The 288,358-nt window shown below is 43.5% G+C and overlaps 1 protein-coding gene and 1 long non-coding RNA gene across 2 annotated transcripts in view; one reads left to right on the top strand and one right to left on the bottom strand.

Annotated features, from left to right (window-relative positions):
- Window positions 1-3,232: 3,232 nt before the first annotated feature.
- On the top strand, window positions 3,233-169,079 carry cfap58 (cilia and flagella associated protein 58). Its single transcript, XM_068002701.1, has 18 exons — window positions 3,233-3,490; window positions 9,978-10,259; window positions 14,952-15,100; window positions 18,241-18,397; window positions 20,729-20,923; window positions 22,675-22,812; window positions 24,314-24,473; window positions 34,320-34,402; window positions 37,136-37,327; window positions 44,501-44,662; window positions 52,924-53,070; window positions 59,391-59,531; window positions 66,744-66,967; window positions 78,913-79,024; window positions 81,197-81,301; window positions 83,880-83,999; window positions 96,277-96,410; window positions 167,974-169,079. The coding sequence occupies exons 1-18, from the start codon at window positions 3,485-3,487 to the stop codon at window positions 168,092-168,094; spliced, it is 2,628 nt and encodes an 875-aa protein (XP_067858802.1). The 5' UTR covers window positions 3,233-3,484; the 3' UTR covers window positions 168,095-169,079.
- Window positions 169,080-191,810: 22,731 nt separating this feature from the next.
- The window catches only part of LOC137339977 (uncharacterized), a 155,489-nt gene continuing 58,941 nt past the window's right edge, over window positions 191,811-288,358 (bottom strand). The window contains exon 3 of the long non-coding RNA XR_010966669.1: window positions 191,811-192,499. This is a non-coding gene — a long non-coding RNA (uncharacterized lncRNA). The remainder of the gene's footprint in view (window positions 192,500-288,358) is intronic.

Raw genomic sequence — 288,358 nt, forward strand, 5'->3', positions numbered from 1 at the left:
AGGTTATCTGTTAACATCCCTCAGTCATGTGGAAGAACATGTTGCTAATGGAGTGATTCCACATGTTTCCTCTGAATGCAGAAAAAGGAAACAAGGATTTTTTTTTCATAGTTGCTTCTAAGAAAAAGAATACATTCTATTTCCCATTGTAGACAGTTGCGGTTATTGTTGTTTTGTACTGGCTTTGCACATTGGAATAAGGCACTGCAAATAGGCTGTATTTAGGTCACCACAAATGGACTTAGTAATCATTGTATGGGAAACAAGGTTCTAATGCACTGTCTTTCAAAAAAAAGGTGGAGGAGGGGAGAGAACTGGTGGCATTGCCAGGTGTACACAGTGTACGTAAGTGTGTACACTTTTTATCTCCAAGATGATAAATCAGCTATTGGAGTGTGAGTTTGTGCTGTAACATCTACTTTGCTGTCCCAAGGGGTCTGCCCAGGAGACGCTGATGCTCCCCCTTCCAATCCTGGCTGCAGCATATACTTGACGTTGTCGCTTCGTTCCAGGGCTGGGCTCTGTGCTGCAAGTGGGAATTCCTGGTCCTACAATAAATAGAGAGACTTTCATTTATATCGCGCCTTTCATAACCTCAGGACGTCCCAAAGCACTTTACAGCTAATGAAGTACTTTTTGAAGTGTAGTCATCGTGTAATGTAGGAAACAAGGCAGCCAATTTGCACACAGCAAGGTCCCACAAACAGCAATGTGATAATTACCAGATAATCTTCAAAAACATTTTTTTTTAGTAATGTTTGTTTTTTTTATTCATTCATGGGCTGTGGGCGTCGCTGGCAAGGCCAGCACTTATTGCCCATCCCTAATTGCCCTTGAGAAGGTGATGGTGAGCCGCCTTCTTGAACCGCTGCAGTCCGTGTGGTGAAGGTTCTCCCTTCTGGGATAAATATTGGCCAAGACATCAGGGATAACTCCTCTGCTCTTCTTCGAACAGTGCCCTGGGATCTTTTACAGCCACCTTAGAGGGTAGACAAGGCCTTGGTTTAATGTCTCATCTGAAAGACAGCACAGCACTCCCTCAGTACTGCACTTAAGTGCCAGCCTTGATTATGTGCTCAAGTCTCTGGAGTGGCACAATCTTTGAACTCAAGAGTGCTGCCCACTGAGCCACAGCTGCCACTTAAATCAGGAACTGCCTACTGGAGCACTAAGTCTGATCCATGTCATCTGCAATGTCAGATAGGGGCTGCTGCAAGCAGGACAAACAGGAAAAGATCAAGGAGCTAAAGTACATCTGTGAAACACGGGAGGGGGACGGGGAGGGGGAGGGGGAGAGGGAGCAGTGATTGATCTGCTAACTTGAGAGGGACTAGGAAGGAGAGTGTCTTTTTGAACTGAGGGCACAGCATTAGAGTAAGAGAGGGCCTGTGGTGGAGGTAGCAGGGAGAAAGCCTCTTAAACTGGGGGGCAGGGGCTTGTTGGAGGAGGAAGTATCTCAGTGAATTAAGAGGTAGTTAAAGGGGGAGAGTGTGTCAGTGAGCCTGGGGTAAGGGAGATGCAGGGAGAGAATTTTTTTCAAGAATGGGTGGATTTGGATGGGTAGTGTGCCTCTGTTAACTGAGGGAGGGGAATAAAGGCTTGAAGTTGCAATTTCAGGTATGCGATGAAACTAAAGTTTAATATGTGTATTTTGTTTGTGATGATAGATTACAATACTCCAGTGCAGCACTGAGGGAGTGCTGCGCTGTCGGAGGTGCCGTCTTTCGAATGAGACGATAAACCTACCCTTTCAGGAGGAAGTAAAAGATCCCACGGTCAAAAGCAAAATACTGCGGATGCTGGAAATCTGAAATAAAAACAGAAAATGCTGGAGAAGCTCAGCAAGTCAGGCAGCATCTGTGGAGAAAGAAACAGAGTTAACGTTTCAGGTCGAAGACCTTTTGTCAGAACTGATCCTACGGTCCTATTTTGAAGAGCAGCGGAGTTATCCCTGGTGACCTGCCCAATATTTATCCCTCAACCAACATCACTAAAATACATTATCTAGTGATTATCTCATTGCTGTCTGTGAAATCTTGCTATGAGCAAATTGGCTGCCTCGTTTCCTACATTACAACGGTGGCTACGTTTCAAAAGTATTTCATTGGCTGTAAAGCTGTTTGGGACGTCCTAAAGGCGCTATATAAACACACGGTCTTTATTTTTCTTTATGTGACACTAGAGGCATGATTTTAGCTCGGAGCCAGGAACCCAGCACGTGCTTAGATATTCATGTGGGGAACCCAGAAGTCAAGTGAGTGCACCGCAATCTGCAATCGCAACTCAACTGAAGGTAAGTATTTTTGCTTCTGGGTTTCCCACACACCAGGCAGCCAGATTGACAGGCTGGCTTTCTGTCAGAAGGGAAAGGAGCCATGAATCTGAGAGGAGGGTGGGAGGGAGAGATCGTGGGCCGTGGAAGAAATCGGAGGGGGTGGGGAGGGGGAGGTCGGGGGACATGGACGACATCGGGTAGGCCTTGGAGCAGATTAGGGGGGAGGGGGTCCGCCATCATGGGTGGGGGAGTGGGTGGCCGATCGCGGGGTTCCGATCATGCCAGGTGAGCTGGTTGGGGCTTGATGAAGCACTCCTGCTCCTCTGGGCCCATAAGCCGTGCAATAAAAGCACTCACCTCATGGATCCGGCCCTTCCCGTTTGCTTTCACCTGATGTGAATCAGAAGTGATGGGAAACCCGAACAGGTAAGGTTAAATTTATTTGACATTTCTAATGCACAAAAAATTAAATGCCGCAACTATCGCAATGAGGTACATTGCCCCTTTTAATATCGGCCCGCCGGCTTTAAGTGGGGGTGGGACTCGGAATCTGGGTGTCTGTTGCACGCTCATCCAAAGGTGGCCTGGGTTAAATCTGGAAGTGGGCGCATTGGAGCCGGGATGCGGTCTCGCTCCAAAAACAGACTATTTTTACTGCCCAACTGCCCCCGAACCAGCCGTTCTTGGGGGTTAAAATTATCCCCTAGATGTGGGACCAGCGCTGGATGCAAGACTTATGATTATACAAATTTTTAATGCATTCATATTAATTTTCCTATTTCTGTTTAACGTATTTAAACTTCCAGCAGCAAATAGAAACTTTAACTTTCACAATTTTTTTCAAATATACTTTGCTGTCTGCTTTTCCTTCCCCCTGAGCAAAGCTGGGGGGGCGGGGCCGGGGCCGGTCGTGACGGCATGACGTACGGCTGCGTCGTTGCTAGGATGCAATGCAGGACGCGCAGCGCTCGGATGCGGCGAGCGGGGAAAGCGGCCGGACGACGGCGGCACGGAGTCAACAGCCGGCGGCAGAGGCAGACAGCCGGCCAGACAGACAGACAGACAGACGGCGGCAGGGGCGCTCCAGCCACAGTTCGAAGCGCTCGAGCAGGAGAGCCGCGGCCTCTAACCTCTAACCTCTAACCCCCCCCCCCCCCACTTCATACCACCTTCTCCCACTCATCCTGTGCTTGTTACTCAGCAACCACCATGGCGGTAAGTGGCAGCAAGCCCATGGTCTTTCCCCAGGAGCAAACCCCCCAAAACTCTCTCCAATCCAATGCCTGTTACCCCACCCCCCCCCTCCCATGTACTTCCCCCTCCTTCGCTGAAGGGGTTCACCCTTGCTGCGGTGGGGTTCAACCGATGCCACCCTGCTGGGCGCGCTCTGGGTTTTTTTTTTGAGTTGGGTTTGTCCAGAAGCTTCAGTGGCTTCAATGGAACCCTTTACGTTTGGGCTGACAGATAGATGGCTGGCTGATCTCCATCACCATCTTCACCTCCAACCAAGCTCTGGAGAAATGCACACAGGTAAAGAGTATGGATATGGAGTGCACTCTCTCCTCGTGGGGCCACACTCCGCTTAACCGAACCCATCGACTTTAGGCTCAGTTTGGCAAAAGTCAAAGTTTATGGATGCCCAAGTGTTGCACAGCAACAGTACTGCTGGCATTTAAGCAGTTAAAACTGCGCAGTTGATCAGCGCAGAGAACTGGTAAATTCTTGCAGATTGCCTGGAATTGGACCACCTTGACTAACTGTTGGGGCTCTGGCTTATAGTGTTACCTGGAGTCAAGTGTCAAGAATCTGATTATCCTAGTACCTCTGAACATCTACCTCTCAAGGCCTCACCAATGATTCAGGGCTTGCCGGCCAATCATTAGTAATGCTTTAGAGTCATTCGAGCTTGCCTGGCTGAGGTACCGCATGTTCCCACAGTGAATTCACTTGATTCTAATCTCCTATTACCAGGCATCAGAGTGAACTCGATCCCAGAGGCCCACTTACCACCACCCCCTTCCCCAGATGGATAGTGACTGTTTGGTCATCAGACAACTGACAATTGCAGGTTGGAGCCGCTATGCAGATAGCAGGTAGCAGGAACTCCTTTCGATTGGCATGGTGAATTATGCAATGCACCATAAAAAATGTGAGTTTGTCCCCACCATTCTGTGGCCATAGCATGGAGACACAACTTAGTCTATTGATCAACCTATTGTCCAGCACCCTAGAAGGGAGTCAACCTCGTGTGCATGCTCTTTGCCAAATTCCCTCACATGAGAAGCTGGATTAGGCAGTTGTTGAAGACTAGCCTTGGTATGCAATATTGAACATGGTGGTCTAGAGCATTAAGGTGGCTGGTGCACTGCAAATTGTCCAGTGAATGTCTTTCCACCATGTTAAAAGCAGATGCCCATCATGCAAGTGATGAGGAGACCCTGAAACTTGGAGTGATCATAAGCTGTTGCCCAGATTATGGTATGTGAACACGTACTTGTGTATCATGTTTGCATTTTTGGGTTCCAAAGAGGCAACTTGTTGATGCTGAAGCTCTGCAACTTCCCAACTAGTGGAAGCATCCTTTGATGGGGTACGGTTTGTGTCCATGGTGTGGTCAAGAGAATGGCAGCAGTACAATCACACGTTTTATGGGGAATTGTGCTGCATATTGTGCCACTTGGAAGAATTCCCGGTAACTGCTGTCCAGCTAGTAAGGGCATACACCCATGTTTGTCCATAATGACCAACTAATGATTATCCTTGAGAAGAAGGTGTCTTTGGGGGGGTGGGGGGGGGGGGGGGTCACGTTGACTCCCTGTGGATATGCCTTGAAGTGGGAAATCGGAATAGGGTCCATCCCCTGTGGCAAACTGGACAATCCAATATCTGAGCCAGGCAGTTCTGTAGGACTCCAGGATAGTGTTGAAGATTGACCGGCCAGCCTGGCTCATTGATAAGATCTGGAGGGGTGAAGCTGCCACAAGGGCTGGAATTTTTCACACTTTGCTCCAGATAACCCTGCAAGGCAGTGTCCGAATGGATAGATGGTCCTAGCTGGACAAGTTGCGGGAAGTTTCCGAGTGCTTTGTGTTGGTGAATGGCACACTTTTAGTAGGTCAAACTCCAACGATATCCATATGTATACAAGGGATGCCTAAGCCAGAGCTTTTGTTGACCTGTGCCTAAGTTCTCTGCATTTAGGTAAGTGGGGTGTGTTCCAATGAGAAAAGAGAGTGCACTCCATTTCAAGCATAGATTTGTCAGTTTTGTTTGGAGACTATTTGGTTTCTATGTGTGTCAGTCACCTGGATGACCAAAAAAAAGTTGAACTGTTATGTTCTTTCAAACCTATTTTAGATTTTGCCTCAATTCTTACTTTTTACAGTTTAAAATGAAATTCTACCTGTGTTTCTATTCCTCCAGTGTCTTGCTATCCATTCTGGATCTGGAGACCATGTGAATAAAATTTAGTGCCCAAGATTGATTGAAAACCAGTCCTCAAGGCTATTTTTCCAGGTCATCAAGGGTTGAACATTAAAGTTTGACCTGGTTCTAAACTGGGGGGGAGGGGGGTGACGGCGACCAGATCTAGTGCCCAATTAGATAACTTGGTGTGACTCAGTGAAGCAGGTTTGTCGAAATGCATCAGAAGTGGTACAGGGGGTTAAATCTCTACTGATAGGTCTTACCAGAAGTAGATGTTTACGCAAAGGTGACAATTAACATTCTAAAGTTAATATTCTGTGTGAGTTTGGGGGTTACGATTATCTTTGGCCAACTTCACATTTTTCCCCACTTGTAGCCTATCTGTTCAGTTTATCTGCAGAGTGATGGGTCCAATTGGGATACAAGTCATGCTGAGCAATTGTAAACGTAGATATTTAAAATATATATATTTTAGAAGAGAGTTTTTTTCTCCTTCATTTGTTTACAAAGCACATGTCACAGTGACATAAATAGTGTCTGTCTACATCATAACAGCACAGGAATGTGATCCTATTATGATGACGTATGGCTCTTGTTCTTCTTTAAGCAAAAAACAAGTTTGCCAAATACGTTTTCATGAAGGTCCTGCCTATTTTTACATTACCCTGTGGACAAGCTCCCTCGATGGCTGAGTAGATAAATGCACTGCCTAGTGTGGTATTGTGTCATAGAGACCAAGAAAGCAAGCCCCAAATGCCATTCTCAGTCCAAGGCAGGAGTTGGGGGTGTAACAGCTGTGGTTACAATACTGGACTAGCAATCCAGAGGTCATGCCTTCTAATCCCAGTTAAATTGTGAAAATAAATTCAATAAATCTGGTAATTGTGGGCTTGCCGTGATGCCCATGATTAACTAGCTTGACAACATTAGTTGGTCAAGGTACAGGATGAATTCTGTGGAATCATAAGAACATAAGAAATAGGAGCAGGAGTAGGCCATATGGTCCCTCAAGCCTGCTCCGCCATTCAATCAGATCATGGCTGATCTTCAACCTCAACTCCACTTTCCTGTTTGATCCCCATATCCCTTGATTCCCCTAGAGTCCAAAAATCTATCCATCTCAGCCTTGAATATATTCAATGACTCAGCATCCACAGCCCTCTGGGGTAGAGAATTCCAAAGATTCACAACCCTCTGCGTGAAGAAATTCCTCCTCATCTCAGTCTTGAATGGCCAACCCTGCATCCTGGGATTATGCCCCCTAGTCCTAGACTCTCTAGCCTGGGAAACAATTTTTCAGCGACTACCCAGGCAAGCCCCCTCATAATCTTATATGTTTCAATGAGATCACCTCTCATTCTTCTAAACTCCAGAGAGTATAGGCCCATTCTACTCAACCTCTCCTCATAGGACAACCCTCTCATCCCAAGAATTAATCTAGTGAACCTTCATTGCACTGCCTCTAAGGCAAGTATATCCTTCCTTAGATAAGGAGACCAAAACTGTACGCAGTACTCCAGGTGAGGTCTCACCAATGCCCTATACAACTGTAGTAAGACTTCCTTACTCTTGTACTCCAACCCTCTTGCAATAAAGGCCAACATGCCATTTGCCTTCCTGATGGCTTGCTGTACCTGCATACTAACTTTTTGTGTTTCTTGTACGAGGACACCCAAGTCTCTCTGAACACCAACATTTAATAGTTTCTCACCATTTAAAAAATATTCTGTTTTTCTATTCTTCCTACCAAAGTGAATAACCTCACATTTCCCTACATTATAGTCCATCTGCCACATTCTTGCCCACTCACTTAACCTGTCTATATCCCTTTGCAGACCCTTTGGGTCCTCCTCACAGCTTACTTTCCCACCTAGCTTTGTATCATCAGCAAACTTGGATACATTACACTCGGTCCCTTCATCTAAGTCATTAATATAGATTGTAAAACGCTGAGGCCCAAGCACTGATCCTTGTGGCACTCCACTAGTTACAGCCTGCCAACCTGAGACTGACCTGTTTATCCCTACTCTCTGTTTGTCCTCTATTCATGCTAATATATTACCCCCAACCCCATGAACCCTTACCTTGTGTAACAATCTTTTATGTGGCACCTTATCGAATGCCTTTTGAAAATCCAAATATACTACATCCACTGGTTCTCCTTTATCTACTCCGCAGGTTACATCCTCAAAAAACTCTAATAAATTTGTCAAACACGATTTCCCTTTCATAAAACCGTGTTGACACTGCCTAATCATATTATGATTTTCTAAGTGCCCTGTTACCACTTACTTAATAATGGATTCCAGCATTTTCCCAATGACCGATGTCAGGCTAACTGGCGTGTAGTTCCCTGTTTTCTCTCTCCCTCCCTTCTTGAATAGCGGGGGAACCTTTGTTACCTTCCAATCCACTGGGACCGTTCCAGAATCTCGAGGATTTTGGAAGATCATAACCAATGCATCCACTATCCCTGCAGCCACCTCTTTTAGAACCCTTGGATGCAGGCCGCCAGGTCCAGGGGATTTGTCGGCTTTTAGTCCCATGAGTTTGTCCAGTACTTTTTCTCTAGTGATATTAATTGTTTTAAGTTCCTCACTCTCATTTGCCCCTTGGCTCCCCATTATTTTTGGTATGCTTTTAGTGTCTTCTACTGTGAAGACACATACAAAATATTTGTTTAATGCATCTGCCATTTCCTGATTCCCCATTATAATTTCTCCTGTCTCAGCCTCGAAGGGACCAACGTTTACTTTTGTTACTCTCTTCCTTTTTACATACTTGTTGAAGCTCTTACAATCCGTTTTTATATTCCTTGCTAGTTTATTTTCATATTCTATTTTCTCCCTTTTTATAAATTTTTTGGCTGTCCTTTGTTGGTTTCTAAAACTCTCCCTATCCCCAGGCTTATTATTCTTCTTGGCAACATTATAGGCCTCTTCTTTCAATCTAATACTCTCCTTAACTTCTTTAGTTAGCCACGGGGCGGATCACTCTTCCCGTGGAGTTTTTATTTCTCAATGGAATGTATATTTGTTGAGAATATTGAAATATTTCTTTAAATGTTTGCCATTGCTTTTCAACTGTCAAACCCTTTAATTTAATTTTCTAATCTACTTTTGACAACTTTCCTTCATGCCTATGTAATTGGTTTATTTAAGTTTAAGACTCTATTTTCTGACTTAAGTACGTTACTTTCAAACTCAATGTGAACTCATAACCCAGCATAAACCTTCAGGGAAAAAGGGAGAAAATCAGAAAACAAAAAATATTCTCCAGAGGAATAAAGGTACAATATACCTTTTAAAAAAAAATTAAAGCATTATGTTCCTTTTAAACAATTCTGTAAATGTATGTTTTGTGACAATTTATTATATTCTTCCAATAAAAGTAGAATATGATCCCTTCTAGTTTTTAAAAATTATATATTGTTAATTTCTTTTTTTATTGTGATCTAGTTATTTTTATACTTAGGAAGTGCCTGGTCTTTACATATTTTCACATTACATCTGTGATTTGTGATGATATTAGTGTTTACCTACTGTGTACACCCTGTCATGTTTTGTGAGTGTGAATCCATAATTGATGTTTTATTTTCCTACTGCCACTAATTTCAACCACTTGTTAATCATCAAGTTTTTGTCATGAGCTGATAAAATGTTAAAACAAATTACTAGCACGGACAGCTTCAAATCCCACTCTGGTAGGTTTTTATTTTGAACTGTAACGGCCAGGAATCAGAGAAGAGAGTGCTCCCCTGGTGCCTCCTGGCAGTTGGCTATGGAGGGTATTGCTGGCAGCCTGGGGGCAGTCTGTGCCAGTGACCTTTCAGTTGTAGGTGTCAAGCAAAGGGGATCAGGAAAAGGGAGGTAAAAATATATAAAAAGGGAGATGTTTCCTAAATACCTGCAAAAAAAATAAAGTAAAACAAAGCAATATACATTCATCTTTGGGGAACACCAAGTTAGTTGGCTTCTTCGTAGCATTTTGATTAAAACATACTTTTTAATCACATGCCTGTCCCTTTTCCAGAGATCACCCCACTTACTGCCTTGAAAGATGGAACTTTTTCACCAATGGGGCATTAGGTTTGTGGAGCAAGTTCCCAAGGAAGGCATTGAGGAAGATAATGTAAATGCATTCCAAGAGACAATTGGATGTGTTTCTGAAGAGAGCAGTGAATAATATGGAAGATCATTTTTTCTTTGTTTAAAGATAGTTGTGTACTCATAAATAATCTATGGCGCTAATTTCTTCCCCCATTTTCTTTTTGCAGGAAAAGGCAGAGAAAGGAACTTTGGAGGATAATGCCTTTGAGGCGCTGGAAAGAGATTTCCAGGAGGTTCTCACTGAACTTATGGGAGACAAGGGACTGGAGAAATTTCGCATTGAATATGAAAAGATGCATCGGGCCCTCAAAAAATCCCACGAGAACGAGAAGCGCCTGATGGCAAAATGCAAGGATCTAAACGCAGAGATTGTTGCAAATTCAACGAAAGTGTCAACTGCATTGAAGCTCTCACAAGATGACCAGTCGACTATAGATTCCTTAAAGCAGGTCAGGTTTGTGACAATCCTCTTGGGGACCTGCACTGATTTCCCTGTGAAATGCAGTGTCCCAGTCTGCTCTGTTATTTCTCAATAAAGCTATCTCAAAATTTCAAAATCTAGAACTAGGCAGAAATTGACATGCTTCCTACACACAAACAAACCAGTAATCAACTCAGTTACAGTATGTTTCAAAGATCGGCAACCTCAGCAAATACTCAAAAGCATTTCAATTTTAAAATACAAGCTTATCATCACTGTTCCTCCTGGTTCTACCGAGCGCACACTGGGGTTGCCCGAGTTCAGGTTCAGTGTCTAACAGTGCAACAATCAGCTATGCACTATGTGCAGTGAAGCAGTAGGTGTACGTTTCAAAGTAACTATTATGCCTTGCAGGTGGAGCGGGAGATGTCTAGGAAGCTTAAGCTAGTAAGCAGTTTTTTTACGTGAATAAATAATGATGAGATTGCAACATAGGAATTAAATAGGGAAAAATGAGAATAATATGGAAGAGTATCATTTTGTCTTTTAGTTTGGTCATACAAATACCCTGTTTATATTGCAGCACTGCCTTCAGAAGCATGGATGTTAATATAAATGAGGCAGTGCAAGTATCGCCGGAGGGACCAAGATCTACTTGAAGGGGAATTTTCCAATGGATCTCCTGGTGAAGTGCTAGTGGAGGGCCTGGATGCTGCTGTCTGACTGTCTTATCTCAGTTTGTCAATAAAATCCAACATTGTTGTTTTATGTTGTTGGCCTATGCAGACTTGCCACTGACGTGAGGAAGGTCCGTGGCAAGAAACTTGAAGCTGTTGAAGAAAGCACAATCTAATCCATGTGTGGTTGTTCTCACTGTTGCCGCTCGTGCCCTGAATCCACCCTATCGGGCAAACAACGAGCATCTGGAACACCAGTAGCCTTTAAGTGCACTTCCTGACTTGAGTTGCAAAGTGGAAAGACTTACTTTAAATGTTTCCAATCAGTCTATAGTTCCCTCACATACGAAAAAGGACTTGAAAAGTCCATCTGGTTCATCAAGCCTGTCCCATCCAGATGGGGTGCAGCCCACTTGCACCATCAATAAACCTCCCTTCCCCAGTTACACAATCTCCGGGGAGAGGCAAAAAAAAATCAGAGAAAGAACCTGAGGTTGATTTAGGAAAAACTCTCTGAAATTCCTCTCAGACTCCCAAAGGCAATGAAATAAGCTTGAGGAGACTGCAGTAACTGATTCTAATAATTACAGCTACCCCCTCACCTACCTTCTATTATTCAAGGTGTCCTCTACTTGCAGGAACCTGTTCAGCTGCTTTTAAAGGACTGCAGTGAACGCATACATACCACATGCTTTGATGATCTGTTCTAGAGATCAGTGGCTCTGTGAAAAGAAGTATTTCCTGATGTCTAACCTAACTCTTTTGATTTTGTATTTTATACTCGTGTCCCTTCGATTTCCCATCTCTCTCCTGTTCAAATAATCTCCCCACGTGGACAGAATCTATTCACGTCTTTATTTTAAAATCTGCAATCATATTTTGACGTTTTTCCAATGAAAAAATGCCCCATTTGCTTGAGCGTATCCTGATAAGTAAGAGTCCTAAGACTGGGAATCATTCTTTTTTTTTATTCGTTCATGGGATGTGGGCACTGCTGGCAAGGCCAGCATTTATTGCCCATCCCTAGTTGCCCTTGAGAAGGTGGTGGTGAGCTGCCTTCTTGAACTGCTGCAGTCTGTGTGGTGAAGGTTCTCCCACAGTGCTGTTAGGAAGGGAGTTCCAGGATTTTGACCCAGCGACGGTGAAGGAACGGCGATATATTTCCAAGTTGGGATGGTGTGTGACTTGAGGGGAACTTGCAGGTGGTGTCGTTCGTATGTGCCTGCTGCCCTTGTCCTTCTAGGTGGTAGAGGTCACGGGTTTGGGAGGTGCTGTCGAAGAAGCCTTGGCGAGTTGCTGCAGTGCATCCTGTGGATGGTACACACTGCAACCACTGTGCGCCGGTGGTGAAGGGAGTGAATGTTTAGGGTGGTGGATGGGGTGCCAATCAAGCGGGCTGCTTTGTCCTGGTTGGTGTTGAGCTTCTTAAGTGTTGTTGGAGCTGCACTCATCCAGGCAAGTGGAGAGTATTCCATCACACTCCTGACTTGTGCCTTGTAGATGGTGGAAAGGCTTTGGGGAGTCAGGAGGTGAGTCACTCGCTCTCCTCAGGACCTTCTCCGGGGCCTCAGTATCTCCTGCTAATTGCGAGGACTGAAACTGGACATAGTTCTCTAAACGTATCAAGGCCTAAGCATAGTATTCCTAGTTTTATCTTGTACTGTACAGGCAATTAACCATAACACTTTATTTGCTTTCCCTATGCCTTGCAACACTGCTTATGGCCCTTAAATGTTTAATCCACTACGACCCACAGGTCCCTCTCTTGGTCCGCAATCTTTATTGGATACTCCTGCAAGATACACACATGCCTGCTATTATTCATACCCAAATGCATTTATGCACATGAAGGATATCTTTCACATATGGGCTCATTCCCTGAACGTAATGTATTTGATCTATGTTCCTTCAATCTATCTTCCTAACTCCTGTGAATATTTTTGTGCCATTAGCAAAAATTGTTTCTTCAATCCTTTCAGAAGCATAAGAAAAAGTTGAGCGGAAAAGGGACATGAGGTCCATCAAGCTCATTCATCGAGTACTCCAACTCATCCACCTGACAGCCAATTGCATTTTGAAATCCACTCCCACCACCTTACCTGCTAGATTATTTGAAACTGTTATCGCTCTTTGGATAAAGACATTTTTATCTATGATCTGCTTTTGATTAAACTTTTATGAATTTAAATGCATCTCGATGTTATATTCTGGATTCACTTTATCGACACCATTGAATATTTTATATACCTCAATGAGGTCCCCACTTAACTTTCTCTTGAGACTAAACAGCTTAAGCATCTCTTTTCTTCATAACTCATCCCTTGCAACTTCGGATAATTCTTGTTGCTGTTTTGTGTAACCTCACCAATGCAGCTATGTCCCTTTTGAAGTATTGTGACCAAAGCTGCACACACTACTCTCAAGTGTGGTCTGACTAGTGTTTTCCAAAGCCGCAGCATAGCCTGTGCACACTTATACTGCATAGTTTTGGCTATGTACCCTAACGTTCTATTTTCCTTTTAATTGTGTCTCCACATTTTCAAAATTGAAAAATAATGAGTCTTCTGCCATTGGAGGATCCTTTTTAGTCTCTTATCAACAAGATAAGTCACAAAATAAAATTAAAGAACTAAAGCTCAAAACATGTACCATCCCTACCTTCTTTCCTGTACTACAAGGCTGTCCTCCCCTACTGTGACAATATAAAAGCTTCTTGTATGAATTGCAAGGTAGATAAGCTGGTTGAGGTAAAGATGAGGAAATTGCAACCAGTCAACTTTCTGACCTTGTATTTAATACCAGTGTTGATTTTATCATTGGAGGTGACGAGACGGCCTCAGTCTAGATTATAGGGCATGGCAGGTATGTTCCTTGCTCCTTGCCATATTTCCTTATCTTATGTTTGTGATTGGTGACTTTTATTGCAGTGCAATTTTTAAAAATCTTTAACTGTGATCCTCCTGGAATCTTAAAGAGCTATAAATATAGCTTCTGAATCAGATAGCTAGATTGAGTACCACAGGCATGTTTGAGAGAGAAATACTCATCATTGAACCTGAATGTCAGTAAATGTACAAGTTCGCTGCTACACTTTTGTCATTTCAACAAACCAGTGGCAGATAGCTGACAACCTTGTTCCAAATATTCCTGCTGTTGGAGCTTGTTATCACATTTGTGTGGGCTGCCAACTGTGAAACATTTTGCTTGCAAAGTTGATTTCCCTTGTTGTTCACAAGGTTTAGTCTTCCTGTGGTGGGACCTTTTTTTCTATTCATCGTCAAGATGTGGGCGCTGCTGGCAAGGCTGGCATTTATTGCTCATCCCTAGGTGCTCTGGATGGAACTGAGTGGCTTGCTCGGCCACTTCAGAGGGCAGTTAAGAGTCAATGGGACTGGAATCACATATAGGCCAGGCCGAGTAAGGACGTCAGGCTTCCTTCCCTGACTTGTTGGATTTTTACGACAAAACAACAGCTTCATGGTCACTCTAACTGATACCAGCTTTTTATTTCCAGATTTTGTGAAGTGAAATCAAATTCTCAAGCTGACATGGTGGGATTATGAGCTCTCGTTCTCTGGATCCCTAGTCTAGGCCTCCTGGATTACTAGTCCAGTGACATAACCACAACACTATCGTACCCATGCACCTTGTCTAGTGGGGTTAGGTTCACTAGGCTACAAAACTAGGACCACAAATAAATGAGACATTCATGGTGAGGGAGAGAGTGTATCAGTGACTTACCCAGGAGATGATAAGATCTTTCATCACTTCCTTCAAGGCATTTCCTCCACTTGTTTCTGGTTGTGGAGTGCAATTTTCTGAAGGAATGCATTTATAATTTCGCAAAAAATATCAAATGGAGGTAATTTTCACAAACACATTTACAGTACCTGTAATGACCAGAAGCATTCATATTAAGCAATCTAAGGTACTTATACAGTGATATTTTCTCCCATTTAAAAATGTTGCAAAATTAATTGATCACCTCAAAATATGCATGGTTGGGCTAATTTTGTTCCACGTATTTTTATTACAATAAATAGGAAATTGAAAAAGCTTGGAAAATGGTTGATTCAAGTCTTGAACAGGAAAAACGAGGAAAGGAGACTATCCGCACACTGAAACAGGAAATTTCTAACCTAACCAGGTTGGTGGAGCAAGGAGCTGGACTTTCTTTGGGTCAGGAAAGCAGGTTTGTTGATTAAATTATTTTTTCTTTGCACTGGAATTTCTTCTCTGGAATGTTATTGTATATGCCTGGATGCTTGCTGTCAGCATGTTGTGAGTGATAGCTTTGGTTCTAACTGGAGAAATTGCACTTTTTTATTCACTTATCTGCTTTTCAATTTTCTTCCCTCATTTCTAGTACACAATGGGGGTAATTTTGACTTTGGGCAATAGTGTCCTCTATCGAATCAGTTGCCCGTTATACGTCTCTCCCGATTTTCGTTTCCATTGAAGTCAATAGAAATGAAAATCGTGAGAGATGTATAACGGACGGCTGATCCACTAATGCCCAAAGTCAAAATTACCCTCACTAGCTCTTGTTTGTGTGCAGCTGACCTAACCCAAGTAACCATTATGGGTTGAATTTCCCAAGGCCCATCACCACTGGCTGGGTCCCACAGGCAGTGGGTGACTTATCGGAAAGTTTCAGATGCGATACCTGCAATCTTCTGCCCTGTAGTGCGTTGTCCCAGAAAATTCCTTCCTGAGTGTTGGCTGATGAATTGATCATGGAGGCTAACCAAGCACAGACTTCACCAGGCTTCCACATTCAAGCACACATTTCATAGAATTGTGTTTTCCTGAAGGTACATTTCACTGGATGGCAATCAGGTACAGGAACCCTGGCAAGTTTATTTTACCCCTTCCTAACCAAAGGGTGCTGAGACGAATTACAACATTTCTACTGCCACCTCTGTTGAGACCCTACTAAGGAGTGCACTTGAGCTATCGATGGAGCCATGCTTCCTCTAAGGTTGAAGTAGAATGATGACATACTCAGAAGAAACTTCACACACTGTACGCTTTAGGTTGGGACTTTCGAGCCATTTACCTCTATGCAAATGTGGTGCTTTTTTAAAAAGCTTTGAATGTATGTTCCGTCAGCACTCAGTGTGTTTTGCTTCAGAAAATGGTGTTACTTTTTACATGCACAGTATTTCTCCCTATTCCAAAATCAGCACTAAAGAAAGCCACTGCTTGTATGCGCGTCATAATATTTTCTGAAAGTACACAGGTCAGCTTCAAAGGTGCGTGTTTGTGCCTGTATGCAGCCAGAATTCCTTTGGGACCTGCTCACTGGCAGTGAGTCATCAGGATAAGGGGTGTGGAAGAACTGGATGATTTTAAAGCACTTAGAACCTTGAACTTGGGAAATAACTACATTTTTAAAAATTACTAATAACTGCAAGGCTTGTGTAACAAAGTGCAACGCTACTATTCAAGTCTGTGAAATTTCCAGTTTGTAACCTCAAAATATGAGTTGCATGAGAAAGGGAGAGAGGGAGGCCAGTAAATCACTGTCAGCATTGAGAAATGAGAGTAAATGGCATGTTAAAAAAAAAGTGAGAACTGGAGAAGAGAGAAGATCCAAAGAAATCTTGAAATCAAGAGGAAACTAAGGAAGATACAAATACTAGTAACTGGAATGCCAAGGGAAGAAGTCGTGAAAATGCACAGATAGGAGATTTTGTTTTCCAAGGAACACTGACTTATTTACTTACAGTAATAATACAAATCTCCGATGGGGTAGGGAGGTGGTAATAAGAGCTGAGTTCTTTGACCAAGTCACGTCAACCTTGGAGATAGACCTTGAATTAAGACGTTTTTAGAAAATTATTTGACAAAATCTGTGGTGGCTCTTCAGTGTTCCAGAATGCTGTCAAGAGCTGGCCCAAGGCTAACTCTGTGCATGAACTTACACAATTTAGAGACCCAATTTGAGCGAGAACTCAATTCAAAATGATTATGGTGAACTGTTGCTTCTGTGCTGAGAGCATTAAGCTGCCCTTAATCTTGAGCTGTGCTGGAGGAGCATGTCGGCTAAGTAGCTCTAACTGTCTAGTAAAAGGCGCTGTACAGTAATTGAACACTGCATCTCGGAGAGTGCAAAATGGTAGTGGTGCATTAAGACTGGAGGAAGATACTTAATACATCTTAGCAGCAACTTTCTAAGGATTAGCAAGGAAAGGAAGAATGAGATATTTGTGCCCATGTCATCATATTTATAATGCTGTAGATCAGGGATGTTGTTCATCATCACCAGTGCTATTACACATGCTTTATTTCAACAATGAATCAGGTCCTAAGTCCTACTTTGTTGTTCTGCAGCAGTGAGCGTTATTGGATAAAATGACATTGACAGACTTTCATTTACTTTGGGCCTTAACAGGCGAAAAAAAAATTCATTCTTTTTTATTTATTTTGAGGATACGCTAACCATGTATATGTTTTCCTCCCAAGTTTACCCATCTCCTCTAGCCAAAGCAACCTGCTCCCAGGCTCCTGCCATTGCTGCTCTCGAACTGGCTACTTGGAAGTGAATTAAAGTGGTTTGGTGACAGCTTTTCTTCCAGTCTCGTCCAACCTCAATCTTCATCATAGTGTGGGAAGATTCCCAGGATCTGTAGGACAGCTGTCTCTGCTGAACTGCTCTGAGAAAGTGATCCTAAAGGTGCCAGGGATCTTCCCATACTATGAGATTTGAGAGCGGGTGAGACTGGAGGAAAAGCTGTCACTAAAACACTCGGATGCATTTCCAAGTGACCAATTCAAGAGAACTCAGTGCAGTTAGGTAATTAAACCTGAGTCCCATCATTTCATGGTGCATTGTGTTCATGCTCCAATGCACTATTTCACCAATCCATAAATCGTCTTGCTCATCATTTTACATAGTTCCACAGAAGTGCCTGAATGGGAGGGGAGAGTGGGAGACTATCTAAATCTAAAAGTCAAAGATTGTTATTTTCGTTTGCAGTGTCATCTAAGGGCTGACTTTACAAAATTGTGCTCTCAGCAAGGAACCATGCCCATGGAGAGTATATCGGAAAATTGTGAGCCTTCTCCCCACAATTTTCTGTCCATTTGGCACTGTCAGTGATTTTCTGTTATTGGCTCCTGGGTAGGAGCTTGAGGCTCTGTGCTGGGAGTGCACATTTGTAAAATTGTCCCTCTAGAATCCACTCACTTGATTAATTTGGAATGAGCAAAATCACAATGGTAATCTGGTTTGTCCAAAAATATTTAAACTATCAACTTTGATAAATCTGAAATATGATTTTTTTTCTGAGAAGTGGAATGACACCCTTTGTGTTTTGTGTTGTACAGTGTTAATGATTTGCTGAAAGCCAAAGAGCAGCTGACTAAAGATAGAGATGAACTGCTCAAAGAGGTCGTAGTTTTACGCGACAAAGTGACCGAGTTGTCAACTCGTGAGCAGGAGTTTGAGCGTCTTAAAGAAGAGGCTGATCAGAACATGGCCCAGGTTGGTAATCTTTTCTTCCTGATCCTTTTCTCTCCTTCGCTCGTGAAGATGCTGACTCCTCATGTGTGAGCCCAAACAGTGAATGTCAGCAGGCTATTCAACAATTTGTGTCTTTACAAAATCTATTTGGAAGTCTCAATCACCCAAATATTTAATTTTTTAAAGGGCATCCACTGAGGGAGGGGGAAAGTTAGATATGTACCAAAAGGAAGAGAGAGAAAAGGTTTTTTAGAGAGAAACAGAAGACATATGTGATCGGTATACAGACGGTTTGAGACATACAGAAAAAGTCAGGGTCAAGCAGAGAGGTAGAGAGTTGACGATAGCAGAAAACGTGAGTGAGCTGAAGGGATACAAATGAGTTGAAGACAAAAAGAAACAAGAGGCAAAAAGGATTAGAGAGTGGGAGACGAGTAGAAGCAATTCCAGTGAGACGTGATTTCTTTTTTACTTTTGTCTAACTAACGCCACAGAAGGTCAATCATTTTTTTAAAATTCAATTATTAGCTTTAAAGTGGTCACTATCGGTACTCCTTTTAAAAATTAGACATTTACTGAGACTTTATTTTTCTGTTTCTTTATTAGTTTTTGAAGTTTTTTATTTTAAATGGTGATTGATGATGACGTGATTAAAAGGAATTGGCTGGTAGGAGTTACTGTGTCCGACCACGTGAGTCAGCTAAATTAACCTCAGTATTAGGCCAAGGCAGCTTAGTGCTTGTATCATGTTAATACAGCTCCCTCACCTCATCAGACTCCATAGCCCCTTCCGGCCACTTTTCCCCAATGGGGTCATTGACAGTAAGCAAAAGTGTTTGAAAACCAATAAGGAGAGACAAAAAAAAATAAACTTTTTCATAATTTCTAACTGATTTGTCCAAAAATGTGTACTGAGCTTGGGACTCATTCCCTGATACAATCTACTTTTATTGTAATGTTCCTGGCAATAATAGATAGTGTCACAGTTAACGTGACATTTCATGGTGGCTTAGTTCCACATCTCATGCAACACAATGGGGGCCAGGCGGTTGGGAAAATTGATGTTATGGGGATTATAATGATAGGCAAATCTAATACCATTAATCAAAACAGATCACTGGGGCTGAAATTCTGTGGGGGTTCCACTGATCTTTTGATGTTTTGAACAGCAGAACCTAATGATTAAAGGAAACAAACAACCATCAACAGTGACCATGTCATTTTAGACCTGTGGCACTCATAATATAGACTGCATCCCCCATCATCTCTGGTCTTTGGCATACTTGATGCTCCATGTGTCTCTGGGCCTTTTGTCTCAGCCTACCAGCAATGATATTTTGACAACTGAGATTCAGTTCCTCCTTCTCTTGCGCTCTAGTGAGAGAAAGCACAGGAATGCTATTACAAGGCAGGGTTTTCCCTGACATCTAGAGAGCTCTTAAAGTTGCACAACAATGCCTTTTTCTCATTCATGTGATTCTCTACACAGTGGGACTGAAATTCCGCTGGGGTCTCACCAGTATCCTGGTGGAGTTAGAGTGGAAGATCAGTGGAACCCCCACAGAATTTCAGCCCCAGTGATCTCCTCCATTTGTCAACTGATCACAGTAACACAGAAGGTCACCGTGTAGGGAATCACTCCACATCACTACATGGTGCAGTGTGCTGAAATATTCCTGAGAGTAGCCCTCGTTCAAGGCACTGCTTGAGATGGTGCCCCTCAACAAAGAGTTAACAAGTCACACTGCTTTGACAAACTAGAAACTAAGATATTGCACCCTTGTTGATAGGGATGCAGTGTCCGATTACAGAGGCACTGGATTAGGGGGTGCTATCACCTTGTACTTTAATAAGTTTGGAGGCTTCCATTGAAGAGTAATCCATGTTCAGATACTATAAAGGTTAGTCATGTTAGAGATTACATAGGATTTGAATTTGAAATTTCATGTTGACTACCACGAAAAAAAACTGTTCTTAAGATGCAGAGCTCTAAGTAATTTGTAGTCTGCCGGCCAGCCAGTTGAATCACTGGGGTAGAATTAACTCATTAAAAATCAATTAATGTAGATTCTGAGATCTTATATTCAGAGAAAAATATCCATAAAGCAGTGTATTTTAATGGAATAGTACAGAAGAAAATCTTCAAACTTGACTTCGAAAAGAAACTACATATTGTTGTGCAGTAAGGTGTCTGTACTTCCTGTGCTATCAGTTATTATATTATCAATGGAGACTGAAATACTTTGTGATTTTTAAAGACAACTTCTTAGCCCTAAATGGGCATGTTTTCCTCAGGGCTCTAATGCATGTTCCTTTCGATGCCCATCACCCACACCAATCTTTTGACTGTAGCTTCAGCATGACATAGAGATGCGAGAGAATGAGATTTCCCGGGAGGTTCGGCGGAAGGAGAAGCTGTCGAAAGAACTGACACACTTAAAGGCAGAACTGGATGAAAATCAAGCTGAAATCAAATTGATGATCGTACAACAGCAGAAGGCCAAAGACGATCAACAGAAATTAGACCTGCAGCTGAAGGAACAAAAGGTAACCAGGAAACAATCTCCCAGCTCTCCCTCATGACTTTTGAACCAACTAATCAGAAATATAGGGAACACGAATCGAGGATATTTGTTTTGACTGTGCTTTTGGCATAGGTGCAGTGCCTTCATGGGCAGAGACCCAACACCAGCAGTGCAGTACAATAGGCAAATGCAGATCAGTGCCCTGTTAGTGAAGCCAACTGGAAAGGATAGTTTCACATCAGTAATTGTGGGCATTGGCTGTACTGTAAACACAGCTGTTGCAAAACTTTGCCAAAAATAGATAAGCTTTTGAAGTTCAAAAATAATCCCTGTGGCCTGGTGTGCCACTATTCACATATTAATGATTGGGAAGAGCTGTATTTTCAGTGACTAAAAACTGCACTGGCATGGGAGATTGGTGAACAGTACTTCATGCAGATCTTTGATCACATGTAAATGGAGCTGTGCCTTCCCCAACTTAGCAACGATGCAAGGAGGCAATAAAAATATAGCTCCTTGGTTATATCATGGTACAGTTCTCTCTTCTCTCCTCTTTTCTCCTCCCTCTCCTTTTTTCTCTCCTTTTTTCTCTCCTCTCTCCTCTCCTCTCCCCTCTCCTCCCTTGCCTTCTCTCCTCCCTTGTCTTCTCTCCTCCCTTGCCTTCTCTCCTCCCTTGCCTTCTCTCCTCCCTTGCCTTCTCTCCTCCCTTGCCTTCTCTCCTCCCTTGCCTTCTCTCCTCCCTTGCCTTCTCTCCTCCCTTGCCTTCTCTCCTCCCTTGCCTTCTCTCCTCCCTTGCCTTCTCTCCTCCCTTGTCTTCTCTCCTCTCCTCTTTATTCTTTCCTTTCCCCTTTCTCCCCTGACTCTTCTCTCCTCTGACTCTCCTCACCTCTCCTTTGACTCGCTTCTTTCTGCTTTCCCTTTCTCCTCTGGCTCTCCCCTTTTCTCTGACTTTCCTCTCCTGCCATCTGTTTCTGTCTCATCACAGCCTTTGTAGCTGTGTGATTTTCCAGTTTTCAGTACTTTGTTTCCTCTTTCCTTCCCTTGTGAGAGAAAGGTAATGAAGGCAAAGCCACCCCAATATCAATAGCACAAGTAAACACACTTTATTAAAAGTGTAAGACTGATTCTTTTTATAAAAGGCTTTCATTTGTTGATAGACTGTAAGCAACTTTCATTCAAAAAAAAGTTTAAAAAGAACATTTAATTAAAAAAAAATATTTTTTTTGTTAATGTTGTGCTCTGCAAGGTGGTGGATTTAATTTTTGTTTCAGGTACCCAGTACCAGCATTGAGCACTCCCAGATTAGATGCAGGACAGCTAGTTGCAGAGTATAGCTCATTTTACTCTGCCCCAATAATGCGCCTAAGCTTAATCTCAGAAAGATATTCTCTACTGCATCCCTGTGACATTTCCAATTTCCACTGTAGGCATGCAGGAGCACAATTTCAGAGAATGTTACAGCACAGAAAAAGGCCATCAGGCCATCAAGTCTGTGCTGGATTTGGAATGATATTGGCAACTTAGTGCTAGTTTACGAAAGTTTTGTGCTGTGGACCCATGTACAGTGTAATGACAGGAGAGACTTTCATCCCAATGGTCTGGACTGGATTTGAGCCTAGGTCCTAAAAACAAAAGGCCAGTGTCCAACCCACTTCAACACCCAAGTCCTCTTTGGAATCGATTAAAATTTATTGTGCATAAAATGTAAATTCTGTGTGACAGAGATAATTACTTTTTTGTTGTAAATGATGGCTATTCTTTTTCCTTCAATAGATTTTGAATGAAAGAGCTTCGAAGGATTTGGAACTACTAAACCACAAGCTTATCAAGCTCCAGCAGGAGAATGAGCTACAAGTTATGATCACTGACCAACTGACCCATGAAAACCAACAGAAGCTGGTCGATCTTAAAGTAAGTACTATTTCCTCTCTTACTTAACTAGATAAAGTAAAGCCCATCATCGAACCATACAGCACAGAAGGAGGCCATTCGGCCCATTGTGCCTGTGCTGGCTCTTGGAAAGATCCATTACATCTCGGAAACATCATCCAATAAATGTCTCACGGTGAATGTGTGCAAGGTAATATTAGGTGTCTCACAGCAAATTACAAAGCAGTAGTTCAAGCACGTGGTTCTGGTAACAAAAATAACCACACCAAATCTCAAATTAATAAGGTATTGTACTGGATTAGCAATCCAGAGATCTGAGCCCAAATTTTAACACGGAGCCAGGAAGAGGGCGGGTGGCGGGGGAATTCCTAACTGGAAACCCAGCAGTACAGGTTTCCCGGACATCCTTACGATTTTGATATAAGGATGTCTTTTATTTTTTTTTGTCGGTTTCCCGTTCGACAGGCTAGCCTGATTGACAGGCTCGCTGTCAGTCGGACGGGAGAAGAGGAAGGAAGCGGATGCGAGCAGGTAAGACTTAGATTGGGGGGGGGGGGGGGTCTGTCATGGGTTTGGGGGTCAGGGTTGGGAGTCATTGGGGGATCAGGGTTGGGGATCATTGGGGGGTCGGGGATCATCGGGGGGGTTGGGGGTCAATGGGGGGGTCAGGAATCATCGCGAACGTGTTGTTGCCTCCAAAATCCGTGCCCACCTTTCCTGCAACTCCATGTTTGAATCTCTCCAATCTCGTTTCCGTCCCTGCACTGAAATGGCCCGAACCAAAGTCACAAATGATGTCCTCTATAAATGTGTCTAAGGTGCATTACCGTTTCTCATCCTTCTTGACCTCTGTAGCCTTTGACACAGTTGACCATACCAGCTCAGTGGAAACCACTCATCTATCCAATCGTAGCCAGAACATTTCCAGCAATGGCTTCTCAACTCACTCCTACGCTGTTACCTCTGGAGTCCCTCAAGGGTTATGCTGCCCTTTGGGGTCAGCTTCTACATATATGCTGATGACACCCAGCTCTACAGTCCACGACCTCTCTCGACCCCTTCACTGCCTCTGTGCTGTCAGACTGCTTCTCCGATAGTCAATTGTGGAGAAGTGGCAATTTCCTCTGCTTAAACATTGGGAATCTTTGCCCCCGCTATAAAACTCGATATCCTTGCCACCAATTCTATTCCCCTCCTTGACCATTATCTCAGACTGAACCAGACTGTTCATAATCTCAGCATCCTATTCAAGCTTCCAACCCCATATGCTCTCCATCACAAAGACCTCCGACGTCCATATCCGTAACCTCGCCTGCTCCAGCCCTGTCGCAGCCCATCGGCTGCTGAAACCCTCATCCGTGCCTTTGTCATCCCCATGCTCGACTGAATTATCTCCCACCACGTGTTGCTGCCTTCGGGAGAAATATAGGGAACAAGTTGAGTGGGAAGGAGCGAAGCTCCTATATTGCCTCTTTGTAAATTGGTCTGTTTCAAATAATTACACTGCTGTCATCTGATCTAGACCAAAGAGGACGATGTGGCTCAGTTGCGTCAGGAGGTTACCAAGTTGACCAAGGTGAGGGAGGTGTTGCAGCGGAGGTTGCATCAGGCTGAGGACCAGAAACTGGAGCTTGATCACCAGCGGGAAACTCTGAAGAACCTCACTACTTCCCTGGAGAAAGGTAGGGGCTCTGCTTGCCAACTCCTATTAAAGCCTTCTTGACCTGATCAGTAAAAGAAATCTAGTAGTTGGGAGTCTTGAACTTTACTAAAATTTCACTGGGCCTCTATTGATGGAACAACAAAGCAACATTTATTGCATACAAATGAGAGACTTTTAATGATGAACCATTTCAAACACATCACTGGCAGCTGATTGACTGGCATTGCTACTGGTGTTTCTTGTTACTGATCTATAGAGTAGAACTTTGTAATTTCCGACGCTGGTAATCGGAGCAGACCAAAAACCTGAACCTTGTTTATGAGTTCCATGAAATGCAAGTCACACATCCACTGTTTAACATACTAGGTCATCAAAAATATGGTTATTTTATTTAAACATTTCAATGTAGTTACATAGGAACATAGGAACAGGAGTAGGTCATTCAGCTCCTCGTGCCTGCTCCGCCATTTGATAAGATCATGGCTGATCTGTGATCTAACTCCATATACCTGCCTTTGGCCCATATCCCTTAATACCTTTGGTTGCCAAAAAGCTATCTATCTCAGATTTAAATTTAGCAATTGAGCTAGTATCAATTGCCGTTTGCGGAAGAGAGTTCCAAACTTCTACAACCCTTTGTGTGTAGAAATGTTTTCTAATCTCGCTCCTGAAAGGTCTGGCTCTAATTTTTAGACTGTGCCCCCTACTCCTAAAATCCCCAACCAGCGGAAATAGTTTCTCTCTATCCACCCTATCTGTTCCCCTTAATATCTTATAAACTTCGATCAGATCACCCCTTAACCTTCTAAACTCTAGAGAATACAACCCCAATTTGTGTAATCTCTCCTCATAACTTAACCCTTGAAGTCCGGGTATCATTCTAGTAAACCGACGCTGCACTCCCTCCAAGGCCAATATGTCCTTCCGAAGGTGTGGTGCCCAGAACTGCTCACAGTACTCCAGGTGTGGTCTAACCAGGGTTTTGTATAGCTGCAGCATAACTTCTGCCCCCTTGTACTCTAGTCCTCTAGATATAAAGGCCAACATTCCATTTGCCTTCTTGGTTATTTTCTGCACCTGTTCATGATACTTCAATGATCTATGTACCTGAACCCCTAAGTCCCTTTGGACATCCACTGTTTTTAACTTTTTACCATTTAGAAAGTACCCTGTTCTATCCTTTTTTGATCCAAAGTGGATGACCTCACATTTGTCTACATTGAATTCCATTTGCCACAGTTTTGCCCATTCACCTAATCTATCAATATTGCTTTGTAATTTTATGTTTTCATCTACACTGCTTACAATGCCACCAATCTTTGTGTCATCGGCAAACTTAGATATGAGACTTTCTATGCCTTCATCCAAGTCGTTAATAAATATTGGGAATAATTGAGGCCCCCAATACAGATCCCTGCGGGACTCCACTAGTCACATCCTGCCAATGTGAGTACCTTCCCATTATCCCTACTCTCTGTCGCCTTTCGCTCAGCCAACTTCCTAACCAAGTCTGTACTTTTCCCTCGATTCCATGGGCTTCTATCTTAGCTAACAGTCTCTTATGTGGGACCTTATCAAATGCCTTCTGGAACTCCATATAAATAACATCCATTGACATTCCCCTGTCCACTACTTTAGTCACCTCTTCAAAAAATTCAATCAGGTTTGTCAGGCACGACCTACCTTTCACAAATCCATGCTGGCTCTCTGATTCCAGCATTTTCCCCACAACAGATGTTAGGCTAACTGGTCTATAATTCCCCGGTTTCCCTCTCTCTCCTTTCTTAAAAAGCGGAGTGACGTGCAATTTTCCAATCTAGAGGGACAGTTCCTGAATGTAGAGAACTTTGAAAGATTATAGTTAGGGCATCTGCAATGTGCTCACCTACTTCCTTTAAAACCCTGGGATGGAAACCATCTGGTCCTGGGGATTTGTCACTCTTTAGTTCAGCAGCAAGATCTGCTGAGAGGTGCATCTTTGAAGTGAAAGTTGTTTTTTCTTGCACTCGGGGGTAAATAATTATTCAGAATTATGCTTCTCCTTCAAATCCAATTAGAAGGTATGTTTTCTCCCAGCAGTTCAGATTTAAACTGTTCTATTACACAAGAGACAGTATCAATAAACCATGATGGTTCAATGATCCTGGATAAAAATGTATGCATAGGACATAAATACTGTTGTTTATAACCTCTTAGTACTTTCGCATTATACCTACAAAGATCTATTTTTAAACACAATTTTTGATTAGAATAATGCTGCTTTGAGTCAGGCAAAAGGTTTAAGATGAGGAGCACCAACAAAACTGGTATTTGTGAAATTGGATGCCACTTTAGACACTGGCCTTTCAACTTTGGGATTTGGATTCTTATCCAGGCTTGGCTGTTGGAATGAAAGTTTGCTCAGTCGATTGACTGTAAGGGTCCTGTATCTAGTTCCTTGTGGCCATGGCCATACAGTGCAAAACTGCCTCTAATTTGGCACTAATTGGCAGTCACTCAGAAAAGCCCATGGATGGTTGTGGCGGGAAATGAAACAAAAATGCCACATTGGTGCATTGGGGTGCTCCTCTTACTCTGAAGCCGAGGCACATGGTTGAGGCAGAGTGGAATGAGCTTTTCTTAGCATCTAGCAGTGCGATACCTGACCTTGGTGTTGCTGATGCTGACACCGGGAAAGTGTTCCATTTCTACACGGACAACCATCACCTTGATGAGCACAGAAAAAGCGGTGGCGGGGTGGGGGGGTGGGGGGAGAGAAATGTTTGTAAAAGTATAATCTGCATGGGGCAATTTATATCGGAATATACAGGAAATGACATTTGCAGCCTCAACAGTCCAAAAATTATTACACTGCATACTATCTATTACATCCCTCAATTATTTCCTTTGCCAAAAACTACCCAGCTCCCTCTTGAATTTGCCAATACTATCCACCTTCACTGCCTCCCTGTGCTATAGATTCCACACATTCACCACCCTTTGTGTGAAACTCTCAAGTCCATCTACGCTCTTTCAAATGGCTGCACAAGTAATCTTACAATACAATTAACAAAAGTAAGATTTATAGATCATAGAATCATAAAATGGTTACAGCACAGAAGGAGGCCATTCGGCCCATCGAGCCCGTGCCGGCTCTTTGTAAGAGCAATCCAGTTAGTCCCATTCCCTCACTCTTTCCCCATAGCTCTGCAAATTTTTTCGTTTCAAGTATTTATCTAATTCCTTTTTGAAAGCCATGATTGAATCTGCTTCCACCACCCTTTTAGGCAGCACATTCCAGATCATATCTACTCGCTGCGTAAAAAAAGTTTTTCCTCATGTTGCCTCTGGTTCTTTTGCCAATCACCTTAAATCTGTGACCTTTGGTTCTCGACCCTTCCGCCAATGGGAACAATCTCTCTTTATTTACTTTATCTAAACCCGTCATGATTTTGAACACTTCTTTCTAATCTCCTCTCGACCTTCTCTGCTCTAAGGGGAACAACCCCAGCTTCTCCAGTCTATCCACGTAACTGAAGTCCCTCATCCCTGAAATCATTCTAGTAAATCTTTTCTGCACCCTCTCGAAGGCCTTCACATCCTTCCTAAAGTGCGGTGCCCAGAATTGGACGCAATACTCCAATTGTAGCCGAACCAGTGTTTTATAAAGGTTCAATATAACTTCCTTGTTTTTGTACGCTATGCCTCTATTTAGGATCCTGTATGCTTTTTTAACTGCTTTCTCAACCTGACCTGCCACCTTCAAAGATTTGTGCACATATACCCCCAGGTCTCTCTGTTCCTGCACCCTCTTTAGTACCATTTAGTTTACATTGCCCCTTCTCATTCTTCCTTCGCTTCGCACTTCTCTGCGTTAAATTTCATCTGTCATGTGTCTGCCCATTCCACCAGCCTGTCTATGTCCTCTTGAAGTCTATTACTATCTTCCTCACTGTTTACTACACTTCCAAGTTTTGTGTCATCTGCAAATTTTGATATTGTGCCCTGTACACCCAAGTCCAAGTCATTAATATATATCAAAAAAAGCAGTGGTCCTAGTATCGACCCCTGGGGAACACCACTGGGGGGGGTTTAAACTAACTTGGCAGGGGGATGGGATACAGAGTGGAGCTACAATAGGGGGTGATGTGCAGCCAAATATAGAGAAAAAAACAAGTCAGCTTGGAAGACAGGGCAAATATGTAAGGGCAAGGCTGGATGGCATCTATTTTAATGCAAGGAGTCTTGCGAATAAGGTGGATGAACTGAAGGTGTTGATAAACACATGGGAGTATGATATTGTTGCTGTCACAGAGACATGGTTGAGGGAGGGGCAAGACTGGCAGCTCAATATTCCGGGGTACAGAATCTTCAGGCGAGACAGAGGGGGAGGTATAAGAGGAGGGGGGGTCGCAATATTAATTAAAGAATCAATTACTGCCATAAGGAGGGATGATATATTAGCAGGTTCCTCTAATGAGGCCATATGGGTGGAGCTTAAAAACAAAAAGGGGGCAAGCACTTTGATGGGAGTGTACTATAGGCCCCCAAACAGTCAGGGGGTGATAGAGGAACAGATATGTAGGCAAATCTCAGAAAATTGTGCAAATAATAATAGGGTAATAATAGTGGGGGATTTCAACTTCCCCAATATTAACTGGGATACTCAGAGTGTAAAAGGCTTAGAGGGTACAAAATTCTTAACGTGCATCCAGGAGAGCTTTTTGAGCCAGCATGTAGAAAGTCCTACAAGAGAGGGGGCGGTACAGGACCTAATTCTAGGGAATGTGGCCGGCCAAGTGGAAGAAGTGCTAGTAGGTGAGCACTTTGGTGACAGTGACCATAATTTGGTGAGATTTAAGGTGGTCATGGAAAAGGACAGGGAGGGGCCGGAAATAAAGGTTCTAAATTGGGGGAAGGCCGATTTTAATAGGATAAGGCAGGATCTGGCCAAAATGGACTGGGATCAGCTGCTTGTAGAAAAATCCGCATCGGAGCAATGGGAGTCTTTCAGAAGGGAGATTGAGACCATACAATGGCAACATGTTCCCGTAAAGGTCAAGGGTGGTTCCAAGAACTCCAGGGAACCTTGGATGTCAGGGGATATACGAGAATGGATTAGGAAAAAAAGGAGGGCTTTTGGCAGATACAAAAGGCTAAAGACGGAGGAAGCCCTAGAGGAGTACAAAAAGTGCAGGGGGATACTTAAAAAAGAAATTAGGAGATCAAGGAGGGGCCATGAAATAACACTGGCGAGCAAAATAAAGGAAAATCCTAAGATGTTTTATAAGTATATTAAGGGTAAGAGGATGACTAGGGAAAAAATAGGGCCCATTAGGGACAAAAATGGCAATCTGTGTGTGGAGCCGGCAGATGTAGGAGGGGTTCTAAATGAATTTTTTGCTTCTGTTTTCACTATGGAGAAGGACGATGTAGACATAGAAATACGGCAGGGGGACTGTGATATACTCGAACATATTAACATCGAGCGGGAGGAGGTATTGGCGGTTTTAGCAGGCCTAAAAATGGATAAATCCCCAGGCCCGGACGAAATGTATCCCAGGCTACTGTGTGAGGCAAAGGAGGAGATTGCGGGGGCTCTGACACATATATTCAGAACCTCTCTGGCCACAGGGGATGTGCCAGAGGACTGGAGAACCGCTAATGTAATACCATTATTCAAGAAGGGGAGTAGGGAAAAACCGGGGAACTACAGGCCAGTGAGCCTAACATCAGTGGTAGGAAAATTATTGGAAAAAATTCTGAAGGACAAAATTAGTCTCCACTTGGAGAAGCAAGGATTAATCAGGGATAGTCAACATGGCTTTGTCAAGGGAAGATCATGTCTGACTAATTTGATTGAATTTTTTGAGGGGGTGACTAGGCGTGTGGATGAGGGTAACGCAGTGGATGTGGTATACATGGATTTCAGTAAGGCCTTCGATAAAGTCCCCCACAGGAGACTGGTCAAGAAGGTACGAGCCCATGGAATCCAGGGTGCCTTGGCACTTTGGATACAAAACTGGCTTAGTGGCAGAAGGCAGAGAGTGATGGTCGAAGGTTGTTTTTGTGACTGGAAGCCTGTGGCCAGTGGGGTACCACAGGGATCGGTGCTGGGTCCCTTGCTGTTTGTGGTCTACATTAATGACTTGGATATGAATGTAAAAGGTATGATCAGTAAGTTCGCTGATGATACAAAGATTGGTAGGGTGGTAAATAGCGAGGAGGATAGCCTCAGTCTGCAGGACGATATAGATGGGTTGGTCAGATGGGCGGAACAGTGGCAAATGGAATTTAACCCGGAAAAGTGCGAGGTGATGCACTTTGGAGGGACTAACAAGGCAAGGGAATACACAATGAATGGGAGGACCCTAGGCAAGACAGAGGGTCAGAGGGATCTTGGTGTGCAAGTTCACAGATCCCTGAAGGCGGCGGAACAGGTAGATAAGGTGGTAAAGAAGGCATATGGGATACTTGCCTTTATTAGCCGAGGCATAGAATATAAGAGCAAGGAGGTTATGATGGAGCTGTATAAAACACTGGTTAGGCCACAGCTGGAGTACTGTGTGCAGTTCTGGTCGCCACACTACAGGAAGGATGTGATCGCTTTGGAGAGGGTGCAGAGGAGATTCACCAGGATGTTACCAGGGCTGGAGCGCTTCAGCTATGAAGAGAGACTGGGAAGATTGGGTTTGTTTTCCTTGGAGCAGAGGAGGCTGAGGGGGGACATGATTGAGGTGTACAAAATTATGAGGGGCACAGATAGGATGGATACTAAGGAGCTTTTTCCCTTCGTTGAGGGTTCTATAACAAGGGGACATAGATTCAAGGTAAAAGGCGGGAGGTTTAGAGGGGATTTGAGAAATAACTTTTTCACCCAGAGGGTGGTTGGAGTCTGGAACTCACTGCCTGAAAGGGTTGTGGAGGCAGGAACCCTCACAACATTCAAGAAGCATTTGGATGAGCACTTGAAATGCCATAGCATACAAGGCTACGGACCAAATGCTGGAATATGGGATTAGAGTAGACAGGGCTGATGGCCGGCGCGGACACGATGGGCCGAAGGGCCTCTATCCGTGCTGTATGACTCTATGACTCTATGACTCTGTACTCTCTTCCAGTCCGAAAAACAACCATTCATCAGTACTCTCTGTTTTCTGTCACTTAGCCAATTTTGTATCCATGCTGCCACTGCCCCTTTTATTCCATGGGCTTCAATTTTGCTGACAAGCCTATTATGTGGCACTTTATCAAATGCCTTTTGAAAGTCTATATACGCAACATCAACCGCATTGCCCTCATCAACCCTCTCAGTTACTTCATCAAAAAACTCAATCAGGTTAGTTAAACACAATTTGCCTTTAACAAATCTGCACTGGCTTTCCTTTATTAATCCACACTTGTCTAAGTGATTATTAATTTTATCCCGGATTATCATTTCTGAAAGCTTCCCCACCACCGAGGTTAAACTGACTGGCCTGTAGTTTCCGGGTTTATCCTTACACCCTTTTTTGATCAAGGGTGTAACATTTGCAATTCTCCAGTCCTTTGGCACCACCCCCATTTCTAAGGAGGATTGGAAGATTATGGCCAGCACCTCTGCAATTTCCACCCAAACTTCCCTCAGCAACCTAGGATGCAACCCATCCGGACCGGGTGACTTATCTACTTTAAGTACAGCCAGCCTTTCTAGTACCTCCTCTTTATCAATTTTTAGCCCATCCAGTATCTCAACTACCTCCTCTTTTACTGCGACTTTGGCAGCATCTTCTTCCTTGGTAAAGACAGGTGCAAAGTACTCATTTAGTACCTCAGCCATGCCCTCTGCCTCCATGCGTAGATCTCCGTTATAGTCCCTAATTGGCTCCACCCCTCCTCTTACTATCCGTTTACTATTTATATGCCTATAGAAGACTTTTGGATTCCCTTTTATGTTAGTCACCAGTCTATTCTCATACTCTCTCTTTGCCTCTCTTATTTCCTTTGTCACTTCTCCTCTGTACTTTCTATATTCAGCCTGGTTCTCATTGTATTATCAACCTGACATCTGTCATACGCCCCCTTTTTCTGCTTCATCTTACTCTCTTTCTCTTTCGTCATGCAGGGAGCTCTGGCTTTAGTTGCCCTACCTTTCCCTCTCGTGGGAATGTACCTAGACTATACCCAAACCATCTCCTCTTTAAAGACTGCCCATTGTTCAATTACAGTTTTGCCTGTCAATCTTTGATTCCAATTTACCTGGGCCAAATCCGTTCTGAGCCCACAGAAATTGGCCCTCCTCCAATTAAGTATTTTTACTCTAGATTGCTCCTTGTCCTTTTCCATAACTAATCTAAATCTTATGATACTATGATCACTGTTCCCTAAATGTTCGCCACTTTTTAACACAGTGGGTAATGTACCAGTGGGTGATGTGCAAACAGTAACCGGCACGTGGTTGTTTAGCTTCATGGGTCAAGTCTCTGTTATTAAAAAATTACCAAAATTTATTCATTAACCGCATCCTGGTTGAATTCCCCCCCCATCCAAGTGGACTTTGGACAGCTGGCTGACTGAACGTGCCAGCCGGCCATCTAGAATCTGGGGCGAGCGTGTCTCATTAGCATGGGGACGGTGGGCTGCAGCCTAAGGTTGAGCACCCAGGGGTAACTGCCTCAATATTGGGTGCACCGGCCGGTCTCCGGGCTGGAAGAAGGTAGGTCCATGGGGAAGGGGACCCAGAGTGGCAGTGGCCCAGATCATTGCCCACCATTTTTGGGGCACTTCCACCCCTGTTTCCGCTGGGCAGGAAGCCTGAAAATTCATCCCCCCTACCCCAATCTGAGCCATCTGCATTGTAAAAGCTCTTTTTCAGATAGAGTGGAACCATCCTCTGATTTCTTGCCTTTCCAATCACCCACTAGAGTTTTCACAGGACAAAGCTTTGACTAAATGTTGCTTTATTGCACAGCCCACTGAATCTAATTTCTTTCTATTGACACAAACCAACCTCACAGAACAGGAAAGATTCATGTTTACATATTTTACTTCAGTTCCATATCCAGGATATTGGTATGCCATATGTACAAGACTAAAATTTGGAGACATTCAAACACTCTATTATGAAGAACAATAAAAGTTCCATTGTATTTAAAAAAAAATCACTATCACTAACATAGGAATAGATGCGCTCTTGTCCTGTTGTGATAACATGACTATGGGGTTGAATTTCCATGGGGGTTCTGATCATCTTCCAGAAGATCCATGTAAAGCATGTATTATTTATATATATATATATATATATATGTATATGTATAGTGGTTGTGTATGTGTATAGTTGCAACTAGGATAGTAGGGATAAGTGGATGTAAAGCATTGTGTTGATGTTTTCAGGGAACCTGTGCATTTCCCATTTCCTTTATAGGGCTGTCTGTGATAACTGGCAATTCTCTGTCCTGACTCCTAAATTCATCCTAGGCTTCAAGATACAGAGTCAGTCCAGTAGAATATATTCAGGGAGAAGAGATTTAAAATCAGTACTCGAAGCTGGAATTGAGTCATGAGGAGAGTTGCCATTTAGTTATTACAGAGCTGGAGTTACAACTTAGATCTTTACCCCTGCACGTGTGGGTATGCAGGCACCTTTTTGTAATAAATTTTTCCAAATGTATGTACATACATATGAGGTTAGTTTCAACTGTATCAAACAATGAACTTTGTATAAGATTGGATATAAAGCCTGGGTTTTTCTTCAGTCCTACCGGAATCACATTTTCATTTATATAACTGGGGCACATTAGTACATTTACTTGCTGTTTTCAATTACAGGGAATGGTTTGATTCTTCTTTATATTTTGAAAGTAACCATAGTAAAATCTCCAATTTATTCTTGTCCTTTCCACTTCAGAACTAGAGGTGGCTAAAAAGCAGGCTGACCTTGATAAGAAAGCGATTGATGAGCTGGTGAGGGAACGGGACATTTTGAATAAGGTAAGCATATCGATATGTAGCGTTGTTGAAGTTACAAAATATCTGGAATTAGAAAATAATTTTGAAGTTTGTTCCTGCTGCAGATAAACTGCACTGGATGGGAATTTCAGTTCTTACAAATGTTTAATGAACCACAAAATATCTGACTTGCCGAAATATATACAGGGTAATAGATGGTTAGCAGCAGTTTTTACAAGGCAGTAACAGCCGAACAGTTCCTTTGACCTTTATTAATGTCAGAGGAACTTCAAGATTGATTTACTGTCATTTTCTTATATGGAACTTCACAGCCGATCAGCATTGTGGAGAAGGATGTACTGTCTTGTTCACTTCTGACTGGAGAGTCACCAACAATCTCCCTATTGTGGTTGTTTTTATTCCAAGGGTAGAACTGTTGTATGGGCATCAACATTTGCCTTACATCTGTAGTCCTTCAAGTTCTTTTTTTTCTAGTTATAACGGGGGCAGATTTCCTCTGATTGTTATAAAATAATTTCATGCACTCTGCACTCAAAAGGGAGCATGGGTCGGGATTCATCTTCAATATTGTAGTGGCGATTCATTGACTCGTACTTCGTTCGTGTGTGGCTCCCCATTAGGGTCGCAGGATTGGTAAATTTACCCATTTGTGTTACGGATGATAAACACAGCGGTAAGATTTCTTCAGACCGCCATTTCTGGCACGATCTAAAATGTGCTTTTAGAATGCATTTACAATTAGGAATTCCTACCACTGTACTTACAATGTCACCAACACAAAAGGGTATGTTTCGTGAATTGACACCCTCGGTGCGTAACTTTGCCTGTCAGGAGGGCGTATTGGGAACTCAGGCACGGATTTTAGCAGTTTCTGTAGGATCTTCTGTTCATGGTGGGGGGCTGAGGTCATCATTGGGCAGTTGTTCTGCTGGGAGTGCAGAATCGTGGAGTTAATATTTGTACACTTGGATTCCTGGTAAAATTTCCTTTGGACCCTTTTGACCCTGTTCCGACCAATTGTCTTGCTACCTTATGCTGCACAACTATGCGTTCCAGTGCTGTGGTGTGAGGTAGAATTACCTTCACTTTCTGCCTGGGCACAAAAGTTGTGGAATACAGCCAATTCTGAGTATAACGCACACTCCCTATGTCTCAGGAACAGTTCCTTCAAAATGGTCCCCATTCCTGTAACATTGCCGCAGCTCACATTGTCAAGGAGCATTTATGGTTATCTACTGCTTTGGACACCACTTGGAACTTGGGAGAAGTTTTTTGAGTTTTCTGAAAATGAAGAGCAGAGAATTCAATTGATTCTTCCCAGTGGGGTAGACCTGTTTTTAAAGGGTTTTGATCTTTGGCTCATCCCATTGCCTGTGGTTATGATCTAATTTCTTTGTCTCTAGACTTATGAAATCAGGTTTGATTTTAAATATATGTGTAAAGAGTCGGAACAATTCCACTGTATGTAGGAGGATAAATTTGGCTCAGCGTAGGAAAACTTAATTCATTGGCATGCCGACTAGGTAATGCTGTAAGTGATTGGAAGCTCTGGCAACAGTTCTACACACATTCTGTATTCTGTTGGCTCCAACTTAGTTATATATTTTGACATTACCGTTAGAAAGGTGCAATTACATCATGATGAGTTTACAAAGACAATTTTCATTATAAATGTGGACATAGGAATTTATAATGGAAAAAGTTAACACAAAGTGCATGCAAATGTAAGATTTTTAATATATTACTGGTCAGTCTCTTGTGTCATTGCCCATGGGGAGTCAAGACCAAATGTAGTCATAATGTAAAGAGGGGTTAGAGGATGGGGGAAAATTGGTACAGAGCACGCAGGTGTAATTTAGGCCCCATTTTAAAGTCATGCACTCTGTCCTTATTTTTTTATATATTTCTATTATGAATCCCTAGCTACATATTTATAATGAAACCTGCCAATGTAAACTTGTCACGCTCTAATTACACCTTCCCGCCAGTAGTGGCACTGCAACATCTTCACTTGTGGGAGGATTTAGATTCAGCATGACAAGTTTGCTTAGGCATTTTCCAGTGTAAATGTGGACAAAGGAATTTATAATGGAAAACGTTGACAAAATGCAGACATAAGGGGGGTGATTTTAACCCCCAAGAATGGGTGGGATGGGGGCGGATGGGAGTTGAAAATAGTTGTTTTTTTGGGTCAGAACTGCAAAATTTTCAGACTTTGCATTCCCATTGGGAAGCCTGTACTTTTACGCGCCCAAGTTAAACCTGGAAATAAAGCCGGGTTGCGACTCAAAAAAACAACTATTTTCAACTCCCACCCGCCCCCAACCCACCTGCTCTTGGTGGTTAAAATCACCCCCAAGATGTTTAATATTACTATAGATAGATGATTGCTGCTTTATATAGATTTCCATTTTGATATTAGAGATTAGATTTGAGATTGTTTTTGCTATGAAAATACTTAAACAAAACACTGGGGATAAGTTAAGTTAAGAAAACGTTGCCTTCTGGAGACCTGTCATGACCAGCTGAAAAAGAGCTGCTTCGCTGTTCTGTTCATTGGAACCAGTTTAGTTGAAGACTCATAGAACAGAAAGGCTGGGATTCTCATTTTCGAGGCGACACGTCATTTTTACTTCACATCGGATTTTTGTGCGGGGTCTCACTCTGTGTCAACGGTGAGCTAATTAACTCATCAAACCTTTCGACGAGGAGTGTGCAGTAAAATAACAATGGTTATGTTTTCCTTTTCCTCAGAATATGATGAAGGCAGTCGGTGCCACCGAGAAGCAAATGAACTTGGTCAAACTTCACGAGCAGTCTAAGAAGGTCCTGGAGCAGGAAATTCAAAACTATAACGTTGAGGCTCAAAAACAGCGGAAAATTATTTTCCACCTGGAAAAAGAGAGGGACCGATACATCAATGAAGCCAGTGATCTTACACAGAAGGTCAGTACTGAGCAGTAAATTAAGCCAAAACAACATTGGAGGCTATAAGAAACACAGTACTGGCAAATGCTGCTCTCCAATTGAGGAGAGTCAACATTAATACTTTTTGGTGAAAGAAAATCAAAATCAAAACTAGAATGAATTAAACATTAACTTTACAAAGAGCAGAGTTGGAGGGAGAACTGAGTCAGACTGAAAGCTGAATTAACGATGGCTGATGAGTAATTAACCCAGGATGTTTGGTACTTCATTTGTGCTCGGGACTGAACTGCTATAAATGACATTGCAAAAATACCAATTTAAACAAAACCCACCTTTTTTGGTATGCTTCCAAAAGTTTGCTTTCCCACCTCAATAAATTCTGGCATATTTTTTGGGCTGCTACCTCCTTCTTTGTCATAACTTTTTCTATGTTTCATTCTGTGTTGCTAGTGAAACCACCTGGTGATATAAACAGGGGGGGGGGGGGGAAATGTACCAGTAGGAGGGCAAAACCGTGAATGTGGAGAGGTGTTATCGAAAGCTGTGTACCACAAATACAATATCAGTAATCTGGCCATTTCTCATTTCAGTTATGTGGGATTTTACCTTCCTCAGTTTGCCAGGATCAGTAATTCCTCAAAGCCAGGTTCCCTAGTGACTTCATCAACACTCACTTCTTAAAGGAACTGTGATCCAACTAATGATTTGCCTCTTGCATTTTCCAGCAGCGTAACTAATTTTATTTAAACACAATTTGTTTTTTTCTCCCTGATTTTCAATCTGATTTTTTTTTTAATCCCCCTTACTCCACTTACTCCTGACTGCAGTGATCATGTTGGGGGGGGTATGGTTGCACAGCAGTAGCGGCCCTCACGTACCTCCCCCAAGTGATTATCATTCTGTTACTCGTGTGAAGCAGTAAAGGGAAGGTAGGCAGGCTATTCAACTTTGGAGGAGTGTTGTAGTGAGCCAATCACGCCCTCACCTGCTATCCCCACACTCGCTGTTCCAGCTGGATAACAGTCTTGCGGAAAAGCTGACTTTTTTCCTACCATTTCCTAACCTGGGAATACTGAGACCAGTTGCTGCACTGGTTGAAATTCAGTAAAGTCCTGCTTTTAAGTCCATTGGAACATAATACATCCTAGAATTGCCTAGTTGTTTGGAGTTTAGATTCCAAAATGGCGGTCCTATCAAGGCCAGGAAGATAACTTTATTTTTTTTCAATTTAACATTAAGCTTTAAAAAAAAGATAAAAGCATTCCCACTGGCTGTTCAGGGAGGATCTAAATATCAGATCATTAAAATCTTAATGATTTCAATTACAGTGCACATTTCTTTTTACAACAAAAATATTCAAAAATGAACTCATTGGAACAGGATGTTGAATCATCAGTTCTTTCTAATGGTTTCAGTCTCAGAATAAGTACTGATGCCAAACTCTTTAGAGCTGCTTATTTAACCGAGGTTTTGTAATCTTTAGTCACCTGTGAAGATAGCTAAAAACTGCCCCAAAGTGTGGCATTATTTACCATGGTTGTTCTAAATGATCACAAGGATACAGCGCAGGAAAGTATCACACAGAATGTGGCAGAGAGAATTCTCTGAGCTTAGGGTTCATGTGTCTTGTTAAGATAGTGGACAGCAAACTGTGAATTGCATCTGATTCATTGCCAAACCATAACCTGGTAGTATCTTTCAATTCACAAGTACTCACTCCTCACATCACTCTTTCCCTCCCTCAGTCTTCACTTCCTCCTAAAACACAAGCTTGGCATCACTTTCACACTATTTCTTGATTTGATTTATGCTTTCCTCTCTTTTCAAAGCTGTCAGTGACTGGCACAATGGGTCTTGGCTCTATAAGGCATCAACAAATCAAGGGATAAGCTGACCTCATATGCTTTTCCATTTTTTTGTAAAAAAGACAACTTTCTCCCCACCTCTCCTGACTCTTGCTGGGGTAAGATTCCACAGGCATTGGTAACCTGTACCTCACCCAAATGACATGAGCTAGGAAGATTAGGCCGGCCATTTGACATTGGGCGGTGGGGTGGGGTGGGGGGGTGGTGGGGGTTGCATTGTAGTTGAGCCCGATTCTGTTCTCACCTGACGTGCCGTGGGCTCTTTGATTTAGAAGTTGTCGGATAACGATCAGATACGGAAATCCTGGCTGACTTTTTTTGTCTCCCAGAGACACTGAGACCAATTGGAACTTCCCAGCTGCAACCCCGGGCTACATACGAATTAAGAGCAGGAGTAGGCCACTCGGCCCCTCGAGCCTGCTCTACCATTTGATAAGATCATGGCTGATCTGATTGTGACCTCAACCTACTTTCCCGTCTACCTACTATAACCTTTGACTCCCTTGTTAATCAGGAATCTATCTAACTCAGCCTTAAAAGTATTCAATGACCCTGCCTCCACCGCTCTCTGGGGAAGGGAGTTCCACAGACTCACGACCCTCTGAGAGAAAAAAATTCTCCTCATTAACATCTCAAATGGGATACCCCTGATTTTTAAACTGTGGCCCCGAGTTCTAGTCTGTCCCACAAGGGGAAACATCCCCTCAGCATCTACCCCTTCTAGTCCGCTCAGGATCTTATATGTTTCAATAAGATCATTCTTCTAAACTCCAATGTATACAGGCCCAACTTGTCCAACCTTTCCTCATAAGATAACCCCCTCATCCCAGGAATCAGTCGAGTGAACCTTCTCTGAATGGCCTCCAAAGCAATGATGTCCTTTCTTAAATAAGGAGACAAAAACTGCACACAGTATTCTAAGCTTTCGGAGGCTTCCTCCTTCGTCAGGTGAATGTCAGGAAATCCTTGAACGTTTCGCATTTATATTCAGAGAACAATACCTGGTGATTACAGATAATCATTCCAACTGCCCGTTGTCAAGGCAATCAAAGTGTTCAGACAGAGAGGTGTTACCTACAGGACCACCGAATATACAAACGGCCAGAACACAAAACAGAGAGAGAGAGGGAGAAACATCCGAAAGGAAGAGAAAGACTGAAAATGACCCGTTGAATTAAAAACAGATAACTTTTATTCGCTGGTGGGGTTACGTGTAGCGCGACATGAACCCAAGATCCCGGTTGAGGCCATCCTCATGGGTACGGAACTTGGCTATCAATTTCTGCTCGACGATTTTGCGTTGTTGTGTATCTCGAAGGCCGCCTTGGAGTACGCTTACCTGAAGATCGGTGGCTGAATGTCCTTGACTGCTGAAGTGTTCCCCGACTGGGAGGGAACCCTCCTGTCTGGCGATTGTTGCGTGGTGTCCGTTCATCCGTTGTCGCAGTGTCTGCATGGTCTCGCCAATGTACCATGCTCCGGGGCATCCTTTCCTGCAACGTATGAGGTAGACAACGTTGGCCGAGTCACAGGAGTATGAACCATGTACCTGGTGGGTGGTGTCCTCTCGTGTGATGGTGGTAACTGTGTCGATGATCTGGCATGTCTTGCAGAGGTTGCCGTGGCAGGGTTGTGTGGTGTCGTGGACGCTGTTCTCCTGAAAGCTGGGTAATTTGCTGCGAACGATGGTCTGTTTGAGGTTGGGTGGCTGTTTAAAGGCGAGTAGTGGAGGTGTGGGGATGGCCTTAGCGAGGTGCTCGTCGTCATCGATGACATGTTGAAGGCTGCGGAGAACATGGCGTAGTTTCTCCGCTCCGGGGAAGTACTGGATGACGAAGGGTACTCTGTTGGTTGTGTCCCGTGTTAGTCTTCTGAGGAGGTCTATGCGATTTTTCGCTGTGTCTCGTCGGAACTGTCGATTGACGAGTCGAGCGTCATATCCCATTCTTACGAGGGCGTCTATCAGCGTCTGTAGGTGTCCACCGCGTTCCTCCTCGTCTGAGCAGATCCTGTGTATTCGCAGGGCCTGTCCATAGGGGATGGCCTCTTTGACGTGGTTAGGTTGGAAGCTGGAAAAGTGGAGCATCGTGAGGTTGTCCGTGGGCTTGCGGTAGAGTGAGGTGCTGAGGTGCCCGTCTTTGATGGAGATTCGTGTGTTCAAGAAAGAAACCGATTCTGAGGAGTAGTCCATGGTGAGCTTGATGGTGGGATGGAACTTGTTGATGTTATCGTGTAGTCTCTTTAGTGATTCTTCGCCGTGGGTCCATAGAAAGAAAATGTTGTCGATGTATCTGGTGTATAGCGTTGGTTGGAGGTCCTGTGCAGTGAAGAAGTCCTGCTCGAACTTGTGCATGAAAACAGGACCTCCAACCAATGCCAAAACATTTTCGTGCACAAGTTTGAGCAGGACATCTTCACTGCACAGGACCTCCAACCAATGCTATACACCAGATACATCGACGACATTTTCTTTCCATGGACCCACGGCGAAGAATCACTAAAGAGACTACACGATAACATCAACAAGTTCCATCCCACCATCAAGCTCACCATGGACTACTCCTCAGAATTGGTTTCTTTCTTGGACACACGAATCTCCATCAAAGACGGGCACCTCAGCACCTCACTTTACCGCAAGCCCACGGATAACCTCACGACGCTCCACTTTTCCAGCTTCCACCCTAACCACGTCAAAGAGGCCATCCCCTATGGACAGGCCCTGCGAATACATAGGATCTGCTCAGACGAGGAGGAACGCGATGGACACCTACAGACGCTGAAAGACGCCCTCGTAAGAATGGGATATGACGCTCGACTCGTCGATCGACAGTTCCGACGGGCCACAGCGATAAATCACATAGACCTCCTCAGAAGACTAACACGGGACGCAACCAACAGAGTACCCTTCGTCGTCCAGTACTTCCCCGGAGCGGAGAAACTACGCCATGTTCTCTGCAGCCTTCAACATGTCATCGATGACGACGAACACCTCGCGAAGGCCATCCCCACACCTCCACTACTCGCCTTTAAACAGCCACCCAACCTCAAACAGACCATCATTCGCAGCAAATTACCCAGCTTTCAGAAGAACAGCGTCCACGACACCACAAAACCCTGCCACGGCAACCTCTGCAAGACATGCCAGATCATCGACACAGATACCACCATCACACGAGAGGACACCACCCACCAGGTACATGGTTCATACTCCTGTGACTTGGCCAACGTTGTCTACCTCATAAGTTGCAGGAAAGAATGCCCCGGAGCATGGTACATTGGCGAGACCATGCAGACACTGCAACAACGGATGAACGGACACCGCGCAACAATCGCCAGACAGGAGGGTTCCCTCCCAGTCGGGGAACACTTCAGCAGTCAAGGACATTCAGTCACCGATCTTCGGGTAAGCGTACTCCAAGGCGGCTTTCGAGACACACGATAACGCAAAATCGTCGAGCAGAAATTGATAGCCAAGTTCCGCACCCATGAGGATGGCCTCAACCGGGATCTTGGGTTCATGTCCCGCTACACGTAACCTCACCAGCGAATAAAAGTTATCTGTTTTTAATTCAACGGGTCATTTTCAGTCTTTCTCTTCCTTTCGGATGTTTCTCCCTCTCTCTCTGTCTTGTGTTCTGGCCGTTTGTATATTCGGTGGTCCTGTAGGTAACACCTCTCTGTCTGAACACTTTGATTGCCTTGACAATGGGCAGTTGGAATGATTATCTGTAATCACCAGGTATTGTTCTCTGAATATAAATGCGAAACGTTCAAGGATTTCCTGACATTCACCTGACGAAGGAGGAAGCCTCCGAAAGCTTGTGATTTTCAAATAAAATTTTTGGACTATAACTTGGTGTTGTAAGATTGTTCACATTTGTCAACCCCAGTCCATCACCGGCATCTCCACATCACAGTATTCTAGATGTGGTCTCACCAATGCCCTGTACAACAGTAGGAAAACATCTCTACTTTTATATTCCATTCCCCTTGCAACAAATGACAGCATACCATTTGCCTTCCTAATCACTTGCTGTACCTGCATACTAACTTTTTGTGATTCATGTACTAGGACACCCAGATCCCTCTGTACCTCAGAGTTCTGCAATCTCTCTCCATTTAAATAATATGCTGCTTTTCTATTCCTCCTGCCAAAGTGGACAAGTTCACATTTTCCCACATTATACTCCATCTGCTAAATTTTTGCCCACTCACTTAACCTATATCCCTGGGCTGAACTAACTCAGCACAGAGTAGGGATTGCATGTGGAGATATTTTCAAAAACTTCAGATTCCCAGACCACTCATGATAATGGATGCTGTTGCTAATGGATGATTTTGCAGTGGCCTTTTGTGTGTAGTGGAAAGTGATTGACAGGATAGCCTCTGTTAACAGAACAGGTGAGAAAGTGATGACCAGTAAAATGCCTTTAAAGCAAGTAGAAACAGAACAAAGAAACACAGTAATGGCTTGATGTGTACATTTAAATCACACTATTATAAAATTGCTCATATTGTGATGCAGTTGACCTTTAAGTAATAGCTTTTCATCTGTAGAAAAGATTGAGTTTAGTCTAACACATCAATTTAGAAAGAGATTAGAACCTCTTTAAGATCCATTAATTAATGTAAGGAGATTCATTGGGTTAAGTAGGGATAGCACATGATCTTTCATCTCTCGGAGCTGAAATCAAGCCCGGACTGATGGGATGAAAATCTCTCCTTTCTTTCAGCTGTTGAGTGTCCTAAGTGAAACGTGTTTGGTCAGTCTCAGTCCCAAGTGTCCACAATGCAAAATTTCCCCCAATTCAGCACTAATTGGCACTGGGTTTTCAGTCACACTCAGAACAACCATGTAATGATGATTGGCATGGGAATCGGAAATATCAGCCTGGCACGATAAAGAGCACCCAGCAAAGGGGAAACATTTGCAGAAGGGGAAAGAGCAGAGGTGTGGGACTAATTGGATAGCTCTTTCAAAGAGCTGGCAGAGGCACGATGGACCGAATGGCATCCTTCTGTGTTGTATCAAATTGTTGTAAGTGGAATCGAAGGAACCTTAACCTGCAAATAACATATTCTGACTTAGGAATGCTTGACGGCTGGACTAAGTGCAGAAAGTGGGAGAAAGTTTGATGAACTCAAAAGTTGGCCTTTAAGAAAGAGTGTAATGTTTTGTATGAGTGAAATTAGCCATTCCATGTCCAACAACTTGCTTTCAAGACTTGAAGCGGTAACAAACGACTGGACTAATTTTTTTTGTCTTTTATCTACCACTATAATCAAATTATGGGTCTCTAAGTGTCAAGAAATATTTCTTTTGCAGGTTCTTCAGTACATGGAAGACATTAAGGTGTATGAGATGCAGAATTTTGACTTCAAAAAGAAAATCTCAGAAGCTGAGAGTAAGCTGAAACAACAACAGAACCTTTATGAGGCTGTGCGATGTGACAGAAACCTTTATAGCAAGAACTTGATTGAAGCTCAGGTATGGACAACTCTTCTTGCAATCTAACATTTTAATGTATTTTCTTTCCAAATTACCATAATTTCAGAGAAGCTATTTACATTAGTAGGTGAATGTAACCCATGGCAACTAATTTTATTCTGTGAATCAAAATTACTTTTTATATGTTCTTGGGATGTGGGCGACGCTGGCAACACCCCATATATTACCCATCTCAAGTTGCTATGAGAAAGATGGGTGTTGGTTTTTCTCCTCAAACCACTGCAGTCTTTGTGGTGATGGTGCTCCCACAATGGTATAAGACAGGGGTTTCCAGGATTTTGACCCAGCGACAACGAAGGAATGGCAATATGCAGGTGACTTGGAGGGGAACTTGCAGGTGACGGTGTTCCCAAGACATTGCTGCTCTTGTCCTATTTGGTGGTAGGTGTCATGGGGTTGGGAAGTGCTGTTGAAGTAAGCTTAACAAGTTCCTACAGTGCATCCTCTAGATAGGACAGGTGATGGACAGGGTGGATATTGCCTTCACTAACAAGGGTGCTGATCAAGTGGACTGCTTTGTTGTGGGTGATGTCAAGCTCTTTGAGTGTTGTGGCTGCCCCTGTCCAGGTGAATGGTGAGTATTTTCAAGACACTGCTGACTTGGGCCTAGATGCTGAAGAGGCTTTGAGGAGCCAGGAATGTGAGCTACTTAATGTAGAATACTCAGCCTTTGCCCTGCTCTTGCCGCCTGGGTGTTGATAGGGCTAGTCCACTTAAGCTTCTGGTGAGTGGTGATCTGCAGGATGATGATAGTGGGATGCTTCGCAAAGGTCACAGAATGGTGGTTGGGCCTTTCTTGTTGGACTTGGGCATTATCTGCCACTTACATGGCATGGATGTTATCAAATTCAAAGTGTAGCCTTTATGTCAATGTACCCTCTCAAGTGTGTCACATCGTGGCAGAAGAGACATGTAGTCCTGCTTAATCATATGGTGAGATTCTGCACTCCCAGCAGAGAGCCACGTGTGTAGATCACACAGGTCAGAGAATTGGGGCTACTGTGTTGTACCCTTGTTCCTTGCATGTGCAGCTTCCCTGTTGGCAGCACGGGATTGAGAAATTACTTCTATAGTGTCACGGTTTTGGGTGTTTCTGCACCATTTTCTCAACAGCTTAAACATGTATATGCTTTGTCCATCCCACAGCTGAGACTTTTTGTTATCTTTCCTTAGACTTTAGAGACTAACAACTATCCCACTTATAGTAAAGTGCTACTGGATTAAATTTATTCTTGTACTAGTCTACAGACTCATTTCAGATTAGTGAACATTAAATGCAAAGCAGAAATTTTACACATTAGAACATCTATTATAATTTATTGACAAAGTCGAATTGTTGTACAAAGAAAGACTTAGGGGTCAATTTTTGGATGGCCGAGCGGGTGCGTTCGTGGCGGGGGGGCTCCTAAAATTGGGAATTCCCGGAGCGGGTCCGAAGCCCGGCTCCAACCCGCCTACTTCCGGGTTCCCCAATGGCGCGAATCAGTGCGCGCGAAGCCCCCGCGTGCGGGACTCCCACCGGCAATGAAAGCCGGCGGGATCCCATTTAAGATCATTATCTGGGTACTTGAGGCCGTTTACAGACCTCATTAGTTGGAGATTTTAGGAGGATTCGGATTTTGGACTACCCAGAGCGTGTTTCCCATGCTGGGGGAAACACTCCCTGTTTAAACAGACGTGTTGCAGCCAGCAGCCAGTGGCAGCTGCAAAGGTCCATTTTACAGGTGCGGGGTAAACCCTCATTCATTGCAGCAGGGCAATTTGTCACCTCAGACTAAGTTTTGCCTGCCACACCGTTGTCTCCACACTCCAAATTATTAAATCATACCCTAAACTCTGCTGTCCAAACACATTTACCTACTTTGTGGACCCCCTCACACTCACAACAGGAAGGGGGGGGTCCATTGCTGCAGTCATCACTCCATTGGAGGACGAGCAACATCACCAGCCTCGCCAGGCATGCCATCCACCTCTGCCACGTGGAGCTACACAACACAGTGCTGCGCAACAGGCACCCGCACAAAGTAGTCGTGCAACTACACATACACCCACTGTAGGGTGACCCAATGGGTGGCATCAAGGATGTTCATGGAGAACCTCATGAAAGGGCATTATTGCACAAGCCAGTCAAGAATGGCCAAGACATGGCAGTAGTGGTGACCATATAATATGTAATGTGAGTTGATCAGAAATCAAATATAAGTAAAAACCATGACAAACCCTCAAACACGCTTGTGCATCCCCTTCATGCTTACGACACGTTTGCCTTACGCTTCCTACTACACATACGTGATGCATGCCCTGTGGCTGCAGCACAGGTAGTGGCAGGTGGGTTGAGGCTGACCACGAAAGAGATGCATGAGAGGGTGAGTATGAGACAGAGCCATGAGATTGTCTGAGAATTGGGTTGAGTGGTAGTGGTGGGATGAGTACTGGCGAGGTGAGTAAGTGCAGGTAAGATGAGGATGAGGTTTGAGTGGGTGTGAGGAGTGATGTGAGAGAGTAGTGTTGGTAGTTCAGAAGGAGATGTGGGGTGGGGGCGGTGATGTGGCAGACGGAGTGTAGGGGAATGAGTAAGTGTACTCACTTTGGCTGACCTACTTAGGTCATTGAAGCGCCTCCTGCACTGTATGGAGGTGTGTGTTATGTTGATGGTGCTGGTGACCTCCTCTGCCACCTTGAGCCAGGCCTTTGTGGTGGCAGAGGCAGGCCACTTCCTCCCGTCAGCCGGGGAGAAGATCTCTGTCCTCCCCCTCCTCCTCACCCCATCCAGTAGGACCTGGAGTGAGTCATCATTAAGCCTGGGAGCAGCCTTCCCCCTGGGCTGCTCCATGCTGTAATTTTGGCTCCTTTCTGCAGCATCAGTCAGTGGAGGACTGCCCCTTTAAATCGGGTTCCTCCAGCTGTCAGCCCGCTGCGCAGCTTTCCAGCGCGAAACCCAGAAGCCAAGGTAAGTGGCTTCAATTTATTTACGATTGTGTGCGGAACCCACCGATTTTACTGGGTGGGTTACCCATGCGCACAAACAACCCCCCGCTGGCAACCCACCTCCCTCCTAATATCGGGCCCTTAGACTAATACTATAGAGCACAAAACAAAACAATATTATGCTACATACAGCCATGGAAAATCATCAAAGGAATCGTTCCCTCAGTCCTTTTCCACAGAAAGGCAATAGTTGGAGTTGGACAGAGTTGAGAGTTCTAGCCTAGCATAAACAAATAATTCAATTTGCTTATGCTGTTTTCAGTGTTGGATGAATGTCTCAAGCTGTATTTTTCAAGTAAGGAGCTTCAGGGTGAAGCATGTGAGTCACTTGCTTACTGTGTCCTTTCGCCCGATCAACCGTCAGAATTTCAGCAACTGTAGCTAGGCCCTGTTTGTATCTACTTAATTTTCTTTGAAATGGGACTGCAGACAGTAGCTTACACTCATAACTACTACAGAATGATTCAGAACTTTTCACCTGCTACTTTCACGCATGCCACCCAGCCATTTTTAATGCATAATAACCACAAAAACAAGCTGGTGCTTGACAATAAACAATAACACAACTGTTTCCACATAACTGAATTGGGGGGTATAAAATGTAAAGAAAAACTGTAAATGCGAATTGGTGGGTACATAGTTTACCCAAGAAAGCCAGCTATCACACATAGAACACAGGAACCTCTTTGAAGTCGCCCATTCATAATTTAAGTGAGTGACAGCATGGAAGATGTATGATGACAGATCAAAGTCTGGTATTAAACCTTTTCCAGACGCCACGTTCTGTAGGAATCTTTTGTATGCGGAAAAAAAGTACAGTTTTGACTTTGTGCGATAGTGTAAAACAGGTGATAGTGAATTGGCAGCCCGTTTTACATCTCTCCCAAATTATGTTTCCATTGAAGTCAATGGAGAGATGTAAAACTGGCTGCTGACTTGCAATCTCCCGCACTAAGTCAAGATCTACTCCATTGACTCATGCTGGGCACGAGCAGCCTTCTGGTGCCTCGCACACTGTTATAAATTGGATAGCCAGGTGGTGAAGGATAGAATACTAGAGCCTAGTCTTCAGTTGCTTCAAGCCTTTATTCACAGAGATCCACATTGCCACCACCACACCCTAGATCAGCTCTCTTATAAAAGGATACAAGAGAGTTCTCAATTGATATGCACCACCTGAATACAGTTATCACTATTTGACATTTACCTGAGGAAGGAGGAAGCCTCCGAAAGCTTGTAATTTTCAAATAAAATCGTTGGACTATAACTTGGTGTTGTAAAATTGTTTACTATTTGATATAAATCACATAGATACAATTAACACACACGTGAAGACTTTCCAACAGGAGTCACTGAATAGCGATAAGGAATGCGAACCATGTCAGATATTTCTTCTCCTTAGCCCAGTGGCAGTGAAACCAATTGCAAGGCTTTATTGCCATCTGGCTGGAACAGCCAGCTCAGCACAGGGATCAAATGAGGGACCTTCCCAGTCAGCATGGCTCAGCTCCACACCAGGCATGCACACTTAATAACTGTGCTCTCGTCGGACTCATAATGGATGAATTTCCAGATTGCTAGAAGTTCAAATATTTCAGCTCTAAGATTATTGGACAACATTTCAAAAGCCATTGATTGCAAAACAGAGAAAAGTGTTTTGAAACTTGAAGTAATTTAGTTTCAGATCATGAAAGGATCCATGTATAAATATATCACATGGATCCTGCCGTGATGCCACATTTAAACTGTGAGCCTCTCTGGAAGACGAGAAGGAATTAGAGGTATTCTTTGGAAAGGGAGTTTGTTTTGGACGTTGAGAGGGGCAGGTTTGAGTGTCTGGTGAGCTTTGAATTGAAATAGTGAACTGTTCAAAGATCTAGCTTGAGAAATGCTAAGTGATTCTGAAAATCGAGCTGCTTAGTATTGATCTGGATCCTATGTTTTTTTTAATTTGTAACATAATGGATTGCTATAAGGTTATGTTTTTGTAATTCTAACCAGCCATGTTTAGACAGGAGTAGTGGCTGGGATATGTCTTGAGAATGCCGGGTGCTCATCTGCACAAGATATCTAGCCAGAGGAGAGTATGAGGTGATCCAATGGGATAGATTATCATCCCGAGCGGACTTCGGGTGGCAGAGTGCGCCAGCGAGCTGACTGATAGTCCCGGTGGGAGGTCTGGCCGTTTCCGAGGGCTGGGCCTCACTATCATTCTGTCGGTGGGCTACGGGTGGAAAACAAACGCCCTGGGACAGCCTGCCGGCTCCATGGTGTCGGGAGGCCCGGCTATTGTCTGGGCCTAAAGAAGGACGGTCCTGGGGACGGGGGGTTGATAGTGGGAGTGTGGGGGGGGGGGGTTAACCGGAGAGGCAGCGGTCCAGGCTGGTTTTGTGGAGCTGGGAAGAGCACTCCAGGTCCCCCCAGCCGCACAAAATTAAACACTAACTTACCCGTGGGCTCCTCTTCGGCTGGACTGCCAGCTGATACTGGGGGAAAGAAAGATTGGATTAAGAGAGAAAGAAAAAGATACAGAAGGGAAAAGTAAGAAAAAAATGTAAGATATTAAACTTGACATTTTGAAAATCTCTGACAACAATTGACTACATGCAGAGATTGAACAGTTTAAATTGTTCCCTTTCTGGGCTAGAAAGTTAGATTGGAATTCCATTAACAATTGCCACATCATTACAAAAGTACTTACACTGTTAAGTTCCAGCCCTAACTTTCTGCAGCACATTTAATGGTGTTGCAATTAATGTACAAATCTAGCAAGTTCGTAAAAATAACGGGGAGGCTGAGGGCGCGATGCTGTTTGTGCGAAGCAAGTTCTAAAGATTCACAGCTCACGGTGTATCTCTTAATCTCCTGAACTTGCTAGCCGATTTGCGCATTAATAATAGCGTATGTCGTTAATACGCTGTTATTCTTCCAGCAAGATCCGGCCCGTTTTTTTTCTATTGTACCCATGTGGGCTGTTTGGATGCCATTATGTAGTGATGTAATTGTGAACCGCAGCTTTGTCACTGATTGTTAAACGGAAATGTCAAACTTGCCTCGGTGCATCACGCTGCTATTTTAGGCTGTACTTGGCACAGCTGGTGGTTACAATGTTACGTCACAGTTGTACCGCACGCACGGTGTCAGCAACAACCTTTTGCAGTGCATCCCAAACAGGCAGTTTATAACTCCTGCTGGGTTCGCAAGTCAGGACTGGCAATAAGATACCAAAAAAGATATTCTTGAAAATAAGTAATTTGGTGCTGGTTCACTGCAAGTGTTCTAAACATCAATGTTTGAAAGTTGACGAGAAAATATATTTTTTTAAGAAAGTTTTTTTTCCCCAAAAGGATGAATCAGTTACTAATACATTGTCTGGTATGAATCTCAGGTTCAGTAGTGGTCTGTGCTGGGTTAGCTGATGCCCACCGGGACGGCAGTAGGTAGGTTTCACCTCAGTGCTCATTCTTCATTTGTGAGTCTAGAAGTTGAATGTTAGCAGCTATTCCCCCTTGGAAGGCATCACGACTGAGCTCAATCTTGTCCTCACAAGGTGTCCAGACATATATTTTGCAGCAGAGGGTCGCTAGAAAACACTCAGGAGCACTAAGTCCGGGATCTCTGAGACCAATTGTAGCCGACTGCAGATCAGGTAGTTTTTTAAAATCGGTCGATGCTGGCTGTTTCAACCAGACAAACAATTTTAGCAAACGCGCTCGATGGTGGAGAATTTAAAAATGTATTTCACAGCCATCAGGACTAATTTTATTCGCAAAATAGCCTGCTTTCATTATAACTGCATTCACATTATGCCATTACGGAAAGAAATGCAATCTAATAATTGAGTTTGATTGTGGATGTCAGTGTGCAGGTCACATTTTCAGCATTAATATTCAAACACTGTGAAAAGAAAAAGCTTCTTTTAATAATCTTACTCTCCGACTTGCTAATGGGCCTAACTGTTGACGCTGAAAGGGCTGTTGGACACCATAATTAATGCATCAAACATTCTGTTAGAAACAGAAGGATTGCTGGGTGTGTGCTGCAAAAGCATCACTAACTCGAGAGATCCTGGAGATTTTGTAAACCATGACGGTGAACTTGAAGCAGGTTCAGACTCGTCCGTGAGCTTGTCACAGCTTCGGACCCCCTCCATATATTGCTTTTGTTATTGGAAAAGACAGTTTTACCTTTTTTTGAGCATTTCCATTTCAATTTTAATGTTAAAGTGTGTAGCTTCTTGTTACCATGTAGTGCAGCAGTTCTGAGATTGATGTTGCAATGCAGTACCTCATTGGTGGGGTTGATGGTGGTGTAGTAAGAAGTAATATTCTAGAGTAAGTGTTGAGCTCAAGATGCAGCACCTTGGTGGTGATTTAACAGGAGGTGCCAATCTAAAGTTATGATTGAGATACAACATTTACTGTGGTATTCCAGGAGCCATTACTTCAAGGATGAGATACAGCATCTTACTGTGGTAAATCTTTGGTATCCCAGTAGTTATTTTTCCAAGATTTGGGTACAGTTGCTATGGTGATGGTATTGCATCAAGTGCTATCCTGAGGTGGGCTTTAGTTCCACGATAGGATAGTGTGAGCAAGCCCAGTATTATAAGCGACCCATTCTCTATCAATCTTTGGAATGTTTAGCATTACTAATAGGTGCAAAGTATTTAATTTTCTAATGTAATCATTTGTCGGCTTGGTAACATCTTCCATTTCCTTGCCATAATTATAAAATTAAAGTTTTGTTTGAACATATTCAACTTTAGGGGCCTCCCTGATGGTTCAGCAAGTTTATCCAGTGAGTAGGTGAGCCATACAGATTAGCAAGGTCAATTTGATCTCACCTGGGACAGGTGCACTACAATTGGCTTCTTTGCCCCTGGGTTAGCAACGGGAAAATGAGCTCTCCTGGTTGCAATCCCTGCTAGAAATGTGCACGTGTGAACGTTGGCTGAGAACAGGGTTGGGCCCGGCTTTGATGCTTCCCCCACTATCGTTTATTAGTTTGCTGACGCTCGCTTTCAGTCTTACACATGGATTATGGCCACGTGGTTGAGGCGACAGAGACTGCCCTGCACCAGTGGTACCATACTCTACCAAGCAGTCAATGCCTTCAGGAAAGGAGAAGAATGGTGGGGGAGAATGAATATACGCATTGCTGGAACAACAAGACACACTTTTCAGCTGTCTTATAGTTTAACAAAATGTTTAAAATTGCTTTTATTCATTTTTACAATTTCTCTTTTTAAGGATGAGATAGCCGAAATGAAACGAAAGCTGAAGATCATGAACCATCACATTGACCAGCTGAAGGATGAGATCTGCTCGAAGGAAGCTGCATTAGTTAAGCAACACTTGGAGTATCAGCGCATGGAGAAGGAGAAAGATACACTAAAGGTATTTTGTAGGAATTATTGAAATATTACTTCCTTATTTTTCATTACCAAATTTAACTGTGATATTTCCTGCAACTTTTTGCATCCCCATGTACTCCTATTATGAACCTATCAATGCTTCTTTTTGTTGGATCCAACAGGAAGTGGGCTTGAATGATGTGGAAGGTGGTGTCCCCGCCTAATCACCATTTCCTCCTCTTGCTTTTGAGCTGGCCAAACCCGGTGAGGCTGCTCTCTCAGAGAAGCAAAAGCGCAAATAGTAGCCAAGAACAGGATTTAACTCTGACCCCCCAGTTGGGAATCCAGAATCCTCAGTGCAGCTACTGTGCCTCTCTTCCACAGCAAAGCACTCTTCCCACAGGCTACAACCAGCCATTGCTGATATTTCAATTGGTTATTATTGATTGGCTGAGATCAATTTTTTTTCCTGTTTATTTTCATTAAATTACAGGTAAAGGTTTGGATGGATTACCCAATGTTCTTGCTGTTTGATTAGTTACTGAAAAACATAAAATATAGTGTGATTAATAGTAACCTCACTGTGCTCTGATTGGGTATTAAGGTAATTCGTGGCCTCTGCAGCTCGACAGGGGCAATAATGAGATCCCTAGGACCAGTAATGGCTAACGTTATATGATTTTTGTTATTACTCTACTTCTAATTCTCTGGGCTCTGGTTTGTTATGTTGGGAAGAGGCAAGGCTTTTTTTTCAAATTACAATCCTATACTGCACATTCTTAAATGTGCACTGCTGTGTTATTGAGAAGTCCAGACTGTAACATTTGATTCCACGTGGTGACAAAAGGCTGCAAAGCAGTGTCTGCAAAGCAGTACCCAGATGTTTACAATAACCAGCTAACTTTGAAATTCGATTTATTTGCTGGCTGTGGCCTCTAGACCAATGTGGTGTCACTAATATTAAAACACTTCTTTTCCTGGGACTACTTTTGACTGTTGTGAGTAACACCATGTAACCACTGCTGCTGTCACTCTGCAGCATCAAATTTCAGCAACAAAGGGAGAACCATAGCACCAACATTTGAGGCCCAGAAAGCCATTGTGCCTTTCCTGGCTATTTGCCAGAGTAATCGAAAACAAATCCCACTGCCCTGTGCCCTCCTCACATTTTTTAATCCAGTTTTCCCTTAAAAGATACAAGGGTCCCTGCCTCAATCACTCCCTGTGGCAAAGCATTGCGTGCTCCATGAACTCTCTGCAAAATGACATTTCTCTTAATCTCTCTCCTCACTCAATTAGTGACAATTTTAAATTGATGACCTCTCGTCACTGACTCCCCAAACCAGAGGAATTAGTATTTTCCTGTTCACCCTTTCAAAATCCTTCATAATTTTAGCAAACTCTATTTAGCCTCCTTTCGGCCTTTTCTGCTTCAGTTGAAAAAGTCCCAGTATCTCTAGTCTCTCCTCATAACCATAGTTTCCCATCCCTGACATCATCCTGGTGAATGTAAACTATATGCTCTCTAGGGTTTTAATATCCTTTTTATAATGGGGTGCTCAAAACTGTACATAGTACTCTAACTGGCCTAACCAATGGTTGTCTTTACCTTTTTTACTCTTGTGTTCTATGCCCCTATTTATACAATCCAAAATGTTATTGCCCTCTTATGGTTTTATCAATCTACAGTCAGACTTTCAGTTATGTATTTGAATCCATAGGTGTCACTGTTCTTCCACAGCTTTCAGTGTCTTTCCATTGAGTGTATATTCCCATTGGCATTCCCAAAATGTATTACCTCACACTTATTCACATTAAATTGCATCTGCCACCCGCCTGCCCATTCCACTGACCTGTCTATGTCTTATTATTAATCTGTCACTCTGTATAACACAAACCCTTAAGTGATGTTGAAGTCTGTAAATATTCCTCAAAAATATGAAATGTATGTTTACTCACCATAAGCACCCTGCCACAATTGTTGGTATACAAATGAATTGCCATGCACAGCAATGAGGTTGAGTTTGAATGTAATATATATCCACCCTTTTATTTCATTTTGCTTCCTTTATCAGCTTTAAGCAACTATAACTCATTAATTTGCCCTCCTACTTTTTTTAAACCTTGATGGTCTCTTGCACTATGGCCCTCCATCTAGGTTTCTCAAATTTTAAAAAAAGTAGCCATTGCATAAGTAGAACAGAACAGAACAGCGATACTGGTGTGGATGTGGGAACTAGGACACAATGCACTCTGTCATTTGTGTATTATATGGTTAGGTCCACTTAGTTTATTGAGAAATCTTCCTTCTCACTCCATGTCCATATCTTGTGCTCTTCATAGCGCATTTCCAGTTTTAAGCCACAATGCAAAAGAGACACGAAGCACAGGCAAATTATATTTCCCTTTTGTGCTAGTGAATTAATAAAAGAAGCACTTTGCCACAAGCACAAACTGCCTTTATTAAATGCATTTTGCCCAGTGGTATTACAGTAGCTGGGTCAACATTTGAACAAAAACTAAAACATTGCAGATACTGGAAATCTGGAACAAAAAACGAAGAGAATGCTGGAAACACTCAGGTCAGACAGCAAATGTGGAGAGAGGAAGGTAGGATTTACGTTAAGGTTATAACAAAAGGTTAAGGTATGATGACCCTTTGTCACAACTGCCATAAGAGGCCAATAGCATTTTAGGTTCCGACGAAAAGTCATTAGACCTGACACTTTAAGCCTACCTTCCTCTCTCCATGTATGCTGCCTGACCAGCTGAGGGTCAACATTTGACACTGTTTTTAATTGTAGAGCGTTTCTGTCAAGTGGGAAGCAGGCACTTTGAATCACTTCCAGAATGCATTGCACAGCACAGGTGCGATCCGCCTGCAGCTGGATATAATTTCATGACCTCACCCATGTGGATTGTCATAACTGGAAATATTTCTCCTCATTCCACACTTGAAAAAGCTTGATTGCTGCCTCAAGCTCTCTGCTGTTACCTGTCACACTACACAGGTGACAATGGATATGAAAGGTAAGTAGGAAAGAGAGGAAACAGCCAAAATACATCTAAAATCCAAAGAAGTGAATTGTCAATGTCTGACAAACCCAAATTAGTATCAAACATGTGGTTCAGAAGCTTGTGAACATAATCGTTCATATCTCCATGCTGGTGAAGTGGAACTTTTTCCCTCCATTGATGCAAATGGTAATGGGAAATCCAGCCACAATGTGATTTTAAAAAAACAAATTTAAGCATAAATTTAAAATGTGATATAAAATTAATTATGTTGGGCTAGTAAATATCTCTTGGTAACACACAAACTGTGAAAACCTAACAAGAAGGCACAAAACAGAATATGTGGACAATTGGTGGAGCAATTCTGCATCTGACCACTAGCTGATGACTGGTAGAAATGTCAAAAATTGTTGGTATGCATGTATATTATTTTCTATATGAAAATTGGCATACTCTGAGTAAAAAAAGTATTCCTCCTAGAGTTTCTTCCCTTCCTTATTATTTACTTATTCACAAACAAGCCAAATCACTTCTATTGTAACAGCTACTTCCTTCATAATTTATTTTCTCCAATACTTGGCAATGCAAAAGTTCAAGCTCTACTTCAGGGTTTGAGTGCACAAACTAGGCTGACACCCCAGTGAAGTGCTGAGGGGGTGCTACACTGTTGGAGGTGCTGTTCTTCAGATGAGAGGTTAAACCAAGACCTATCTGCCTTTTGTGTTGATTCCAGCTGGAGGTTAAAAATTCCATGGCACCATTTGACGAAGAGCAGGAGTTACCTCAGTGTCATGGCCAACATTACGTCCTAAATCAGTGCCCCCCCAAACAATTGAACTGGCCTTTCATCTAATTGTCTGTGGGATCATGCTGTGAGCACAGGGGCTGCTACATTTGCCTGCATAACAATGGTTACTGCACTTGAAAGTGACTGTATATAAAAGGGACATTTTTGAGGTGTGATAAAGCTCAATATAAATGCAAGTCCTTCTTTCTCCCATCTCCTTTGGGTTATATACAGTAGCAGAGTTTTTTAAGACTGACAGAATGTCAATACTTTCTTGTGCGACAGTGATCATGCATTCAAGCCACTTTCCCACCTGATGCAGTGTCCATTACAACGAATCATTTCCACCAAGAGCATCCCTTTCTCCAACTCGTCTTCTCTGCACTTGAGTGGAGAGCTGCCTACAATTGAATGAGACACTTATTCTGTCAGCTTTTCTTTGCAAATGTCAGCCTTCATTTTCCAGCAGCTTGAACCCTTGCCATATAGTTAGCCACCCGTGTGTCCTGGTGCGTTGCTGCACTCACTCAGTCGCTATTTGACAGGATTCTTTGCAGCAAGCTGCAAGATTTGTTTTTCACACTTTTTTTTTCTTTTTTTGTGAGATCATTTCTGTACTCATGTTCGTGATTACATTCCCCAAACAGGGTATGGGTGGCAATGATTAGTGCTGTTTGATTAGTGGCAGCCACGGCCCAGTTGGAAGCACTAATGCCTCTGAGTTAGAAGGTTGCAGGTTCAATTCCCACTCCAGAGACTTGAGCACAAAATCTAGGCTGACACAGCAGTGTAGGACTGAGGGAGTGCTGCACTTTTGGAGGTGCTATCTTTCGGATGAGACGTAAAACTGAGGGCCCATCTGCCTCCTCATGTGGATGTAATAGACTCCACGCCACTATTTTGACGAAGAGCAAGGGAGTTATCCCCGGTGTCCTGGCCAACATTTATCCCTCAACCAACATTACTAAAGCAGATGATCTTGTCATTATTGCATTGGAGTTTATGGGAGCTTGCTGTGTGCAAATTGGCTGCCATGTTTCCTACATTGCAACAGTGACTACACTTCAAAAAGTACTCTATTGGCTGTAAAGCACTTTGGAATGTCCTGAGGTCATGAAGGACGCTATATAAATGCAAGTCTTTCTTTTTGTTGTACATTATATATTTCAGTATCAAGAAAAAGGAGTATGACTCAGTACTGTGTCCACCAAAGCGATAGTTAGTGGCGATTCAGTATTTCATTAGCTATTATGTATTTTATGGCGCATCTACATTAAATGCCATAAGCAAAGGCCAGGAGTACAGGAGACGCAGACAACAAAGTTATTTTCAATTACAAAGAAAAAATATCCAGTTGAAACCAGTTTTGTGTGATCGGGTGCAAGAGGCCAGCATGTTTTTTCTAACCAAATGCGCATGCAGCTAAGACATGCTTTTTTTTGTTATTGAGTTGAACCTAGAATAGGTCACAATTGACGAGCTAGATCATTTATCTCTTCTGTTTCTTGTTGACCTATTTTCTGCTCAAATGAGCTTCAATAACTCTCCAGTAGACAATGGTCCATCAGATTACCTGGTGCTCATGGCTAAAAGGAGATGAATTGTAGGTTCTGCAGCCGATGAGGGGAAAAAAATAGAGAGAAGATGATTCTACATATTTAAAAAATATATATATCCTAAAAAAACACCAGACAATGGTGTGGGTTAGCACATTCATTTTACAACTCTGGGATCTGCATTTGATTCCACTCAAAATTATGCTGGGCTTCTCCACTGCTTGTAAGGGTCCTGTGCAAAATGAATTTCAGCATTCTAAACCCAGTGCCTAGTACAAAACTGACTGTGATTCTGTGTTAATTTCAATCTGCAATTTGTTAGCAATAGAGACCAGATTGCACTAAAGATGAAAATTTACTATCAGCACAGAGCTTTACATGTCAGGAGCACATACTGGGGGCCCCAAAGATTTTCTGTCTATTAATTTTAATTTTATGATATATGCATATCAATGCAGGCACAAAGTGGCCAAAATGGGAAAGTGTTCTATTTCTGGGCATTGACAACGTCTCTCACTTGATAAGCATAAAAATGTTAGCCAAAAACTACACTATTTAAAAAAAACCAATAAAAATAAGTAAATAAGTGACTGTGCACTTCATTCCTGCCTTCTTTTGATAATAACCTCCTAGGGAAAACCAGCTTGGAAAAGCTAACTGGTCGAAAAAATTGTATTGTGGAAATTCAGTTCCGTGGAGACTATTATACCTAGATTTCTGTTTGCACTGTTTGGGGAAGAATTAGAATTTTGGTGGGAGCAGATTTGGTGGTGGTACATCAGCTACCATTCTATCGTTGGGCAGAACTGCTCGCCCAAGTCATTACTGTACTCCTGATGTATAATTATAGTGTGGAATATTATGGGAACATGTTGTAAAACTTCTATTCCTTTGGACTGTGTGCAGGATCAATGAATTTTCAAAAAAAATTGATTATTCTACTTCCTGGTGTAGCATGCGATTCCAACTGTTTCAAAGCATTCTGCCGTTCTTTCCTAACCACAGGTTGAACTGCAGAGGATGAAACAACAGGCCCAGGACACCAAGATTTTCATTGAAAATCAGGAGACAGAGGAAAGAAAGCTGCTGAGGATTATTGATGAGGCTGACACAGAGAGGATTCGACAAAAGAAAGAGCTGGACCAGGTATGTCACATGGGATTAGGAGAAGAGTAAGTCACTCCATTCTAAAATAAATTCATGTGTGATGCAATTTGAGAGTCTCAAAAATGTAATTATGTACTCCATAAATGCAAGTATTTACTTAAGTGCTGTGGCTGCCTAAATGGCACTTGTCAGTCACCAGTGCACTTCTCTTATTGCATCAGCAGTTCATTTTCTGTGTTTTAGTGTTAATTTCCGGGGTAGTTCTAGGCCCAAACCTATTTTGCTTGTGTTCCTCTCAGTTTGGGTTCATATACTGTTCTATGCTCCTGTGTATTCCTGAATACATGCTTTGGCACTGGGTTCTCAGTATATTCCTGGAGATATAAGAACATAAGAAATAGGAGCAGGAGTAGGCCAATCGGCCCCTCGAGCCTGCTCCGCCATTCAATAAGATCATGGCTGATCTGATCCTAACCTCAAATCTAAATTCATGTCCAATTTCCTGCCCGCTCCCCGTAACCCCTAATTCCCTTTACTTCTAGGAAACTGTCTATTTCTGTTTTAAATTTATTTAATGATGTAGCTTCCACAGCTTCCTGGGGCAGCAAATTCCACAGACCTACCACCCTCTGAGTGAAGAAGTTTCTCCTCATCTCAGTTTTGAAAGAGCAGCCCCTTATTCTAAGATTATGCCCCCTAGTTCTAGTTTCACCCATCCTTGGGAACATCCTTACCGCATCCACCCGATCAAGCCCCTTCACAATCTTATATGTTTCAATAAGATCGCCTCTCATTCTTCTGAACTCCAATGAGTAGAGTCCCAATTTACTCAACCTCTCCTCATATGTCCACCCCCTCATCCCCGGGATTAACTGAGTGAACCTTCTTTGTACTGCCTCGAGAGCAAGTATGTCTTTTCTTAAGTATGGAGACCAAAACTGTATGCAGTATTCCAGGTGCGGTCTCACCAATACCTTATATAACTGCAGCAATACCTCCCTGTTTTTATATTCTATCCCCCTAGCAATAAAAGCCAACATTCAGTTGGCCTTCTTGATCACCTGCTGCACCTGCAAACTAACTTTTGATTTTCTTGCACTAGGACCCCCAGATCCCTTTGTACTGCAGTACTTTCCAGTTTCTCGCCATTAAGATAATAACTTGCTCTCCAATTTTTCCTGCCAAAGTGCATAACCTCACATTTTCCAATATTGTATTGCATCTGCCAAATCTCCGCCCACTCACCCAGCCTGTCTATATCCCCTTGTAGGTTTTTTATGTCCTCCTCACTCTCTACTTTCCCTCTCATCTTTGTATCATCTGCAAACTTTGATATGTTACACTCGGTCCCCTCCTCCAAATCGTTAATATAGATTGTAAAGAGTTGGGGACCCAGCACCGACCCCTGCGGAACACCACTGGCCACTGGTTGCCAGTCCGAGAATGAACCATTTATCCCAACTCTCTGCTTCCTGTTAGATAACCAATCCTCCACCCATGCCAGAATATTACCCTCAATCCAGTGATTCTTTATCTTGAGCAATAATCTTTTATGTGGCACCTTGTCGAATGCCTTCTGGAAGTCCAAATACACTACGTCCACTGGTTCCCCTTTATCCACCCTGTACGTTATATCCTCAAAGAACTCAAGCAAATTTGTCAGACATGACTTCCCCTTCGTAAAGCCATGCTGACTTTGTCCTATTAAATTATGTTTATCCAAATGTTCCGCTACTGTCTCCTTAATAATAGACTCCAAAATTTTACCCACCACAGATGTTAGGCTAACTGGTCTATAATTTCCAGCCTTCTGCCTACTACCCTTTTTAAATAAGGGTGTTACATTAGCAGTTTTCCAATCTGCCGGGACCTTTGCCGAGTCCAGAGAATTTTGGAAAATTATTACCAAAGCATCCACAATCCCTACTGCCACTTCCCTCAAGACCCTAGGATGTAAGCCATCAGGTCCAGGGGATTTATCCGCCTTGAGTCCCATTAATTTACTGAGTACCAATTCCTTAGTGATTTTAATCGTATTTAGCTCCTCCCCCCCAGAGCCCCCTGTTTGTCCAGTGTTGGGATATTCTTAGTGTCCTCTACCGTAAAGACTGAAACAAAATATTTGTTCAGCATTTTTGCCATCTCCATGTTTCCCACCATTAATTTCCCGGTCTCATCCTCTAAAGGACCTACGTTTGCCTTAGCCACCCTTTTTCTTTTTATATAACTGTAGAAACTCTTGCTATCTGTTTTTATATTTTTTGCTAATTTATTTTCATAATCTATCTTCCCTTTCGTAATCAATCCTTTCGTTACTTTTTGCTGTCTTTTGAAGACTTCCTAATCTTCTATCCTCCCACTAAGTTTGGCTACCTTATATGTCCTTGTTTTAGTCGGATACTATCCTTAATTTCTTTACTTAGCCACGGATGGCTGTCATTTCTTTTACACCCTTTTTTCCTCAGTGGAATATATATTTTTTGAAAGTTGTAAAATAACTCCTTAAATGAACACCACTGTTCATGTACCGTCTTACCCTTTAAACTATTTTCCCAGTCCACTTTAATCAATTCTGCTCTCATACCATCATAGTCTCCTTTATTCAAGCTCAGTATGCTTGTTTGAGAACCAACCTTCTCACCCTCGAATTGGATATGGAATGTAACCATGTTATGGTCACTCATTCCAAGGGGATCCTTAACTAGGACATTATTAATTAATCCTGGCTCATTACACAGGACCAGGTCCAAGGTTGCTTGCCCCCTTGTAGGTTCAGTTACATACTGCTCAAGAAATCCATCCCTAATACACTCAATAAACTCTTCCTCAAGGCTACCCTGCCCAATTTGATTTGTCCAGTTAATATGATAGTTAAAATCCCCCATAATTATAGCTGTTCCCTTATTACATGCCCCGACTATTTCCTGATTAATACTTCTTCCAGCAGAGTTGCAACAATTAGGAGGCCTATATACTACGCCCACGAGTGTTTTTTGCCCCTTATTATTCCTTATCTCTACCCAAACTGTTTCATTATCCTGATCCTTTGTCCCAATATCTTTTCTCTGTATTACAGTGATTCCTTCCCTTATTAACATAGCCACCCCACCTCCCCTTCCTTCCTGCCTGTCCTTCCTGATTGTTAAATACCCTGGCATATTTAATTCCCAGTCATTGTCACCCTGCAGCCATGTTTCTGTAATGGCCACAAGATCATACCCATACATCGTTATTTGTGCCGTTAACTCGTCCATTTTGTTATGAACGCTACGTGCATTCAGATAAAGAACTTTCAAATATGTTTTGTGACACTTAGTTCCTGCTTTTTCCTTTTTTAACACTTTACCTTTTACTCCATACCTTCTGTCCCTTCCTGATACGCTTTCCTCTGTCTCCCTGCTCAGGTTCCCAACCCCCTGCCACAGCTTTGATGCTGGGTTAATCACCTTACACCTTCTAGTTTTCATTTTATCTGTCGTGCCTAAAGTGCCTAAAGTACACTTTCTTTCCGCTGCTCTATGCTTTTCCCTTTCACTTGTTCTTGAACAACTGTTTGTACTATTTGTATTGTAGATTTCCCCTGGGTCTTCCCCTCTCTTGCTGCTCTCAACTTTATTCCCTTCTGACTCCCCGCTCAGGTTCCCATCCCCCTGCCACTCTAGTTCAAACCTTCCCCAACAGCACTAGCAAACACCCCCGCGAGGACATTTGTCCCGGTCCTGCTCGGGTGTAACCCGTCACGCTTGTACAGGTCCCACCTTCCCCACAACCGGTCCCAATGTCCCAGGAATCTAAATCCCTCCCTCCTACACCATCCCTGCAGCCACGCATTCATCCTGTCTATTCTCCTGAGATCACTACCTTTGAAGTCCTGCTTTTTAATTTATCTCCTAACTCCTTAAATTCACCTTGCAGGACCTCATCCCTTTTTTTACCTATGTCGTTGGTACCAATATGGACCACGACTACTGGCTGTTCACCCTCCCCCTCCAGAATGCCCTGCAGCCGCTCCGTGACATCCTTGACCCTAGCACCAGGGAGGCAACATACCATCCTGGAGTCACGTTTGCGGCCACAGAAACGCCTATCTGTTCCCCTTACAATTGAATCCCCTATCACTATAGCCCTGCCACTCTTCTTCCTCCCCTCCTGTGCAGCAGAGCCACCCGTGGTGCCCCGAACCTGGCTCTTGCTGCTTTCCCCTGATAAGCCATCTCCCCCAACAGTATCCAAAGCAGAATATCTGTTTGAGAGGGAGATGGCCCCAGGGGACTCCTGCTCTACCTGCCTAGTCCTTTTACTCTGCCTGGCGGTCACCCATTTCCTTTCTGCCTGCGTATTCTTTACCTGCGGTATGACCACCTCACTGAACGTGCTATCCACGATAGTCTCAGCATCGCGGATGCTCCACAGTGAATCCATCCGCAGCTCCAGCTCCGAAAGACGGTTAGCCAGTAGCTGCAGCTGGACACACTTCCTGCACACATGGTCGCCAGGGACACTGGTAGTGTCCATGACTTCCCACATAGTGCAGGAGGAGCATATCACGGGTGCGAGCTGTGCTGCCATGACTTGCCTTAGACTCTTCGACTCTCTTCCCGCTCTAGGTCTCCCCTTTTATACTCTGCTCACCTCGCGGACTCTCCTGCATCACCTGTGATGTCGCACAGTAGTTGTCTCTTGTTGCAGGTCTGCTGCTGCTTTTATTCCACAATCTCAGTCTTCTACTCTCAGGTCCACTGCCGCTCTGCGGGAAAAGTTCGGAAAAGCAAGGCAAAGCAGCACCTCCTTCCCCCACTTCACCGAACTCCCACACTTACCAAACTCTCAGCAGCCCACTTTGTATCCGCTCACCGTGCAGTTCGCACTGACATATGGGTGAACGAAGGCTCATCTGTGTTTTACTAACACAGTAAATTACCAAAGGGTACTTTTCCAATTCTGTGCTCCTGCAAAGAGCAAAATACACTTCTGGAAGTGTATTTTGGAAATTCGGGCCCAAGCTGTGCAAAATTTCCTGACCATAATGATGGGGTTGCCCAACAGTAGTGCAAAGTCAGAAAATTACCCCTTGAATGTCCATACAATATTGCCAGTGGCTTAGATGCTAAAGCAGACTGGTGTGCTGTATTATTGCAATAGTTAAGTACATAAATCTGTAAAACAAATTCAACCATTAACATATTTATGTCCCTTCTCCCCCCTGCTTTCCTAAAAGTGCTCATTCATGTTGGCGCACATGCAGGTATTGTCCCATACCCTAGTCCAAGAGACATTCTTTATGTGTGAACATAGGCAGTATAGGGTAAATTTTATGAATGTAAAGGATAAATTTTAAGAATGTGCACTCCCTTGTTTGTTGGAAGCATGTATTGGGAAATCTGGTGTGCACTCCCCATGATTTTACTCCACACCCAAATGTCCAATATGTTTTCACGGTTGTGTGAGACTCTGTGCTGGATGTGGATCATAAAATTTACCCTTATATGTCTGCAGGCTAGTCAATAGTGGGAGGGTGGGATGCTCACAGTCAAACCCGATCCTGCCCTGACCCAACATGTGGAGTTCCAATAGGGGTCACTGGATAGCGGTGAAATGGAGCCCTTGCTGAATGATTCCGAACTTTGTAACCATTAACATTCAGAGATGAACTTCCCTCTGAGGTGGTTTTGGCACTGGAGGAAGGTGGGCCTGTCACCACAATCCTGCCGCAACTCTGGCCCTTTTTCCTGGACCAGTGCTCATTAGTCACGGAGAGCAAGCTCTTGCAGCACAGAGGGAGCCCACTGCCGCTGCCCGGGAAAATGCAGCAGTGTCCCGGTGTCCCGCTGTAACACCGAAAAGATGAGGAGGACCAGTTAAAGGAAGCAGAAGTTCCCTGAAGACTTCAGAAAATGTTTAAATGAAGGCCACGGACTGGACCAAGGCTTTCACCCAGCGAGTGTTTGGGGCCATTATTGAACTACTAGCCCTTCTCTCTACTAGTCCCACTCCAGAGCCTCGAGCACAAAATCTCGGCTGGCGCTCCAGTAAACTACTGAGGGAGTGCTGGATTGTCGGAGGTGCCGTATTTTGGATGAGATGTCAAACCGAGGCCCCATCTGCCCTCTCAGGTGGACATAAAAGATCCCGTGGCACTGTTTCGAAAAAGAGTTCTCCCCAGTGTTCAAGTCAATATTTAGCCCTCAACCAAAATCATTAAAAAAAAACAGAATATCTGGTCATTATCACATTGCTGGTTGTGAGACTTTGCTTTGTGCAAATTGGCTGTGGCATTTCCTACATTACGACAGTGACCACACTTCCAAAATACTTCATTGGTTATAAAGCGCTTTGGGACGTCCTGAGGTCGTGAAAGGCAAGAAGTCTTTTTTTTATTTTTTTCTCCCCCCCAAGCAACAAGGTAGTAGGCCTTCCACTGCTGGGCCGGGGTGTACCGCCACCTCTCCTCAAGTTCCTCCAAGACCCTCTAAGAACTCTGTGTTCCTCTGATTCTGGCCTCTTGGGCATTTCCCATACCCGTTGCTCCATCTTTGGCTGCCTTGCCTTCAGCTGTGTAGGCCCCATGCTCTGGAATTCCCTCCCTGAACCTTGCTGCCTCTCCTCCTCCCCCCCCACCACCACTCTTCTCCTTTAAGACACTGCTTAAAACCCATCTCTTTGATCAAGCTTTTAGTCGCTCTTGCTCCTTTGTCACTGTGCATTTTTGTCTGATCATGCTTCTGTGAAGTGCCTTGGGTCATTTTTCTACATTAAAGGTGCTACCTATATACAAGTTATTGCTGTTTTGTAGAACTGCAGCTTCAGTGCGAAGCGGTTATGTTTCGCACCGATGCTGCAGTTGTAGTATAAGTGCACCCTAAGTTGGAAGTTGCTGCTTGTGGTATTCAACTGTACCAAGTATATTGTGGGCAAACAGTTTCTTTCTTCTGTTAAAGTAACAGCTTATGGTTTTCTGAAATCAATTTTGTCCAATATTTTCCACGCAGAGTCCTAATTTATAGGTACATAATTATCCCATCATATTCCTATTAGCGAGCATTAAGGACCATTAAGCATATTAAGCAGTATATTATGTTCTTTAATTGCAGGGACTCCTTCCTTGTTTTTTTTTAAAGCTCAGAAGCTTGTGCAGCTCAGAAGATTGATTTCTGCTCACCCTCTTCACTGATGAAACACGATTTCACTGTTCTGTCCTGTTTACATGTTGTTTCTATAATTAGCTTTTTTTTAAAAAAAAATCCTCGCCAGGTCATCAGTGAGAGAGACATTTTGGGCACTCAGCTTGTGCGCCGCAATGATGAGCTGGCACTGCTGTATGAGAAGATCAAGATTCAGCAGTCCATGTTAAATAAAGGCGAGATACAGTACAGGCAGCGGGTGGAGGATATCCGGCTCCTCCGAGTGGAGATCAAAAAACTAAGACGGGAGAAAACCATCCTAAGCAAGAGCGTCTCTAATATGGATGACCTCAGGTAAAACTCCAGGAAAATAGTTTGTGAAGGAATTCTTAAAAAATTCGTTATCGGGACATGGGCGTCGCTGGCAAGGCCGGCATTTATTGCCCAACCCTGAGACTAACGAAGAGAGCAGTTAAGAGTCAACCACGTTGGTGTGGGACTGGACTTGCGTATAGGCCCAGACCGGGTACGGAAGGCAGGTTTCCTTCCCTAAAGGACATTAGTGAACCAGTTGCGTTTTTACGACAATCCGATAGCTTCATGGTCAATTGCACTGATGCCAACTTTTTATTTCCAGAATTTAAAAAAAAACTGTATTCAAATTCTCAAACTGCCACGGTGGGGTTTGAACTCATATTTTCTGGGTTACTAGTCCAGTAACATAACCACTACACTACCAAACCCATAGTAAAAGTTTTCTTCTCTCCTGCTGGTGTATGGTTTCCCGAACTCTAGCAACCTACCAGTACCTCATCCACCTCATTCTTTGTATGTGAGCCTAGGCAGCGGATGACAGTGAATAAAGGGCATCATAGCGAAGGCCGATCCTATTCCCACTTGATGGCTGCGCAGACAAACTTTCCAGCAGGGCTACTAGATAGTGATTATGATTGGGAATGCTAACTGAGTTTTTTAATCTTTCCCCTCTTTAGCCCAGGAAGGCTGAGGCCATTTGTAGCCCCAGCCCTACTACTCTTCCTGTTGAGATCAGCTAACAGCACAGATCATGAATCGAACCTGGAGCCTTCCTGTTCAGTATAATATACTGCAAACGATGCAGTTAATTTACTTGCTAAACTGTTGGCAGAGACCTGTTGATTTGTTTACCGTGAATCAATGGGGTTGAACTTCCATGGGGGTTCCCCCAAATCCCGCCCTAACTCCAGTATTTTTTGGAGAATACATAGTCAGGTCCATCATATGTAAACAATGTATGTTGTCAAACATTGCAATATTAGGATTTATTAAAAGAATCAATGATCACACATAACATCAACTGAATACAGCAATTGAACAGTTCTAGTAAATTCTTCACAATGTCAAGCCAATTGCTCAGTGGGTAAATGTATGTTTTGAATGCTGCTAAGACCTACGGATGAGGAAGATACTGGGTTCTATCTCTAGTCACTGCTAAGTTAGCTGATCGCAGCTAGGCAGTAAGGGTGTTACAGTTGGCTTCAGTGCTCCTGGCCTAGAAAGAAATCAACCAGGGCTTCTGCTCCTGATTACTATCCAGTAAATTCTTCTTGAAAATGTACAAGTGTTGACATTGGAGAAGGACAGTATCAGACTCAGCTGTTATACTCTCAACAGTTGAATAGTCTGTCAACACTTACTGTCAAGGCTAACATATATAAAGGATGATCACTTGGGTGAGTTATTGGCGCGTTGCTCCTGTGTGTGGAACGGCACCTCAGCTTGAGGCAGTATCTTCAGCAGAGAAGGAGAGAAAAGAGAAGAAAATAAAGAAAATGCCAAGCCACCAGCTTGCTTGTCACCAACACCAGGATGTTAATGCTGGAATGAACAAAATGGCTGCTTAGGTATGCAGCAAGACAAACACCCACTTTGTGTACACATAGAATGATGGTGGGGCATGGAAAATGGCAACGGGTGTACTTAAAGTAATCCTTTCCCCTGCTGCATACTGCATTGTTATTTTACCTGAAATTATGTGGTGTAAACTGAGCCAACTTGGGATCAATTTTTCAGTGAATTTAAAATAGCCCAGCTTGGATCAGTTGGCCCAGGTAATTAATTCATCGTTTGCTTCCATTGGCTCCTTTGAACAAGAGAGTTGAATAAAGTAAAAATATTGCCAGGACACATTTAAGTTGTAATCCTTAACAGACAATGGAGCAAGGAGATGTCTATCTCTTCTGAGTTGAATTTAAAATTGGGCACAAGTGGTTAAGGACACCTACCCCACACCTGATGCTAACATTTTGTACATATTTAAAATAATGAACTAATGGCCACTGTCTAGACTAATAGAATTTTAAATCACAGATTTACATCACAGAAGGAGGCCATTCAACCCATTGTGCTTGTGCCTGTGCCAGCTCTGTGAAAGAACTATCCACTTAATCGCACTCCTATGCCCTTTTCCTATTTCCTTTGAATTGTTTTCTTTTTCAAATATTTATCCATTTCCCTTTTGAAAGCCATTATGGATTATGCTTTCATCATTGTTTCAGTAAAGCCAGTCAATGCCCTAACAATCCTCTGTTTTAAAAAAAAATTTTCTCAACTTTCCATTCATTCTTTTGGTGATGATCTTAAATTTATATTCTCTAGTTATCGGCTCACTGACCAGTGGAAATAATTTTTCCCGATTTACTTTATCAAATTTTGAACGCCTGTATTAGACCTCTTAACCTTCTTTGTTCGAATAAAAAGAACCACAGTTTCTCTAGCCAAAGCCACTCATCCCTGGTATCACCTTAGTGAATCTCTTCCGTACCTGCTCTGTGGCTTTGATACCCTTAAGATGTCTAAAAATCTGGCTGCGTTTAAACTCCAGCTACCTGGCACGACTTTCTTTCTGTCTCCTGGCTCTGGATTGAGCTGTGAAGGATTCCACCCTCTGCTGGTAAATCGAGTGTTTTCAGACCGCAGGCGGGATCCCCGGCATTTTCAAATGATTAAAAACAACTCTGTGTAAGATTATAAAGTGACTAGGGATGCAAGAGTCTCCCTGAGCACTTTTTAAACCAGAACTGACTACAGTAGAGTTATACTCTTTGTAATGCCAAACCCAAGTGATGTCAAAATGGCCATCCACCTGGGGGCCTCACCCAGCTCCCCTACAGATGCAGATCGGGACCTGACTACGGTCATTTTTTTGCATTGCTGGACAGCAGGATCCACTTTACAGTGACACAAAAGTGGCTGTATTTCTGCACCCTTAAAGCTCTATGGCAGCGTAGCTCTACCTTAAGAGAAACTGCACTGAAATATGGCACTCACCGATCTCAATTATTTGAATCAAATGAAATGTATAAAAGCATGACAAGCAAAATTAGAATAAATTGGGCTGAATTTTTACAAGCTGTTTAATATTCTCTAAGGAGAGCTAAACAGTTTGTGATAAAATGGAACATCTTAAATATCTAGTAGAAATCCCATCTGAAGTACTGTCAGCATAAATATTGAACATCATAAGCAAACTTTTTTATTCTTTTCTTCCCCTCCTAATTTATGAACTCAGGCTGCAACTGCAGTCTGTTGTGTGAAGTCTTGTGTCTCGGCAAATGGTTTTAACTGTTCTCAATAACTTTTTAATATAAGTAGACACTTCTGCCATATTCAATGAATCAATCCTTACTTACTGGCGGGACGCCATTAGGACAAAAAGAAAACTGATCCTGAATGTGTTGCAGATACAAAAAGAAAGTGGTAACTGATGGCAGGGCAAATTTTGCAAATTTACTAGACCTGTTTCGATTGACCTCACTAGGCTTATGTTATGTATGAGCACATTCTTGGTTAATCAGCTCAAATATTGCCATGTTTGACGGCAGATGTTCTGAATGATTCCTAAAGCTTTTCAAACAGTTGAAGAATTAAGTTTCACAGGAACAATTTTTCTACTGATTAACCCTTTCACCCTCTTTGCCTCTCCCTTTATGGTTTGACTGGCAGGCCAGATGGCAGTGTTCTGTAATATTTCAATTTGCACCTTTTTTGTGCCCAGTTTCCAGCTGTTTATTGTTCTGTGAATGGAGAGCATGTGTGACTATCATGCTGCACCTCGCAGTGTCTTGGAAGGCACTTGTTTATTTTAGTTTCCACTCAAAAATTACTTTAAATGGACTTCCCATGCAATTTTGCATTAAAGTGCTGTAAATCCATTGCATAATTTGTACCTATACACAGGTCTTTATGACTGCAATTTTTACATTGTCATTTATTGTGTGTATTTAAATATTCTGGTATCCACATATAAAAAACATTGAAACATCCATTTTGTTACACCTATTTCCTGCTGTCACGATTTAGGCATATTGTTGTGACATTATGACGTAAGTAATGCCAGCAACAATTACCTGTTAAATAACCATTAACTTCACCTTTCATTATATTTCTTCCCGTCACTGATGACGCTCTGGCACCAGTACTACCTGTTTCTATCTGCAATTTCCTTTTTTTTTTGCTGTCTTATTAATTTTACTTCTTCCCCCTCTTTCATGGCACAATGCAAAAGAGATGAGATGCAGGAAATTGGAGAGTTTGAACAAGAATAGTTATTTTGTTTGTCATGAGGCAGTTATTTCTTCACCTCAGTGCAACATGTTCCTCCACTCTTTGCATGAGTGAACGACCAGCTTGCTAGTTTAATTCTCCGTCCTACTTCCACTCTGACCTCTCTGACCTTGGCCTTCTACACTGTTCCAATGAAGTTCAACACAAGCTCAAGGAACACTACCTCATCTTTCTACTAGGTGTTTTGCAGCCCTCTGGTCTTAATATTGACTTTAATAACTTCAGACCTTAACCACAGCTGCCTTTTCTCTCTGACAGCAGCTGCTGGTAATCTAGGATGGTGTATCAGCGCTTCTGGGAACGGAGGAGGTTGTGGGTTGGTGCTTGGGGTGAGGATCCTCTATTGGTATAGAGCTGGTGAGGTAGTTTGCACCCCTGTTGTCTACCTGCCTTTACCTTCCACCACACTACCGCGTCGCTAGAGCCTGTTCTGCTTTGCCAGTTTTCCAATGCTTCCTTCCCCCTCTGCTATTCTGCTTTAAGCATTCACACATCTCCTGGGTCCCATATGTATCTTTTATTTCTCTAATTTCTCTCATCATGTCTCCATTTGTCTTACACTATTATCATTTCTGTCATTTAATCATCTGATCTCTTAATCACTTTACAGATCATTCATTTTCTTTTCTTGTGGCCATATTTACCCTGTCCCCTTTTCCTTTGATTTGTTTCTCCTTATAATCTGTTAATCTGTACCATCTTCCGCTTCTGATGAAGGGTCATAGACCTGAACGTTAACCTAACCTTTTTCCTTTTTGTAAAGATGCTGCTTGACCTGCTGAGTGTTTCCGGCGTTTTCTGTTTGGATTTTAGATTTTCAGTATCTGCAGTGTTTTGCTTTTTCTTTTATTAATGAAAGGTAGCATGATTGGGTGACAGGAAGGGGAGGAGGCAGGAGAGAAGGGCCCAAGAGGAGCCAAGAGAAACAAAAAATGGAGATAGAGCTCTTGGGCTTGGGTTTGGAGTGGAAGCCAAACTGCAGAGGTAAATGGATCTAGAGGGATTTCAGGCCATGGCAGAGATTAGTAGAGACATATTCTGGTTATAAATAGAAGACATGGAGGAGACAATATTAAGCAGTCCACAGTTAAAATTTGAGGTCCTGTGCTGGGATGAAGATGACTTGTAAAAAAGATGGAGTCAGCTTGGGGCATTCACAAACCTGTGTCTAAGTTCAGAGACAGTTGTGGAGAGGAGCAGAGTATTAGCAGGCGCACTGCTGGAGGTTGTCCAATGGAATCAGAAGGCCGAGGAGGAATGAAAAGGCAACTGTGACCCAGCAGAGGTTGATCCTGGGGTCCAATAGAGGTGTGTAGTGGCCACAGGTGATGGCAGTGCATACCAGCAGATCTGGTAAACTAGCAGAAGAGCGAGGAACAGTGATAGTGAAACCCAAGGACCAGGTGTAATGAAATCTGGGAAACTAGGGGAGGGTGAAAGGTATATCCACAGGATCAGTGCAGATGAGGGAGCAGGTCCAAGGAACAGCGGTCGAGCGGTGAGGAGCACACAAGGTCGGTAACAGCAGTAAGAACTTGGGGAGCCAATCCAACCCAATCCAGCAAAAAAGGTATTGGAGACATTCTGAAGGATGAGTGGCCATGGGAAGCAAGCAGTTGGCAGCAAAGCAGAGATCGTTAAGCAATATGGGAGCAGAATCCGGACTGGGATGGGAACCAAGAGGAACAGATCAGAGCTAGCCCAGCGTAGAGCGAAAACCTCCCAGTGGCGCAGCAGAAAACCAAGCCCGCAGAAGCAGGCCAGATACTGGGATAGAGGCAGCCCAGTAGAGAATACAGTCTCGGTAGAAAGCAGCAGCAACAGTGAAGGTCACAGTAAAGCCCATAAGCCAGCGGAGAAATGGAATTTGACCTGGGACAAAGCGGATATCTGTCCAAGACCCAACGTAGCAGCAGAGTAAAGTTGAGAAGCCAGCTGTGCACTGTAGTACAGCCCTGAAGCTCAGCAGCGGATGGGGGATGGGCACTGTAGGCTGGAACAGGTTACCTTAAACTTAAAGATTGAGTGGCAGAGTAGAGTCGTGGCAGCTGAGGCATACAAATGTAGTCCAGCAGGACAGTGCAGTCCTGATGATATAGGCATCCAGGAGTCCAGGAAATTCAATGGCAGCTAAGTCCCAGGCTTTGAAAAGAGCACAGGTAAAAACACAGAACAAGTAGGGCTGGAAGTTGGGCATTGTGCTCTGGGCAGGTAGCTTTAACTTGTAGCTTGAACTTACACATTGAACTAAAATGCACCTACTATTGGGGGATGGGGATCTTAAGTAGTAGAGGAGAGGAGACTGGAGGGGAAATGGCAAAGGATGGCAATGGATGGTCATGGATACAGTTAGAAAGGAGAGAAGCTCAGTAGGGAGCTTTCAACCTGGGAGCCAACTTACCTTTCTTTAACTCATCCAGAACTTTGCTGCTTACATCCTATGTCACTTACTGCCCTGACCTCCACTAGCTCACTGATTAAAAAATCTGTGGCCTCCCTTTGTCTGCTTCATCATCAGAGCCTTCAAATGCTCTTCCTAAAGCCCTCCTCCATGCCACATTTCTCCCCACTTCCAAAAGCTTGATCAAAACTTACCTATTCAATCATGCCTTTGGTCACCTTCTTGGCCCTTCTCCCAATCTCCTGCACAGTGTCAAGCCCCTCTTTTTAAAATACCTTGGGTCTTTTTGCTAGATCAAAGATGCTATTTAAACGTAAGTTTTTGTTGAAATTCACATGCTGCTAGAGCTAAAACCCAGAAGTGCCGTAAACAATTGAATTATAATATGTTTCTCATGAGTGCAGTAAACTGAATGATATATCAGTGAAGTAATCACACCAGTGCAGTAATTATACACTAGTGTTTTCATTGCAAATAAAAGGTTAGGACTATATCATAACATTTCAATGTTGGCCTACATTGCCAGTGCAGCAGGTCAACCTTTATTACTTCATTTAAATACCTGAGTCAAAGTAAATTTGTACAGAGCCTAATGGCAACTAGTGCTTGGTATTTCACCAAGAACTTTTCTAGGATATTTACTGCATTGACAAATGGGAGCTCCAGTACTATGTCCTCATCCACCATAGATTTTAAATCCTTGTCCTATCAAATAAACAGGCATCAAACACAGTTGGCACAACAAATGCTGCAGCAAGCGCTTGGCGAATTAAAACTACGTATTCAGTAATTGGTACAAATCTTGGATGCTCATTGCAGATCCATTTTTAGCATGCAGTTTCTACAGCAGAAGCCTAGTGCGATGCATCTGCACCTCCATATGTCCTCTGCATGTTCCAAAATAAACTTACCCAGAAATTCCAAAAGGATTAACAATAAAACGGATGATTTGTTCGAAATATATTTATTTAAAATAATAGTAGAGAGCAGTGAGAGATGTTTCGCAAAATGAGGATTAAGTTGAAATGTTAGAAAAAGCGGGATTAAACCACCAAATGGAAACCGTGGTAGTCACTGACTATTTGAGAATGTGATTTTCATTCATCCCTCACAAATATACATAACTTATTCATATAGCAGCTGGATAAAATTGTAATGGAAAATTTAATAAACAACTTAGATTTATGTAGAAACTTTCATAGAATAAAATGTCCCAAGGCACTTCACAGAAGGAGAGTTGGAAACTGAGCAGGAAGCAGAGGAGAAATTAACTAAATTTACAGTCAAAGAGCTAAGAGGAACCATTTGAAGGAAGAGAGAGGGGTAGTAAAGCAAAAAGGTTTTCTTTACAAAAGAAAGAACTTGCATTTATATAGTACCTTTTTTGTCTTTATGATATCCCAAAACACTTTACAGCCAATGAACTGTCTTGAATGGTCACTATTCTTATAGCGACAAACGCAGCAGCCAATTTGTACACAAGGTCCGACAAAGAGAAATGACCAGCTAATCCGTTTTGGTGGGGTTGGTTGAGGGATACGTCTTAGCAAGGACACTGTGGTAATTGTGTCAGGGGACCTTTTGTGGCAGATGGGGCCTCGGTTTAATGTCTCACCCAAAAGATTGCACCTATGACAATGCAGTCCTGCCTTCCGTACTGTACCGAAGTGTCATCCTAGATTACGTGCTTAAGTGCTTGAACCCATGTCCTTTTGACACGGAAGAGAGAGAAAGCCAAGCTGACATCTAGTGAGAGCGTGGTAGAGTGCACAAGTGGTATAAGTGCAAGTTGAGTCACTGTAGCTGTTCTCTTCTTCAAAGGTACCTTATAAGAAAATGCTTGCCTTTTTTTTTCAACAACTATCACCAAATAGCTCATGTTGGTCCTCAGAACGACTGTAGTGGTCAATTTCTTTGATTTTGAAACTCACTTGATGTCTTTGAAGATGGAAGTGTGAGATATGACAAATTACCTAAAGGTTTATGAGACTGCCAGTGGCAGTACCTGTGTCAGTGCAGTTCTCAGAGTGGAAAGATTTAGGTTTTCTATGCACTTAGTTCCTTCCCTCGGCTGACTGCTTGGAATGATGCTAAGTGGGGATGAGGTGATTTCCCTCTGAAAGGGGGAGGATATTGAAAGATACATCACACTGCTCTCAGCATTGGAAGATACTGCTCTCACACAGTTCCTGGAGGTCGGTTCAAAAGCTTTGTTGGCAAGGCTGCCAGTTTGTCCTCTTAGCTAGGAAATGATATATGGCATATAGATGGGCAGGCAGGGAGAAAAGTTGTATTTTTTTTAGGAGAGGGGAAAAAAATAGATGGGCAGAGATTGTAAAACTTTAATGGACAGAGGTACACTTATCCCTGGACTCCATCTGCAGTATCTAGAATGACACTGCAGATGGGTGAGAAGGTTCCTACTTTGAACTTTTTCTTAACAAGATAATTTCAGATGAAGAAACCATTTCAATCCATTTGATCTCATACCAACTCTACAATCTTACCATTAGTGCAAGGTTGTCCAAACTGTGGACCACTTGTGACCCCTGAACTCTTGTCAATCCCCACCTCAAAGCCCAGGCAACTCGGTTCTATTTGTTTTTATATATTTCTTATTTGCTGGTTTATCCCCTTTGAATTTTGGCAGGCCTGGAATTTTGGAAGGGATATTATTAGCGCTATTGCCTCATTGGATAAATCCTAAATCAGAACATCAAGATCTGGTGTTATCCCATATTTGGGATATATGCAAAGTAATAGAAACATGGATTTAAACGTTGTGGTATGGATTTAAATGGCCCAGAAAAACAAATGGTTTGATCACCCTTGTTGTAGACTATCTAGCAGTTTCTCGAATGTGTTCTCGTGTACTACAGAGATATGTTTCTAACTTGAGCATCATGTCATAAAAAGGGAACAGTCGCATGCAGGTTTTACCACTGCTGCTATCTATTTTGTCAATTCAATTAATTTTCATGCCTTCTTGAGTCTCCTCGTGGCATTCCAACTGTAGGAACTGAGAGGACTGCCTGCTCAACATGTGGCAATGCCTCTCGATAGCTAGCTACTAGGAAATACAGAAAAGCGGCCATAGTGGAACCTCCAGCAACATCTGTGGTAGCAGACAGATGCAACACATTAAATATGTCATGCTAAAGAATATTGCAGTGAGAGGACATTACCAATAAACCTAAACAACAAGGAGATTTGTAGATAACACACATGTATAGATTGTTAATGTACAATTAGTCTAGGAATGTCTCACATCATTTAATAGCCTACATTGAAAAATTTAGTTTATATATGAAATGAAAGAAGGTAGAAAACTAACTCTCCTCGAGATCCTCATCCTCAGGCAAAACTATGGTTCCATTCAAGCTGTGGTATTCTGGAAAGCAAGCAAATTCTAATCAGTGCCTACAGTGTGACACGATGCTTTGTCTGCATGAATTCATCTGTGAAGATAAACCTAGTGAATGGAGCTGCAAAATTGTGCCACAGAAGCCTTATTAAAAAATGAATGAAAACGCAGTCACCAAAAAATAACTCCAGGTAGTTAAATAACTGTTTCAATCTCCCCTTTAGAAGGAACAGGTGGTGGAAACCTTGTATTAACACCGTGGGTGTCTGTGAAACTAACAAAAGGATATTAGTGGAACAAAGGTCGTTCGGGAAAACTCAAGGCAGATTCTCTTCCAAATGATTGGATCACAGTGTTTATTGCGGCAATTGTATTGCACACACATGGAAGAAACAATGAAGAAGTTCCTTATAACAATAGACTTAAACAGAACTGGAAGCAATGGATGCACTGTATGGTGCCAGTTAGTAAAATGAGTCTTATACTAAGTACAAACACATCAAACCTAATTGCCATGCAAAAGAGAAGATATGAGAAATGAGCCAAAAAAGAATTCTAAGAATCCATTTAATTGACAACAGTAATGACACTGTACTGGCAGAATGGATAGTTGCTTACATGAGATTTTAAATAGTACATAATACAGGAAAGGTACCCAGGCCACTTTGGGTTACACTGAAAACAGTTATGGGGGAGAGACAAAGACAACCTTCCAACATGCACTGACATAAAGGTATTGAAATGAAATTCTTCAATTAACAAAACACCCAAATGCAGCATAAAGGGCACTAGGGTCTAGTAATATCATGACTGTGGTACTGAACCAGAAGCCCAGAGGGCATGAGTTCAAATCCTATCAAAGTTGTGAAACTGAATTCAAGAAATCTGGTGATTTGTGGCCTGGTACCATGGGGAAAAAAATGACAATGGAAGCTGGTGGATTGTGATTAAAAACCAACTGATTCACTAATGTCACCACTACGTGACTCCAGTCGCACATTACGTGATTGATTCTTAATGCCCTCTGAAGTATAAAAAAACAACTGCCAGAAGGCCCACCTCCACCATCTCAGGGATGGGCAACAAATGCAGCTTTGTCAGCACTGCCCATGTCCCAAAAACAATTTTTTTTAAGAAAAGGAAAATTAATTGAATGAAAATAGTGATTTAAAAAATCAAAGAAAGCGATTAGTAGCAACACACTCTCCTTGTATTGATTATATGAACATTCATTGCCCATGCATAGCAACTATAAAGGAATATTTTCTGTCCTTGCACAAATTACATGGAGATTCACTGTCCTTGTGCAAATTATATTGGAATATTCACTGTCCTTGTATAGCAATTATGAAGAATATTTATTGACTTTGAATAAATTGCATGAATGGATCACTGTCTTGCATGGATTATATAGAGAATATAAATTATATATGGAGAGATTAACTGTTCTATAGAGGAATTTGTAATATTAAGGTGCTTTTATGCTGCAGTGGGCCCTTAGTCTGGGTCTCAGGAGAGCAACCTATATGTTCCACTCACCCATGGTTATATTTTATATGGAGCTAGTTTCCATCCAGACTATCGTCCAAAGTGTAAATCTGCTGAGTCTACACTTTCAGTTCCGTGCATCACAATGCCAACAAGCAGACGTGCTAAATCCAATTCAGTATATTTATTGGACAGTCCCTGGAGCTCCAGGAACTGGTAGCAGACCAGGAGACCTAGCAAAAACTGGGTCTCTGCTACAGGCAGATTGGTAAAGACAGATACGTTTATCTTTAGTGATACTACTGACTGAGCAGGACCCTTGTGTCGGGAGTTGGTGATACTACCGTAACATAAAGGTGCTTTTGGCTTATGAGGTGGACAGATTGAATTGAAGGTAACAACAAGGGAAAGAGTGTGATGTGCTTTCTGTTTATTGTGCAGGCGTGAGGTTTACCATGTACAGAAAGAACTCCTGAAGGAACGGACACGGTGTAGGGCCCTTGAGGAGGAGTTGGAAAATCCAATGAACGTCCACAGGTGGCGAAAACTTGAGGTGATTTTAATTTTACTTCTGGTATTTTTGCATTCATGAATGTTTTGAACTCTTTCTGAATAACAGTAGTAACGCTCTCCTGTCTGTGCATGCTGAGGATGAAACATGTTCAATTTAATTCGGCCACAAAGTTCACACGATGTCAGTGGACAAAGTAGTGAAAACAAACTGCACTTGACAAAGGCTGAGGCAGGTGCATATTGGTCCAGGTGGTTTTTACCCTGGATGTGTTGCCGCATATCTGGCAGGATATGTCATGGATAACTGTGGAATAATCTATATATTTCATCCATGAGGATGATATCATAACCCATGAGTTACATAGGTGTGATTATATTGTGTAGATGAACCTTGAGTAAAATATAAATTTGAATTTCCCATTTTCGCATTATATAATGTGTTTAAACCACCAGAATGTATTGGAATGTGATTTAGAGGAATAAGCTATTAAAAATCAAACACAGGATTTAACAGTGCTGCTATGAGGTAAGTCCCTCATATCTGTTAATTTTTCTTCTTGGCACTAATAACGACTTTGACAAGTACATCACATGTAAAATGCTTCCCCAATAACTGAAAATGAACGTTAGATGATGTAGAAGTGCCTCGCAACTATATCCTGTCACTTTTAGGCATGAAAAGCGATTATGAAGAACTTGAACATCAATTTTGTTGGTGACGATTGCTGTGCTATCATGTGACAGGAGGGGTTGGTTTATAACATTATAATGCATTTGGAGTTGCCCTTGTGAGCTTTAGACAAATGCACATTGTTGGGCCAAGTGGAAGGATCTTTACTCTGCAGCTGGATTGAATATACTGAGCTCAGAGTGATGTTAGAAAATTGGAGCAGAAATGGTCTTATCAGTGCTGATTGAATCTCTATGCTAGACTCTTTAATCATACTTCCATATATAAGTTAGCACCTAGCACCCCTGGGCAGGCAGTACATGAGACTAAAATTGGCCCCACTTTGTCAACTGTAAGAGGGGCAGAAATGGGAGGAGCCTTCAATAAGTCTGCAACACTTCCCTTTTGATGTTGGAGCGGGATTTTTGCTATGTACTGCCTATAATTTGGAATGTTACTACTTAAATGAAATAGACTAAATTTTTGAAGAAACACAACAACTTAAGGTGAAATAATGGCCGAGGCTTTCCACCTCTCCTTGCCGATTTTTCAATGGATCTGGGATGGACGGAAGCAGAAAGCTACTCAGGAATGTGCCCCGCCTCACTGCTGTTTTCCGGATTCGGGTCCTGTTAGGCCATCTGTCGGCAGATCTATGTAAACTGGATGTACATGAGGGATACACTGGCTCTGCAGTGTTTCCCGCCATTTGTGCAGTTCCAACAGTGGACACAGGGTTGCCTGTCGGGTCCCAGTATCCAGTGTTCAGATATTATCAGAGGAGGCCTCGGGCCAAATAGTGATGAGAGACCTCTGCAAGTGTTTTCGGAGCACTGCCATGCACAGGCTCCAACAAGAAAAGTTGACATTTCAAAATTTCAAAATAAAAATATTCCACAGACTGCATCGGCATGCTTCTGTCCTCTGATCGTTCTGCCTCCCGTATGTTAATGACCTGGAAATCTGGCCAAGGCTGAGGGACATTTTGGAGGCAGACAAAAGCCCCACCTTGTCGAAGATGTATCCCAATTAAGGGGGTGGGATGCGGGAAGCCTTGGTCAATAAGTAGGATAAAAAAGATGGTGTGTAAGATTTTCAAGTTCATAGGAAGTACAAACGAAAAATCTACCCTAAGTGAAAAATATTGTCTGGGTGGAGCACAAAGAGGAAAATTGGTCAGGGAGGATTGCACACCCTTAAAGGAGCCTGCCTGATTTTGCTTCCATTTAAATTAATGGAAGGAAAATCACGCATGGCTCATTTAGGGGTGTACAATCCTCCCTGACCAAACTTCCTCTCGTGTTCTGCCGAGGCAATATTTTACATAAAGACGGTACAGATGGAAGTCTACTCAAATATTTTTAGTAACTGGTTAATACTTGTGTGAAAATCATAGGGAGAGGAATTGATAATATCGCTCACAGTAATTTCCAGGCTATAATGAAGATGTCTTTAAATAACTTTTAACCATGCAGCGATAATTGAGACGCATAATCCTTAATAGTGCTTGCATGATAATGTTTTTGAAATTATTTGTTACAGGCGAGTGATCCAAGCAGATATGAGCTGATCCTGAAGGTTCAGGTGTTACAGAAGCGTCTGATCTCAAAGACTGAGGAGGTGGTGGAGAAAGAGCTGCTTTTACAGGTGCACACTAATGAAGTGGATAAAAGTACATTATGAAAGGGCAGAAAGGATTTATTTGTTGTTTGTTGGAACCAGTAAGAATTTTATGGCTTGCTGTGCCCCATCGGTGATCCAACTTTTCATGCACTCAACACAATAAGTGCGAGAGGACAGATGATACGTCAAACATAGCACAGCCGCACTAATAGAACACAGCTGGATCACGACTGTCTGGTTTAAGTTTGCCACTCCTTCCAGTGGATCGCTACAGAAAAAAACAGCATTAAAAGAACTGATACAGATTGTTAAACCCCTGTCCTTTCACCTCTGGGTCATGGGTTTGAATCCAGCCCAAACTGATGAAAATCTCGTCGCTCTGCTGGTTGGAAAAGTCCTATGGGAAATGATGATAAAAATGGGCAAAGGCCCACACCAAAATATAAATCCCAATTTGCCACTAAATTTGGCAATGTCACTCTGAGAAGCCACAGAATGGCTTGTTGTCAGACATGAAATAAATTCACACTGGTGCAGTAGAAACCGAGTTTGGAACTTAGGCATGTTGTTAGGGTGGAGTAGAATGAGTTTTACTTTGCATCTAACCATGCTGTGCTTGAGTTGAGCGCGCTTGGTGCTGATAGTGAGTTCACCTTGACAAGTGCAAAAATTCAAAAAGAAAAAGAAAAAAAAAAGCTTGTCCAGGAATTTGAATATAATAAAATAACCACTCGTTACACAAATAGATGTAGTTTCTCGTGGGTTATGTGATCAGGTCACAAGTACAATATTGCTTATTTTAGAGGATTGCATATCCTCTGCATTTTGTGCTCAGAGACTTAAGCACAAAATCTAGGCTGACACTCCAGTGCAGTACTGAGTGAGTCTTGCACTGTCGGAGGTGCCATCTTTTGGATGAGACGCCTGCCCTCCCAGATGTAAGTAAAAGATCCCATGACACTACTTCGAAGAAGAGCAGGGGAGTTCTCCCCAGTGCACTGGCCAATACGTATCCCTCAACCAACATTGCTAAACAGATTATCTGGTCATGATCACATTGCTGGTTGTGAGACCGTGCTGTGCAGAAATTGGTTGCCATGTTCCTACATTACAACAGTGACTATACTTCAAAGTACTTAATTGGCTTTATAGTGCTTTGGAACATCCTGAGGTTGTAAAAGGTGCTATATAAATGCAAGTCTTTCTTTTTATATTGTAATAAGACTTTAGCTGTTTAGTCAGACTATGGCCCCAGTATTGCTGCCCCATCCTGGAACTCAGCTCCGCCTGTCCAGACGAAGTATACTGAAATTTGGTGGGCCAGGTCAATAACAGTGCCCGGTTGTACCACTGGTGTTAGGCCGTCCCCTGGCAGGGTGTCCTCCTCCTTTTCCTCTCTCACTAGCTCTGGGAAATGAGCATTCTTCAGGTGCTAGGGAGACCAATATCTGGGCCTACATGTTCCTAGTGTAATGAAAGCAGAAAATGCTGGAAATGCGCAGCAAGACACAGCAAGAGCGGTCTGATTAATGGACCCAGCTGAAACGTTAATCTTTCTCTTTCAAACCCGAATTGATCTGCTGCAGTTTTCCAACATTTCTTATTTCAGATTTCCAAGCCCCGATTTGAACCTAACCTGTTAGGCACGGGATGGGTTTGGGTCGAATGCCCGCTTTACACCCCGCCTGATTTTACGCTCCATTGCCTTCAGTGGAACATAAAATCGGGTGAGGCGTAAAATGGGCACCTGAGCTGAACCCGGCCTATTCCCGCTGGGCGTGTTCGGTTAAGATCGGGGCTCCAGTGTTTCTTTTTAACTGTAAGTGTTTGTATTAAGTGAGATAGGCCTGGCCTTTCTCAGACCTGTCACAAAATTGCTTTGTGCTGTTATTAGGAGCAGAACTTCTTCTCACCCTGAGGAGAACCAACAATTGGTTTAGTTTTTTTGTTTTACAACAATTAATTTCTGCCAAACTGTTGCATTCAAGAACTTGTTCTAGTCATTCATGAAGTGAACCTTAGGCAGCAGGGGGCAGTAGATAACCAATGTTAGCCTGCATTCCACCAGTGGACTTGGAGGAGTGATTAAAAAGACATTTTCTTGTGATCAATTCAGACTGGAAATTGCTGATAAACATTAATTTCTCTGCAGCTAGAAGATAAAATTTAGAAAAAGAGGAGTATTTAAGGTAAAACAAGTGTATCAAAGCAATCTGCTTCCTATAGGCCACTTCACTTCACCAGGGTACTGCAGTTTTGCTCCAACAAGAGCACATTGGTAGTGACAAATTATTTAAGACAGCATAAAACAGGAAATTTATTTTAGAAATTAAGGGAGAACAAAAGAGAAAATCACCACTCAAGGACCGTGTAGGTAGAACTGGAAAGTCACTTAGAGTCTGCTGTGGATTAAATTATCGAGTCTAGGCTTATGTAAACTAGTCATGTCTGGATTGGTGTTCTGGCAATGCTCATTTTATTCCGAACCTGTGTAACTGTTCAAATAAAGCTTAATTATATTTGACAATCATATAATAATTGTAACTTTATTTTACTGTTCAGTGCATTGCACCAATCTGATATTGGATTTGTTCTTCTGCAGGAGAAGGAGAAGCTCTACGTGGAGCTGAAACATATCTTGGCACGACAGCCTGGACCAGAGGCTGCTGAGCAGCTAATGATCTATCAGAGGACCCTGCGAGATAAGACTAAGCAACTGAAGGTGAGAGCAGATGTCGGATATCTTACTTTTTCTAACACTCCTGTGGGGATACGAACCACTGAGTCCATTTTTCTTTTAATTCACTCGTCCCTTGTTTACAAATTTTTTGTCAGCGGCAGCACTGGGAACAACCTTCCCATACCCCCTGCAGTCACTGCCTCATTTGCAGCTCAGCAAACAATATATTTCAAGAATCTGTCGCAGGGAATGTTTATACTTGTAGCACCATGACTCATTGGCACTACATGAATGTTACTGAATGAGCAATTTGGGTTAACATGGGTAGTAGGGTTGCCAACTCTGGTTGGGCATATTCCTGGAGGTTTCATCACATGACCTCCCACCTCCAACTGCCCCACCCAGTCAAACAGCTTTTTTTCCCCATCTCCAATATTTTTATAACTTCAAAGAAAATGAAAAAGCACACAATTTGTTAAAATGCCTCTGTGATTTTTCTCCTGGGTCACTCACAGCAGTGTCCAGGAGATTTATCTTTAATTCCTGCAGACTCCAGGTCAATCTTGGAGGGTTGGCAACCCTAGTGGGCAGGCAGCCTTATTGCAAAGTGACAAGGGATTTTGATTCAACGTTCCACAGGTCAGATAAGATGGTTAAAAAAATGCGTAACTAAAGCAAGGAGCAGTCCCGTTGCTGGTGCTTAATGATAAAGCCACATTTTAAAAAATCTACATGTATTTGTGCAGTATTGACAGTGCCAATGTGTTAGGGGCCCAAAAAAAATGTTAGGGAGCTTCATCCCAGGCATATTTCACACACCATTGGAGCAGGCCGTCACAAACACCAATTAAGAACTTCAGCATATAAGAAATAGGCCCCTTGAGCCTGCTCCGCCATTCAATAAGATCATGGCTGTTAATTGTATGATTTATATCAATGAGTGTTAATTGTATTCAGGTGTTGAGTATTAAATGGGGACTCTCTTGTATCCTTTTTATAGGAGAGCTTAGCTCAGGTGTGGTATGTGTGCAAGGGGAATGTATGAATAAAAGCTTGGAAACAACTAAAGACCAGCTCTAGTATTCCATCCTTCACCACATGGCTATCCAATTTTAACAATGGCTGATCCTTCTTTCTACCTTAACTCCACTTTCCCACCCTATCCCCTTTGGGAAAATTTGTGTAAGAGACATTAATGCTTTAAGATCTTTTGGCAATACAACATTGGGGCACATTGCCCATCTGATCTTTGTGCCCCAGTGGTCTGTGGGGGATGTATTTCTATGTGAAAAATGAAGAAGACCCTACAAGGTGGGTTTTTAAAATCTCGGTGACAAATTACTAAAACTGTTGTGGCTCTCACATGCCCACTGATAATAGATATTTTTAAAAATTGAATGCTTGAATAGTGTTGTCCTTGCCCAATGCAGGTAGATAAAGAAATAAGTCCAAGTCTCTCTCATACTGCAATTAAATAAACACGTCTGTGCTCTGTACATGCTGTAGGTGCATAAATAAATAAATGTGTGTGGTTTGCACATCGCAGTTACATAAATAAATCTGTGTCACATCTGCTTCTAGTGCTCATTATATAATAATTAGGAATAGACTGAGAATAAATATCAGCTTCCTTGCTAGCACCATCCATATCCCCATGGGGCTCTTCCAGAAGCCCTGGCACCACCTCAAACACACATTCCTGTTACCACATAGGGGCCAAGATGTTCTCCCTAAAGTATTTGGCCGTAGCCATATGGGTGATGATGAAGACATTGCTTGTGCCCTGAGTTCTAGAGCCCTTACAGCACTTGATTGTGGCTGGTTGCTCGGTGCTGTTTCCCCCATGCCTACAATATACTGCTGGGAGTGAGTAGGAGCAGGGAGAGCCCAAGAAGCACCAAGGAGGCTGAGGAGGGATAGGCTGAAAATTGGGTGAGGAGTTGAAGGGAGGCACTGCTGCACCACATTCAATGTAGCACTGGTAGCTCTTTTCTTTCTCTCTTTACATCTTTTCTTTTTCCCCCTTTTCTGCCATTCCTTCTCTCCTTATTTAGGTTTGTGTCTTTTTCCTTTTCTCCTTTCCTCTTTACTCTTCCTCATTTTGATCTTTTACCTTTCTCTTGTTCTTCCTTTATGCTGTCAGTATTTCTTTTTTTCTCTTTCTAGCTCTCTTTTTTTCAGGGGGAAGGGAGTGCAGTTTTAATAGAGCCCAGGTAGCTAGCCAGTGGATGTGGGGGGGAGGGGAAATTAGCTTCTTACAGGAAGCAAGTCTTCACCTTGCTGCATTTCCTGCTATACGGGGCAAGGGTGGGCCTCCAAAGGGTCGGTTCTGTAATATTTGTTTTAAAACTTGATGCTGAGTTGAACATATTTTCCTATTTAATTTGATATCACACTTGAAAAATGCACTAAATATGGAGACTCCAACACAATCCAGGAGGGTTGTCAACTCTGCCACACTCAAACAGGCACAGGGAGCTGAAGGGTAGGAATTTAAACACCATTTCACACTCTATGTCAATGAAAAATGACAGGAGGGGGAAAAAAAATCAGCAATGGTTTCCAACTATTTCATTCCCAAAATGATCTGATAGTCCCAGCACAGGTAGGCTACAGACTTAGGAATAGATATAGCAAAAGTGGGGGGATTCAAGTGAAAAAAGGAACTGATTGGAATAGAAATGTTATCACAAGTATTTACCTAAAATGGCTATTGCTGCAGTAAAGCATGAACAGCTTTGGGAACTTTACTGCCTACAATGCCCACAGTAGGCCTGCTAGCGAAAACCCACCCTCGCTCTGTGTTCATTGGCCTGTGCATCTGCCCTTCAAAGCTCTACCTCCTTTCATTTGTGCGCTGACACTGCCCAACAACTCTACTTCCCTCTTGTCTCCCAGGTTGGTCGCAACAGCGCCCAAGAGATTAATCTGTCATTCTGGGAGACACTCGGACAATCCCAGAGTGTTGCCAACCCGACTCCTAGCATGTAACCACTGTTTTCAAACCCCCGCCATGGGCTCGCACCCTCCCTACCTCTGTAACTTCCTCCAGCCCTACAACCCTCCAAAATCTCTGCGCTACTCGAATTTTGGCCTCTTGTGCATCCCCGATTTTCATCACTCCACCATTAGCGGTCATTCCTTCGGCTGCCTAGGTCCTAAGCTCTGGAGTTCCCTCCCTAAACCTCTCCGCCTCGCTACCGCTCCTCCTTTAAGACATTCCTTAAAACCCACCTCTTTGACTAAGCTTTTGGTCACCTATCCTAAGATCTGCTCACGTGGCTCAGTGTCAAATTTTGTTTGACAATAAAGGTGGGGGAGGGTTCAGGTAAGGGGAAATTTATAAATCTAAAGAGAAAAGCCAAGGCCAAAGAGCAGTGTAGCGATTTGGGTAAAGATAAGCAGAGTATGACAGGAAGGGACAGAGAGTTTAACGGTAATAGTGCATCATTGAACAAGGTCAAATCAGGGAAAAATAGTAAAAAGTTAAAACTAAAGGCTCTTTACCTGAATGCACGAAGCATTCGTAACAAGATAGACAAATTAGTGGCAAAATAGAGATAAATGGGTTTGATCTAGTAGCCATTACTGAGACTTGGTTGCAAGGTGATCAAGGTTGAGAACTAAATATTCCAGGGTATTTGGCTTTTCGAAAAAACAGACAAAATGGAAAAGGAGGGGTGGGGTAGCCCTGATAATAAAGGATGACATAAAGACAGTAGAGAGAAAAGATCTAGAAGTAGAATCAGTATGGGTGGAGATAAGAAATAACAAGGGGCAGAAAGCACCGGTGGGAGTAGTTTACAGGCCACCTAACAGTAGTTATATTGTTGGACAGAGTATTAATCAAGAAATAAGAGGAGCTTGTAACAAAGGTAATGCAATAATCGTGGGGGACTTTAATCTGCATATAGACTGGGCAAATCAAATTGGCAAAAGTAATTTGGAGGATGAGTTCATGGAATGCATTTGAGACAGTTTCCTAGAACAATACGTTGTGGAACCAACCAGGGAACAGGCTATTTTAGATCTTGTCTTGTGTAATGAGACAGGGTTAATTAGTAATCTCATAGTAAGGGATCCTCTAGGGAAGAGTGATCATAATATGATAGACTTTTACATTGAGTTCGAGAGTGACATACTTAAGTCTGAAACTAGAGTCTTAAACTTAAACAAAGCCAATTACATAGGTAAGAGGGGCTGTGGCCTAACTAGTGTTTTATACAGTTCAAGCATAACCTCCCTGCTCTTATATTCTATGCCTCGGCTAATAAAGGAAAGTATCACTTATGCCTTTTTAACCACCTTAACTACCTGTTCTACTACCTTCAGGGATATGTGGACATGCACTCCAAGGTCCCTCACTTCCTCTACACCTCTCAGTATCCTTCCATTTATTGTTTACTCCCTTACATTGTTTGACCTCCCCAAATGCATTACCTCGCACTTCCCTGGATTGAATTCCATTTGCCACTTTTCTGTCCACCTGACCAGTCCATTGATATCTTCCTGCAGTCTACAGCTTTCCTCCTCACTATCAACCACATTGCTAATTTTTGTATCATCTGCAAACTTCTTGATCAAGCCCCCCACATTCAAGTCCAAATCATTAATATATACCACGAAAAGCAAAGAACCTAGTACTGAACCTTGTGGGACCTCACTGGAAACAGCCTTCCAGTTGCAAAAACCCACCCGTTGACCATTACCCTTTGCTTCCTGTCACTGAGCCAATTTTGGATCCAACTTGCCACTTTCCCTTTGATCCCATGGGCTTTTACTTTTTGACATGTCTGCCATGTGGGACCTTGTCAAAAGACTTGCTAAAATCCATGTACACCGCATCAAATGCGTTACCCTCATTGACCCTCCATGTTACCCGCTCAAAAAATTCAATCAAGTTAGTCAGACACGACCTTCCCTTAACAAATCCATGCTGACTGTCCTTGATTAATCCATGCCTTTCTAAATGACGATTTATGCTGTCCGTCAGAATCGATTCCAATAATTTGCCCACCTATAATTACTCGGTCTATCTCTTTCTCCCTTTTTAAACAATGGTACAACATTAGCAGTCCTCCAATCCTCTGGCACTACACCTGTAGCCACGGAGGATTGGAAAATGATGGTCAGAGCCTCCACTGTTTCCTCCCTTGCTTCTCTTAGCAGCCTGGGATACATTTCATCCGGGCCTGGTGATTTATCTACTTTCAAAGATGCGAAACCCCTTAATACTTCCTCTCTCACTATGTTTACCCCATCCAATATTTCACACTCCTCCTTCTTAATTACAATCTCTGCATCGTCCCCCTCTTTTGTGAAGACAGACGCAAAGTATTCATTACGAACCATACCCAAATCTTCCGCCTCCACACATAGGTTACCTTTTTGGTCTCTAATAAGCCCTACTCTTTCCTTAGTTTTCCTCTTGCTCTTTATGTATTTATAAAACATTTTTGGGTTTTCCTTAATTTTACTTACCAGTATTTTTTCATGCCCTCTCTTTGCTTTCCTAATTTCCTTTTTAATTTCACCCCTGCACCTTCTATACTCCTCTAGGCTTTCTGCAGTATTGAGCTCTCGGTGTCTGACATAAGCTTTCCTTTTCTGCCTTATCTTACCCTGTATTGTTCTTGTCATCCAGGGGGCGCTGGATTTGGCAGTCCCACCCTTTTTCTTTGTGGGAACATGTTTCCTCTGAACCCCTTGAATGCCTCCCACTGCTCTGACACTGGTTTACCTTCAAGTAGCTGTTTCCAGTCCACTTTTGCTAAATCACTTCTCAGCTTAATAAAATTGGCCGTTCCCCAATTTGGAACTTTAACTCCTATTCCATCATTGTCCTTTTCCATAACTATGCTAAATCTAACTGAATTATGATCACTACTACCAAAATGTTCTCCCACTGATACTCCTTCCACCTGCCCAGCTTCATTCCCTAAAACTAAATCCAGAACTGCCCCCCTCTTGTTGGGCTTGCTACGTACTGGCTAAAAAAGTTCTCCTGAATGTAATTTAAGAATTCTGCACCCTCTGTACCTTTTGCACTGATTGTAGCCCAGTTAATATTAGAGTAGTTGAAATCCCCTACTGCTACTGCCCTATTGTTTTTGCACTTCTCAGAAATTTGCCAAGATATTTGCTCTTCTATCTCCCTCTGACTGTTTGGGGGTCTATAGTACACTCCTAGCAGCGTGACTGCTCCTTTTTTGTTCTTTAGCTCAACCCACATGGCCTCCTTTGATGATCCTGCTAACATATCATCCCTCCTCACAGCCGTAATTGTTTCTTTAACCAATATTGCCACCCCCCCCCACTTTATCCCCCTCTCTATCTCGTCTGAAAACCCTGTAACCAGGAAAGTTGAGCTGCCATTCCTGCCCCTGTTTAAGCCATGTTTTTGTAATAGCTAAGATATCGTATTTCCACGTGTCTATCAGTGCCCTTAGCTCATCTACCTCCTTCACTATACTCCTTGCATTGAGATATATGCTATTAAGTACTGACAAATTCCTTTGTTGTCTCGTTTCTAACCTTTGTTTCCTCTGCCTTCCAAACTCACTTACTAATTTTCTGCCTTCCATTTCCAGCTCTGCTTCTCTCCCTTCTGAATCTACGCTCAAGTTCCCATCCCCCTGCCAAACTAGTTTAAACCCTCCCCAACAGCACTAGCAAACCTGCCCTTGACGATATCGGTCTCGGCCATGTTGAGGTGCAACCCGTCCAGCTTGTACAGGTCCCACCTCCCCCAGAACTGGTCCCCATGCCCCAGGAATCTAAAGCCCTCCCTCCTGCACCATTTCTCCATCTATCCTCCTATTTCTATACTCGCTAGCGCGTGGCACCGGGAGTAATCCGGAGATTACTACCTTTGAGGTCCCGCTTAGTAATCTCTTTCCTAATTCCTTAAAATCTGCCTGCAGGGCCTCATCCCTCTTTCTACCTATGTCGATGATACCAATATGGACCACGACCTCTGGCTGTTCACCCTCCCCCTTCAAAATGTTCTGCAGTTGCTCTGTAACATCCTGGATCCTGGCACCAGGGAGGCAACATACCATCCTGGAATCAAGTCTGCAGCTGCAGAAACGCCTGTCTGTTCCCTTAACTATAGAATCCCCTATCACTATCGCTCTCTTGACCATTCTCTTTCCCCCCGTACAGCTGAGCCACCCATGGTGCTGTGGACTTGGCTCTGCACTCCCCAGGGAAACCCTCTTTCCCCCCCCGCAGTATTCAGAACTGAATACTGGTTAGAGAGCGAGCTGCCCTCAGGGGTCTCCTGCACTATCTGCTTGGTTCTCCTTGTTTGTCTGGCGGTCACTCTGTCCCTCTCTGCCTGCAATCTCTTAAACTGTGGGGTGACCACCTCCTGAAATGTGCTATCCACGCAATTCTCAACCTTGCGGATACACTGCAGTGACGGCTGAAATCCAGAGCTCGAGCTCCCCCAGCTGATGACACTTCCTGCACCTGTGGCTGTCCAGGACACAGAAAGCGTCCTGGAGTTCCCACATGGCATGGGCTGTGCATTCGACTGGTCTGAGCTGACCCATGACCAGTGAGTTTAATAAATAGACCGAAGTATTTAGAATCCAGTCCAGAGTGTGGAAAGAGAATGATGTATGAGCATAATCTTCATTCTTCGATCAGAGAAAATAAATTAGTGCATCCACATTGAGGGATGGGTCTGTCAGGAAGTATAATGGAGAGTGAGGTGGTAACCTCTGACATTGAGAGCCGGATGGCTTTCCCCACTGTCACAGAATTATTCTTTCTAATCTACTGGCCCTGATTTATTGGTAAAATAATGAAAAAGCTGCTTACTGTGTTGTTGACCTTTCATTCCATCTTGTCCCGTAGCCAACTTTGAGACATCTGTTTTGACTGAGAATTATGCTACTATTAATTGGAAGGTCAAGGAGCCGGCCATCCCAATGTTAATCAAATGATTTTTTTTCTATTACTTTTCCTATATGTGGCTAAAGCCTCCTATATATTGGAATAAAACTTAGTTGTTTTTTAATTTTTTTTTTGGTTTTCATGCATAGACGTTATAAGAATGACAAAGTAGCTTTGCTTGACCTTCAATCTATACAGGACATCTTTCCAAACATGATGAAACGCCTTAATCACGACAGATGAGCTATAAGGGACCACACGAGCAACTCATTCTCTTTCTGGCGACAATGACGGAGGATTAGTATGTGATAGCAATCTGAAATCATTGACATAAAAAAAAAACAAGTGGAGCTCATATTGAAAAATAGATTAATTCTACATCCTTTGGGTGTGGATAGGCTGCTTCACAGGATACATTTTTTTTCCATCTCATAAGGTTTACCAAAACAAAATTGAGTTTTTAATATTATACAGTAGAAATTAAGGAGCTCAGAACATTTTTGATTCTTGGAATACATTTTAAGAAATGGTAATTCATATTTTTCTTTTGGTGCAGAAATTCTGTTGCCATCATTAAATGGTTAAATGTAACATTTGAAGCCTGTTTAATTTGTAGCGTTTATTGAAATGCCAACGTTTCCATCATTAATTATTGTTGCTGCTAGGGTCGGTCTTTGACTCTTATAAGACATTAATCTGCACATGCCGCACTGTAAGTTTGCAGCATATTGGATGTGTGTGTCCTGCGTGGGTGTGAAATAATCAAAGACGGAGTGTTATCATTAGGGATGAAAAGAAAAGTCAAAAACGCTGGAGATCTCAAAAAAAAAGAAAATACTGGAATACACAAGGGATTGTCTGCCATATGAAAAAGAAAAGATAGGTTAACATTTTGCGTGTAACCCTTCACCAGAACTTGTGCCCTGCTGCTTTCCGCCTGTTTTAGAACCGTGGCTGACTCACCCTTTTTGCTTTGAACTTGGGACTTTCTGAATATCAGCGTACGAATGATTCACAAGCTCGTAAGAAAAAAAAAATTATCTGCCATTTTAATGGAGGTGCTAGCCTACTTAAAATAGATGTGTTTATGCTGTTAAAATACGGGACATGGGAATAGGAGTAGGCCACTCAGCCCCTCGAGTCTGTTCCGCCATTCAATTAGATCATGGCTGATCTGTACCTCAGTAAGTTAACCACTCTTACAGTAACATTTGAAGAGCATTTGTCACAGCATTTGTCTTTCTAGTGTCTTTTCACGTGCTGAACTGAGATGATCGTTCTATAGAATACAGGACTTTGCATCTCTTCCAAAATCTATTAATTCAGGTCCTCTGCAGAGTCAGTGTTGGTAACTCCTCCCAGCCAGTTCCTCCGATGATGTCGTCAACAACTTAAATAAACTTATTTAAAAACAAGTGACAGGAAAGAAAAAAGATTTTAGAAGGCTACCTCAGGCTGCAGATTTAAACTGAAGGAAGCAGTACTGATCAGTAATGATGGCGAGTCTTCTCCTTGTGGGCTAAAAGTTGCATCATTGTGAAATGTGTACTTCATATTCCCTCACATAAGAAAGCTCTATGAGTCAGTCTGGATCGAAATATCATGCTCAAAGTTGTCTAATGATGTGTTAACATCTCGTAGTCACCGCACCATCAACAGGAGGCACGAGTAGTGATTGGCACATCATTCCACTACTATCTTAAGTGTGGCATTTTGGTTGAGACAGATTTATTGGCAGCTTTCACTAGAGGCATAAAATGAGCACATGGTTAACCAGTCAATCAGAGATGAAACTAAACATATAGAGGACTTGTCAGACTTATCGACAATGCTGTTGAGTCTTATTTTAGTTCAATTTCAACATCCAGCCTGGAGTCTTCCTTTACTGTTGATCACAAGAATAATTTTTCCATCTGTCTTGAGTTTTAAGACAATGACATTGATGCATAAGGAGGTTCTGAGGCGTGACAGCCAGCACCTGTTAAAGCAGAAAGAAATGATGTGCAGTGTTTGTTTTTATGTGGCAATCCCCACCACAGGAGTGATGTCAGCTTTAGTTTTGCCACATTGGACCAGTAGGTGATGCTATTGAAATCCTAGTGTAATAGAAATGAGTGCATATGTGCACATTGCATGATCTGTCATTGGGATTCATCCCAGCTGAATGCCTCATATTTGTTACATAAAGCATTGTACTCAAAGCACCTGAGCGGGGTTTGCAGTGATGCAATAACCAATTGCTGCCTATTTTGCAGCTGTTTCTCTATAAATCCTTCCTAGCATCTTTGTGCTTATTAACCTCTCCTACCCTCAAACATCTGTATTGAATTTACAGTAATTCAGGGAAGAATTACATTTTCACCGAGCTTTAAGTGCATGGAGCCAATTTTCCGTTGTGTAGGCACAAATTGCATTTACACTTTGTGGTGGGGGGGGGGTGCGGTATTTTTGCCTAGTAACTGGATCAGAATAGTTTTGAACAAATTTCTGATTTTTTTTTTGTTTTTTCCCTGGCATTTAGCAACCTGGGATTGATGCTGTCCTAAAATATACTTAAGAGAAAAACAAAACTGTTTCTTCCCCATTCGAAAAGAATGGAAACTTGCATTTGGGGTACTTGATGCAGCAAGTAATTCTCTGCAGAGTTGAGGAAATACTGCTGAGAAGGCACCTCTTACTGTTAAGTCGAAATAATAATGCTGTATTTATATGTGGGTGCTGTTTCAGATAGAAAAGGACGATCTGCACATCAGGAAAGATGAAAACATCTGGTTCTTCAAGAAATATACTAGTTCCGAGTTGGGGAGCATCCCCCTGGGCTTTGTAGTCAGTGATGGAGCTGCACAGAAACAAAACTGTGACCAGGATCTTAGGCTTCTGCTTTTCTTAATTAGCTTGGAGATAGAAGTGGCTGTACTTTGAGGATTCAGACCTCAAAACTGAACAGTTCTGCAGATACCCAGCTGCTGATTTACAGGTTTTTTTTTAAAGTGGAAAAAGCAAACTATGCAAGCCCAAATTTGGTGGTGGGAAAATATTGGGCCATAATTTGCTGTGGCAGGGCATCTAACGTCTGCCGTTAGTTAGACTTGCCTTTGCGCGTTTAGGTTTTAAATTTTTTTTGCGTGGCAAGTTGCTGAAAGTGAAAGCTGATAACGTCAGAGTGAGGGAAACAGGGCATCTGGGACCTGAGTGAACAGGGAAAGCAACAGGGTATCTCCTTAACTAATCAAATTGAAGGATTGGGAAATTAACAGCACAAGAAGGACTGAGAAAGAAGTATAAATTAGAGTGGGTGAATTCAATGTCAAATCAGGTGCAGAAAGAGAAATAAAGAATAGGAAAGAAAGATTGGATTAAGAGAGAGAGGAAAAAAAGGAGACAGAAAGGAAAAGTGAAAAAAAAAGTTTTAAATTTTAAATTTTTAAAAATCTCCAACAACAACTAATACCTGAAGGAATGAGACTCCACACCTATAATAGTTAACTTTCAGTGCCAGATAGGTTGACTGTTAGTAATTAACACATCACGTCGTTAAAAGGGTACTTAGATTGAAATGGGCAAGACTTAATGTTCTGTGGCGAGTTTAGTGTTAATTGTATCCATGTGATTTATATCAATTAGTGTTAATTGTATTCAGGTGGTGCATATCAATTGGGAACTCTCTCGTATCCTTTTATATGAGAGCTTATCTAGGGTGTGGTTGGTGTTGACCTCTGTGAATAAAGGCTTGGACCAACTGAAGACCAGGCTACAATATTCTATCCTTCATCACCCGGCTATCTAATTTGTAACATTTCGTTCATATCTACTGCGTAAACGCAGCAACTTTGCGCTGTTCAATGCATTTCAGTGGTGAGGCAGACAGTGAGATGCCGTTTTCGCGAAGCTAACTATGGAGCGGCACATCTCGGACAGCAACTTTTGGGTTTTCCGCGTTTAACCGTGCATTTCCCCCTCGTCTGGAGTTGCTGTACCGTTTGCGCATAAATAACAGCGAATGCCATTAGCCTCACCGTTATTTTTACAGCAGATTCTGGCCCATTAGCTTTCACCTGTACTATAAATCTTCATAGCCAACTTCGAAACCATTCAATTCAAAGTGAAACTGAGAGTGATACATCTTTGTAGTTTATGATGTTTTAGTCACTTGCAAGCCCTGATGAGTTTTGAAGCACTTACTATATTCCACGATGTTTTCACCTTCTTAACTAGTTCTCATTGTCATAGGTTATTCACTGAATAATATGATACCACACATTGAGTAGTCAGTTGTAAATAGTTTGTTGCAATGGTTCATTTCCAGACATAGTCTTAACAAAGCCTTCTATAACAATTGGTACCAGCTTCAAGAAATGGAACAGAAAGTTAATTATTTGCTAATGTCATGATCTTATGTTCGTTTTTATTTTGAAAGGCTTTGACTTCAGAGCTGAACATGTTTGAATCACAGAGTCAGGAGTACAAGTACGAGATTGAACGCCTGGCCCAGGAACTGCAGAATGTAAAAAAGAAGTACCACAATCAGAAACGCAAGGAACAGCAGGCTAAGTATGAAATATTAATCAAAGCAATTATGAGCCAGTTTCCAAGGCTGCACCTCCTATTTTAAAAAAAAAATATTAACTCTTAAGGACTACAGTGGTCCTTTTACACCACACCTCAAGGTTAAAGGGCTCTAGTTTATCTATAAATAAAATAGAATCCATTATTCTTAACCCGTCATAATTTTCACTATATACCATACTGCAGAGCTAGAATCTCATTTGTGGCTGTCTAATATGTGGTTGCATTGTATTGACTTGTTTTTCATTATTTCTGATGGTTTACCTTCAGTGAGTGACAAGAGGGAGTGAAATCTGTTACTGTCCAATGTCATTATTTTACTCTTTCTACAAGCGGGGAAGAGGGGGTATTAGGGTAGCCAGCTGTAGTTATGTGTGAGGTGAAAAAGGCTACTAGTGTGAATGGTAATAGTAAAAGAGAGGTCATTGCTGATAGTTTAAAGGTCATGGACCGCATTGTTGAATTCCCCTTCTGCGTCTCCTTGGAGTTAATCATTGAGTGCAATGACATCCCCATTAGCTGTTGTGATTATCCCTAGCTTTTTTACTGTGCATAGAGTTCTCCTTCTTAAAAACAAATTTCCCTATTTTTGTAAGTTGTTTGCTCTTTATTTCTCCATGGGCTATTTCTGTCTCAGAGGTTGGGCACAGCCTTGTTCCCAAGAATTGTTAATGACGCTATTTATAATTGACCATGAGAAGGTGTGTGAGTGTGTCCTAAGTTGACTCTCTTCAGGTTTACCTTCCACCCTCAGGTAAAACATCACCCCTCTTCCCCCTTCCTCAGATAGTGACTAATCGGATCAAGAACTCATAATATGAGATATAGTATGTCTCATTACTTGGTAGTGCAGCATATTAGTAAAGCTGTGTACTGAGGCAGGAGGTTGCTGTTTACGTCCATTGTTATCCCTTTACTCTACCTATCAGTCTTTCATTCTGGTCCCATTTCAGCTGCTAGAAAAGATAGACTGTTCCTTAAACACCTCTGTGACCAGTGTCTGTTATAGGATTGAAATTCCTACCTTTTTCCCCCCACTATTTAATAGGCAGATCATAGTGCCCATAGAGAATGGTGAATTTGAATTTGAATGAGGAAGGAGAAAATCTGCCTGAGGAAGGAGAAAATCTCCGAAAGCTTGTGAATTTAAAATAAAATTGCTGGACTATAACTTGGTGTTGTAAAATTGTTTACAATTGAATTTGAATGGCAGGATAGCTACCACTTTAGGACAATATTTTAATATGATTACTTTTCACAGCAAGCATTAATCTATAATGTTACATATATCCTTAATACTCATGATCCTATAAGTGCAATGTTCATTTGTAAACCTAGACGATAGTTCTGTGCTCGAAGGATGAAGGGAGCTGTATAACCCGTTTGGCACAATAATGTATTTACTTATGAGTTTGCTGTCTGTACCATAACCTTTTAACACTCAATATTTTCTTCTGTAATGTAGTTACCTTCCACATAGAGCCTGTGTGAAATTAGGAATTTGTTGTGTGAGGAAATAACTTCTGGCTATATTTTACACTGGGTGTTAAAGTTAGCCTTCATGTAGTAATGGTTTGAAATGGTAGAAAAGGGGTAAAGTGCAGTAACAGCTGCTGGTTTTAATGCTATTTGAAGTTTTCCACCATTTCTAAACACTGAGTTTAAAAAAAGTTGTGGAAACTATAAACATTGCTACTGTGTGGAATATTAACTGCCTATTAAGGACTTGTTAAAGATATTTCAAGAGAAAATGGTGGATATTTCCACTGGGGTGAAACAATGGCCAGTTAAGCATTAGCTTGCGCACTGAGCTGGGGTTAAATGAATGATGGGATGGCAACAGTAGCAGGTATCAGCAGAAAGTGATCCATATTCATTTGTAAAATGGGTCAAGTGCTCTTTTAGCTATCCTGCAGTGTGTTACAGAAGGCAATGGATAGCAGCTTAGCAGCGCAGACTTCACTTAATGACCGCACAGAACACAGTTTGTCTCAGAGAGCACATCTGCTGCGAGAGATGAGGCTATCTTCACCTGATGGAGGTGCTGAGCCTGATGAGGATTAGACTCAAAAGGGTGGCTATGACTGAGTTGTGCCAGCTGGTGAATGAAGAACTGCAAGAGCAATTAACCATGAATTAACTTTGTGCAGCAGTTAAGACCAGCACTGCTTTCAACCTTTAAGCCATAGGAAGTTTCATAGGGACATTGCGTACATCAGCCATTAGGCCATCTACTGCTGCATTATGGATAACGTTGATGGACTGTTTTGCCATGTATCCAAGTGCATCAAGCTCAACTATGACCATAGCATCAGGTGAAACAACAGCATTAATTATTTAAAATAGCTGATTCTCCCAAGGTGCAGGTTGACTGACCCATGTAGCAATATGTGCAACAACCAACAGTCCTATGGAATACTGGAATAAGAGAGATACCATCCCATGATATGTCTAAATGATGCAAAGAAAATCATGCCCTGGCACCCTGCATTATGCTTAAATTCTAATGCAGTCCAACATCCCTGAGCTCTTTGTAGGAGAAGGAAGGATCAAAGGCTAGCTACTTCTGATATGGGGAATGCTGTGCTACCAGGGTGCATGCCACAGTGTGGCAAAGAATAAATATTTGATATACATGTGTGAATAAGGGTATTCGTTCAACCTACATTTGAGTGCTCATGCTGCAGGGACAGGTAAAATAGTGCAGCCCAACAATCCATGGACACAGGCATTGCAGTGGACTTGAATGAGGAGCAGCAAGTCAAAAAAAGAGTGATAAGATGAGTGGCCAGTACAGGTGGGCGACGGACATGTCGAGAATTAATGGCAAATAAGCTCTGCATATGGCTTTGGATGGGCATAGTAAGTGTGCACTTTAAGCTTCTCCCCAACAACTTTTCCCTATGTCAGAACAACAGTGGCTGTCATCAAACCAAGCCTCCGACAAATTGAAACCTGTTTTTTTTGCCATATTTGAATTAATGCAGCCTAAAAACTTAACTCTGTTTATGGTAAATTGCTTACTGGAGAATATGTAGGCTATTAACTGCAGCTGTTTCCAACTTGAATGACAGGAAATGCCAGATCCTTAGTCACTTTATACAGGTTAAGCTACTGTTCTGAATTTATTTACAACTAAAATAATACACAGAAGCAAAAAGACATACATGAAATAGTAAACAGCATAATACTTACATGAGAGAATTAGAATCAATCGACAAGGGATTAATATACTTGTTACAAACAACTGCCTTTTTACAGCATTTTGAAATGTAAGAGTTTCTTTGGATACATCACACAAGCTTTTTCTTTCCTTGGTGCACCATCCACAGCCTCGAAGTGTGTCTTGTGGGATATTCTACCTGTAGAATACATGAGCCTCAAACAGTCCCTGAAGCCTGGTGCATCTTTGTCAGAAGTAGAGTCTTGTAGCATGAATAGGAATATTTACCCCAAGGAATCTTTTTGAAATATAGTCATTTCTTTTGAAGCAGCCAAGCAAACAAAATGTTAACAGCCTTCAAACCTTGGTAGAGAATGGGATAAACAACCACAACAGTTGTGTTTCAGCGTTTTACTTGAACCTGTTTTCACGCATGGACCATAACTGGGAAATTATTCATCCGTCAAACATTTTAAACATGCTGCTCTGACATCAAAGAGAATCCCTTATCAGATAATTCATGGACAGCAACTCTGCCAGGTTCACAAAGACAGGAGGCAGGGAGGCCGGGAACGGCCAAAGAACCCGGCAAGGCCGAGAATGTAGAGGCCCTGCCAATCTTAATGGCAGGACCTCATTAACATATTGTAGCCACGCCCCCTGCCCAGTAGCCGGCCAAATAAACAGCCTGGCCGGCAGGCCGGAGGATGCTCTAGCAGCAGGAGGCCGCAGCGAGGGACCCTCGGGGACGGAACCCTGGCACTGAGAGGGGAGCTCCGGTTGGCAATCGAGAAGGTGTGTTGGAGATCGGCAATCAAGAGGGTTGGGGGCTGGCTGGAGATTGGGGCTGGGGGGACAAGGGGACGCTGGCGATCAGGGCTGGGGAAGGCCGAAGGCTTCCTTGAGGGACCTAGGGGGAGCACTCCTGCTCCTCTTGGCCCTCAAGGAAGGCTAAAAGGACCACTTACCTTGGGGAGCCGGCAGCTCCCGCCTCGGTTCAGCTGCCAGGAACCCCACAGCTCGGGCCTGACCTTACGTGACTAATTTAAGTCACAGAACCAATGGTGTCATCAGGCCAAACTTTGGCATGTCAATTAGGCCCCCACCTGCCTTTTGTGGGAGCCTTGTCCATGACCTGATTCCTGCAGTTTAAAATTTAAAGGGGTGGGAAAGGGGTCGGGTTGGGGCCAGGTTGCCCAATCCTGATATTTTAACCCCCACCCCCTCAAACCCTTTCCCGCCCGTCATGGTGGAGGGGAGGGGGGTTAAAATTGAGGCCAGAGTTTCTCTGGCACCACTTTGTACTTAGCAAAAAGAGTTGCTTTCAATTTAAAATTATCAAAACAGAAGTCTGCAATTCTTATTTTTGTCACAGTACCTTCTGTGTTACTTGAGTTAGAAACATAGAAAAATAGGAGCAGGAGTAGGCCAGTCGGCCTTTCGAGCCTGCTCCGCCATTCAATATGATCATGGCTGATCCTCTATCTCAATACCATATTCCCGTTCTCTCCCCATACCCCTTGATGCATTTTGTGTCTAGAAATCTATCTAGCTGCTTCTTAACTATATTCAGTGACTTGGCCTCCACAGCCTTCTGTGGTAGAGAATGCCACAGGTTCACCACCCTCTGAGTGAAGAAATTTCTCCTCATCTCAGTCCTAAATATCCTACCCAGTATCCTGAGACTGTGACCCCTCGTTCTGGACCTCCCCAGCCAGGGGAAACATCCTCCCTGCATCCAGTCTGTCTAGCCCTGTCAGAATTTTATATGTTTCAATGAGATCCCCTCTCATTTTTCTAAACTCGAGTGAATACTGGCCGAGTCGACCCAATCTCTCCTCATATGACAGTCCTGCCATCCCAGGGATCAGTCTGGTGAACCTTCGCTGCACTCCCCCTATGGCAAGTATATCCTTTCTTAGATAAGGAGACCAAAACGGCACACAATACTCCAGGTGTGGTCTCACCAAGGCCCTGTATAACTGCAGTAAGACATCCTTGCTCCTGACTCAAATCCTCTTGCAATGAAGGCCAACACACCATTTGCCTTCCTAACTGCTTGCTGCACCTGCATGTTTGCTTTCAGTGACTGGTGTACAAGGACACCCAGGTCCCTTTGTACATCAACATTCCCCAATCTGTCACCATTTAAATAATACTCTGCCTTTCTGTTTTTCCTTCCAAAGTGGATAACTTCACATTTATCCACATTATACTGCACCTGCCATGTATTTGTCCACTCACTCAATTTGTCCAAATCACCTTGAAGCCTCTGCATCCTCCTCACAACTCAGTTTTCAGACATGGATCACTATCGGATCACACAAATGTGTGGGGCTGCCTTTCAGGCTCAAATGACGGTCCAGTGGCTTCATGATGTCTAAACGCTGAATCAAATTTATTGCCTTCATAGCTGCAACAGTGCACCTCGTCATATTGAGACAAACACTTTCATTATGTCTCTAAATGTCATCTTGCCCATAACTGTATCTGAGTATGTAACTGTCTGTACGTCCATAACAGTATTGTAATCAGCGCCCGGCTCTGTGCCAACAATGTTATGTATGACATGGTGGATAAGTGTTTGTTTGGGTATCACTAAAATACAAAAAACAAATTCACAATTACTTCCAAATGTATTGAGACGTCACTTCAGCATGTATATATTTTTGCAGAAGCAATTTTTGATACTCATTATTTACTTATATTTTCAATATTTGCTCCCTCCCTATTCCTGCTCTCCTCTGTTGACTTACCATCTTGGCCCCCTGCAGTCAGGAGCGTAGAATACTACAGGCCCAAGAAATCCGATCTGACTACAATCTGTGTGGTATTCTGTAATTGGCAGACGAGAGATGTAATCCGCAAGAGTGGAAAGACAGACTATATCTTGCACTGCTTCCTTTTTTGAAATCTAGTTGCCTGGATGGGAGCAGATAAAATCCATCTGACTGAGTACGGCAGGCTCGAGTGACAGGGATACCTCCAAGCCCTGGGATTTGGAACTCATAACCCATTGATCCAAAGGCAAGCATTGTAGCTTTGGCATGCATTTGTAAGCTTTTCTTTATCACCAACATAAAAACAAAAGAAAGAACTTGCATTTATATAGCACCTTTCATGTCCTCAGGGCGTCCCAAAGTACTTTATAGCCAGTGAATTACTTTTGAAATGTCGTCACTGTTGTTCTATAGACAGACACAACAGCCAATTTGCGCACAGTAAGGTCCTATAAACAGCAATGAGATGAATTACCAATTAATCTATTTTTAGTGGTGTTGATTGAGGGATCCCCTGCTCCTCAAATAGTGCCACAGGATCTTTTACATCCATCTGAGAGGGCAGATGGGGCTTCAGTTGAACGTCACATCTGAAAAACAGCACCTCCGACAATGCAGTACTTCCTCAGTACTGTACTGAAGTGTCAACCTAGACCATGTGCTGATGCCCTGCAGTAGAGCTTGAACCCACAACCTCTGACTCATTTACTTCCACTGAGCCAAGATGAAGCTTGATTTTCTTTTTATTATTACTTCAATTTTTTGCGAAGTAAATATTCATCAAAGCGATGTGTGTGATAGGAATGGAACACGTTTCCATTTTTTTTGGAGCCAGTGTTAGCTGCTAGCATTGGTTAGATATAAGGTAAAATGCTGCCCAAACATTGAGCAGGGCAAGCAATTTGATATGCAAGTGATTTGTTATTACTCAGGAACTAGCATCTTTATTGCCTCTGGGACTGTTTCTGCAAAATGTCTGTACTTGATTATCAAGTTCTGCTAAATATACTAAGTGGAAATTTGTGGCATTTGTTGTGGGATATCATAACATGCCATATTGAAGCACTTGTCCTAATAATGATCCTTAATCGTACCTCAGAGGAGCACCGCCGACTACACCAGGATGGTATTTCTATTTTTCACACCAGCCATTCTTGTGACCTCACCAAGTGTCAATTTTGTACAAATATTTGACCAAATCACGGATAGTTTGGTCCTTTGGACTCCCATTGTCCGGACTGGGTTGAGACTTTTGAAGCTCCATTCATGTGGGACCCTTACAACTGACAGAGAGACACTTCTGCTACGTTACACTGGCTGAACCACAGGTTCCAGAGATGAAAGGAGATCAGTTCCTCTTAGTTCCCAATGCAACGTAACTCCCAAATCATTTAGAATCTTGGAACTAAATTTACAACTGTCATTTATGATATAAAAGACAAAGTATTTGCATCAGCAATGGATTTACAACAACAACAATAATTTGCATTGCGATAGCATAGAAAAACATCCCAAAGTGCTTCCCAGAAGCATAATCAGAAATAAATGGATGCAGAGCCAAATTGGTGATATTAGGTGGAGTGACCAGAGGCCTAGTGGAAGAGGTGGTTTTAGGAGGGTTTTTAAAGGAGGAGAGGGAGCTGGACAGGCAGAGGGTTTTAGGGAGGGAATTCCAGAGCATGGGACTTAGGCAGCTGAAGGCACGGCCTTCAATAGTGGGGTGAAGAGGGGGATGATGCTCAAGTAACCAAAGTCAGAGAAACTGAGAGTTTGGAAGTTTGCAATGCTGGAGCAGGTTACAGTGATAGAGAGGCCATGAAAGGATTCAAACACAAGGATGATAATTTTAAATTTGAGGAGTGTCTAACTAACTTGACTGAATTTTTGAGGCGGTAACAAGGAGGGTCGATGAGGGCAGTGCATTTGAACTCGTCCAGGTGGATTTTAGCAAGGCTTTTGACAAGGTCTCAATGGCAAACTGGTCAAAAAAATAAAAGCCCATGGGATCCAAGGGAAAATGGCAAATTGGATCTAAAATTGGCTCAGTGGCAGGAAGCAAAGTGTAATGGTCGACGGGTGTTTTTGTGACTGGAAGGCTGTTTACAGTGGTGTTCCGCAGGGCTCAATACTGGTTCCCTTCCTTTTTGTGGTATATATTGATTTAGACTTAAATGTAGGGGGCATGATTAAGAAGTTTGGAGATGATACAAAAATTGGTCGTGTGGTTGATAGTGAGGAGGAAAGCTGTAGACTGCAGGAAGATATCAATGGACTGGTCAGGTGGGCAGAAAAGTGGCAAATGGAGTTCAATCCGGAGAAGTGTGAGGTAATGCATTTGGGGAGATCAAATAAGGCAAGGGAATACACAATAAATGGGAGGATACTGAGAGGTGCAGAGGAAGCGAGGGACATGGAGTGCATATCCATAGATCCTTGAAGGTAGCAGGACAGGTAGACAAGGTGGTTAAGAAGGATACTTTCCTTTATTAGCCGGGGCATAGAATATAAGAGCAGGGAGGTATGCTAGAATTGTATAAAACACTAAGTTAGGCCACAGCTTGAGTACTGCGTACAGTTATGGTCACCACATTACAGGAAAGATGTGATTGCACTAGAGAGGGTACAGAGTAGATTTACGAGGATGTTGCCAGGACTGGAGAATTTTAGCTATGAGGAAAGATTGGATAGGCTTGGGTTGTTTTCTTTGGAATAGTGGAGGCTGAAAGGAGATTTAACTGAGGTGTACAAATTTGAGGGGCCTAGATAGAGTGGACAGGAAGGACCTATTTCCCTTAGCAGAGAGGTCAATAACCAGGGAGCATAGATTTAAAGTAATTGGTAGAAGGATTAGAGGGGAGCTGAGGAAAATTTTTTTCACCCAGAGAGTGGTGGGGATCTGGAACTCACTGCCTGAAAGGGTGGTAGAGGCAGAAACCCTCATTGCATTTAAAAGGTACTTGGATATGCACATGAAGTGCCATAATCTACAAGGCTACGGACCAAATGCTGGAATGTGGGATTAGGCTGGGTAGCTCTATTTCGACCGGCACAGACATGCTGGGCCGAATGGCCTCCTTCTGTGATGTAAATTTTCTATGTTTCGATGTTGGGCGACTGGGAGGCAATGTAGGTCAGTGAGCACAGGGGTGATTGGTGAGCGAAATATGGTGTAGGATAAAATATGGGCAACAGAGATTTGGATCAGCTAAGCTTATGGAGGGTGGAAGAATGGAGATGGCCAGGAGAGCATTGGAATGGTCGAGTCTAGAGGTGACAAAGGCATGGATGAGGGTTTCAGAAACAGATATGTTGAAACATAGATGGAGATGGACAGTACTATGGAGGGGGAAGTAGACAGTCTTTATGATGGATGGGATATGGAGTCATAAACTCAGCACAGAGTCAAATAAAACACCGAGGTTGCAAACAGCATGATTCAGTCTGAGACAGTGGCCGAGGAGGGGGGCAGGGAATGGAATCTAGTTAAACATGTTTTCTGCAATTATAGTACTGTTTTCCTTTCCTAGCTGACACTGCCCTTTGGAAGGTGGGACTGGGGTCCCCAGAAGTGTGTCATTATTTACAGGGGGTCCTGGAATTGATAGAAGATGTTTGCAGGGTTCTTGGGGAATGTGTCAATATTTATGGTTTCTCCACAAAGAAAACTCCAGTCCTACGGTGACAGTGAGACTGGGTGGCATGCAGTGTTATAATCCAGAATCTCTTGAAGTAATGTGGAACTATCAGAGTACAAAGCTATAGCTCACAAATACACTGGGCGTTGATGAGAAACATTTGTTTTATATGTGAATGAGAGAGACAGAAAAGCTCAAAAGGTTCAAAGCATTACATAGGATTGCAGCTGAGGAGATGTTTTTAGATGCTTCTTTTTTGTGATTATTCAGTGGTTTTATGCCTAGCTTCTCAACTGTTCTGCTTATTGTCCCATCTGTACTAATAGTTTCTCCTCCTCTGTGAACTTCAATTTCATCTTTTGTTCCCTCCTCCTGGGATATGTTTCAACATGAATTTGCACAGAAATCTGCCATAAGCACTTTGAATTTAGGCAATTAACATCAATTCGTGTGGGTTTTTTTAATATTTGTTGAGCTTCTTAACTAAAAATATCAACAATAGAATTACACAGGAGAACTATGGGAAGCAAAACCCAAGTGATTTGACTGTTTTGTTTGCACAAACCTACTTGAAAGAAAGAAAGAATTTGCATTTATATAACACATTTCAGGATGTCCAGAAGGACATTACAGTGAATTATTTTTGAAGTGTGGTCACTGTCAGCAAACTTGGAATTTTTTTTCATTGTTGCTGCATCTCTCCTCCATTACTATGAGCACGATTCTTGCATAACTGCCCTTGCTGTGCACCTTCATAGCTCAACAATTCAAACCTGATTTCTGCTCTATGAATACAAAAGTTATGTGATGGAAGTGATGTCAGACTAGAATCATAGAGTGGTTACAGCACAGAAGGAAGCCGTTTGGCCCATCGAGCCCATGCCCGCTCTTTCTAAGAGCAATCCAGATGGTACCATTCCCCCACTCTTTCCCCATAGCCCTGCAATTTTTTTCCCTTCAAGCATTTATCCAATTCCTTTTTGAAAGCCATGATTGAATCTGCTTCCACCATCCTTTCAGTCAACACATTCCAGATCATAACTACTCGCTGTGTATAAAAGTTTTTCCTCACGTTGCCTTTGGTTCTTTTGCCAATCACCTTAAATCTGTGTCCTCTGGTTCTCAACTCTTCCGCCAATGGGAACAGTTTCTCTTCATTTAGTTTATCTAAACCCTTCATGATTTTGAACATTTCTATCAAATCTCCTCCAACCTTCTCTGTTCCAAGGAGAACAACCCCAGCTTTTTCGGTCTACCCACGTGCCTGAAGTCCCTCATCCCTGGAACCATTCCAGTAAATCTTTTCGGCACCCTCTCTAAGGCCTTCATATCCTTCCTAAAGTGCAGTGCCCAGAATTGGACACAATACTCCAGCCTAACCAGTGTTTTATAAAGGCTCAACGTAACTTCCTTGCATTTGTACTCTATGCCCATATTGATAAAGCCCAGGATCCCGTATGCTTTTTCAACTGTTTTCTCAACTTGTCTTGCCACCTTCAGCGACTTGTGCACATATACCCCAGATCTCTCTGTTGTTATAAATTGGATAGCCAGGTGGTGAAGGATAGAATACTAGAGCCTAGTCTTCAGTTGCTTCCAAGCCTTTATTCACAGAGCTCCACATTACATCCAACTCGAGATCAGCTCTCTTATCAATTGAGACAAGACCGGTCCCAATTGATACACCACCTGATTACAAGTCACACTAATTGATATAAATCACATGGATATAACTAACATCTGTTCCTGCATCCCCTTTAGAATTGTACCATTTAGTTTATATTGCCTCGTCTCGTTCTCCCTGCCAAAATGTAGCACTTCGCACTTCTCTGCGTTAAATTTCATTTGCCTTGTGTTTGCTCATTCCACCAGCCTGTCTATGTCCTCTTGAAGTCTATTACTATCCTCCTCACTGTTTTCTACACTTCCAAGTTTTGTGTCATCTGCAAATTTTGAAATTGTACCCTGTGCATCCAAGTCATTAATATATATCAAAAAAAGAAGTGGTCCTGGTACCAACCCCTGGGGAACACCTTACTCCAGTCCGAAAAACAACCTTTCATCACTACTCTTTGTTTCCTGTCACTTAGCCAATGTCCTATCCATGCTGCCACTACCCCTTTTATTTCACGGGCTTCAATTTTGTTGACAAGCCTATTATGAGGCACTTTATCAAAATGCCTTTTGAAAGTCCATATACACCACATCAACCGCAGTGCCCTCATCAACCCTCTCTGCTACCTCATCAAAAAACTCAATCAAGTTAGTTAAAAACTATTTGACTTTTACAAATCCATGTTGGCTTTCCTTTATTAATCCACACTTGTCCAAGTGACTATTAATTTTGTCCCGGATTATCATTTCTGAAAGCTTCCCTACCACCAGGGTTAAACTGGCCTGTAGTTGCCAGGTTTATCCTTACACCCTTTTTTGAACAAGGGTGTAACATTTGCAATTCTCAAGTCCTCTGGCACCACCCCAGTATCTAAGGAGGATTGTAAGATTATGGCCAGCACCTCTGCAATTTCCACCCTTACTTCCCTCAGAATCCTAGGATACATTCCATCTGGACCGGGTGAGTTATCTACTTTAAGTATAGTCAGCCTTTCTAGTACCTCCTCTTTATCAATTTTTAGCCCATTCAGTATCTCAGCTACCTCCTCTTTTATTGCAACTTTGGCAGCATCTTCTTCCTTGGTAAAGACAGATGCAAACTACTCATTTAGTACTTCAGCCATGCCCTCTGCCTCCATGCGTAGATCTCCTTTTTGGTCCCTAATTTGCCCCATCCCTCCTCTTACTACCCATTTACTATTTATATGCCTATAGAAGACTTTTGGATTTCCTTTTATGTTAGCCGCCAGTCTATTCTCAAACGCTATCGCTGCCTCTCTTATTTCCTTTCTTACTTCTTTTCTGTACTTTCTATATTCAGCCTGGTTCTCACTTGTATTATGAATCTGATATCTGTCATACGTCCCATTTTTCTGCTTCATCTTACTAACTCGTCATCCAGGGAGCTCTGGCTTTGGTTGCCCTACCTTTCCTCCTCATGGGAATGTACCGAGACTGTACCCGAACCAGCTCCTCTTTAAAAGCTGCCCATTGTTCGATTACAGTTTTGCCTGTCAATCTTTGATTCCAATTTACCTGGGTCATATCCTTTCTCAGCCCACTGAAATTGTCCCTCCTTCAATTAAATATTTTTACTCTAGATTGCTCCTTGTCCTTTTCCATAACTAATCTAAACCTTATGATACCATGATCACTGTTCCCTAAATGTTCCCCCACTGACACTTGCTCCACTTGACCCACCTCATTCCCCAGAACCACATCCAGCAATGCCTCCTTCCTCGTTGGGCCGGAAACATACTGATCAAGAAAGTTCTCCTGAACACACTTCAGAAATTCCTCCCCCTCTTTGCCCTTTACACTATTACCATCCCAGTCTATATTAGGATAGTTGAAGTCACCCCGTATCACTACTCTATAGTTCTTGCACCTCTCTGTAATTTTCCTGCAAATTTGCTCCTCTATATCCTTCCCCCTAGTTGGTGGCCTATAGAATAAACCCAGTAGTGTAATGGCACCTCTATTATTTGTTAACTCTAACCAAATAGATTCGGCCCTTGACCCCTCAAGGACATCCTCTCTCTCCAGCACTGCAATATTCTCCTTAATCGATACTACCACTCCCCCCGACTCCATTTTTTCCTTCCCTATCTTTCCTGAACACCTTGTATCCAGGAATATTTAGTACCCAATCCTGCCCTTTTTGACCCAGGTCTCTGTTGTCGCCACTACATCATATTATATCATAAATGGACTTTTATTGATGACTCCAGTGATAGATTGTACCTCAAGAGCACACAATATGTGAATGCGTCTAAGCAAACAAGTCTTCAGGCCCATTTTCTCTTTATTATTGTAATTTTGAGCACTATTGCACATGTTCTTAAATTGTCCATTTTACCCAATTTATTGAGTGCATCCTGAATACATATAGTAATCCACATTTTGAATATATTGTGCATGCAGAAAACTCAGAATAGTGCTAAAGCTGCCAACTGACATGGTTAGAGCCTTGCCCCCGAGGCTTTCTTTTAATGCCAATCTCTTGCGTATAAGTAGTGGGAAACATCCAATTTTGTTTGCAATCGGATTAAACTTACTGGAATTAACTCCCTGTGTCTGGCGTGGATCAGGCGGGCGGTGGGCATGGTGTCCTCTCTGCCCACCCGTTGCATTAGGTGAGAGGCCAGAGCCATTTTCGTGGACGGGCGTCATTTAAATGCAGTTGGTGAGCTGCCAGTGCTAATCGCGCTCCCTATAGGCAGCTCGCCAATAGAGAGGGCAGGAAATCCGGTGCGACAACCTCTACTTGAAGGTAACCTGCAGCCCCTTTAAAAGGGAAGTGCACTTTTTGATGGTGGTTAATAAAAAATGATTTTCTCAAGCAGCAGGCAGCATGACTTTGCCCACGGTCTCCAGGTTCTATGATGCAGCCATGCAGTTGCTCATAGAGCAAGTAAGCAGCAGGAAAGAGGTCCTCTTCCCCCCCCAATGGGCAATGGGTACCGAGAAAATTAGTCAGCAGTAGTGGAGAGGAGCAGCAGAGCAAGTTAACACCATTGTTGGTCCTAGGACCTTGTTGCAGTGCAGAAAAAAAGTTAATGACCTGAACAGAACTGCCAAGGTCAGACTCCCCTTCACATTCCTCTTACTCTCTGTAAGCCTACTTTAGTCCCAGCACTATCAATTCTTCCCTCCTCCACTTCCCATGCCTCTTCCCCAATTACTACGGGATACTTCTCTATACCTCCTTCTACTTGCACTCAACACACAATGCATGCTACTGCTGTCACAACTACTTACCCTCTTAGCCACACTTGCTGCTTCTTCCTCTCATTATGCATACATGCCTCAGGCATCTTCAAAACTCATCAACTATTCGCTGCCACACTTATTGCGGAAGAAGCTAGCACACAACCGAAGGGAGAGTACGAAACCAGGAGGAGGCCCTGCCTCTATACATATCCGGATACCAATGAAGAAGGTGACCGTCAACATCATTGGCAGAGAGAGGGCATGCAACATTAGAGATGGCCAGGCTGGAGGCCACGTACAACAGGATGTCTCTCACTCACGCTTAGCATGACAACTTATCTGCTATTGCTTACCCTTCCCACTACATGCTAGCCCTTGTTCCTCTCCCCTTTTTCTAGGTCCAACAGACGTCTCGGGCCTACCGTTGAGGCACCATCACTCACTCTCACCCTTCCAAGCACCAGCACAGAAATCGGCACCCCGTGTGGTATAGACAGTGAGTTACAGGGGTCTGCACTGGGTGATTCACTAAGCATAGGTGAACAGGAGCGGGTGCAGAAAGAAAGGACAGCACAGAAACGGAAAGTTTGTGTCCTTACTCTGCCATAGAGGATAGAGATGCAGACTTTAGAGGACCAGTCTTTGAAAGAATAATGCTTTCTGTGCACTAGCAATTGCTCATTGCATTGGACTGCCTGCCAGGGAGCTTCTACAATATGTCAGAGAGTGAATGTAAAGTGCAAAGCAGGTCAGTCAACATCTAGAAGAGACAGATTGAAAGCTAAACTGATTCAGGGGGGCCAATTTTCGGATGGCCGAGCGGGTGCGTTCGTGGCGGGGGGGCTCCTAAAATTGGGGATTCCCAGAGCAGGTCCGGAGCCCGGCTCCAACCCGCCCACTTCCAGGTTCCCCAATGACGCGAATCGGTGAGCGCGCAGCCCCCGCATGCGGGACTCCCACTGGCAATCAAAGCCGGCGGGATCCCATTTAAGATCATTATCTGGGTACTTGAGGTCGTTTACAGACCTCATTAGTTGGAGATTTTAGGATTCGGATTTTGGACTACCCAGAGCGTGTTTCCCATGCTGGGGGAAACACTCCCTGTTTAAACAGACGTGTTGCAGCCAGCAGCCAGTGGCAGCTCCAAAGGTCCATTTAACAGGTGCGGGGTAAACCCTCACTCGTTGCAGCAGGGCACTCTGTCACCTCAGACAAAGTTTTGCCTGCCACACCGTTGTCTCCACACTCCAAATTATTAAATCATACCCTAAACTCTGCTGTCCAAACACATTTACCTACTTTGTGGACCCCCTCACACTCACACCGTCAGGATGGGGAGGGGGGGTCCATTGCTGCATTCATCACTCCATTGGAGGATGAGCAACATCACCAGCCTCTCCAGGTGTGTCGTCCACCTCCGTCACATGGAGCTACACAACACAGTACTGCGCAACAGGCACCTGCACAAAGTAGTCGTGCAACTACATATACACCCACTGTAGGGTGACCCAATGGGTGGCATCAAGGATGTTCATGGAGAACCTCATGAAAGGGCATTATTGCACAAGTCAAGAATGACCAAGACGTGGCAGAAGTGGTGACAATATAATATGTAATGTGAGTTGATCAGAAATCAAATATAAGTAAAAACCATGACAAACCCTCGAACCTTTGTGCATCCCCTTCATGCTCACGACACGTTTGCCTTATGCTTCCTACTACACAGATGTGATGCATGCCCTGTGGCTGCAGCACAGGTAGTGGCAGGTGGGGTGAGGCTGACCGTGAAAGAGATGCACGAGAGGGTGAGTATGAGACAGAGCCAGAAGATTGTATGAGGATTGGGTTGAGTGGTAGTGGTGGGATGAGTACTGGCGAGGTGAGTAAGTGCAGGTAAGACGAGGATGAGGTTTGAGTGGGTGTAAGGAGTGATGTGAGAGAGTGGTGTTGGCAGTGCAGAAGGAGATGTGGGGTGGGGGCGGTGATGTGGCAGACGGAGTGTAGGGGAATGAGTAAGTGTACTCACTTCGGCTGACCTACTTAGGTCATTGAAGCGCCTCCTGCACTGTATGCAGGTGCGTGATATGTTGGTGGTGCTGGTGACCTCCTCTGCCACCTTGAGCCAGGCCTTCATGGTGGCAGAGGCAGGCCACTTCCTCCCGTCCACCGGGGAGAAGATCTCTGTCCTCCCCCTCCTCCTCACCCCATCCAGTAGGACCTGAAGTGAGGCATCATTAAGCCTGGGAGCAGCCTTCCCCCTGGGCTGCTCCATGTTTTAATTTTGGCTCCTTTCTGCAGCATCAGTCAATGGAGGACTGCCTCTTTAAATAGGGCTCCTCCAGCTGTCAACCTGTGATGCGGGTGCCCAGTCCGCCCACTATGCAGCTTACCAGCGTGAAACCCGGAAGCCAAGGTAAGTGGCTTCAATTTACTTACGATCGCGTGGGGAACCCACCGATTTTACTGGGCGGGTTACCCAGGCGCCCAGTCGACCCCCCTCTGGCAACCCGCCTCCCTCCTAATATCGGGCCCAGGGTCTCACCTGAAACATCAACCTACTTTTCTCTTTCAGATAGGAGCATAAGGGTCTCACCTGAAACATCAACCTACTTTTCTCTTTCAGATAGGAGCATAAGGACAGGAGTAGGCCATTCAGTCCCTCGAGCCTGTTCCGCCATTCAATTAGATCATGACTGAATCGTAACTCCATCTACCCACCTTGGTTCCGTAGCCCTTAATACCTGACCAAGTTGTTGCATTTGCAATGTTTCCTGTTTTTAATTTCTGTGATGAGACTACATTTGGAGCTTTAAAAAAGCAAAATGAGAAGGAAGCTAAATAAACGTTACCTAAATCAGGAAATAACCTAAATGAACAGCATGTTTTGTGAATCCCTGCATCTCTCTAATTGTAGTTTATGATAGTCATGGTTTACGGAAAATATTTTTTACATATCATATGGGGGAAAATATATGGATATCTTGAAAGCTTTAACTTATTAGAGCGCGGACTGAAAAGTTGATAGCTTTGTGTAATCATTGCTCCAACATACAGCTCCATTATGTCGTGAATCCAATGTTTTAAATTAATATCACTAGACAATACTGATCTTTAAAGAAGATGAATTGATCTGAACATTTGGCCTGGATGGGTAAGTTGTGTGTGCCAGTATTCTCTTGTTTATATTTATTCAAAACATCAGCTTCGATATCATTCCGTTCCATCTCACGGAGAAGATGACTGCAGGCACATTAAGGATATCAGATGGATTGCTTAATTTGAATGTACAATTCCCTTCTTACCAGCATGTAATTGAAAACCACTCTTTTATCTAGCCTGCCCACAGATCACTCCTGCGTGCTCTATTAAACCCTTGAGAACGGCATTTATTTTATGGTATCTCCATGCAAACGGGGAAAAGGAACCCTGAAAATTCCCGCTAGATCTGTAGCTGTAGGCGTAATGTCTTCAGAGATTAAAAACAACAGATGCTACTGGAGGAAGATATTGGGGAAACCTGCCATAAAAAATCTGTAGAGATATAAGTTTTATTAAAGGCAGGTAACTTTACTGCTGATGGGATTTTAAGAACAGTTTAGGAACAAATCAGCAGTAGCTTGAGTATTATTGAATTATCTTCCATGGCAACCACGAGGGAGCTTACGGGGAATTGGATGGTTCTTCTAACTTTAAAAGATTAACAACAGAATTACCACAGAAATCACGTTTACAAGTGAACTTCACATTTATTCTGTTTCCAACAGAAACATCAAAATGTAATATAATTGCCCGAACAGTTGATTGTTGTGAAACCTGTCCTCATGGTCATGTAGATTAACAGCTGCCAGTCTCGGTGTAACCAGTTTCTGTTCATGCTCCAAACATGCAGTTCTGTAAAAGGAAGTTTTCGTCATTAGAATTTCTGATCCAATTGTCCTCCACTATCCAATTGATCTCCCATTTTAGTGGTTCTGGAGTGAAAAACTCAAACGGACCAGAAATGTTAAAAACTATAGAGTCAATAGGGTTGTGCTAATGTAATGGTGTTAGGACCATTATTCCTCACATGCTTTGCATTCCGGTAGTGCAGTCAACTGATCTTGTTAGATATCACGAGGTCAGTTAATATATATTTCAACGCGGTACATAGCACATGACATGGGACACACAAGGGTCGAGATGGGCTTCCTGAACAGCAGCTCTAAAGTGCTGTTGGTATGTTTCATTTGTATCAGTGTGCACCTCATTATATTGCTCTTAGGCATCTCAGTAAGATGAAGAGCCCTGACTGAAGTAGATAGCTGTTGCCCTTCGCAGCCATCTATCTAGCTTTCCTGGCCTTTGAAATAATGGTGGGACCATGGATTGGTGTAAAATGAATGAAATATAGCAACTGCCACGATAACAGGCATTCAAGTGTGTGATATTTTTCCTGTGGTCACAAACCAGCCAAACATTGATGGAGTGGAATAATTTCTGTTCATGGAGAGGCTACATTGGAGACGGGCCTGTATGGCTACATGCATGCCATTAATAATGCCCTGCACTTTGGAATCCAGCCAGGTCGTAAAAATGCAGGGCTTTATCATGTTGCTGTGTGCTTTCCATGGAGAAATAGATGAATTGAGTGGCAGTAGCAAACAAGGGCTACTGTGGTTTGCATAATGCGACTGTGCACGAGATTTGACAGGTATCTCCAACTGTTGCTTGGAGGAATCCAGTGGTGTTTAACTAACAGTCACTGACAGCGCTGTCCCTGTCCTGAAATTGCTTTCTCGGTGTGATTGCAGGAGTGTGCACCTTTTTGTGAAAGATCCGTAGTTTCTGCACGCAGGTGTGATTGTCTTCCTCTAAAACCTGCAAATATATATTAATGTCAAAAATAAACAACAGATTCTGAGGGCAAAGATGCAACATAAGGGAGGGGGCCTCCCTTGCAGTGCCCATATTACACGTACGTTGAATATCTGGCGTGCTGTTCAGTCATTTCAAAGAAAGAAAAAAGAGATAGACTGTATATATATATATATATATATACTGCTTTTCACGACCTCAGGTCATCCCAAACCGTTTTACAATTCAGATGCATAATGGTGCTTTTCTCTAATTGAAACATTTTTTGGGAACTCTAATGAACCTTGCATATAACATGTATGCAAGCTCCAAGTGCTGTAAATGTTTCCATCGGCAGTTTGTTGAGCTGCTGAAAGAGATTGCTGCCCCTTATTTTGAAGTCATGTACTTCGCAAATGTGCACTGGCTGAGTTGGGGCAAAGTTTTGGAAATGTTTGTCAAACTGCCGTAACTAATCAGAGACTTTCTTGAAGAGAAAGGCAAACTGGACAATTTCTTGCAGATTGAGAATGAAGCTTGGAAGTGTGATTTGTACTTTCTCACCGATATCAGTAGTCACCCGAATGAACTGAATGTGCAATTGTAGGGGATAAGAAAGACAGCTTGTGACATTGCATGTGATTGAACTTCAGGCAAAGCTGAAACTGTTCATTCAGCAAATGGGAGAGCAGATCCCTACTCACTTCCCAAACTTCCAGTAATATGTAGCTGCCCATGATGTTGAGAGAGATCATTATGCTGCTTGCTTGGCTTTGAAATTTGCTGGAAAAATTTGAGAAGAGATTTGTTACTTTTAATCGATTTCAGTCTGGCCTTGCAGCTCACGAAAGACCTATTCCGCTTTGACATTGTGAACTCACGGAAACTAGTGGAACTGCTCTCTGTGGACAGACGTGGAGGTGGATTTGCTGACACTGCAAAGTGGACACATAACAGACTGACTCTGTGCTGAAAATGTGGCAAAATGCCCTTGACCGAGGACGAATATCCGGTTGTGAGAATTGCAGCTGCCAAGTTGTGTTCCACGTTCGGCTCTACTTGGTCGTGCAAATCAACATTCTCAGCAATCGCTCTGATGAGGTCAAAATACTGCTCACAACTGCTGGACAAAAACCTAAAAGCTGCACCAACGTGTTGTGCCTGATAAATTCATGCCAGAATTTCAAACTTTGGTGAGAGAGAAAGACTGCAAAGTTTCACATTGAATGGTGGTAGATGCTTGTTAAGTAAATATGCACATGTAAAGTACATTTACCTGTATTGTGTGAGTATGTGTAAGGCGTTTTCTACTAAAATTAGTGCATGTGGCTAAAATGGTATTGCTGGACAGCACTGGGCTAAGACAGTGAGTAACTGAGGCACACAGACAAGATATGATCCCTGGCCTGGGCTGAATCAGCTGACCACAGGCAGGGGTAGTGAGTCTGGAAGGAAAAATTCACCAGGGTTCCTGCAACCGATCACATGCAAGAATCTCTGCTGAAAATGCATATGTAGATGTGGGGTCAGGACAGCATCGAAACTTGGCTGTGATTCTCCTGCTCTCTTTGATGCCCCCAGTAACTGGTTGGCACTCACCGTTTCACAAAATGACTAGCCACTTGAGTGACACACCAGAGGGTGACTGTTACTAAAAGCACTTTACCCAAGGAAGCGGTTAAGTTCTTTAAAAGAAGGGGAGGAGAAAATTTGGCAGAAAAGGAGGGGAGAAAAGTGACCATTCTTGGGATTTGGCTTTTGCCACATAGTGGAACGATTATGAGGACTGATATGTGAATTGGTAATTTTACCACTGGAGCTAACACTTTTTATACATGAGTTGGGGAGAGGTGCAGTACATGATCAGAATATTAGACAGTCTGCCTACACAATCAATTAAGAATGCATGCAGTCATTCCATAACAGGCATATTTTAAGCTCTCCATTTTCAACGTATGCCATTCTTTCAGTACCCACTTACTTTAAATAATCATTTTGGTCACCAGTTTTACTTTACAATGGAATCCACTTATAATGAACTGAGAAATAGTGAAATCCTATTCTGAACTGGAAAAAAATGACAGAATCAGTTTGTACTTTGTGTAACAGGATGACCGAACATTCCTGTTATGATAAAAGGGCAACCTGCTTACAATGAAATTCTGAGAGTCAATCTTTGAAGCTTTTGGGTTTTGGCCCCTTTACAGCAGTGAAATTTGGCCCATAAACAGCAGTGAAATTTGGTCTCTAAACAAGAGTGAAGTTTAGTATCATAGTATGGTACAGCACAGAAGGAGGCCGTTCGGCCCATCGTGCCTGTGCTGGCTCTTTGGTAGAGCTATCCGATTAGTCCTATTCCCATGCTCTTTTCCCCATAGCCCTGTAGTTTTTTTCCCTTCAAGTATATATCCAATTCCCTTTTGAAAGTTACTATTGAATCTGCATCCACCGCCCTTTCAGGCTGTGCATTCCAGATCATAACAACTCGCTGTGTTAAAAAATGTTTCCTCATGTCACCTCTGGTTCTTTTGCCAAACACCTCAAATCTGTGTCCTCTGGTTACCAACTCTTCTTCCACTAGAAACAGTTTCTCCTTATTTACTATATCAAAACTGTTCATGATTTTGAACACCTCTATTAAGTATCCTCTTAACCTTCTCTGCTCTAAGGAGAACAACCCGAGCTTCTCCTGTCTCTCCACATAACTGAAGTCCCTCATCTCTGTTACCACTCTCGTAAATCTCCTCTGCACCCTCTCTAAGGCCTTCATATACTCCTGATGTGGAGATGCCGGTGATGGACTGGGGTTGACAATTGTAAACAATTTTACAACACCAAGTTATAGTCCAGCAATTTTATTTTAAATTCACAAGCTTTCGGAGATTTTCTCCTTCCTCAGGCAAATGTTTCAAGATCTCCTTGAAGCCTACGCATTTATACTCCAGTACTCCAGCTGAGGCCTAACCAGTGTTTTATAAAGGTTTAGCATAACTTCCTTGCTTTGGCACTCTGTGCCTCTATTAATAAAGCCAAGGACCCCATATGCATTTTTAACAGCCTTCTCAACTTGTCCTGCCACCTTCAAAGATTTGTGTATGTGCACCCCCAGGTCTCTCTGTTCCTGCACTCCCTTTAAAATGCTACCATTTAGTTTATATTGCCTCTCCTCATTCTTCCTACCAAAATGTATCACTTCACACTTCTCTGTGTTAAATTTAATCTGCTATGTGTTTGCCCATTTCACCAGTCTGACTCTGTCCTCCTGAAGTCTGTTACTATCCTCCACATTGTTTACTACATTTCTGAATTTCATGTCATCTGCAAACTTTGAAATTATACACTGTACACCCAAGTCCGGATCATTACTATATATCAGAAAGAGCAGTGGTCCTAATACCAACCCCCGGGGAACACCACTGTATACTTCCCTCCAGTCTGAAAAACAACCGTTCACCACTACCCTCTGCTTTCTGTACCTTGGCCAATTTTGCATCCATGCTGCCACTGTCCCTTTAATCCCATGGGCTTCAATTTTGCGAACAAGACTATTATGTGCTTTTTGAGATTCCATGGGCTCGATATTAGGAGGGAGGCGGGTTGGCAGCGGGGGATCGACTGGGTGCGTGGATAACGTGCCCAGTGAATTCGGGGTGCTCCGCACGCGATCGCAGCCTAATTGATGGCACTTACCTTGGCTTCCGGGTTTCCCGTTTTAGACCTGCGCAGCGGGCGCACTGCGCACCCACATCACAGGCTGTCAGCAGGAGGAGCCCTATTTAAAGGGCAGTCCCCCAAAGCTCCTCCTGCAGCAAAGAACCAATTTAGGAGCGTGGAGCAGGCCCGAGGCAAGGCTGCTCCAAGATTCTCTGACTCCTCACTCCAGGTCATGCTCGATGGCGTGATGAGGAGGAGGGAAATTTTTTTCCCATCAGATGGGAGGAAGTGTCCTCCCTCCACCACCAAGAAGGCCTGGCTGGAGGTGGCCGAGGAGGTCACCAGCAGTGGCAATGTGTCCAGAACCTGGGTGCAGTGCAGGAAGAGATTTAATGACCTAACCAGGTCAGCCAAAGTGAGTATGCTTACGCATTCTCGCACACTCCGTCTTCCACATCACCTCCACCACCACACAACTCCTTCTGCACTGCCACCACAACGCTCTTGCATCATTCCTCACATCCACTCAACTATCATCCTCACCTTGCCTGCACGTACTCACCGCCCCAGTTCCCATTCGAACACTACCACGCAACCCAATCCTCATACAATCTCATGGCTATGTCTAACACGCAGCCTCCCATGCATCTCCCTCACGCTCAACCCCACCCACACCAATGCATGCAGCGGGTCACCAAGCAACCATCACTCAATCATGCCTCTGTGTTTTGCCTTGATAGGAGAAGAGATGCCAGAATGCCTGGGAGAGGGCAAGGACCGGAGGGGGCCTGCCACACCAGGTGGCATTAACAGATGCGGAGCAGCAGGCATTTGAAATAAGCCGGACGCCAGAGTGCCTGTCCGTGGCGGACTCCGAGACTGGGAGTGCACAAGCGGCTGGTAACAGAAATCTAACACTCAGCACTCACGATAGTGAATGATCTTAGCATCACTTGGCATCTGCAGCACCTCAACATCTGTCCACATGCTAAATATTGCTTTCTGTTCTTTTGCAGGCCATCTGCGATCGCCGTGACTGCGGAGGGCGATTCATCAAAGGACCTGCCGGCCTCTGAGGGTCCATCGTCACATCTGAGCCAGCCATCCACCAGCGCAGATACACACACCTCGGTGGGTCTCCGTCCTCACTTAGTTGGGCTTGCACATGGTGAGTCACCACGCACATGTGAGCACGAGCAGACCCTGGTGGAAGGGGCAGCCATGGAGAGTCCACGTCGGTGGGAGCACTCTTCTCCAGACTCTGCTCAGCTGGACCCAGATCCTGAACCTCGAGGGCCAGCCGTGAAATGGAGAGTCATCAAGGGGCAGCAGTACATTGCCGAGGTACTGGAACAGTTGCCACGCACACTCTCCACAATTCCGTAGAGGATGGAGGAGTCCAACTCCTGCATGCGTGGAATACTATCACAGGGACGTGAAGGCATCTCTGAGATAGTATCGCGGGTAGGTGCGGGAATGTCCGCGATGGAGGAAAGGCTAGCCTCCATCGAGCGTCAAGCACGGCTCAACAATGAGTCCATTCAGGCCCTGACAACGGCCGTTCGAATTCAGGGTGAGCAACATTTTGCCAGTCTACTCTCAATCATCAGCAAAGTGATGGAAGGTATCATCGACAGTGCTATCAAGCGGCACTTACTCACCAATAACCTACTCACTGATGCTCAGTTTGGGTTCCGCCAGGACCACTTTGCTCCAGATCTCATTACAGCCTTGGTCCAAACATGGACAAAAGAGCTGAATTTCAGAGGTGAGGTGAGAGTGACTGCCCTTGACATCAAGGCAGCATTTGACCGAGTGTGGCACCAAGGAGCCCTAGTAAAACTGAAATCAATGGGAATCTGGGAAAACTCTCCAGTGGCTGGAGTCGTACCTAGCACACAGGAAGATGGTAGTGGTTATTGGAGGCCAATCATCTCAGCCCCAGGACATTGCTGCAGGAGTTCCTCAGGGCAGTGTCCTAGGCCCAACCATCTTCAGCTGCTTCATCAATGACCCTTCCTCCATCATAAGGTCAGAAATGGGGATGTTCGCTGATGATTTCACAGTGTTCAGTTCCATTCGCAACCCCTCAAATAATAAAGCAGTCCGAGCCCGCCTGCAGCAAGACCTGGACAACATCCAGGCTTGGGCTGATAAGTGGCAAGTTAAATTCACGCCAGACAAGTGCCAGGCAATGACCATCTCCAACAAGAGAGTGTCTAACCACCTCCCCTTGACATTCAATGGCATTACCATTGCCGAATCCCCCACAATCAACATCCTGGGCGTCACCATTGACCAGAAACTTAACTGGACCAGCCAAATAAATACTGTGGCTACAAGAGCAGGTCAGAGGCTGGGTATTCTGCGGCGAGTGACTCACCTCCTGACGCCACAAAGCCTTTCCACCATCTACAAGGCACAAATCAGGAGTGTGATGGAATACTCTCCTCTTGCCTGGATGAGTGCAGCTCCAACAACACTCAAGAAGCTCGACACCATCCAAAGCAGCCCGCTTGATTGGCACCCCATCCACCACCCTAAACATTCATTCCCTTCACCACCGGCGCACAGTGGCTGCAGTGTGTACCATCCACAGGATGCACTACAGCAACTTGCCAAGGCTTTTTGGACAAGAGCAGCAGGTACATGGGAACAACACCACCTGCACGTTCCCCTCCAAGTCACACACCATCCCGACTTGGAAATATATTGCTGTTCCTTCGTCGTCGCTGGGTCAAAATCCTGTAACTCCCTTCACCACACAGACTGCAGCGGTTCAAGAAGGCGGCTCACCACCACCTTCTCAAGGGCAATTAGGGATGGGCAATAAATGCCAGCCTCGCCAGAGATCCCCACATCCCATGAACGAATAAAAAAAAACAGGCTGACAGATACCTTACAACTGGCCTTCCAAGGCTTCACACAAGTCTTCCAAACTGTCGTCCAGCAGGGTGGAAGGAGTGATGTGGGCCTGGGCCAGGAGAGGGATGATGGCGAAAGGGGACATGGAAGTGGGGACGCCACTCAAAGCGCTCCCACGTCTCACCCATTGCACCCCTCTCAACCAGTACCCGCAATGCTGCCCCCTCTCCAGGTGGCCGAGTCTGCCCCTGCACAGGTGCAGGTGGAGCAGTCTTTGGAGGGGACCTCACGGGCACCGAAACCCAGAGGGCGTCCGCACAAAGCATCTCATCGATCAGGGCATGGACAAGAGCAACCTGCCACTACCTCTGCTGAAGCCACAGGGGTAGCACCACGGAGGGGTTCCGGTAAACGTAAGGTGAAGGATTTGTGAACACATAGGGGATGCACAAGGGTGAAAGACGAAATGTCATGTTTTTGAGTTATTTTACTTTGTTTTGCAAAAAATCATAAAAAATTGTTATCACCACTACTGCCACGTCTTTGAAAATCTTGTCTGGTTTGCACAATAATGCCCTTTCCTGAGGATCACCATGAAGACCCACACCTGATGCCACCCATTGTGTCACTGCGGAGTGGGTGTAGGTGTATTTGCAGGGCTCTTTTGTGCAGACGACTGAGGGACGCCGGCCATGTCCCCAGTGGCACACTGAAAGGATGTGGAGAAGAAGTTGTTGAGGGCAGTGGTGACTTTGAGAGCGACAGGTAAGAAGATGGTGCTCGGGCCAGCCGGGAGCAGCTCGGCACGAAGGAGGTTGCAGATGTCTACGACTACATGTGGAGTGACTCTGAGTCTCCATGTGCACTGCTGCTCAGAGAGGTCCAGGAAGCTGAGCCTCGGTCTGTAGACCCTGTGGCGAGGGTAGTGCCTTCTGCGACGCATCTCTCTCTGCGGTTGCCCTCCCTCCTGCTGTGCAGGTGGATGTGTCATAGCACTGTGTTGTGGCGCTCCACGTGTCAGAGGTGGATGGCGTAGCCGGCGAGGCTCGTGATGCTATTCGTCCTCCGAGGAGGTCATGACTGCAGCTACGGCGGCCCCCATCTGGAAGATGTACGTTTGAGGAGGTCAGCAAGGTAGGTAAATGTGTCTGCACACCGGGGTTGAGGTTGCAAGTTTGTGAATTTTATTGTTAGGAGGAGGGTGGTGGAAGCCAAACTTTATCCAAAGTGACAGAGTGGCCTCCTGCAATGAGTGAGGGTCTCCCCCTGCACCTGTCAAATGGACCTTTGCAGTTGCCACAGGCTGGTGGCTACAACACATCCATTTCAACTGGGAGTGTTTCCCCCAGTACGGGAAACAGTCTCGGTTTAGTTGAAAATCCCACCCCTCCTAAAATATCCTACAAATCAAGTCTGCTAACGACCTGAACTATCAAATTAATTGCCTTAAGTGGGATAAGCCGGCGGGAGTCCCGCACGCGGGGGCTGCTCGCGCATCTAAGCGCGTCTGTGGGAAACCCGGAAGTGGACGGGTTGGAGCTGGGCTCCGGACCCGCTGCGGGAATCCCCGATTTTCGGAGCCCCCCCCCCCCCCGCCACGAACCCGCCGGCTCGGACTTCCAAAAATCGAGCCCCATATATTTTGCCTCTAAACAACTGTGAAATTTTGCCCCTAAACAGCAGTAAAATTTGGCCCCTAAACAACAGTGAAATCTGGCCCTTAAATCAACAAAAAATAGTATGCGCTAGACCACTCCTTTTAATTATTCGTTTAGAAATGTTTATTCCAATTCAGCTACAGGAAACTAGCAAGTCTTAGCATCATAACCGTTTTTACAGGTGAGGCTTGGAACCTGAAGAACTGAGAGTGATGCACATTCCTTATTGTAAAGAGAGTCTTTAAATCGATTTTGAAAGCACTGCAATTTCAAACTGAGGAGATTGATTTACTGGAACTGAACTTGAAATTGCTGTACCCTCCATTTTATTAAACTAGTCAGCTGTCTCCTGCTACAACACAACCTTGTTTTGACAAATCAGATTGCATTGTGAATGAGTTCCACTGTATCGCAAATATGGAATAAACTGTAGGCTCTGCTAACGCAGGCAGTGAGTTTACTGACTTTTGATCCACGCTTTACTTGTTACTCCCCTCTCTAGCCTTGGCAAAGGCCGACAAATGTTTAAAATTAATTTTGAAGCTTTATAAAGGCTGAAACAAAGGCAGAGGAGCAGTTAAAATGGAATGGGGGACTTACCAACTCCTTTCCCGCTCTGATCTGGCTGATTTGTAATTTTACACTGCACCCGAAACTGGTGGGGCCCTCTTTAAATATGCAGATCAGCCTCAGATGACAACACTGGGGCCCAATCAGCTATTTTAACCTGAGGCCTGAGTGGGGGAGCTGTGATGACTGGCTTCCCCACCAGGCCAAACATGCCGGGAACAAGAGCCAGGGCTTGAAGAGGCCCAGTGAAGTAAGTTTAGAAAAGAATTTTTTAGTTTTCTTGTGAGCCAAGAGGAGCAGGAGTCCTCCCTCAACCAAGAATCCCCTCCTGGCAGGCTTACGTTGTGCCAGGGACCGTTCCTCCATTAAGCAGGGAAGCCTAAACTTTGCATAGAGCAGAAAATTGGCCCTGTGGTGTCCTGCTGAAAGAAATAATTCAGTTTTTCTCTTTTTAAATCACCCTCCCCCTTGGACAGCTGTAAAGTGATTTTTGTGGTCGTTGTAGAGAATGCTATCGTCCAGGCTTGTCTACTATCCTGGGCGGAGAAAGAAGCAAGTTAAAGAAAAAAAAACAGCCTTGTTTTGATAAAAGAAATGGTGAATACTACAGTATGAAACCCTCCTGAAATATGCTTTGCGTTATGTGGATGACAATATTGCGTTATCCATCGACTTCCAATCAAAAGGTTGCGCTCTCTATTTGTTTAAATGGTAAAATGTCAAATAACTCAATATCTGCATACTATCCATTGTATTACTGGAAATGCAATGTGAAGAGTTTCTGAGAAACTCTTCATATAATATCGTTGGAGTAATGACATCTGTAGAAGCATTCTGTATCGTTATATTTTTGATTGGCTTTTCTGCACTAGAGCTTTGAGGCTTTTTAAGGTTCTCTGCTATGGGTTCAATATTTGTTACCTAGATGTCTCACTGATTCATCAGCAATTGAGCAATACAAAATGTCAAGACAATATTACTTCTATTAATGAGCTGAAATGTTTTAATACAGTAAAAAGCCATTCGTGGGATCATTTGGTTGCAGTGATGAATTTCACAAGAACTCAAAACCCTTGGACTGTACCCTCATCTCTCTGCACAAATTCACTTTGTGCGATGAGTTCTTTACCACTAAACTCAACCTATAGCTACATTGGTTTTCAAATTCTGTTCATGTGAAGATATATATGAGAAAATTAGTCAGCAGATCAATTGAGCGTGCCCACAATGACAGTCTGTGCAATCAATATAACATTAACAGGTCTTTGTATCTGATGCTTGCGGAGACTTAACGCTTTTGCTGTTCTGTTTTTTTTTTAGTAATATGAGTGTCATTGCACCACAGCTGTGAGTCTCAAACCAGCATTTGTTTTAAGCGATATGGCATTGGCAGATCTGAGTTATGATGCCATCTCGCACGTTGCTCTTTGCCCAGGAAAAACAGAACCCTGTGCAGGCGTGCTTCCAAATGACAGTTGAACTTTCTTGTTAGGGGAAAAGGCATTGCATCCCTAGCAACATGCTACAACTTGACTTCACACCAGACTGCAGTTGTACGCTATCCCGTGAGAAACCCAAGATTGCCTACTGGAAGCTGGTCTCCTTCTTTGGCTTGGTGCCAATTTTTGTTTGGTAATCGCTTCTGTTAAATACCTTGGGACATTTTACGTTAAAGGCGCTATATAAATACAAGTTGTTGTTGTAGTCTCACACGTGGTCTTAGTATCCTATGGGTGACTTTGCATTCAAGTTACACCACACAGTTTGCATTAGTTGCTGAAACCATTTCACACTGGGACATTGAGTGTTGTGTATATAACTTGTTTTTGCAAACACAAAATGGACACTTGCGTTAGTGTTCATTATTGTGACAAAATTTAGACTTCTTGAGGGTAATCACATTATAGTAGCCTCTACTACGTATAAATGTGTTGCTAATCCAAAACAATTGACATTAGTATTGCTAAGTAATGAGAATTTGAATAGTGCAACAGATAATTATTGGAAATGTGGTGCACCTGTTCAAGAAAACAGAGATCTGGTGCGTTTGTGGTAAAGGCTGATAAGGAAAGAGCAAATATTGTTTTCCTTTTTGTTGTGAATTTTTTTTGTGCTCATCAAAGTGAGGGATATCAGTGCTGTAAAATCCAATTTTAGATATCTAGTTTCAAAATCAAGTATAGCACTGTTGCATACAGATTAAAGCCACCACTGCTATTCCCCAACAATGTGCTTTAGCCACAATCTCAGAAGGCCACCCATCAAATGGTGGTGAGTGTCTGGAATGAGCTGCCAGAGGCAGTAGTAGAGGCGGGTACAATTTTGTCTTTTAAAAAGCATTTGGACAGTTACATGGGTAAGATGGGTATAGAGGAATATGGGCCAAGTGCAGGCAATTGGGACTAGCTTAGTGGTATAAACTGGGCGACATGGACATGTCGGGCCGAAGGGCCTGTTTCCATGTTGTAAACTTCTATGATTCTATTTTAGTGCCAAATTAAATGCGGTTTGTGCTGTGAGCCGTTGTCCACCCTGTACTGGATTAGGATTGATCAGACTCATTTCAAGTATGACTCTTACTATCAGAGGAGATTTTAATCTCATCCATATGCCCAGATCTCACAGGTGAGTATGTTTTTTGAAGTTTCTTTTTATTGCCAATTTTTTCCCCTGCTCTCCTGAAATGTTGGAGTCCTTGCTGAGGTATAGTTCCACAGGCACTGGTTGCCCTCCAGTATCTTGCCAAATTGTCCCTTGTTCATGTGTAAGTCTCGGCAATGTGTCTCAGTAGGCTGCTTAACCTTAGGAGGCATTACAGCTGATCTCAATCATGTCCACACTCAACATTTCCCAGCAGGTGTTGCTGGACAGCAATCAGGAAGAGGTATCCTGCCTAACCTATAGCAGCTTGACCACTGCCCTGGCTGAGACCAGCTAACTCAGCCTTGACTGCAGATCGGACATTAGCCCTTCCTGTTCTGTATGGCTCAGCTGCTCACTGGATTAAGTTGCTGAGCCATTGGTGGAACTTTGTGGCCAGTGTTTAGCATGAAAGGACATTGTACTCTGAAGCATTTGTTTTTGTATTGTATCCTCAATAAAGAAGATGTATGTAAAAATGGCATGTGCAAATCTCACAAAGCTGATCTGCTTTTTAGTTCCCTTTAGCGTGCTATACTATGTTGGATAGCTAAGAAATATTGGGAAGAGTTATTGCACCATTCAGGAGGAATACAGGTTATTGTGGTATGTATATTACTGTTGGGATCAAGTTCAATTCTCTGTTGACAAAACAGAGGGAGAGATTGGAAGAGAAGGATGCTGAGAGGTTTACATCATAGAGGAAATGCACTTACATGAGCTGGCACAAAATCCTAAATGTTATAAAGGGAAGTTTCTGTAATCCCGGTCTTTTTCAGTCTTTGTTCTTGTGTTTTATATTTTGAAAACTGCTGGTCAGAATCAGTGATTTGAGCTTTTCAGCATCTCTCATTTGTGCCCACAGCTTCAAGTGTGCCAAGATTTTGATTTTGATTTAGGGCATCTGAGTGATGAAGTGAGAAGACTAGTTGGTATAGTGCCCAAAGGGAAGAGGGAACAACCATAGGCACGTTACTTCAAACAGTCCTTACCTATTTCTAGTATCCGGTTACAGAGCTACATTAGCTGATACATGGGAGAGGGTTCTCTGCCTTCAGCTGAGAGACGTCTACCAGAGAGAGATGGACTTTAAATTAAAGTGTGATAGGAAAATATGTTGATGTGTGATGAAAATATGTCAATTTGTTCTTATTGAACTTTGATGGGCAGAACATTAAATGAGGTCTCAAACCAAAAAAAAACTTCAACTTATTAAAAGGGGCTGATTTTCCCGGCTCCCTTGTGCTCCGACACTTGACAGGCACAGACATCCATATGCTGTGCCTGTCCAGGCCAAGCTGTGCCTGAATTTTTTTTTTATTCGTTCATGGGATGTGGGCGTCGCTGGCAAGACCAGCATTTATTGCCCATCCCTAATTGCCCTTGAGAAGGTGGTGGTGAGCCGCCGCCTTGAACCGCTGCAGTCCGTGTGGTGAAGGTTCTCCCACAGTGCTGTTAGGTAGGGAGTTCCAGGATTTTGACCTGGCGACGATGAAGGAACGGCGATATATTTCCAAGTCGGGATGGTGTGTGACTTGGAGGGGAATGTGCAGGTGTTGTTGTTTCCATGTGCCTGCTGCCCTTGTCCTTCTAGGTGGTAGAGGTCATGGGTTTGGGAGGTGCTGTCGAAGAAGCTCTGGTGAATTGCTGCAGTGCATCCTGTGGATGGTACACACTGCAGCCACTGTGCGTTGGTGGTGGAGGGAGTGAATGTTTAGGGTAAATTTGGCGGGCTAAGTCATTAACGTGGGCCGGTGGTACTCCTACCAAAAACCTGTCCCCTAGGGGTGAGAAGAGGGATGCAACAGCAGGCCTGAGAAGCCCGTGACTGGGTTTCTGCCGCTGGTCTGAAGGTCTTTTGGCTGTTTTGGAGAACTGTTGCCAGAACGCTCAAAGGCACATAAATTGCCAAAGTGCACTTGAAAAACAGTGGTTCCCCTACCAGACCTCTTTGCCTTGCTGCTAGGGCTATTCAGACCAGACCCCTCCCTCCACTCTTAACCTGATTTGGGGGGGGGGGGGGGGGGGGGGCGGTCTCTGCACAAAGCCCGCTGCTATCTTTTTCGGCACCCCTCATCCGCAATGACAGGAAATTTGGACGAGAGGCTGGTTACGCCTTTTCCTGCCTCATCAGCACTGCCACACTGGGCCTGTGCTTATTGCAGGCATAGGCTCTATTATGCCGCTTGGGAAATCCCAGAGCAATGTAAAGGGGACGGAGGCCTGGCGTAAAGGGGCATTGTTCCCTTTTTCTTGAACTTTGCTCTTGGGGAATAGGCGTTCCTTATAGGTCAGGAAAAATGGCTTCCTGATTTATATTCAAACTTCAAATTTGCAATATCTGAAACTTACAGACTATAACCTTTAATTAGGTACTAACTTTTAAGCGTATACATAATATTTGATAATGAGTTTTCAAGCAGAAGGGATCACTTGATGCTGCATTGAATTTCAGTTTTAGTTGAAGGGAGCAGCAATACAGTGGGTTTGGACACAGTCCTTTCACCTTTGAAATCAGTCCAGACAGAAGGGATGAAAATGTCTTTCCTCTATCAACTATAAGGAGCTTCTTTTTCAATGAACAGGACATCACGTGGCCTGAAGTAATCTCTTCTGCTTAAAAAACAGGTTGGAGGCTCCCATCTCTGATTTGGTCCCCACCTTCATTTGCAAGGTATGCACTGCTTTTTTTCCCCTCAAACGACAGCATAATCGGTCTGAATACAGACAAAACACATACCTACCAATGGAGGAAAGTAGGCTTTTTAGATAGGATCCACTTCACTGTTGTACTGAGGAGATGATTCCACAGAACCCTGTAAATAATATTCTTTTCTGAATGAATATTAGACCAGAACAAATAACTGTGCGAGACATATTTAAAGAAAAATACTTACCAATCCTTTAAAGTCTCATTCTAAAGTGCCAGCTTGGCTCAGCGGGTAGCACTTTAATCTCTGAGTCAGACGCTGTGGTTTCAAAGCCCCACTCCAGGATTTGAGCACATAACCTAGTCTCAGTGCTGTACTAAGGAAGCACCATAATCACAGGGGTGCCATTCTGCACCTGAGATAGTAAACCAAGACCTCTTTGTGCTTATTCTGGTGGTTCAGATGGACACTAAAGATCCAATGGTACTATTCAAAGAGGTACAGGGCATTTTCCAGCTGTTCTGACAAACATTCCTCCCTCAACCAACACCACCAAAACAGATTAACTAGCCATTCATCTCATTTCTGTTTGTTGGATCTTACTTTGTGCCAAATAGCTGCCGAATTTTTCAACCTAACAGCAGTCACTGCACTTTAATTTGTTGTATGCAAAACACTTCAAGATATTTCTGAGAGATGCGATAAGATGCTATATAAATGTAAAACTCTTTCTTTCCTTTTAAGGCCAATGTTCACTTTATTGCAGTTTTTTCATCCCTTGAGTATGGAAGATTGAGGGGTGACCTGATTGAGGTATTTAAAATGTTAAAAGTATGCGTTGGGGTAGATTCGGAGAAACTATTCCCTCTGCTGGAGGAATTAAGACCGAGGGGCCATAATCTTAAAATTAGAGCTAGGTCATTTTGGAGGGAAATCAGGAACCATTTTTTCACACTAAAAGGTAGTAAAAATCTGGAACTCTCTCCCTTTAAGGCAGTGGATTCTAAGACAATTGGAGCTTCCAAGATTGAGATTGATGGATTTTTAGTTGGGTAAGGGTATCAAGCGATTATGGAGCTAAGGCGGGTAAATGGAGTTGAGGTACAGATCAGCCATGATCTAATTGAATGGTGGAGCAGGCTCAAGGTTGCTGAATAGCCTACTCCTCTTCCTATGCTGCTATCTGTCCTTGCACCAGAAAAAGCTAGTATGAAGGCAGCCAGTTTGCAGTCATGTTCCACAGTCTCTGTTTTAAGTGGCAGCACTTTGCTTTTCAGGTTAAAACTCGAAAGTGTCACCACTTTTCAAGTAACGCTTACATAATAGTGCACCCAGGTCAGCAGATTTGATTTCAGGAAAGTTGCTTTATTGAGAAAGAGGCAGCAGCTCATTCTGAGGTAGATTTACTTGTCGTACGCCAATGGAGGGAGATGCTTGAAAACTTGTAAGCACACAGTCTGGAATTCGGTATGAGCTTATTGCTTCTAGTGTTTTGCTTGGTCTCTGCCACCACCACCTAGTCAGGAATAATTGCAGCGCATGAAATTATATTAAGAGCTTGCGGGTCAAATAATTGCGTAGTTTAACGCACTGGAGGGATTCTTTCCAAAGAATATTTCAAAGGATCTTGAAGCCCAGCAGAAATTAAAGTTACAACAATACAAATCAATTGTGTTTTACTTTTCTCCTCACCGTTTTACTTTTCTCCATTTTGTATGTAAATGAATACCCTCTGATGGCAATCTCTCTGCAGAAATGACATTCCGTATGCTATAAGTTATTTTAAATTTTTTTTAAATTCCCTTTAGTCATCACTGAACATATACTGCATAATAAAATGGTAGATATGAAAATGTTATCACATTTTCTATCACATTCTGTTGCCTCACGTTATAATATGCTAAGCATAAAAATGAGGAGCGAGCAAAAGCATTGTATTAGTCATTGTATTTTCTGAATAAATGGAAAATATTTTCAAATGGATAGCTGGCCTGGTGTTAGCTGATACCTACTGTGAAAATTGATAGCTTCAGCCTCTTCACCACAAAGAATAAAATAGAGAAAGAACTTCCATTTATACAGTGCCTTTCATGACCTCAGGACATCCCAAAACGCTTTACAGCCAATGAAGTACTTTTGAAATGTAGTCTAATGCAAGGTAGGAAACGAGGTAGCCAATTTGCGCACACTAAAGTCCCACAAACAGCAATGTGATAATGACTAGATAATCTGTTTTTACATGTTGGTTGAGGGATCAATATTGGCCAGGACACTGAGGAGAACTCCCCTGCTCTTCTTCGAAGTAATGCCACGGATCGTTCACGTCCACTTGAGCGGGCAGCCACTGCTTCGGTTTAATGTCTTATCCAAAAGAGGGCACCTCCGACAGTGCAGCACTCCCTCAATCAGCCTAGATTTTTGTGCTCAAGTCTCATGGAGTGGGACCTGAACCCCAACCTTCTGACTTCGAGGTGAGAGTGCTATCACTGAGCCACAGCTGATACAGGTTGATACAATGTTAGTATTCACACCTTTGTCCAATATTTAGGTAGTTTTGTTACAGTCTGATAGTTTTCAGTGCTGGATATTCATTGTCAAAATAGGTTTGCTATAAACTGTTGTGAGAATTTCGTCACTGATCATCATAAAGCTGTAATGGTTATCAGACTGGGAGGGAGAGTACGAGGAGAACTGAATGATTGTTGCCAGACCAATGTGCTTGCCATCTTAGTTCAGAGACGACGAACGTAAGAAACTTGGTGGTCCGATACTAAAATGCTTGTGGCGTAGCTGTTTTGTTGAATGTGGGTATCAAGGCAGAAGCCAAGTTCAGCTGTCACTCTCTGTCTGACAATGTGTTTGAAAGGGTCGTTGACAGATTAACCAGGGGGGCCAAATTATTTTAAAGGGCTATTGTTTTCAGTGTATGTGAACCCATTGACGTCTTGGCCTAGACATTAATGAAACAGACAAGGGCTGGTAATCATGGCCAACTAGCTAATAGAACATGCTTGTTAACATCAAGTGAGCCTTTATTTGGAAGGCAATTCAACCAGTCACTGAAGTGAAAGTCCTAGTGTATGTGAAAGTCAGTGATGCAAAAATACACACAAAAACATTCAAAGGAGAGCTACCAGGGTAGATACTTCAGAAAGAAATCTCCAGCTTAGCACCACAAAGCATGAATTGCAGCCTAACAACCCTTTCCATGATAACTTCTATATGCACTCTTATCCTGATAACCTTTTCTCGGACCCAAGTGTAGCATAAATTTTTGTACCTTGTGCAAAGTCACTCAAATTTTTTTTGAGGGTGAGGGGTGGGTGTATATTAGTTGGTATAAAAACAGTTTGCAGCCAGATGCAACTGCTATAAAGATATTTTTCCTCATGCCTTTGTGAAGCACCTGGGGCTGTTTTTTCTATGCTAAAAGTGCCATATAAATGCAAGTTGTTTGTTGTTGTCGTTGTCACACAATATTAACCTTGGTTAAGAGCACAAAAAGTCTGAGAATTTGTGCTCAAATACCAGTGGGCAAGCCTAGAACCTTTTTAATGGCTGATTGCATACTTCATTGCATGATTGATAATTCTTCATTCTTTGTATTACTGCCATCCCTCCAAACCACTCTCCTAGATTTGTCTTTTGTTTTGGTTAGGCATTTTGGCCCTGAAAATCCTCACTTTTGCTCTGTTGGAATAAATGCAATGGAGCAGGCACCAGTGGCCTTCACTCCTGAGTTCATCAGAGGACTTGGGGTCAGGGCAGAGTCAAGAAATTTGCACGGGATTGGCAGTTGCCTGCACCATTATGGCTGCACCTTCCACAACTGCTGGCGGAGAAGTTGATCGGCCCCTTTTATAGGAGGACCGATCCGAGCAGGCACATGGAGAATTTCTGTGGTCTTACTAATCTATACGCCGGCTTCATATACCAATGTAGATTTCCCTAGAATCAATCAAGCTTGCCTAAGTACCTACATTGTATGAAGGATGCCTAGCATTTGAAGAACACGAAGACCCTACAAGGTGGATAAGCTATCTTTTTCTGCAAGATTACAAAGGAAGAGCTTGCAAGATAGCCCCATCTGTTAAAGGTCATTGCTCCTTCCATTTTTTGATGTGTGAGGTTCCATTCCTGTCATTTTGATCTAATTAGTTGGAAATCACAATGTTCAGTGTGAACTCAAATAATTGTTAGATGAAAAGAGTTCATGTAATTAACAGATCTGGATCTAAGTCCAAATTCTAGTATATTTATTACATAGAATTACGTAGAATCTACACCACAGAAACAGACCATTCAGCTCAACTGGTCTATGCTGGTGCTTATGCTCCACACAAGCCTCCTCTCACCCTACTTCATCTAACCATATCAGCATACACTTCTATTCCTTTCACCCTCATGTACTTATCTAGCTTCCCCTTAAATGCATGTGTGCTATTCGCCTCTACCAGTCCATGTGGTAGCGAGTTCCACATTATTTCAGGTACTGAAGAATTGATACATACAATCCATTACATTTACTTCTGTAAATTTGGTGAAGGAACAAAGCTCATGGTGTAAGACAACATAAAAGTTGAAAAGAATAGGAAAACAGATAAGTTTTCTTGAGTGAAGAAGTAATGGTTAGGGAGGTATGGCATGGCACAGTTTTCAAGTCCTATCAAAGAACACATTAGAGTAGGAGTTTACTTTACACAGCCTCACAAGCATCAGCATATGTTTTGCGAATTGTTCCAAAAAATATATTTCTATTGTTGGATTAGCTGCAGTGATATATTTAAGGAACTCACCGATAACTGCTTTTGCAGCATTGTAATAATGTAGAATAGTTGTGGAGGCAGGCACACTCTCCTAGCCAAATGGTTCCAACGTATTTTAATTTTATTTCCTGGCATAATGTCTGTGGTCTCATACCACCAATAATTTTGTTCCCCAAATTAAAAAAATAACCTATTATATTCTCCTGTGAATCACAAGACCGTATTATTCTACGGTGACAACACCTAAATAGCCTTTTGCTGTCTTCATTCAGTGTAATTTCAGTAGAACAATTAACTGTCATTAGCAGTGTTTTCATCTCATTGTTTACATTATTTTTAAATTTGTAATAATAAGCAATTTAACTCCCTAATTTATGAGGTGATCTGAACCCCTTAACTAAATTATGGATTTATTATTGCTCCCAATTATCCATAGTTTGTACATAGAATTGTACATAAGAGTGCTGAATAAACATTACTGTAAAGTGTTGGTACAATGAGAAAACTTGCACTTAATTGGAATTTGCATAGAGTGGAGTTTTATATGGTTGCACTCCACTGTACTATTTCTGAGCTTCGTGGGCATGTCTGATTAAATAATAAAGTAGTTTTTGGCTGTAATCTATTCTGAATCATTCAGCTTCTTGCAAATAAGTCATGTGTCCATAAGTCTAACTTGGATTTTCTTGCTGACTCTTTTTTTCCTTTTTATAGCTGCCCCTGTTTAAGTACACAATGCTGGCAATGCAGCAGCCCGAAATCCAATGTCGGTTTGCTGGCAAGCTGCCTGGGGACAACGCAGCATGTGTCTGCAGCCAGGGCTGGTCTCAATGAAATTAGGGTCGAGGCCCAATATGGGGTGTGCCTAGGGCCTATCCGTTCCCTTTACCCTTTTGCACCCTGTCTCTAGCACCCACGGATCCACAAGGTGGATTTTACAAATTAGTGTTCCCGGTGTAGAGTTTTGCATATCGGGACTTTGGGCACGGAGATCAGTGCATCACACACAATCTTCCTTCCATTCATTTTCATTTAACTGCACCAAATTCCCAATGTACTTTCCTGTCATGCGAAGTTCTGAACCAGAAGTGCAAATCTATAAAATCTCCTCTCACCTTTCAGCACCAGTCAGAGTGAAGGAGAGAAAATTAGGGGTGAATTCAAATTCTTTTTTTTTTTAAGTTTGATTTTTTTTTTAACTTTTCATTTGTATTAGAAAAGAACTAATATGGTTGGCTAAATCGCAACCATTAAAGAACTTGAAGGGTATAATCATTTTGGGTATTTGGACTAGGATTCATTGAACGTGCTATTTAGATCTAATGTCACTGAGTTGTAACCATGGCTTGTTAAGTAGTTCTCTGCCATTGTGATGTTGTTAAATTGCTTGACCTTATTGAACTCTTAAATTTATTTCCATAGACACTTTATCTACACAAGATTAAATTAATAGGGTGATTTGGAAGCTATCCATAATTGTTATGTTTTTCACAAAAGAGCAAAAAAAAACTTGTTTCATTTACTTTTCCTACAGTCTCAAAAGTGTACTGTTAAAAAATAATGAAAATTGATCATTTTTACATTATAGATATTATATATTAAAAAATCATTAGTCCTCCTCTCCTCACTCCCCATCTGGGAACTACTCTGTATTATCTTGTAAAAGTGATGAGCCTTTCATCAACATCTCCAGATCATGATTACATTTCATAAACAAAAAACTCAGTTAGCATTGATCCTCATAATATTACATTGAACTAATTTAATATTTCTCATGAAATCTAATGAGGACTCACACCAGGTTAGAAGTAACAGTTCACTCCCATCTGGTGCAGTTTGGCTTGTGTATGCTCTTGCACACATGTGGCAGAAACTGGGTTAGCTGTAAAGAAGACAATATTTGTGATCAGGACAAGCTGTGTTGGTGACAGATGAATTGAGCTCCATTTTTTTCTTTCCTCTCTGATCAGTCCAAAAACTATATTAAGCGGATTCAAATCCAGTACAAATGTGGACAGAGCTTCTGCACGTTTCCTGCATTTACTTCAGTCCCAGTACTTGTAGTCATTCTTTTTCTCCTTAGTGTAAAGCTTTCATACGTTACATCTGATATGTGTAACAGCATCAATTGTTACATGACGGATACTGTACAAATTTTATATGCTTTATTAATATTTCCAACACCTTTGCTTCACTAATTCAAAGGTTAAGAAACATTAGGAGGTAAATTTTAACCCCCAAGAACGAGTGGGTTGGGACGGGTGGGGAGTAAAAATACTCTGCTTCTGGATTTAACCCAGGCAGGTTTGTCTGCGTGCGGAAAGCAGACACAGGAAATCCCGTCCCCGTTTAAAGCCGCATGGTTGATACTTAAAAGGCAATGTACCTCATTGGGATACATGAGGTACTTAATATTTTCTATTGGAATAATAAAATGAATTTAACCTTGTTCGGGTTTCCCGTCGCTTCCCATTCACGCCAGGTGAAAGCTGGTGAGAAGGGCCGGATCCATGAGGTGAGTGCCTTTATTGCACTGCTTGTGGGCCCGGAGGAGCAGGAGTGCTTCATTCAGGCCCAACAAACTCACCTGGCTGACAGGACCACCGCGATCGGCCAACCCCCCCCCACCATGGTGGACCACACCTCCCTCTGACTCTTCACCCGACCTCCAGCGAGCCTCCAATTTTGTTCTCAGCCCCCGATCTTATTCTCAGCCCCCCCCAGTCTCTTCCTCACATCCCCCCCCCCACCCCGACCTTATTCTCAGCCCCCCAATCTCTTCCTCAGCCCCCCCACCCCGCCCCGATCTGCCCCCGGCCCATGATCCCGCCCTCTGATCGCCAGCTGAGGCCTGCTGCAGGATTCCTTTCTGGCCGACAGTGAACCAGCCTGTCAATCAGGCTGAGACGGGCGCGAAACCCGGAAATGCCATTTATGGGAGCGCGATCCGCCCACTTACCTTCCAGGTTTCACACCCAGAAATCTCCCCCCCCCCCCCCCCCACCCTGCCCTGCTCCCTTCCCAGCTCTCAGTTAAAATTTACCCCTAAGTATCCAACCAGCATCAACATATGATAATTCTATCATGACTTCTCCACCCTCCCTTCCCCGTCCCCCCGCCCCATAACCGCTTGTTGATCCCCTACTTTAAGGAATCCTAAGCTCCTTATAGGAACAGGAGTAGGCCATTCAGCCTTCCCCTACCTCCCCTGAAAAAAAAGTCAAGTAGTGGTCTTCATATCTCTAGAATCCTCAATTCTCCTCCTCATATCGATCCTGCTCTTGTTTAAAGATGTTAGTGAACCCTGAATCAGCTACTGTCTCTGGGAGTCCATTCCACATTTGCACCATTCTATGGGGTGGAGGCAGGGGGAATCTCTTTTTAAAAAAAAATATACCCCCAAATTATTGAAAATGCTAAGAACACATATTGTTGTTGCAGTAAACCAATAGCTTTATCCAATTCTGACAAACTGAAACATTGAAATTACGATTAACTTAATATCCCTTAGTGCAAGTAGCACAAAAAGCAAAAACAAGAGCTGGAGATCGGCTAGAAATCTGGCTGATGTTCTTTGGTCTGACAATCAAATTGAGTTATATTGAATGGTGCAGGCCTGGTGCAGTGGCACTGAGACCACAGTAAGTTGTGGTAAACACCAAAGATCTCATTATCAACACCATGAATTCCTAACAATGCGCCTTAATCCCAACAACCACTTGCATTTATATAGCGCCTTTAATGTAGTAAAACGTCCCAAGGCGCTTCACAATAGTGTTATCAAACAAAATTTGACGCCGAGCCACAGAGGTAGATTTTAAGGAGTGTCTTAAAGGAGGAGAGAGAGATAGAGAGGCGCAAATACCAGAGCTTACAGCCTAGGCAGCTGAAGGCAATGATGGAGTGAAGAAAATCAGGGATGCGCAAGAGGCCAGAATTGGAGGAGCGCAGAGATCTCGGGGGGGTTGTAGGAGGATGTTACAGAGATGGGGAGGGGCAAGGCCATGGAGGGATTTGAAAACAAGGATATGAATTTTAAATTCGAGGCTTTGCCAGACCAGGAGCCAGTGAAGGTCAGCGAGCATAGGGGTGCAAATTAGGATACGGGCAGCAGAATGGCAGCTTCCACTTCACCATTGTGATTTTTCTACCTCTCATACCAGTTACACTTTTGGCCTCTCTGCATGAGATCTTCAGTATTATGACCATTAGTGCTAAATCCTGATAAGTGTTGTGCTTGGGCTTATATTCATTGTGATAACGCTTCCTGCATTAATTTCCTATCAGACCATTACAGCAACAGATATTTCTTCTCTTTGTTAACTTCAGCCAACTCCCCTATTCTGGCCCCTAGTAAGGTTTTATAAAATTTACCCTTATGGGTCAGTTAAAATCAGGCAACTGTTTCTAGATCCCAGTCTTGGATCATCAGAGAGTTTCATTGTTTTAGTGATAATGCACAAAGGAATCTCGCACCAAGTTCCTAAACAATTTAACACTTTATTCCTGTCCCACTCCAGAGACTTGATCACATAATCCAGGCTCACATTTCAGTACAGTATTGAGGGAGTTCAGCACTGTCAAAGGTGCCATCTTTCAGATGAGACCCTTCTCAGGTGGACATAAAAGATCCCTTGGCACTATTTCGAAGAAGAGCAAGGGAGTTCTCCCCAGTGTCCTGGCCAATATTTATCCCTCAACCAACATCACTAAAAAAAACAGATTATCTGGTCATTATCACATTGCTGTTTGTGGGACCTTGCTGTGCGCAAATTGGCTGACGCGTTTCCTATATTACAACAGTGACTACACTTTAATTGGCTGTAAAGCGCTTTGGGACATCCTGAGGTTGTGAAAGGCGCTATAGAAATGCAAGTCTTTCTTTTCTAAGAGTAGTCTCGCCACATATGGGAGAGTACATTCTGTGCTACTAGGATCCAGGCCAAGGAAATGGAAGGAAGGGTAGGAATGTGAGAGTTCGTCCCTGCGCAAGTTTCCAGACACTTCCATCTAATCCCAGGTCATAGAGTTTAACAGTCAGATGATAGCGTTCAGCTGGTGCAGGCTACTAACTGTAAAATTAGTAGAAAATCTTAAGAGTTGGCAGGCCACGGTAGTATGATAAGAGCAGTTATGAGTTGGCTATTCTTTACACGCTAGGAGTTGTAATCTGATTATGGTTAATATATTAATGAGTTGTGCTAATTCAAACTAATTGATGTATGCAGATTCAATTAATTAGGAAATAGACTTTCCTGTATAAGACAAAGTCCATCAATGCTATTCATGGAAAAGTTGAAGGATGCTATTATGAATAATGTTAATGAATTATGCAATTTAGAACAAATTGCATGTAAATTCAGCTAGTTTGAAGATGGACGTTCACAGGTAGACCTAGTTTAACAAAATGTTATGCTATTAGGAATAATACGTTAATTATGATCATTAGACCTGATTTGCACTTGCAAATTAGCTTAACCAGAAAATAGATACTCAGCATAAATCAAAAATTATATCCCTTTCTTTATAATACTCAGAGTCTACCACAGAGCTAGTTTTATTTAATCATATACTGTAAAATGTTTTTTTTTAAAATTGGACCTCAGTAAGCACAGCAAATTGTCTTGGTATCACTCGGTTTTAATGAACGTCATTTAAAGGAGGTTGTTAGTAATTTAATTTGGGTGTGTAAAATTTACCTGTGTGTGATATTGGGAAGAACGAGGAACAAAACTGATCAAGAGTTTGCAGGTGGGCAAGCAGGATTTAGGCACGTTAGTGGTATTGGAGGCATGATCTATGTGTCTGCAGTTATTGATGGAGAAGAATACACAAATGAATGAGAATATGTTTATCTCACTCATTCCACTTGGATGAGCCTTGTAGAACTTTTCAAAACATTGTCTAAGATAGACTTTCCTACAGATCTAATTGTACTGTAGGCATCTTCAGTGAGTGCTTCTTCAGCCACGTTGCACTCACTCTCAGCATATCCTGCCACATCCTTCCCAGCCTCCAAAAGCCTCAAGGTCCTCTTTGACTGTGCCTTTGACCCCACCTCACCATCCCTCTTCTATTCTTCTCCCCTCACCCCATTCTTTCTGCACTTGCTATTGTTGACCGGAGGTTACCGGTTACGGTTATTGGCTTAGTACAAAGAGGAGAAGTGTCAATTCTCTCTTAACTCTCAATTCGCTTTATTCACGCCGTTAGATCATATACATATAGCTTATACGTCTGGTTAGATATCGACATTCAGTTTGCACCAGGTTATACAGTTTTATACCCAAACTAGGATCTAAACATTATACGTCTGGTTAGATATAGACATGCAGTTTGCACCAGATTATATAGTTTTATACCCAAACTAGGATCTCAACGCACACCCACTAGGTTTCTCTGACACTCCCTGAGTGGTCACAGAATATAAAGGATAATACCCGAAAAGGAGAGCTGACGCTGGCCAGGTGTTCCGTTCTCTCTCTCTCTACGTCGTCTCTACGTCCCTGACGTAGGTTCTTCCACTTCCACGATGGTTGGTCTCCGGAGTCTTCGCTCTGGCTCCACGCCCCAGATTCTTCATTCTTATTCCGAATCTTATCTCTTCAAGCTGTGCTGTCTCTCTCTCTCTCCCATTAGTTTAGGCTTGCTCACCTAGCCTGTGTCTTCTCCTCATTGGCTCTGTCCCAAGGACTTAGGTAGCATTACCTCATTACTCCTTTTCTAAATAAGGACTTGTGTCTTATCACATCTCCTTTGTCTTTCACAAAACTTAGCTAATTCAAACCGGTTCCAGCCAGCTCAGGCCAGCGACTGAACTCAGGTTACTTCAGTTCAAAAGTTGCTTTTGCCTGTGTGTCAGCAGTTCGGAATCTCAGGTTACTTCAGTTCAAAAGTAGTTTTTGCCTGTGTGTCAGCAGTTTGGAATAAACTCAGTAGTTTCTGCAGCCCCTGGCCAACACTATCCATTACCCTATCAAACTCTCTGTGATATTCCTTTGTACATAACAAGTGTTGTGTTAAGATAGGTTGTTGATGTGTGCAAGTACAGAATTACCAACTTGGAAACAATGGAAGATAGAAAGTAATCCAACTTGGTGGATTTGTTATTCACTCTTCACCACCAAATGTACTTTCAAATTCAGTCTCTGCATTGTAAATTAGCCTGATAACACAAATGCAATATTTTCTGCACCTTTTTGAAGAGTCAGACATATAGCAAATAAGATAAGAATTACAAACAACAGAATATCACTGTATTGCAACATTTGCAGGGGACGAAATAGCTCATGCTATATTCAACGCCCATGAGTAGGAACTGAGGCGTTGCAGTTGTCCCTATTAGAAGAGATAGTTTGGCTACGCAAACACAATAGGTGTTCTTGGCTAAGTCAGGCTTTAGAAACAGCAGCAAAGTCATAATGATTGGCATAGCACACCAATTATACTTTTATTTCATTATCATATTACATACCGTTATTATTTATAATGGTTGTCAGATGGTCCTGCTATTTTACACTGCCAAATAAATAATTTTTTTTTCTTTGTTAGTGGCTTTTCCATTGCCTGTAAGATTGTCTGCCTGCGTAGTATCATACATCAGGGATGGGTAATAACACTATGTGCATTCTCTACTTTTACAGCTTTCAAGCTTTCTTTGATCAGTTTTTTTTAAGTAGTCATTTTAATTTTTTACACTATTGTCTTTCATTGCGATATACCAAAGTTTTAATCCAGCAAAGTACAGTATGGATGTAAAATTGGTCCTTGCAGTATGTTTTAATATAAAAATACATCTGAGTATAAAGCAGCGTGCTCAACTTAGCCAATTAAGCATTTTTACCCCAGTATGGGTGCTGCTGCATTCACTTCCCCCTTTTTTCTCCCCCACCCCCCAATATATGTATGTGCATCAAGGTGAGAAATTTAGTACTGCAAAATGGAACACTTTCCACCTTAAGCACCGAAGGCAAGATTTTCCGCTTTGATTCTGTCCAATTTTGGGTGAATCTGAGTGGGACATCGGCTGGGGAGCAATCCTGCCGGCTCCTCCCACAGTGACGGAGGTCGCGAAACCCCTGCTCAAGTAGGGGGAGCTTTGTTCAAATGGCATGGTCGTGACAGAGTCAAGTCACGGGGACAATTTTAACTTAACCTAACCTGCCCGTCGGGAAACTGACCTGATCGGGTCCAGCGCTGGTTTTACACACCACCCAATTTTACTCTTCATTGAGGCCAATATTGGGCGGGCTGTAAAACTGACGTTCCACCCAATGCTGTGGGTTTCCTGCCTGGTCAGTTGCGTTAAAATTACCCCCCGTATGTCACAGTTTTCATCGTTACTGTCCTAGCAGTGCTAGACACAAGGGATGGCAGCACATTCCTGATATCCAGTTGTCGCTAAGTTCTACAAGAGGGGATTTAAATTTTTTAAAGGCCCCATTAAGGTGTGCAATGGATTACAAGGCCATCAATATCAAACTGCAATCTTATGAATTTTAAAATTTTCAAACAATGTGGCCCTGCTGTTCTGCTGCCCCAGAAGCAGCAGGTTCCTCTTCATTGCCGCAGGCGGGCTTTCCGGCCCTACGTAATCCTGCTAGGACCCCACCAAAATGGTGTTAATTAGGCTAACCCCGGAAAATGTGCTGGAGATAGCAGCAAAGAAGTTGGGCAGGCGCAATTCCCACTGCACTGACTTGACATCAAATTGAAAAATCTAACCTCTAGTTTCAGAGTCAGTCACTGGCGTAGTGCAGTTGGGTGCACAATAAACTCCCTCTACCATGTCCCAACAGTATGTCTCAGCCCTAATCAGAAGAACACCTCCTATTGTAGCAATGAGGCAGTTTTGCACACCAGCCATCCTGTAGCTTCTTTGAACGTGATTGACAGTTTGGGGGGTGAAATTCCTCTTGTCGAATCTTTCAGCCAGAAGGTCAATGTTAAAACAAAATGCCATTTTGAACGATAGTACTGTGCTATGGGCCACGACCTAGGAACTAGCCTAAGACCGCTCAAACTCAGAGGATCGCTTTGTAATCTATATTTGCTTCGTACTGCCATTATCACGACACTCAAAATGATCTGCAGACAGTCTCAGTAATAAAGCAATCTGCAGAACCGGGAATGGTGATATGGCAAACATTTAATGGCATAATTTACATATGATTAGGAAGAAGAAGCTGTCAGTTTCAGGCTTTCAGACTTTCAGTGTAAGTGGGTACTATTCCAGGGATGTACAAGACACAACCTGAGGGCCAAATCCAGCTACCATTATCTGGCCGTCAAGGCCCAACACTGGTTATTTTCCAAGTGTACATTTGTGCGCAGAAGTTTCTTCTTTTGTTGGTTGTCAGTGTTTTAAGCTGTGTGAGCCTGGAAGATTAGAAAAGATTGCTCCCTCATTGGTGGACTTAGACTCAATGAGAGAGCAGTCTGTTTCCACAAATCAGAGCAGCCTTTACCAATCTTCCAGACTTGATGGGGTGGGGGGAGGGGAATTTTAACCTAACCCAGCTGGCGAGAAACTGATGGGATCGGGGCGGCTACCCGATTTTACTCCCCATTGAAGTCAATCGGGTGGGTTGTAAAACGTGCGGGTTACGTTAAAATTACCCCCATAAAGTGGGGAACATTGGACAATCCAAAAACTTAAGCGAGGAGCAGGCAGCTTGCCATTTTAGTGTATAGGATTGATTTTTAGTGCGTATGGTTTGATTTCAAGCTTGTGGGTTTGAATTTTAGTGTATGAGTGGATTGATTTTTAATGTGTACGAATTTGATTTATAGTGTATGAACGTTTGTTTCTTTTTCTCACGTATGAGCGTCCTTTTTTTATGTGAATGTTAATCGGGAGCAATGCACATATTGTCGCTAATACTCAAAAATCCTGTGACATTTGCAAGGATTTAAAATGCTTCTTTAGTAAATATGGAAATGTTTATTGGAGGAGAAAATGATTATGTTGGATGTGACATTAAATAATGATTCTGCCTGACCTAAAAGCGATTTAAACTAAAGCAACCCACTCACTAGTTGTGGGACAGCTTGGCTCCCTACTCGAACAGGTTGGACACCTCTGTCCTATGCAATCAGCATCTGAAGTTGCAACCAGAGTGGTTGTGTCATGCAAGTCTTGGGAACCCTAAGACTAGAGAGAATTTCAATGTTCATCGAGGCATTTAGAGTTGCGCGTGGTACTCCAGCAATTCTGTAGCATGTTGTATAAGAATGAGAAGAGCTGATCAAACTTCACGTGCTGCAAACATCGATCGACTGACCTGGTGGGGAAAGAGCATATTTTTGGGGGTAGGTATGCGCAAAATTGCGTACAAGGAAATAAAAAGTATCATTTTTTTTTTGCATGCACACTCTTTCGTTGGTAGGATTTTGTTTTAATTTTTTACTAAATGCGTGTGACTCATGTAATGGACTACATTGAAATGTCTCTTCAAAGCGTACGGGAATATTTCTAGATGTTCTACCCTGAACAGAAAAGGATAAATTTGTCGATTCCATGCTCTCAGTGGGGAGTTGCACTTGGAGAGAGTGCAGGCTAGAGATACGGCTGCAACACCAGTACTGATTTTCCACTGCTGCACTCTCCCTGAGCAGGCAAGTGTGGGATCAGTGAATGGGCCCTCCCTAAAGTGGTCAATTTTTTTTCCCACCCTCCCCACTCAAATGTTAGCAAGTCCATCGACTGATATGAAGAGAAGAGAAGGTAAACAGATGGAACATTGAGAGGGCAAATAAATTGTTTCCTGTGCATTGTAGCTTAGTCTCATTTTACTGGTCCACAGAATGATTGAGATTACAGTGCGAGCTCTCCAACTGGTACTGGAACTATCGACTATAATCCCATTATTCTGCACTTTCCTTTTCAGAAACCCAATTTTCTTTTACATGATGTTATAAACGCTGGGGCTGATTCTGCCCCCACTCCCCACCAAAGCTTCAGTTTTTTTCTAACTTCTCTCTTCATTGTTCTAATGAAAAACCTGAGTTTAAGCCCCCTTGGTACCAATTTGTCAACCAGTGGAAACAATCTTTCATAATTTTATTCTATCGAAACCTTTTGTAATTTTGATCATTTAGGTCTCCTGTTAACTTGCTATGTTCCAGTGGAAAAAAACCTAACAAATTTTAGCCTTCCTAAATTTCTCAGACCTGGTATCATTCTAATGAATCTTCACTTCCCATTGCTCTCACAACCTCCCAATTATGGGATGGCCAGAACAACATGCAATACCCCAACTGTAGCTAACCAATTCCTTGTACAAATTCAGCATCACTTCTTTGTTTTTGTATTCAGTGGCCCGCTATATTTTGTCCAAAGTTCCATTTATCTTTTCTACTTGCACTCCCACTTTTATCTGCATACTTACATCTCTCTATTCCTTCTTTCTGTTAAAAATCCTACCACTGAGGATATATTTTATTTTACTATTTTTTTTTCTAAAATGTAGTACTTCACATTTCCCCGTATTGAGCTGCACCTGCCACCTATCTGCCTATCTATGTTCTCCTGCAATCTCTTCCTCACTTTTGCCATGTGCCCGAATTTAGTGTCACCAACAAAGTTTGCTATTAACCCTCTTGTGTCCATATCAAAATAATTTATACAAATAGAAACCAAAAAAGGTGCCAGCATAGATCCTCAAGGCACACCATAGAATCATAGAAAATTTACGGCACAGAAGGAAGCCATTCGGCCCATCGTGTCCGCGCCTTCTGAGAAACGAACCACCCAGCCTAATCCCACTTTCCCGCATTTGGTCTGTAGCCCTGCAGGTCACTGCTCTTCAGGTGCACATCCAGGTATTTTTTAAATGAGTTGAGGGTTTCTGCCTCGACCACCCTCTCAGGCAGTGAGTTCCAGACCGTCACAACCCTCTGGGTGAATTTTTTTTTTCCTAATTTCCGCTCTAATCCTTCTACCAATCAGTTTAAATCTATGCCCCCTGGTTATTGACCTCTCTGCTAAGGGAAATAGGTCCTTCCTATCCACTCTATCTGGGCCCCTCATAATTTTGTACACCTCAATCAAATCACCCCTCAGCCTCCTCTGTTCCAAGGAAAACAACCCCAGCCTATCCAATCTGTCATCACAGCTAAAATTCTCCAGTCCTGGCAACATCCTCGTAAATCTCCTCTACACCCTCTCTAATGCAATTATATCCTTCCTGTAATGTGGTGATCAGAACTGTGCGCAGTACTCAAGCTGTGGCCTAACTAGTGTTTTATACAGTTCCAGCATAACATCCCTGCTTTTATATTCTGTGCCTCGGCTAATAAAGGAAAGCATTCCATATGCCTTCTTAACCACCTTATCCACCTGTCCTGCTACCTTCAGGGATCTGTGGACATGCACTCCAAGGTCCATCACTTCCTCTACACCTCTCAGTATCCTCCCATTTATTGCGTATTCCCTTGCCTTGTTTGCTCTTCCCAAATGCACCACCTCACATTTCTCCGGATTGAACTCCATTTGCTACTTTTCTGCCCACCTGACCAGTCCATTGATATCGTCCTGCTGTCTACAGATTTCCTCCTCACTATCAACCACACAGCCTATCTTTGTGTCATCCGCAAATTTATTAATCATGCCCCCCTATGTTTAAGTCCAAATCGTTAATGTATACCACAAAAAGCAAAGGACCTAGTACCGAGCCCTGCGGCACCCCATGGAAACAGCCTTCCAGTCACAAAAACACCCGTCGACCATTACCCTTTGCTTCCTGCCACTGAGCCAATTTTGGATTCAATTTGCTACATTCCCTTGGATCCCATGGGCCTTTACCTTTTTGACCAATTTGCCATTTGGGACCTAGTCAAAAGCCTTCTAAAATCCATGTAGACTACATCAGTTGCGCTACCCTCATCGATCCTCCTTGTCACCACCTCGAAAAATTCAATCAAGTTAGTCAGACACAACCTCCCTTTAACAAATCGTGCTGACTGTCCTTGATCAACCCGTGCCTTTCTAAATCACAGTTTATCCTGTCCCTCAGAATTGATTCCAATAATTTGCCCACCACCGTGGTTAGGCTGACTGGCCTGTAATTACTTGGTCTATCCTTCGCTCCCTTTTTAAACAACGGTACAATGTTAGCAGTTCTCCAATCCTCCGGCACTACGCCTGTATCCAGTGAAGTTTGGAAAATGATTGTTAAAGCCTCCGTTATTTCCTCCCTGGCTTCTTTTAACAGCCTGGGATACATTTCATCTGGCCTTGCTGATTTATCCACTTTCAAAGCTGTTAATCCCCTTAATACTTCCTCTCTCACTATATTTATCCCATCCAATATTTCACACTCCTTCTCCTTAGCTTCAATCCCTGCATTATCCCTCTCCTTTGTGAAGACAGATGCAAAGTATTCATTAAGAACCATACCCACATCTTCTGCCTCCACACATGGTTTACCTTTCAGGTCTCTAATAGGCCCTGCTCTTTCCTTAGTTATCACACAAATCCAATCCGGACAATTACCGCCCCATCAGTCTACTCTCAATCATCAGCAAAGTGATGGAAGGTGTCGTCGACAGTGCTATCAAGCGGCACTTACTCACCAATAACCTGCTCACCGATGCTCAGTTTGGGTTCCGCCAGGACCACTCGGCTCCAGACCTCATTACAGCCTTGGTCCAAACATGGACAAAAGAGCTGAATTCCAGAGGTGAGGTGAGAGTGACTGTCCTTGACATCAAGGCAGCATTTGACCGAGTGTGGCACCAAGGAGCCCTGGTAAAATTGAACATAAGAACATAAGAACATAAGAAATTGGAGCAGGAGTAGGCCAATCGGCCCCTCGAGCCTGCTCCGCCATTCAATAAGATCATGGCTGATCTGATCCCAACCACAAATCTAAAGAACACAAGAAGTCGGAGCAGGACCCGGCCACATAGCCCCTGGGCCCTCTCCGCCACCCACAGGGCATTGACCGATCCGAACTCAGCTTCATGTCCAATTTCCTGCCCGCTCCCCATAACCCCTAATTCCCTTTACTTCTAGGAAACTGTCGATTTCTGTTTTAAATTTATCTAATGATGTAGCTTCCACAGCTTCCTGGGGCAGCAAATTCCACAGACCTACCACCCTCTGAGTGAAGAAGTTTCTCCTCATCTCAGTTTTGAAAGAGCAGCCCCTTATTCTAAGATTATGCCCCCTAGTTCTAGTTTCACCCATCTTTGGGAACATCCTTACTGCATCCACCCGATCAAGCCCCTTCACAATCTTATATGTTTCAATAAGATCGCCTCTCATTCTTCTGAACTCCAATGAGTAGAGTCCCAATCTACTCAACCTCTCCTCATATGTCCGCCCCCTCATCCCCGGGATTAACCGAGTGAACCTTCTTTGTACTGCCTCGAGAGCAAGTATGTCTTTTCTTAAGTATGGAGACCAAAACTGTATGCAGTATTCCAGGTGCGGTCTCACCAATACCTTATATAACTGCAGCAATACCTCCTTGTTTTTATATTCTATCCCCCTAGCAATAAAAGCCAACATTCCATTGGCTTTCTTGATCACCTGCTGCACCTGCATACCAACTTTTTGATTTTCTTGCACTAGGACCCCCAGATCCCTTTGTACTGCAGTACTTTCCAGTCTCTCGCCATTAAGAAAATAACTTGCTCTCTGATTTTTCCTGCCAAAGTGCATAACCTCACATTTTCCAATATTATATTGCATCTGCCAAATCTCCGCCCACTCACCCAGCCTGTCTATATCCCCTTGCAGGTTTTTTATGTCCTCCTCACTTTCCCTCCCATCTTTGTATCATCTGCAAATTTTGATATGTTGCACTCGGTCCCCTCCTCCAAATCGTTAATATAGATTGTAAAGAGTTGGGGACCCAGCACCGACCCCTGTGGAACACCACTGGTTACTGGTTGCCAGTCCGAAAATGAACCATTTATCCCAACTCTCTGCTTCCTGTTCGATAACCAATCCTCCACCCATGCCAGAATATTACCCCCAATCCCGTGATTTTTTATCTTAAGTAATAATCTTTTATGTGGCACCTTGTCGAATGCCTTCTGGAAGTCTAAATACACTATGTCCACTGGTTCCCCTTTATCCACCCTATACGTTATATCCTCGAAGAACTCAAGCAAATTTGTCAGACATGACTTCCCCTTCATAAAGCCATGCTGACTTTGTCCTATTAAATTATGCTTATCTAAATGTTCCGTTACTGTCTCCTTAATAATAGACTCCAAAATTTTACCCACCACAGATGTTAAGCTAACTGGCCTATAATTTCCAGCCTTCTGCCTACTACCCTTTTTAAATAACGGTGTTACATTAGCAGTTTTCCAATTTGCCGGGACCTCTCCTGAGTCCAGGGAATTTTGGAAAACTATCACCAAAGCATCCACAATCCCTACTGCCACTTCCCTCAAGACCCTAGGATGGAAGCCATCAGGTCCAGGGGATTTATCCGCCTTGAGTCCCATTATTTTACTGAGTACCATCTCTTGAGTGATTTTAATCGTATTTAGCTCCTCCCCCCCGAGAGTCCCCTGTTTGTCCAGTGTTGGGATATTCTTAGTGTCCTCTACTGTAAAGACTGAAACAAAATATTTGTTCAGCATTTTTGCCATCTCCATGTTTCCCACCATTAATTTCCCGGTCTCATCCTCTAAGGGACCTATGTTTGCCTTAGCCACCCTTTTCCTTTTTATATAACTATAGAAACTCTTGCTATCTGTTTTTATATTTTTTGCTAATTTCTTTTCATAATCTAACTTCCCTTTCTTAATCAATCCTTTAGTTACTTTTTGCTGTCTTTTGAAGAATTCCCAATCTTCTATCCTCCCACTAAGTTTGGCTACCTTATAGGTCCTTGTTTTTAGTCGGATACTATCCTTGATTTCTTTACTTAGCCACGGATGGCTGTCATTTCTTTTACACCCTTTTTTCCTCAGTGGAATATATTTATTTTGAAAGTTGTAAAATAACTCCCTAAATGAACACCACTGCTCATGTACCGTCTTACCCTTTAATCTATTTTCCCAGTCCACTTTAATCAATTACGCTCTCATACCATCATAGTCTCCTTTATTCAAGCTCAGTACGCTTGTTTGAGAATCAACCTTCTCACCCTCTAATTGGATATGGAATTCAACCATGTTGTGGTCGCTCGTTCCAAGGGGATCCTTAACTAGGACATTATTAATTAATCCTGACTCATTACACAGGACCAGGTCCAAGGTTGCCTGCCCCCTTGTAGGATCAGTTACATACTGCTCAAGAAATCCATCCCTGATGCACTCAATGAACTCGTCCTCAAGGCTGCTCTGCCCAATTTGATTTGTCCAGTTAATATGATAATTAAAATCCCCCATAATTATGGCTGTTCCCTTATTACATGCCCCGACTATCTCCTGATTAATACTTCTTCCAGCAGAGTTGCAACTATTAGGAGGCCTATATACTACGCCCACTAATGTTTTTTTTCCCATATTATTCCTTATCTCCACCCAAACTGTTTCATTATCTTGATGCTTTGTCCCAATATCATTTCTCTGTATTACAATGATTCCTTCCTTTATTAACATAGCCACCCCACCTCCCCTTCCTTCCTGCCTGTCCTTCCTGATTGTTAAATACCCTGGCATATTTAATTCCCAGTCGTTGTCACCCTGCAGCCATGTTTCTGTAATGGCCACAAGATCATACCCATACGTAGTTATTTGTGCCGTTAACTCGTCCATTTTATTACGAATGCTACGTGCATTCAGATAAAGAACTTTCAAATCTGTTTTGTGATGCTTAGTTCCTGCTTTTTCCTTTTTTAACACTTTACCTATTACTCCATACCTTCTGTCCCTTCCTGTTACGCTTTCCTCTCTCTCCCTGCTCAGGTTCCCAACCCCCTGCCACTTTAGTTTAAACCCTCCCCAACAGCACTAGCAAACACTCCTCCTAGGACAGCGGTCCCGGCCCTGCCCAGGTGCAGACCGTCCGGTTTGTACTGGTCCCACCTCCCCCAGAACCGTTTCCAGTGTCCCAGGAATTTGAATCCCTCCCCCTTGCACCATTCCTCTAGCCACGTATTCATTTGAAATATCCTCCTATTTCTACTCTGACTAGCACGTGGCACTGGCAGCAATCCTGAGATTACTACCTTTGAGGTCCTATTTTTTAATTTACCTCCTAACTCCCTATATTCTGCTTTTAGGACCTCATCCCCTTTTTTACCTATATCGTTGGTGCCTATGTGCACCACGACAGCTGGCTGTTCGCCCTCCCCCTCCAAAATGTTCTGTAGCCGCTCCGAGACATCCTTGATCCTTGCACCAGGGAGGCAACACACCATCCTGGAGTCTCGGTTGCGGCCGCAGAAACGCCTGTCTATTCCCCTTACAATTGAGTCCCCTATCACTATAGCTCTGCCACTCTTTTTCCTCCCAGCCTGTGCAGCAGAGCTACCCGTGGTGCCAGGAAGTTGGCTGCTGCTGCCTTCCCCTGATAAGTCATCCCCCCCAACAGCATCCAAAGTGGCATATCTGTTTGAGAGGGGGATGGACACAGGGAACCCCTGCACTACCTGCCTGCATCTCTTACTCTTCCTGGTGGTCACCCATTCACTTCCTGCCTGTATACCCTTTACCTGCGGTGTGACCAACTCGCTAAACGTGCTATCCACGAGTTTCTCTGCATCGCGGATGCTCCACAGTGAGTCCACCCGCAGCTCCAGCTCCGAGATACGATCGGTCAGTAGCTGCAGGTGGACACACTTCCCGCACACATGGTCGGCAGGGACACTGGTAGTGTCCATGACTTCCCACATCTTGCAGGAGGAGCATATCACGGGTGCGAGGTCTGCTGCCATGACTTGCCTTAGCTGAGTTACCCCTTTTAAATTACGTTGAAATTAGAAAATGTTAACTATACTAGGGACCTAGGTTCACTAAAAAAAAAACACTATCTGCTATAAACCTGCAGATCTTCCCTTTCTTATTACTTTACTTACAGTAAAATGGTAGAAATACTCACCTGAACCTACTCACCAATCAGCTGCCTCCCCTGTGCCGCGTCACTTTCTGACTGGTGACGTCACCCCGAACTGCCGCTGGTCTCAGAGTCTCGCTCTCAGAGTAAGCTCTGGTCTCGCTCTCTCCGCGCTGTTTATATCTCCGCTCTGGTCTCGCTCTCTCCCGCCGCTCACCGACTGAACTCTCGCTCTCTCCGCGCTGTTTTTATCCCCGCTCTGGTCTCGCTCTCTCCCGCCGCTCACCGCTCTCAGGTCCACTACCGCTCTGCAGGAAAAGCAAGGCAAAGCAGCACCTCCTTCCCCCACTTCACCAAACTCCCACACGTACCGAACTCTCAGCACACTGTGTTGTCCTCACACCGTGCTGTCCGCACTGACAGGCCCCTGTATTTCTACAGTTGAGACTCAGATGAGTCAGGCCTGCCCCACCTTCAGGGACCAATTGAATCTAGCTAACCAATTAACTTGCTACAGCAGCTCTCTGCTGAAGCCTGACAGAAACTTAGAAATTTAAACTTTTAAATTGACCTTAAACAGTTGAAGCAATATGCACTAGATTTAAAGAGATTAACCCTTCAACTCCCACACGTACCGAACTCTCAGCACACTGTGTTGTCCTCACACCGTGCTGTCCGCACTGACAGGCCCCTGTATTTCTACAGTTGAGACTCAGATGAGTCAGGCCTGCCCCACCTTCAGGGACCAATTGAATCTAGCTAACCAATTAACTTGCTACAGCAGCTCTCTGCTGAAGCCTGACAGAAACTTAGAAATTTAAACTTTTAAATTGACCTTAAACAGTTGAAGCAATATGCACTAGATTTAAAGAGATTAACCCTTCAACTCCCACACGTACCGAACTCTCAGCACACTGTGTTGTCCTCACACCGTGCTGTCCGTGAAGTCAATGGAAATCAGGGGGAAAACTCTCCAGTGGCTGGAGTCATACCTAGCACAAAGGAAGATGGTAGTGGTTGTTGGAGGCCAATCATCTCAGCCCCAGGACATTGCTGCAGGAGTTCCTCAGGGCAGTGTCCTAGGCCCAACCATCTTCAGCTGCTTCATCAATGATCTTCCCTCCATCATAAGGTCAGAAATGGGGATGTTCGCTGATGACTGCAGTGTTCAGTTCCATTCGCAAATAATGAAGCAGTCCGAGCCCGCGTGCAGCAAGACCTGGACAACATCCAGGCTTGGGCTCATAAGTGGCAAGTAACATTCGCGCCAGACAAGTGCCAGGCAATGACCATCTCCAACAAGAGAGAGTCTAACCACCTCCCCTTGACATTCAACGGCATTACCATCGCCGAATCCCCCACCATCAACATCCTGGGGGTCACCATTGACCAGAAACTTAACTGGACCAGCCATATAAATACTGTGGCTACGAGAGCAGGTCAGAGGCTGGGTATTCTGCGGCGAGTGACTCACCTCCTGACTCCCCAAAGCCTTTCCACCATCTACAAGGCACAAGTCAGGAGTGTGATGGAATACTCTCCTCTTGCCTGGATGAGTGCAGCTCCAACAACACTCAAGAAGCTCGACACCATCCAAGATAAAGCAGCCCGCTTGATTGGCACCCCATCCACCACCCTAAACATTCACTCCCTTCACCACCGGCGCACTGTGGCTGCAGTGTGCACCATCCACAGGATGCACTGCAGCAACTCGCCAAGGCTTCTTTGACAACACCTCCCAAACCCGTGACCTCTACCACCTAGAAGGACAAGAGCAGCAGGCACATGGGAACAACACCACCTGCACGTTCCCCTCCAAGTCACACACCATCCCGACTTGGAAATATATCGTCGTTCCTTCATCGTCGCTGGGTCAAAATCCTGGAACTCCCTTCCTAACAGCACTGTGGGAGAACCGTCACCACTCGGACTGCAGCGGTTCAAGAAGGCGGCTCACCACCACCTTCTCGAGGGCAATTAGGGATGGGCAATAAATGCTGGCCTCGCCACCGACGCCCACATCCCGTGAACGAATAATTAAAAAAAACATTCTACCCACATTCTGCCAATCCAAAAAAATCCATTTACCCCATTCTCTGCTTTCTCTCTCCTAACCATCTCTCTATCCACGTGACTACACTCCCTTAACACTAAAAGCAAAATACTGCGGATGCCGGATATCTGAAATAAAAACAGAAAATGCTGGAAACACTCAGCAGGCCAGGCAGCATCTGTAGAGAGAGAAACAGAATTATTGTTTCAGGTCAATGACCTATCAACAGAACTGGAAGATGTTAGAGATGAACAGCTTTTAAGCAAGTACAGAGTCAGGGATAGGGGAGGGCAACAGAGAAAACAAAAGGGAAAAGGTCTAAGCTGCTCCCATTTTCTCTTGGACATTCTGTAACTATTTACACCTCCTCTGGAGCCATCTTTTGTTTCCATACTTGTCGCGTTATCACCTTTTGCCATGCACCATCATCCCCTTTTGTCATTTACATAGAATTACATAATATTTACAGCTCAGAAACAGACCATTCGGCCGGTGTTTATGCTCCACACATGCCTCCTCCCACTCTATTTACTTAATCCCAGTTTATCAACATATCCTCCTATTCCTTTCTCCCTCATGCACTTATCTGGCTTCCCCTTAAATGCATCTATGGTATTCGCTTCAACTATTCCATGCAGTAGTGAGTTTCACATTCTCACTATCTCAGAGTTTTTAATCACTCCTGCCCTCCCCACACCTTGAAAAAATTTGGTTTACTCTGACTCCAGCCCCAGGAATTTCTGAGCCAGTCTCTTTTTTTTGAGCATTTCAGGGTTGGTTTGAATTTTTCACCCTCTTTCCTGTTTTTTTTTGAAAAATAAATTTCTTCCACCCTCCCCCTCTCCCGACTCCAAATCCCATTCCTTGACAGAGATACACCATATGTAACATAATTTGAAGCCAGTGCCATTCTATACTGACCACAGAAATGTGCGAGACAATGGGCCGATTGAACTGCCTTCTAGTTTTGTGTTACCTCCTCAAGAACGCCTAACTGGACTGGACCATCTGGGGGAATTATGGGCCTAACATTCAGTGGGGGGGTTTTTCCCATTCTCCTGCAAACAATGCCAGTCATTTACATCCTTTCCTGGGATTTCTGCCGGTCTCTCCCCAGCATGATTACAGTGGGAGACTGGGAGACTGGGAGAACCCCCATGGAATTTCAGGACCTATGCTTGCAAAAACCCATAGTTAGTTTGACATTGGTACAGCCAGCACAGCACCACAAAAGGGTTCTTTTTCATTGATGTTGCCATGGAGAGAGTGTTTCATTTTTATTTTTGAATCAGTGCTGCAATAAATTGGATATAGAAAAGTTGAAATGTACATCAGTTAAGCAGTGCCATATATCTTTCAGTTTTAAGTATACATTCATATTACCACATGTATTTATGCAGGAACTGTGATGGTCCAGAAACATAGAATATTGCATTCTGCACCAATAGAGCTCTTTAGTGTATGTAACAAGGCTACATCAACACTGTTAACATAGCAATGTATTATAGCAATATATTATAGCAATATATTGTAACAACCTTCTACATTAACAGTTTTACGCCAATATCGTTAGCTAATGGTGCATGTATTATGGCAATCCTCCACATTAAAGCACCATCTCAATGGCAGAATTGTATTTTTTGCTTTCACTAGTTTAGCAGTAGTTATTTCGCGCATATATTTATTTAAAGGTTGTGTTGGTCACTGACCTCAGATAAGATCACTCAATCCCTTCCTCCAATAATAAAAATTCAAGTGAGAAATGGCATCAATGTTGAGTGAAAATATGTATTTTGGCATTGAGCAGCAAACTGGCTTTTAAACTTTTATTTATTCATTAGATGGATGTCTGAAGCAATGAGCATTAATGTTTCTTCCATGAATACTGTGGAGACCCAAGCACTATCTGTACCTAATGTGTATTTGTTAGGATGGGGCCAGGATAAATGTTAGCAGCATGGTGAGAAACCAGATGTGGTGGTTTCCAGTGATAGATACCTTGACGTGATGTAAGAAAGAAAGGAAGACTTGCATTTATATAAAAACCTTTCATGACCTCAGGATGACCCAAAGCGTTTTACAGCCAATGAAGTACTTGGGGATGTAGGGACTCAGGGCTTGTTTGTGAATTCTTACCAATAACTCTGCTTAAATTGAGTACTCGAAAATAATTACGAGACGGGTGAAGAAAATGTGAAATGCAATGAATTTCATTTATCAAAATCGCTGTGGCTATCTGAACAGAGATTTTTATTTCCCCTCAGTTGTGGTGAATAGGGCCCATGATTGTAGCTCCCCCATTTCCCATTCCTCCACTCTCATCCCTATCCCTCCTCTCACAGAAATGACAGGGTGTGCTTCATCCCACTAGCCTCCACAAATGTCTGCTCCTTTCCTACTACTTCTAGCACCTACAACATGATCCCTCCACCAAACACATTTTCCTGTCCTCTACTCTCTGCTTTCTGGAGCGACTGTTCCTCTGGGATATCCTTGTTCTTCCTGTCACTGTCCTAACTTCAAGCTTTCCTTTCCCAGGTACCTGCCTGTACAACATTAGCAGATGTAAAATCTGTCTATTTTCCTCTCCCTGGACATTTGTCCGGGATCCCAAACTCTTTTTCTGTGTGACAGCAGATTACATATTCCGCTACAATCTAGGTTACTGCATTCGCTGCACTCTTCTCTACATTAGGGAGACCAGATTAGATTAATACTTTGCTGAACATCTCTGTTCTGCCTGCAAGTATGATCCTGACCTCTAACTGTGGCTCACCACTTTAACGACCCCTCCCATTCTCACTCTGACCTCTGTCTTTGGCCTCAAATGCTGTTCCAAAGTCAACATAAGTTTCAGGAACAGTATCTCATCTTGTTCCTGGTCACCCTGCAGGCCTCTAGTCTGAACATTGATTTCAGATTCCAGTTATCACCTGTCATTTTCTTGGAAACGGTGTGTGTTGGGCATGTTATGGCAGCCCTGATGTCTTCTGGCGATGGGGAGGTGGCTTGGCATGTAGGTGCTAAAATCCATTTTTGGGTGGGGAGAGGTCTCCTTTGTTTCCTTGGGCGTTCCGCCAGACTCCAGGTTATAGCGGGAGGCCTGTAGACTCCCCGCCCCGGTGGAATTTCAGGGTCAGAAACAATTCCATTAACGTTAAATTAGAGACTGGGGGGGTGAAATCGGAAGTGGGAATTTAGCGGTTAAGATGGGCTGCCCTGAGATGGTGGTGGTGGGCGTAATTGTTTTTATAACTGAGTGGCTTACTCGGCCACTTCAGAGGACATTCAGAGCCAACCACTTAGAGTGGGACTGGAGTCACATGTAGGCCAGTCCAGGTAGTGGGGTGGCAGGTTCACTTCCCTGAAGGACATTAATGGAGCAGTTGGGTTTTTAATGATAAATGGCAGCTTTCATGGTCATTTCCACTCCCCTCCCCGCCCCCCCCCCCCCAACCTCCGTGCTAGCAAAAAAAAATCAGGTTTATTGAATTCAATTTAATTCCACAACTCGCATGGTGGGATTTGAATTGATGGGCCTGTGATTTCTGTGCACATTCTCTGGTGGCACATCATCAGCACCACCGGAGAAATGGTGTAAATGGCTAAAAACACCAAATTTACACCAAGTCTCCAGGGTTTCTGCTGATCTTCTGCCAAAGTTACGACAGGAGATTGGGAAAGCCCCGCTTGAATTCTCCCCATGACCCCCCATTCTAGTCCAGTGCCATAACCACTGCACTACCTTACCCATAATGAAGAAGAATGGCCTGTATATTATAACAAAATAATGTTTATACACTTTGAAATAGATCATATACCTCAAAATTCATTACCATAGTAATGACGAGTCGGGTCCTGTAGCAAGTGAGTGAAATGGTGTAGAGAGCAAACCAGCAAATGTGTCAAATATGTAACCATTCAGAGGATATTGTTAGTTTAGAGATCATAAACCACCAAGTGGCGCAAGGTGTATAAGTGGATGAACTCCATTAGTTTAAAGGTGCATTTATTTTAGTCTGGGTCCGGGGAGAGTTACTTATGTTCATCACTGTCCCACAATCATGCAGCATAGTGGAACTGTGCTCCATGTGAGCCAGCTCTTAAAACAGCAACCTGCTGTTACACATATGGGTCCCTTCTGCTGGTGCTGCGAGCTTTTGAACAGTGTGCATGTGCAGTAGTTTGGCCTGCCAGGTAATCCAGTGCTAAGCCAGTAAAGGACACATAACATAGGCACACTGACACCCTGAACTGGCTCAGCATGTTAACAGGACTGACCAGGGAGGTGAGAATGACCAGGATGTGCACTTATGGTAGTGGTGCTGACTGTGAGATCACATGCTGGGAGTTGATGGTACTACTATAATGTCATAGCATCTTAAATGAACTATATCAGCACCAACATTAGTTCTCCTTCAACCAACAGCCCCCACAAGTATATATTAATTAAAAAATATATAGTTGGTTTCTGTGTTGAATATAACAGAGGCTGTAGAGTAACACACACAGTGATATCTTGGGAAGCCCAAACTGGTGAGGAAAATAGTTTAAAAAGAAACTTAATAAAATGCAGTAAAGATGTTAAAATAAAGAGGGCACCTGCCAGCAGTGGGTAGTTTAAGAAAAAAAAAATCTTGTCCTGACAGTTAAGAAAAAAACCCGAGAAGGCCTTGATCAAGGTACAAACCACAGCGTACACCAATCACTTTCAATAACCTGAGTTAATATGGGTTTTCACAAACTAAATGGGTGATTCCTTTTATTAGGTTATCAAAGCAGATCATGGGTTAAAATGTACAGTCTGTCAGGACTTTATTAGGTAAGGAATAAAATAGAAATGCAAGGTGTAATCTAATAATATTGAGCACGCTCAGTTTTACTTGCCTTGGGCGTTATTCCTGAGACGTTCCTTATTGCAGCTGCTGGAGTCAGTTCTGAAGTCTGAAGCCATCCAAATTTAAATTCTTTGATCGGTTTTGTGCTGAAATATTCAAAATGTCATCGACTTCAAGAACATAGCTGCCTTCCACGTAATAAAAGGAACAAAGCTCATCAGTGGGACATCCTCACTTGTGCTTGGCTCCTTCGCATTCAAGTGTCGGCACCAACAACTGAAATTTGCGTTTCCCGTGAACCATGCTTGGTCAATAAAAGGCAGAGTGTGTCCCATTTCTACAGTATTCCGTACGAGTGAAAATTACTGGTTGGTGGTTCGCAGTTTCACCACATGTGTTCCTAACCTTGCAAGACTCCACAGGGTTGATTCGCCAACAGATTAGTATGGGCAGTGTGCCATTGATTTCCTGACATGCATGACCACCGGATAAGGCTCTTTGCCAGCAGTAAAAACTTGGAAAAGCTTGCAACTTTGAAGTTGCAGCATGAGATACGTGTGTCTGAAGACTTAACTCACTTGAATGCAATTCCTTCCTCTGCTATTTTAAGAGGCTTCTACCTATTTATATGGACAATTTCTCCATTAAAAAAGGAACTTCATATGAAACAGTTAAATGAGCATATGATAATATCCAACACCGTCATTTCAAGGCCCATGTATGTCCACAAAGGCATAATCAGTGATGCAATTGCATGATTGTGTTGTCAATATATATCATTGGTGTTACAACTTAGGTTAAAATAAATTTATAACTTACTTGCTTTTGTTTTGATGGATTTGCTTTGTATTTATCAATGTTAGTCCTGTCATTGCTAGGAAAAGGAACACTTTTCCACTGTTTGCACCTTATTCCTCCATCGCTCATTTCTAGGTCAGGTACAGCAAGGTTCGATGCAGAGTAATTCTCTCTCTACTCTGCCCCAGCAATGTGTATTAACCCCAGACTTGGAAGGGAACCTTCATTGCACCGTGTGACCTTTCACACTTCCCACACCTGTGCCCTCTTTGAATGAGACTTGTTAACTTGTGCCAAATTGTGGGGAATTTGTTTAATGGACAGTGGGACTCAAACAGCATTGACTCAGCTCCTGTTTACGACTATAGATCAGATTATATGAACTGGGGTTTTTTTTTAAAAGCCTATCCACAGGACAATGTTAGTCACTTCTTTCTCTCCATCGACTTCACCCACCCCTTCCCTCTTGCAACTTACCTGTTTACGATCTTCTGCTCCCGCCCGCCCGCCCTCCAGGTAGCACATCCGGCCGGGTTGGGGCGGGACTCTGATGAAAGTTATGGTATTGAGGCCCGGGCCTCCACACCCCGGGATTCGCCGCCCACTTCGGGAATCGTATGCATCTTGCCCGCCACCCTCTCCCCTTTAAAATCTGGACCATTGATGACAGAAGTTTTCCTTAAGTTCAGTGCAAGCTCTGAAACAGAAGCATGGAACCAAGCAGCTGCTATGTAGAAGGACACTGCTTTATAATCAGGCTAAAATCTGCACTGATTTCAAGAGCAAGTGTCTTTTTGGTCCTTCTTTGCTCCTTTATTTCAAATACTGGTGACAATTTGAAACAAAATCATTTCAGTACAAGGAGCCGTGGGTTTGCGTTTGTGAATCAGAAAATAGAGCATATAAAAAGAAACAGTTTTTAAAATTGTTTTTCCTTTTTTAACTTCCCATTTTTCTCCCTGCACTGCTGAAGCCGCCGTACATTTTCAGGACCATTTTCATGCCTTGTTTATACTGTGTTGACTGATCTCAGCTCAGGGATGCTAAAATCGGCTTCTGCGCCCTTGAGTTAGGGAGGGAAAAATCAGCCATGGTTACTGTTCCAAATCGCTATCCAATGATTTCTGCTTGAAAGTGTGTGTGGACATCAGGTGATGAGAGCACTGGGCCTGGTTGTGATAGCTTCCACGCTCAACTAGACAGCCGACAGTTAAGCCCCGATATTCCCCTCTGTGGCACCTGGAGAACGCTCGGTTCCTGGGCACTATGGAAAAGAAAAGGGGACGGAGACTTGTTGCTTCAGATCTCTGCTCCCATTAACATTGCCACAGCATTTCCAGAGCTTCCCCAAACAGGTGAGCCTGGGCCCAGCCCTGGGTCGGGGCCTACACTTACGATAGATGCAGGACAAGGGCAGCCATGGAGATAAAACGGGAGGGGGGCATTCCAAGCCCTCCCACCTCAGTTTCCTCTATCTGTAGCTGAAGGACACCCGTTTTGATGGGCACCTGAGAAAGCTCGGATGGGGAGTCTGAGGGGGATCAGGCAGCAAGGCAAGGGAGGCCTGAGCAAGTAAGTGGATCCTTCTTTCTCAGCCTCCCCTATAATTTTCAGGCCTGGAGGCTGGCTGCTATTCACGCAGCTGCAGACCTCTCACACCAGCAGCTGTACCTATGCTCTCGCCCCATTTCCATGCGCAAGACCCTCCCAGGGGTGTGAGTTTGCAACCAGTTCATCCAAATGACCCAGCCCACTAAAATCAGGTGCTCTGACGGGCACAACGTACGTTGGGCATTGCTGCACCTATCCAGCATAAGGGCAGAGCGAGAGGTATCTCGAATTACACCAGAGGGATGGTCACCCAAATGAAGGTCTAGAGAGAGCCACTGGAGCAGATAAGTGCACAAAATTGGAGAGGCCCAGAGCTCCATCGCCAATATCTTACAACTGAAATATCAAAGTAATGCACACAGCATAAAAGACATTTGTATGCTAATAGTACAGCGAAACTTATTAAACACATAAGAGCTGTGCAAAGCAATTTTACACTTTCCAGGCATCAGAGCCAATGTATTGGATCATTTCCCATACATAATTTTTATGCAATAAAGCATGATCTTTGTAGATATGTCACAGAAGTTCTACTGAGTTCATCAGCAAAGCCATAACTGCAAAGCAATTACTTGATAAACACAGTTGGTTCCCCTTATGAACATATCAGACTTTCATTTTTTAAAAAACTTATTAGCTGTAATTTTCATTCAGTTTTCAGCCAAACATGCTGGGCTGAAGTGTCAACCACCAGGTCACAGCACAGTATACTTTGTAAGATAACACAGTAATAAAGAGCACGTAGGTGCCTGTGATAGTTAACTCAGGAATACCTCACCAGGAAAAGCACTGACTTCAATTTGTGCTACTGAAATGTAGACATTTATTTTCTTGACTATTTGCTGAATTAAATATTCTGCTGCAGTTAAAAGTGTGTATACAAAATTGTTCAATAGAAAATGCTTACTAAAGACTTTGAATCCCTGCTAAATTAGTCAAGAGATTGGACTATATTAGCACATACGTTTATTTAGGCCAAGTACGATCAGATCTGAATAGCTGCTAAAATACTCTTTTTTGGTAACAACATTTAAATGGTAACATAAAAAGAACAAGATGTTCCAATTTGGGGATACTTCAGAAATTATATTGCAGCCCTGACTTGGAGATAGATAAGTGCTGAACATTGTCCCAGCTACAAATCCATCACAGCAATACAATGTAACATTGTGAAAAAATAATAAGAACCAAGTAAAGAACAGATTGACTGTGTTGCTGGTTTATACTTTTGTTATTTTCATGCCTCTTCACCATACCACACGTGAGCCTTGGACTGACTATACAATGGGCAGGTAAGTTGACTTGCTCTCAAGCGACTGGTAATGCTTCTCTGTGACTGACAGCTAGAAGGTGCATGAGTGTGGATGGGTCTGATTTGCCCTGCCTGCCTGTGAGCAAGTGCCTGACCTTTGGGGCCCAACTCCTCACAATAGCATGGCTGAGATCAGTAGCTAAGAAGAACTGTGAGGAACCCAGGTGTTACGAGGTACCACACCACCGTGCTGCCTATTTGACTTATTTTGTAAATGCGGGGTTCTTGTGTGCATCTTTTGTGGAACCCAGATCTTCTGAATTAGCTAGCTTTTCTGAAACAACCTGACTATAATGGATATTCTATTGAACCGTACCTTTTCATGTTGCGGGATTATGCAGTAGACTTCAAGTTTACAATACTAGACTGATTCCCCCAAGATCTTGGTGGGGAAAAATAGAAAGAAAAGGGTTGAGTAGGTGACTCACCCAAATGCCACTTTATATTAGATTTTGAGTGGATGGAGCTTGCCTGATGACTAATAGGTAAAGGCATTGCCAAGTGGAGCAATTAGCCATAAGCGTCAAAAGGACAGCCAGGTTTGATTACTGTTCTATTCTGAGGTCACTCATCTCTGTTGGGGCAGCAGCTAGAGCACATAAATTAGCTTTGACACACCTAGCCTAGGATGGGAAAATCTCCTGCTGAAAAGTGTACGTGTGCGCACTTCAGTTGAGAAAAGGATTGCGCTTGGTTGTGACGTCCTCCATGGTCAAACAGGCTGCTGCCTCTTACTGCGTGGGCGCACACCTAAAAGAATGACCACTTGGACAAGACAATGGAAGGCAGCTGTCATCCATGGCACTGCACCTTAACAAGAGTGAGCAGCTTCAGAATTGAAGGGGAGAGAATCAAGAAAGGGACAGTTTTAAGTAGGTGATACAGAAGATAAGGGTAGCGAAGGTGCCAATGGCAAACAATGAGTGACACTGGACTGCAATGCAGAATAAGTTTTGAGAACCTAGTCGTAGCAGGATGGGAGACTCCACCAATTGAGATGAAGAGGTGGACGGGTTACTGTGAAAGAACCTTACCATACAGAGAGTGCTTGACGTGTAATTAATATAGTTGCTAAAATTTCTGCTTGTTTCTACAGTGCAAAATTTAAACATTTATTTTAAAATGTTCTTATTTATTTGTTGTTAGAAATTTAACTCCAATTTTATTCACTTTCTGTGCTTTTGGCCCTGAGATTCCGCAGTGATTCTACAGTCCTCTTAGTGTAATTCCAGCGGGAGACCGATGCAAACACCAGGGAAACGGTGTTAAACAGCATTCACACCCTTTCTCTGGGGCTTCCGACGATGTTGTGCCAGGAGACCAGTAGAAGCCCTGAGCACTTTCAGGGTCTTTGGGCTTTATCTGGAAGGATGGTACACTCAGTGCAGGTCTGTTGCAAACAATGGGGGCTCCACTCTGTGGGCTGCAGTTCTCTGTTCTTTACACTTGCTTTCCACCCAAGAGCATAAGTCCAGCATTAGCTTCTCCAGACTTCAGCCCAACCATAGAATTCACTGATATGGCTAGCCAGGTCCAAATGGCAGTCGAGGCTGCGATTTGAAACCAGACCCTCTAAAATGAGAGTTAATCCATCTGCCACTAGAGGTAATGGATGGACTTTTTGAGTCTAATGACCTATTCCTGTTTCTGAAATTTCTTTGGGGTAGGCATTGGTTGACTGAAGACACAACATAGATGGTGTTTGAAGAATACAGTCTAGCCTTCTGTCTCACCCGGTGGATTGGGGTGGATGGGGCTGAAAATATGATCACAGGTGCACTCTGCTTCGTCCCTGTCTCCCTCCCCCCACTTTCAGGATAGTCGACCCAGCAGTCTGAAATGTGTCCACCTGTCTGTGGGTAGCAGCGTGCACATCACTGTGTAATGATAATGTGAGCCCTGTAGGCAGGAAAATTCCCAAATAATAATTGATTGTATTTTGGCTGCAGCAGTGGTCATTTTAGGTAAGTTCCTTTTTCTATTTGCCACCCCTCCCTCCTTTTGCTGCATCTTTTCCTCAGTCTGTAGCCTACCTGTGAGGGAACTATCAGGTCCTTCAGATCCTTTTGGGAATTAAGTGTTTTCTCTCCTCTGGATAATTTTTTTCCCCTGTCATTTTTGATTGAAATGGCATTTAAATTCTCACCCTTCAGCTCCCAGTGCTTATGTGTGTGACCGGGTTGTCAAACCTCCTGGATTACGGGTGCTGTCTGATTTGCTGAATGTTTCCAGCATTTTCTGCTTGTTTGAGATTATAAAGAATTGACCACCTTCGATTTCTCTGAGGTGGTGGGAGATCAGAGAGTGCAACTCTCAGGGCTGGTAGCGAACTCGGGGGCCACTCGGGACATTTCCAGATACCCAGTCTGCCCAGTGAGTAAAAACATTCTTTTATAGGCTCGCAGGGAGCATAGACACTCAACTACAGGGAACGCAACCTTTATAAGGGCAATGCAATAACAATTGCAAACTGCGGGCAAATGTCGCATGATCAAGTGTCGCATGATCAAACCTCCAAGAATATATTCAGCCAGAGGTGGCAACCCTAAGGCCCAGTGCGTTTTTACACATTGCGTATTCCTTGTTTTTTAATTTGCACACGTTGCAGAAATGCAACCCTCAAAAGGTTAAACTATTAAGTAAACTGAAGATTCTAAACACATCACATTTATTAAAATGGTTCAGAAGTGATGAAATGTACTGTAATATATACAGTGTGATGAATAAGCCTGAATTTCCATTTGAAGATAAAATCTAATACCCTGTACTACTCAAGTGATCGATATCTTGCACTTGCTTAAGCTATAGTGCAATTTAAAAAGGATCAATAAGAAGTGACTATTGTTTAATTTGTTTGTAGGAAAAAAACATGACAGTTAGTGAATTCACACATCTCAGTCCTGTAAAGTTGAGCTGCCTTCTTGTGTTTTATTGCATTATAACACACTTAATGCCATCCAGAATGAATATACCGGAATAGTTTTTTAAAAATCCAAATTTTCACTCCTGATCAGATCAGAAGTTATGCTACTTTTAATGCGAGGAAGTGGGACAAAAGTTGCAAATTTGTGACTCGATGCTGTTGTACTAAAATAACAGAAGGAACTTTCCGATGATTTGCACAGTCGCGTGTGTGTGTGCATGTATGTGTGTCTGTGCGTGTGTGCACTTGGCGCAGGAAGTGAGGGGAAAGGAAATCCAACAAGGAAGCCTTGCATTTAACTGTACAAGAGCACTGCGATAGCCACCATGGCTGGGCAGTACTGGTTTTGCCAGAAGCTTGCACTGCTGGCACGTGGACCTCATTAATGGTTTGCAAATTATGTTAATGAGGGTGGGGCTTTCCTACCCTGAATTTTGCATGGTTTGCCCCATGTACAGCAGAGAAATAGTCCACTCAGCCCAACTGGTCCATGCCGGCGTTTATGCTCCACACAAGCCTCCTCCCACTCCTCTTCATCTAACCCTATCAGCATAACCTTCTATTCCTTTCTCCCTCATGTTTTTATCTAGCTTCCCCTTAAGTGCATCTATGCTGTTCGCCTCAGCTACTGCTTGTGGTAGTGAGTTCCACATTCTAACCAGTGTCTGGGTAAAGAAGTTTCTCCTGAATTCCCTATTGGATTTATTAGTGACTATCTTATATCTATGGCCCCTAGTTTTGATCTTCCCCGAAAAGTGGAAACATCATCTCCATGTCTATCCTATCAAACCCTTTCATAATCTTAAAGACCTCAATCAGGTCACCCTTCAGCCTTCTCTTTTCTAGAGAAAAGACCCCCACCCTTGACATGAAATCATGATTGAAGGCATCTCTAAATGGAGGCATTTTTCAATCACTTTCCAGTGTTTGAGAGTGAATTCTTAAAGGCATGTTTAGGTGGCTTGTGTGTGAGCTGGTATGATTTTGAGTTGTTTTTATTGCATTTAATTTAGTGATATTTTTTCATTTTGCATTTAATTTTTACATTTTGCTTTCTTTCTTCACCTCCGACTGTTAAAGGGAGCTTAAAAATCAAAATTTGAGGGTATGATGGGCATTTCTCTAAGGATTCCTTTTTCCCTCAGAGATCTAGAGGGGAGTGAGGAACTTCACAGGAATGCAAAGAGGCAGTTGCTTCTGTATCTGAGCCAGTCTGCCCTGAAGCACTCTTATCCCAAGGAAGCCAAGTCTACAGAGAGGATACTAGACTTACTTGGATAATTGCAAGGAGATCTGTCTCTACCCCCTGATGAGCAGACCTTGCAAACTCTTGCACTGTCTGCTCCACATGCTTGTGATGTGAGATATACTCATGCATTTATGAGCAAATCACCACTACGCACCATTGTAAAATCGGCCCTAATGTGACTTGTATCTTTTATAAATGTATAGAATTCACAACACAGAAACAGGCCAATTGGCCCAACTGGTCTATGCCGGTGTTTATGCTCCACACGAGCCTCCTCCTACCCGACTTCATCTAACCTTATCGGCATATCCTTCTATTCCTTTCTCCCTCATGTATTTATCTAGCTTCCTCTTAAATGCATCTATGCTAGTTGCCTCAGCTGCTAATCCTTGTGATAGCGAGTTCCACATTCTAACCACTCTCTTAAAGAGATGTAAACATTTGGTATTTTAATAGCACTATTGTTTTTGTGAATGTTATCCTCATACAAATGAAGAATTGAACACTTTCTACTTCAGGCACCCTGTGTCAGCATCAAAAACTCCCAGGTCAAGATTTGTATATATTTATAATAAATGAATATTGGCAGTGGGGGGGGGGATTCAGGATATGTCTGAAGGAAGCAGAACAGCCGACTGTTAGCTTGCACTGGTAAATACAGACCACATAGAACTACAAAAAGAATACCGTGTCTGTAAAAAAAATAATAATGTGTAGTATTTTGAAATAAATTGGATTTCTTCTGTTTTCCCTTTAGTGAGAAGCAAAAAGCCTTGGAGCAGGAGGGACAGCCTTTAATCCATCCTCAGAGAACAAGCTACCCCCAGTTCACTGGGGGAGGTTTCAATCTTAAACAGCAAGCGAGGGTTTCAGCTTAAATAGCCACAGTGTTCCATTCTCCGTCTGCTGCTGATTCTTTTACATCAAACAAGATTTTTTTTTTTTTGCTTATTATTTTAGAAAGTATTCAACTCAGTCAAGAAATAATAGTGTGCGACAATATGATTTCCGTGCAGCTTAATTTTATTTTGGCATTTCCAATGCCCCAGTTCAGCAAAGATAATGAACTTTGTTGCAACGTGTTTTATGGAACATTGATTTTTTTTTTCTCTCTTGTTTTCATTATATTGAATATAAAAAAAGCTGTGTTGCACTTTAATACATTTTCATGTCAGATACATACAGAAATGTCGTCAAATAAAAACTCTCTGATTTACAACCAAAATGTTTTGTCACTAGACTTGTTGAGCGAATCACCGAAATGACAGTGCTGCACAAATGTGGGGGGAGAAGGATTGTAGATGAAGGAGCTTGAAACAGGAAAGGGAGGCTAGTTTTCCAATTCAGGGAGTGCCAGCAGTCTACGGGGATTTATTAAGCTGTCCTTTACCCTCAACAGCCTCTCATTCAAGAAGGGGGTCCCTCCCCCACCCCACCCTTGATCTGAATCCTTTTACCTAACAAGTTTCGAAAGTTAAATCTTGGAGACTAAAGCGAGGCAAGTAACATCATCTAACACAACGATTCATATCGACTGTGAACAAGAAAAGGACATACCCAGGGAAGGAATCTCCCAGATCTAAAGCTGTTTGATAAATTATACTTATGCCCTTTCATGCTGTAATCTGAGTAAAGTTAGTTGTGTGAGATAAAGGGCTTTCTTCTCTTTGCCACTTTCTCCCTCTTCCGACGGTGCTTCTCTTGGCGGAGGCACGCTTCCCCTCTGGTATCCAGCCCAACACATCCAAGCTGATCAGTCCTCACCCAACAACCACGTAACCTGCACTTTTCCAATTGCTGCCCCAGCCATGATCAGCAAACTCAGCACAGACTGGGAATAAGAAAGAGGTTTTACAAATCTACCTTGCTAGAAAGACTGTAAGTGTTGGCCACCTGCAGCTGTGGTTATGCATCTGTGGGTCTTCATACATTCTAATAAAATGTTAAATCTTCTGTAGGAAAAAAACACTCTTCCAGACTCTTATTATCTCAGTTTTTAAAAAAAAATCATTATGTGGTGCTGAATTTATCTGTGCTCAGAAGGGATGGAAATTATGTTTCAATGGCTTGCATGAAGCTGGCGTCGCACCTGAATAAATCTGTAACATTACTGCAAATGAAATCAAGCAGAAATCTCACATAAAATAAATAATTCCACTCAAAGCTTCATGCTGGCCTGTTTTAAAGGTACAAAGCTGCCTTGTTGAAAGAAGGCTGAACCAAAATTCCTGGGTAAGGCCAGGACCCAGTTTAAGTTCTGGCCCTTGCGGCAGACTCCCTCCAAAATTATGCGTTGCGCCCGTTTTTATGCACGGGCGTTGGTCCCGCTGCTAAATGCATAGGGGTCGTTTTGTTTCGGCGGACACCTAAGATAGGCATTAGGCCTCAAATATGTAAATTAGGGGCCTAACGCCAGTTGAAAGCTCCCTTGCAGAAATCAGGTATCAGGCCTTCCCCGCTCAGGATTCTTCAGCGGCTGCCAACTCCAGCGAATGTTTTTTTTAAAGTGTGTAGCCAGCTCCAATCCCCCCCCACTCCTGGGAATTACCTGAGGCGCCGCTGCAGGAGAGGCAGGTGGCTCAACATTTGATGTCTCCGCTCGGCCAAGTTGCCTGTGGGGGCACGATCGCTGCCGGCAGCTCACGCTGAGTGTGCTGATGAGGCCCGAAGACCACTTTCCATCGATCCTTGGGCCTCTCGGTTCAGCCGCCCGCTCGTTAATACCGTCAACACATCTGGATACATTTTTTTTTTAAGATGCATTGAAGGGCTACATTTTCAGAAAAGGACGGATTAGGTTCTTCAAATATTAGTGTATAAGCAACCCGTGTTCATGTGAAATTGCTTTGTCCACTGTCTTAATGAAATCGCTATCATTTAAAATAAACGAGTTTAGGCCACCGTTAAAGTAACAAAAGAAAAGCAGTTTTGTACGAGTATGATAAGCATTCACGTGCTAATATTCGAAGAGCCTAATTTCTAGGAAGTATTGCTTACACAGGTCTCAGCCGTGGCTCAGTTGATTGGGTTCAAGCCTCACTCCAGTGGAAAATTTACCTTTTTGTGTTAGAGCCTCCTTAAGACTCCAAAGTGCATGCAAAAATATTTCAATGAAAACCGGCTGCAATTGTACAACTTTTGCAATGGGATTGCATTTTGTCCGTACAAAGCCTATTTCACAGCCAGTAACTCCATGCTCTAATAGGGCAACTTTGGAGGGTGTCATCTAAGGTTTTTTTCTAAGGAAAGATACAGACATTCTGGAATTCTCTCCCCCAAAAGGCTGCGGATGCTCGGGGACAATTGGAGCTTTCAAGACTGAGATCGATAGATTTGTAGTTAGGTAAGGCTATCAAGGGGCATGGAGCAAAGGCGGATAAATGGAGTTGAGGAACAGAGCAGCCATGATCTAATTGAATGGCGGAGCAGGCTCGAGGGGCTGAATGGCCAACTCCTGTTCCTATGACACCGTCAGTGTTGGATTTACTGACTGCTTTGAACACGTATTTTTGCAGATTAAGAACATGCCATTCCTTTTGTACTCCCACAGATGGGACTTATTGTGGAACTGAGAAAAATTGTTTCACAAGAACCAAGCATTTCTCAATTATACATTTTATTGAATTTTGCTGAAGGAAAGTAGAATGGAACAAAAGAAAAGTAATAGAACCACGAGCTCAAAAGTATAAAATCCTAAACATAATCCATAACTAATAATAGCAGATGGCATAAAATGTTGTGTCATGATTCTAACAGTTGCACTAGGTGGAAATGTAAAATTGAACTGTCTGGCTGCTGGTGTTGATTGTGAATTCTATTTCCTTGGACCAAAGTGTTTATAATAAAGCATGATCCCCCAACAACTATTATAGATTATTCACCATATAAAACCTTGTCACAGCTTTGTCAAGCTAATACGCAGTACAATATCAAGATTTCTAGTTTAAGATGAGCAATATGGCCCATGTTGAAAGATATACTGCAGTCATTTAATGATATGCTCATATTTTTCAGGAAATTATATCCCTGAGAACTGCAAATGCAAACATAACAGCACTCCGAATTTTTCAGTAAATAATGTATATTCAACATCAATTGCTGTTGTGCGATGTTACTCACCTATGGTCCTTCATTTCTGACAGTCTCCTAGCCTGTATCATCACTCATCCTGTTGCACTTGCTGTCATCCGCAATGGAAACCACAGATAAAAATGCTTTGCATGTGTTTTGTGCTCAGGAGATCGCAGGCGTGTTCTGGGTGTCGGGTTCCTCTTTGGGAGTTTGATGTTGCACTCACGATTTCAACCGCTGACGCTCAAACGGAACGAGGCAAGTACCACACGCATCCGCCATGAGTCACAATGATCACCACAACCTGGTTGGCAGAGGAACCCAACTTGGGTCAAAGTTCAACTTCAAGAACATGAACCCATTGAGCCATTCAAGTTATGTTGTCCGACAGCAATCAAGCTATCACCACAGCTGGCCCAGCAGTGGGGCTTCCTGTTTTAACACTGAAGTACATTTCACAAGTTAAGCTGGTCACATCTATGATGCGACCATGTCAGTGTTTAGATTTATAGTACTTAATTAGCTAAAAGTAAGGCATCTGGGGAAAGTTTTCAGACAATCAGAAACCATTTTTTTTAATGTCCCACTTCCTAAATGGTCGGTGATATCTTGGAGATAGAGGAAGATGGGTAATCAAAGTATTTTAGACCTAGAAGAACACGAGAAGCAAAAACCCCGATTTTACAGGGCATTCCCAGCACATAATTGGTGCTGGAATGTTGGTTTAACATTTCGAGCCCTGCATATTGAGGCAGAACTTGTTTCCACCAGGTTTTTGCCCCGTAATAGCTGTGCTGCCATTTACCATGGGGTCTGGGTCCTTCCTGCAATGCACACATCGATGCTGCCTGGAGCTCACTTGATAAATGTTACAACAACAACAATTTGCATTTATAGAGCGCCTTTAACATAGTAAAATGTCCCAAGGCGCTTCACAGGAGTGTAGTCAGACAAAAATTGACATCAAGTCACATACCACACGGACTGCAGGGGTTCAAGAAGGCGGCTCACCACCACCTTCTCGAGAGCAATTAGGGATGGGCAATAAATGCTGGCCTTGCCAGCGACACCCACATCCCATGAACGAATAAAAAAAAATAAGGAGCTACGAGGACAGGTGACCAAAAGCTTGGTCAAAGAGGTAGGTTTTAAGGAGCGTCTTAAAGGAGGAGAGAGAGGCGGAGAGGTTTAGAGAGGGAATTCCACAGCTTAGGGCCAAGGCAGCTGAAGGCACGGCCGCCAATGATGGGGTGATGAAAATGGTAAATAAAAATGTCTTCTCTTGATCTTCTTTCTGAAAACTCTATGATGCTTCTTACAGTTACAAGGCAAATCTAATGTTGAGACCAAATCATATCTAGTGATCAAATGCGTTTTTATTTACTTGTGTGAATTTTGTTTTGACTGTTTGCACATCGGCTTCTTTGAGTAGCAAGGAACTAACAACATCTGGAAACGATGGAAAATTCATGTTTATGCGTCACCTCCCTCATCTCTGCACACATATCTGGCCAAGAGTTAGCCTATTAAAATGTGAGAGATTTCAACAGAAATCGTGTGAGACTGCTGTTAACTGTATTGAGCTCCACGCTGAGCTTTATCTGAAAAGGAGGGGGTAGAATTTATGTCCAACATTACCTGTGTAGGCAGATCGTGCCTCATGTCTGTCCGCAGAGATAAAATAAGATTTATACCCTGCAAGGCCAATAAACGTTAAGGGCTTCAGTGAGTTACTGAAATCACATTCAAATAACTGGCACAAAACGTGTCTGATTATGTTCTCCATTTGCAGTGAAGAACAGGTTGCATTGTTTAAGTCGTAAATAGAGAGTGAGGATCAAGGTACTTCAAATCAAAACACAAAATCAACATGTATAGCAGGCCAGCGCTGCCTCTGACATCATCGTGATCTCGTTTGACTGTAATATGTTTCACCTTTTCTAGCCTGGACTCCTCTCAGGAGAAACCCTCTTGCAGGTTAGACTGGCAGCCATTTCCTGCACCACTGAGGGTGCATTTTCACCAGAACTGTAGCGCCAGTACAAAGCTGATTCACTCTGCACCCCTGTGGCAATTATAAGGTAACTGCAGCATAAATCCAGAGTCACGGCCTGAGTGAAGAGGAGTGAGGCTCCCTAAAGTCTCACTTCAGAGTCAGCTTGGGCCTTGACTCCCAGTTTATGCTGCAAGGGGTAGATTTTGATGTTTGGGCAGCTAGATTTGTGCTGGTAGGCATTTTACCGATCGGGGTGGGGGGGGGAGGTGGGAAATCTGGTGGCTCCTTCACGGAGCCAAACTGGCAGCTGCGATTTAAAGGGGAAGGCCACACGATCAGGGAGGTAGGCTGTGGAAGGCCCGGCAACAAGGCGGGACGACTTTTGTGGAGGCCCAGAGAGATCATTCATGCTCTTTCTGGGCCACACAAAATTCTTAAAACCACTGGCCTGCAGCAGTTTAGAAGCGGCCTCCACTCAGCCCCTTTGAAGTCTGACCGTTTTATGAGCTAACCCAGGGGGCGGGGCTTGCAGAGTGCAGGCCCAGTTGAAAATTGCTCCGTGATCTCGTGCACCATATGACCCAGATCTGCATATTTAATGAGACTCTGCCTATTTCTGACAGGAGCACTGGACACCAATTTCTCAGCCTGCTCCAGGATCATGGCAGGCTGGGCGTCAGTGAGAACACAGCTGTACGTCCTTCACTTTGACTACTGTCTCAATACCTTTTCCATTGAAAAGCGGGGCAGTAGAGAGACCCAAATCAGCCCCTAAAGCTGTCGTGTGAATATACAGACACTAGGCCCTGAATTTCCATGGGGTTCTCCTGATCTCCCGCTGTGACTTCGTCCGCGGAAAACCTAGAGGAAATATGAGGTGAGAGTGACTGCCCTTGACATCGAGGCAGCATTTGACCGAGTGTGGCACCAAGGAGCCCTAGTAAAATTGAAGTCAATGGAAATCAGGGGGGAAACTCTCCAGTGGCTGGAGTCATACCTAGCACAAAGGAAGATAGTTGTGGTTGTTGGAGGCCAATTATCTCAGCCCCAGGACATTGCAGCAGGAGTTCCTCAGGGTAGTGTCCTAGGCCCAAACATCTTCAGCTGCTTCATCAATGACCTTCCCTCCGTCATAACGTCAGAAATGGGGATCTTCGCTGATGATTGTACAGTGTTCAGTTACATTTGCAATCCCTCAAATAATGAAGCAGTCCGAGCCCGCATGCAGCAAGACCTGGACAACATCCAGGCTTTGGCTGATACGTGGCAAGTAACATTCACGCCAGACAAATGCCAGGCAATGACCATCTCCAACAAGAGAGAGTCTAACCACTACCCCTTGACATTCAATGGCATTACCATCGCTGAATCCCCCACCATCAACATCCTGGGGGTCATCATTGACCAGAAACTTAACTGGACCAGCCACATATATACTGTGGCTACAAAAGCAGGTCAGAGGCTGACTCCCCAAAGCCTTTCCACCATCTACAAGACACAAGTCAGGAGTGTGATGGAATACTCTCCACTTGCCTGGATGAGTGCAGCTACAACAACACTCAAGAAGCTCAACACCATCCAGGACAAAGCAGCCCGCTTGATTGGCACCCCATTCACCACCATATACATTCACTCCCTTCACCACCGGCGCACTGTGGCTGCAATGTGTACCATCCACAGGATGCACTGCAGCAACTCGCCAAGGCTTCTTCCACAGCACCTCCCAAACCCACAACCTCTACCACCTAGAAGGACAAGGGCAGCAGGCATGTGGGAACAACACCACCTGCATGTTCCCCTCCAAGTCCCACACCATCCCGACTTGGAAATATATCGCCGTTCCTTCATCGTTGCTGGGTCAAAATCCTGGAACTCCCTTCCTAACAGCGCTGTGGGAGAACCTTCACCACATGGACTGCGGCGGTTCAAGAAGGCGGCTCACCACCACCTTCTCAAGGGCAATTAGGGATGGGCAATAAATTCTGGCCTTGCCAGCGACGTCCACATCCCACGAGTGAATAAAAAAAATATAAAAGCACAGGTCGTATGAGGGCCTCAGTGAAGAGATGTGTATAAGAAGAGTGTGTTTCATCGAAGAGGCAATAGGGGAGATCTGGCACCTCCTTCATGAGGACCTGCAGCCATGGTCATCTGCCCGTACTGCTCGCTCTGTGGTCCGGCAACACCTCGTTTTTAAAATTCCTATCCTTGTGTTCAAATCCCTCCATGGCCTCCCTATCTCTATAATCTCCTCCAGCCCTTCAACCCTCCAAGATATCTACGCTCCTCCAATTCTGACCTTTTGCACATCCCCGATTTTAATCCCTCCATCATTGGCAGCCGTGTCTTCAGCTGCCTAAGCCCCAGGGTGAGGAATTACCTCCCTAAACCTCTCCACCTCTCGCTCCTCCTTTAAGACGCTCCTTAAAACCTACCTCTTTGACCAAACTTTTGGTCACCTGTCCTAATACCTCCTTAAGAGGCTCAGTGTAAAATTTTTGTTTGATAATCGCTCCTGTGAAGTGCCTTGGGACGCTTTACTACGTTAAAGGCGCTATATAAATGCAAGGTGTTGTTGTGGTTATGAAGGTGATGACCATGCTCAAATTTTAACAGGACCAAGCACTGGACCGTTCTGGCAGCCACTGGGAATCTCAGCTTATATCAGACAGATTGCAGTATGGGCAAACATTCATCAGGTAACTGATGCATGCTACTGGTGGGCTGTGGAACTCATCATCTTTAGCATCACAGAAAGGTAGCAGTGATATGCAGTTTTATTGAGTTGCTGGTTTTCCCAAAGTCCAGGGTGCAAGAAATGGCACCCATGTGTACTCTGATAGAAAACAGGGAGGAGCTCCCACTCCCTGCATGTTCAGATTATGTGTGACAACATGCAAAGGATCTGACACGTCAACGCGAGCTACGCCGGAAGTTGGGTCATGAGGTATTCATCCATCAACACTCAGCTCTCCCCGACCTCTTCAGGGAAGAAGACCATGTCAATGGGAAAGCCTGTCCCTTGCTCCCGTGGATAATCACCCCGCTAAGAGTTGACGAACAGCAGCCGAGGAGCGCCACAACGTGGCCCGTGCCTCTACAAGAGTGGTCATCGAGAGGACCATCATAATCTTAAAGGAACACTTTCGCTGTCTAGATGGGCCAGGAGGGGCTTTTCAGTACGCTCCTGCCCATGTGTAATAAACGGTAGTAGCCTGCTGTGTCCTGCAGAACTTTTCCATTTAAAAGGCCTGGACTTGGATGTTGGGGGTAGTTGGCCCTAGTTGCATTGGAGAGAGATGACCTTCTCTCAGAGGACTCCGCAGTGACTTCTGTAAGGGGCATGAGCGAACATCTGATCACTGAACTCTTCTCTTCTGTTCAACACCATCTTACCTTTGACACCGCTGCCTTAACTCCTTCTCCCCACCTTCACATAAAGGATGATTCCTTCAAACCGGTAGCTGTCCTAGAACACTCGACTCCACTGACACTCAACTTGTAGGTTGTGATTTTCCACTTCTGTACTCAGCATAGAGAATCTACTTGGTTGGTCAAGTAAAGAGTGAGTCTTGCTGGCAATACTTTTTTTCAGAACGTCAGCTACAAATTATTATTTGTCTTAACATTCCATTTTTGCAAGTGTGGGGCTTTTTTCTCCCAACGTGAACCTCCTGCCCTATTTCTGCTCACTCGCAGTGTCAAACTTGGCAACTCTGCCAATTCCCCCGACGTCATAAGTCAACACAAGTTATGTTAACCTTGTAGAGATCATTGGTAAGGCCAGACTTGCGATACTGTTCCACTGTGTTTTGGCTCCCTTCCCATCAAAAGGACATTGATGCATTGGAAAAGGCTCAGAGTTGAGCTTCGGGCTCTCAGTAATGAAAAGTGACTCGCAGAGCTGAGCTTGTTTCCATTGGAGAAAAGAAGATTGATAAAGAGACATGATCCAAGTCAATAAAATACTGTGACAAATGAATAATATTGAATCAAGCTGATTATTTAATGTGGAATGTGAGCACAAAATTAAGAATTTGAGAATAGAAAACTCACACTCCCAGATAAAATAATTAACGCTGTTGAACGTTGGATATTGCAGCTTTTGAAAGGATCCAGACCAGAGCAACCAGGATGATTGAGGGGATGGAGGGGTTGGATTATGAAAATTGGGCATGTTCTCACTGGAAAAGGGAAGGTACAGAGGTGATATGATTGCTATTTTTAGGATTCTAAACGGAGTAGATAATGTCGACCATGACAAGTTGTTTCATTTTATCCAGAACAGTAGAACCAGAGGACATGGCCTGCACTTGAAGGGGGGTGAATTCAAAACTAAGCTGGGCTCGATATTAACCCACACGATGGGCGGGTCGGGGGTTGGGGGGAGTGTTAATAAATTAAAAATCGCGAAACATGACCCCAACCCGCTGCGTACGGGCCCGTTGGAGCTTTTCTGTCTGAGGGTTGTGAAGCGTGTTTTGTGTCCCACTCTCGAGAGGTGGGACACTTCATGATAATATTTAAATCAGGCTTCCACAGTGCAGTTTAAATTTAACGCTGGCCGGCTGGCATTCCCGGGGCTCGGAAAACCCAGCAGCTAAATGGAGACGGGAGCAGCCGGATCAAGCAGGTAAGTGCTTTTTACAGCATGAATGCTTCCCCCGACCCCTCAAGCAAGCCTTCCGGCGCGAACAGCCGACTCCCCCCAACCCCCACTCCGCCCACCACCACAACCCTGATCTTGAGCCTCCTGTCCCGCGATCAGCCGACCCACCCCCCCACCACCAAGTCCCGATCTTTCCCTCCCTCTCTCCCGATTTCCGACTTCCGACTCCCTCTGCCCCCCCCCCCACCGCCAAGCCCCGATTGCCGAGGATCGTCCCCACCGGTCCCCAGCCACGGCCTTCTACAGCAGCTTTCCTGCCCGGCAGCCGTCCAGCCTCTCAATTGGGGCCATTATTTCAGTGAGTGAGTGAGTGAGTGGTCAATCTATGGAACGGTTAGTATTGATTCATTCAAATGCAAATTAGATAGATTGCTTTCAGAAAATAATGTTTTGCGATACAGCATCTGAGCAATTTCAGGCGTGACGTGTGATGAGTCTAGCAATGTTTGGAAGGAAATAGATGATTTTGGACCTATGGTTCCCAAAGCTCTCCACCACTGGGGTTTTCCTCGCCTCATGCCTGGGTCTGTTGTAGACTAATTGACAGAGATTGATTGCTATGATTAGTCAACAACTCCATTATCGTTGTATCATGCAACTACCTGGATAGTGGAAGGTGAACTAGATATACCTTGGTCTTTTTTCATCTGGCAATTCTTATGTTCCTATGCTGTGCTCGAATGACAAATAGGATACAGAAGTTTAATGCAAGTGGCCAACTTTGTAGATGATGCCAAACTGTGGGAGGGGGCAAGTTGTTCTGAGGAGACAGCCAGGAACCTACAAAGTGAGTTAGGTGAAATATATAAATGGACAGGAAAGTGACAGATGGAATTTAACACAGAGAAGTATAAAGTATTACACATGGGAAGTAAAAAATGGGCTTTGTACTTACTTCATGAATAACTAAGAGTGAAGTTGAAAGAAAGACACATTTATTTCGCACCTTATTGTGCCTCTGGAAATGTTCCAAAGAACTTCACACATGATGAATTACTTTGAAGTGCAAACTGTTGTTATGTCTGTAAATGTGGCAGCCATTTTGCACAGGACAATTTCCCGCAAACAGCAATGTCTGAGCTGCGGCCTTATATAGGTATATAAAATAGTAAATGGTATAGAAAAGGCACATCTGGAACGTTGTTTCAAATGAAATCATGGCAGCTTCAAATTCAAGGTCAAAGTAGCAAATGTAAATTTTAAGACTGATGTCAGGAAGAATGGTCAATACATAGAATTGACAGGTAGGATAGTGGAAGCAGCAACCCTAGAATCACTTAAACGTCTCTTTAAATATTTTAAATATCATTTTGAATAGTTCCAGTGCGTGCCTCGGATGCCCACGGAGGAGCCCGATCCAATATGGCAGGCAGCGCACGTCCAGCACCTCCCCCCTCTCAGTTCCTCTGACTCTGGGGCCTTGCGCATCCCTCCCTCCCTTCCTTTGACCCATCATTGGAGACTGTGCCTTCAGCCTGATAGGCCCCATGTTCTGTAATTCCCTTTCTGAACCCCTCCACCTTTCCATTTCAATATTCTCTGTTAAGACACTCCTTAAAACCCACCTCACCCCTCTGAAAATTGCTTTCTGAGGCTTGGTGTCCATTTTTTTTTCTGTGAAGTGCCATGAGATGTTTTTCTATGTTAAAGGCGCTATATAAATGCCAATTGTTGTTGTTGTTCGGTAGGAATTAGTGAGATACAGGCTTTCTCCCAATGCCGGATTTAAACATTGGGGTGGGAGAAATAAGCCAAGAGTTCTTTTCTCATACAATGACAACTTGTACTTTTACAGCACGGTTAACAATAGGAAAAGATCCCAAACCACTTCTTTAAACTGTGTCGGACCTGAACATGAGTAGGGAGAAGGGTTAGGGGAGATGGCTAAAGATAGTGGCCTTTAGAGGTAGGTTTCAAGGGGAGAGACATGGCAAGGGGAATGGATTTCGGAAGAGGCCCAGACAGCGAGGTGAAGTGACTAAAGGCACTGATGATGATGGAGTGGTGAAAGGGGCGAGGTATTATAGACCAGATGAGGGAGAGCGGAGAGTGCGAGTGGGGATATAGGACTGGTGGGTGCTGTTGTAAAATGGAGCAATGCTGAAAAGAGCTTTGTAAGCAAGGGCAGGGATTTTGAAATCAGTGTGCTGAGTGAAGGGGTTTCCTACTTTCAGGTGGCTTTACAGTCCATTTCAATTGAAGTAAAAGACCTGTGGTTCTGATATTTAAACTGTCAGCCTATCCTCAGCGCCTTGGTACAGTAGATATAGTGATGTGTTGCTTTAAAAAGAAAGAGCTTTGCATTTATAATTGCACACAGCAAGGTGTCAGAAACATAAAACGAGATGAATGCTACTGTGGTTGAGGTAGAACTTTTACCAGGACACTTTGAAAATACTCGGCTCTCTTTTGAACAGTGCCATGGGATTTCTTTTACAGCTACTCGAACAAGCAACATCAGTTTAACATTTCATCCAAAAGGTGGCACTTTCAATGATACAGCATGCCGTCAGTACTGAAGGATTAAGTCAACGGAAATAAAAATCAGGAGAGATGTACGATGGGCTGTCAACTCACTATCACTTGTTTTATGCTATTGCATAAAGTTTAAAATGAACCCCTAAGAGTGAACTTTGAAGAAAACGAAACAGAGCTCCATGTAACATAAATAGCTGCGGGTAGCAATTCAACTAAATGGGTCTATTGGCACTCTGAGACCACCTCAGTTTCACTTGCAATTTATAATTCCATACGTGATGGCCAATTTGAATTAATGCCAATGTTAGTTACCCTGTAAATATCACCAACTGACCATAAAAACTGGATTGAATCTGACCAATAAAATTTGGTAATTGGAACACTGGATTTAAAATGACACCGTGGGGCATTAGGGTCCAAATCCTTAACATGCTCGCTTGAAATTCTATTCTCCATTATTTTAATGGAGCCGTTAATCCAATTATTTTAAACAGGTTAATGACCCCACTCACGTAAGGGAGGAAGCAGTTCCAGAAGAGCGTATTAGCATCTCATGGTATAATATCAGGGCCAAAGTCATTTGGAAAGTTTCCGAACGGGTTTTCTGTTGCCAACGCCATAGCTTCGCACACTAGGAGTGCTCATCGAGAAATCGCATGCACGCTTCCCCACGAGTGGCCAACTATGAAAACTAACGGCTGCAAAATCATGGGAGCTCGCCCGCAATTTCCTAATATTCCCGGCGGGCAGGACACCTCAACGGAGTTACATTTGGAAAAATTGTCCCATGCAGTTGTGTGCAGCGGGTATTGTTTCAAACCCATTGTGTTAAAGTTTCAAACCTATGGCCTCTCTTGCTGTGTCGACTGAATTAGTGCTAATTTGAGATCAGTTTTGTGAAGATTCATGCCTACTGGGAACTGAATTAATCTTTAAAGCAGAAGGGAAATCATTTCTTGTTCTAAGTACAAGGAGTTCCAGTTCATTTGGCAGGCGGAGAGTTCAGACTGCCAAAGTGTCTGAAATCATTTCACTTAGGACGCAAATCACAGACAAGAGGATAGCACCAGCTCCTATGACTGGTCTCATCTGCATTCATACTTAAATTCTAGACTTGACAATACAATGTCTCAATGCACTCTGCCACCTGGTCATATTGTTTCAAACATTGAAAGAACGTTTCATTAGGAATCACTGTGAATCATTTCTATTTTGTTTGTGTTGTTACCAGGCTTCCTTTATTTGGCAAACCATTGTTGATCCTTCATATAGTCATAAAAATTCATGGCCTTATAGCCAGAAAATGGTCTTTTAAAGATTTTCCAATGCCTTATGTTTTAAAAGAGACATGTAATAAAAAGAAAAAAGGAATAAAGACGCATTTCACGACCTCAGGATGTCCCAAAGCGCTTTACAACCAATTAAGTACTTTTGAAGTGCAGTCACTATTGCAATATAGGAAGCGCGGCGGCCAATTTGCACACAGCAAGATCCCACAAACAGCAATGTGATAATGGCCAGATTTTGCTCGAGGAATAAATATTGGCATGCAATAAGGACTAATGCTTCCAACACATTCCGTTGGAAAGTATAATAATTTGTGGTATGAACAGAAACTAGGAAATGTTTAATATGTAAGGTTTCCTGAGGAATACGGTAAACAGGAAATTGTGGTGACAGTATTTTTGCCTTGTTTTACATTAGTTGTCATATTCTGTAATAAAGTAACATGATTTTTTAAAAGTGAAAAATTAAAGTGAAGAATCATGCCCCTTGGTGTAGGGAGAGCTTGAAAAGAGTATGAGAGACGATGAGGTAAGTCACAGAGTAGTGTTTAGATGATGACAAGCTTGGGTTTTAAATGATAGAAAAAAAACTTGCATTTATATAGCACCTTTCATGACCTCAGGACATTCCAAAGTGCCAAACATTACAGCCAAAGAACTACTTTTTGAAGTGTAGTCACTTGCATACAGCAAGGTCCCACAAACAGCAATGTGATAATGTCCAGATGATTTGTTTTAGTGATGTTGGTTGAAGGATGAACATTGGCCAGGACACTGGGGGAAACTCTCCTGCTATTCTTCGAAATAATGGCATGGGATCTTTCACATCCACCTCAAAGGGCAGATGGTTTAATGTCTCATCCGAAAGATGGCACCTCCAACAATGCAGCACTCCCTCAGTACTGCATTGGAGTTTCAGCCTAGATTTTGTGCTCAAGTCTCTGGAGTGGAGCTTGAACCCACAACATTCTGACTCAGGTGAGAGTGCAACCCACTGACACCCCAAAAACCGACAGAACAGCGGAGTAAACTCCTGCTGTAATGCATTGAACTGGGATGTGCGTACAAGTGTTTTGTACACGAGTGAATGGCGGCCAGGAAAACGATGTACACATTATAAAAATGTGCACCATCTCCTCCATAACCACAGAATTATGATTGACATTCACTAGATTGATTCCGGGGATGAGAGGGTTGTCCTATGAGAAGAGATTGAGCAAAATTAACCTCTGCTCTCTGGAGTTTAGAAGAATGAGAGGTGATCTCATTGAAACATACAAGATTCTGAAGGGGCTTGACAGGGAAAAGCTGAGAGGTTGTTTCCCATGGCTGAAGAGTCTACAACTAGGGGGCATAGTCTCAGGATAAGGGGTTAGCAATTTAAGACTGAGATGAGAGGAATTTCTTCCAAAGATGTGAATTTTTGGAATTCTCTACCCCAGAGGGCTGTGGATGCTGAGTCATTGAATATATTCAAGACAGAGATCGATAGATTTTTGGACTCTAAGGGAATCAAGGGATATGGAGATCGGGCGGGAAAGTCAAGTTGAGGTAGAAGATCAGCCATGATCTTATTGAATGGCGGAGCAGGCTCGAGGGGCCGAATGGCCTACTCCTGCTCCTATTTCTTATGTTCTTATGACATTTATTAATGTATCTCTGAGTGCTGCCAACATCAGAGGAATTGGCTGGCAGGGTTACTAATGCTGACTGTCTGCCTGTAATGTGTCAAACAGATCATCTCTACTGTTCATGACGTAATGTCCTAACTTTTCTATATTTTATTTTATTTTGAAATTCGAGAAGGTTCAATGGGCAGTTTCTGAAGTAATCTTCCTTTCCCTCAAATCAGTTCTTACTGGAATCCCAGGGAGAACACTATGGGGCCGATTTTCAGTTTTAAGCAGTTTTGGGGCGAGCAGTGGGCAGAGTATTCGGGATGCCTGTCTGATGTCGCCAGCGAGAAGCCCAACTGGTTATCATGGTCAGTCCTTGTTGCCGTTCTGTCGACGAGCCACTTGTGCATTTGCAGCAGCTCACCAATTGGACGGGGCCGAAAGCCAGGAGCATTCATTGAGGAACACAGCCAGAAACCAAGGGCAATTTTTGCGTGGGGCCAGAGGAGCATTAACATCATTAGAATCATTTACAAATCGATTCTTGAACTCTTCTTGAGCAGCCTGCAAAAACCCCTTTAAGGATCACTGGTTACCGGAACCAAGGTGGGTAGATGGAGTTACGCGACAGATCGGCCATGATCCAGCTGAATGGCGGAACAGGCTCGAGGGGCTGAATGGCCTCCTCCTGTTCCTATGTTCCTTCCTACGTTCTTATGTTAGGCCGCTCAACGCCAAGTACCAATGGGTGGAGCATGCACAGCACATGTTCTGCCCATTGGTACATCAAAATTGCATCGGAGGTCCTGTTGATGTCATTGGATTTGCCTGTCAAATGAGGCTCCCGCCTGTTTCCAGCAGGCACCTGGACCTCCCACTTCAAGGCCCCCACCAAGATGGTGGCAGTCTAGTGGTCATTGCGAATGGAGCAGTAAGTGCGGTGCTGTGATTTCCAGCACGCTACCATCCCTTTCCTGCCTGGCGGCAACGCTGAAAATCAGCCCCTACCTGCACATAATTCTGTTGCTGTGTTGTTCCTCACAGGGCCGATCACAGCCAGGTGCTGCAAACAATAACACAGTCTATCAATCAAAAAACAAAATGACAGTGATACAGAGCTCAGGTCCCTCTGTGATCATGCACGTACTTGCTTGCACGAAAATCTCGTTCCAGATCGTTTTGTGCTTTCTCTGCAGATGTGCACGTTTCCAGAATGCACACAATCTTTTTTGGTCAGTGTTTGTCTAAAAATGTTTGTACACATGTTCCTGTAACTGTCTCTGCTTATCTCACACTCATATTGATGAGGATAAGAGAAAATGGAAGAGCGGAGGACACTGTATTGGTCTTCAGTTTGTCTGAGTGGAGTACTGTGGACCTGCCTGTGTTGGATTAACGAGGCCACCAGAGAGTCTGGAATTGGTTCCAATTTTTCATTGCCAGAGGTGTCATCTTGGAGCCAAGTTGACCCAAATGAGAACCCATTTACTTCCTTCCCCACCAAGGAGGACGGTGACTAGTTGGTCATTAGACAACTAAGAAGTGTGGATTTGATGCAATGCCACCATCATTTTGACCACATCGAATGGTGGTTCCACCAGTTAGCGATGCAGATGTGAAAATGATCTCGCTGAGATGTTTTGTACCTGGTGCAGAACTGTCCATCTGTATATTTTCAAACAAGTCGATGGGGAAACGTTTTAAGGGCAGTTTTATCTTTTTTGGTCAGCTCCATGAGACATGCAGAAGCCCGTCGCCAAACTACTGAGAAATCCACACTAATAGAATTTCTGTTTGGCCAATATAGAGTGCCTTTACATAAGAACATAAGAACATAAGAAATAGGAGCAGGAGTAGGCCAATCGGCCCCTCGAGCCTGCTCCTCCATTCAATAAGATCATGGCTGATCTGATCCTAACCTCAAATCTAAATTCATGTCCAATTTCCTGCCCACTCCCCGTAACCCCTAATTCCCTTTACTTCTAGGAAACTGTCTATTTCCGTTTTAAATTTATTTAATGATGTAGCTTCCACAGCTTCCTGGGGCAGCAAATTCCCATGGTGGCCCAAACCATTTATGTCAGTCCAGATTACGGGGTTCAAAACCCCTTCAACAAAAGATATTTGAAAGAAAGGGTTAACTGTACCCCTTTTAAACAAAGACATTTGAAAACCTGCAAACATAGTAATGTGGTAAACTGTGTTTTCGTAAATCTTGTTTTTCCCTCACTGACGCTGATGGCATTGGAGAAGTCTGAGTTTCAGGATCGAAGACATTGTACTGCGGACAGATATCCAGATTATTAAATAAATAAGCTAGATGGATAATATTGAGCTTAAAGCTTTGTCCCCCCAACCTCGGCATTCCTGTCGGAAGCTGGCCGCCGGGCATGAAGCCCGGAAAGAACTTTAATCACCATTAACGACATCGCGATCGCGTTGGAAATGGTAAGATTTTTTTATCCGCGCACCTTCACCCCCCCACCCCCGCTGCAACCTACCACCATTTCAAAATTGAGCCCATGGTCTTTTCTACATCAAAAGGTCTCCAGTCACATGATCAAAGCCTAAACTGTCAATCATTGCAGTATGTTAATGATTGAGGCATAGCAACAGGGAGCGATTGGACAAAAAGAATGACCCTCCCTTGTCCTATGTCCTATTGGTAAAAAAACAATATAAAAAGAAGACTTTGAGTGGGAGGTGGGCTCTCTTCTCTTCATCATCTGGCAGTCACGAGGAACGCACACTGCAGTTGAACATCACGCAACAAGAAGAGGACCTCGAGTACTGTAGAGCTGATCAACCTTCAGGCCTGATGAGCAATGGGTGCAAAAGGGTGTATATGTATTAATGATTTGCCTGAAGTGTGTATGAATTGTTAAGTCATTACATAATAATGTTGTGAATTATTAAGTGTATAATGGGATTTTATAGAGGAAAGTCATATGTATGGTTTGATTTTGCTTCATGAATGCTTGTATGATTGATAACATCATTAAATAATTACTTTTGATCAATGAAACTACTGTGAGTGAGGGTGACTTTCTTTGCTTGACCATTTGTCCAGGGTCCAAGAATCACACAAAATAAGGAATTCCCTACAAGATTAAGCTTGGCAACAGCCATAGTTCACAGACCCCCCAAGTGTGTGCAAGGGTTGTATTGGAGTTTAACCTCCAGAACAAAGCACTGGTAAACTTCCATCCAGGACTGTCCTACCTGCTAGGACATTCTCTTGCTGCACTATTTGAACCAAATGGGAAGAATCCTATTCCTGGTGCCAGGTTCACTTATCTGGATACCATCAATAATCCAGACTGGCTGTTCACAAACAATGTCCTGGAGTAATGCAGACCTGCATGGTTCATGAATTGGATTACCGATTCTGCTGTAGAATCTTGACTTGGTTCCAATCTTCCATTGCTAGATGTGTTGTCTTGGAGCCACTTTGACCTCAAAGAGACCCTGATTACTCTCCCACCCCAACAAGCAGAATAGTCACTTGGCCATTAGACAATTGACAGTCATGGGTTTGATGGATTGCTACCATCCTCTTGAACACATTGTATTCCATCTAGTGGAAAGTGATTGTTTCACCAGTTGGAGTTAGAGATCTTCAGAAGCAGCAGTTTGCCTCAGTGCAACCAGATCATGGTGTGTACCAAATTCCTATATTCTTATACTTGAGGTAATACCTTCCTGTCCATAAACCTTAGTTCCTGTTGTCACTTTTTGGCACATTTTTATGCCAGCTTTTCTCCATTATAAATTCATATGTCCACATTTAAATGGAAATTGCCTATTTAAACTCATCATCCTGTAATTGGACAATCTGCCCACTAGGTGGCTTTCTCCCACGAATCCTCAAAATGCTTTCTGAAAATTTTTCATCTGAAAAGTTTTTGATTTGTTATTTTTTCTCAGTAATTGATATTTCTAATGTTTAAAATAAGTGTTTATGCAAAATAAAAAAAACAAATGTATATTTCAAAATAACGGCAACAACAAAACAACAATGTTCATTTATATAGTGCCTTTAATGTAGTAAAACGTCCCAAGGTGCTTCACAGTTGCGATTTTCAAACAAAATTTGATACTGAGCCACCTAAGGAGATATTAGGACAGGTGACCAAAAGCTTGGTTAAAGAGGTAGGTTTTTTTATTTGTTCATGGGATGTGGGCATCGGTAGCAAGGCCAGCATTTATTGCCCATCCCTAATTGCCCTTGAGAAGGTGGTGGTGAACCGCTGCAGTCCGTGTGGTGACGGTTCTCCCACAGTGCTGTTAGGTAGGGAGTCCCAGGATTTTGATCCAATGACGATGAAGGAATGGCGATATATTTCCAAGTCGGGATGGTGTGTGACTTAGAGGGGAACGTGCAGGTGGTGTTGTTCCCATGTGCCTGCTGCCCTTGTCCTTCTAGGTGGTAGAGGTCGTGGGTTTGGGAGGTGCTGTCGAAGAAGCCTTGGCGAGTTGCTGCAGTGCATCCTGTGGATGGTACACACTGCAGCCACTATGCCGGTGGTGGAGGGAGTGAATGTTTAGGGTGGTGGATGGGGTGCTAATCAAGTGGGCTGCTTTGTCCTGGACGGTGTCTGAGCTTCTTGAGTGTTGTTGGAGCTGCACTCATCCAGGCAAGAGGAGAGTATTCCATCACACTCCTGACTTGTGCCTTGTAGATGGTGGAAAAGTTTTAGGGAGTCAGGAGGTGAGGCACTCGCCGCAAAATAACCAGCCTCTGACCTGCCCTTGTAGCCACAGTATTTATGTGGCTGGTCCAGTTAGGTTTCTGGTCAATGGTGACCGCCAGGATGTTGATGGTGGGGGATTCGGTGATGGTAATGCCATTGAGTGTTAAGGGGAGGTGGTTAGATTCTCTCTTGTTGGAGATGGTCATTGCTTGGTACTTGTCTGGCATGAATGTTACTTGCCACTTATCAGCCCAAGCCTGGATGTTGTCCAGGTCTTGCAGTATGTGGGCACGGACTGCTTCGTTATCTGGGGGGTTGCAAATGGAACTGAACACTGTGCAATCATCCCCATTTCTGACCTTTATGATGGAGGGAAGGTCATTGGAAGGAAGAAGAATCTTAAAGGAGGAGAGAGAGGTAGAGAGACGGAGTGGTTTAGGGAAGGAATTCCAGAGTTTAGAGCCGAGGCAGCTGAAGGTCTGGCCACCAATGGTGGAGCTATTAAAATCGGGGATGTGCAAAAGGCAAGAATTGGAGGAGCACAGAGATCTGAGGGTTGTGGGGCTGGAGTTAGAAAGATAGCGAGGGGCGAGACCATGGAGGGATTGGAAAACAAGGATGAAAATTTTAAAATCGAGGTGTTCCTGGACCGGGAGCCAATGTAGGTCAGCGGGCACAGATGATGGGTGAATGGGACTAGCAAAAGCTTGGGCTTGGACTTGATGGGTCCAAAATTCTGGCAGCCGAAAGAGTGAGAGTGACAGAGACAGAGTGAGAAATCATTTCCATAGTTGGTTTGGGTGACTTGTGCCTGTTTCAACTGCTGGTAGCAAAAGTCAGTGGCACCATGATGCTCTACTAGTGGATATAAGGCCCTCAATAGTCTAAAATCTTTCCTTCCTTTCTCCAAAGGGAAACATTATTGATTGTAAGGTAATCGATCCCCATTGAGATGGATAATCTTCGGCAAACCTTTTTGGGGCCTTAGTAAGGAACCTACAGATACTCTTAGTTGGGATGGGTCCTGCTGGGCTTATTGTTGACATACTGTGCAGAATTTCTGGGATAGCTGGGGAATGCCACCAGTAATACTTTGATCTGAGGGACATTCCACCCCAGATTGTGGGTTCCCCATAGGCAATCCATCCAAACCTCTGCCCTTGCATCCTAACAGAATTTTGGGAACAATGTTTCTGCCCAGAGCAGTGACGATGGGAGGCGAATTTGGATTGTGCCATCTAAGCATGTGCAGTATTCCTAATTTTTCAGGATGCATCAGTAACCTTTAGTCAGCTGTACTCATGATTATTTTTTACTTTAGCTTTTTGGCAGTTTCTGCTGAGTTGTTTTTCAAAAGTTAGAGGATAAGTTTCAAAAGCTTCATTCAGGTAAAGTTTACATTAGTGTTTTATTTTTAAACAGAGACTGGGGTACTGATTAGACACATATTGCAACTTTTGTTTTGTGTTCTATAAACTTCAGAAAATGCATTAAGATGAGAGAGAGAACATGATATTGAGGGGGAGGGGATGGGATTGTAAGGGGAGAGGGTGGGCTAGTGGGGGGAGGAAACATGTTGAGGCTGAGGGATCTCTGGGCTCTTTCCACCTACTGTTTGGAGAAGCAAGTGGGAGCAGATAAAGGATTAAGTGTGAGAGGAGTGTTAGTTGAATGAAGAGGAGCATACGGGGTTGAGCGGATAGTTGAAAGGGGAAGAAGTAGGGAGCGAGGCAGTGGAGGGGAAACGCAGGTGATGGGGACAGGAAATAGGAAGGAAGTTTCTGAGGAGACACATTTGCCCTGCATCCTCCACTCCAAATGCAGCTTCCAGTCATTGGTGGCCTCTTTCCCTGCCACACCACACCACCCAATAGGTAAGAAGAAAAAGACAGAGCAGCAGAAGAGGGCAGAGAGAAGCAAAGGAAGAGTTAGAGAGAGAGAGGAGCAGGAGAGAAAGACAGAGAAAAACAGCAACTTGAAGATGAGGGACAGATAAGATAAAACCCATATTCTGTGACTTACTGAGAGTCACGGGAAATGAACTAATCATTAAATAAATTTGCTCCATGAGCAACACCACCGGAGATCAGTTAACATATCAAAAATACAAAATAGAAACAGGTCTTGCTGATGGGCAACATATTTATTAACCATTATTTTGCAAGTTAAGAAATATTTTTATACATCACTGTCATGCAATGTGCGTTCTGTGTGTGGTCTGGTTAGTTTCAAAGTATAAAATAACTGGCTGAAATGGCCATAGGTAAGCAAGTTATTAATGCAGAGATCAAATACCACTGAGGAAGCTGTCTGGGTGTTGTAGGGGGAGAACATGCTGCTACAGGATGGACCAGGTGTGTCTGTTTGCCCCTCCCGGAGTTCTCCAAGTCCTCACCTCTGTTCACACGTGCTCGGGATTCCTAAACGACTCCTGTTCGGTCAGAAATCCGTTGTGTGCATGGATGAAGCCAGCACCGGCTTGAAAAAGAGCATGAGTTGTTGCATTAGTATAATGAAAGGACTTTTCAGAGCACTTTGCTCGGTAGTAGGCATCTGGGATGGGTTTGAAAGCAAATGTAAGCACTCTCGTGGGTTCAGGAGTTGACATGCCTCTGGATTTTTCACCTGTATCATAAATGCGCAATGGGGGGCGGTGGTCAATGCTCAGTTCTGAAACATGACTCAGTTCCAACTGGGTAAAAAGTTTTGAATTCAATGTTATAAATGAACTTCTGTTTCTCTTAGATGTACGCCAAAATCAATGGAATTTCAATGAAAGCATTATTTTCTATTAAGTGCTGCAGTCTAATCATAGAAAGGTCACAGCACAGAAGGAGGCTATTCTGCCATCCAATACTCGACATGTTAACTGGAACATTTAGGAATAGGCTGGGGGGGGGGGGAGGAACAAAGTCTTTCCGAGTATATTCCATGATGTATAACAGATTTACTAACTGCTCGATTTATGTTTGTTGTTGCTTCTCTATCATGAGTTACTTTTTTGTAGAACTGAGAAGAAAATCCATAGAAACCATGCTGTGTTTGCAAGTACGGGTGTTTGATGCTTAGAGGATCAGATGGGTTATCGAGAGCAGAGAAACATGACTTTCATTTGACGGAGTAATATGCAGACTTGATAACTCACAAGTAACAGAGGTAGAAAGTCTGTTTCTACAACCTTGGCACCTGTCAGGATCATGTCCTGAAACTGTGCGATCCCAGCCCGTAATTTTTCCGTTGATTAAAATTAAAAGGGTGTTATTGAGTCTATGGAAAGGGTGCAGAGGAGGGCTGCTAGATTCATTCTCAGTTTAAAGCATCTTGGTTATCAAGATAGGCTAAAAGAGTTGGGTCTCTACACTTTAGAGAAGCTTAGACTTAGGGGTGATCTGATCGAGGTTTGAGATGACGAAGGGAATAGATTGTGTTTGAGTTGATAGTTTGTTCCAATTAAATAGGTTAGGGAGGACCAGGGGTCACAATTTTAAATTGTACAAGGCCTCATCTAGGATTGGATGGCAGGAGGTGGTTCTTTTCCCGGATAATAGTGGACCAGAGGGTTGTAAATCTTTGGCATTCTCTACTCCAGAGGGCTGTGGATGCTGAGTCGTTGAGTATATTCAAGGCAGAGGTAGATAGATTGTTGGACACTAAGGGAGTCAAGGGATATGGGGATAGGGCGCGAAAGTGGAGTTGAGGTAGAAAATCAGCCATGATCTTATTGAATAGCTCGAGGGGCCTTATGGCCCATTCCTGCTCTTATTTCTTATGTTCTTACCTCTGGAACAGGCTGCCGACTCGTGTGGTGGATGCCAGTTTTCTGAATTCCTTAAAGCGAGAGCTGGACCTGTTTCTGGCTGGGGCGGAGATCACCTTGTACAAAAGGAAGGTATTGCATGGAATTATCAGGGCCAGAGTGATCTCCTGGACTAGTTTCGATCGCCAATGGGGGCTTGGGGGGGGCGGTGGGTGGGGTTGGAGGGGGAATTTCCCCTATTTTTTTTCCCCCAAATTGACCAATTGATCTGGGTTTTTATCTTGTTTTTCACCTCTCCCAGGAGATCACATGGTTTGAGGTGGAGTGGAGAGTGAGTATATTGTGATGCACAAGGTATCACAGATTGTGTGGGACAGGCTGGATGGACAGGGTCTTTTCCTGTCCGCCATTGTTTGTATGTTCATGAATTAGAATTGCCAGTGAATAGCTCTATTCCTGACCTTACAATGGAAGGAAGGTCACTGATGAAGCGTCTGATGGTTGGAGAGAAGGAAGAACTGCAGCAGCAATATCACTCTGTATTTCAGGACTCGGCCAGCTCGGTCACTGGTGATATTACTGAGCCAGAGTGCATTTTGTGCTCTTGCTTAACCTTTGATCACAATGAGTCTTTTGAGCTCCAACCAATGCCTTCTGTATAATTGATGTATGTCCAGCGAGCCTTGCGTACTCAGGCTGAGATCAGTGTCTTTCACCTGTTAAAGGATGAAAATGATTCAAAAATCAGAGGTTGGTTAGAGGACAATTTTTTTTTAACAGCAAAAACTTTACCAATGAAACAGGAAAATACACATAACTCCCATTTAATGCTGTAATACAAGCAGCTTCTTAGCACCTTGATATGTGTCCCCTGCAGGCACCCATATCACATTTCACAGCCATTTTGCTTGAAGTTAGTTGAATTACCAGCTCCATTTGTCCAAATTCATACAGTCATGCCACCCCAATCAGAGGAGCAGCGCTTATTTGATTGCATGTGGGACTCCCATGGCTCTACAAGACACAAGTTATAGAAAATCTATCCACTGCTTTAACCAGCAAACAAGCACATTGAATCCCATGTCCATGACAGCTCACTGCCTTCCAGCTCCTTGGGTTTTCTCCAGCCAGATTGCTCTCGCGCACACAGTCCTGAGCCTTGTCAGTTTTTCTGATGTAAGGAACTCATTTCACATGAGATCTCTGCCTTTAATTTAAAACGATTTTTACTGCTGGCAGCAGAGTATTTCAACTACCAGCAGGACAAAGATCTCGCAGAGCGGGCTAAATACCTGAGGCGCAAGGTGGAGAAAATCTTTTTTAAATTAAAAGATTCCAGATAGAGATCTTACACGAAATGAGTTCCCTACATGAGTTCTCTGAGACACCAACTACCAAAGGAAAAAAAAGTCTTTTTTTTTAAAATTACAGATTAAATTTCACTTCCACATACAAAACATCTCCAACAGAAAGATATCGGCCAATATTGATAGCTACCAAAGTACACTCGGTGATTTTTCTCCCTCCCCCCCCCTCTATCTTATCTCTCTTAACCCTCTCCCATTCTAACCACTGAAATGCTAATTGTAGGCCGGGAATTTCCGCTCCGCCGCCGTTACTTCCCCCGAGATGTGGCGGACACTCCTCACGCCTGCAGACAGGGTCTTCCTGGCGATGTCACGCGTGGCGGGGAGGGAGCAGCCCCGAGGAATCTCCCGGCCATAGTAGTGTCTGTTGCGTTAACTGTGTGGTTTTTTGCTGATTGTTAAAACACGGTAAATATTAAAGGCAAGGAAATGGGAAATAAATATCGTCAGGACTGTGTGGCACATTAAGGTAATGGTGGCTATGGAAAGCAGTATTGTAAACACCTCTTTCAAAGCATTTGCAATGTCACCTACATCTGCCTGAAATTCTGGACATGATGTGGAGATGCCGGTGATGGACTGGGGTTGACAATTGTAAACAATTTTACAACACCAAGTTATAGTCCAGCAATTTTATTTTAAATTCACAAGCTTTCGGAGATTTTCTCCTTCCTCAGGCAAATTTGCCTGAGGAAGGAGAAAATCTCCGAAAGCTTGTGAATTTAAAATAAAATTGCTGGACTATAACTTGGTGTTGTAAAATTGTTTACAATTGAAATTCTGGAGGTCAGGAAGGGTGGAAATGTGGTGCAATCTGATGGGTTGCCGTGGAGGGGGGTGGTGCGGAGGTGGTGGTACAATTTGAGGTAGAACCCAGAACCACCAGATTTGCATCCCATTTGTCCTCACTCGGGTAACCTTATTTTGGAAGGGTGGGGGGGGTGCAGAATGGGTGTATTTTCCATGCACCTTCCCCCCACCCCCAACGTCCCAGCAGTAGTTTGGGGAATTTCTGGGGGCGTTCCTGGACTATCCTGGGAATTAAATCCAGCATTTTCACTTTAGGCCAGCAGATCCTGCTGAGAGCAGGAACGGGTTCTGGCCTGAGCCTCCTTAAAGCCCCAAAGATGTTCAAAGATCCCAAAGGGATCAATTACCTTCCGAATGTGGACCCATTGTCCCTGCCACATTTCATGGACCACAGGGCCGTTGACATGGCAGCAAGCTAGTCCAGCACTAAAATCTGGCCGTATATTTGGAAAATAAGTGAGCAATTGCCAGGGTTCTTTGTATTCTCTCTGAGGAGGTCCACTGAGCTTACAGTGGAGTGTTGTTAAGATACATTCTAAGTTTATAAAACAAAGTAAAGTGTGAGCACATTTAACCTTGGAAATCTTTTGGAGATTTCCTCTTCACCTGCAGTCATAGGTGAGAAAGTATCCAGGCTCCTCATCATGGGGGCTGCCAATCTGCCCCATAAAGGACCACCTTTCTGCCCCATAAAGGACCACCTTTCTGCCCAGAATCTCCTGCAGCCAGACCTCCAAAGCTGAATCTAAGAAGGATGTTGTTTGTTGCCGTGGTTTTGTTGCAACCATTCCTACCCTTCAGTAGCAGGGCTAGCTTCATGGCAACCTGTAGGCCTTTAAGAGCCAAAGTACCCAACTGTCTTGGTTCGACGGTGAAGGTTGGCCACTGGTGTGAGATAACCGAGGGCAGCCATGGAACAGTACCTCCGGAAAGGAGTCGACACCATCAGAAAAGGAGAAGAGGAGAAAAAAAAAATGAAGAAAAAGAAGTAGGAGGAAAATAAAATTCAAAAAGATATTGTACTTCTCTCTCACTCAGTAATCTGTTTACTAACAGATTAATTTAAAAACCAAACCACTGAATGAAGTAGCTCTTCTTGAATTTAAAATTGGGACAAATTGAGAAGTGACGAGCGATTATATAAATATTTTTATAATCTATAGTAAAGCCGGCATGAAGATTCCCAAAGTGCCCTTGGGGCAATTGATTGAATCGTGTACTCATGAGAGCAGTGCCATTCGACATTTACAAAGAGTGCAATACCTGCTAACTCGCAGGTGACAAAAATTAAATAACTTAAATAGAGAAAAGTGGATACCTTAGAGCAATTATGAGGTATTGATCTATGGAAGAAGATGCATCTGGTGTTAGAAACAGCATGAGTGAAGCTCAAGTGGTTTACACCAGTTACCTGAACCTTGGGATTACATTGACGACTCTCCAGAGTTTCTGCGTTTTCTAAATAAAGCACCCTGTATATTTTGTGAAGTATTTCATGTTCAAAAGGGATTTTTTTTTTGTGCTGTTAACACAAGCGCTGAGCTTCACTGGATTCTGTGTTGGTGCTGCATGATCATTTTATATCCTGAATTAAATATTGGAATGTTACTGAAAAGGAATTGAGAAAAAGTTTATGATTGTTTACTTTCAAAGGCAGATTGTCTCCGCGACAGGGAGCTTTGAGCACCAGGAGAGCATGTTGGGAGTGTTCTGAGGGGAGGGGTTGGTTTCGCCGACCTCTGTACCCATGTTCCTGATGGGTGCTCCTGGTGTGTGAAGCTCCACACTGCCAGCTAGAATTCATAAAATCTACTCCAGTGTCAGCTTGGCGCAATTGGTAGCACTCTTGCTTCTGAGTCAGAAGGTCATGTGTTACTAAGCCTTACTCCACAACTTAAGCATGTAATTTCTGTTGACCTTCCAGTGCATTAGTGAGGTAATGCTACATTGCCAAGAGCACAGTGCTTCTGATGACACATTAAACAGAGAGTATGGATTGTCCGCTTGTTTCATTGGATCCCATGGTACTATTCAAGAAGAGTGGGTCCTTTTGACCCAAGTTCCTCCCTCCACCAACACCATGCAAAGCAATTAACTGGCTGTTCATCTCATGACATAATGTTGAAAGTGGCACTCAAGTTTGTCCACATAACAATAGTCTCTGCACTTTAAAATAATTGATTGTATACAAAGTACTTTGAGACATTCCTCAGGGATATGACCCGGTGCTCTATAAACATGTTATTTCTTTTTTTAAGAACATTTCCTGATGTAGTACATTACTTTAAGGTACATCTCATCAGCCAGCTGCCTGAGAAGCAAGGATTGCCTGAATGTTTCCAAGCTTCCACAGCTCCCTTTGACTCCAATGAATTGTGTACTGCAGCTAGGTTGCCCTATCCACTCCCCACTATAAACGTGTAGACAAATGGTTGTGGGAAATGCAGCAAACAAAATGGGTGTTGCGCCGGCTACACTTGAAGCTGGAAAGCTACCAAAACATCTGGGCCCTCATCAAGGGGATTCTCCCCTTCCAACCATTCTACCCCTCATCCAACTCAGATGGACCAAGGTCTTAGGAAGAGCAGAAAGATGACAACCGCACCCCCCAGATGTTGCCTGCCCTGCTCATCCTGTTTCCATTGGCCTAAAGTCAACATCCTTTCCATTCTAGCGTAGGGCTACCCAAGTCTACACAACTGTCTATTTGCCCTCTGTATGTATTTATGGTGCTGCATGCCCTTCATATACCTGCAATTCTGTAATACATCCCAAAAAAGTGAGCTGTCTCTCATCTATCAACAGAAGTGACCGGTGGCCATTTTGGGGGGGAAGAAAGCCCAAACAGCAATGAATTGAGTTGACAGTTGTTGTATTGGCACAAAATACATTGTCGTGTGACAGCAAGGATAGGGCTAAGGTGTTAAAGAATGGTTACATGGAATTATAATAGATGATTACTACTACAGCAACTGAATTGTGATGTTAAAAGTATTTACCATTTTCTCAGCCATTATCTACTAAGGACATATCCCCAATTGTGGCTTAAGTGCTGCTGGGGAGGTGGTGAGAGGTGACGAGGCCTTTTGATCGAAAGGATGAGATGATCGATCTGTTCCTTCGGTCAGCCTACTCTCCTCATTGCCTGGCACAACACAGGAGAGTCCATTATTACTATTAATCACCGTTCCTGTTACTGTCGTCCCCCCCCCCACCTTGTTCCACTGTGGCTTTGTTTGAAAATCTCAAGGGTGTCCTTCATCGGGCTTAACTGTCCTTAATCACATTTCAACATTTAGCATTCATCCAATTTTGAAACTGCAAATGTCGAATGTTATTTCTTGTAAAAATAAAAGGGGGGTGGGGTTAAAAAAAAGTGTGGCTGTTGGAAATCTGAAGCAAAAGCTGAAGGCCCATCAGTATCTGTCAACATTTCAAAGAAAAGCCAGGCTATCTAATGCCGATGGACCTGCTAGCTACTTCATGGGTATTTTTTAATTTGGTTGTATCACATGAGCCACCAAGATAATCCTGTATATTTACAAAGCACATTTCCATTGTGTACTAATGGATTTATTTTGCTTTAAAATTAATCTAGATGACACAATGGGATCTTCTGGGGTTAACTGAATGCTGTGCCAACCCTGATTTTATATCTTGATAAATTCTGTTCTAATGTGGCTTATTCTCTATATCCTGTAGAAGAATTGATCGTAGTTGAGCCCACACTGGTAGGCTGTTGAGCTGAGTGTTACACATGTGATTGTTGATGTGTTATGATAGTGCAAGGTATGGTGTTTCCCTGGTAACAGAGTGAAATGAAATCCAGTATCACTGCAGCTCAAATCGTGTGTTATAATAGCACTTCAGTTCAAATCAGGTAATTCAATCATCAATTTTTATGATTTATGTGAAGACTTTCATGTGTTACTGCTGAGTAACACATTCTGGCCTGTGTATTAGCTTATCTAAAAGCTGAAGTTCTATGGGGATTGTGAGGAGCTATCTTTCTCTAGTCTGACATGTGTGGAAATGTCACGTTTTGACACTGAGGGACTGAAGTTGTGCTATGGAATGTTAGTAACCCAAAAATGGTTTACGCCCTTCTTATAATTAGCAACAAATTTTCATGCAAATATGTTAACTCAACCAACACCATCAAAACAGATTATTTGGTCATTATCACATTGCTGTTTGTGGAACCTTGCCTTGTGCAAATTGGCTGCCATGTTTCCTACATTACAATAGTGACTACACTTCAATAGTACTTCATTGCCTGTAAAGCGCTTTGGGATATCCTGAGGTCATGGAGGGCACTGTATAAATGCAAGTCTTTTTTCATCACTAACACTGCAGAGTGTGATTTCCACCCCTCAGTCAATATTTCACTCCTAAATCTTTGCCACGGATATTTTCGATTCCCTCTTCAGAGCTTCAATCTTCCTGTTGCAGGTGCAAATAAAACTGACAAGAGAAATGAGAAGACTATTATCCAATACAGTGCCAGAACTTGAACACATAATCTCGGCCTACACTCCAGTGCAGTACTGAGGGTGCACTTCGTTGTCAGAGGAGCTTCATGTTAAACCAAAGTCCTGTTTCTCCATTCAGGTGGATGTTTTAACTCCTGTGATGCTATTCAAGAAGGGCAGGGAGTTCTTCTGAGGTCCTGGCCACCATTCCTCCCTTAACTAATTCCATGAGATGCCCCACTCCATCAAATTCTGGCCAATTGTGTCTTCCACAAGTGCCCCCACATGTGCTTCGTCAATCTTTCCAAAGGTGGATTGAAATACTTTAGTGAAACAAGACCAGATATGAATCGTTTAGATTGGGACTCTACTCATTGGAGTTCAGAAGAATGAGAGGCGATCTTATTGAAACATATAAGATTGTGAACGGGCTTGATCGGGTGGATGCGGTAAGGATGTTCCCAAGGATGGGTGAAACTAGAACGAGGGGGCATAATCTTAGAATAAGGGGCTGCTCTTTCAAAACTGAGATGAGGAGAAACTTCTTCACTCAGAGGGTAGTAGGTCTGTGGAATTTGCTGCCCCAGGAAGCTGTGGAAGCTACATCATTAAATAAATTTAAAACAGAAATAGACAGTTTCCTAGAAGTAAAGGGAATTAGGCGTTACGGGGAGCGGGCAGGAAATTGGACATGAATTTAGATTTGAGGTTAGGATCAGATCAGCCATGATCTTATTGAATGGCGGAACAGGCTCGAGGGGCCGATTGGCCTACTCCTGCTCCTATTTCTTATGTTCTTATGTTCTTATTTAGCTGCTTCATTTCACAGATGACATGCAAATGAACAGAGTAACAGACGTAATCAAATCTCACCTTGATTCCACTATCTGCGGAACCATCCTTGAGAAAAAGAAAAATAATAAAAAGAGCAAACTATTTCTATTAACAGACCCGCTTAACTTTTCCTGGTCAGCAATTTGATTTTGACTCTTTGGGAGTGATTTTAAACCCCAAGAACGGGTGGGTTGGGGGCAGGTGGCAGTTGAAAATAGTTGGTTTTTTTGGGTCACAACAGCAAAATTTTCAGACTTTACATTCCCAGTGGGAAGCCTGTACTTTTACGCGCTGACGTTAAACCCGGAAATAAAGCCGGGTTGCGGCCGTGACCCAAAAAACAACTATTTTCAACTCCCACCCCCCCTAACCCACCCGTTCTTGGGGTTTAAAATCACCCACTTTGTTTTCCCAGACAATGGTTGGACTGGTTCCTGTGATTCCTTCCTCATTCTGTAATTCACCAGTAGGTTAGTCAATAGAACCAGCTACCTATTGATTTGAGTACAGGAGCAGGGATGTCTTACTGCAGTTAAACAGGGCCTTGGTGAGACCACATCTGGAGTATTGCGTGCAGTTTTGGTCTCCTTATCTGAGGAAGGATGTCCTTGCCATGGAGGAAGTGCAACAAAGGTTTACCAGACTGATTCCTGGGATGGCTGGACTGACGTATCAGGAGAGATTGGGTCGACTAGGCCTATATTCACTAAAGTTTAGAAGAATGAGAGGTGATCTCATCGAAACATATAAAATTCTAACAGGACTAGACAGACTAGATGCAGGGAGGATGTTCCTGATGGTTGGGGAGTCCAGAACCAGGGATCACCATCTCAGGATACGGGGTATGCCATTTAGAACCGAGATGAGGAGAAATTTCTTCCCTCAGAGGGTGGTAAACCTGTGGAATTCTCTACCACGGAAGACAGTGGAGGCCAAGTCATTAGATGTATTCAAGAAGGAGATAGATATATTTCTTAATGCTAAAGGGATCAAGGGACATGGGGAAAAAGTGGGAACAGGGTACTGAGTTAGACGATCAGCCATGATCATTTTGAATGGCGGAGCAGGCCCGAAGGGCCAAATGGCCTACTCTTGCTCCTATTTTCTATGTTCCTATGTTTCTTTCCTCCCCCTTGGGATACAGGTTTAAAGGACAAATCTCCTGTTATTCTTAAATTAATAGGGGCCATCCTGGGTTAGAGTCAGTAATGAGCTAATTGTCTCAATTTGAAATAGACTGAGCGTTGCAACATTCCACAAACTGGCCTGATCTGGCTTTTATACAAACCTTCATTGCCTGCTGTGGGGTTTTTTTAAACCCGTGAAAATTTGGCTTTGTTTGAAAACACAAACATACCTTTCCATGACGGGAAAAAAACATTCTGAAGTGTGACAAAACTCATTGCTGTTTGTGAGAAATTGCGGTGGGAGAAGTGGCTGCTGTCCTTGCCTACATAACAACCGCCATTGTATTTCAAAAACAATTAGTGGTGTGAAACTGACTCCATACAGTGCCCATGGTCACCCTTTCAGATCAAAGATAGAGTCAGATGAGGAATGCCTTTGAGTTCAATCTTAGTTCATCCACCCAGGAAGAACACTATAGTCCCCATCTCAGCTAATTTTTTTAACCAAATCCAAGGTTTTCGCCTCCACCATTCTACCTGGACATCCACTTCTCTTTGCGAGTGAAATTGGTCTTGGAAGGTAATGCAAAGCAGGCAATTGCCAATCGGCAGCCCATTTTACACTCAGCCTGATTTTCTTTGCCATTGGAAAATAAATTTTGGCCTTTACTGCAAAGAAGTTGGCTTGCAAGAGTAAGGAGGTCTTGCTACAATTATACAGGGCCCTAGTGAGACCACACCTTGAGTACTACGTATAGTTTTGGTCTCCTTACATAAGGAAGGATATACTTGCCTTAGAGGCGGTGCAACGAAGGTTCACTAGATTGATTCCTGGGTTGACAGGGTTGCCTTATGAGGAAAGATTAAGTAGAACGGGCCTATACTCTCTGGAGTTTAGAATGAGAGGTGATCTCAATGAAACATAGAAGATTCTGAGAGGGCTTGACAGCGTGGATGCTGAGAGGCCATTTCCCCTGGCTGGAGAGTCTAGAACTAGGGGGCATAGTCTTAGGATAAGGGGGCGTCCATTTAATACTGAGATAAGGAGAAATTTCTTCACTCAGAGGATTGTGAATCTTTGGAATTCTCTACCCCAAAGGGCTGTGGATGCTTAGTTGTTGAGTATATTCAAGGCTGAAATCGATGGATATTTGGACTCTAAGGGATATGGAGATCGGGCAGGAAAGCGGAGTTGAGGTCGAAGGTCAGCCATGATCTTATTGAATGGTGGAGCAGGCTCGAGAGGCCCTATGGCCTACTCCTGCTCCAATTTCTTATGTTCTTAAATTTGGGTAGAGTGTAAAATGGGCAGCCGATTTGCTTTCGCCTGTTTTGACCTGCCACCTTTTTTTTTTATTCGTTCATGGGATGTGGGCGTCGCTGGCGAGGCCGGCATTTATTGCCCATCCCTAATTGTCCTTGAGAAGGTGGTGGTGAGCCGCCTTCTTGAACCGCTGCAGTCCGTGTGGTGACGGTTCTCCCACAGTGCTGTTAGGAAGGGAGTTCCAGGATTTTGACCCAGCGACGATGAAGGAACGACGATATATTTCCAAGTCGGGATGGTGTGTGACTTGGAGGGGAACGTGCAGGCGGTGTTATTCCCATGTGCCTGCTGATCTTGTCCTTCCAAGTGGTAGAGGTCGCGGGTTTGGGAGGTGCTGTCGAAGAAGCTTTGGCGAGTTGCTGCAGTGCATCCTGTGGATGGTACACACTGCAGCCACAGTGCGCTGGTGGTGAAGGGAGTGAATGTTTAGGGTGGTGGATGGGGTGCCAATCAAGCGGGCTGCTTTGTCCTGGATGGTGTCGAGCTTCTTGAGTGTTGTTGGAGCTGCACTCATCCAAGCAAGTGGAGAGTATTCCATCACACTCCTGACTTGTGCCTTGTCGATGGTGGAAAGGCTTTGGGGAGTCAGGAGGTGAGTCACTCGCCGCAGAATACCCAGCCTCTGACCTGCTCTTGTAGCCACAGTATTTATATGGCTGGTCCAGTTAAGTTTCTGGTCAATGGTGACCCCCAGGATGTTGATGGTGGGGGATTTGGCGATGGTAATGCCGTTGAATGTCAAGGGGAGGTGGTTAGACTCTCTCTTGTTTGAGATGGTCATTGCCTGGCACTTATCTGCTGCGAATGTTACATGCCACTTATGAGGCCAAGCCTGGATGTTGTCCAGGTCTTGCTGCATGCGGGCTCGGACTGCTTCATTATTTGAGGGGTTGCGAATGGAACTGAACACTGTGCAATCATCAGCGAACATCCCCATTTCTGACCTTATGATGGAGGGAAGATCATTGATGAAGCAGCTGAAGATGGTTGGGCCTAGGACACTGCATTGAGGAACTCCTGCAGCAATGTCCTGGGGCTGAGATGATTGGCCTCCAACAACCACTACCATCTTCCTTTGTGCTAGGTATGACTCCAGCCACTGGAGGGATTTTCCCCTGATTCCCATTGACTTCAATTTTACTAGGGCTCCTTGGTGCCACACTCGGTCAAATGCTGCCTTGATGTCAAGGGCAGTCACTCTCACCTCACCTCTGGAATTCAGCTCTTTTGTCCATGTTTGGACCAAGGCTGTAATGAGGTCTGGAGCCGAGTGGTCCTGGCGGAACCCAAACTGAGCATCGGTGAGCAGGTTATTGTTGAATAAGTGCCGCTTGATAGCACTGTCGACGACACCTTCCATCACTTTGCTGATGATTGAGAGTAGACTGATGGGGCGGTAATTGGCCGGATTGGATTTGTCCTGCTTTTTCTGGACAGGACATACCTGGGCAATTTTCCTCATTGTCGGGTAGATGCCAGTGTTGTAACTGTACTGGAACAGCTTGGCTAGAGGCGCAGCTAGTTCTGGAGCACAAGTCTTCAGCACTACAGCTGGGATATTGTCGAGGCCCATAGCCTTTGCTGCATCCACTGCACTCAGCCGTTTCTTGATATCACGTGGAGTGACTCGAATTGGCTGAAGACTGGCTTCTGTGATGGAAGGGGTATCGGGAGGAGGCCGAGATGGATCATCCACTCGGCACTCCTGGCTGAAGATGGCTGCAAACGCTTCAGCCTTTTCTTTTGCACTCACCATGCTGGACTCCGCCATCATTGAGGATGGGGATATTTGCAGAGCCTCCTCCTCCCGTTAGTTGTTTAATTGTCCACCACCATTCACGACTGGATGTGGCAGGACTTCAGAGCTTTGATCTGATCCGTTGGTTGTGGAATCGCTTAGCTCTGTCTATAGCATGTTGCTTCCGCTGTTTAGCATGCATGTAGTCCTGAGTTGTAGCTTCGCCAGGTTGGCACCTCATTTTTAGGTATGCCTGGTGCTGCTCCTGGCATGCTCTTCTACACTTCTCATTGAACCAGGGTTGGTCCCCTGGCTTGTTGGTAATGGTAGATTGAGGACTATGCCGGGCCATGAGGTTACAGATTGTGCTGGAATACAATTCTACTGCTGCTAATGGCCCACAATGCCTCATGGATGCCCAGTTTTGAGCTGCTAGATCTGTTCTGAATCTATCCCATTTAGCACGGTGGTAGTGCCACACAACACGTTGGATGGTGTCATCAGTGTGAAGATGGGACTTCATCTCCACAAGGACTGTGCGGTGGTCACTCCTACCAATACTGTCATGGACAGATGCATTTGCGACAGGTAGATTGGTGAGGACGAGGTCAAGTAAGTTTTTCCCTCGTGTTGGTTCGCTCACCACCTGCCGCAGGCCCAGTCTGGCAGCTATGTCCTTCAGGACTCGGCCAGCTCGGTCAGTAGTGGTGCTACCGAGCCAGTCTTGGTGATGGACATTGAAGTCCCCCACCCAGAGTACATTTTGTGCCCTTGCTACCCTCAGTGCTTCTCAATATGGAGGAGGACTGATTCATCAGCTGAGGGAGGACGGTAGGTGGTAATCAGCAGGAGGTTTCCTTGCCCATGTTCGACCTGATGCCATGAGATTTCATGGGGTCCAGAGTCAATGTTGAGGACTCCCAGGGCCATGCCCTCCTGACAGTATATCACTGTACCGCCACCTCTGGTGGGTCTGTCCTGCCGGTGGGACAGGACAGACCCAGGGATGGTGATGGAAGAGTCTGGGACATTGGCTGAAAGGTATGATTCTGTGAGTATGGCTATGCCAGGCTGTTGCTTGACTAGCCTGTGGGACAGCTCTCCCAATTTTGGCACAAGTCCCCAAATGTTAGTCAGGAGGACCTTGCAGGGTCGGCTGGGTTTGGTTTGCTGTTGTCGTGTCCGGTGCCTAGTGGTCCGTCCAGTTTTTTAATTCTTATTATGACTTTTCGTAGCGAGATTTTACAACTGAGTGGCTTGCTAGGCCATTTCAGAGGGTAATTAAGAATCAACCACATTGCTGTGGGTCTGGAGTCACATATAGGCCAGACCGGGTAAGGACGGCAGGTTTCCTTCCCTGAAGGACATTAGTGAACCAGGTGGGTTTTTAACGACAATCCGGTAGTTTCATGGCCACCATTACTGATACTAGTATTTTAATTCCAGATTTTTATTTAATTAATTGAATTTAAATTCGCCAGCTGCCATGGCGGGATTTAAACTCATGACTGCGGATTTTAGTCCGGACCTCTGGATTATTAGTCCAGTAACATAACCACTATGCTACCACCTAAGCCAGATTTCACCCTCTTTGTGTCAAGAAACTTTCCCTGAAATCTGTGGCTGAGTTTGAAGTGGTACTTCAGATTTATCACTTTCATGCCATTTTCTATCTTGGATGTCCCTAAAGATCATCCCTCTGTCGCTTCCTCTCAAGGTTTGAAACCCCAAATCGTGAAGGACTTCAAAACACCATTAGGAAATTGGACAGCACAGGTCCAACATATTCCCTTTGCCAAGACCCTAATATTTGTAGACGTAGGTCACTACAAAAGACTAATCCACTGAGTTGAGCATTTGTGACTGATGACCTGATAAGGTGCTTTATAAATGCAAGTACTTTATTCTTTCAAGTATTTCTAAAATGTATTCAATCACTCAACTGTATTTTTGTATTTATTCATGGGAGTCAGGGATGCTTTTATCCCACTTTCAATGTAACAGGACTTAAAATGGTTCAGATTTGTTTCCCATCAGGGTGCCTTTCAATCTTCCTGCGACTTAATTTCCCTCTGTCTTCAACTGCTGTGAGCACAGGCTCCCACAACTACAGTGACAGTGCTTATTGAGTTTTTCTATCTCACTGTAGTTGTTCAGCAGTCTAGGTCACTCTCCATGCTATTTTTTTTTCATTCAATAGCTTTCATTTACTGCTTTTTTTTTCAATCACTATTCTTATTTTCTTCTGTGTCCTATTCTATCCATTTTATTCACACTCTCAATGTCTGCAGTTAAGGATTCTCTAATGTCTCCTGAGCTGCCCCTTCACCTATCATGTCTTAACTTACCACGTAAACCCACTGTAAAAATTGCACTTGAACCGATACCTCAGAAAAGTTGAAGCAATGACAAACTTTAGACATAATAAAGCACTTTATTGATATCAGTACATACCAGTGCCCTTCCTCCACATGAACCTCCTTGTCTAATCTAAGCTGGTAGTTTGAAATCAGAGTCGGACAGGTCCACAGTACTTCAGGGTCCTGTTGAAAAGCATTTCATAAGGTACCACATAAATCACTTATAGCAAAGACATGACACATGGAATTTGGCCCAATAGAAACAGATGATGTGATGGCAAAAAGCAACGGGTAGGGATGAAAGAGTGGTGAATAGTATTATACAGAGGTCCGTCTTGAGGCCACTCTTATTTACTATATACATAAATGATCTGGACATAGGAATGGAGGAAACAATATTGACATTTGCTGATGACACCAAATTGAGGCAAATTGTGATGAAGATTGTAAAAGACCGCAGGAGGATATAGATACATGAGGAAGATGGGCAACTAGATGGCAGATGCAATTCAGTGCCAAAAAGGGGGAAATAATTCATCTTGGGAATAAGAATAGGGGAAGCAAATACCCTAAATGGTGAGATTTTATATACAGCGGAACAGAGCGACCCGAGAGTGCAGATTTCGAGGCTTTTGAAGGACAGCCTTGGCTTAGTGGTAGCACTCTCGCCTCTCAGTCAGGAGTTTGTGGATTCAAGTCCCACTCTAGAGACTTGAGTACATAATCTAGGCTGATACCTTAGTGCAGTACTGAGGGAGTGCTGCACTGTCAGAGGGTGTTGTCTTTGCAATGTGACATCTTTATTTCTTTGGTAACACAAATAAAGAGGAACATAAAAAAGACAAACGTAGTTCCTTCTTTTGTATCTACAGTCATAAGAAAGAAAGAAAAAATGAACTTGCATTTATATAGCGCTTTTCACAATCTCAGGATGTCCCAAAGCACTTTACAACCAATTAAATATTTTTGAAGAGTAGTTACTATTGTAATGTTGGAAAAGCCATTAGATAATACAGCTGTACAAGACCTTAGTTAGATTGGATCTTGTGTATAGTTTTGGACATCCAATTATAGGAAGGCTATAAAAATAAATGGTAAAACTGCATCTTAGATTCACTTGGTTGTTACCAGGAATAAGCACAATTATAAAAAGAAGCTTTAAAAGTTAGGGCTTTTTTCAGTAGAGCTGGCAAGGCTAAGGGGTGAACTGATAGATTCTGAAGGATTATGATCAGTCGTGATGGATTGCTTTCATGGATTAGTGAGAAAGTAATAAGAGGACACACATTTAAAATAATTGCAAAAAGAATTAAAGGGGAGTTCAGAAAGAAAATTCCTTACACAGAGGGTAGTTAGAAGCAGGTTCTTGAAGCAGAGGCCATAAATTCTTTTAAAAGGGAGTTAGATAATTGCTTGAAAAGAGGAATATTAAAGGGGGTAGGGAAAGCTACAAGGGAGTGGGATTAGACAAGGAGGTTCATGTGGAGAAAAACTCTAATGCAGACTTGATGGACTGAATGGCCAGGTGCTCTTATATTCTACATTAGGTTGATCAGAGGGTAGGTTAAGTTATATTATCAGGAAGGCTATTGTGCATCTGCCCTTCATTATATCAGTCTGAGGTTGAGGTAGCGTACAGGGAGCTTCACTCTGCATCTGGTCATGTTTGAGTCTGACATTGGGGGGCCAAAGGTAGAAAAGTGTACAGTTCCCAGCACTGATATACTTCTCCAATACAAAAAAATTACAAAGGAATCAGACAATTAAAGCTAAAAAATACTCATATTATTCTGTTTATTGTGAATGGAGCTGTCTTATTATTGCCTGGAAAATACGCAAGTTAAATCTAAACTTACAGTAAAGTTAAAAAAAGAAATGTTGAAGCTACACAAGAATTATTTTGTTAATGGAGCGTGAAATGTTTCCTGGGATCCCTGTCATTCATACAGATTATTAAGTGGAGGTATTGTAAGCAGAGCAGCTAAGGCTCCAGATGATGTCAAGTTGTGTGGTACAGCGCAAGATTTTGAAAAAGGGATATACTTCAAAGCAAACTACACAGACTTGCAACGAGCTAAAGGATGGTAGGTAATGATTAATATCGAGAAACTGAGCGTGAACCGTATTAATTGGGAGAGGTACTTGACCAGACTCTGATAGCATCATCACATTGCTTAGGCTAATTGAATGTTTGGGCATCCAAGTCGACCCACAGAATACAAATACAAGGAAGTGATATTGATGTTCAATGAAAGATAGAGGTGGTGGAAAGGATTCAAAAAAGAGCACAGTGAGGATGATTCTAGATTAGATATCATTGAACTGTGAAGAAAAAGACCAGTCGTTTTTCATTGGAATACAAAAGGCACGATTTAAGTTTTTGAACACATGAAGGGACTTAATGGGGTAAATATTGAATGAGCACTAAACTGAGATGAGGGAACTAAGCAACATGATTATCAACTCAAACACCACAACCAAAACATGACTCGGGTAGCTTTTTCACATTTTCCATTGATATAGTTTAGAATTGACAGTCCATGAGAGTGCTGTAGAGGCGGAAGGAGCACATCTGCACCTCCTGGCTCCACATCATGCAGTGAAAGTAGCCCAATTTGTCAGGAGGAGTCCGAAAGCAAGTGTTAGCCCCCCGCATTAACGTATCAAGGGGTCTACTGCCTGTTTTACCCTTTCGCCCGGAAACTCCGGCTAAGCATTCTTCACCAATATGGCAGCCTCGATGGGAAAATGGGTGCAATGAGGACCCATTTCTACCCCAGTGTCTCAGTCCATCCTTCCTTAGGCTTGGATCCCTGTTGGTTTATATTTCAGAGTTCAATTTTGGACGCCTGTTTCTTCAGATTAAGACTTCCTCCTAGTACTCAATCTCTGTTTAGGTTTTTAATGCAGCTTTTTTTGAAACATTCCATACTTCAGCTTGGTCATTCAGCTTGACTCTTATAGGGACATGGGAACAGGAGTAGGCCATTCGGCCCTTTGAGCCTGTTCCGTCATTCAATTAGATCATGGCTGATCTGTATCTTAATTCCATTTACCCGCCTTGGTTCCGTAGCCCTTAATACCCATGCCTGACAAAAACCTATCAATCTCAGTTTTGAAATTTTCAATTGACCCTCAGCCTCAACAGCTTTTTGGGGGAGAAAATTCCAGGTTTCCACTACCCTTTGTGTGAAGAAGTGCTTCCCGACATCACCCCTGAACGGCCTAGCTCTCATTTTAATGTTATGCCCCTTTGTCCTGGACTCTCCCACCAGAGGAAATAGTTTCTCTCTATCTACCCTATCAATTCCTTTAATCATCTTGAACACCTCAATTAGATCACCCCTTAATCTTCTATATTCAAAGGAATATAAGCCTAGTCAATTTTTAAAAATTATTTGTTCACGGGATGTGGGCGTCGCTGGCGAGGCCAGCATTTATTGTCCATCCCTAATTGCCCTCGAGAAGGTGGTGGTGAGCCGCCTTCTTGAACCGCTGCAGTCCGTGTGGTGACGGTTCTCCCACAGTGCTGTTAAGAAGGGAGTTCCAGGATTTTGACCCAGCGACAATGAAGGAACGGCGATATATTTCCAAGTCGGGATGGTGTGTGACTTGGAGGGGAACGTGCAGGTGGTGTTGTTCCCATGTGCCTGCTGCTCTTGTCCTTCCAAGTGGTAGAGGTCACGGGTTTGGGAGGTGCTGTCGAAGAAGCCTTGGCGAGTTGCTGCAGTGCATCCTGTGGATGGTACACACTGCAACCACAGTGCGCCGGTGGTGAAGCGAGTGAATGTTTAGGGTGGTGGATGGGGTGCCAATCAAGCGGGCTGCTTTATCTTGGATGGTGTCGAGCTTCTTGAGTGTTGTTGGAGCTGCACTCATCCAAGCAAGTGGAGAGTATTCCATCACACTCCTGACTTGTGCCTTGTCGATGGTGGAAAGGCTTTGGGGAGTCAGGAGGTGAGTTACTCGCCGCAGAATACCCAGCCTCTGACCTGCTCTCGTAGCCACAGTATTTATATGGCTGGTCCAGTTAAGTTTCTGGTCAATGGTGACCCCCAGGATGTTGATGGTGGGGGATTCGGCGATGGTAATGCCGGTGAATGTCAAGGGGAGGTGGTTAGACTCTCTCTTGTTGGAGATGGTCATTGCCTGGCACTTATCTGGCGCGAATGTTACTTTCCACTTATGAGGCCAAGCCTGGATGTTGTCCAGGTCTTGCTGCATGCGGGCTCGGACTGCTTCATTATTTGAGGGGTTGCGAATGGAACTGAACACTGTGCAGTCATCAGCAAACATCCCCATTTCTGACCTTATGATGGAGGGAAGGTCATTGATGAAGCAGCTGAAGATGGTTGGGCCTAGGACACTGCCCTGAGGAACTCCTGCAGCAATGTCCTGGAGCTGAGATGATTGGCCTCCAACAACCACTACCATCTTCCTTTGTGCTAGGTATGACTCCAGCCACTGGAGAGTTTTCCCCCTGATTCCCATTGACTTCAGTTTTACTAGGGCTCCTTGGTGCCACACCCGGTCAAGTGCTGCCTTGATGTCAAGGGCAGTCACTCTCACCTCACCTCTGGAATTCAGCTCTTTTGTCCATGTTTGGACCAAGGCTGTAATGAGGTCTGGAGCCGAGTGGTCCTGGCAGAACCCAAACTGAGCATCGGTGAGCAGGTTATTGGTGAGTAAGTGCCGCTTGACAGCACTGTCGATGACACCTTCCATCACTTTGCTGATGATTGAGAGTAGACTGATGGGGCGGTAATTGGCCGGATTGGATTTGTCCTGCTTTTTGTGGACAGGACATACCTGGGCAATTTTCCACATTGTCGGCTAAATGCCAGTGTTCTAACTGTACTGGAACAGCTTGGCTAGAGGCACAGCTAGTTCTGGAGCACAAGTCTTCAGCACTACAGCTGGGATGTTGTCGGGGCCCATAGCCTTTGCTGTATCCAGTGCACTCAGCCGTTTCTTGATATCACGTGGAGTGAATCGAATTGGCCGAAGACTGGCTTCCGTGATGTTGGGGATATTGGGAGGAGGCCGAGATGGATCATCCACTCGGCACTTCTGGCTGAAGATGGTTGCAAACGCTTCAGCCTTTTCTTTTGCGCTCACGTGCTGGACTCCGCAATCATTAAGGATGGGGATGTTTGTAGATCCTCCTCTTCCCGTTAGTTGTTTAAATGTCCACCACCATTCACGACTGGATGTGGCAGGATTGCAGAGCTTTGATCTGATCCATTGGTTGTGGAATCGCTTAGCTCTGTCTATAGCATGTTGCTTCCGCTGTTTAGCATGCATGTAGTCCTGAGTTGTAGCTTCATCAGGTTGGCACCTCATTTTTAGGTATGCCTGGTGCTGCTCCTGGCATGCTCTTCTACACTCCTCATTGAACCAGGGTTGATCCCCTGGCTTGTTGGTAATGGTAGAGTAAGGAATGTGCCGGGCCATGAGGTTACAGATTGTGCTGGAATACAATTCTGCTGCTGCTGATGGCCCACAGCGCCTCATGGATGCCCAGTTTTGAGCTGCTAGATCTGTTCTGAATCTATCCCATTTAGCACGGTGGTAGTGCCACACAACACGTTGGATGGTGTCATCAGCGCGAAGACGGGACTTCATCTCCATGAGGACTGTGCGGTGGTCACTCCTACCAATACTGTCATGGAGAGATGCATTTGCGACAGGTAGATTGGTGAGGATGAGGTCAAGTAAGTTTTTCCCTCGTGTTGGTTCGCTCACCACCTGCCGCAGGCCCAGTCTGGCAGTTATGTCCTTCAGGACTCGGCCAGCTCGGTCAGTAGTGGTGCTACCGAGCCAGTCTTGGTGATGGACATTGAAGTCCCCCACCCAGAGTACGTTTTGTGCCCTTGCTACCCTCAGTGCTTCCTCCAAGTGGTGCTCAACATGGAGGAGGACTGATTCATCAGCTGAGGGAGGACGGTAGGTGGTAATCAGCAGGAGGTTTCCTTGCCCATGTTTGACCTGATGCCATGAGATTTCATGGGGTCCAGAGTCAATGTTGAGGACTCCCAGGGCCACTCCCTCCTGACTGTATATCACTGAACCGCCACCTCTGGTGGGTCTGTCCTGCCGGTGGGATAGGACATACCCAGGGATGGTGATGGAAGAGTCTGGGATGTTGGCTGAAAGATATGATTCTGTGAGTATGGCTATGTCAGGCTGTTGCTTGACTAGTCTGTGGGACAGCTCTCCCAATTTTGGCACAAGTCCCCAGATGTTAGTAAGGAGGACCTTGCAGGGTCGACTGGGCTTGGTTTGCCGTTGTCGTGTCCGGTGCCTAGTGGTCCGATGCTGGGTGGTCCGTCCGGTTTTATTCTTATTATGACTTTTCGTAGCGAGATTTTACAACTGAGTGGCTTGCTAGGCCATTTCAGAGGGCAATTAAGAATCAACCACATTGCTGTGGGTCTGGAGTCACATTTAGGCCAGACCGGGTAAGGACGGCAGGTTTCCTTCCCTAAAGGACATTAGTCAATGCAACCGGTCCTCATAATTTAACCCTTTTAGCCCCAGTCTCATTCTGATGAATCTGCACTGTACTCACTCCAAGGCCAATATATGCTTCCTGAGGTTCGGTGCTCAGAACTGAACAATAATCTGCAGCAATGATGTTCAGACCCTGTTTATGCAAATGGCCATACTTTAATACACATGAGTTCAAATTCCATTTGCATGTTTAAAGCAGCAACAATGTTGGTGTTCACTCCCTGTCTCTTTGCATCAGTTCTGATGTAGCTGCCATGCAGAGTGATATTCAAGTCTCTGTTGGGATCATATTTTATTTGAGCAGCAATTCTCTGATTCTAACAAGAACAGTTCTCCTGTAGTGGTGCTTTTATTTGTGGATTTCTACTGCTGCTCACCCCAGTACAAAGAAATCCAAGATTTCTCTAGCTTATTTTCCTCGGATATTTTGCCATCCTCTCCCAAGATAAGTCAATAATCGAAACTGGGAGACATGCAGTGAAGTTCCATTAAGTTTGCATTCAATCGAAAAATCCAAATGCTGGAAGAAAATACCCTTCGGAGAGCTGATAAATATCCAGCAACTCTCGATATCCTGATTAACTGATAAACAGGGCTCTCAGCGTGTGAGGCTGCATTTATACTACAACTGCGGCATCAATACAAAATGGTTTTACTTCACACCAATGCTACAGTTATAATGTAAGTGAGGAATCAAGGCCTGACCTGAATCCGCAGCAAAACAGTGAGCTTTCCTGCTACTGCTCCTTTCGCTTCAGATTAGGGTTGCCAACCCTCTAGGATTAGCCTGGAGTCTCCAAGGATTGAAGATTAATCTCCAGGACACTGCTGTGAGCAAACCCAGGAGAAAAATCATAGGGGTGTTAAAAAAAAGGTGCGTATTTTTCATTTTCTTTGACCACTTCTGTTTATTAGTTATAAGAATATTGGAGATGGGAAAAAATGCTGTTTGACTGACAGTCAAGAATCATCCAATTGGGTAATGAAGAGTCTTTTCACTTTCCAATTGGCGTGGGAAGGCAGTGCATCGTGAAGATGAACGTGTTGGGTGACCAATGGCGGTAGCGTGGGGGGCGGGGCAGCTGGCGCGAGGTCATGTGATGAAACCTCCAGGAATGCATTCAACCAGAGTTGGCAACCCTACTCCGGACTGACCCCCGATTTATGCTATCATTTTAGCTTCAGTGTGAAATTAAACTCCTTTGCACAGCTGTCAGATGCTATAGTTGTAATATAAATGCAGCCCAAGATGCATTAGGAATTTAAGTTTTATATGGAAAAGCTGAGCTAATTTTCTTTGGGGAGGAGGTTTTTTTAAGTTGATCTAATTGAAGTTTTTAAGACTATGAAGAAAAATGACAAAATAAATTCAGGAACATTGCTCACCACGGTGAAGAACTCAAATACCAGGGGAGGGAAGTTAAGATGTTCGGAGTAAGAAGTGAAGTCAGGCGGAACTTTCTCCAACCAAAAGAATTAAAATTGTGGAATAAGTTATCAGGGAAGGCTACTGAAGCAGACAATGTGTCAAAAGCAAAATATTGTGGATTCTGGAAATCTGAAATAAAAACAGAAAAGGTTGGAAATACTCAGCGGGTCAGGCAGCATCTGTGGAGAGAGAAACAAGAGTTCATGTTTCAGGTCGATGATCTTTCATCAGAACTTTAATTCCTTGGTCCACTCACAGTGAAATTAGTAAACAATTTTACAACACCAAGTTATAGTCCAGCAATTTTATTTTAAATTCACAAGCTTTCGGAGGCTACCTCCTTCCTCAGGTGAACGATGTGGAAATGAAATCCTCGAAATGAAGTCGCATTTATAATTCACAGAACAATGCTTGGTGAGTACAGACAGTTTTTTCAACTGCCCGTTGCCAAGGCAATCAGTGTGCAGACAGACAGGTGTTACCTGCCAGGTCTCAGAATATACAAATCACCAAAAAAAAACAACAAACACAAAAAAAAAACAGAGATAGAGAGGTAGAAACATAGAAAAGACAGCAACTGACCCGTTATATTAAAAACAGATAACATTTGTTCGCTGGTGGGGTTACGTGTAGCGTGACATGAACCCAAGATCCCGGTTGAGGCCGTCCTCATGGGTGCGGAACTTGGCTATCAATTTCTGCTCGACGATTTTGCGTTGTCGTGTGTCTCGAAGGCCGCCTTGGAGTATGCTTACCCGAAGGTCGGTGGCTGAATGTCCTTGACTGCTGAAGTGTTCCCCGACTGGGAGGGAACCCTCCTGTTTGGCGATTGTTGCGCGGTGTCCGTTCATCCGTTGTCGCAGTGTCTGCATGGTCTCGCCAATGTACCATGCTCTGGGGCATCCTTTCCTGCAATGTATGAGGTAGACAACGTTGGCCGAGTCACAGGAGTATGAACCATGCACCTGGTGGGTGGTGTCCTCTCGTGTGATGGTGGTATCTGTGTAGATGATCTGGCATGTCTTGCAGAGGTTACCGCGGCAGGGTTGTGTGGTGTCGTGGACGCTGTTCTCTTGAAAGCTAGGTAATTTGCTGCGAACGATGGTCTGTTTGAGGTTGGGTGGCTGTTTAAAGGCGAGTAGTGGAGGTGTGGGGATGGCCATAGAGAGGTGTTCGTCGTCATTGATGACATGTTGAAGGCTGCGGAGAACATGGCGTAGTTTCTCCGCTCCGGGGAAGTACTGGACGACAAAGGGTACTCTGTTGGTTGCGTCCTGTGTTAGTCTCCTGAGGAGGTCTATGCGATTTTTTGCTGTGGCCCGTCGGAACTGTCGATCGATGAGTCGAGCGTCATATCCCGTTCTTACTAGGGCGTCTTTCAGCGTCTGTAGGTGTCCATCGCGTTCCTCCTCGTCTGAGCAGACCCTGTGTATTCGCAGGGCCTGTCCATAGGGGATGGCCTCTTTGACGTGGTTAGGGTGGAAGCTGGAAAAGTGGAGCATCGTGAGGTTGTCCGTGGGCTTGCGGTAGAGTGAGGTGCTGAGGTGCCCGTCTTTGATGGAGATTCGTGTGTCCAAGAAAGAAACTGATTCTGAGGAGTAGTCCATGGTGAGCTTGATGGTGGGATGGAACTTGTTGATGTTATCGTGTAGTCTCTTCAGTGAAATTAGTCACATGGCTGTATATTTTTCACCAGTGCTAGTCCCAAACAAACTCATAACCAACTCAGTCAACTATGCGAAGCAGGCAAATGAGTTTAGTAAAAGCACATTAAGCACTTGTAGGGGAGCGGTGCTAGTCTGATAATGCACTCCGTAGTGTTTTGCCTTGAAACATAGAAACTTGGAAAATAGGACCAGGAATAGGCCATTCGGCCCTTCGAGCCTGCTCCGCCATTCAATATGATCATGGCTGATCTTCTATCTCAATTCCTCGCTGGAGGAGAATTTCACCCACCAGTGTATGGGGCCGGAGTTAAATCCAGCAGGTTTATTCAGTATCGACTCTAGACACTAAAATGCCAACGGTATTGCTATTGTGACAGTTACAGTCCTTGAACCAATCAACTCCCTTGAAGTGCGCTGATACTGTTTGACTTTTATGGAATTAATTATTTTTAGCACACTCATTAACACATTGCCCTAAATTCCTGCCTGTGTTATTTAAGCCAATTATTTTAGACATATTTATTTTAATTGGGTTGACGTATGCATTGAAATAATGCAGAATGTATTCAATCACAATAGTGCTGCATGCAATGGGAACGAAAGCCATTAAAGTTACAGGCATGAAAATATAGACATTGAAAAACAGCGACAGGTTACAGAGAAATCAAATGTTCAGACAAAAATATATACTTATTATTATATACTAGGACTCATGAGATTGGGAGTAATATATTAGCGTGGATTGAGGATTGGTTAACAGACAGAAAACAAAGAGTAGGAATAAATGGGTCATTTTCGGGTTGGCAGGTTGTAACTAGTGGGGTGCCTCAAGGATCAGCGCTTGGGCCTCAGCTGTTTAGAATCATAGAATCATAGAATGGTTACAGCACAGAAGGAGGCCATTCGGCCGGTCGAACGTGTGCCGGCTCTCTCCAAGTGCAACCCAGCTAGTCCCACTCCCCCGCCCTTTCCTCGTAGTCCTGCAATTTTTTTTCCTTCGAGTACTTATCCAATTCCCTTTTGAAAGCCACATTTGAATCTGCCACCACCACCCTTCCAGGCAGTGCATTCCAGATCATAACCATTCGCTGCATAAAAAAGTTTTTCCTCATGTCGCCTTTGGTTCTTTCGCCAATTACCTTAAATCTGTGTCCACTGGTTCTCGAGCCTTCTGCCAATAGGAACAGCTTCTCTCTGCCTACTCATGATTTTGAACACCTCCATCAATTCTCCTCTCAACCTTCTCTGCTCTAAGGAGAATAACCCCAGCTTCTCCAGTCTATCCACGTAACTGAAGTCCCTCATCCCTGGAACCATTCTAGTAAATCTTTTCTGCACCCTCTCTAAGGCCTTCACATCCTTCCTAAAGTGCGGTGCCCAGAATTGGACACAATACACAGTTGTGACCAAACCAGTGTTTTATAAAGCTTCATCATAACTTCCTTACTTTTGTACTCTATGCCTCTATTTATAAAGCCCAGGATTCCGTATGCTTTTTCAACCGCTTTCTCAACCTGCCCTGCCACCTTCAGCAATTTGTGCACATATATCCCCAGGTCTCTCTGTTCCTGCACCCCCTTTAGAATTGTATCCTTTAGTTTATATTGCCTCTCCTCATTCTTCCTGCCAAAATGTATCACTTTGCACTTCTGTGTTAAATTTCATCTGCCACATGTCCACCCATTCCACCAGCCTGTCTATATCCTCTTGAAGTCTATCACTATCCTCCTCACTGTTCACTACACTTACAAGTTTTGTGCCATCTGCAAATTTTGAAATTGTGCCCTGTACATCCAAGTCCAAGTCATTAACATATACCAAGAAAAGCAGTGGTCCCAGCACTAACCCCTGCGGAACACCACTGTATACCTTCTTCCAGTCCGAAAAACAACCGTTCACCACCGCTCTCTGTTTCCTGTCACTTAGCCAATTTTGTATCCATGTTGCCACTGCCCCTTTTATTCCACGGGCTTCAACTTTGCTGACAAGCCTATTATGTGGCACTTTATCAAACGCCTTTTGAAAGTCCATATACACATCAATTGCATTGCCCTCATCAACCCTCTCTGTTACCGAATCAAAAAACTCAATCAGATTAGTTAAACATGATTTGCCTTTAACAAATCCGTGCTGGCTTTTCTTAATTAATCCACATTTGTCCAAATGAATGTTAATTTTGTCCCGGTTTATCGTTTCTAAAAGTTTCCCCACTGAGGTTAAACTGACTGGCCTATAGTTGCTGGGTTTATCCTTACACCCTTTTTTGAACACGGGTGTAACATTTGCAATTCTCCAGTCCTTTGGCACCACCCCTGTATCTAAGGAGGATTGGAAGATTATGGCCAGCACCTCTACAATTTTCACGCTTAATTCCCTCAGCAACCCAGGATGCATCCCATCCAGACCGGGTGACTTATCTACTTTAAGTACAGCCAGCCTTTCTAGTACCTCCTCTTTATCAATTTTTAGCCCATCCAGTATCTCAATTACCTCCTCTTTTACTGTGACTTTGGCAGCATCTTCTTCCTTGGTAAAGACAGATGCAAAGTACTCATTTAGTACCTCAGCCATGCCCTCTGCCTCCATGTGTAGATCTCCTTTTTGGTACCTTATTGGCCAGCCTTCCTTTTACTACCCGTTTATTGTTTACATGCCTGTAGAAGACTTTTGGATTCCCTTTTATGTTAGTTGCCAGTCTATTCTCATACTCTCTCTTTGCCCCTCCTATTGCCTTTTTCACTTCCCCTCTGTACTTTCTATATTCAGCCTGGTTCTCACTTTTATTATCAACCTGACATCTGTCATACAGCCCCCTTTTTCTGCTTCATCTTATTGTCTATCTCTTTTGTCATCCAGGAAGCTCTGGCTTTAGTTGCCCTACCTTTTCCCCCTCATGGGAATGTACCTAGACTGTACCCGAACCATCTCCTCTTTAAAGGCCGCCCATTGTTCAATTACTGTTTTCCTGTCAATCGTTGATTCCAATTTACCCGGGCCAGATCCGTTCTGAACCCACTGAAATTGTCCCTCCGCCAATTAAGTATTTTTACTCTAGATTTCTCCTTGTCCTTTTCCATAACTAATCTAAACCTTATGATACTATGATCACTCTTCCCTAAATATTCCCCACTGACACTTGCTCCACTTGACCCACCTCATTCCCCAGGACTAGATCCAGCAATGCCTCCTTCCTCATTGGGCCGGAAACATACTGATCAAGAAAGTTCTCCTGAACACACTTCAGAAATTCTTCCCCCTCTCTGCCCTCTACACTATTGCTATCCCAGTCTATATTAGGATAATTGAAGTCCCCCACTATCACTACTCTATGGCTCTTGCACCTCTCTGTAATTTCCTGGCAAATTTGCTCCTCTATATCCTTCCCACTAGTTGGTGGCCTATAGAATACATCCAGTAGTGTAATGGCACCTCTTATTTCTTAACTCTAAACAAATAGATTCTGTCCTTGACCCCTCGAGGACATCCTCTCTCTCCAGCACTGCAATATTCTCCTTAATCAATACTGCCACCTCCCCCCCTCTTTTCTTTCCTTCCCTATCTTTCCTGAACACTTTGTATCCCGAAATATTTGGTACCCAATCCTGCACTTTTTTGTGCCAGGTCTCCGTTATCGCCACAACATCATATTCCCACGTGACTATTTGTGCCTGTAGCTCACCGACTTTATTACCATGCTTCGTGCATTTACACACATGTACTGTAAACCTATCTTAGGCCTTGTATTCTCTCTTAGTCTGATCCCACCTGATACTGTACTATTTCTTACTCTAGTGCTATCTGTCTCTCCCAATCCTTTATGCACCTTGTTTCTCCTTTCTATTGCTACATCCTGGCACCCATCCCTCTGCCAAATTAGGTTTAACTCTCCTCCACAGCACTAGTGAACCTCCCTGCGAGGGCATTGGTCCCAGGTCTTTTGAGATGCAACCCGTCAAGCCTTTCAGGTCCCACCTCCCCCAGAACTGGTCCCAATGCCCCAGGAATCTAAAGCCCTCCCTCCTGCACCATCTCTCCAGCCACGTATTCACCTGCTCTATCCTCCTATTTCTATACTCACTGGCGCGTGGCACTGGGAGTAATCAGGAGATTACTACCTTTGAGATCCTGCTTATTAATCTCTTTCCTAGCTCCCTAAAATCTGTCTGCAGGACCTCATCTCTCTTTCTACCTATGTTATTGGTACCAATATGGACCAAGACCTCTGGCTGTTCACCCTCCCCCTTCAGAATGTTCTGCAGCCGCTCAGAGACATGCTTGACCCTGGCACCAGGGAGGCAACATACCATCCTGGACTCATGTCTGCGGCCTCAGAAACGCCTGTCTGCGCCCCTAACTATAGAATCCCCTATCACTATTGCTTTCCTGACCTTTCTCCTCCCAGCTGAGCCACCCATGGTGCTGTGGACTTGGCTTTAACTGCACTCCCTAGAGGAACCATTGCCCTCACCAGTAATCAGCACTGAATACTGGTTAGAGAGCTAGATGCACTCAGGGACTCCTGCTCTACCTGCCTGGTCCTCCTTGTCTGTCTGGCAGTCACCCAGTCCCTCTCTGCCTGCATCCTCTTTAAGCTGTGGGGTGACCACCTCCTGAAACGTGCGATCCACGGAGCTCTCAGCCTCGCGGAGGCACTGCAGTGGCGTCAGCTGCTGCTCAAGCTCTGAAATCTGGAGCTCGAGCTCCTCCAGCTGACGACACTTCCTGCACCTGTGGTTGTCCAGGACACGGGAAGCGTCCTGGAGTTCCCAAATGGCACAGGATGTGCATTTGATGGGACTGAGGTGCTCTGACAAGCCTCTATTTATTAGATTATGAACTAAACTTACCAGAAATGAACCAAAGACTTAAAAAAAACACTCACCAGCTACTCACCAATCAGCACCTTTCCTTCTGCTGCTCCGCCCCCGAACTCCAGCCAATCACCTACCTGTTGTCCTGTGATGGCACTCCTTGTTTTTTTTCCAATCCCACCGAATGCTCAGCCCCCTCCGCTCCCGCCCCCTCCGCTCCCGCCCCCTCCGCTCCCACAGCCCCCTCCGCTCCCGCCGCTCCCGCAGCCCCCTCCGCTCCCGCAGCCCCCTCCGCTCCCGCAGCCCCCTCCGCTCCCGCAGCCCCCACAATCTACATTAATGATTTAGATGAGGGGACCCAAGTGTAATGTATCCAAGTTTGCTGACGATACAAAGCCAGATACGGAATTAAGCTGTGAGGAGGAAGCAAAGAGTCTGCAAAGGGATAGAGTCAGGTTAAGTGAGTGGGCAAGAAGGTGGCAGATGGAGTATAATATGGGGAAAAGTGAAATTATCCACTTTGATAGGAAGAATAGAAAAGCAGAATATTTTTTAAAAGGTGAGAGGTAAGAAATGTTGGTGTTCAGAGGGATTTGGGTGTCTTTGTACACGAATCACAGAAAGTTAACATGCAGGTACAGCAAGCAATTAGGAAGGCAAATGGTATATTAGCCTTTATTGAAAGAGGGTTGGAGTATAAGAGTAAGGGGGTCTTGCTGCAATTATATAGGGCTCTGATGAGACCACACCTGGAGTACTGTGTACAATTTTGGTCTCCTTACCTAAGGAAGGATATACTTGCCTTGGAGGGGAGTGCAACGAAGGTTCACTAGATTAATTCCTGGGATGAGAGATTGAGTAGAATGGGCCTATACTCTCTGGAGTTTAGAAGAATGAGAGGTGATCTCATTGAAACATATAAAATTCTTAGAGGGCTCAACAGGCTGGATGATGAGAGGTTATTTCCCCTGCCTGGAGAGTCTAGAACTGGAGATCATAGTCTCAAGATAAGGGGTCGGCCATTTAGGACCGAGACGAGGAAAACTTTCTTCACTCAGAGGATTGTGAATCTTTGGAATTCTCTACCCCAGAGGGCTGTGGATGATCAGTCGTTGAGTATATTCAGGACTGAGATTGATGGATATTTGGATACTAAGGGAATCAAGGGATATGGGGATAGGGTGGGAAAGTGAAATTGAGGGAGAAGATAAGCCATGATCTTATTGAATGGCGGAGCAGGCTCAAGGGACCGTATGGCCTATTCCTGTTCCTATTTCTTATGTTCTTATTAAATGTTACATTAATAAGTCTGAAGTATATGTCAATAAATAAATCGGAGATTCCAAAGTAACAAGCATCTTGATTTATCATGACAATGCTTTTAATTAGAAATTGTGATGGAGGTTGGGGCAGCTTGCCACTTTCTCTTATGCCATCAGATTTTTCATATGTACGTCTTGTAAATTAGATCTAGGAATGGACTATGCTGCATTTAATGAATTATGAATGATACATTTGCAACATTTTTTTTATCCGTCTTTCGGATGAGACGTTAAATCGAGGCCCTGTCTTCCCTCTCAGTAAAAGATCCCATGTCACTGTTTCGAAGAAAAGCAGGGGAGTTCTCCCCGGTGTCCTGGCCAATATTTATTCCTCAACCAACATCCCCAAAATAGATGATCTGGTCATTCACCTCATTGCTGTTTGTGGGATCTTGCTGTGTGCAAATGATCTTCCACATTTTCCTACATTACAACGGTGACTACACTTCAAAAAGTACTTCATTGGCTGTAAAGCGCTTTGAGACATCCTGAGGTCGTGAAAGGCACTATATAAATGCACGTCTTTCTTTTTCTTTTAAGGGCAGTGAAAAATTATATTTTAATGTAGAAAATTAAGAATTCCCGCAAACATTTGGAGCAAAGTGGAAGTAAAGACTATAGCATAATTGAAAAGCCAATTGGGTATTTTAAAAGGTATTTGGAAAGTAAGAATTGTAAGGATACAGTAATAAGGAATGGAATTGGGATTAGAGTGGATAGTTCCAGTTGAAGAGCCACCGTTAGCACAGGTGCAATTTACTGAATGGTCTCCACCTGCGCTATAATTTCTATGATTCTATGATTGTAAGTGTTTAATATCACAGTAATATCTTCTTCACGGCTATATTTTAAGTGGTGTTATTTGGGCCTCCCAAAAACCAGGATTCTTTGCACGTAAAAGTAGGATCTGACATAAACTCCTGGTTGCTGTTAAATGCATAATTAGTTTCCAAGTAGATATTATGCTTGGACAGATTACCCTTGCACCAAGATTTCTATAAACTGCAGATAAAAACAACCCATTTACACATCTTTGCACCACATTCCAGTGATTCATCCCTTCAGTAATTTGATACAAACAAATACAAGAAGAAACACTTATTTTTGCACAAAGGTAATTAGACCTTTACAATGGGTTCCCATTTCTTGGTGCAGTTTGAATGTATGATTATGCCCAGATCAAGAATTTGCATTTAAATGCTATTGGAATTCTTAAGTGTTCTGCACAATATAACTACACAATAGAACCACATGGAAAGAGTTTTGGTCCATTGGAATTCTATGCTTGTATGAAAATAGAAATGGCCATTTAGCTCATTACAGCTGTTCTTTCCCACAGATCATATATAATTTGCAACTTAAGGAAACTGGGCACGCAGTGAGTGAGAACATTATCATTTCATCTTTTGTACTTTGGCATTTCTCTAAGTTGTAAGCATCATATCTAAATTGAGTTTGAGCAGTTTCCAGTAAACTTGGAGCCTTAATACAAAATCACCCACAAATTGACAACTTTTGACGAAGAGATAGGAAAATAGATGTTAAATTTAGGGTTAGGTTTTGTGCAGGGTAAAGAGAGCTTGGTTTTACTGTACATAGGATACTCTTATCTTCAGTTGAAGGGCTCTGTAGAGACACTTATGTATGAGTTTGTTAATTAGTCTGAGTGAATATTTATTTCTTTGTGAGACAAGGCTGCTTACACTATTTAGAAATCTGTCTTCTTAAGAGCTACAACCTGGGCAATAACTTCTGTCAGGTTTTGGCAAAATGACCTAGCAAAGCATTCTGCTGTCTTTTCTCACGAGTGAAAATTAATGAAGCACCGTTACTTTACAAATACTGCCGTAGTCAGATTTCAGTTTGGGTTCTCCCAGGTCTGATTAGTGCTCTGGGTGTCTCTTGAATAGACTGCACTGCTTTGATGGACTAGCTCTAATTGTGCAAGATATTGTAAAACCAGGGATGGAGTTAAAGGACTGGATGTCATCTTGATATTGCTTCCTAGCACTCTGACTGAAAAATTAAGCCTAATTGAAAAATCGTAATCGCAAGACAGAAGCAGGCAGGGTTATATATGTTACATGTTTGTATATTAGCAGTGTGTGTATATGCAAACAAATCTATGAGAGCTGCAAGCCAAAGGCAATTCCAGACTCCAAGTAATCCAGATCAGAGCATTTGGATAACTATAAAACATGGTGTATAATTAGTAGCTTACTGCAGATCTTTATAGCTATAAACCTAGGGCTGAGACTCAGGGTGGTGTTAAACTGTAGAAATTGGTCTCAGACAGGTACCTATAAAGTGGAAAGTGCAGCTGGCAGACCTGAGTTATACTGCCAGCTATACCTCACCTTGAGCTTGGTGACAAAGGAGCTCTATGATTTTCAGCAAGCTTGCATACACAGAGCTTCATTCCCCAAGTGGCTAATTGTTAATGAGAAGTAGGATTAGAATCAGCATTTTACAGCACAGAAGGAGGCCATTCAGACCGTTGCACTTGTGCTAACCCTCAAAGAACTACCACTTAGTCCTATTCCCCTGCCCTTTCCCTGTACTCGTTCAAATTTTTCTTTTTCAAATATTTATCCACTTCCCTTTTGAAAGGTTTATGGATTCTGCTTCCAACACTGTTTCTGGTAGGGCATTCTGTGTCCTAACAAACCTGTGCAAAAGAAAATTCTCCTCACCTCTCCCTTCATTCTTTCATTGATAATCTTAAATTTATGCCCTCTTGTTATCGAATCAATGACTGGGGAAATAGGAAAATTGGAAAAAAAACTATCAGAATCTTTCATAATTTTGTATATCTTTATCAGATGTCTACTCAACCTTCTTTGTTCTGAAGAAAAGAGCTCCAGTTTCTCTAGTCTTCCTTCTTAATAAAGCCTCTCATCCCTGGTTTAATCTTAGTGAATCTCTTCTGCACTCTCTTCATGGCTTTGAATTCCTTTCAGAAGTAGAATGGCCAAAAATAGGCAGAATGGGTTTTCTCTGGTTGTGTTTATGAAGATGGCTGAGTGGTATCTGTCGTGGATCTGTGGTGAGGAGGGTCTAGGCTCCAGGATAGTGTCCGTGAGGGTTTGGGAGCGTGCAGGCTGTCTAGAAAAATAAGAATTTCATCTTTAGATGTGAGTTCGCTAACAACTGAAACTTATGCTAATTGGGCTACCTATACATCAAAACTGATAGCTCACCAAAATATTTTAATCTGATGTGAGTGTTTTCAATCTGTTTTTCAAAGCCAGGAATAATCTTCAAGTGGTTAAAATGTGTGATCTATTTTTTTCCCCCTATTTATGCCACATGAGCAGGCATTCCCTGTAAATTGAGGATCTCCTGAATGGAACAAACAAATAGCTAGACAGACATCTAACATCTGAAAGGCCGTTAGCTGATTCATAGTTTGACAGGTGGGGAGAGGGAAATTGGGCCACAGCAAAGAATGTGCCTGATGTACCGAAACATGTTAACACATGTAAGAAGAGTTTTGTGAAATTTTGAACAGAATTAACTGATCTCCTGTGATGTTGCTTACGGGTAGGCTGGGATTTTGCAACATGATTGTGTGCCTGGAATTTCAGCGGGGATCTCCCCATCTCTCTCCATGGTTTCAGCTGGAAATTGGCAGAAACCCTGGAGAGACTGTGCAAACGGCCATTTACGCCATCTTTGCAGGGTTTTTGCTGATCTTTAACCAAAGTCACAATGGCGGATCGGGAGAACGCTGCAGTAATTCTAGCCTGTGATGTTTAGCCGCTAAGACAGAGCTGTTTAACGTGTCCTGTTCCTTTAAGGCCACTGCTCAAGTATCCCTGTGAGGGAATTGGTCTAAATTGAAATCTACTGAGGTCAATTAGAGGGTAATTATTGCTTGTAAATCCATGGATTCTCCCCTTGGGAGACGTTATTTCCAATAAAATGAGAAGGGAGAGATGACAGGAGGGTCAAGAGAAGTTGTAGTGATTAGAGAGGTTCATGAATGAGATGCCTATGCTGGGACTAGAAGAAGCAGACTTGATGGGCTGAATGGTCTTTTCTCATTTTAAGCTTTCTAATGTAATGGTTAGAATTGCCAAAAGTTTATTCTGTTGTTAGTGGTGTTAAAGCAGATGAAGATTATAGTTACTCGTGGCTTCTGAAGTTTTGACTTATTTTCAGATGGGTATTTGTTAATGAGCTTGAATCTGATGGTAATGTTCAGGGCCAGTGACACTTACTTCTGAGGTGAAGGTGAATACTAAATGGTTCACTCTCTCTACCTGCCGTTACGGCATATTTTCACATTTTGGTATATTGTTTAAACAGGAACATTCGTGCTAGCCAATCATTAAGAATAATGCAAGCTCATTTAATACTTGATTAGATTAATCAGCATGCATAGAGCTGCTGAAGTGTGTGAGAATCATCAAGAATAGCCAATCAAATAATAATCAGGTAACTCTATTACCACGGTGACTGGTTGCTAAGAGGATGGAGAAATAGGAATCGAAACTGAACTATTTCCTTTTCATTTTGAAGCTCTTCAGTAGCTGTTTTTTTGATTTAATGAAAATCTATTGAAAGTGGGAATAAGAAAATCCTTTTTGATATAAAAAGCAGGAGTTAAGAAGACTAAGCTAAATTATAGTAAGTAAACCACTACTGAATGGCTTTTTTAAAACCTTTATTCTTTTAAGTCTACCACACATCAGAATGGTATATTTTGAGTTCTAAATATCAAACTGTGGCATTAATTCTTCTATTGAATTTTTGAAATTCCCTTATGAGGTCCCATTATGTTTTTTTTCAGAAATGTAATAAATATTTTGAAAGACTTTCAGTTTGCTCTGCTGTGGAATATTACAAAATGTTTCGTGATCTGTTTTTTAAAAAAAATCTGAGTATTTTGAATTTGCCTTATCTGGGTTCTATATGCTGCAGAAGCTCTGTGTGTGTGTGTGAGAGAGATCTTAGACTACAAGCTCTAATAGAGCAACTTGTATCCTGTGAGGGTATTGCAGCACAACTTTGTCTACCAATTGTGTTGGTGATCTTTTAGTCTGAAAGGCTAAATATTTAACACAACCGTCTGATCATTATTTACCCTGTTTAGTCAGCTGTTCTATCTGACCTCATATAGCTCCTTCATCGACTATGATAGTATAAGCTCTGGAAATGCGCTGCCTGAAAGGGTGGTGAAAGCAGATTCAATAGTAACTCTCAAAAGGGAACTAGATATATACTTAAAAAGGAAAAATTTGCAAGACTATGGGGAACGAGCAGGGGAGTGGGACTAATTGGATACCTCTTTCAGAGAGCCTGCACAGGCATGATGGGCTGAATGGCCTCTTTCTGTGTTGTATGATTCTGCTGGCAGTTTTTTTTTTAAATGCTTCTCCTTTCTTCCCTCTTCCCCCTTCCTCAAAGCTGGATGACTTTCATGTCTGGCTAATGCTCTCCTCTCATTGGGAAAATCAAATCCTGACGTAATCCTCTACCACTATTTTACCTTCAGGTTATAATGTACAGCTATCTCTCTTTTATTTTTATGTGGGACAAGGGTAATTTAAAACATACACCATTAACCAGATGTGGCTTAAAAATATGACTACATTGTAATAGTCTAAGTATGCGGATGCTGGATTTGGCAGCTATGATGTTGTGTAGTTACTGTGTATAATTTACAAGCAGTGACAGTTCAGTTGCCACCCTAATTTGTTTGAAAGCTACAGTTTAATTAGTATGTACATATTTTTATATAGGTTACAAAGTGCAATGGTCTGTAAGGAGGAAAAACAACTGCAGTGGATTAATCATAACTAATCTTAAAATGCTAAAGTAATAAACAGTGAGGAGGAGACTTCAGGAGGACATCAGCAGACTGGTGAAATGGGCAGACACGTGGCAGATGGAATGTAACAGAGAAGTGTGAAGTGGTGCATTTTGGAAGGAAGAACGAGGAGAGGCAATATAAACTAAATGGTACAAATTTAAAGGGGGTGCAGGAACAGAGAGACCTGGAGGTTTGCATGCAGAAATCTTTGACGGTGGGAGGGTAAGTTGAGAAGGCTGTTTTAAAAAAAAAAAGCACATGGGATCCTGGACTTTATTAATAGAGACATAGGCCCCGATATTACCAGGGAGGCGGGATGGCAGCGGGGGGGGGGGGGCGACTGGGCGTGTGAGTAACCTGCTCAGTGAAATCCGTCCATTCCCCACGCGATCGCGGGTACATTGAAGGCACTTGCCGTGGCTTCCGGGTTTCCCATTGTCAACCTGCACAGCGGGCGGACTGCGCACCCGCATCAAAGGCTGTCAGCTGGAGGAGACCTATTTAAAGGGGCAGTTCTCCAAAGCTGCTCCTGGAGCAAACACCCAAAATTATCAAATGGAGCAGACCAGGGGAAAGGCTGCTCCCAGATTTACCGATGCCGAAGATTAAGGGGAGATTTAATAGAGGTGTTCAAATCATGAAGGATTGTGCTAGAGTAAATAAGGAGAAACTGTTTCTGGTGGCAGAAGGGTCGGTAACCAGAGGACACAGATTTAAGGTAATTTGCAAACAAGCCAGAGGTGAGATGAGGAGATTTTTTTTACGCAGCGAGTTATGATGATCTGGAATGCACTGCCTGAAAGGGTGGTGGAAGCAGATTCAATAGTCTCTTTCAAAAGAGAATTGGATAAATACTTGAAGGGGAGAAAACTGCAGGACTATGGGGAAAGTGCAGGGGAGTGGGACAAATTGGATAGCTCTTTCAAAGAGCTGGCACAGGCACAAAGGGCCAAATGGCGGCCTCCTGTGCTGTATCATTCTATGATTCTACAATTAAGTTGACTAATTGTTACATAATTGCACTTTTTCTCCCCATGCCCCTTGGAGTTTCATATTGCCAGAGTGGTACAATTCACTATTGTAGGCTTTCCACAATATGGATTAAAATGCAGTTCCCCTGATGGCTTAGCTAGCTAAAACAGTGAGTAGCTGAGCCATACAGACTAGGAAGGTCCTGGGTTCAATTCCTGAGTTAGCTAATATTGACTGTGTGCTGGCAAACAAGCTACATTAGCCACTGCATCTCGTGAATTAGGGAAAGAGAAAATAATTCAGGGTTCCTGGTGGAAGTGTGTGGTCATGTGAATACTGGATAAGAGAAGGACCTGGCTTGCCTATGATGTCCTCCATGCTACTCTTCACTGTCGAGGCTCACACATTTAGAATTGCCACTTGGTTAAGGTACTGGACACAACTAATGTTTATGGACTCATACCCCTACAGTGAGCCAGTCCCTTATTGGAGAGGAAATAAAAAGCAACGTATTGAGTTTTTCCCATCTATATGTTCTTGTTTGTAGAATATTAACAGTAATTAGTAGACAGCATGAGTTACAATTCAAGCTTCCAAATCCTGCTGGGAGGCTTAGAGCTCCAGCAAGATAATAAAGTTGTAAGACACACTCACTATTTTTAGACTAGTTTAATTTTAACTTCATTTCAGACCCATTGAAATCCCAGTATATTATCTAATAATATATCTAATGTAGAATAGTACGATTAGTTGATATTCCTTAACGCCAAGAGGACCAATTTGTTTTTACTGAAATGGAATGTGACCCAATCCTTTCTGGCCCACATGCGATTCTCTTTGGGCCACAATGTTACACGGCTGCACCCATCTACTACAGTACCAGGGGGACGAGATACATAGTTAGCTCGACACTTCCAAGGATGAGATCCAGATTGCTGCTGCTCAATTTCTCTTTCCCCACCACTCCGCCCGCCCCCACCCCCCAAACCCAAATCAAACAAATTGCCAATGATGTTGCAAAATGGTCAAATTTGTAGATGATAATCAAACTAGATGGGGAATTGGACTCAAAGAAGACAGCTTAAAAATTACAGAATGAGTTGGATAGAATTTATAATTGGGCAGAAAAATGGAAGGTGGAATTTAACACAGACAAATGTAAAGCACTGCACATGGGAAGAAATAATCAGCAACAGGTGAGTGGGGGGTGATTTTCATGTCACTACTACCCTGTTTGGGCTTCAAAAAATGTTTACATCGCTATTTGCGAAATTCCTATATTATGGTGCATTGGATTGCTACATGTTCACATCGTCTCCACAAATAACATCAATGCACTTATATGGTCCGCCTACAGGAGACAGTCTTACCGTCGGGCAATGCAAACTATTTCTTTTTATCTCCTTTTTTATATGATATTCAAGGCCCCACTCCAGAACTTGAGCACAGCATCTAGGCTGACATTTCAGTCATTTTACAAATGACTGATGACTGAGGGAGTGCTACATTGCCAGAAGTGCTGTTTTTTGGATGGAATGTCAAACCAAGGTCTTGTCCGATCATTAGGGTGGATGTGAGAAAAATAAATTTGCAGTGTGATATTTGAAGAAGAGTAGGGAGCTATACCTGTGTCCAGGCCAATATTTCTTCCTCAAATAACGCCCTGAAGAACAGAATAACTGGTCTTCATCAGTTTTGCTCTTTGTGGGACTCTGATGTATAGAATTTGGCTGCCATATTTGCCTACATAACAGCAGTGGTTACACTTCAGGACATCCCAATTAATTACTTTTGAAGATGAGGTGTGGAGCCATATGAATCAATTTCCCCCATTCTTTCTTCCTCCCTCCCACCAGCCCCATCCACCAAAGCAAGAATCAGCGAAGTTAATTGTGATTGGTGTTAGTTTGACAGCCAGAGGCTTGATCCCATCATGGCCGCCTAGTTACAGAGTCACTTCTGTTGCTGACACTGAGTGGCTTGTCTCAAAATTGAAATTTAAACAAATCCCTTGGTGGGCAAGGGGATTAGTCAAGTTTAGGCATTGAGAAACTTGCTCTGCAGACCATGGTTCTGAATCTTAAACAATTGAGAAAATGCACAACTCGAATGCCAATTGGAAAGTCATAGTCCGTTGCTTCGAACATAATGTTATGAATATTACTGGTGGTACATATCTAAAGTACTTTTGGCAAATCTTTCTTGTAGGAGTAATTTCAATGCAATCTGACCTACTCACTCAATGTAGCATCGCAATTACCATGTATTACACTTAAGTGCATTAAGTCAAGTGCAACTTGCCCTGAATAGGATGTATCCAGATAGGACTTTAACATTGTACAGTACCCTTTTCATTATGGCAGACTGCCAGTCCAGCTAGTGGAAATCTTAAATTCCTTCATTTGAGAAACTTTTCATAAAAAATCACATGTAAATGGGTCAGAATCTGCACCATTTTCCTTCTGTTTGTGGAATGATTATTCAGAAGAACATGTGTGCATAATGGTTAAATATTTCAATTTGCAATTTTCATTGATTAAATCATAATTCATGCTTTTGTAATCCTTGGTTATGGGTAGAAAGACATCTCTCATTCATTAAGTAGCCAATCTTGGACAAATCTCGATGGAGCCCTCTAGTGAGATTAGTAGGATGGGACTAAGCACGGTCGGTAAAAGAGAAGCATGTACCTGTCAATAGTTCTAATCTTTGAACAAAATAAAATCTAATTCAATTTCATTGTGTTAAATGATGCATGAAATGGTCATAATACTGGTCCCATTTCATCACTCTCCTCAGTCCCTGAAGAGATTTTCCTAGAGTGAAACCATGTTATATATAATCTCTTGCCTTGCACCCTTTGTACAGATAGCCTGAATCGAGTGTAAAACCCTTCTGGTCTCTGGTAACAGCATGTTCAAGTTATCATCCTTCAATTATTTTCTGTTGGTTTCTCAATTTTTTCGTTTGTTCAGAAGACCTGTTAACACAAGTGGGAGATTGGCTGGGAGATAAAGTGCATGATAGTGTGAAGAAGCAACTGAAAATTGATGATTTATGAAGCACCATGGGGATATTGTTGGATTTCTACTGATCTTAATTCTTTTATCGGGAAGCTTAGGCAAAGGACCACGGCTCATGTTGCAGAACACTACCAGGGTTGAAAACCGATGAAATAACTCTGGATTTGGTGATTAGTTGCCTCCCAACCCATGCTTTAAAAGTGTGTAGATTGTAGAGGGAATTGCAAATTGAGAGAGGTAAGGAGTCCCAGAGTTTTGAGGTCCTTGGGAGGAAAAATGAGAGTATGAAATGGTGTGATGATTCTTGATTTCAACACACAGGGGAGATAGGGAGGAAGAAGAGTATGAAGGACTGAATTTGAGGTTAAAAGGAACAATAGGAATGCTCAAAGGAGCAATAAACATAGTAGCAAATAGCTCGCACTATCGAGCTAACCAGCTCCTTCCAGCCACTTGTCCTTAAGTCAGCACCTGCTTTCTTTTAAATCCACCAAAAAAAAACAAATCCCAGAAATTTAGACGTTGGCAAAAAAGGATATTGGATTTAATCAGAATTCTTTCGAACAGTCCTCCCATTTTGGCCCTCAATTTTGACCCTGAAAGCAAATTTCAAACTGGGTGGCAGTCCCACAGATGGCGTTAGCCCTCTGCTACTTGTCATTCTTCAAGTGCGAGCCAAGACTGAGTGCCAGACAGCTATTTCCCCTAATGGGTGCATCGTACCTAGCCCCATCCACTACTTAAGTTTGAGGCCAATTGTACCATCTACATTGCTACACTGACTAAAATCAGTTAGCTCGGCACACATCAGGGATTGAAACTGGAACTTTCTTGGTCTGTATGACTCGGTGGTGGACCTGCCTACACCTTCGGGGGAGCATCCTTTTATTTTTAAAATGAGTAATGATGGTGAGATTATCTTTCAAAGCACAGATCATGGAAAAATGGCAACACGCTGTCTTAAGATAACATAAACAACGATATAAGATGGTTTTCTGATCTACTTGTGGGACTCCGTCGCCTGGGCAGTAACTTGGCGGAGTGGATCTCCAGGCTATTGTTGAACCCAGCCGTTTCTCACTCCATTAATTTCAATTGGATGGAAATTGGGTGGGTTTTACGATGGCAACAGTGCACAGTGATCTACTGTACCCTGTCAGGGAGCATTGGGTTACTATTGTCTGCAGCCTCATCAAGATTCAGACCCGAGGAATTAAATGTTGTAGTTAGGAGAAATATATTTGTTTTATGTAAATAATTTGTGGTTGCAAATAGGATTGAATAATTTTGATTATTGCCAATAATAACCAAGCTTGAAAATTAACTTAGAAATTATGCTGTACAATATTTGTGTGCAACCATTTAGCGAATTTGTATGAAATCACTTTGTTTTAATGGAGGTGTTGCCCTTCGGGCAATGCCACTGATAAAATAGCGGACAAAATAATTTCTCATGAATACATTAAGTGTTGACACACTAATACTACACTGGGCTGTTATCTCCATTGCTAATACAGTATGCAGGCAGCTAAAGTGATGCTGAAACATATACAAGTTGTGCGATGTTTGCTTGGGATGGATTCTCAGATTTTATTTATTAAATGTATTTCTTTTCATCTCCTGTGCAACTCTGTAAACATGTGAGAAGACTATATTGCCTTAAGCTGTGAATGGCCTGCATTCTGCAGATTTATAGCCTTAAAAAAAAATTAAGCCTCATTGCTGAAAAAATGTGAGGGAGGCTAATTGGTCCGGTCATTCCTTTCAATTAAAGTTCAGCTTGTGGTTTTAACCTTTTATTATTATATCCAATCTAACTGTACAAAGACCTCTAGCACCTCATTGTGCTCCCATTCCAGTTACTAATCAACTCTTGGCATACTGCTAATTCTAGTATAGACCTGTTCTAATATTCTGCTCCACATGTTGTCTTAAGCAGTCATTGGGTTGCTCACTCTCCTGTGTATATTTGGTGGAAGTTCACTGCTTATGGAAATGAAGTACAAAAAAAAAATGACCCTCGCACCCAACTATGATTGAAGTTGCAGTCCTTATTAGCACAAGCATACTTGTACCTTATTTCAGCCTAATGCAAAGAATTCACCATGATCCTTATTTAAACAGTGTCTCAACAATTTGTTCAACACTAAAGGGCTATGGAATGTGTTTTTTAAAGTTAGTTGACTGGTTTTGTCAGTGAGACTTTGCATCTTGTAGCCTGGTTTGAAAATAAGGACTGAACCAGGTTGCTGCTTAATAGGACTTTAAAATAAACCATTCACGTACACACACTGACGTTGCTGATCTTCATTTAGTTGAGTCTATCTTGACCAGACCTGACTCTTGGAGTCGCCTTTTCCAAATGGCAAATAAATCACTCTCCTTCCCCACCTTCAATTCACCCAGCCAGCCTTTCTCAGGAAAAGAAAAGAGTCGTGACATTTGTAGCCCTCTAAGCTGTGGCGATAGAGAGGGACCGGAATTCACTGTGACATAGTCAAAAGCTCTAATCCTTTTTCACTGAAATACACTGATAATCCACCCTTTCTTCTACCTGGCAATTTATTCGGAGACATTGTACAGCAGATCACTAAATCCTTTTTACTTCCCCCTCGTATTATTTAGGCGGTAGAATAAAATATCCTTCTGACTCATTCTGTCTGTCTCATGACTGAATCCACTCAAGTCCAGATGCCTGGTGGGATTCAGACTATATAATGCAATAGCTGGTGTTAGCAGCACATTTTATTCCTTGCTTGGCCCATTACTGTTAAACTGGTGTCAAAAACCACTATGATAGGTTGCTAAGCAAATGTTGTGATAATAGTTAGCTTTCTGCATTTGCACTTGTTTTGATTGTTACTTGTATGCATGCTTCAAATTTTTATCACATGCTAATGCTGTTGTCCTACCAATCTGATCTTGAAGCTATTGGCTGGGCAAGCAATGTCGGGTCAGTTTTGTTTTATGCCTGCTGTACTATAACTGAAATGGTTAGTGCCAATGGTTGCCCGATTATTCACCACAAAGACTGCAAGATTATCTTATTCAGATCTGCAAACATTAATTATGTAAGATTGGAAATAGATTTCAGAACAGTTATAAAGAATCTAAACTGATTCTAAGCATGACACTTTCCCAAAGGGCAGGCAAGCCAGAAACACAACTGACTTTTTCTACCTGGAATAAATTGAGAACTTAGTTTTGGATACTGACCACAAGTTTTTTCTCTTTCAACCTTTCATTGCATTCAGCTCCAGTACCACAGCAGGCTCCATTTGCAGTTCTTTAAAATAGCTTCCTTCCTCAGCTCTACATTAACCCTTATTTACCGAAGCCCTCCATGTGACAATGCAGATTTTTAAAAAAAACAACGCATTGGCGGTCAAGGGCAGCAGGTGTATGGGAACACCATCACCTCCCAAGTTCCCCTCCCACTCACACACCATCCTGAATTGGACATATATCGCCGTTCCCTCATCGTTGTTGGGTCAAAATTCTGCAACTCCCTCCCTAACAACAGCACTGTGGGAACACCTTCACCAGATGGACTGCAGCGGTTTAGAAAGAAGGCTCGCCACCACCTTCTCATGGGGATTTGGGATAGGCAATAAATGCTGGCCTTGCTAGAAATGCCCATAACCCCAGAATTATTATTTTTTTAAAATTCTCCTCAGGTGTTTTAATGCAGTAGAATTCTGTTATGAGAGTCTATTTGGGCAGCCCTTTGTTATATCCAGTTGGTCAAGGATCCATGCAGTGGTGTGCTTTGCTAATCTGTCAAGCAAAGCAGATTTTATTGATCTTATTTTACTAAGAAACAGCAGTGAATGCTTTGAGCACCAGATACAATATAAACAGCTCAGACATGAGAAACATTAGTCTAAAGTATTAAGTCTAACGTGGCATGCTGCGTTTAGCTGAGGAGTGTTCTCAATGGTTGCTTTAAAGTTTAAAGTGAGGCTTACTTGCCCTGCAATCGATAATTCTTAATGATTTTTGGATTAAAAATATATTTAAGTTATTATAGGGCCAATAATAAATCATTCTAACAACAAACTCCAAATTGTTAGATGTTGACAGATGTGGGGGGGAGACTTGAGCAAAAACCTATTTATAAAATGACTCCCACTGAGAGTGGCGTGTGGCACAGCACATTTGGTGTAGGTTTGCTTATCTTGTCTCTTCGATTTCACACTCAGAAAACTTTCAGTCTTTGTTGTGCTGTTGAGGGAGAGGGAGGAGGTGCCGTATGGAGGTGAGAATCTTTCCACAGCAAAAGGGTGAGAATCGAAACAAAAATTGTAGCTAAATCATCCTGCAACATCTCTATGGACTTCCTAGTAGGCTTGTTCAAGATCGGCACTGGCAGAAGCCTGGGTTAACTGTTTCCCCTCTTCACTGCAGAATGGCTATTTAATAAAACATGAACGCTGAATTTACATCGAATTGCACGGAATATACAGCACATAAACCGCCCATTCGGCCCCACAGGTCCATCCGGTGTTTATGCTCCACATGATCCTCCTCCCACCCTTCTTCATCTAACCCCTGACTTGGAGGAATAAATTATGAGGACATGTTGTATAAACTTGGATTCCCTTGAGTTTAGAAGATTGAGTTGTGATCTGATCAAGATGTTTAAACTGTTAAAAGAATTTGATAGGGTAGATACGGAGAAACTATTTCCTCCGGTGGGGGAATCAAGAACAAGCGGACATAATCTTAAAATTAGAGCCAGGCCATTCAGGAGCAAAACCAAGAAGCACATTTTCATACGAAGGGTAATAGAAATCTGGAATTCCCTCCCCAAAGGGCCCTAATTATTTAACTCTTACTGCGCCACAGATGACTCATTCAGCAGTGACATAGTTCTATTTGTTGGAAAAATCACATCAAAGCTTGACCTGGTCGTGTTTTATAATGTCACTGTGTTGACCTTAATATGGCTGGGTCTTGATGAGCTAAATAAAACAACCTCTGGAGATGGTTTCGTCCTATTCAAAGGTCAGTTGTTTGGATGTTGCTGCCATCTCCAAAATGGACAGCGGGAGCCAGGAGACAGAAGAAAGGCAGGTAAAGGAAATATCTTAGTTACTTTTTAGGAAACATGGTGTGGAAAAGCTAAAACAGATTATATTGGATAGTAAATTTTTCCATAAGAAAAATGTGTGAGAGAGAGAGAGAGAGGAAAAATAGAGGCAAGCAGAGTGATAGTTTTTTTTTAACGATTGTTTTTATACAGGGTTAAAGCTACTCTTGACATGTCACTGCTTTATAATAGTGTTTGTTTCAGCCTCTTACCAAACGAGCTGAAAACTGCCAAAGAAATGAGTGGCCCAGGAAGCTTGAAGTTTCCCTAATCCGACTGTTATCTACAGGTTTAACATGTGGAGAAACTTTATTCAACGTTTCAACAGGAGGTAGGTAAATAGGATGGGTTTGACAGACTCAAATAAATTTAAAAATGAGGGAGGTTTAAACATTCATAGGAACAGGAGTAGGCCATTCAGCCTCTTGAGCCTTAAACTATTCAATTAGATCGTGGCTGATCTGTATCTTAACTCCATCTGTGTTTTGGTTCCGTATCCCTTAATACTCTTACCTAACAAAAATTTATCAATCTCTGTTTTGAAATTTTCAATTGACCCAGCATCCACAGCTTATTGGGAGAAGCGAGTTCCAGATTTCCACTACCCTTTGACGAAGAGCTTCCTGACATCACCCCTGAACGGCCTAGCTCTAATTTTAAGGTTATGCCCTCTTGTTCTGGACTCCCTCACCAGAAGAAATAATTTCTCTCTATCTACCCTATCAACTCCATTAATCATCTTAAACACCTCAATTAGATCACCCCTTAATCTTCTATACGCAAGGGAATACATACTTGTCCTCATAATTTAGCCCCTAGCTTTGGCTATAAAGCACACAGCTTTCAAAACTGACGATAGTTGCAGCTAGCTGCTTTTCTTGCATCCTTAACACCTAACTGACCGACACTGTGGATTCCTTCTCAAATGACCAACGTTTAAGAGACTCTGAAATTTGCCTGCAAATGTTTTGTGGAGATTTTTATTGGAAAGGAGAATAGATGGCTTTTGGAAACGTTACCTCAAACTGATCATTTCCTACAGAGCGCTCCGTCACCTTCAGATGAATTGGCTCGTGTGAAGCATAAACACCGGCATAGACCAGTTGGGCCGAATGACGTGTTTCTATGCTATAAATTCTATGAGATTTGCAGTTAATTCCTGTACATTTATTATTGATTTTTATGCAAATTCATTCTGGATCAAGGATCTGCGCTGGAATCCCGATCCAAAGATACGCAAGGGTGGAAGAATCTCCTCCTACATTGAAGGTTCTTGCACTTTTCATAATGGATCTAAAAGATTAAGATCAAATGACTGTTCAAAATGCAGCACTATTCATTTGCTACACTTGGAAATAAATAAACTTGTACAATATTCCCTCTTACACCATTCACATTATTTCACGAATGTGAATGGTGTAAGAGGGAACTGGATCTCTAATTAATTAAGTTGCCATAGGGTTGTCTTCTGGCACAGTCGTTTTGGAAAGAAGGACTGTTATCAGAAACAAAAACATGCATTGCATGGGATTGCATTGTTAAGGCATTGATCCAATTCATAACTTTCTCATGGCCGGAGAAATTTTAGTTGGACTTTAATCCAAAAAGATTAAGGGCAAAGATTTATTTTGTGCACTGTATGTAGGAAAATAACAATTAGATTTATATACAAGAGTTTACTGTGAGCTACATGTTGTGCAGTGAGAAAATCTTCCCTTCCCCCCCCCCTCATAAAAGTAATTAATGAGAATATTTTCAAGAGAACATGGGGAGGGGGGGAAGCCACATGTGCAGTGAGGAAAATGCATCTCTGTAACTTATCCTGGCCATTCCCTCCTTGACATCTCTGGGATAATGGTGGCTCTGATGTCTACTAATGCTGGAAACAACGTTATCTCATATTTGCATGCGCTGTGCTCTTCAATGAGCTGTTTCACAGTCATCTATCACCCATTCTTGTGCCAAGGCTATCTTGGCCCAGATCATGTTCCAGGGGAAAAAAAGGAAATTGAGCCCACTATCTTATAAGGCATGTGGATTAGGAGCATACTCAGCTCAGATGCGGATGGTAAAATGAATACAATAATAATGCACTTAAGACAGGTCATGTTTTCACTTACCTGATGGGATTTATTCTTTGTGTCTTTGTAATGCAATTTTTTTTTTTGCAATTGCCAAAATTTGCAAGCAAATACGTTACTGAAAAAGAACACGATTCAAAACAGAACTGTTGCGGTGCCCTCATTTCCGAAATGGTTGGATTTTGGATTTCAGCCGAAGCAAAGTGCTATCCTTAAATTGAGGGAGTTAAAATTGGTGAGCAAGTTATCGTATCCTAATGTTGGCCAGGGGCTGCAGAAAGTAACCTGAGATTTCCAGCTGCTGACACACAGTCAAAAGCAACTTTTGAACTGAAGTAACCTGAGTTCGGTCGCTGGACTGAGCTGGCTGGAACCGGTTTGAATTAGTTAAGTTTTGTGAAAGACAAAGGAGATGTGATAAGACACAAGTCCTTATGTAGAAAAAGGAGTAATGAGGTAATGCTACCTAAGTCCTTGGGACAGAGCCAATGAGGAGAAGACACAGGCTAGGTGAGCAAGTCTAAACCAAAGGGAGAGAGACAGCACAGCTTGAAGAGATAAGATTCGGAATAAGAATGAAGAATCTGGGGCGTGGAGCCAGAGCGAAGACTCCGGAGACCAACCATCGCGGAAGTGGAAGAACCTACGTCAGGGACATAGAGACGATGTCGAGAGAGAGAGAACGGAACGCCTGGCCAGCGTCAGCTCTCCTTTTCGGGTATTATCCTTTATATTCTGTGACCACTCAGGGAGTGTCAGAGAAACCTAGTGGGTGTGCGTTTAGATCCTAGTTTGGGTATAAAACTGTATAACCTGGTGCAAACTGCATGTCTATATCTAACCAGACGTATAAGCTATATGTATATGATCTAACGGCGTGAATAAACCGAATTGAGAGTTAAGAGAGAATTGACTCTTCTCTTTGTACTAAGCCAATAACCGTAACCGGTGACCTCTGGTCAACACTATCCTCGCACGCCTCGTTGCAGCCAGCTCAAAGTTAAGGATTGCCTGTAAACCTATTCAATTATTTATATAGATACAATAATTAAAAAGGTCAATGGGTCTTAAATTAATTAGCCATAAATAGAGAGATTAAGGTGATTTAAATGTGCTCCTCACAGGATAAAAGAAGACTGGAGGGGAGAACAATACATTCACGACGGGAATCATGGTGTGGATGTAAGTGATAGAACATGACTTTAAACTAATGAAACTGCAGGCCAATCATAACTGAAGAAGCAACTGCTTCACATAGAGTACGGGATATACTGGCACCTGGTCTGGTGACTCTGGACTTAGATGAGGTATACAGAAAAGAAATAGGTATATTCCTAATCCAACAAAAGAATATGGGCTTGGCACCGAGGCAGGATGGAGGTGAGAGTGGACTGTTTGAACGTGAACCTAATTGTTTGAGCAAGCTAGATGGGGTAAAAGGTCTTTTCTTGTTCCTCATTCTTGTATTCCATCTCACCCAGCTTTGCTGTCACATGTTGTATTTGCGTGAGACTGTAACACTCTTGAGATGAACTTCACACACCTGCTGACAGTACTTGGTGCCTTAATTTTGTTATAGTCTTGCAGCACACTCCAGCACAATGGGTAACCTTATTACACAGCACAGTAGGATAACAAATCGCTGGGAGCAAGTCATTCAGCCATACATTTCCAATGATGCCCTAAAATATAAGGAAGATACTTGAGTGGTTTGTGATTGGCAATGGGACCCTTGGGATGAATTAATGCCTTAATCTCAGTGACGGCTACAAGTGTCTCTCAAATCCTGCAAGCAAAAAAAGTTTCTGTTATAGAGTCTCTTTTTTTTTCTTTCCGATTTGATCCAGCAGAGACCAGCCAGATTACAAAACTAACAACAGAAAGTAGCCATGACAGTTAAACAATATGGGCACCAGTAATACAGAAAGTCGACCAGCCCTGGCAAGGGTTGAGTATAAGGCCTCCAATTGGAGTGTTAAGAGCAAGAGGTCAGTGAGCAGCAGCAGTGACTATCCATCCAGAACCTTGGAACAAGACCATGGTAAACATAGGATACCGTGCTCCAGACCTTGGACTACCTGTGAGCGGCCCGTTGGGAAATGTCCTCGTTTCTTTTAAATAAAAGAGAGATATACTGTTCATCTCCATATGGGTGAAGCTTAATTTGAACTCTGCTTTCCTAATGTTTGTTCTTTTCAAACGGACATATGCTGCGAGATGTCCCCAGGTAGTATTATACCCTGGCATGTTAAGAGAGGTTTTTCTGCTCCTGTGGCTCAGTGGGTAGCACTCTTGCCTTTGAGTCAGAAGGTTTGTGGGTTCAAGTCCCACTCCAGAGACTTGAACACAAAATCTACCAGACATTCCAATGCAGTACTGAGGGAGCTCTGCACTGTCGGAGGTGTCATCTTTTGGATGAGACATAGAAACATAGAAAATAGGAGCAAGAGTAGGCTATTCAGCCCTTCGGGCCTGCTCCGCCATTCAAAATGATCATGGCTGATCGTCTAACTTAGTACCCTGTTCCCGCTTTTTCCCCATATCCCTTGATCCCTTTAGCATTAAGAAATATATCTATCTCCTTCTTGAATACATCTAATGACTTGGCCTCTACTGCCTTCTGTGGTAGAGAATTCCACAGGTTCACCACCCTCTGAGTGAAGAAATTTCTCCTCATCTCTGTTCTAAATGGCATACCCCGTATCCTGAGACTGTGACCCCTGGTTCTGGACTCCCCAGCCATCGGGAACATCCTCCCTGCATCTAGTCTGTCTAGTCCTGTTAGAATTTTATATGTTTCGATGAGATCACCTCTCATTCTTCTAAACTCTAGTGAATATAGGCCTAGTCGACCCAATCACTCCTCATATGTCAGTCCTGCCATCCCAGGAATAAGTCTGGTGAACCTTCGTTGCACTCCCTCCATGGCAAGAACATCCTTCCTCAGATAAGGAGACCAAAACTGCACACGATACTCCAGATGTGGTCTCACCAAGGCCCTGTATAACGTTAAACCGAGGCCCTGTCTGCCCTCTCAGGTGGACGTCATTATCTAATTTCTGTTTGTGGGACCTTGCTGTGCGCAAATTGGCTGCTACATTTCGTACATTACAACAGTGACTACGCTTCAAAAGTACTTCATTGGCTGTAAAGCACTTTGGGACGTTCGGAGGTCGTGAAAGGCGCGATATAAATGCAAATTCGTTCGTTCGTCATTTTTCCTGATAAACTTTGTTTAGTTCATCTCTGGCCTGTATCAGGGCTCGCTCATGGCTCTCTAGCTTTTAGATCCACTAACCTTCACTCCAGGTCTCTGGGTTTGCAGCACGTTATGCCTCCAGTACTTCTTTACAATAACATATAACTTATATTTTAATAATTTCTCATTGTTATGCCGTAAGCCTTTGCACAGTGTCTGAACAGAGTAATGTACGTGAAACTGTAATAAAGATGACCATGGTGTAGAGCTGAATGGATATGGAATCAAACAATGGGTACCATGGTATTACGGAGGCATTTTTTCTTATATATAGTTAGCAGATCTCCTTTGAAATTGCTCACAGTAAGTTAAAATTTGCGCTTTTGTTTAAAAACGGCGTGAAGTTTGTACCATGTAACGCACAGTATAGTCTACTGCTGAGGCAGAGCCATCTTTAAGCTGCCTGGTGCTTTTAATTTAACAAAGCCTAACTGCTGTAAATAATTAGAGGGGGGTCAATTAGAGCTTAATGGTTCTGTGGGCAGTTTGGAGATTGGAAAGTGCTTGTACATTCTGGCTGCAGGTCAGAAGCATTGCAGTAAGGAACGGTTAGGCGGAAGAATTTCAGACTCCTGTACAAAATGACTTTTTTTGTTTTATTTTGCATATACTTCTGACATTTCAGTTTTTTTTTAGTGCAATATCCAATGTGTGAAGGACACTTTTATATAGGGTCATAGTTACATAAGGAGAAAAATGGTGACCAGAATGGGGGGTTGTGTTAGAAAATCCTAGGCACTTGCCTTTTTGTCATTTGTGCCTTTTTTTTTGCACTTCAATTTTTTTTTTGTTTTGTTCTTTTTTTCACATTGGGGATATGTTCGACTTTCTGCTTCAGCACCCTAAACTTGGAGGATGAACATTCCACTAGGAATTCCTCTTTCCCTCACAGAACTGGAGGATAAAGAGGCGAGCCATAGGAATGCACAGAGCCATTTCTGTCTGCACCTGAACCACTGTTACCCAAGTATACAGATCCATAGACTGTACCGGAGCGACTTGGACATGTTGGAGGAGATGCATGTTCAACCCCTGTGCTTCATCAGGGAGGCCTTTCTCCAGATTGGGGTTGTGGCCACTGTAAAATTGAAGTCAATGGGAATCGGGGGGAAAAACTCTCCAGTGGCTGGAGTCATACCTAGCACAAAAGAAGATGGTAGTGATTATTGGAGGCCAATCATCTCAGCCCCAGGGCGGCTCACCACCACCTTCTCCAGGGCAATTAGGGATGGGCAATAAATGCCGGCCTCACCAGCCCATATCCCATGAACGAATAAAAAAAAAATATCGTACAAGCAAAGCACAAGTAGTCTCGAGATGCTCGAAGTCTAAGCAGCACAGTGATGGACGTGCGACCAACCCATAGGTCAACCTGGGAGTCTGTAACTGATCATGCAGTGTTACAATGTCTTGAGGTGTAACACTTCCAGAGGATGAGTGTGGCGAGACTCTGAATTGTACTTTTTGCATCTTGACTGCGTGCCCCACTGCGGTCTTAATATGCATGAGATGCAAGGGGCAAATTGTAAGTTTATGTGAGGGTTTAACATGGGGGAAGCAGTAAATGTGGCACAGGCTGACATGCAGCAACTTGTAGCTTGTAATCTTGGAGCATCTACCCGACACGCACACTGCTGCTGGATAGAGTTGACTTGACGGACTCCTTTTAAAGTTTGCTGTCTTCTTCTGGATCCAATCTCAAGTAACACAGGTGGTGTACACAGCATCGAGCCTGCCACCACCTGCTGCCAGGATACTGCACTGCTGGAGAGGTTGCCTTGTGATCCATCTACTTTGCCATCCATCAAATAAGGGATCGGCTGCTGTACTGCCCTGTCGCCTGCTTACAGACTGTTTCATGTCTCCACGTTGGGTTTTCCTTCACTTTGTTTTTGTCTGGTGCTCTCCACTAATATTTATCATTAACTTTGAAGCTTTATAAAGGCTGAAACAATATTTGTTTCTTTAGGCAGCCTTTAAGTGTGCGCATCCCTTTAAATTTGACCTTCTGCTCAGATGTTGTGTCTTCCCCCATTAGACCAGCTCCCTTAACATACCCAAAACAGGCAAGAACTTATGAATAATTATTCTAATGAGCTGACAGCACAAAATTGCGATCAATCAGCTCGCTGCAGCGTTGACCAGCTCTGTACCAACAACTAGGCTGGACCACAAAATCAACCCTGCAGGGTATGGTTTATACGGTGCGAAGATAATCACGTAGAATGTAACGCTATATGACCATATGGATTTTGTCATCACACAGAGGATTTGATAAGTTAACCTTTTTTTGGGTTAAGGCTTTTTGTACAGACCCATCAGCTGAATGGTTTACTCTGAGATGCTGATGGATCTGCTGTGTATTTCTGGTACGTTCAGTTTGTAGTTTTTTTTTTTAATCCCCAACCAAATTCAGGGAAAATATCCCAGAGAAGAAATTCCACCTCTTCTTGGGGCAGAATTCTGATGTAGGAGAGGCGGAGGCACTGGAATTTGGGGTGGAACCTGGTCCCACTTTGTTTTTGCCCCAGTGCCAAAGCGTTGACAATGGGGTGGGGGGTGTTGGGCTGAGGTGGGGGCTTTTAGTTGCTGACTGCAGTTAGGGGGCTTCACCAGTCTACCAAGGGAACCCCCGCAGACACACCCGCAGTAGGCCCAGAGGCATCTCTGCCTGCAGAAAGCAGGTGTAAGTGCTCTTCTGAGCTGCAAGTGGGCCCCACCAGGAAGGAAGTGAGAGGGGGGGGCGATTTACAACTGCCGTCCGCCGTGCTTATGAAGCGTCCGGCAGACGAAAATGGCAGGGAAGCAGCAGGCCTCCCCTTGGATGTCCAAGGCCTGCCCGATGCGATTTATTTCAGGTGCGCCTGTTAATGGGAGCCCGAGGCAAGTGAGAGATTGCTCGAACGTGCAACTCGGGGTCCAGCGCTGGTTGTGGGACCCTGTTTGCAATTTGCAAGTACAAATGGGTGGAGTATGCGTGGCACATGCCTAAGTAACCTAGCCAGTGGTGCTTAAAGGGGTAGCTGAGGACCTCCAAATTTTATGGGGCCAGGAGGAACAGCAAAAGACCACTTTTGATTGGCACGACCAGCCTCTGGCTTCCCCCTTATGGAGTGACAGTGTGTTGCTCCAATATTCAATTGGTCAGCGGGGTGAGGGTTACTGTTGCGCCGCTACAGGTGAGGGGGAGGGCTGCAGGCACACACACCCCCCCCCCCGCCAATATGTTAATCACTCTGCCCTGGGGATTTGGGATGGAGTTATTGGGAGGCAAAGCCAACTGATGCAAGTTCTGTCCTGCCACAGATCTGGTGGCACAACTCCCAATTATTTAAAGATTTGGCCAAAACAAAAAAACTGTTTTGTAATGATACTTCTAAAGCAGGGTGGATTACAATCAATTCTTCTGTTCATCCCTCTGCAGTGCAGTTAAGAAAAAAGACATCTAGGTACAGTGGTAGTGTACTCAAAAGCAAAATACTGTGGATGCTGGAAATCTGAAATAAAAGCAGAAAATGCTGGAAATATCCAGCGAGTGAGGCAGCAACTGTGGAGAAAGAAAGAGAGTTAACGTTTCAGGTCGAAGACCTTTTGTCAGAACTGGAAGAAGTGAAAGATTTAACAGTTTTTAAGCAAGTACCGAGCCAGGGAAAGGGGGTGGGGGGGAGAAAAGGGAAGGTCTTTGCTAGGGTGGGGGGCAGGAGTGATTAAATGACAAAAGGGATGATGGTGCAAGGCAAAGGGGGGTGGTAATGGGACAAAAGATGGGTCTAGAGCAGTTGTAAATGCCAACAGCAGAACCATTAGCAGCACCTGCTGTGAGAAAAATTGGGAGCAGTGATTATGATCTGAAGTTATTGAAATCAATGTTGAGTCCGGAAGGTTGTAAAGTGCCTAAACGAAAGATGAGTGGCTTTGATTACGCACTCTACAACCTTCTAAACTCAACATTGATTTCAATAACTTTAGATCATAATCACTGCTCCCATTTTTTCGGACAGTAGGTGCTGCTAATGGTTCTGATGTTGCCATTTACAACTCCTCTAGACCCATCTTTGTTTCTTTACTTCTCTCATTACCAACCTCCCTTGTCTTGCACCATCAGCCCTTTTGTCAATTAATCACTCCTGCCCTCCACCCTAGCAGAGACCTTCCCTTTTGTTCTTTCCTCCCCTCCCCTTCCTCCCCCCCACCCCCCCTTTCCCTGCCTCTGTACTTGCTTAAAAACTGTTAAATCTTGACCTTCCGTCAGAACTGGAAGAAAGTTAATCGACCTGAATCATTAACTCTCTCTCTCTCTCTCTCTCTTTCTTTCTCTGTAAATGCTGCCTGACTTGCTGAGTATTTCTAGTGATAGTGTACTGTTCACCCACAGAGACTCATTACTCATAGCCAGGTGAATTCTGGAGACCTGTATTATCACCTAAACATGAACTGATCAATAGACCTGAGGTGTGCAGAGCAAAAATGGGCATGAAGGCGACGATTATGATTAGCTGCAAAGTCATTAATTCCTGGTATAGCCATTGCTGGAACAAATTGAAAATTCATATTCAAGGCTTTTGACAAGGTCCCACATGGCAGACTCATCAGCAAAGTAAAAGCCCATGGGATCCAAGGGAAAGTGGCAAGATGGATCCAAAATTGGCTCAGTGGTAGGAAGCAAAGGGTAATGGTTGACAGGTGTTTTTGCGACTGGAAGGCTGTTTCCAGTGGGGTTTCGCAGGGCTCAGTACTATGTCTCTTGCTTTTAGTGATATATATCAATGATTTAGACTTAAATGAAGGAGGCATGAGTAAGAAGTTTGCAGATGATACTAAAATTGGCTGTGCGGTTGATAGTGGGGAGGAAAGCTATAGACTGGTCAGATGGGCAGAAAAGTGGCAAATGGAATTCAATCCAGAGAAGTGTGAGGTAATGCATTTGGGGAGGGCAAACAAGGCAAGGGAATACACAACAAATGGGAGGATACTGAGAGGTGTAGAGAACAGAGGGACCTTGGAGTGCATGTCCACAGATCCCTGAAGGTAGCAGGACAGGCAGATAAGGTGGTTAAGAAGGCATATGGGATACTTTCTTTTATTAGCCAAGGCATAGAATATAAGAGTAGGGAGGTTATACTAGAACTATATAAAACACTAGTCAGGACACAGCTTGAGTACTGTGTACAGTTCTGGCCACCACATTGCAGGAAAGATGTGATTGCACTAGAGAGGGTACAGAGGAGATATACGAGGATGTTGCCAGGACTGGAGAATTTTAGCTATGAGGAAAGATTGAATAGGCTGGGGTTGTTTTCTTTGGAACAGAGGAGGCTGAGGGGAGATTTAATTGAGGTATATAAAATTATGAGGGGCCTAGATAGAGTGGATAGGAAGGACCTATTTCCCTTAGCAGAGAGGTCAATAACCAGGGGGCATAGATTTAAAATGATTGGTAGAAGGATTAGAGGGGAGTTGAAGAGAAATTTTTTCCCCCAGAGGGTGCTAGGGGTCTGGAACTCACTGCCTGAAAGGGTGGTAGAGGCAGAAACCCTCATCACATTTAAAGGGTACTTGGATGTGCACTTGAGGTACCGGAACTTACAGGGCTACGGACCAAGTGCTGGAAAGTGGGATTAGGCTGGATAACTCTTTTTCAGCCGTCACAGACACGATGGGCCGAATGGCCTCCTTCTGTCCCGTAAATTTCTACGATTCTATGATATATGATGAACATGTAAGATTAGGACCAGAACCAAGAAAAACAAGAAAAAAAAAATCAACCACGAGGAAAAATTACTGACTATGAAAAGGAAGAGCCTCTAAACTCCTGTCAACTGAAAGAAAAATTCAGAACAAAAAAAAATGTTTGACTAAAATAAATGTTGAAAACTGCTGATCCAGAATGATCTACTCCAGGCTATAGTGATGATGTAGCAGATTTTAGATCAGAATAGATAAGCATATTGGCCTAGAAAGTTTAAAGGTTTAAAGGCCTTGATTTTCCTGACCGGGAAAATGACAGGTGGGGGCTTTCACTTGCCCATATGATCCTGGCTGCACCTGATCGCATTTTCCTTGAGGAGTGGGGTAGAAGGTCATTGAGAACGCAGGCAGGATTTTGGTGAGAAGTTCTGCCTGGATCTCTGCTGCTGAGAGGGAGGGAGGGAGGGAAATTTGTGCCGGGCTCAGGCAGCTCAAATGGTCAGACGCATAGCAGGTCACTCAGAAGGGGAAGAGAGAGAGAGGGATACAAGAGAGCAGGAGCTGGATTTGAACATTGAAAAGCAACGGCAGAAAGAGGAGCAACACCTGGGGAGGGGAGTGGGGTTAGAGGTGTCCGTAGGGCAGGCCGAGGTTCTGTCCCATCCCAGAGCTGCCCTCAAGATATTGCCATGAATCTCTGGCCCTAGTTATGTGAAGACTTCTTTGTGAGTGATCCTGGTAGATATTGATAAATGGCCCATAGCGCAGTCCAAGGTAAAAATGCAGATGAATTCCCGGGTGCTGCATCTGTCCTTCCCCTCTCTACCTGTTTACACCTGTTAGTAGATGTAATGAATGTGGCCAGAAGATGATTGGCAAAAGAAACGTTGAAGAGATTAATGTATGCAAAATGTACTATCTTAAATGGCTTTAATTGATTTTGAACTATCTGATGTTTCTGATTGCGGCCTGTTTTTTTGCGAATTGTGTTCTTATAATCTGCTTTTGTTTACTTGACTGTGCCAAGTTGTACCTCAAGAGACCTCAGTTACATAATCTTAGGATACGTAAAGCATTTGGCTCCCCTCTCCTAGTTCAGTTAACCCTCTGATCATGGGCTCGATATTGCCAGGGCTGCGGGTTCGCGGCGGGGGGCTACGCGCCCGGTGAAATCGGTCTGCCCCCCCGCGCTATCGCAGCCTAATTGGATCCACTTACCTGGTCTTCCGGGTTCCCCACTGCCGATCTGCGCGTCGGGCGGGCTGCGCATGCGCAGTAAGGTCTGTCAGCTGGAGGAGCTCTATTTAAAGGGGCAGCCCTCCACTGACAGATGCTGCAACAAATAGGAAAAATTACAGCATGGAGCAGCCCAGGGGGAAGGCTGCTCCCAGTTTAATGATCCCTCACTCCAGGTATCATTAGATGGGGTGAGGAGGAGGGGGAGGACAGAGATCTTCCCCCCGGCGGCGGGCGGGAGGAAGCGGCCTGAATCTGCCACCATGAAGGCCTGGCTCGAGGTGGCAGAGGAGGTCACCTGCACCACCAACAAATCGCCCACCTGCATACAGTGCAGGAGGCGCTGCAATGCCCTAAGTAGGCCAGCCAAAGTGAGTACACTTACTCTTTCCCCTACACTCCGTCTGCCACATCACTGCCCCCACCCCACATCTCCTTCTGCACTGTCAACACTACTCTGTCACATGATCCCTCACACCCACTCAAACCTCATCCTCATCTTACCTGCACCTACTCACCTCGCCAGTACTCACCCCGCCACTACCGCGCAACCCAATCCTCATACAATCTCATGGCTCTATCTCATACTCACCCTCTGATGCATCTCTTTCACGGCCAGCCTCACTCAACCTGCCACTACCTGTGCTGCAGCCACAGGGCATGCATCACATATGTGCAGTAGGCAGCGTAAGGCAAACGTGTCGTGAGCATGAAGGGGATGCACAACGGTGTTTGAGGGTTTGTCATGGTTTTTACTTCAATTTAATTTCTGACCAACTCACATCACATATTATATTGGCACCACTACTGCCAATTCTTTGCGAATCTTGTCTGGTTTGTGCAATAATGCCCGTTCCTGAGGATCACAATGAAGACCCACATCTGATGCCACCCATTGTGTCACTGCAGAGTGGGTGTAGGTGTATTTGCAGGGCTCTTTTGTGCAGACGACTGAGAGACGTCAGCGATGTCCCCGGTGGCACCCTGGAAGGATGCGGAGGAGAAGTTGTTGAGGGCAGTGGTGACTTTGACAGCGACAGGTAAGAAGATGGTGCTCGGAGCAGCTCGGCATGAAGGAGGCTGCAGATGTCCACGACTACATGTCGAGTGACTCTGAGTCTCCATGTGCAGAGAGGTCCAGGAAGCTGAGCCTAGGTCTGTGGACCCTGTGGCGAGGGTAGTGCCCCCTGCGACGCTTCTCTCTCTGCGGTAGCCCTCCCTCCTGCTGTACAGGTGGATGTGTCACAGCACTGTGTTGTGGAGCTCCACGTGTCAGAGGTGGACGGCTTGGCCGGCAAGGCTGGTGATGCTGTTCGCCCTCCGAGGAGGTCATGACTGCAGCTACGGAGGCCCCCATCTATAAGATGTACATCTGAGGGGGTCCGCAAGGTAGGTACATGTGTCTGGACCCCGGGTTAAGTGTGCAAGTTGGTGAATTTTATTGTCAGGAGGAGGGTGGTGGAGGCCAAACTTTGTCCAAAGTGACAGAGTGGCCTCCTGCAATGAGTGAGGGTCTCTCTCCCCCCACCACCTGTCAAATGGACCTTTGCAGCTGCCACAGGCTGACAGCTGCAACACGTCCATTTCAACTGGGAGTGTTTCCCCCAGTATGGGAGACAGTCCCAGTTGTTTCTAAAATCCCACCCCTCCTGACATATTCCCTTAATCAGGTCTGTTAATGACCTGAAATAGCACAATAAATACTCTTAAGTGGCACCCCGCTGGCTTTAATTGCCTGCGGCGCACGTCAGCGCGTCTGTGGGGAACCCGGAAGTGGGCGGGTTGGAGCCGGGCTCCTGACCCGCTCCGGGATTTCCCGATTTTCGGAGCCCCTCCGCCAGGAACTCACCCGATAGCGGGTGCTAAAATGGAGCCCCATATTTCAGTGCAGAACCTTCTAGATTGTACACTCTACTCTTTTAAGCCTCCGAGTGGTGTGCAAAAATACATAATCGACAAGGCCAGGTAGACAGCTAATTGGATCATTTCACAGTCAAGCTTTCTTGAAAGAGTTATTGGTTTAGGCTTAAGTGCTGGAAATAAAATGGTTTTCTCTCCGTTTGATTCTCTTTATCCGCCTACAGTGTCTTTTCTTTCGGATGAGAAATTAACTGCTGGTGGTGGTGTCAGAAAAACAATCAACATCACTTTTGATGATATCCACCGGATGATTAATGAAGGTGAGGAACAAAGCAGGCCAGAATGTAAGGCTGGGATAGTTCACCCCCTTTCTTTTGAATGCTCTTGTTTAGAGATGTAGTTTTTTTTTAAGAGATATAAAGATGTAGACTTAGTAGTGTCACATTAGCAACGACTTGTATTTATATCGTGCCTTTAACATAGTCAAAAGACCCAAGGCACTTCACAGGACCCACATAAGGAGATATTAGGACAAGTGACCAAAAGCTTGGTCAAAGAGGTAGGTTTTAAGGAGCATCTTAAAGGAGGAGAGGTTTAGGGAGGGAATTCGAGAGTTTAGGACAGCTAATGTGATGACAGTGGAATGTAAGCTTGGACAGTTTGTTCCTTGTTGTTAATTGCTTGCTTTGAAGTGCACTTTTGCAGTGCAGAGATCAGGTGCCTCAAAGGAATCGTCCCCCTGCTCTTTCCTGCCGCCCCCCCCACGTAGGTAATGTAAACAGGTCGTGGAGGGAACAGGCTCCAGACAAAGGCTCCTGGGGCCAGGAATTATTCTTTTCAGCAGTGGAGGGAGTGATATGCTGAGCGATCTCTTGCAGTTATGTAAACAATCTCAAGTCATGTAAAGGCAAAACTAGGTTAGCTGTGAGGAGGCACTTCTTCTCCCAGAGAATAGGGGACCTGTGGAACAGGCTGTCGGCTCCTACAGTGAATTCTGAATCATTGAGTTACTCATTAAACATTGCAATAAAATCAGATATTATACATCTTTATTCCATAAACAATCCATTTCTTTCTGCATTTCTCTCTCTTTCTCCCAATAGCATCTATTGTCATGCTGTGAATAATAAAACATTTTTTGCTAGTGTTGATATCACTGAGTTAGGTGAAACAGACTCCATTGCCTCCCTCCTAACCATATCCAATTCTGTTTTGCAAAACCATTCTCTCTCTATCTCTTACACAGGCTCTCTCTCTCTCTATCTCTCTCTTTTTCTTTCTTTGTCTCTCCCGTGCCTCTCTCTCTCTCTCTCTTCCCCCTGCCTCTTCCCTGCGCTTCTCTCTCTCTCCGTGCCCCTCCTCTCTCTCTCTCTCTCGTGCCCCCCCTTCTCTGTCTCTGTCTCTCTCTCTCTCTTTCTCTGGCGTCCCCCCTCTCTCTCTCGTGCACCCCCCTCTCTCTCTCGTGCACCCCCCCTCTCTCTCTCGTGCACCCCCCCTCTCTCTCTCGTGCACCCCCCCTCTCTCTCTCGTGCACCCCCCCTCTCTCTCTCGTGCACCCCCCCTCTCTCTCTCGTGCACCCCCCCTCTCTCTCTCGTGCACCCCCCCTCTCTCTCTCGTGCACCCCCCCTCTCTCTCTCGTGCACCCCCCCTCTCTCTCTCGTGCACCCCCCCTCTCTCTCTCGTGCACCCCCCCTCTCTCTCTCGTGCACCCCCCCTCTCTCTCTCGTGCACCCCCCCTCTCTCTCTCGTGCACCCCCCCTCTCTCTCTCGTGCACCCCCCCTCTCTCTCTCGTGCACCCCCCCTCTCTCTCTCGTGCACCCCCCCTCTCTCTCTCGTGCACCCCCCCTCTCTCTCTCGTGCACCCCCCCTCTCTCTCTCGTGCACCCCCCCTCTCTCTCTCGTGCACCCCCCCTCTCTCTCTCGTGCACCCCCCCTCTCTCTCTCGTGCACCCCCCCTCTCTCTCTCGTGCACCCCCCCTCTCTCTCTCGTGCACCCCCCCTCTCTCTCTCGTGCACCCCCCCTCTCTCTCTCGTGCACCCCCCCTCTCTCTCTCGTGCACCCCCCCTCTCTCTCTCGTGCACCCCCCCTCTCTCTCTCGTGCACCCCCCCTCTCTCTCTCGTGCACCCCCCCTCTCTCTCTCGTGCACCCCCCCTCTCTCTCTCGTGCACCCCCCCTCTCTCTCTCGTGCACCCCCCCTCTCTCTCTCGTGCACCCCCCCTCTCTCTCTCGTGCACCCCCCCTCTCTCTCTCGTGCACCCCCCCTCTCTCTCTCGTGCACCCCCCCTCTCTCTCTCGTGCACCCCCCCTCTCTCTCTCGTGCACCCCCCCTCTCTCTCTCGTGCACCCCCCCTCTCTCTCTCGTGCACCCCCCCTCTCTCTCTCGTGCACCCCCCCTCTCTCTCTCGTGCACCCCCCCTCTCTCTCTCGTGCACCCCCCCTCTCTCTCTCGTGCACCCCCCCTCTCTCTCTCGTGCACCCCCCCTCTCTCTCTCGTGCACCCCCCCTCTCTCTCTCGTGCACCCCCCCTCTCTCTCTCGTGCACCCCCCCTCTCTCTCTCGTGCACCCCCCCTCTCTCTCTCGTGCACCCCCCTCTCTCTCTCGTGCACCCCCCTCTCTCTCTCGTGCACCCCCCCTCTCTCTCTCGTGCACCCCCCCTCTCTCTCTCGTGCACCCCCCCCTCTCTCTCTCGTGCACCCCCCCTCTCTCTCTCGTGCACCCCCCCTCACTCTCTCGTGCACCCCCCCTCTCTCTCTCGTGCACCCCCCTTCTCTCTCTCGTGCACCCCCCCTCTCTCTCTCGTGCACCCCCCCTCTCTCTCTCTCGTGCACCCCCCCTCTCTCTCTCGTGCACCCCCCTCTCTCTCTCGTGCACCCCCCCTCTCTCTCTCTCGTGCACCCCCCCTCTCTCTCTCTCGTGAACCCCCCCTCTCTCTCTCTCGTGCACCCCCCTCTCTCTCTCTCGTGCACCCCCCTCTCTCTCTCTCGTGCACCCCCCTCTCTCTCTCTCGTGCACCCCCTCTCTCTCTCTCGTGCACCCCCCCTCTCTCTCTCGTGCACCCCCCCTCTCTCTCTCGTGCACCCCCCCTCTCTCGTGCACCCCCCCTCTCTCGTGCACCCCCCTCTCTCTCTCGTGCACCCCCCCTCTCTCTCTCGTGCACCCCCCCTCTCTCTCTCGTGCACCCCCCCTCTCTCTCTCGTGCACCCCCCCTCTCTCTCTCGTGCACCCCCCCTCTCTCTCTCGTGCACCCCCCCTCTCTCTCTCGTGCACCCCCCCTCTCTCTCTCGTGCACCCCCCCCTCTCTCTCGTGCACCCCCCCTCTCTCTCTCGTGCACCCCCCCTCTCTCTCTCGTGCACCCCCCTCTCTCTCTCGTGCACCCCCCCTCTCTCTCTCGTGCACCCCCCCTCTCTCTCTCGTGCACCCCCCCTCTCTCTCTCGTGCACCCCCCCTCTCTCTCTCTTTCTCTCTCTCTCCCTCTTGTCAATCATAGACACTCAATTAGAATACTGAGCAGGTCAGCTCAGCTCACAGCATCTACCTACAAAAGATGCTGGAAGGAAGCGACCACCCCCACTGGGACAATCAACAAGTACTTCAACTTAGAGTGAAAACCATAAGCGCTTCAGGGAAGCGAGAAGGAATCTAGCCTAACATTTAAATAATACAGCAGGAGTTGTAATGTTGGTTTGTAACCAGGATCCTAGTCAATAAAATTCCTACAGTTTCTCTCTGTCGTAATGCAGTGCATTGAATTATTACTTTTTTAACTAGTGGTTATTATTTTTAAAGCTTCATGGATAATTAAACAACGCAGAATAAAAGGGTAGCTAAATCCACTGTGGTTTTTGAAAACGCTGCTGAACATGTGGGCTCCAAGGGGGAGAAGCTGTGATAGAAACAGTCTTAATCTTAATCTGTAGGATTATATACTCAGCTTTTTTTCACTTCTTCCAGTCTCAAGTGGGTATCTGTATTTGCCACTCTTCCCAGTTATAGATGTGTTGCTGGATAGGTGTGCTGAGATCTGTGTACTAAAGAGACCCTATTATAGAATGGAGCCACACATAACTGATCACTGTGTGTGTGTGTGTGTGTGTGTATACGCACACGCGCACACACACACACACACACACACACGGCCAGGGGTGAGAGTTGGCAAATCCCTCTGCTCCTGAGGCTGACCAGAAATCGCGAGCTGCAATCCGAACCCCCCGCACACATGAACGATTCAATTCAGCATATCTTCCCAACTGGTCAGGACGTGTCCTTTTTGTAATGCACAGGGGAGACTCGGTGAGGCTACACTCCTGGCTCACTGGGAGCAGGGCCTGGTGGATCGGTTAAAACCTTGTGCCAGGAACTCTCCTCGCTCAGGAAATTTTGCCAAGTATAATGAACCAGGAATCTCACTGTTCCCCATTGAATAAATGAGTTTTTTCCTGGGTTAATTTTATTATTTAAGAGTTTAGATTACATGTATATTTATGAAGCTATTACAAATTCTGATAGTATGCTACTCATGGGAGGATACATTATGATTTTTTTTGATATGTGCTGACCATTAACACCAACTCACCAATAGAGAGGTAAGGACGGTGACTCCAACCATTCATAAGCAGGATCTCCTCATACTCTGACCCATCAGAACCCCTGGGTATGAGAACAAATTCATTGCTTCTACTCATGTTGGTTGGTTTGTATTGACCTAAAGATCCCCCATGTGGCAAATTCCAGCTTTCGGGCGAGGTGGTCAGCAAGGACCAGGCACTGCCCCGATATCAACTGGTGGGGGAAGATGGAGTGCAGGTAACTCCCTGGGGTGAGGGGGGAAAGATGGTGACCAGGCTCATCCCTTGATAACAGCTGGCGGAAGGACCAGGCAGGACTCGAGACACTTCTTCACAGAAAGAGAGAAGGGAACGTGACATAAGCCACCAGAGCTGCTCTTACACCACCTAGTGGATTGCTTAAAACATTAATTGGCAGAAGCTTAGCAGCAGGTCACCTGCCCCGATCCTTCCTCTCCCCTCCCGTACTCCAATTTCCCAACCAGCGAACAGCGCATGGCCCGACAAACCTAACTGGAGAAAATTTGTAATTCCTGGAAATTGTATCCTTTTTATAATTTGTGCATTCTTCCATCAGAACAGGCAGGTTATTTTCATGTAACTCTGCGCCTTTCAAGTACATCTGTTTTCATCCCAGCCTAGTAATTATTCTCTAGTCTACTTTTCTGATAGAAAGCAGAACATTAAAAAATGCTCCAAAGAATTAAGAAGCAGTGGGAGTTTAATTACTGATGAGGATATGGTCCCCATGTGTTTTGGTTTCTGAATTTGTACATAGCAGCTTAAAACCAACAGGAGAGCACTACCTGTCAGCATTCAGTGTGACTGCCCGTTATTCTACAGTAAATTAAGTGAAAGTAAACCTGGAAGAATCGTATTCTTTAAGTAACAACAGTAGAATAAACAACCATTGCTTAAATAATAACTACTCAAAAAAAAGTCACCAAATCTGAGCAGAAATATTTAGCTGCACGCCAGGATTTGCAAACGTAAGCCTTTTCATTAATAAAAATCCTTCAGCTTTTAAAACATGCAATAATTTCTCATGCATACCATGTGCCATATCTGACTTCTGAAAATGCTGTAAATTGTGGTAAAATGAGCTTGCTTACTGTTTTATTAAAGAAGAAAATGAATAGGTAAGATTTGTGGTCATTGCCACCTCTAGTTGTGGCCATTCAGCCCCTCGTGCCTGCTCCGCCATTTGATAAGATCATGGCTGATCTGTGATCTAACTCCATATACCTGCCTTTGGCCCATATCCCTTAATACGACGGGGCAAATGCCAAAGAAGATTTTTTAGGACTGTTGTAACCAAGGAAACGGGCCCTTTTCTGTAAGGTGCTACATCTTCATTTATTTAGCCACTTTTCACAAACTGGACTACACCCTCCTGTGTTGCAATACACAAATAAACTGAGCACAGGTACCTGAACCCCATCGATTCTATAGTTACTTCCGTGCAACTCAGTAATATTGCCACACAAAGTCTCTGATGGCAAGTTTGGTGGCATTGAGTGGACAAAGTTTTGTGTCCACCATATCTAATATTCCACTTCATGGAGATTCTCCCCAGTCTTTCAGATTTGTATAGTTATGCATCTACTAAAGCTTGAGCTACTACTTTAAAAAAAAATAACCTGGGATTGAACAACCATCTTTCTTTAAATTTGAAAAATAAAAACAACACCTTAAGAGAAAAGGCAGATTAATGTTTCCAGTGTAGACTCTTCACCAATACTCAGTTAACCTGTCTTTCCTCACTTCTACATTTTTACCATTTTCTGTTTTAATTTGGATTTGCAGTTTTTAAAAAAAAATCAGTATTCATTTTAATTACTTAAGTAAAAAAAAAAGTGCAATATAATTTTCTGACCTTTTAAATTGAAGACGACTTGAATATTTTTCGTCACTTCTGAATTAATTTCTTCCTCTCAATGCCGGTAATCAATTACCATTTTAAAATATATTAATACAGTAAAATGTTCGAAGCCCAATATATTCATTCTCTAGAATGTTCTAGAACCTAAGGCGCGTGTGTGTGAAAGAGAGAGGAAAAAAAGAACAAACTTGCATATATATATAGCGTCTTTCATGACCTCGGGGACATCCCAAAGTGCTTTACAGCCAATTAAGTACTTTTGAAGTGCAGTCACTGTTACAATGCAGGAAACACGGCTGCCAATTTGCACACAGCAAGGTTCCACAAACAGCAATGAGATAAATAACCAGATCATCTGTTTTTAGTGATGCTGGTTGAGGGATGAATACTAGTTAGGACACCAGGGAGATCTCACCTGCTCTTTGCCGAATAGTGCCATTGGAACTTTTACGTCCACCTGAGAGGGCAGGCGGGGCCTCGTTTTAACATCCCCTCCGAAAGACGGCACCTCCGACACTGCAGCTCTCCATCAGTGCTGCATTGGAGTCTCAGCCTAGATTTTGTGCTCAAGTCTCAGAAGCGGGACTTGAACCCATAACCTTCTGACTCAGAGGCGAGAGTGCTACCCACTGAGGAGCAGCTGTATGTATTTGGGTGCCAATGAACTTGGTAAGACGTTGTACAGTTTGAAATAATAAATTGTACCAGCGCCCTTAGAATTCAATTCTATCATTTAATAACACTTTAAGAATGTTAATTATTGAAACTAACTAAAATGCATTAGGCATTGCGTCATTGTGACGGACAATGAAGCTCTGAGTTGTATGATTCACTGTAGATCCGAATTAAGTAGTGCAATTCTGGGATTTATGTCTCATTGTATAGGTGTGCTACAGTTCTTTGGTAAGCAAGCTGAAATGTTTCTGAGGGAGGATGGTATTAAGACTAATAGATCTGTGTGGGACAGTTAAGTAACAAAGTCATGCGTCATGGGTAGTCATGGTTTTCTGCAGTGTCTTTGATTGCAGGGTGAGAAATGTAGAATTGCATACACTCCTTCTATGTACTCTTCCATTTCACATTTTGATAGATTTTTAATCTTAAAAGTAGTGATATTTGATTTGATCCATATTCAACCTGCCAACTAGACTAAACTACAGGTGGTCCAGACAGACCTGCAGCTACCATAGGCCCTCCTGTAACTCCATCCCCAACATGCTCAGCTCCGTGCATCACTCCCCAGGATCTCCAAGGCTTCTTCTTCATGAGAGGTCAGGAGTCTATTGTCAGTGGGATCACCACACCTGGCCTGAGATTTCCAGATGTCATGGGCCACTTACTCCAGTGAGAGAGAAGAAAAGAGATGTGAATGTAGCAGTGAAAGCTGGGCAGAGTCTTTTCCTAAAATAGTTTGACAAATATGGTTATAACTGGGGCAGAATGCAAGAAAGGGCAACTGCTGAGTTAGGGTGAAGGAAGGTGCATTTGTAGGTAACGGGCACCACAGGATAGGAGAAAGGAGCAGAGTTTCAGAGACCAGCTCCAGAGCACCGTAAGTGTAATTAATGAAGGAGTGCCACACATATAGAGAGAGACTGCAAGGAAGGGTCAGTGGGAGCAGGGAGCTTACTTTGGCTGCTCTCGTGAGATCATTAAACTTCTTCTTCCTGAGGTGCCATTGAAAATTGAGGGCCAATCAGTTTGACTCCTAATATTGAGAACCTTCCCTAATATTAGCCTTAATTGGAGTTTTATACAACATGCAGTTTTATGTACCAGCTGCTACAGTAAGTGAAAAATGCAAAGCAATGCTAATTACCCCAAGTGTTGGATTACTGCCAGTCATAACATAGCAAATTCTACATTAAATATCCACCTCAGTTATTGCACGGGAGAAGATAGAAACACATCAATCTAGATTCTATTTTTTTCTACTCCTGTTACACATAATTCTAAGATGCTGAGCAGGAATTGTTGCTCATGGTCTCAGCATGTGTGAGAACCATATATTAAGAGGTGTCTGAGAGGGCTCTGGGTTGACACATTCTCTGACGATTGATTTATTTTTAATTTACGTCTATTCCTAAGGGTAAGTACCTCATTAAACTTGGATTTCCCTGGCGTTAGCTATGTTATGATCTGAAACTTGCCTAATGAAGAATCATAGTAATAAATCTTCATTTTGTATTATTCTATGCAACAGCATGGGGCAGAGTGATCGATGTTTAGGGCAGGAAGATCAAAAGGTGGCAGGAAAGCATGGAAAGTTGGGAAGATAAGGGCAATCGGTGTGGGAGGTGGTAGGAGAGAGTGGCAAGGGCTGAGAAGACATTGGGTGCCGGGCAGGAGTTGGAGACTGTGGGAATAGAATAATGCGGGGTAGGAGGGAGTGGGGAGTGCTGGCAAGGAATGGTCTTGGGCCGGGGGTGGGGGGGTTCCAGGATATAGGAATTGTGTATGAGTGTAAGGTATTGGTAAGGGTATGGCAGAAGTGGAATGGATGTCGTTCGGAGGTATGGGGAGAGGTGTGTGGGGCCTCTGTGTCTCCCTGTCTCTCAATTCCTCAGTTTTATTTTACTCACACTCTTGCAGTATGGAAACCTGTGGACAAAATGGCCAGGTAGGCAGGAACAACCAAACTAAATGTTAAGTGCCCTGTGACAAACAAAGAAGCAAAAGCTAAAATGGCTGGCATAGCCCTACCAGTGTCGTCCATGTGCCATGAACAAATGTTAAAAAAAAATGAAACTGTTCAATCGATTCTGTTCTAGACAATGCAGAAACCAACTGAGTTATTCTGGGCGCTTCAGACAACAAATTTATAACAATGAGGGACACTCAACAATGTTTAAAATCATAAAAATTTCATAAAGATAAGATTTGTATGTTATAGGGGAGGAGCTCTTTTATATATAAGTTTACCATCAGGGAAACAACATATTATAGCTGGTGTCAAGTGCAATGGTGTCAAAACTGACCTTATCAGTTGCTGAAACGCGACAACTTGAGGTATAGAGACCACATGACCTAACACATTATCAAATGATCCTGCTTCACCAAGTGCTCCACAATCATGTTTCCCTATAGATTAGTCATCGTTTTTCTCTACAGTTTGAGGTGATTATTCTGCACGCAACAGGTTCCCATAGCAACGGATGCCCTTGCAGATAACATGACGAAATGAGACTCAAGGGTTACTTGTCACATTCACACCAACCAAACAAACAAAACATACGAAAATGATGGACAGGAAATGACCCGCTGATGCATCTAGCCTGTCCCATATAGTTGTGATGCCTTATGCATCACGACATGGACAAGACACAGTTACTCACATTTAACAAATATATACAGCAAAAGCCTGTATTCTTAAGTGTCAGCTTTGGCTCAGTGTGGTAGCACTCTTGCCACTGAGTCAGAAGCTTGTGAGTTCAAATCCCACTTCAGGGACATGAGCACATAATCTAGGCTGACACTCCCAGTGCAGTGCTGTGGGAGTGCTGCACTGTCAGAGGCGCCGTTTTTCAGATAAGACACTAAACCAAGGCCCTGTCTGCCCTCCCGTGGCACTATTTCTAAGAAGAGTACACAAGTTATCCCTGGTATTTATCCCTCAACCAACATCACTTTTTAAAAAAACAGATTATCACATTGCTGTTTGTGGGACCTTGCTGTGCGCAAATTGGCTGCCGCATTTTCTACATTACAACAGAGACTACACTTCTAAAAGTACTTCATTGGCTGTAAACCTGAGGTTGTGAAAGGTGCTATATAAATGCAAGTTTTTCTTTCTTTAAGGCAGCTGCCCCAGCATTTTAGAATCCATCCCTGAAAGTTCAATGTTAGAATCTATTGTTCATACCATCTACCTGAACCCAATATGGGCATGGAAAAATATCCCAAATGGACTGCCCACGTATTGTGTTCTGTGGCAAACAGGACAGTGATCTTCTCTCGCATGTTAAACAGCCCGGTACACTGCTTGCCAGAGCTCACTCCCTTGTATTCCTTGAGCTCAGGCCTGTTGGCACAAAGCAACTCTGTGAATCTAATTGTCTTCAGCTTCCTGCAATCAACAACAGTCTTCATATTCTTGAAGAATACCCTGGCTTTGCATCAGTCTCCATTCCCTAGAGTCTTATTTCATAACACAGGCAGTTAGGACAATAATCCTCGCTTCCCCTGTAGCATCTAGTTTAACAGATAGCCAAGATTGAAATCGGCGTGACTCAAATCATGTACTCCCTGAGGCTGAACTAGGGAAAGGTCTTTGCATTATAGTCCATGTTCCTGACCCACTGCCCGCAGCTGGTCGACAAGTCAACAACACCCCTCTCCTCCATGTACATATGTTATACACCAAGGATCTGGAGGATGCTCCATTCTATCCAAATAGCGTAAGTCCCAAAACTCCAGTAGCACAATCAAAGCCCTCGGGCACTGACCCAATGAGCATGCACACAATAGGACCATTCTCATTCTCTGTCTCAAGAGTTGTCAGTAAAGCTCACTCACTATCACCAATATTACCGTGTGCACTACGAACCGAACATATAATTAATGTGTTATAACCAAAGAAGTATCACTGGAAAAATTTTAAAAAGGCAATATCTTCCTGAAAAAATGGCTGTCAAAGCCTTTCCAAGCACATTGTAGCGTCACTTGCTCGTGTCACCATTGAGCTGAAATGGCCCATGTCTGTTTTCCTTCATTTCTCCTGAAGTGGCAGCTTGGCACAGTGGTAGAATTCTTGCCTCCTTGTGGGTTAGAAGGTTGTAGGTTAAAATGGCCCAGTGTGTTTATGCACCAATATGGTAGGATTTGGGTTTGTGCCTGTGATCTCAGCCACACTGTTGGGAGAGGGCAACGGGGCAGAGGACAGTTCCAAGAGCAATACTGGCACAGTTTGCCTGCATACTCGCTCTGCTGGGCGATATGAATGGCATCTAAACACTTAATCCAAGGGGACAATATTGGCACATTTTGAAATGGGGCCAAGCTAAATTATGCATACATGTTAAATTATCCCGTAGGTCCAAAAATAACCCAAAAATGAAACTGAGAACAGAAAATGTTTTCAGTTACCAGAAAAAAAGTGATAGATTCAATATTAAATCCACATTAAATCCATTCATGCCAACTGTATAAAGTTAAATCTTTACTCAGAGAGTGGGTTAGAATGTAGGACTTGCTACCATATGGAGTAGTTGAGGTGAATAGCGTAGATGCATTTAAGGGAAGGCTAGATAAGTACACGAGGGAGAAAGGAATAGAAAAATATATTGATAGGGTCAGATGAAGCAGGGTGGGAGGAGGCTCGTATGGAGCATAAACACCGGCATAGAACAGTTGGGCTGAATGGCCTGTTTCTGTGCTGTAAGTTCTATGTAATACTATGTAAATTAGATCAGGAAGGTTGTCAACGGGAGAGTTGCTGGGATTGTTGGAAGGGACTCGGTGGGAACTGAAACTGCGCTTTCATGGAACAATTTCTGCAAATGAATGGCTGATGACAAAAGAGTGCTTCAGGATGTTGGTGTAGCAGTAATTACCGAGTAAGAGAGCCCGATATTAGGCCGCGAGCAAGGAATAGAGTAGCCATGGGGGACTGGAAATAGCCATTTATGATTTTTAAAGCAGTTCAATGGAAGGGAAAGATTGAGTCGGTGAGATTCTAAACAATAGAGGAGGGAATCAGTGTTACTGTGTGCATGTTTAACTGCTAGATACAAGATCATGTAATTAGTCTCTGGTACCTCAACAAAAATTAAGTTGCCAGGTTGCAGGGGCACAGACAAAAAAACTGCAAGCACAGTGGGGAAATAAAACAGGGAGGGAGAGCTGAAAATGAAAGAGGAACTGAAGCTGGGAAATGAAATACAGACACAAGTAACCAGAGGGAGGGGAAGATTTCCTCTGCTTACACATTTGTAGGGAGCATGTTTTCTACATATTGTAGTTAGGTTAGATGTTTCTTCTGTCTTTCATGTCTCATTTTTCTCTGTTACTTAAACTTACCCCAGTGTGAGGAAGGGCTTAACTTTCTCTTTATCAACTGCTCAAACACAGATTACAAAGTTCTGGAGGTTCTTTTCATTTCTGTCTCTTTATCTGTATTCTGAATCGTTCTCTGGGATACAGTTTGAGTTATTTCTGGGGCTATTTGTGGTGAACTTACATTTTTGTCTGTGCCCATTATTTTGTTACTTTAGTGGGCTGTCTGTCCATGCGTTGGCATTGTCACCATTTTCCTTCTCCACCTCTATCTCCCCTCACAGTACCAATAGTAGAGAATTGCCAATTGGTTTGATGAAGGTAGACACCAGTCTTATGACATTTTCTTCAACAACAACAATAACTTGCATTTATATAGCCCCTTTAACGTAGTAACACGTCTCAAGGCACTTCACAGGAGCGCTATCAAACAAAATTTGACATTGAGCTACATGAGCTATTAGGACAGGTGACCAAAATATTGGTCAAAGAGGTAGGTTTTAAGGAGCGTCTTGTAGTAGGAGAGAGGCTTAGGGTGGGAATTCCAGAGCTTAGGGCCTTGGCAGCTGAAGGCACGGCCGCCAATGGTGGAGCGATGAAAATCTCTCCGTGGTAGCACTGCTTTTACAAAACTAACAAAGCAGACAAATGGCACAGCAACAGCAAATGGAAAAGAAAATTGAAAACTGATCTGGCCACATAAAGCATTCACACCAACCACATCTAATAAACCGATATACCGTGGGGACAGGGAAATATACCAAGAGGACAGGGACAAAAACCACAGGGACAGTGAAGTCTTACCATAGATAAATTCAAATTAATCACATTATTATTTCCGGAAAATCCAGGGAGCAGTAACTCAGGGTTATTGTGCAATTTTTCAGTTGATAAGCACTTGATTGTGGGTCTGTGTAAATGTAATGCTTTATTCAATGCTGTGTATTTTGTAGATGATTTTTACAAGTGCTCTGACCATGTAACACATTTGACCTTTTGAAATGACTAACATGTTCTGTCTCTCTTACAGACACTCGATTATTAGATGGAATTATGTTTTTGTTAGCATTGTCTCTGTGTTGAATGTCACTTTAAGTTTTCCTCTTGTGCTTGCCAAACTCTCAGGCAGTGTTTCCTTCTTTCATCAAAATCAGATCAAGTGCCCTTTCTTTTCATTATTTACAATTTCATTAACAAAATGGCAGGAACCCCCAGTTTTGAAATGTGATGTGGGCCTGTTTGGTCTAAGATTGCCAACCCCACAATTCCTGGTGACTCCAGGACAATCCTGAAGAATAATCTCCTGGACACTACTGCAAGCAACTTGGGGAAAAAATCACAGGGGCATTGTATAAAATTGTGTGTTTTTCATTTTCTTTGAACCTTTTCGTTTTATTAGTTATAAAAAGTAATGGAGATGGGGAAATAAGGTTGGTTGATTGGGCGGGGCGGTTGGAGGCAGGAGGTCATGTGTTGAAACCTCCAGGAGTATGTCCAACCAGAGTTGGCAATCCTAGATGTGGGCCTGCGTCCTCGTGTTTATTAAAGTGTCACATGAGCATCTAGGCTCAAAACATCCTAGTTTTTTATAAACAATAGAAAGTAAAATGGGAATGTGGGCGATGGTGATCACCTGGGATGGTTGACGATTCCTCTAACTGGTTTCCTGCATGGCTAAAATTGATACATGGAGCTCCTCTTTCTGCATACAGGAAATGAGGAAAGTAGACGCCAACATGCACACCATCTAACGGCCACAGTTAGCAATTGCATTGCACCACAGAGAATAGCCTTTCTATTTGGCTATATTCTTCCCTGATGAAAGTTTTTTTTTTGTCCTTGTGGAAGACATACAGTATGCCTGGTACTCCCCCCGATGTTTGGCTCAATAGACCAGCCCCAATACTACCGAGCAATTGTGAGATAACGTCTGGGGTGAACAGGAAAGATCGATAAACTTACTAAAGTTCATGACATGGGTTGGAGTACTTCCCAGTGATGGTTTTTATTTTACTCCTTCAATACCGTTTCTACCTCTCCTATCTGCTGAACAGGCTCTTTTGTAGAGGACAAGTCGCTTTCTCCTGGGATAACTTGTTGACAGATTAAATGCCCTTTTTTTTTCATTGTTATTTACAATCTACTGAGGTGCTCATCAGGGCAAGACAGGATGTCTCAGTTCTTAGAAGAATCAGACTCTAGATTCGTGCACCTAGAAAGAGAGTAAGTTCAATTATCCCAATTACTCTTGGAGTGGGGACAAGCCTTCTATACTTGTGAGCCTGTTGTATCTTACCTACCCCTTACAGGGCCAATGGCATATGTGACACCTATCACTCAAGTCACCTCATATACTCTGGAATCTCAGGCATTCTGTATCTCATTTCATCCAAGGGACCTATTCCTTGTATATAGAAACTGATGTCTAAAGGAAAGTTCGTAGTCCTACTGTGGTGAGAATACATCTACATTCATGTGCTTTCTGTCTGAAAGGTTCCCCTGACTTTTGTGAGCCTCTCTGCAGTTTGTAATGGGTTACAAGCCAGTCACTGGTTTAACCCTCCCCCTGTTGATTGGTGGCGGGGGGGGGCAAGAAAAAAAGAAAAGTGAGACTCTGTTTTAGTGCCAACAGTTTTAACTTGAGGCTACTATAACTTTTGTCATTATAGTTGGCATGGACTGGTATAGGGCATGAATAAGTCTGGTGAACGCCTTTACAACCTCCCTGTCTTCCCACCAGAGAAACACTTGTTAACCAGATTGTGGAGTGCACCTGTAACCTGGGCAAAATCCTCCATAAATTACCAATAATAGCCATTGAAATGTAAAAAGGATCTCTGGTGCTTTGTGATGCATGGGTTTTCCATTCGTTGACCGCCTTTTTCTTGTCTGGCACCGGTGCCACTCAGGCACCAGTACATTGGAGTCTCTGGCAGTTCTGGAAGGTGAGACGTGGTTGAAACATCCATGCTTCTTGGTAGAACAGGCTCAAGGGGCTTAATGGTCTATTCCTGTTCCTATTTGTATTTACCTCAGGAAAGGAAGATCCATCTTTTAAGCAGTGACTTTAGGGATGATAGTCATTCAATTAAGGACTTCCTACAAGAAGTCAAATAGGTTATTGAAGATATGGCTGTTCATCCATTTGTCTTGTAGTCACTCCTGCTCCTCTCATTAACCACCATCCTCCTACTGACCAGAATCCCACTTTTCACACTGGTTTGCGGCCCCGAGTACTTGCTTTAACTAAAATAATGGGTATTTAAGCTTGGAATATTCTGTCTTAAGCACTCACCGTCTGGTTCCACAGTCCATTGTGAATAGTCCGTGACATTTTGAGGTAGAATTTCCACGGATTTTTCCTGACCGTCTGCCATACCTTGGGCAGAAGATCAGCAGAATCCCTGGCAAATGGCCATTTGCGCTGTTTTTCCAGGGTCTCTACTGATCTTCTGCTAAGGTTACAGCAGACAGGTTGGAGAACCCCTGCAGAAATTACTACCTGCATTTAAGGTGATTAACCATCAAAGAAATTTGGAATTTGTTGCATCACCAGGTTTTTTTTTAAGGAGTTTGTTTTCTTATGAGCCAATTAGTAGAACTTTATATGGATGTGTTTTATGAAGTGATTAGGAACTCTAGCTTCTTTTACAGTAGAATTGCAGCCTCCGTGCAATGCACTTTTACTTTGCACCTGACGTTGCAGTTCTATTTTAAATGCCACCGAATCCAGAGTTGTGGCCCAACCTGACACCAGAGTGAAGAGGAGTGAGACTCCCTGGAGGAGCGAGTCTCACTCCACTTGGCTTTGGGGTCTGTTTGCCTTAACAGCTGTTCTTACACGACACAGGTTCAACGTCAGTGTGAAGTCAAAACTAGTTCTCACCAATGTTAAACTTGAAGTGTGACAGCACCCTAAGACTATCTGAAATTCTTGCTCTTGTAGAACGTTGGATGAGCAATTCCAGCAAGCTGCTTTGACAGAGATGTAATGGCATGATTCTCACACATTGCAGTTGAGGTAGTTTGTTTGCCTGTGTCGGGTTTCGGTAACCAGATGTTTCCACCTTGTTTGGGAATTGTTAAAATGTCAAGAAAGAAAATGTAGCCATCAGCATCCACAGATTTAACAGCGACTCAGACCTTGACGCTGAAGATATTCATAGCAGATGATGGTGCGCTGTGTCATTCTTTGACAGGGGTGGTTTGAGTAAATTATCTTCTGTTCCTCTGAGAGCACTGGAAGTACATTTCGACTATGACAGAAAAATCTGGTGAGCCTTATCACAAAAGACTTGTTCGTTCATAGAAATCACCATTGACAAAAGCAGGTAGTGGCAGGGTCCCTCACTATCCTGAGACACATCACCTACTGAAACTGAAATGGTTTGACAGGAGCGTGTTTTCTTTCACTCAGAAATCAAGGTGACGGACCAAGATCCATTAAAGAAGCAGGGAGGGAAAGCGCAGAGGAGCTCTGATCACACCAGCATCTTGGGACTTTGCCTATGACGGGTTGGAAAAGAATCTCTTGCCAGAGGACTCCTGAATTTTCTATAGAACATTTTTTTTTTGCCTCTCGCTGGAGGTTGGGGGAGGGGACGGTCGGTGCACGTAGATGAAATCAGCCGAAGGATGGGGCGAGCATCTATGGCCTTTTCTTGTCCTAGATACCCCCAAACAGTCAGAGGCAGATAGGAGAGCAAATATTTAGGCAAATTTCTGAGACGTGCAAAACCAGTAGGGCAGTAATAGTAGGGGATTTTGACTACCCTAATATTAACTGAGATACAAACAGTGTGAGTGGTAGAGAGGGCGCAAAATTCTTAAATTGCATTCAGGAGAACTTTTTTAGCCAGTACGTAGCAAGCCCAACAAGAGAGGAGGCAGTTCTGGATTTAGTTTTAGAAAATGAGGCTGGGCAAGTGGAAGGAGTATCAGTGGGAGAGCATTTTGACGGTAGTGATCATAATTCAGTTAGTTTTAGCATACTTATGGAAAAGGACAGTGATAGAACAGGAGTTAAAGTTCTCAGTTGGGGAAAGGCCAATTTTACTAAGCTAAGAAGTGATTTATCAAAAGTCGACTGGAAACAGCTACTTGAAGGTAAATCAATGTCAGAGCAGTGGGAGCATTCAAGGGGGAGATTCAAGGGGTTCAAACTAAACATATTCCCATAAAGAAAAAGGGTGGGGCTGCCAAATCTAGAGCCCCCTGGATGTCAAGGAGCTTACAGGGTAAGATAAGGCAGAAAAGGAAAGCTTATGCCAGACACCAAGAACTCAATACTGCAGAAAGCCTAGCGGAGTATAAATAGTGCAGGGGTGAAATTAAAAAGGAAATTAGGAAAGCAAAGAGAGGGCATGAAAAAATACTGGCAAGTAAAATCAAGGAAAACCCAAAGATGTTTTATAAATACATTACATTAAAAGCAAGAGGATAACTAAGAAAAGAGTAGGGCCTATTAGAGACCAAAAAGGTAACCTATGTGTGGAGGCGGAAGATGTGGGTATGGTTGTTAATGAATACTTTGCGTTTGTCTTCACAAAAGAGGGGGACAATGCAGATATTGTAGTTAAGGAGGAGGAGTGTGAAATATTGGATGGGATAAACTTAGTGAGAGAGGAAGTATTAAGGGGATTAGCACGTTTGAAAGTAGATAAATCACCAGTGCTGGATGAAATGTATCCCAGGCTGTTAAAAGAAGCAAGGGAGGAAATAGAGGAGGCTCTGACTATCATTTTCCAATTATCACTGGATACAGGCGTGGTGCCAGAGGATTGGAAGATTGCTACCATTGTACCATTGTTTAAAAAGGGAGCGAGGGATAGATCAAGTAATTACAGGCCAGTCAGTCTAACCTCGGTGGTGGACAAATTATTGGAATCAATTCTGAGGGACAGGATAAACCGTCACTTAGAAAGGCACGGAGTAATCAAGGACAGTTAGCATGGATTTGTTAAGGGAAGGTCATGTCTGACTAACTTGATTGAATTTTTTGAGGCGGTAACAAGGAGAGTCGATGAGGGTAGTACATTTAATGTAGTGTACATGGATTTTAGCAAGGCTTTTGACAAGGTCCCACATGGCAGACTGGTCAAAAAAGTACAAGCCCATGGGATCCAAGGGAGAGTGGCAAGTTGGATCCAAAATTGGCTCGGTGGCAGGAAGCAAAGGGTAATGGTCGATGGGTGTTTTTGTGACTGGAAGGCTGTTTCCAGTGGGATTCCACAGGGCTCAGTACTAGGTCCCCTGCTTTTTGTGATGTATAGTAATGATTTGGACTTAAATGTAGGGGGCATGATTAAGAAGTTTGCAATGATACAAAAATTGACCGTGTGGTTGATAGTGAGGAGGAAAGCTGTAGACTGCAGGAAGATATCAATGGACTGGTCAGGTGGCAGAAAAATGGCAAATGGAATTCAATCCAGAGAAATGTGAGGTAATGCATTTGGGGAGGGCAAACAAGGCAAGGGAGTACACAATAAATGGGAGGATACTGAGAGGTGTAGAGGAACAAAGGGACCTTGGAGTGCATGTCCACAGATCCCTGAAGGTAGCAGGACAGGTAGATAAGGTGGTTAAAAAGACATATGGAATCATTTCCTTTATTAGCCGAGGCATAGAATATAAGAGCAGGGAGGTTATGCTAGAACTCTGTAAAATACTAGTTAGGCCACAGCTTGAGTACTGTGTACAGTTCTGGTCACCACATTACGGGAAGGATATAATTGCAATAGAGAGGGTACAGAGGAGATTTATGAGGATGTTGCCAGGACTGGAGAATTTTAGCTATGATGACAGATTGGATAGGCTGGGGTTCTCTTTGGAACAGAAGAGGCTGAGGGGTAATTTAATTGAGGTGTACAACATTATGAGGGGCCTAGATAGAGTGGATAGGAAGGACCTATTTCCCTTAGCAGAGAGGTCAATAACCAGGGGACATAGATTTAAAGTGTTTGGTAGAAGGATTAGAGGGGAGTTGGGGAAAAAAATTTTCACTCAGGGTGGTGGGGGTCTGGAACTCACTGCCTGAGAGGGTGGCAGAGGCAGAAACACTCAACTCATTTAAAAAGTACCTGGACGTGCACCTGAAGTGTCATGACCTGCAGGGCTACAGACCAAGTGCTGGGAAGTGGGATTAGGCTGAGAGGCTCATTTTCAGCCGGCATGGACACGATGGGCCGAATGGCCTCCTTCTGTGCCGTAAATTTTCCATCATTCTATGATACTGAACCAATAAAATGGAGGACAGCTAGAGAGGAAGGGTTAATGACTAGAGAAGAGAAGGATTGCTTGCCCTTATCTTCACACTCTTGCCCTGGAGAAGGGTGTGAAGTAGCGGAAGGATTCGCAGGTTGATTTAACAGTCTAACAGGCCGCGACTTCTTCCACGGCCATCTTCATACTTGCTGATAGGATGGTTAGTCCTGTACGGTGGGGGGGTTTTATTGGCTCCCACAACCCATACGATGAGGGGGAACCACCTTCACCCACTGGACTCGAGTATCCCACTGGATGTCAACTCAGAATTCCGAGCTGGAACTCCGGCCTCTACTCGCTGGGACTGTCTGAAGCGGGGTTCGAATCTACTGACTCAGAGGTTGGGAATATTACCACTAGGCCAATGGCTCGTTCTGCCAAGAATGTTAGTAGATGAAGAAGAACTAAAGATGGGGCCGTCAAATAAGAGCTGGTAGTTGTATGTTAGACTTGCAAGCGACATGCAAATCTTGTTTCTTTCAGTTCTTCATCAAAGTATTGGAGGGTGTGGAGGAGATCAAGTTTCAATGATTCAGCCACTGCAAGAAGAGCTTGTGAGCACTGATGGCATGTCACCTAGAAGTAGGTCAGGGTAGGATAGAATTGCTAGCTTCACAGGCAATGAATTACTTTTGAAGTTTGGTCACTGTTGATATGTAGGGAAATGCAGCTGCTAATTTATGCACAGCAAAGTCCCACACACAGCAAATGAGATCAATGACCAGTTCATCTGCTCTGGTGGTGTAGGTTGAGGGCTTGATGTTTGGCCAGGACATCAGGAGAACTCCTTGCTCCTCTTCAAAAGGTACCATGGAATTTTTTTTTTACATCCATCTGAGCAGGCAGACTGCTTAATATTTCATCAGTTTAATATTTCATCTGAGACACAACACCTCCGACAATGCAGTACTCCTTCAGCCTAGAACATGAGCTCGAGTCCTGGAGTGGGGCTCCAACCCACAACCTTCTGACTCAGAGGTGAGAGTGCTGCCGACTGAGCCAAACTGGTACTTAAAGTACATTATTGGATCACTCTTGTTTAGAATGCTTAAAATATATGCCTCCGCAGATAATAGGAGTAAATGAACAAAGGACATTGAAGATAAAGCTAACTGCTCAGTTTTTTAAAAAAAAATTAAAGTTTTCAACTAACATTTAAAATTGCATTACAACTTTAAGAAACCCAATTCTACAGGCTGGACCAGCCAAACACTCAGGCCTCCATTATATATGGCTGAGTCACTGCAGAGGAAAAGTCAGGAAGAAAATGGTGAAAATATGGGACCGATTAACACAATTTTTGTAAGTGTAATAATGCTTGTGCAGGTCACCAGCACAGCTTCACTAAAAGTGCTGTTTTTCCCATAGCAAAATGTGATGTGTGGGCCTCTGAGTTCAGTTTCACCAGCCGTGCTTGCCGTTGGCCAGGCTCCACACTGCCAATGGAGCCTTGTATAATTGGGACTAGTTAGAGGTTGCCAACTCTGGTTGGACATATTCCTGGAGGTGTCACCACATGACCTTCTGCCTTCAACCGCTCCGCCCCCACATTCTTGCCATTGGTCATGCAACATGTCCATACTCTCGATGCAGAGTCTTCCCATGCCAATTGGAAAGCGTATAGACTCTTCATTATCCGATTGGGTGATTCTTGACTGTCTGACAAATAACCTTTTTTCTCCCAAGTCTGATATTTTTATAACTAATAAACAAAAGTGTTCAAAGAAAATTAACAAAAACCCACAATTTTTAATGCCCCGATGATTTTTCTCTGGTGTGCTTGCAGCAGTATGGTGGAGATCAATCTTTAACTCCCGTAGACTCCAGGAGTTGGCAACCGTAGGTCTAGTGTCAAACAAGACGGGACTGATTTACCGTGTGTTGATTTATTGTAGGGTATTCTACAAGAGGCAGATATGAGCCAGTGGTCAGAAGGGACCATTGGTGAAGAGACAAAAAATCTCGGGAGATGAAATGAATTGCCAGGGTCAATCAGAGATACAGGTAGGGTGATTGATGAGTTGAATGTAAAGTCCTTGCTCTGGATGTGCTCTGGGTGTTAATCTTGTATATAGCCAGAAGATACAATGAGGATATAAACCAAACATTTGCCACAGAAATCTCCACCCAGCATTCCTTTAAATGTAGTTATGTTTCTGTGCCAAGTGGGAACTCATAATCTTAGAGAGCATTTTCCCCAGGGATCCCTGCACTAACATCCTCCAAGTATCTTTACTTCACTCCCTTCTTGATTGCAGTGGGGGGTCTTCAAAATGCTGCTTTTTTTCCCTTTGGAAATAAAGATAAAGATGGTTTAATGAATCAGCACCTGGAATGTACCAGGGGCCTTAGATTTACAGCATATACAGGATTGGGGGTAATATTCTGGCATGGGTGGAGGATTGGTTATCGAACAGGAAGCAGAGAGTTGGGATAAATGGTTCATTTTCGGACTGGCAACCAGTAACCAGTGGTGTTCCACAGGGGTCAGTGCTGGGTCCCCAACTCTTTACAATCTATATTAACGATTTGGAGGAGGGGACCGAGTGCAACATATCAAAATTTGCAGATGATACAAAGATGGGAGGGAAAGTAGAGAGTGAGGAGGACATAAAAAACCTGCAAGGGGATATAGACAGGCTGGGTGAGTGGGTGGAGATTTGGCAGATGCAATATAATATTGGAAAATGTGAGGTTATGCACTTTGGCAGGAAAAATCAGAGAGCAAGTTATTTTCTTAATGGCGAGAGACTGGAAAGTACTGCAGTACAAAGGGATCTGGGGGTCCTAGTGCAAGAAAATCAAAAAGTTGGTATGCAGGTGCAGCAGGTGATCAAGAAAGCCAACGGAATGTTGGCTTTTATTGCTAGGGGGATAGAATATAAAAACAGGGAGGTATTGCTGCAGTTATATAAGGTATTGGTGAGACCGCACCTGGAATACTGCATACAGTTTTGGTCTCCATACTTAAGAAAAGACATACTTGCTCTCGAGGCAGTACAAAGAAGGTTCACTCAGTTAATCCCGGGGATGAGGGGGCGGACATATGAGGAGAGGTTGAGTAGATTGGGACTCTACTCATTGGAGTTCAGAAGAATGAGAGGCGATCTTATTGAAACATATAAGATTGTGAAGGGTCTTGATCGGGTGGATGCAGTAAGGATGTTCCCAAAGATGGGTGAAACTAGAACTAGGGGGCATAATCTTAGAATAAGGGGCTGCTCTTTCAAAACTGAGATGAGGAGAAACTTCTTCACTCAGAGGGTGGTAGGTCTGTGGAATTTGCTGCCCCAGGAAGCTGTGGAAGCTACATCATTAGATAAATTTAAAACAGAAATAGACAGTTTTCTAGAAGTAAAGGGAATTAGGGGTTATGGGGAGCGGGCAGGAAATTGGACATGAAGCTGAGTTCGGATCGGTCAATGCCCTGTGGGTGGCGGAGAGGGCCCAGGGGCTATGTGGCCGGGTCCTGCTCCGACTTCTTGTGTTCTTTAGATTTGTGGTTGGGATCAGATCAGCCATGATCTTATTGAATGGCGGAGCAGGCTCGAGGGGCCGATTGGCCTACTCCTGCTCCAATTTCTTATGTTCTTATGTTCTTATGTTCTTATACCAGCACGGGAACCTTTTGTTAAACTTCAGCATAGAAACTTCTGAAGTTGCTAAAATTACTCAGAGTGTGCATTAGTGGCTAAACTGACTGCGCCATGCTCAGACTAAAATTACCTCCATTCATGGTAACTGAATCACAGCAAGGAAAGCAGTTGTCAAGGCAACAGTATTGGTAAGTAGAGGACAGCTCCATTGGATTCATGGGTCTTGTGTTGGGCTACGGTTGTTATACTGGAGCTTGGAGAATAATGCTCCACTATCTTGGGTGGGTCCTTAAAGCCTACCTCTTTGAGCAAGCTTTTGGTCACCTGTCCTAATATCTCTTTTTATGTGGCCCAGTGTCAATTTTTTCTGCTTCTGCTTCTGCTTCTGTGAAGTGCCTTGGGATGTTCTTTCTACGTTAAAAGCACTATATTACGGAGAGACTGGGATTGTTCTTCTTAGAGCAGAGAAGGTTAAAGGGGAGATTTAATAGAGGTGTTCAAAATCATGAAGGGTTTTGATAGAGTAAGTGAGGAGAAACTGTTTCCACTGGCAGAAGGGTCAGTAACCAGAGGACACAGATTTAAGGTAATTGGCAAAAGAGCCAGCAATGAGAAGAGGAGAGATTTTTTTACGCAGCAAGTTATTATGATCTGGAATGCACTGCCTGAAAGGGTGGAGGAAACAGATTGAATAGTAACTTTCAAAAGGGAATTGGATAAATACTTGAAGGGGAGAAAATTGCATGTCTCTGGGGGGAAAAAGCAAACGAGGGGGACTAATTAGATAGCTCTTTCAAAGAATGGCCTCCTTCTGTATTGTGAGATTCTATGATTCTATATAAATGTAAATTGTCGTTGTTGTCTCTGAAGCAGAGCAGCTGGCTTTACATTGAGATTCAGTGATTTCAATTATGACTTTTGCACTGTATTAACACTACCACAGGTGTAACCATAACAGCATAACAGTACTGTAGGGAGAAGATTTCCTCTGTGTGCTATATGTAACAGAATCATAAGCCTGTTTACAAAGAATGACCTGTTAAACATGGTGCACAGAGGAAATCTTACTCTGCTATTGTTGGTTTGTGTCATATACCGGGTCACTTATCAGCACTGCTGCGGAACAGTGGAAGTTTTTAACATGTAGTTCCCAGGAAACTTCTGCAGACAGGAGCTCAGTGACTGCACAGTTCATGTAGCCTGCTAGTTTAAAAACATTCTTCTTCTCAATAACTAATATGGAGTTATTCACTGGCAATTTGATGTACATTTAACAAATATCAATCTAGATATGTTGCATGTAAACCAATTGGCCTAGAACGACATTCATTTAAAACTGATATTAACCCATATTGTTGATGGTAAAATAACACCGTTTGGAAATTCTAGGCTAGGGTATGTCCTGTAGAATGTGTGCAGCAGCATTACCTGTAGATAATGGATTTTATTTTTTTCTATCATGCTGCAATGTGTTTCCTTTTTAGGATGACGTTCTGACCAATTGTCTTGAGTGCTTTTTTGCTGAACTTCCATCAGAAACTTTAGGAAGGCCTGAGGCAATGATTGGAAACATCTGAGGGAAGAGGAGAGTTCTTCATAACATTGTCGATAAGAATCAGATGAAAGTCCCATCTACTGCGTGCCTAATCTTAGAAAAGATTCTTCACAGTGTGGTGGTCCTAAGCTCTGGAATTCCCTCCCTAAACCTCTCCGCCTCTCTCTCTCTCTCCTTTTTAAGACACTCCATAATACCTAGCTTTTGGTCACCTGTCCTAATATCTCATGTGGCTCAGTGTCAAATTTTGTTTGAAAACGCTCCTGTGAAGCGCCTTGGGACGTTTTACTATGTTAAAGGCGCTATATAAATACACGTAGTTGTGTTTGTTGTTAGCAAGTGAAGTGTTGGTCGGGAAGGTGGGCATTAAATGAACCTTTGCCGCTCCCCTGTACTTGTTAATCTTAAAAGTAACTTTGGTGGAGGCCTAATGAGAAAGTTATCTGCCTATGCTCTCAAATAGCAAATGGCACACAGCACTTGTGGGGGAGGGGTAGGGTGGAAAGTGAGGAGAGAGAACATCCTAAAGAGGGAGGAATAAATTAAGTTGATAAACTGGAAAGAATATATATATATATATATATATATATAATATACTTTTTAAAATCCAATTTCAGGACACACAGTGAAGGAGTTAACCAAAAAAAAATGAACAAAGACAAAAATATGTTGAAGCTAAATATTTTAAGACTATTCTTTCCACACTGACATGAGCAGTGTTGTCCCATTAAAAATAAAAATACATTTTCAATGTCTGTGCTGTGAAAGAAACAAAATGGAGGGGACAGTTCAGAATGAGACCGTGACAGGTTGTATCATCCCTGGCAGCTGGATGAGATTAATCCCATTTCAACAAGTCACTGATTGCCGATGGATGAGATGAAGTTGGCAGGTCTCACTGTTTGACTTTCACTGCTGTGAAGCAACTAACAGGGTTTTGGTTTCGAGTCAGGGAGCTCGATACCCAAAGAGACTTGGTGAAAGAGCCAGCAGCTTGCTTATACTGAGGTTTCTACACAAACACCGCTGTTCACTGTGGAACAATACTCATTAAAACTAGAATATGTCACTCAGACCCACTCTATCCATGAGACTGGAGAGTGTTTCAAAAATTAACCCATAGTATACAGCTCAAGAACACTTATCCAGGGCACTTAGAAAATCATAATATGATTAGGCAGAGTCAACATGGTTTTATGAAAGGGGAAATCGTGTTTGACAAATTTACTAGTTTTTTGAGGATGTAATTAGCAGGGTAGATAAAGGGGAACCAGTGGATGTAGTATATTTGGATTTTCAAAAGGCATTCGATAAGGTGTCACATAAAAGGTTGTTACACGAGATAAGGGCTCATGGGGTTGGGGGTAATATTTTAACATGGATAGAGGATTGGTTAAAGGACAGAAAACAGAGAGTAGGGATAAATGGGACATTTTCAGATTGGCAGGCTGTAACTAGTGGGGTGCCACAAGGATCGGTGCTTGGGCCTCAGCTATTTAAAATCTATATTAATGACTTAGATGAAGGGACTGAGTGTAATGTATCCAAATTTGCTGATGATACAAAGCTAGGTGGGAAAGTAAGCTGTGAGGAGGACACAAAGAGTCTCCAAAGGGATATAGACAGATTAAGTGAATGGGCAAGAAGATGGCAGATGGAGTATAATGAGGGGAAATGTGAGGTTATTCACTTTGGTAGGAAGAATAGAAAAACAGAATATTTTTTAAATGGTGAGAAACTATTAAATGTTGGTGTTCAGTGAGACTTGAGTGAGCTCGTACAAGAAACACAAAAAGTCAGTATGCAGGTACAGCAAGCAATTAGGAAGGCAAATGGCATGTTGGCCTTTAATGTAAGAAGGTTGGAGTACAAGAGTAAGGAAGTCTTACTACAGTTGTACAAGGCCTTGGTGAGACCTCACCTGGAGCACTCTGTACAGTTTTGGTCTCCTTATCTAAGGAAGGATACACTTGCCTTAGAGGCAGTGCAACAAAGGTTCACTAGATTAATTCTTGGGATGAGAGGGTTGTCCTATGAGGAGAGGTTGAGTAGAATGGGCCTATACTCTCTGGAGTTTAGAAGAATGAGAGGTGATCTCATCAAAACACATAAGATTATGAGGGGGCTTGACAGGGTAGATGCTGAGAGATTGTTTTCCCTGGCCAGAGAGTCTAGAACTAGGAGGCATAATTGCAGGATACAGGGTTGGCCATTCAAGACTGAGATGAGGAGGAATTTCTTCACGCAGAGGGTTGTGAATCTTTGGAATTCTGTAACCCAGAGGGCTGTGGATGTTGACTCATTGAACATATTCAAAGCAGAGGTGAATAGATTTTTGGACTCTAGCGGGAAAGTGGAGTTGAGGTTGAAGATCAGCCATGATCTAATTGAATTGCGGAGCAGGCTCGAGGGGCCGTATGGCCTACTCCTGCTCATATTTCTTATGTTCTTATGTTTATGTATTTAAGAGAAAATGCTGTTCTGATGGCAGAGAGGTTTAGGGAGGGAATTCCAGAACTTAGGGCTGGGACAGCTGAAGGCATGGCCACAAATGTTGTGGCGAAGGTAATCGGGGATGCACAAGAGGCCAGAATTGGAGGAATGCAGAGATCTCGGAGGAATTCCCCAGCCTATGGTACCGAAGCCAACTATAGTACCCTACTGCTGCTCTTATTGAGATCAGCTAACTCCGTACAGACTGTGGATTGAATCCGGAGCCTTCCTCCTCTGTACAGGTCAGTACTACATCATGTGGTGCATTTACCCACTAAGGCATTGAGAAGCGATATATAACATTTGCATTCGTCAAGTTGTAGCTGTATCTTGGTTCCTTGCATTGACCTTCTTATTGGCCATCATTGTGCTACAGTAGCATATGCTGAATAAAAGTTCCGCTCCTGCCTTTTCATTCAGCTCAGAAGATTTTTAATACTAAATTACAAAGTACTGCATTGATTGTTAAAGCGCTTTGGGACATCCTGAGGTTGTGAAAGGTGCTGTATGAATGCAAGTCTGTCTGTCCTCTCTCGCTCTCTCTCACTCTCTCTCCCCCAGCGCCCATTAAAGGTACGGGCAGTTGTCAGCCACTGCTCACCAATCCCCAAATTGCTGCCTAGACCCCTTACCTATCACCCCCTCCTGATGCCTCTCCTGATCGCTCCCTCCCTCGCGATCACTCACCCCTCTTGCAAAACCTACCTGATGGGGGCCCGAAATTCAAATAGTCGGATGTAAATGAGGCCCAAGGCCCTAAAATCAGGTGGACCTTAGGCCGATCTGTTCCAGCCCAGTTCGCTCCACCTAGCCAGCGCAATCTAACTTCTAGGTCACTGTTCTGGCAGTAAAATGTATATCGATAGTGACATCATGGTACAATGTTGTGACATCATGGTACAATGTCATGACATCACCATGCACATTTTCTCCATAGTGACACCGTGGCATAACATCACTACTTTGTGTGTGCACACTAGCAGAAATGGGCCTGTGCAGAATGGCAAGCCCACAGTACAGCCGGTGTGAAGGGAGACTGGCTGTTCGCTCAGTTAGTTCACTCCCCTAAGACTCTGGCTACAATATAAAACTAACTAAGGAGGGGCGCAAAGGAAGAACAATTTTCAAAAGAAATCTTCATCCACTCCCTTACACAAATCCTAAGAAATGTCACATCCAATTAACGAAGAACTCCTGACACTCGTATGGTCGGTTCAGACTGTAGGATCACTTGTGCCTTGACAAAAATAAATTTGTACGGGCAATGTAAATAAACACGTTAGAACTCCATGGGTTAATGATTTAAAGTCAAGGAAGATACGAGCCGAGCACGCTTTGTGACAAGAAAACCGTGGGACGAGGACAATTATTTTGTGGAGTTTCTTTGGCACCAGCGACCTCCGACCTTCAATGAAGCAAAACCAAAAATAAATCTTATGTTGTCACTTCCTTTCTTGTTTCTCTGTGTGATGTTCAGCATTACAAGTTCAAAGCAAAAGGCCCAGATCTGAGTGGATACATGTGTTGAATTGTATTTGCTAGCGAGTGCTATTGACTTGTCAAGGTGAGCAAACGGCCGCGGCTCAGTGGGTAGCACTCTAACCTGAGTCAGAAGGTCGTGGGTTCAAGCCCCACTCCAGAGACCTGAGTACATAATCCAGGCTGACACTCCAGTGCAGTAATGAGGGAGTGCTGCACTGTCGAAGGTGCCGTCTTTCAGATGAGATGTTGAACTGAGGCCCTGTCTGCCCTCTCAGGTGGACGTAAAAGATCCCATGACACTATTCGAAGAAGAGCAGGGGAGTTCTCCCCGGTGTCCTGGTCAATATTTATCCCTCAACCAACATCACTTTTTTTTTAAATAAACAAATGATCTGGTCATTATCACATTGCTATTTGTGGGACCTTACTGTGCTTAAATTGGCTGCCACGTTTCCTATATTACAAGAGTGACTACACTTCAAAAGTACTTCATTGGCTGTAAAGCGCTTTGGGATATCCTGAGGTCATGGACGGCACTGTATAAATGCAAGTTCTTTCTTTCTTTCAACACAAGTGAACATCAGAGAACACTAAATGTATTTTAGATCAAAAGCAAAATATGTATTTTAGATGTGCTGTGAGCTGTTTGTGCAATTGGAGCAGAAATGCTGTGGCAGCTTTTTTCTTCCAACAGCACTCAAGGGCCTATCATCAAATCAAACTCTAACCGAGCAACTAATCTTGGGGATATGAAATGGTACCCATGTCCGCTGGAAATATGATTCTTTAATGTAAATTACAAGATGACATAAAACTTGGAAGGGTAGTAAACAGTGAGGAGGATAGTGATAGACTTCAAGGGGATATGGACAGGCTGGTGGCATGGGCGGACACACGGCAGATGAAATTTAACCCAGAAAAATGCGAAGTGATACATTTCAGTAGAAAGAACGAGGAGAGGCAATATACACTAGAGGGCACAACTCTAAAAGGGGTACAGGAACAGAGAGATCTGGGGGTGTATGTGCACAAATCGTTGAAGGTAGCAGGGCAGGTTGAGAAAGCGGTTAAAAAAGCATACGGGATCCTGGGCTTTATAAATAGAGGCATAGAGTACAAAAGCATGGAAGTCATGATGAACCTTTATAAAACACTGGTTCAGCCACAACTGGAGTATTGTATTCCGTTCTGGGCACTGCACTTTAGGAAAGATGTGAAGGCCTTAGAGAAGGTGCAGAAGAGATTTACTAGAATGATTTCAGGGATGAGGGACTTTAGTTACATGGATAGACTGGAGAAGCTGGGGTTCTGCTCCTTGGAACTCTCCTCGTTCTTCCTACTGAAATGTATCACTTCGCATTTTTCTGCGTTAAATTTCATCTGCCACGTGTCCGCCCATGCCACCATCTATATCCTCTTGAAGTCTATCACTATCCTCCTCACTGTTTACTACCCTTCCAAGCTTTGTGTCATCTTGTAATTTACATTAAAGAATCATATCTCCTGCGAGGAGATTTGATAGAGGTATTCAAATTCATGAAGGGTCTAGCTAGAGAGAAACTGTTTCCATTGGCGGAAGGGTCTCCTTTTCTGCACTTGCACTAAACTGTTGACTCCACATCTAGGCCTAGAAAGTGGGCCGCGTGGTGCACGTTTTTCAGGCGCTGTGCAGCCACCTAAGGACCAAAATGACTGGATCGACGCGCGAGCGCAGTGCGCCGCCTACCATTTTGGTGTGGGCGGTAGCACTCATAAGAACATACGAAATAGGAGCAGGAGTAGACCATACGGCCCCTCGAGCCTGCTCTGCCATTTGATAAGATCATGGCGGATCTTCTACCTCAACTCCACTTTCCCGCCCGACCCTCGCATCCCTTGATTCCCCTAGAGTCCAAAAATCGATCGTTCTCCGTCTTGAATATACTCAACGACTGAGCATCCACAGCCCTCTGGGGTAGAGAATTCCGAAGATTCATAACCCTCTGAGTGAAGAAATTCCTCCTCATCTCAGTCTTAAACGGTCATCTACTGAGTGCAGGACACACTCACCATTTTGGACCACCCCAGTTGATTGGACGCCAGGTGTTGACCTTGCTCAGCCCAATGGGACACTAACCGACTCTAACTCCTCGCCAGTGATATTTAAAGGGACCATGCAGTACTTACAGGTTAGTTGTTGGTTCACTACTTCTGGCAACTGTTTCACTTCTTGGCCTTTTTTTTCTTCACTTTCTCTACATAGAGAGAGGTTTGGCTGCTTTTTGCGCTGCTGTTGTTTGCCTCACGGATAGACTGCCTGAAAACACAGGTGGTCTTTTTTTTAATTTGTTTATGGGATGTGGGCATCGCTGGCGAGGCCAGCATTTATTGCCCATCCCTAATTGCCCTTGAGAAGGTGGTGGTGAGCCACCTTCTTGAACCGCTGCAGTCCGTGTGGTGAAGGTTCTCCCACTGTGCTGTTAGGAAGGGAGTTCCAGGATTTTGACCCAGCGACGATGAAGGAACGGCGATATATTTCCAAGTCGGGATGGTGTGTGACTTGGAGGGGAACGTGCAGGTGATGTTGTTCCCATGTGCCTGCTGCCCTTGTCCTTCTAGGTGGTAGAGATCGCGGGTTTGGAAGGTGCTGTCGAAGAAGCCTTGGCGAGTTGCTGCAGTGCATCCTGTGGATGGTACACACTGCAGCAGTGGTCTGATAGGGCTACCTCTGGGCATAGGGCACCAAGGAAGATACCACAGAGCAGGACAAGCTGCTAGAAGAGGGAGAAGGAGGAGGGCACTTAACAGGAGGCCACATCCCCGGAGGGTCTTCAGAGACCAATTCTTCTACCTCAACTTCAGTGAGGAGTAATGTATGAGGTGCATTTGCTTTATGAAAGAGGTTGTTACTGAGTTGTGTCAGCTGCTGCAGCCTCAAACCAGGAGGTGGACAGCACTTCCTGTGGCTGTCAAGGTCGCCGTTGCACTCAACTTCTATGTCATGGGCTCCTTTCACGCTGCAACAGGTGACACCAACAACATCTACAGTTCGCAGTGCACCGAGGCTCTCCACACCAAGAGAAACACTTGCATCTCCTTCCCTATTGACAGAGAGAAGCAGGACGAGAGAGCATGATGATCAAAAAATAGCAGAGGTATTTAACAAGTACTTTGCATCAGACTACTTAAGAGGAGGTGAATCCTGAAGTGGTTGAGAGTGAGTTGAGTGATACTATGATGGATAAAAGGAAAATATTAGTTAAGTTAGTTAGGCTAAAGGAAGACAAAACACCAAGGCCGGACAAGATATATCCTAGTACCCGGAGACATTATATCTCAGGACTCTATTCAGTGTGGATACGTGCCAGAGGATTGGAGAGTGGCCAATGATTTCAATGGAATAAAAATTAGACGCCCAATCTGTTCCGCAGAATTTCCGCCCATGCAGTGAAGATGAAAATGTATCCTTGTGTATCTAGATGAAGAGAAAATAGTTAGCGGATTTCAAAAGGGACGATCATGCTTATCAAAGCTCATAGGCGTCTTTGATGGTTATGTCAAGCATGATGGCCCAGAAACAGCTGGAGTGGGGCATCTCGCAGCGAGTGCCATGAATTGGATTTTATCCCTCACCCTTCAGGTCATGTTAGTTTTGCGAGTTGATAATGGTGCGGTGAGGTCAATGGGGCATCTAGGACCCCCTGAACGTCGGGCCCAATGGTCTATCTCCTTAACCAATGAAACGTAAGGATAGTGAGAGAAACAGAGCAAACGACGGAGAAGGAAATTGGGTGAATTAGAGACAAATTAGATACAGCAAGAGAAATAAAGAGAGGGAAGAAGGGTTGGATTAAGACAGAGAGACAAAAGGGACAGAAAGGAAAAGTAAGAAAAAAAATCCTCAAATTTAAACTTACTCTAGGAACAATTTGCAGGAATGAGACTCCACAGTTCCAATTGGGTCCTTTTCTGGGCCTACAAGGTTGAGTTTCATGTCAGGACCATAATTCACATCATTAACAGGGTCCTTACGACATGAAATACCAGCCTTAAATGTCTGCAGCGAGATTCGTTCGTATTTACGGCCCAAACCCAGCGATTTATTTTTGACACTCTCACGGGGAGGTTGAGGGCGAGCTCTTGATTTTTGTGAGGCTAACGGCAGAATCGTCCAGCAATTTGTGGTGATTCGCGGCTCACGGGGCATCTCTTCCTCACCACAAGTTGCTGTTTCTTTTACACACTAATAACAGCGGGCAAATTCTGGGCCATTATTAAGCGTTTAATTTATTTATAGCCCTTCGAACCTTGAAGCCTCGGCAAGATCCCTTATGTCAATATATCCAGGGTGTAAACTGATGAACAGATCAATGTCACTATAAACATCCTACATGCATTGAGGCATGACGCAGATGATGTTTTAATCGCTTTTTGTACAAAGGCTTAACACAGCTGGGGTTTTAGTTTTATAGCTGCTCTACTGCATTTTGCAAAATGAACAACAACTCACAGATTTAACGAACAGTTACCACGTCTTACTTTTGATGGCTGCAGCCTTAATTCCTCTTCATCTTTGCCTCATTACCTTCTCTGATCTCAAATGGAACTCCGAGGTCCCTTCCATTGCTAAAGCTGTGTCCAAGAAGTTTGATTTCCTCCTTTATTCTAAACATTTCCTCTCGACAATTCTCTATGGGGTAGAAATTACCTTTGGTGATGTCACCGTTTGAATGCTTAATGTTCTGAACTCAAATTCCTCTTTCCACTACTTCCAGGATGAGGTTAGCCCATTTATTTGCACGGGGTTCCGCTGTGCTCTGTCTCTCGCCTCCGACCTCTTGTTCTCCATTGCAATTTTTCTTGTCTCTCTCTCAAACTTATATTTAAGTTTGAGCCATGTGTACTATGCTCACAATACTGATTTATTACCTCCTTAGCCTTAAACTGACCTTTCTTTGAGTCGCCTGTGGCAATCACTTTAAGGGTTGCTCGGCTTGGCTGCCTTCTCTGCAAAAATCTCTTTCTGTGTTGTATATGGCCAGCGAGTCTTCTGTGCGCTTGCTTGTGGTATTACGAGAGGGAACAGTGAGGCTGATTTTGGTCCTTGTTTTCGGGTGGGAACAGTAGTGCGATGGAAGTGTAACTGCAGTTTGCTCTGTCGTTCATCTGAACCCCTGGACATGTGACTAATTTTGTAATATATGACCCTTTTTTGGCACGCATTGTTCTATGTATCAGAGCTGTAATTTAGTTTAATGGATGCAAAGTACTCTATTAGCACAAAATCTCCTGGAATTAGTTAATTTTTTTTTGCTGAAGCAGATCACCATTAATGGAAAATTGTTGGTGATTAGCAGCAGAATTGGATAAGATCCAGTACTGACAGGATCATTGCTCTGCTCAAAGTGACTTAGGACCCCTGTACACCCAACTGCAGTTCTTTGTGGTTATACAAGTAGGTGTGAGAATAAAACCCCAGGACTAGATATTCATGCGGTCCTTGACGGGTTGGGTCTTCCGACCGCCCCTTGGCTGCATCCATGACCCATATCCAATTTAAATATTTTGGGCAGGGGCTACGGTAGCGTAGCGGTTATGTTGTTGGACTTAGTAATCCGGAGAACGTGAGTTCAAATCCCACCGTGGCAGTTTTGAGAATTTGAATTCAGTTTTATAAAAAGCTGGTATCTGTTAACATAAAAAAGTGACCCACAAAGCTGTCGGATTGTCGTAAAAGACCAAAACTGGTTTGCTAATGTCCTTTAGGGAAGGAAACCTGCCGTCTTTGCCCGGTCTGACTGTGACTCTAGTCCCACTCCAACGTGGTCTAGCAAACTACTCCAGAGCAACCAGAGATGGGCAATAAATGCCAGCCTTGCCAGCGACACCCAAATCCCAAGAATTACTTAAAAAAAAAACTAGGCCTATTTTCCGCAACACTGGGGCCCTCCCCCGCACCCCCCATCCTACCCTGCAGGCTAATTTGCCCTACGTTCCCGAGTAAAGATTTTTTTAAACAACTTGCCCACTTGAAACATGGCGGTTTCCCTAATGCAGTCAATTACTCTTTAAACCCACACTCCCTCCCCAAGCTACGGCCCACAGCAATGCTGACACCAAGGGTGCACAAGATCACTTGAGTTAATGCCCCGGTGTTCATTTGCTTTTCATCAATAATACTTTATTAATAGAGGCAAACAGTACAATAGCAAGAAAGTTATGCTAAACCTTTATAAAACACTGGTTAGGCCTCAGCTGGAGTATTGTGTTCAGTTCTGGGCACCACACTTTAGGAAGGATGTCAAGGCCTTAGAGAGGGTACAGAAGAGATTTACTAAAATGGTATCAGGGATGAGGGACTTCAGTTATGTCGAGAAGCTGGTGTTGTTCTTCTTGGAACACAGAAAGTTAAGGGGAGATTTGATAGAGGTGTAAAAATGGTTTTGATAGAGTGGATAAGGAGAAACTGTTTCCAGTGGTAGAATGGTCAGTAACCAGAGGACACAGATTTAAGATGATTGGCAAAAGAGCCAGAGGAAACATGAGGAAACATTTTTTTACACAACGAGTTGTAATGATCTGGATTGCACTGCCTGAAAGGGTGGTGGAAGTAGATTCAATAGTAACTTTCAAAAGAGAATTAGATAAATACTTGAAGGGAAAAAGTTTATAGGGCTATTGGGAAAGAGCAGGGGAATGGGACTAATTGGACAGCTCTTTCAAAGAGCCGGCACAGGCACGATGGGTCAAATGGCCTCCTGTGCTGTACCTACTATGATATTATGAGTACCTTCACCACATGGACTGCAGTGGCTCAAGAAAAAGGCTCTACACCACCTTCTCAAGGGCAACTAGGGATGGGCAATAAATGCCGGCCTTGCCAGTGACGCCCACATCCCAAGAACGAATTTTTAAAAAAAGGTGTCCTCCTGATAAAACTGATTCAAACGGCCTTGCAAGAATCGGTGAGTTTATCAACGTACAAATCCTTTACCACTGGAATCTGTCACAAATCGCCCATCTGACAGATTGTCTGTAAGCACTAATTCTAAAGGCAATAAATGATCCAATGGCAGCCAGAGTCAATTTAAGACAAGAAATGGTAATGCAAGCTCCGTCGTTTTAATCACCGTCTGTTTACCAGCAGTGGCAGAAAAGCCTATAAAACAGTGTTATAAATGGTCCACGACTGCTGGATGTACTGAGCCACACCGGCAGTCTGGGCTTACTGATACTCACTTCAGCAGAATGCTTTTAATGTGCACTTAAAGATCACTTGAGTTAGTACCCAGGTCGTAATTTGATACACTGAACAAGCTGAGCAATGCTTCTTTTGTAAATTTGCTTGTACCGCCAGAGAAAAGGGACTTGTTCCTTTTTTCTATACACCCACCTTTGGCGATTTTCACACCCCCACCCACCCCGCAAGTAAAACTGTATAATGTGAGAGTCAAAGGCTAATAAGATCTCGTTAATTAATATGAGTTGTTCCATAATGCACATTTGAAATCGTCGTTTATCAGTTTGAGCAGTAGAGGGGCAAAACTAATGTGGTCTAAAGAACCATGGGATCTAAAGGTCCTTTTATGCTGCAGTTTGAGTCCTGGAAGAGGAATGTCAAAATGGCCTCCCTGCATTGCAGTCTCATTTTTATATTTAAACCTGCCCCTGGTCTCCTGAGAGCCTGTTGGAGGCTCATGGGGTACAGAAAGATTGTTTCTTATCCAAAAATGTGCAGTGTGTCCAAATTGTGCACGGGCAATTTCATGTCAAAACTCATGCAATGGGCCTGCGAACTGATGTGGAGCTGATTCTGTGTCTGTGTAATTGTACCATAAAGCTGATGGAATCTCGCAGATGTGCAGAATCAGTTCCGCACGTTTAGCCGAGGAAGAGGCAATTGACCCCATGGCAGATCGGGAGATCCAAGAAAACATCGATCTCTGCTCCAGCCGGCCACATAGATTTACTATCATTTACGTTTAGGAGTATGTTATGTTAAGGATGTTCCTTAAAACCTACCTCTTTGACCAAGCTTTTGCTCACTTGTCCTAATAACTTCTTATGTGGCTTGGTGTCAAATTTTGTTTGATAATTGCGCCTGTGAAGCACCTTGGGATGTTTTACTACGTTAAAGACGCTATATAAATGCAAGTTATTGGTGTTTTATCTTCAATATCTGCAGTCAAAAGCATTCTATAAAGGTGAAAGCACTTTGCCAGTTCATCCAGTTTTCAGTAAAACTCTATCCTACAGCCCTATTACATTCATTAAAATAAAAGCGGCAAGGGACTCAATAAATGGGTTTGAATAAGTTATCAGGGAAGCACATTGAAGTATAAATGATCGTAGATTTTGTAAATAGGTCTATACAGCACAAAAGCAAAGAGATAATACTGAAACTACACAAATCATTTCTTGGGCTGCAATTAGAATATTGTATCCACAAACCCTGACTTTAGGAAAAATGTCAAGGTCACGGAGAGGGCGCAGAAGAGATAAGCTAAAGATGATACCAGGGATGAGAAGTTTAATCATGAATAAAGACTAGAGAAAGCGGGGTTCTTTTCATTACAATAGAGAAGGTTCAGAGCAGATCAGATGGAGGTGTTCAGAATTTTGAAGGGTTTTGATGAGGTAAATTGTGGAAAAACTGTGTTCATTGGTTAGTGAGTCGGTAACCAGAGGGCATAAATTTACGATAATCACCAAAAGGACAAAGGGAGAGGTCAGGAGAATTTTATTTATATAGAGGATTATTAGGACATGAAATGCCCTACCAGAAACAGTGGTTAAATATTTGAAAAAAGAAAAATTTGATAGAGTACAGGAAAAGGGCAGCGGAATGGAATTAAGTGGTTAGCTCTTTCAGAGGGCCAGCATTGACACGATGGGCTGAATGGCTTTAGTCAGTGCTGCAAAATTCTATAATAGACAACTAGATATGTTTCTGGAGA

Source organism: Heptranchias perlo, chromosome 21 (genome assembly GCF_035084215.1).
Source record: "Heptranchias perlo isolate sHepPer1 chromosome 21, sHepPer1.hap1, whole genome shotgun sequence".
In the NCBI taxonomy this organism is placed as follows: domain Eukaryota; kingdom Metazoa; phylum Chordata; class Chondrichthyes; order Hexanchiformes; family Hexanchidae; genus Heptranchias; species Heptranchias perlo.

What these genes read in the sequence shown, in the direction of transcription:
- cfap58 (XM_068002701.1), top strand. An exon ending in TCTTTGGGTCAGGAAAGCAG is followed by an intron (nt 15,101 to 18,240) that starts GTTTGTTGATTA and finishes TGTGTTGTACAG; the next exon opens with TGTTAATGATTTGCTGAAAG. An exon ending in CACTACTTCCCTGGAGAAAG is followed by an intron (nt 24,474 to 34,319) that starts GTAGGGGCTCTG and finishes TTTCCACTTCAG; the next exon opens with AACTAGAGGTGGCTAAAAAG.